Source organism: Rattus norvegicus, chromosome 4, assembly GCF_036323735.1.
Source record: "Rattus norvegicus strain BN/NHsdMcwi chromosome 4, GRCr8, whole genome shotgun sequence".
NCBI classification, from domain to species: Eukaryota; Metazoa; Chordata; class Mammalia; order Rodentia; family Muridae; genus Rattus; species Rattus norvegicus.
Window position 1 is genome coordinate 30,925,828 of NC_086022.1, and position 253,442 is coordinate 31,179,269.

The 253,442-nt window shown below is 41.7% G+C and overlaps 3 protein-coding genes and 2 long non-coding RNA genes across 19 annotated transcripts; 2 read left to right on the plus strand and 3 right to left on the minus strand.

Moving 5' to 3' along the window:
- Positions 1 to 7,109: 7,109 nt before the first annotated feature.
- On the minus strand, positions 7,110 to 65,372 carry LOC134486558 (uncharacterized). Of its 2 annotated transcripts, XR_010065758.1 has the most exons (4): positions 65,247 to 65,372; positions 50,082 to 50,690; positions 45,455 to 45,595; positions 7,110 to 14,972 (listed from the first exon to the last, which is right to left on the minus strand). It is a non-coding gene; the product is annotated as an uncharacterized LOC134486558 (long non-coding RNA). The 2 variants fall into 2 exon arrangements; XR_010065757.1 differs by lacking the exons at positions 7,110 to 14,972; positions 45,455 to 45,595 and adding an exon at positions 49,157 to 49,553.
- A 493-nt stretch (positions 65,373 to 65,865) lies between these two features.
- Cyp51 (cytochrome P450, family 51) lies at positions 65,866 to 84,320 on the plus strand. Its single transcript, NM_012941.3, has 10 exons — positions 65,866 to 66,103; positions 67,665 to 67,763; positions 69,838 to 70,014; positions 70,937 to 71,063; positions 72,063 to 72,237; positions 74,152 to 74,271; positions 74,621 to 74,816; positions 78,508 to 78,603; positions 80,594 to 80,762; positions 82,698 to 84,320. The coding sequence occupies exons 1-10, from the start codon at positions 65,930 to 65,932 to the stop codon at positions 82,874 to 82,876; spliced, it is 1,512 nt and encodes a 503-aa protein (NP_037073.1). The 5' UTR covers positions 65,866 to 65,929; the 3' UTR covers positions 82,877 to 84,320.
- Positions 84,321 to 85,647: 1,327 nt separating this feature from the next.
- On the minus strand, positions 85,648 to 221,511 carry Akap9 (A-kinase anchoring protein 9). 14 transcript variants are annotated; one of them, XM_017592447.3, is made up of 51 exons: positions 221,215 to 221,350; positions 201,750 to 201,968; positions 199,352 to 199,396; positions 196,696 to 196,749; positions 196,193 to 196,363; positions 195,362 to 195,517; positions 193,388 to 193,564; positions 188,870 to 191,215; positions 186,453 to 186,666; positions 184,419 to 184,492; positions 183,135 to 183,270; positions 182,478 to 182,563; positions 179,506 to 179,617; positions 178,875 to 179,046; positions 174,554 to 174,650; positions 171,748 to 171,840; positions 163,112 to 163,465; positions 161,944 to 162,165; positions 160,765 to 160,905; positions 160,174 to 160,277; positions 156,811 to 157,016; positions 150,302 to 150,531; positions 138,461 to 138,623; positions 137,323 to 137,535; positions 136,428 to 136,466; positions 134,647 to 134,879; positions 133,309 to 133,428; positions 129,571 to 129,747; positions 128,905 to 129,009; positions 120,919 to 121,071; positions 119,951 to 120,130; positions 117,463 to 118,500; positions 116,093 to 116,227; positions 115,132 to 115,617; positions 114,669 to 114,732; positions 114,460 to 114,557; positions 113,205 to 113,396; positions 112,774 to 112,962; positions 108,720 to 108,864; positions 106,837 to 107,056; positions 106,032 to 106,182; positions 100,633 to 101,301; positions 99,980 to 100,182; positions 99,442 to 99,547; positions 97,921 to 98,103; positions 96,921 to 97,121; positions 95,346 to 95,578; positions 93,354 to 93,439; positions 88,443 to 88,572; positions 87,768 to 87,904; positions 85,648 to 86,188 (listed from the first exon to the last, which is right to left on the minus strand). In XM_017592447.3, the coding sequence occupies exons 1-51, from the start codon at positions 221,260 to 221,262 to the stop codon at positions 86,151 to 86,153; spliced, it is 11,544 nt and encodes a 3,847-aa protein (XP_017447936.1). In that variant the 5' UTR covers positions 221,263 to 221,350; the 3' UTR covers positions 85,648 to 86,150. The 14 variants fall into 14 exon arrangements, with proteins under 14 accessions (XP_017447936.1, XP_008760907.1, XP_063141597.1 ...); XM_008762685.4 differs by having other exon boundaries at positions 186,453 to 186,741; XM_063285527.1 differs by lacking the exon at positions 196,696 to 196,749 and having other exon boundaries at positions 221,215 to 221,420.
- Positions 202,896 to 220,594, minus strand: LOC134486557 (uncharacterized histidine-rich protein DDB_G0274557-like). The gene is made up of 2 exons (XM_063286815.1): positions 218,441 to 220,594; positions 202,896 to 218,340 (listed from the first exon to the last, which is right to left on the minus strand). Exon 2 carries the CDS (start codon positions 203,977 to 203,979, stop codon positions 203,038 to 203,040), a length of 942 nt encoding a protein of 313 aa, XP_063142885.1. The 5' UTR covers positions 203,980 to 218,340; positions 218,441 to 220,594; the 3' UTR covers positions 202,896 to 203,037.
- On the plus strand, positions 221,286 to 222,281 carry LOC134486559 (uncharacterized). Its single transcript, XR_010065759.1, has 2 exons — positions 221,286 to 221,421; positions 221,748 to 222,281. It is a non-coding gene; the product is annotated as an uncharacterized LOC134486559 (long non-coding RNA).
- Positions 222,282 to 253,442: the final 31,161 nt, after the last annotated feature.

Here is a 253,442-nt window from a genome sequence, read left to right on the forward strand (position 1 = left end):
ACAGATGTCTCTTGGGGATCAGACCACCACCTTTCTTCCAACAGCTGGACTGAATTAGACGAACTGTCTGGTTTTATAGTTTAGTAGTTTTGGACATCAGCACTTGAATCTGGTTCAGTCTAACACTATTGGCATCTCTGCAGACTATACTCCCCTTCCAGCTCTGGGTGAGACTCTTCTACTGCTTCCTGTTGATGTGGAAGCCATCCTTTCAGAAATTCCTTACCATTGACTTAACTCCCTCTTGAATCCATTAAAGCCATTTAGTTGTCTTTTCTAGAAGGATCATTGAAAGGGACAGGTCATCACTGCTTATCTCAGTCCCCTCATCTTCCTGAGAACTGGAATGAAGTATCCAGTCAGGCTCCATTATCCAGCTAAACACTTGCTTTCCCACAGGGTTCTGTTCCCTTTCAATATGAGGATGCTGTTGGCAAGAGGAGAAGAGGGAAATGAACCCCAGGGAACACTAAATCTCCACAAGACTCAGCCTTTTCTCATACAAAGCAAAGAGTTGGAATAAAGCAAAATGCTTCCAGTGTCTGCAGATGCTCCTTTGGGTGTAGTCTCTGGAAGGGGGCATTTGTGGTGTGCACATGTGTGTACATATGTGTATGCCTGTGCATGTGTATGTTCTTAAGTATGATGCAATGGGTATATAGAAGGATTCAAGTATACATATGCATGTAGATGTGTGTATGCATGTTTATGTGCATGTATTCAAGTGTGAGACAAAGGACATATAGGAGTCATGTGTGTATGTATGTACATCTGTGAGTATGTGTACATGTTTGTATACATGTCTGTGCATTGTGTGTGTGTGTGTGTGTGTGTGTGTGTGTGTGTGCATGAACTTAAGTATGAGACAATGGGAATTTAGAAGGATTCAGTAGTACCAAAGAAGAACTCAGCACACATATCTTTGAAAAATCATTCTATTCTGTGAATGACATAGAGAATAAGCCCCTCCCCCCCACAGAGGTGACATAATTAGTCATCTATTTCCCTTGAGCCATTGCTTATGAGAAAATATTTCTTGCTGTTCCCACCCCCTACAGGAACTCAGGACTGAGAGCATGCCAGGGAACTCACTGAACATAGCCTTCCAGAGAAACTCTTGAACATACCTATGAGAATATGCATCCAACGAGGTCCAAGGCAACTTCCTTTGTAATAACAAAACAAAAGGAAAATAAACGCAAATGTTCATGAAAAACAGATTGGTAAGTTGAATTGTCCTGTTACAAAAGGCACCATACAACAGAGAAAGTAATCAAAATATTTAATCAACATATGGTTAAGTCTCAGAAGGGCAATGAAGATAACAAAAAGCCAATAGAATACACAGCAAGACTTCATTCCTGTACAATTAAAAGTCATGCAACCCCCCAATTATACATGTAAACTGAAATGTAAGTTAACTCTTTTCACAATAGAGTTCAGGGCAACAGTTATGTCTTGGAGGGACACAGACAAATGTTCTAGCAATTTTTCTTCCATTTGCTTAAGGAATATGTGGGTGTTTCTTACTGATATTTCAAATATTAATACACTTTTTAATGAACAATATGTTTTAAAATAAATTTAAAAAGCAGACAGGGATTAAGTTGTGGACCATTATATTTTAGTGAATATGACTATTTTATAAGATCTCAGATTTTTAAAAAATTAAATGCAATATAATATAAAAGAATATAATATGCAATAATATAAAAATAAACACACGTGGGTTGGGGTAGATGGCTCAGTGGATAGAGTTGCTTGCTTCCAAACCTGATGGCCTAAGTTTGATCCCTGGGAGACTCATGGTAGAAGAAGGGAACTGAATACCAGCACACACATGTACACACTCACACACACACACACACGTGCTGAAAGGCAAAAATCATTTTTACTTATTAATGACCTATTTAGAAAGCATTCATTTGAGAATGTTTGGTTTCTGGCAGCAACAAAAGCATTAATTTCCACAGGAGTAAACCGGTAGCCTGTTCATGAACAACCTGAGTGCAGCTGTCAGGTGTGCACTTCTGAATGTGTGTGAAATTCCACTGAAAGCCCACACTGGATCTGTCACATCTGCACTTCAAAGTTAATGGTGGGATCACTTGATCACATTTCGTGGTCAAGGATGTACTACATTTTTGTGCACGTTTGACCTGATTGAAAGGAACTTCTCTTTTTACTGGGGAAGGGGGGCTGGCTGCTGTCTCATTCTTTCCTTGGGCCCTTGCACACTGTAACTAGCTTTGCATTACATTATTCTAACTGGTGTGGCAAATATACTTCCTTCTGAGTTTCTCTCTGGGTCCTGTCCTCTAGTGCCGAAGAGAATGACTTTAATCCCATTGAAACTGCAGGCTCTGCAAATTTTGAGGTTTATTATGATCTGATGGGGTTGGGGAGGGCGGTGGAGTCAGATGGAGGGACTGACAAGAAGCTTAGGTAACTTATTCTTTGATGCTGGGCCACACAGCAATGTAGGTAACAGAATCCCTGGTGCATCTGAACCAGCTCAGTAGAGGCCCAAATACGGCCAAACCATTAGCTAATCCTAAAATGTCACTTTCCTTACTTCATCTTCCTTACAAGATGAAAGAAAAGACATTGACTCTGCAAAACACAAGTGTGCTTTCTCCCACTTAAACAATTATTCATTTAAAATTAAGGGCATATCAATACAGTCCTATTCCTACAAAGACTCGTAAGTCTAGTATCTACATAGCTCCCTCTAGAATTGCCTGACAAACTGTACTTGGTGAATTGTAGGGATTCACTAGCCCCCAGCTCAGGAACTCTTTCTCTCTTGTGTCCTCCAAAGCAGTGAGATCCTCCAAACCCATGCCTCCAGTGACAGAGGCTCCCTGCTCCTGCTTTTGTTTTGATGATACTAGATAACTGCTGTTTTCTCATGGAAGGGAACTCCACTGTATTTGCATTGATTATTTTACTTCTCCTTATATTTCAAAACTTTGACAGCATTTGCATAGATATTGGTCTTTTTCTGTGGAAAAAAATAACCTCTGTATTTAGATATAAATTGAATTAAGTTAATTCTTTGACAGTATCCTCCAAGGAAGAAATGCATATTCAGATGAATCCCCGCCATTCTCTGTATCTACCTACCTCCCACCCCTACTTTTCCTAACTGTCCATTTCTCAGATTCATGATTTTTTTGGGTGTGACCCATTTTGCTTAAACAGGGCCACATGTGTAACTTCCTGGTTGGTACTCTCTATTTGTGCCTGGTGTGGCCACCAATGATTTCACAACTGAAAGAGAAAAAAAATGACCTGAACCCCCCCCACTCTGGGATTCTTCATAATAGATTACTTAGTGTTGACAAGTTGGGTTCCATGAAGTTCCCATATATCCTTGTCTGGATTTTTCTTTCCTTATTTTTTTTTGTTTGCAGGCAAATTATTTTATTAATCCCTCTATTTAGTGACAATGATAAAAAGCATGAAAGGAAAAAAGATTCTCACAATGTTAACATTTTCCCATGAATAATTAAAAGATGGTTATGTCAATTTTTGAAGTTCTTCCCATTTTCTGGACAAGGGAGTGATTAAAAGCTAGCAAGTAATTGAAACAGTTATTTGAATCACTATAGCAAAAATTCCAATAAATTATGTCTGTGTTATGCACTGTAGACAGAAAATTAACTGATATATATATATATATACACACATATATATATTTGTATAAATATAAAATGCTTTACCAGTGTTTGTCTGTATCTTGATGGGCCAGTTCTTACATGGTAATCCCTAGTTGCTAAGCATCTGTGACTTTAATAGCAGTGTATGGAGCAGAAGTTGATGTTTTGTAAACTTTCTTCCTCTCTTCCAGCTTTTACATTCTCTTTAGCCCATTCCTCACTGTGTTCCCTGATCCTTAGAAAAGATAGTACAAATATCTCACTTAGCGTCCTCATTTAACTCTTTTTGATTCATCATCTTCTAATCTCAGAATTGAGGATTATTTTGTAACTCTTCCCCATTTTCAGTTTATTTTACATTTTATAATATTTTACTTAATTTCTTTCATTGATTTATTCTTATTTTAATTGATTGTGGGTGAAGGAAAGAATTTCTTTTTTGTTCTTTTTATTTTTTTAATTGGATATTTTATTTATATACATTTCAAATGTTATTCCTTTTCCCGGTTTCCCCTGTGAAAAACTCCTTATCCCAGCCCCCCTCACCCTGCTTCTATGAGGGTGCTCTCTGACCCATCCACCCACTCCCACTTCACTGCCCTGGCATTCCCCTACACTGGGACATTGAACCTTCACAGGACTAAGGGCCTCTCCTCCCATTGATTCCAGACAAGGCCATCCTCTGGTACATATGTAGCTGGAGACATGGGTCCCTCCATGTGTACTCTTTGGTTGATGTTTTAGTCCCTGGGAGTTTTGTGGGGTCTGGTTGGTTGATATTGTTGTTCTTCCTATGGGGTTGCAAACCCTTTCAGCTCCTTCAGTCCTTAAGGAAAGAATTTCTTAATGTTGTATTGCTAATTCCATATACTCTTTGTATAATTGTATTGATTCAAATGCATATTAGTTTCATTGCTTTTATTTTCTATAAATATTAAAAGTCTTGTTTCCTTTCCAGTAAAAAAAAAAATTAAGGGCATATGAGCCTGTGCGTGCGTGCGTATGCTCCATGGCATATGTGTGGAGCTCAGAGAAAAATTTCCAGGAATTTATTTTTTCTTTTCATGTGCAAGTCTTCTGTCAGATTCTGTGTGGGATCTCACTGGGGTTGTCAGGTTTCACAGCAAGTGCCTCTCCCCGTTTAGCCACCATGCCAGTCTCAAGGATTAAATTCTTGTCCACCAATGTCTCATCCCAATTTCTTTTCCTCTCTCTCCCTGCCCTCTTCGCTTTTTTTCTTTCATCCTCCTCAGTTCTCTTTTAGGTTGAAAAACAGAGAATTCAGTTGTTATCTTCATAACTGTGTGATACTACACTTTGTTCTCGACTGTTCCCCCACTCCCTCCCATGGTACTCCTTTCCCTCCACTACACTTTTCTCCCCATATTTAGTCCTTCTTTCTGCATCTCTTACATGAAATGTATTACTATCCCAATTCCACCCTTCTTTAAGATCTCTTCTTCCCATCTCTGATCCCTTGATAATTTCATGATCTACAAACACATTTGTAGACACACACACACACACACACACACACACACACACACACACCACATCACATCCACACAATTTTAAGTTCTGCACAGGTGAGAAAGCATGCAACAATATTCTTTCTGAGTCTGGCATATTTTGTTTAATACAATGATTTCTAGCTGTGTCCATTTTCTGTACATGTCATAATTTCATTTTTCTTTACAGCAGAATGTAATTACATTATGTTGCCTGTAGCTTTTCTTTATCCATTCCTTGGTTGATGGACATCTAGACTGATTCCAGTTCTTAGTTATTGAGACTAGAATAGTAACAAATATGGACATAGTATCTCTGTGGTCTGTTGACTAAGTGTTCTTCACAATTAAGAGTCATATAGCTGAGGCACATGATAGGATTTCAGCATTTGAGCAAACTCCATAGTGATTTCCCAAGTGACTACATATACTTATAGTCCCATCAGCAGAAAGTAAATGTACTGTTTCTTCCACATCTTTGCAAGCATCTGTTGCCAGTTTTTCTTTATGATAGCTATTCCCTATGGGTCAGGGGAGATGTGAAATTTCAGCAGTTTTAATTGTGGCTAAGGATGATGACTATATTTTGCCATATTTATTGACCTTCTGTATTTCTTCCTTTGTGACCTGTCTATCCAGGTCATTAGCCCACTTACTCATTTGGATGATTTGGATTTCTGATGTTTCATTCTTGCAGTTCCTTTACTGCATCTTCTGGGCTAAACCTCTGACCTTTGTGCAGTTGACAGAGACACACCTTCGTTCCCCATTTTGCAGACTATCCCTTACTCTCATGATTTTCATTTGCTGTGTAGAAGCTTCATAATTTCATGTAACCACGTTTATCAAGTTTGAGAATTATTGCTTGTGCTACTGGAGTCCAGCTCTGAAAGCCCCTGGCTTTGCCTATGACTGGAGGTGTTTTACCTGTGCTTTTCTTTAGCAGTTTCAAAGTGTCAGGTCTCACACAAAGGTCTTTGACGTGTTTTGAATTGATTTTTGTGCAGTCAACCCAATTTCTAATATTTTTTTGCTCTTGAATAGAAACATAAACAATTGTGCATTTGGTCCCCAAAGTTAAATTTAATCTAATTTCAAAGTAACTGTACCTTATTTTTATCTTAAAAATCAGACCAAATTGCTTTTCTTGAAAATGACCAATGTAAAATAACATAGAAAGTATAGAGGAAATAAAATGATTATAATAATAAAGGAATTACATTAAAAGTTACCAATAAATGTCTACAGCAAGACCGTGACATATTTTCAGATGAAGAGGGTAAACTCTGAGTAGAATAGCAAGCCTAAAACCCTTTTGTGTGGGTATTTAATGTGTTCAATGTACATAACAGAACATTTAAAGTGAAAGAGAGATTTAAACAATAGTGTCTATGATTGGAACACTCTGGGGAAATAAATCATTAGATCTAGTTCATGGTAGAGTCAAAATAAGTTCCAAGTGGTCTAACGGTTTTGCCATTCAAGCCCTATAAATTCCAGGAAGAGAAGAATCTGTTCACAATGTTATGCAAAGATGCTCTCCTTTAATCTATTGCCAAAGCCTGGCTGTGAGAAAGGAGGAGGAATAGCTTGGCCTAACAGGGGAAACTTGTAAATAGGAAGAGGCCAAATATAAAGGTGGAAGTCAAGAGGTGAACTGAGAGATGTAAACTGGCCTAGTCCACTGAGAAGATCAAAGAGAAGAAATTGAAGAGATCAAAGCAAAAGAAGCATAAAGAAGGAAAAAGAAAAGAAGTAAGAAAGGAAGGAAGGAAGGAGGGAGGGAGGGAGGGAGGGAGGGAGGGAGGGAGGGATTGAAGGAAGCCTGCCTAACAGAAACTCAAAGGGAAACGATTATAGTACCTCACAGTTTGGAGTAACAGTATAAACAGTATAAAGAGTAGTTTATAACCTTTCCAAGGGCTTCTGATGCCCTCTCCACTCTCCACTGAGCCTAGCAAGGGAAGAGGTGAGTCATTCCCTTATCCCCTGACAAAGCCTTAGACACAGTCGGGTCTACACTGCTTTACACTTTGATTCTGAAGACTCACCATTCTTTCTCACAGAGGCTCCAAGTCTGTTGTCACCAACTGCCTTGTGAACATTTTGTTTGTAATAGCTTATAATCATTTAAAATGTTCAGGTCTAATACATTTCTGATAAGACACTTTATGCGAGTTTTCTATACACAAACATAGGATCCCATATTGCATTAGTTATTTATTTCTTCTCAGCAAACTAACTACAGAATTTAGCAGCCCAAAATTGTCCCCTTAAGATATACATTTGTATACAGCTCACCTAGAGGCCTCTGCTTTAAAGCAGTGGGTTTATAGGGCTGTATGCCGTGGACAGGAGCTGAGGTCTCATCTGAATTGTTAGAGAGCATGTTCTGGAGTCATGCACAGGATCACTGGCAGGATTCAGACCCTCACACATTCTGTGCCTCCATTCTCCAGGCGGGCACCTCTGTGCGGCAGATGATCATCCTGCAGACACGTGCTGGAATCATTTGAGAAGAGATACTCTCAATTGAGAAAATGCTTCTATAAGATTGGCCTCTAGGTATGTATAAAGAGCCTTTTCTTTGTTAATGATTGATGTGTGAGGGCCCAGCCCACCGTGGGTGGTGCCACTCCTGGACAAGTGGCCCTGAGTCGTGTAAGAAAGACTGTACAAGTGTTCCTCCATGATTTTTGCTTCAGTTCTTGGCTTCAGGTTCCTGCCTTGAGTTCCTGTCCTGACATCAGTGATGGAGTATGAACTGAGAGTTATAAAATAACCCCTTTCTTCAGAAGTTACTGTGAACTAAGGCAGTAACAGGTAGGTACCAGGAGATGGAGGTCGTTAGAAACAAAATCAGGAGGTGCATGCTCCACGTGCCGAGACATCCAGGCGAGCACCAACACAGGCGGGGTTTGGAGTCAAGGAGCAGCCTGGTCTGGGCACCAAAAGTTCAGAGACAAACACTGGAAGCTCAGAGGCAGAGGCTCATAGGTAAAGGTGGGAGGGTGAAGTACGGGCAGCGTGGGTTCAAGCTGAAGTTCAGGCTTCAGAGTAGCCATGACAACACGGATGGGGGTGCCTCCCAACAAGCTGAGAGTCAAGACTCAGGCAGGAACGTCCACAGCACAGGACGCTGGTGCTTGTCGAACTTCAGAAGAGATGGGACAGGTTTATGACCAGCAGTTGTGTGGGAAAAGTAGTGACGGGCAATTCTGCAGGTGATGCCGATCATCACAGGAGAAAACTTCCAGAGCTGCCGTGGCCTTGGTAAGTCTGCCTTCTCAGAGTCAGGTTTTGAGAAGGGCATCTCAGTTTTTCTTATGGCTTGGTCTCAAGTTCTTTCACCCCAATCTTTCCTCGAGTCTCCTGCCCACTGAATTGTATACTAATAATTCAGAGCAAAGTTGTGAACGCAGCGGCATCACGTGTGGAGCTCAGGCAGGCTGTGCAATCGCACTCCAGCAAGCATGAACTGTGCCTGCGGTACAGGTCAGACAGGACTCGTGCCATCTAAGAGGGTAGACATGTGCCACTGGTGTCTTCTGAGTACTTGAGATGTGGCTATGCAACCGAGGATTTGAAATTGTAATGATTTCAAGCTTTCAATCATTTTAAGTGAAAATGGTGCAGTATGTTATATTTTTTCTGCCCCAAAGAAATTTACAGGTTTAATAGAACATTTTACTTTTACCATAAAAAAGTATCGCTTCCATTGAGATCTACTGTAAATATAAAGCACAGAATATATTTTAAAGCTATAGTATGAGAACATTATTTGTATGCTAATGATATGTTGAAATAATTAAATTAAAAACTTAACAACAATAATAAAATTTGTTTATATGTAACTGAACAAAACATTAATAAAATGTCTCTTTGAGCTAAGGGGAAGGTTGGGCAGGGAGAAAGAAATGCTTGTTGCACACAACTAACATTCTGAGTATAATTCCAGATCCACTGTGGAAGGAAATAACTGTCTCCCCAGAGTTGTTCTGAGACCTCCACATAGATGCTGTCACACTTATGTGTCGCCCGTATGCATATCACAATTGGTCCAATGCAGGGAAGATGGGTAAAAAAATCCACCAATCCCTGGTCAGGAAAGTCCACCAATCTGACCTTCCCACAAAACCCACCATCCTTGAGTTTCCCACAACACCCGCCACTCCCTGAGCAGGAAAACCTGCCAATTCCTGAGTCTCCTCTGCTCCCCCAAGCTAAGGACTCGAATTCCCATCAACCCTTAATCTGGAAATCTCTGCCCTGAGGAGCTCTGCCCCCTAAGAAATCTTTGCCCTTTGTCCAATTGTCCCTTGTCCAATTCCCTGCCGCCCACTTCCGGAGCAGAAGCAGTCATCCCTAGATTCAACCCTCCACACCCTGGACCCTCCAATCAATCTTTTTAATGAGATTCGCTGCCTGCTGTGACTCTCTCATTGGAAGAAGTCAAGAAGCAATGAAGAGAAGACAATTGGAGCAGGGATGAGGATCCTGAGCTCCTCAGCTCAGCTAGGAGGGAGCTGCAATGCCTCTGCTGAGGAGGCTTCCTCTCAGAGCTGTGTGGTTCCTGGGCTTCCAAGTCCCAGGATACCTTTACATCAGAGCAGAAAACATTTACATGGCAGATGGTGGCTGCACAAGTCTCCCTATTAGGCTGTTAGTCTACCTGCACTTTTCTGAAGCAAGATACTCCATGCTATCGGATGCTGGATAACAATATGCAGAACAGTCACAGAATTACACGTTCTGTTCTCAGTGGGGTATGTTGCAGAAAATCTCCCTTCACTCCCCATGAACTCTATGGCTCTGCAAACACCTGCATGTGTCTTTCTTCTTAGTTCCCAGTTTGAGTGGCAGGTCTGTGTTACACTGCCCTCGCTGACCTCTGAGTGGCAGGTCTGTGTTATATCGCCCTCGCTGACCTTTGGTTGAGGCTTTTCTTGAGCATCGAATGGAAAGAAGCTCTGGCTTTCCTGTGAAGGCCAGGACTAGGATTTATTATACTTTCTACCTAGTTCCTGGGCTGTAAGGGAATTCCCCCTAATCATTTGATTGGCTAATAAAGACGACAAGAAGGCCATCGCTAGGCAAAGTGGAGGAGGCAGGCTTTCTGGATACAAGAGAGGAAGAGCGGACATGGGAGGAAGGTACAGCCCTTCTTTGCGGGGAGGTGGAGAGCCACAGCGGTGCATGACGTAGGCTGGCGAATTTTGTGACTCACTGGCAGCTCTCACCACCGGAAGAATTTCCTACAGAGAATAGTTGATGAGTTTAGGACAAGCGCTTCCACACCCAGCGGTTGTACCATCTGTTGATTTTAAACTAAAATTGTCTGGTGTTTTCCATTCGTTGTGGCTCAGGTGGGCAGGATGGAAAGAACATAGCCAGGGTGGAATTTGGCCATGCTTTGGAACAGGAAGATTGGGAAAAGAACTGACTTCCAGGGGAGAGTTAACCACAGTGGAGTGTGGGATGGCGAGAACGTGAGATGGTGGGCTGGCAAAAAGAGATTTGGGAGCTCTGGAGAGACAGAGCCAGTGTAGGGCGTTGGCTAGGACAAACATGTGGACTGCTGTGATGGTCTTAGTCCATTGCACCTGGCTAGGAACAGACAGAGATCACCGATGCCGAAGCATAACCAGATTTAGCGCATTTTTTTGTTTGTTTGTTTTGTTTTTTGTTTTCTTAAACAACTAAATGCTACACTGGGACTAGGTCATTCATCCCGCAGCAGACACGGTACAGGTCTCTTCCCATCGTATGCTGCTGGCCTTCATCATAGACTTTCTGCATTTCAACTCACGCTTCTATCAGCTTCTTAACCCCCTCGCTCCTGTGTGAGAACATGCTGAATCCTCACGGGTTTCCACCTGAATCTAGGGGGCTGGCTCTACTGCCCAGACATCTCCTCACACCTCCAGTATAATCTCACATTGATAAAGCCTTCTGCTTGGTGAATCCCCACAGAACAGCAAAGAAGCAGTCAGCAACACAACGCATCAGAGCCTCTGTCCGTGGTTATTTTTACCCTCGGCTCTTCCAGTGGCTGGGCTGTGGGTTCATGTCCCCCTTCTCTCTGTGTGACTTTTGTCACAACTCTTAGAATACTTTTAGGGGAAGGAAAGATAAGAATTTCCATGCAAATAGGATTTAATATACTTTAAAATGTCTTATTAGGATTCTTGGGTGTGTGCTATCTTATTTTAGGAGTGCTTGTCCTACAGAATAGTGTTTTATAACCTCTCCACTCCGTTAGGTCACAGCTAGCCTACGCAGTCAGCCCCTTTCTCTTCAGTGTCAAAAGCTATCCAGCGTACCTAAATGGACTGTCAGACTAAATGCAATCACACTAAGATCAAATTTTCTGTTTTCCCTAAATAGAAAAATACTTTCAATTGGTGACTTAATCCTGCAGTGAGGTCCTCGAAGGTTTTGAATATTCCTCAGAAATGCTAGAGGTGGATTTCCTTGTTTACAAAAAAACTTTTTATAAGTAATCTCATGCACATTGCTCAAAGATCCTTAGAAAAGGACATTTTGATTTCAGTTTTTGACCAGAGTTTATAGGTCATGAATCCTTATCAAGGATTCATAATCTTTGCTAATCTTACTGGTGACAATGTATTGCAAGATAATTTCATTTCTTTGAAAAAGCTTCATTAGGTAATTATCATCAATCTTGTGACTATTGGTCAAATATTTCATGAGGGAATTATACTGCCATTTCCCAACTGTTTCCAGTAAAGTACTTATGTTTTCCATACTGATATAAATATTTTGATTTTTTATTATGTATACTATATTTTTGTACTCTGCTTACTTTAGGTTTTCTTCTTGTTTTGGGATATACAAATGTAGTGGTTACTTTTTTAAATAATAAAATGTATCCTTTGACAATTTCACAATGCATATAATGATCCCTGATTTTCTTTACCTTTCCTTATTTTCCCCAGACATGCTGACACCTCCCCAAATCTCTCTACAAATCCCTTTCCTGCTTCCAAATTTTTTGTTTTTATTTGTGAAGCATTGAGTTTAACCAGGGCTCTCTGGATGACCATGAATGTTTAGCTATGCACTGAAGGCTGGCGGGCTCACAATTGAAGACAGTGTTCCTCCCCTAACAGCCAGGAACAGCCTACAATTCCTTAGGAAGGGGTATAACCACTTGAGGCCTTTCCATATCCATAACTGGTTATTGACAGCCCTAGTTTTGTGCCCACAACCACAGCAGTGTGAGTTCCTGAGGCATTGGCTGTATCATGCACTGAAAGCAGCCTTTCTTTCTGTCATCTGGCTCTTGAGTTCAGCCTTGGAAAGATCATCAATTGGAAACAGTGAAGCATACTCCTCCTACCATGGACCCCATGGAGCTCTTGACACAGTGATGGCTTTTTACAACAGCTGGCTTAAAACAGTCATTGACAGCTGACTGTACGTTTAAGTGCTGAGTGCCTAGTTCCAGTACTCCTGGGAACTCCTCTTTAAACAGCACAGTTCTTTTCCTTTATGGCCACATTTGACTGTACACTGGTAAAGCTCTGGCAGATGATAAAGCTGTGGTGATATCTGGTCCATTTCCAGAATTATGTATAATGTCTGTCTCTACAGTGTTAATTATTCAGGATGTAGAATTCCTGTTTTAAAAATAGGAAACATGAAAGCCCAGGTTTCTGGAGGACAAAGAGCTGTGGCTTATGCTCATGAGAGCATACCGTGTTTGACTGCCCATCCAGCCCTCCTGAGTGAACAAAGGGATCCAGGGCAACCACCATCTGGATTCCCAGCTTCTGGTGTCCTGGGCCCAGAATAACAAGTTTCCAAAGCTGAAGAAGATCTCATTCTGTTGAATTCAGAAAGTTTCCTTCCAGGGCTGAGATAGTACAGTGCCCATGCTATGTTCATGGATTCCTAAGAGCCCCTGTTCATTGAGATTTATCTTCCTGTGTCCAGGCCCCACTTTAGGCCAAACCCATTTTATGAAAATTTGAAGATAAAGGAGAAGGAGGTCATGTCATTACTACACAACTTACAGTTGGAGAACACTGAGATCCCTCCAAGTTTCCAGGAGCTCAAGAAGGAAATTAACTTCTATTGGTAAGTACTGGTCAGAAAGGAGGACATCAGTTGTGGAATGGCCACTTCTGTCTTTTTTGTTCTGGATTGGACAGTCTGCAGCTCTGTTGCATCTCTTCTCCTGTTCAATCATCACTGTGTTTTGGGACTTTTGGCCTCAGTTGACAGTTGCATAATAGATTCTTCCTCATCCCAGCATTGTCTAGGCAACTTCAGAAAGCTTTACATAAAACAGTGGTGATACAGGTCACGAGGGGGTTATTAGGTTGACATGGACCCCTGGGCTCAGGTCTGGTTTTACAGACCAGATTGTGATGGACCACATGGTTAGCATGACCTCCCCTTGGTTCTACTGACCTACATTGAGGGTATTTGCCCACTACTAATAGACGTTGCCCCATGCATTGGTATATCATGGATAGATGTAGATCCTTATTCTCTTGAAGAGACATATACCCTTATTGGAGTTTGAGCTGCAGGAACAACATATTCTTCCCCGAATTGGCTATTTGCTATTTGTGCAGCAGCCTTATATGTAGCTATATGTATTCTATATAGTCTTTATGAGTATCTGGGTCCTGGTGACATTAGTGAGTCTTGGTAGTTGGAATGGTTGGAAGAAACTACAGGATCTTACCATGCAGAGTGTGTTTCCAGCAACCTGCACAGCCGAATCCAGATGGAGAAGAGTCTCTTGAAGAAGAAGTTGGTCACATTGAAGCAGGAGAGCAATGTGATACAGCTTGATTGTGCAGTTCTACAGAAATACCTGCTGGACTTGAACCTTGAAAATAACGACAAACAGGAGAAGACCAGCAACCTCCAGACCCAACAAATTCCGGAGGGGCAAGCAGTGGAGTCATATTAACATTGTCTGATACCATTGGCCAGTGTGATACATATTTGCTTTCCCTTACCACCTTTCTAATTTACACTCCCAACCAGCCAACCACCTCATGTGATGTAGTTTCTCATTGCTCTGTCTATGCACATATGTTCTGGGATATTACCTGTGAGACACTGAATACTTGGCAAGTATCCCTTGCTACTCTTTTTGAACTGCAGTCCAGTAATGGTGAAAGATGAATAACACGTTCCATTACTGCATGCCCTTTCGATAGACTGGATGCAATGCAGAGCTTTGAACAAGTTCTAGGGCCTGGGACAAAGGTAATGCAGGTACCATATGTCCTCCTAAGTTGGAAGCACCATCCAGGGGTAAGAACCAAGAGCAAATGTCAACTGTGTACTTGTTTGTGTCTTTGGCCTGGGTGGCATGTGGCCTTCTTCTTTCTTCCTGCAACCCAATGAGGTATTTTCCCCTTGCCCTGTTCTTTCATTAGCACCGGAGGAAGTCTGAGTAGCAGCTTGTCAGCCCATGTTTCTGTGAGGGTTGGTGGATATCTTCCCCTGCCTCTAGTGTTAGCAGCCATGATTTGAGCTAAAGGTCAATGTTGACTGTCCAATACACCTGAGGTTGTAGGAGTCAGCAATCTGACAGCTGGCATGCATGTCCCCACCAAATCAGTGTCTAAATACCTGCCTTCCTCTCCCAGGTCTCAGAAGCTGCAAGAGAGCTGGAATTGGACACATTCCAGGAAGACAGCATCTTGAAGAATGAGTTGCTTTCTCAGGAGTGCCCGCTGACCAACAGCCACAGCATTTTTTGGATGAATATTCTTCCTCTTAGTTAATTTCATCAGTGTTTAGAGACCATAACCTTAGGGTTGTCAAATATAGGGACAATTTGATATATTGGTTTATCCTTTAATAATTAATCAATGTCCTATAATCTAAATCCTCTTTTATGTCTCAAACATCACCATGTCAGTTATAATTATCTTAAATATAGCAGTTTTGTAAGATTTATAAGATAACTAGAGTATTGAATGGCTGAGCAGCACCTAAACCAATACTCAACATCCATAGTCATCAGGGAAATGCAGATCACAACAACCCTGAGATTCCACCTCACACCAGTCAGAATGGCTAAGATCAAAACTCAGTTGACAACAGATGCTGGCGAGGATGTGAAGAAAGAGGGACACTCCTCCAATGTTGGTGGGATTGCAAGCTGATAAAACCACTCTGGAAATCAGTCTAGGGATTCCTCAGAAATTGGACATAGTACTATCTGAGGACCCAGCTATACCACACCTGGGCATATACCCAAAAGATGCCCCAACATACAACAAAGACACATGCTCCACTGTGTTCATAGCAGCCTTATTTATAATAGCCAGAAGCTGGAAAGAACCCAGATGCCCTTCAACAAAGAATGGATACAGAAAATGTAGTACATATGCACACTCAGCTATCAAAACAATGACTTCATGAAATTCATAGGCAAATGGATGGAACTAGAAAATGTCATCCTGAGGAGTTAGCTTAATCACAAAAAAGACATGTGGTATGCACTCATTGATAAGTGGATATTAGCCCAAAATCTCAAATTACCCAAGATACAATCCAAAGACCACATGGAACTCAAGAACAAAGAACCAAATAGTGCATGCTTTGGTCCTTTTTAAAATGCAGAACAAAAGTATTCATAGGAGGGGATATGGAGACAAAGTTTGGAGCAGAGACTGAAGGAATGGGCACTCAGAGCCTGCCCTACCTGGTGATCCAGCCCATATATATATATATATATATATATATATATATATATGTGTATATATATATATGTGTGTATATATACACAGCCACCAAAACTAGGCAATATTGATGAAGCCAAGGAGGACATGCTAACAGGAGCCTGATACAGCTGTCTTTTAAGAGGCTCAGCCAGAGCATGACAAATACAGAGGCAAATGCTAGCAGGAAACCATTGAACTGAGAGCAGGTCCCCATTGGAGGAGTTTGAGAAAGGGTTGAAGGAGCCGAAGGGCTGAAGGGACTTGCAACCCCATAAGAACATGAATACCAACCAACCACAGATCCTAGGGACTAAACCACTACCCAAAGAGTACACATGACTCCAGCTGCGTATGTAGCAGAGGATGGCCTTGTTGGGAAATAATGGGATGAGAAGCCCTTGGTCCTGCCAAAGCTGGAACACCCCCCTCCCCCACCAGTGTAGAGGAATGTCAGGGCAGAGAGAGAGGAAGGAGGGATGGTTGGGGAGGGGAAACACATTCAAAGAAGAAGCAGGAAGAGGGATGTGATAGGGTGCTTATGGGTGGGAAACCAAGAAAGGAAATAATATTTGAAATGTAAATGAAAAATATCCAATTTAAAAATAAAAACAAAAAAAACCTGACCCAGAATTTTGCCTGTGTGACAAAAATAGAGAAAAACCTGAGGAAAAGGAGGTTCAGTGACAGGCCCAAAGTGGGATCCAGCTCAAGGGAGGCCCCAAGGCCCCACAATATTACTTAGGCTATGCTGTGCTCACAAAAAATGGACCTATCATGACTGCCCTCCAAAAGACTCAAGAAGCAGTTGAAAGACTCAGATGCAGATATGTGCACCCACACAATGAACAGATGCTGCTGAACCCGGTGGTTGAATTAGGGGAAAATTGTAAGAATCTGAGGAGGAGGGCAACACTGTAGGAGGACCAGCAGTCTCAACTAAGCTGGACCCCCAAGATCTCTCAGACACTAGGCTACCAACCAGGCAGCATACACCAGCTAATATGAGGCCCACCCAACACATATACAGCAGAGGACTGCTAGGTCTGGACTCAGTCAGAGAGGATGCACCTAACCCTCAAGACACTGGAGGCCCCAGGGAGTACAGAGGTCTGGTTGGGTTAGGGTTCAGGGGTGGGGGTTGGGGACATCTTTGTGGAGATGGGGGAAGGAGGTGTGGGATATGCAACAGTCAGAGCATAGACCAGGAAAGGGATAAAATCTAGATAGTAAAATAAGATTTAATAAAAGATACTATCAGTTACAAAATGTGAATTGTGTCTATTTCCCATGTATTATGTTCTAATTTGTTTAAAATAAACATATATTCCTTTTCAAATAAACAGGAGATATTTCTTTATGGTGCTCATTGAAATTCCTGAAGTAATTCTGAGTTTTAGCTTCCGGAAGCCAAACCAGCATCCAGTACACATGTGCATGGGTAACGCTGTCAGCATCCAATGCACACGTGAGCATGGGTAACGCTGTCCCACACACTGTAAATTGTCTCTCTTATTATTTTCCATTCTGTGTATGTGGGTGATAGGGACAAGGGCTCACGAGTGCAGATGTCTGTGGTGGCCAGAGATATCTGAATCAGGAAGCTGGAGTTGCAGGTCCTTGTGGGACACCCAGTGTGTGCTAGAAACATCACCAACCCCTGTTCTCTGCAAGAGCTACACAAATACGTCACCTGCTGTGCTGGCTCTCCAGCTCGTCACACCGTTTTATCAAATGAAATCTCTTGTCCTCTCGCACTCCTGTTTCATACAAAGCACATTTTACATTTTGTGGTTTCAAAATAAATGCAGACTGGGATGGTTCTGCTTCATTATTATTGGTTGTGTTTTATGGGTTTCAGGCAGGCAGCTTTGGTCAGAGCTGCATCACGTGACCCTGCTCTTGCCTTCTTTACCTGCCCCTTTCTAAGATGCCTGTTTATATTTTCACTGGAAATAAGTGTTGACAAGATTAGTTTTAGACATACAGACACTTTTTCCAAGATGCTTTCATTTAGCTAACAAAGACTTTGTGAGATAAATTTCAGGTTGTCACGGGCAGTGTGTGGGTTAGTTAAAAGCTGTGCTTTGGTGACAATGGCTCTAAAATATGAAATACCAATATTTTATTAAAACTGCCATTGACAATGCCACTCTGATGCTCCCTGCGCTCTCTGGTTCTGTGTCTTGTCTCTCAGTAAAAGCACAGCAGGTACAAATTCTCCATTTGCTCTTCGGCTCTATAAGGATGTACCACATTCCCCAGAAACCAAGACAGTAAATCACTGTGCTGTCCAGGTAACGAAGTGCTTTCGCAGGTTATGTTGTTTCTAAATATTTGCTGATAATAAAACAGAAAATAATCTTAATTATATTAATCCTTGATGGAAGTTTTATGACATTAAACTGGTCTCGCAGTGGGAAAATATCTATGGCAAGTGACAGCATTCACACAATGTTTGATACTAGAGACAATGGGTGCTTACTACAAGGCACATCAAGTCACATGACACATTACATTTTAACAATATTAGTTATCATGAGCTCAAATCACTGACAAAATCTAGCAAGACCTGAGCGTTCCGTCCATCAGTCTTGCAAACAGGAGTTCTTAGGAACTTCAGGAGTGGAATGGATCCATGGTCCCTTCTTCATAGCACTAACCACATGGGTGTCCAAGTGGCAGCCCACATATACTTCATCCTGGCATGTTTCCAAATCTTACATATCTAGTAAACGCTCATGAAAATAACTTCCTGGTGTTGATCAATTTCATGGATGTAGGAGGTTGGTCTTGTGCTGTTTGTTAAGGTTGGTACCCCAAGATCTGGTTGCCATGAGAAGATTCTCACATACATCAAGGGGTGCTACATAACCTTGCTCCTGAGTTAATTGCTGAATAAAAGGCTAAAGTCTGTGATTGGACAATAGATAGAGGTAGGTGAGGTTTTCAGTGGCTTGGGGCTACAAGTAAAGAGAGGAAAGAGAGAAGAGATGAGGCCAAAGGAGGAGAAAAATGTCAGGAAAGGTAATGGACTTGGCCAGGAGAGACAGCAAGAGGCAAGGGACATGTGACTGGGATGTAAGTTAGAACAGCTCCAACCTTGCCTAATCCAGGCTCACAGTTTGCAAATAAAATACCTAGATTGTGTGTCTTTATGTGAACAAGCTTGAATTTTTAACTCATTTAACATGTAGTAGCACCAATTTTTAAAACGAATTACGATCAAAGTGTGGAAGGCAAGTCTAAGGGGGAAAGGGAACAATGTGCTATTTCAGGCTCCTCTGAAGACGTGTCTCCATGTTTCTTCCTGTGAGTGGGAGTGCGCATCACCCTGCCTTGAAACTGAATGACTGCATCTTAAAATGACAATATTTAGAAGACAAAAGGACATAACTTTCCACTTATGATTCAAACTGAAAATTTTTGGTATTGTATTTTGAAGTGTTTGTGTTTCCCCTGTTTCCCAAGATGATGTTAGGGAAGATTACTGAAGAAATTGCTTGGGCAGTTGTCACACGTGAGCACACAGAGGGGTATAAAAGAGTGGTGTCTAAGCCTCGGCTGAAAAAGGAGCTCAGCATCTATTGACAGGACAAAGAGCGATCTTCACATACTCAAACAGCATAGTGTGTGGGACTGCCTGGAGAACCGGCTTAGCAGCTGAGAATGTTTGCTGCTCTTCCAGAGGTCCTGAGCTCAGTTCCCTGCACCCACCTGGCTGACTCATAACTGACCTTCACTCCAGCTCTGAGGAACCTGACACCATACTCTGGACTCCATGTACAACTTCAGACATGTGGAAAATGCACACAGGGACAGAAAAATAAAAACAAATTCATTAAAACACAACACAGACAGACATACAGACACACACACACACACACACACACACACACACACACACACACACACGTGAAACCAGAAATGGTCCAGCCGAAGTGCATGAGGCACATGAACATCAAACCTTACACTAGAACAATGATAAAGATCCTGTTTGCTAAATCACACATAGGAAGCAAAAACAGTTTCTGACAAAAGAATGCAGTATAATTTTTATTTATTTTTTTGAAAAGTACTGTGCTTTTTATTAAAAAACAACAAAAAATAAAAATAAAAATCAGGTACTGTCCAGACACATTTGGGAAGGGAATGTACTCAGTTTTCATCATCACCATCACCATCATTATATTTTTTCCATCTTTATTAACTTGAGTATTTCTTATTTACATTTTGATTGTTATTCCCCTTCCCGGTTTCCCAGCCAAGATCCCCCTAACCCCTCTCCCTCCCCTTCTATATGGGCTTCCCCTCCCCATCCTCCCCCCATTACCGCCCTTCCCCCAACAATCACGTTCACTGGGGGTTCAGTCTCGGCAGGACCCAGGGCTTCCCCTTCCACTGGTGCTCTTACTAGGATATTCATTGCTACCTATGAGGTCAGAGTCCAGGGTCAGTCCATGTATAGTCTTTAGGTAGTGGCTTAGTCCCTGGAAGCTCTGGTTGGTTGGCATTGTTGTTCATATGGTGTCTCGAGCCCCTTCAAGCTCTTCCAGTCCTTTCTAAGATTCTTCAACAGGGGTCCTGTTCTCAGTTCAGAGGTTTGCTGCTGGCATTCGCCTAAGTATTTACTGTATTCTGGCTGTGTCTCTCACGAGAGATCTACATCTGGTTCCTGTCAGCCTGCACTTCTTTGCTTCATCCATCTTATCTAGTTTGGTGGCTATATATATGTATGGGCCACATGTGGGACAGGCTCTGAATGGGTGTTCCTTCTGCCTCTGTTCTAAACTTTACCTCCCTATTCCCTCCCAAGGGTATTCTTGTTCCCCTTTTAAAAAAGGAGTGAAGCATTCACATTTTGATCATCCATCTTGAGTTTCATGTGTTCTGTGCATCTAGGGTGATTCAAGCATTTGGGATAATAGCCACTTATCAATGAGTGCATACCATGTGTGTTTTTCTGTGATTGGGTTACTTAACTCAAGATGATATTTTCCAGTTCCATCCATTTGCCTATGAATTTCATAAAGTCATTGTTTTTTTTTTTTTTTTTTTTTTTTTTTTTTTTTTTTTTGGTTCTTTTTTTCGGAGCTGGGGACCGAACCCAGGGCCTTGCGCTTCCTAGGTAAGCGCTCTACCACTGAGCTAAATCCCCAGCCCAAGTCATTGTTTTTGATAGCTGAGTAATATTCCATTGTGTAAATGTACCACATTTTCTGTATCCATTCCTCTGTTGAAGGGCATCTGGGTTCTTTCCAGCTTCTGGCTATTATAAATAAGGCTACTATGAACATAGTGGAGCACGTGTCTTTGTTATATGTTGGGGCATCTTTTGGCTATATGCCCAAGAGAAGTATAGCTGGGGCCTCAAGTCGTTCAATCTCTGATTTTCTGAGGAACCTCCAGACTGATTTCCTGAGTTTTTGATCTTAGCCATTCTCACTGGTGTGAGGTGAAATCTCAGGGTTGTTTTGATTTGCATTTCCCTTATGACTAAAGATGTTGAACATTTCTTTAGGTGTTCCTTAGCCATTCGGCATTCCTCAACTGTGAATTCTTTGTTTAGCTCTGAACCCCATATTTTAATAGGGTTATTTGTCTCCTTGCAGTCTAACTTCTTGAGTTCTTTGTATATATTGGATATAAGCCCTCTATCAGTTGTAGGAATGGTAAAGATCTTTTCCCATTCTGTTGGTTGCCTTTCTGTCCTAATGACACTGTCCTTTGCCTTACAGAAGCTTTGCAATTTTATGAGGTCCCATTTGTCGATTCTTGATCTTAGAGCATAAGCCATTGGTGTTCTCTTCAGGAAAATTTCCCCAGTGCCCATGTTTTCAAGGCTCTTCCCCAAAGTTTCTTCTATTAGTTTGTGTGTATCTGGTTTGATGTGGAGGTCCTTGATCCACTTGGACTTAAGCTTTGTACAGGGTGACAAGCATGGATCGATCTGCATTCTTCTGCATACTGACCTCCATTTGAACCAGCACCATTTTCTGAAAATGCTATCTTTTTTTCCATTGGATGGTTTTGGCTCCTTTGTCAAAAATCATGTGACCATAGGTGTGTGGGTTCATTTCTGGGTCTTCGATTCTATTCCACTGGTCTATCTGTCTGTCTCTGTACCAATACCATGCATTTTTATCACTCTTGCTCTGTAATATTGCTTGAGATCAGGGATAGTGATTCCCCCGGAAGTCCTTTTATTGTTGAGGACAGTTTTAGCTATCCTGGGATTTTTGTTATTCAAGATGAATTTGAAGTTGTTCTGTCTAACTCTATGAAGAATTGGGTTTGAATTTTGATGGGGGATTATATTGAATCTGTAGAACGCTTTAAATGAATGCAGTAAAATGGCCATTTTTACTATATTAATCCTGCCAATTCATGAGCATGGGAGATCTTTCCATCTTCTGAGGTCTTCTTCAATTTCTTTCTTCAGAGGCTTAAAGTTCTTATCATACAGATCTTTTACTTGCTTGGTTAAAGTCACACCGAGGTATTTTATATTATTTGGGACTATTATGAAGTGTGTCGTTTCCCTAATTTCTTTCTCGGGTTGTTTCTCTTTTTTTTTAAGAGTAAGGCTACTGATTTATTTGAGTTAATTTTATACCCAGACACTTTGCTGAAATTGTTTATCAGCTTTAGTAGTTCTCTGGTGGAACTTTTGGGATATCTTAAGTATACAATCATATCGTCTGCAAATAGTGATATTTTGACTTCTTCCTTTCCAATCTGTATCCCTTTGATCTTCTTTTGTTGTCTGATTACTCTGGCTAGGACTGCGAGAACTATATTGAATAAGTAGAGAGAGGGGTTGGGGATTTGGCTCAGTGGTAGAGCGCTTGCCTAGCAAGCTCAAGGCCCTGGGTTCGGTCCCCAGCTCTGAAAAAAAGAATAGAAAAAAAATAAGTAGGGAGAGAGTGGGCAGCCTTGTCTAGTCCCTGATTTTAGTGGGATTGCTTCAAGTTTTTCTCCATTTAGTTTAATGTTAACTACTGGTTTGCTGTATATGGCTTTAACTATGTTTAGGTATGGGCCTTGAATTCCTGTTCTTTCCAGGACTTTATCATGAAGGAGTGTTGAATTTTGTCAAATGCTTTCTCAGCATCTAATGAAATGATCATGTGGTTTTTATCATACAGTTTGTTTATATAGTGGATTACATTGATGGTTTTCCATATATTAAACCATTCCTGCATGCCTGGGATGAAGCCTAAATGATCATGATGGATGATTGTTTTGATGTGCTCTTGGATTCGGTTTGCAAGAATTTTATTGAGTATTTTTGCGTCGATATTCATAAGGGAAATTGGTCTGAAGTTCTCTTTCTTGTTGGTCTTTGTGTGGTTTAGGTGTAAGAGTAATTGTGGCTTCATAAAAGGTATTCAGTAGTGATCCATCTGTTTCAATTTTGTGGGATAGTTTGGATAGTATTGGTATGAGGTCTTCTATGAAGGTCTGATAGAATTCTGCACTGAACCCGTCTGGACCTGGGCTCTTTTTGGTTGGGAGACTTAAAAATGACTGCTTCTATTTCTTTAGGAGTTATGCGGTTGTTTAAATGATTTATCTGTTCCTGATTTAATTTCAGTACCTGGTATCTGTCTAGGAAATTGTCCATTTCCTGCAGATTTTCTTTTTTTTTTTTTTTATTAACTTGAGTATTTCTTATATACATTTCGAGTGTTATTCCCTTTCCCGGTTTCCGGGCAAACATCCCCCTCCCCCCTCCCCTTCCTAATGGGTGTTCCCCTCCCTACCCTCCCCCCATTGCCGCCCTCCCCCCATAGACTAGTTCACTGGGGGTTCAGTCTTAGCAGGACCCAGGGCTTCCCCTTCCACTGGTGCTCTTACTAGTATATTCATTGCTACCTATGGAGTCAGAGTCCAGGGTCAGTCCATGTACAGTCTTTAGGTAGTGGCTTAGTCTCTGGAAGCTCTGGTTGCTTGGCATTGTTGTACTTTTGGGGTCTCGAGCTCCTTCAAGCTCTTCCAGTTCTTTCTCTGATTCCTTCAATAGGGGACCTATTCTCAGTTCAGTGGTTTGCTGCTGGCATTCGCCTCTGTATTTGCTGTATTCTGGCTGTGTCTCTCAGGAGCGATCTACATCCGGCTCCTGTCGGTCTGCACTTCTTTGCTTCATCCATCTTGTCTAATTGGGTGGCTGTATATGTATGGGCCACATGTGGGGCAGGCTCTGAATGGGTGTTCCTTCAGTCTCTGTTTTAATCTTTGCCTCTCCCTTCCCTGCCAAGGGTATTCTTTTTCCTCATTTAAAGAAGGAGTGAAGCATTCACATTCTGATCATCCGTCTTGAGTTTTGTTTGTTCTAGGGATCTAGGGTAATTCAAGCATTTGGGCTAATAGCCACTTATCAATGAGTGCATACCATGTATGTCTTTCTGTGATTGGGTTAGCTCACTCAGGATGATATTTTCCAGTTCCAACCATTTGCCTACGAATTTCATAAACTCGTTTTTGATAGCTGAGTAATATTCCATTGTGTAGATGTACCACATTTTCTGTATCCATTCCTCTGTTGAAGGGCATCTGGGTTCTTTCCATTTTCTGGCTATTATAAATAAGGCTGCGATGAACATAGTGGAGCACGTGTCTCTTTTATATGTTGAGGCATCTTTTGGGTATATGCCCAAGAGAGGTATAGCTGGATCCTCAGGCAGTTCAATGTCCAATTTTCTGAGGAACCTCCAGACTGATTTCCAGAATGGTTTTACCAGTCTGCAACCCCACCAACAATGGAGGAGTGTTCCTCTTTCTCCACATCCTCGCCAGCATCTGCTGTCACCTGAGTTTTTGATCTTAGCCAATCGCACTGGTGTGAGGTGAAATCTCAGGGTTGTTTTGATTTGCATTTCCCTTATGACTAAAGATGTTGAACATTTCTTTAGGTGTTTCTCAGCCATTCGGCATTCCTCAGCTGTGAATTCTTTGTTTAGCTCTGAACCCCATTTTTTAATAGGGTTATTTGTTTCCCTGCGGTCTAACTTCTTGAGTTCTTTGTATATTTTGGATATAAGGCCTCTATCTGTTGTAGGATTGGTAAAGATCTTTTCCCAATCTGTTGGTTGCCGTTTTGTCCTAACCACAGTGTCCTTTGCCTTACAGAAGCTTTGCAGTTTTATGAGATCCCATTTGTCGATTCTTGATCTTAGAGCATAAGCCATTGGTGTTTTGTTCAGGAAATTTTTTCCAGTGCCCATGTGTTCCAGATGCTTCCCTAGTTTTTCTTCTATTAGTTTGAGTGTGTCTGGTTTGATGTGGAGGTCCTTGATCCACTTGGACTTAAGCTTTGTACAGGGTGATAAGCATGGATCGATCTGCATTCTTCTATATGTTGCCCTCCAGTTGAACCAGCACCATTTGCTGAAAATGCTATCTTTTTTCCATTGGATGGTTTTGGCTCCTTTGTCAAAAATCAAGTGACCATAGGTGTGTGGGTTCATTTCTGGGTCTTCAATTCTATTCCATTGGTCTATCTGTCTGTCTCTGTACCAATACCATGCAGTTTTTATCACTATTGCTCTGTAATACTGCTTGAGTTCAGGGATAGTGATTCCCCCTGAAGTCCTTTTATTGTTGAGGATAGCTTTAGCTATCCTGGGTTTTTGTTATTCCAGATGAATTTGCAAATTGTTCTGTCTAACTCTTTGAAGAATTGGATTGGTATTTTGATGGGGATTGCATTGAATCTGTAGATTGCTTTTGGTAAAATGGCCATTTTTACTATATTAATCCTGCCAATCCATGAGCATGGGAGATCTTTCCATCTTCTGAGGTCTTCTTCAATTTCTTTCCTCAGTGTCTTGAAGTTCTTATTGTACAGATCTTTTACTTGCTTGGTTAAAGTCACACCGAGGTACTTTATATTATTTGGGTCTATTATGAAGGGTGTCGTTTCCCTAATTTCTTTCTCGGCTTGTTTCTCTTTTGTATAGAGGAAGGCAACTGATTTATTTGAGTTAATTTTATACCCAGCCACTTTGCTGAAGTTGTTTATCAGCTTTAGTAGTTCTCTGGTGGAACTTTTGGGATCACTTAAATATACTATCATGTCATCTGCAAATAGTGATATTTTGACCTCTTCTTTTCCGATCTGTATCCCTTTGATCTCCTTTTGTTGTCTGATTGCTCTGGCTAGAACTTCAAGAACTATATTGAATAAGTAGGGAGAGAGTGGGCAGCCTTGTCTAGTCCCTGATTTTAGTGGGATTGCTTCAAGTTTCTCTCCATTTAGTTTAATGTTAGCAACTGGTTTGCTGTATATGGCTTTTACTACGTTTAGGTATGGGCCTTGAATTCCTATTCTTTCCAGGACTTTTATCATGAAGGGGTGTTGAATTTTGTCAAATGCTTTCTCAGCATCTAATGAAATGATCATGTGGTTCTGTTCTTTCAGTTTGTTTATATAATGGATCACGTTGATGGTTTTCCGTATATTAAACCATCCCTGCATGCCTGGGATGAAGCCTACTTGATCATGGTGGATGATTGTTTTGATGTGCTCTTGAATTCGGTTTGCCAGAATTTTATTGAGTATTTTTGCGTCGACATTCATAAAGGAAATTGGTCTGAAGTTCTCTTTCTTTGTTGTGTCTTTGTGTGGTTTAGGTATAAGAGTAATTGTGGCTTCGTAGAAGGAATTCGGTAGGGCTCCATCTGTTTCAATTTTGTGGAATAGTTTGGATAATATTGGTATGAGGTCTTCTATGAAGGTTTGATAGAATTCTGCACTAAACCCGTCTGGACCTGGGCTCTTTTTGGTTGGGAGACCTTTAATGACTGCTTCTATTTCCTTAGGAGTTATGGGGTTGTTTATCTGGTTTATCTGTTCCTGATTTAACTTCGATACCTGGTATCTGTCTAGGAAATTGTCCGTTTCCTGCAGATTTTCAAGTTTTGTTGAATATAGGCTTTTGTAGTAGGATCTGAAGATTTTTTGAATTTCCTCTGATTCTGTAGTTATGTCTCCCTTTTCGTTTCTGACTTTGTTAATTTGTACACACTCTCTGTGTCCTCTCGTTAGTCTGGCTAAGGGTATATGTATCTTGTTGATTTTCTCAAAGAACCAACTTTTGGTTCTGTTGATTCTTTCTATAGTTCTTTTTGTTTCTACTTGGTTGATTTCAGCTCTGAGTTTGATTATTTCCTGCCTTCTACTCCTCCTGGGTGTATTTGCTTCTTTTTGTTCTAGAGCTTTTAGGTGTGCTGTCAAGCTGGTGACATATGCTCTCTCCTGTTTCTTTCTGCAGGCACTCAGAGCTATGAGTTTTCCTCTTAGCACAGCTTTCATTGTGGCCCAGAAGTTTGTGTATGTTGTACCTTCATTTTCATTATATTCTAAGAAGTCTTTAATTTCTTTCTTTATTTCTTCCTTGACCAGATTATCATTGAGTAGAGCATTATTCAACTTCCATGTATATATGGGCATTCTTCCCTTATTGTTATTGAAGACCAGCTTTAGCCCGTGGTGGTCTGATAGGACACATGGGATTATTTCTACCTTTCTGTATCTGTTGATGCCTGTTTTTTGACTGATTATATGGTCAATTTTGGAAAAAATTCCATGAGGTGGTGAGAAGAAGGTATATTCTTCTGTTTTAGGAGAGAATGTTCTATAAATATCTGTTAAATCTGTTTGGTTCATGACTTCTCTTAGTCTGTCTACGTCTCTGTTTAATTTCTGTTTCCATGACCTGTCCATTGATGAGAGTGGGGTGTTGAAATCTCCTACTATTATTTTGTGAGGTGCAATGTGTGCTTTGAGCTTTAGTAAGGTTCCTTTTTTTTTTCTTTTAGGATCATTTATTTAAAAAAAAGTAAAATAATCACAAGCTGAATGCAGAAACACATCAATACATCATCCATTTTAGTCCAGTACATTTCATTCAAGACATGAAGGGATGATTCAATATGTGGAAATCCATTGATATAATTCAGTATATAAAAACTGAAAAAAGTCACATGATTATATCATTAGATGCTGAAAAATATCGGGAAAATTCCATCATTTCTTTTTTTTTTAAAGACACCTTCATACTCTTTACTCCCTGTACCTAATGCGTCCTTAATGCACAAACAACCTAAAGAATCCAATTAAAAGAATCGAAGTTTACAACACGGCGGGACAGTGAGACCGCCATGGTTCTATATCATGACACAGTGAGTGAAGGGTTAATTTGGAATTTCTGCTCCATAAACTGTTCCCAAATGGTTTGCTGCACCCATAAGAGATAAATACACAATACTGCCGCTGCTGATCCATAGCATGGCTTCTTTTCTTTTCTTTTCTTCTCTTTTCTTTTTTTTTAAAGCTGAGCACAACTATTATCATTTTGTAATTAAAAGCATAAAATATATCTAACACCCAGTCCCACACTACATCAGTTATACAGAATATTTAGTTATCCATTCCATTATTATCCATTATTTAAGAAAGGCCTAAAATCTATATTATATCTTGCTAGCTTGTACACTATCTGATAACTATCCAATAAAATATGTATTTTCAGAGTTAAACAGCCTGATAGGCTATGAAACTAGAATCAGTCTTCAACCCCATTAGAAATCTGAGAACGACCAAATATCTATACACATAGGAAGCCTAAGATGGCTTCCAGAACTGAGAGGTTGTAGAGATAAATCTCCACTAGTGCAGTCGCCTGTTAGGAACATGTGAGTGCAAGTCTTCAGTCTTCGGGCCCAAAATCAACTGACAGACTCTTGAAATGGAGATTTTGAAGGGCTAATCACCCTGTCTTGGCAGAGTTTATCAGTCAAATATTCTGCATAATTTGTCCTTTTCTGGACAGTATAGTCTGCAGATGAAACAGGCAGTTTTGTCAAGTGGCTGCCTAGCCACAAATTATTTCCTCACCTGAAGGTAGAGATGTTCACATGCTTCGTTAAATCCACCAAAGGGGAACAGTTAGGAGCAGATATGTCTCAAAAAAAGATAAATAACTTTAAATCTCATACTTTGTGGATTTCTGACGTTTGTGAAAACCATCTATGTATATGAGACTATCTGGACTGTTGTCTTTATATCTTTTTTTTTTCAGTTACTACAGTACTTTATTGTGTTCAACCAAATCACCATGTTACAAAAATAGCAAGCTGCCATAATAAAAAATAAGGCTCCTCTATCCAGCACCAGATAGCATCATTTTACTTTCAAGCCTAGAAATTGCACACTTGTATATGAACCAACCGAAGATGAGGATTGAGAGTTCATCTTGGTGGATTTTTCCTTTGATGAATATGAAGTGTCCTTCCTTATCTTTTTTGATGACTTTTAATTGAAAATTGATTTTATTTGATATTAGAATGGCTACTCCAGCTTGCTTCTTCTGACCATTTGCTTGGAAAGTTGTTTTCCAGCCTTTCACTCTGAGGTAGTGTCTGTCTTTGTCTCTGAGGTGTGTTTCCTGTAGGTAGCAGAATGCAGGGTCCTCATTGCGTATCCAGTTTGTTAATCTATGTCTTTTTATTGGGGAGTTGAGGCCATTGATGTTGAGAGATATTAAGGAATAGTGATTATTGCTTCCTGTTATATTCATATTTGGATGTGAGGTTATGTTTGTGTGCTTTTCTTCTCTTTGTTTTGTTGCCAAGACGATTAGTTTCTTGCTTCTTCTAGGGTATAGCTTGCCTCCTTATATTGGGCTTTACCATTTATTATCCTTTGTAGTGCTGGATTTGTAGAAAGATATTGTGTAAATTTGGTTTTGTCATGGAATATCTTGGTTTCTCCATCTATGTTAATTGAGAGTTTTGCAGGATACAGTAACCTGGGCTGGCATTTGTGTTCTCTTAGGGTCTGTATGACATCTGTCCAGGATCTTCTGGCCTTCATAGTTTCTGGCGAGAAGTCTGGTGTGATTCTGATAGGTCTGCCTTTATATGTTACTTGACCTTTTTCCCTTACTGCTTTTAATATTCTTTCTTTATTTTGTGCATTTGGTGTTTTGACTATTATGTGACGGGAGGTGTTTCTTTTCTGGTCCAATCTATTTGGAGTTCTGTAGGCTTCTTGTATGCCTGTGGGTATCTCTTTTTTTAGGTTAGGGAAGTTTTCTTCTATGATTTTGTTGAAGATATTTACTGGTCCTTTGAGCTGGGAGTCTTCACTCTCTTCTATACCTATTATCCTTAGGTTTGATCTTCTCATTGAGTCCTGGATTTCCTGTATGTTTTGGACCAGTAGCTTTTTCTGCTTTACATTATCTTTGACAGTTGAGTCAATGATTTCTATGGAATCTTCTGCTTCCGAGATTCTCTCTTCCATCTCTTGTATTCTGTTGGTGAAGCTTGTATCTACAGCTCCTTGTCTTTTCTTTTGATTTTCTATGTCCAGGGTTGTTTCCATGTGTTCTTTCTTGATTGCTTCTATTTCCATTTTTAATTCCTTCAACTGTTTGATTGTGTTTTCCTGGAATTCTTTCAGGGATTTTTGTGTCTCCTCTCTATGGGTTTCTACTTGTTTATTTATGTTTTCCTGGAATTCTTTCAGGGATTTTTGTGTCTCCTCTCTATGGGTTTCTACTTGTTTATTTATGTTTTCCTGGAATTCTTTCAGGCATTTTTGCGATTCCTCTCTGTAGGCTTCTACTTGTTCTCTAAGGGAGTTCTCCACGTCTTTCTTGAAGTCCTCCAGCATCATGATCAAATACGATTTTGAAACTAGATCTTGCTTTTCTGGTGTGTTTGGATATTCCATGTTTATTTTGGTGGGAGAATTGGGCTCCGATGATGCCATGTAGTCTTGGTTTCTGTTGCTTGGGTTCCTGCGCTTGCCTCTCGCCATCAGATTATCTCTAGTGTTACTTTGTTCTGCTATTTCTGACAGTGGCTAGACTATCCTATAAGCCTGTGTGTCAGGAGTGCTGTAGACCTGTTTTCCTGTTTTCTTTCAGCCAGTTATGGGGACAGAGTCTTCTGCTTTCGGGCGTGTAGTTTTTCCTCTCTACAGGTCTTCAGCTGTTTCTGTGGGCCTGTGTCTTGAGTTCACCAGGCAGCTTTCTTGCAGGGGAAAAGTTGGTCCTACCTGTGGTTCCAAGGCTCAAGTTTGCTCATGGGGTACTGCCTAAGTCCTCTCCTCGGCGGAAGCAACCGGGAAGATCTGCGCCGCTCTTTCCGGGAGCCTCCGTGCACCAGGGTTCCAGATGGCATTTGGTGTTTTCCTCTGGCGTCTGGATGTGCGCAGAGTGCAGTCTCTTCTGGTTTCCCAGGCGTGTCTGCCTCTCTGTAGGTTTAGCTCTCCCTCCCACGGGATTTGGGTGCAGAGAACTGTTTATCCTGTCTGTTTCCTTCAGGTTCCGGCGGTGTCTCAGGCGCAGGGGTCCTGCCGCTCCTGGGCCCTCCCCTACGGGAACCCAGAGGCCTTATACAGTTGCCTCTTGGGCCAGGGATGTGGGCAGGGGTGGGCAGTGTTGGTGGTCTCTTCCGCTCTGCAGCCTCAGGAGTGCCCACCTGACCAGGCGGTGAGGTCTCTCTCCCACGGGGTTTGATAGCAGAGAGGTAAGGTTTCTTTTATGTATGTAGGTGCCCTTGTATTTGGAGCATAGATATTTAGGATTGAGAGTTCATCTTGTTGGATTTTTCTTTAATGAATATGAAGTGTCCTTCCTTATTTTTTTTGATGACTTTTGGTTGAAAATCAATTTTATTCGATATTAAAATGTCTACTTCAGCTTGCTTCTTCAGACTTTTGCTTGGAAAGTTGTTTTCTAGCCTTTTACTCTGAGGTAGTGTTTGTTTTTGTCTCTGAGGTGTGTTTACTGTAGGCAGCAAAATGCTGGGTCCTCATTGTGTATCCAGTTTGTTAATCTTTGTCTTTTTATTGGGGAATTGAGCCCATTTATGTTGAGAGATATTAAGGAATAGTGATTGTTGTTTCCTGTTATATTCGTGTTTGGATGTGAGATTATGTTTGTGTGCTTGTCTTCTCTTTGTTTTGTTGCAAAACCATTAGTTTCCTGCTTTTTCTAGGGTGTAGCTACTTGTGTTTTCTAGGGTGTAGCTCCTTGTGTTGGACTTTACCATTTACTATCCTTTGTAGGGCTGAATTTGTAGAAAGACATTGTGTGAATTTGGTTTTGTCATGGAATATCTTGGTTTCTCCATCTATGTTAATTGAGAGTTTTGCAGGATACAGTAACCTGGGCTGGCATTTGTGTTCTCTTAGGGTCTGTATGACATCAGTCCAGGATCTTCTAGCTTTCATAGTCTCTGGTGAAGTCTGGTTAAATTCTGATAGGTCTGCCTTTATATGCTACTTGATCTTTTACCCTTACTGCTTTTAATATTCTTTCTTATTTTGTGCATTTGGTGTTTTGACTATTATGTGACAGGAGGATTTTCTTTTCTGGTCCAATCTATTTGGAGTTCTGTAGGCTTCTTGTATGCCTATGGGTATCTCTTTTTTTAGGTTAGGGAAGTTTTCTTCTATGATTTTGTTGAAGATATTTACTGGTCCTTTGAGTTGAGAATCTTCACTCTCTTCTATGCCTATTATCCTTAGGTTTGATCTTCTCATTGAGTCCTGGATTTCCTGTATGATTTGGGCCAGTAGCTTTTTTCGTTTTACATTATCTTTGACAGTTGTGTCGATGATTTCTATGGAATCTTCTGCTCCTGAGATTCTCTCTTCTATCTTTTGCATTCTGTTGATGATGCTTGTATCTATGGCTCCTTGTCTCTTCCTTTGGTTTTCTATATCCAGGGCTGTCTACCTTTGTGCTTTCTTTATTGCTTCTATTTCCATTTTTAATTCCTTCACCTGTTTGTGTTTTCCTGTAATTCTTTCAGGGATTTTTGCATTTCCTCTCTATAGGCTTCTACTTGTTATTTGTGTTTTCCTGTGTTTCTCTAAGGGAGTTCTTTATGTCTTTCTTGAAGTCATTCAGCATCATGATCAAATGTGATTTTAAATCTAGATCTTGCTTTTGTGGTGTGTTTGGATATTCAGTGTTTGCTTTGGTGGGAGAATTGGGCTCCGATGATGCCATGTAGTCTTGGTTTCTGTTGCTTGGGTTCCTGTGCTTGCTTCTTGCCATCAGGTTGTCTCTGGTGTTACCTTGTTCTGCTACTTCTGACAGTGGTTAGACCGTCCTATAGGCCTGTGTGTCAGGAGTGCTGTAGACGTGTTTTCCTGTTTTCTTCCAGCCAGTTATGGGAACAGAGTGTTCTGCTTTCAGGCGTGTAGTCATTCCTGTCTATTGGTGTTCAGGTGTTCCTGTGGGTATGTGTACCGAGTCCACCAGGAAGATTACTTGGAGCAGAAAAGTTGGTCTTGCCTCTGGTCTCGGGCCTGGAGTCACTTCTCAGATCTGCTTTTCAGCTCTCTGTGAGAAGGGCCTGCCCCGCCTTCGCTCAGGACCCAGTGCACAGGAGGCCCAGATGGCGCTAGGCGCTAGGCGTTTCCCTCTAGATATCAGAAATGTGGGCAGAGAGTAGTCTCCTTTGACTTCCCAGGCGTGTCTGCCCCTCTGAAGGTCTAGCTCTCCCTCCCACAGGATTTGGGTACAGGGAGCTGTTTGACTGGGTCCCTTCAGATCCAGGCTGTGTCTAAGGAGGTACTTTTCATAGGCCACCAGGGTCGTATGTCATCAGTGGATGAATGAATGAAGGTTGGTTTTCTAACAACCTTGGACCACCCACTTTCAATGTCATTATGAGATGGTGTGTTAGGCTCTTGTATAGATTCCTCTGGTTTTGCCTGAGTATATTCTTGAGGTCTCTCGAAGACTATGCAATATCCATGTGTGTTAGGACTGAGCCACAGAATAAGAAAGTACTTCTTTACAATAAACAGGAAGTTCTTGGGTTAAAGGTCTATGCTACTGCTGACCTACAGCACTGGAGGTTTTTTTTTTTCAGTAAATAACGTGATCTTAGGATTTACAATGTGATCAAATGTCCTACACCATAAGTTTGCAATGTTCCCTGTATTTTATAAATCAAGCTCTCTGACAATTGTTCTGGTTTTTCCTGTCATATCAGAGTGCATCATCATGGGAATCCCAAGGAACATCAGAACTGGGCTCTTGAAGCTGTTGTACAGGGCCAACAGAAACCTAAAAACCATCAAGCCGACTTGATGCTCATCACAAGGGATGATTTCCCCATCCTTCTTGTCACAAAATTTATGGCAAGATGTCACCATTCCTGACCTTGGCTCATTGTCCTAAATGCAGCTGAAGGGAAGTTTTGGTGTCAAGTGGTCAATTCACAAACCACATGAACACTGAATTCAGTTAAATATGGATGGTTAATTAAAAGCACACCCCCAAGACAGATCAACAAAAGTGACACCTCAAAACTGTGTATTTTACATTTCTTAGGGACAGCTCATTGCAAAAACCACATGAACTCATGCACAAGTGCTGGAAATGCTGCCCTTTGTGGGTCCTGATTCAAGCCACTTTAGACAAAATAGTTGATATTTACCTTGAATTTGGTGGTTCCTATGTGAAGCATATAGTTGTGGAAATCCAGATTAACAAACCTCATCAGATGCAGAATGTAACAGGGTATGTGACCAGCATCACTGTGCCCATTGTCAGGTTTTTTGTTTTGTTTTTGTTTTGTTGTGTTTGTTTGTGTGTTTGTTTTTGGCATCCATGAAATAGAAGCAAGCATAGTACAGCAACACTATGAAATAGCTGGCAGGCATGTAACAAACTTGCTGCACTTGAGCTGGGTTAGGGGCAAGACTTTGAGGAACTGTGTAGCATTAGGAAAGTTGTGTGAATGACCTTACCATGCTTAGAAAAGTTTCATGGCTTCAACAGGAGCTCTTAAGATAGGAAACAGATGTGTTCCTGAAATGAGGTGTTTCAACAGTGTTGCTCAGCCTGCTCAGTGACTATTCAATGTCACTCTGTCCCTGCAGAGGAACTCAAGGTATGCCCCCACCTGCCTGTGAGCCAGTTCTAGGCAAAGAAAGGCCAGGACACAGTGCTGGTTTTCCACTCCTCAGTTATGCTGCGTTCTCCACTAAAGTACTTGTGTACACAAATACACTGTGCTTAATTATTATTGATACATGTCACTTTGTACTGAGGGCAGCACTGGCTTGACTACTCCCAATTCTATACAAAAACGCTGACCCTTGGGAAAATATATCAAGATACATCTTGAATGGTGGAGCATGAATTCTGCCCTTTACTAAACTCAGAAACATGGGAGTGCAAGAAAGATGTATGGCTAAATGGACAACCAGGTTCACATTGTGTCAGCTTGATATAACCTAAGGACAAAGAAGTAAAGTATCTCTCATGGCTTCTGTCTAGCCCGTTGAAAGGATCCCTGGGGTTTCACCTCAGTACTTGATACTTCTTGCTGGGGCGGCAACACTCAGGGAAGCTTGAGATTGTCATAGGCACAGTGTTATGCTAGATCTGCTGAGTAGATAATACTCAGTCGGTCAGATGCTGTTACACACTTTCATTTGTTCTTAATGCAGACTTAAGAAAAGACAGATCAAGGTCCTTAGACTAGAAAGAACATTTCAGGTTGTTTCCTGTCACTCCAACATTAAAGACTGGTAGGGAGAGAATGGTAAAAAGTGAAAAAAATGGGGGCTGGGGATTTAGCTCAGTGGTAGAGCGCTTACCTAGGAAGCGCAAGGCCCTGGGTTCGGTCCCCAGCTCCGAAAAAAAAAAAAGTGAAAAAAATGGTAGACGATGCCTTGGATGTAAGGTGGGTTTCAGTGTGGTTTTTAGACAGGGTCTCAAGTATCTCATGTTGCCCTCTACCTGGCTTGCCAGGTTCAAATTGAGCTCAGATAATCCTGCTTCACCTTTCTAATAGCTCGACTTACAAGAGGGACCTCCAAGGACTGTGAGGACAGTATTAGCCAATGAGGATTGAGGTGTGTAACCCACAACTATACCTATAGCCATTTTGTTCCACGTCTGCCAGCTCTTTCAGATAGTTGCCGTAATATGCCTGACAATCACTGACACAAAAAACTAACCTGATACAGAGCAAGGTCATGGGGATCACATCCTGTTTTGTTGTGTATGTTCTGTATTGTAAAAATTGTTAAAATTACAATGTTCCACAAAGCTGAACATAGGACCCATCAAATTAACAGTCACTATGCACTGTTATGTCTAAAATGGCCTAATCAGAAGAGACAATTTCACAACACTTCCTGCAAACTTGATATGAGCTACTTGTGCTTTTTGTATTTTTCTTTTTCTTCCTTCCTTCCTTCCTTCCTTCCTTCCTTCCTTTCTTTCTTTCTGTCTTTTTTTGTCATAAGTTGAGAAAGAAAATATTTGGGGCCACGGCTCTGCCCCCTAAATGTGAGTTATGGATCTGATCAATCATTATTAATGTGTTCATTCAATTAAATATACCTATTTGACTGGGATAGATATTTTTGTAGTTTGTGGGGTGACCCATGAACCTGAACACAAGATGCTAGGCCCTTACTCTGTCCACTGAGTTGTGACTACAGCCTTGTCCTACACCTTAAGCTGCACGCCCACGTCTGTTGACCCTTTTCTGGGTTCTCATCTATAAGCCCACTATCCCACACCCTCCCCTTCTTTTATAAGGGTGTTCCCCCCTCCCCAAAAACCACACCTTCCTCCCTCTCTAAGCCTTGGCAGGACCAAGGGCTTCTCCTTCCATTGGTGCCAAACATTGCCACAATTATGCTTATACCTAAATCACACAAAGACCAACAAAGAAAGAGAACTTCAGACCAATTTCCCTCATGAATATTGACACAAAAATACTCAATAAGATTCTTACAAACTGAATCCAAGAACACATCAAAACGATCATCCACTGTGATCAAGTAGGCTTTATCCCAGGGAAGCAGGGATGGTTCAATATATGGAAATTGATCAACGTAATCCACTATATAAACAAATTCAAAGAAAAAAAAAACCCATGATCATCTCATTAGATGCTAAGGAAGCATTTGACATAATTCAACACCCCTTCGTGATACAAGTCTTGGAAAGATCAAGACCTGTACCTCAACATAATAAAAGCAATTTACTCCAAACTATAGCCAACATCAAAATAAATAGATATTTGAAGCAACCCCACTAAAATCGGGGACTAGACAAGGCTGCAGACTCTGTCTTTACTTATTTGATGTAGTACTCAAAGTCCTAGTCACAGCAATCAGACAACCAAAGGAGATCAAAGGGATACAAATTGGAAAGTAAGAAGTCAAAATATCACTATTTGCAGAGGATAAGATAGTATATTTAAGTGACCCCAAAAGTTCCACCAGAGAACTACTAAGTCTGATAAACAACTTCAGCAAAGTGTCTGTGTATAAAATTAACTCAAACAAATCAGTAGCCTTCCTCTACTCAACGGATAAACAGGCTGAGAAAGAAATTAGGGGAAGGACACCCTTCATAATAGTCACAAATATACCTCGGTGTGACTCTAACCAAGCAAGTGAAGGATCTGTATGACAAGAACTTCAAGTCTCTGAAGAAAGAAATTGAAGATCTCAGAAGATACAAAGACCTCCCATGCTCATGGATTGGCAGGATTAACATAGTAAAAAAAATGGTCATTTTGCCAAAAGCAATCTACAGATTCAGTGCAATCCCCATCATAATTCCAAATCAATTCTTCACAGAGTTAGAAAGAGCAATTTGCAAGATCATTTGGAATATCCAGGATAACTAAAACTATCCTCAACAATAAAAGAACTTCTGGGGGAATCACCATCCTTGACCTCAAGCTGTATTACAGAGCAATAGTGATAAAAACTGTATGGTACTGGTACAGAGACAGACAGGTAGATCACTGGAATAGAATTGAAAACCCAGAAATAAACGCATGCACCTATGGTCACTTGATCTTTGACAAAGGTGCTAAAACCATGCAGTGGAAAAAAGATAGCACTTTCAACAAATGGTGCTGGTTCAACTGCATGTAGAAAAATGCAAACCAACCCTTTTTTATCGCCCTGTACAAAGGGTAAGTCCAAGTGGAAACACCAGGAAAAGGTGCTCTGATGGTGGAATGGGAAAGAAGAGGAGGAGCTTCATGTGGGCAGCAGGGATGAGGGCAATATTGGGGGGGGCATCAATAACACTACAGATACTTGAGAAGACATAAGGAGCCATATATGATGTTTACTTAAATTATACATAATATAAATATATAGATATACAGATAGATAGTTTAAATGAAGTTTTATATTTGTGGCGATAATGCTCCCCTAAGAGCCAGGGGTCATCTAATGAAACCTCCAAAACTAGGCATGAGAAATCTCTTCTCTAACTGTTGGTCAGAAGAATACAAGAGGGAAGTCCCACACCCGCAGATCCCGGCCTGCAGCAGCTCTCTGCTCCCAGACCCCGTGAGAGAGAGACCCAACCACCTGGTCAGGTGGGCACTCCTGAGGCTGCAGAGCGGAAGAGACCACCAACACTGCCCACCCCTGCCCACATCCCTGGCCCAAGAGGAATCTGTATAAGGCCTCTGGGCTCCCGTGGGGGAGGGCCCAGGAGCGGCAGGACCCCTGCCTGAGACACCGCCGGAACCTGAAGGAAACAGACCGGATAAACAGTTCTCTGCACCCAAATCCCGTGGGAGGGAGAGCTAAACCTTCAGAGAGGCAGACAAGCCTGGGAAACCAGAAGAGACTGCTCTCTGCACACACATCTCGGACGCCAGAGGAAAACACCAAAGGCCATCTGGAACGCTGTTGCACTGAAGCTCCCGGAAGGTGCGGCGCATATCTTCCTGGTTGCTGCCCCTACAAAGCAGAGAGCCCGTGGGCAGCACCGCACGAGCGAACTTGAGCCTCGGGACCACAGGTAAGACCAACTTTTCTGCTGCAAGAAAGCTGCCTGGTGAACTCAAGACACAGGCCCACAGGAACAGCTGAAGACCTGTAGAGAGGAAAAACTACATGCCCGAAAGCAGAACACTCTGTCCCCATAACTGACTGAAAGAGAGGAAAACAGGTCTACAGCACTCCTGACACACAGGCTTATAGGACAGTCTAGCCACTGTCAGAAATAGCAGAACAAAGTAACACTAGAGATAATCTGATGGCGAGAGGCAAGCGCAGGAACCCAAGCAACAGAAACCAAGACTACATGGCATCATCGGAGCCCAATTCTCCCACCAAAACAAACATGGAATATCCAAACACACCAGAAAAGCAAGATCTAGTTTCAAAATCATATTTGATCATGATGCTGGAGGACTTCAAATAAGACGTGAAGAACTCCCTTAGGGAATCACAGGAAAACATTAATAAACAAGTAGAAGCCTACAGAGAGGAATCGCAAAAATCCTTGAAAGAGTTCCAGGAAAACACAATCAAACAGTTGAAGGAATTAAAAATGGAAATAGAAGCAATCAAGAAAGAACACATGGAAACAACCCTGGATATAGAAAACCAAAAGAAGAGACAAGGAGCTGTAGATAGAAGCTTCACCAACAGAATACAAGAGATGGAAGAGAGAATCTCAGGAGCAGAAGATTCCATAGAAATCATTGACTCAACTGTCAAAGATAATGTAAAACAGAAAAAGCTACTGGTCCAAAACATACAGGAAATCCAGGACTCAATGAGAAGATCAAACCTAAGGATAATAGGTATAGAAGAGAGTGAAGACTCCCACCTCAAAGGACCAGTAAATATCTTCAACAAAATCATAGAAGAAAACTTCCCTAACCTAAAAAAAGAGATACCCACAGGCATACAAGAAGCCTACAGAACTCCAAATAGATTGGACCAGAAAAGAAACTCCTCCCGTCACATAATAGTCAAAACACCAAACGCACAAAATAAAGAAAGAATATTAAAAGCAGTAAGGGAAAAAGGTCAAGTAACATATAAAGGCAGACCTATCAGAATCACACCAGACTTCTCGCCAGAAACTATGAAGGCCAGAAGATCCTGGACAGATGTCATACAGACCCTAAGAGAACACAAATGCCAGCCCAGGTTACTGTATCCTGCAAAACTCTCAATTAACATAGATGGAGAAACCAAGATATTCCATGACAAAACCAAATTTACACAATATCTTTCTACAAATCCAGCACTACAAAGGATAATAAATGGTAAAGCCCAACATAAGGAGGCAAGCTATACCCTAGAAGAAGCAAGAAACTAATCGTCTTGGCAACAAAACAAAGAGAATGAAAGCACACAAACATAACCTCACATCCAAATATGAATATAACAGGAAGCAATAATCACTATTCCTTAATATCTCTCAACATCAATGGCCTCAACTCCCCAATAAAAAGAAATAGATTAACAAACTGGATATGCAACGAGGACCCTGCGTTAGGCTGCCTACAGGAAACACACCTCAGAGACAAAGACAGACACTACCTCAGAGTGAAAGGCTGGAAAACAACTTTCCAAGCAAATGGTCAGAAGAAGCTAGCTGGAGTAGCCATTCTAATATCAAATAAAATCAATTTTCAATTAAAAGTCATCAAAAAAGATAAGGAAGGACACTTCATATTCATCAAAGGAAAAATCCACCAAGATGAACTCTCAATCCTAAATATCTATGCCCCAAATACAAGGGCACCTACATACGTAAAAGAAACCTTACTAAAGCTCAAAACACACATTGCACCTCATACAATAATAGTGGGAGATTTCAACACCCCACTCTCATCAATGGACAGATCATGGAAACAGAAATTAAACAGTGATGTCGACAGACTAAGAGAAGTCATGGGCCAAATGGACTTAACGGATATTTATAGAACATTCTATCCTAAAGCAAAAGGATATACCTTCTTCTCAGCTCCTCATGGTACTTTCTCCAAAATTGACCATATAATTGGTCAAAAAACGGGCCTCAACAGGTACAGAAAGATAGAAATAATCCCATGCATGCTATCGGACCACCACGGCCTAAAACTGGTCTTCAATAACAATAAGGGAAGAATGCCCACATATATGTGGAAATTGAACAATGCTCTACTCAATGATAACCTGGTCAAGGAAGAAATAAAGAAAGAAATTAAAAACTTTTTAGAATTTAATGAAAATGAAGGTGCAACATACCCAAACTTACGGGACACAATGAAAGCTGTGCTAAGAGGAAAACTCATAGCGCTGAGTGCCTGCAGAAAGAAACAGGAAAGAGCATATGTCAGCAGCTTGACAGCACACCTAAAAGCTCTAGAACAAAAAGAAGCAAATACACCCAGGAGGAGTAGAAGGCAGGAAATAATCAAACTCAGAGCTGAAATCAACCAAGTAGAAACAAAAAGGACCATAGAAAGAATCAACAGAACCAAAAGTTGGTTCTTTGAGAAAATCAACAAGACAGATAAACCCTTAGCCAGACTAACGAGAGGACACAGAGAGTGCGTCCAAATTAACAAAATCAGAAATGAAAAGGGAGACATAACTACAGATTCAGAGGAAATTCAAAAAATCATCAGATCTTACTATAAAAACCTATATTCAACAAAACTTGAAAATCTTCAGGAAACGGACAATTTCCTAGACAGATACCAGGTATCGAAGTTAAATCAGGAACAGATAAACCAGATAAACAACCCCATAACTCCTAAGGAAATAGAAGCAGTCATTAAAGGTCTCCCAACCAAAAAGAGCCCAGGTCCAGCGGGTTTAGTGCAGAATTTTATCAAACCTTCATAGAAGACCTCATACCAATATTATCCAAACTATTCCACAAAATTGAAACAGATGGATCACTACCGAATACCTTCTACGAAGCCACAATTACTCTTATACCTAAACCACACAAAGACACAACAAAGAAAGAGAACTTCAGACCAATTTCCCTTATGAATATGGACGCAAAAATACTCAATAAAATTCTGGCAAACCGAATTCAAGAGCACATCAAAACAATCATCCACCATGATCAAGTAGGCTTCATCCCAGGCATGCAGGGATGGTTTAATATACGGAAAACCATCAACGTGATCCATTATATAAACAAACTGAAAGAACAGAACCACATGATCATTTCATTAGATGCTGAGAAAGCATTTGACAAAATTCAATACCCCTTCATGATAAAAGTCCTGGAAAGAATAGGAATTCAAGGCCCATACCTAAACGTAGTAAAAGCCATATACAGCAAACCAGTTGCTAACATTAAACTAAATGGAGAGAAACTTGAAGCAATCTAATTAAAATCAGGGACTAGACAAGGCTGCCCACTCTCTCCTTACTTATTCAATATAGTTCTTGAAGTTCTAGCCAGAGCAATCAGACAACAAAAGGAGATCAAGGGGATACAGATCGGAAAAGAAGAGGTCAAAATATCACTATTTGCAGATGATATGATAGTATATTTAAGTGATGCCAAAAGTTCCACCAGAGAACTACTAAAGCTGATAAACAACTTCAGCAAAGTGGCTGGGTATAAAATTAACTCAAATAAATCAGTTGCCTTCCTCTACACAAAAGAGAAACAAGCCGAGAAAGAAATTAGGGAAACTACACCCTTCATAATAGACCCAAATAATATAAAGTACCTCGGTGTGACTTTAACCAAGCAAGTAAAAGATCTGTACACTAAGAACTTCAAGACACTGAGGAAAGAAATTGAAGAAGACCTCAGAAGATGGAAAGATCTCCCACGCTCATGGATTGGCAGGATTAATATAGTAAAAATTGCCATTTTACCAAAAGCAATCTACAGATTCAATGCAATCCCCATCAGAATACCAATCCAATTCTTCAAAGAGTTAGACAGAACAATTTGCAAATTCATCTGGAATAACAAAAAACCCAGGATAGCTAAAGCTATCCTCAACAATAAAAGAACTTCAGGGGGAATCACTATCCCTGAACTCAAGCAGTATTACAGAGCAATAGTGATAAAAACTGCATGGTATTGGTACAGAGACAGACAGATAGACCAATGGAATAGAATTGAAGACCCAGAAATGAACCCACACACCTATGGTCACTTGATTTTTGACAAAGGAGCCAAAACCATCCAATGGAAAAAAGATAGCATTTTCAGCAAATGGTGCTGGTTCAACTGGAGGGCAACATGTAGAAGAATGCAGATCGATCCATGCTTATCACCCTGTACAAAGCTTAAGTCCAAGTGGATCAAGGACCTCCACATCAAACCAGACACACTCAAACTAATAGAAGAAAAACTAGGGAAGCATCTGGAACACATGGGCACTGGAAAAAATTTCCTGAACAAAACACCAATGGCTTGTGCTCTAAGATCAAGAATCGACAAATGGGATCTTATAAAACTGCAAAGCTTCTGTAAGGCAAAGGACACTGTCGTTAGGTCAAAACGGCAACCAACAGATTGGGAAAAGATCTTTACCAATCCTACAACAGATAGAGGCCTTATATCCAAAATATACAAAGAACTCAAGAAGTGAGACCATAGGGAGACAAATAACCCTATTAAAAAATGGGGTTCAGAGCTAAACAAAGAATTCACAGCTGAGGAATGCCGAATGGCTGAGAAACACCTAAAGAAATGTTCAACATCTTTAGTCATAAGGGAAATGCAAATCAAAACAACCCTGAGATTTCACCTCACACCAGTGAGAATGGCTAAGATCAAAAACTCAGGTGACAGCAGATGCTGGCGAGGATGTGGAGAAAGAGGAACACTCCTCCATTGTTGGTGGGATTGCAGACTGGTAAAACCATTCTGGAAATCAGTCTGGAGGTTCCTCAGAAAATTGGACATTGAACTGCCTGAGGATCCAGCTATACCTCTCTTGGGCATATACCCAAAAGATGCCTCAACATATAAAAGAGACACGTGCTCCACTATGTTCATCGCAGCCTTATTTATAATAGCCAGAAAATGGAAAGAACCCAGATGCCCTTCAACAGAGGAATGGATACAGAAAATGTGGTACATCTACACAATGGAATATTACTCAGCTATCAAAAACAACGAGTTTATGAAATTCGTAGGCAAATGGTTGGAACTGGAAAATATCATCCTGAGTGAGCTAACCCAATCACAGAAAGACATACATGGTATGCACTCATTGATAAGTGGCTATTAGCCCAAATGCTTGAATTACCCTAGATCCCTAGAACAAACAAAACTCAAGACGGATGATCAGAATGTGAATGCTTCACTCCTTCTTTAAATGAGGAAAAAGAATACCCTTGGCAGGGAAGGGAGAGGCAAAGATTAAAACAGAGACTGAAGGAACACCCATTCAGAGCCTGCCCCACATGTGGCCCATACATATACAGCCACCCAATTAGACAAGATGGATGAAGCAAAGAAGTGCAGACCGACAGGAGCCGGATGTAGATCGCTCCTGAGAGACACAGCCAGAATACAGCAAATACAGAGGCGAATGCCAGCAGCAAACCACTGAACTGAGAATAGGTCCCCCGTTGAAGGAATCAGAGAAAGAACTGGAAGAGCTTGAAGGAGCTCGAGACCCCAAAAGTACAACAATGTCAAGCAACCAGAGCTTCCAGGGACTAAGCCACTACCTAAAGACTATACATGGACTGACCCTGGACTCTGACCCCATAGTTAGCAATGAATATCCTAGTAAGAGCACCAGTGGAAGGGGAAGCCCTGGGTCCTGCTAAGACTGAACCCCCAGTGAACTAGACTATGGGGGGGAGGGCGGCAATGGGGGGAGGTTGGGAGGGGAACACCCATAAGGAAGGGGAGGGGGGAGGGGGGTGTTTGCCCGGAAACCGGGAAAGGGAATAACACTCAAAATGTATATAAGAAATACTCAAGTTAATAAAAAAAAAAAAAGAATACAAGAGACTTCAAAGAAATCAATATCGCCATTGACTTCCTTCCAGAATTAGAAGGTAAGAACTATTGCTCAAGGCATGGCACGCTGTGGACATTGCACTTGAAAATATGAAGCCGGAACAAACCTAGAAGCCTCCTCCCTGAGAACTATGTCTCATACTGTGAGAAAGTGTTAGGCAAGTTCTCAAGGGAAAGGAGCACCCAGTAGTCCTACACAGTTCAAGCTTGTGAAACACAAGCATGACTGGACCAGGAAGATATCCACAAAGGTCAATAGTGACGCTTTTGCCTTTGGGATAACTGACAGTCGTGTAATTGGACTTAAGGCCCACTCAAAAGGAGGATATTGATTCCTATATTATTAATCTATCAAACTACCCATGACTGAAAATATCACAGACTGGAGAAGAGAACCTTCAGTTGGCAGCTTCCTAAACCAATATAACTACTTACTGTTTACTAAATAATTATTCTTACGTCACAGATGAATGTATCCCTCACTCTCATCAAAGAAGCTTGTTTTGGCAATGAATGAGACTATTACAATGATACAAAACCTGTCAGGATTGATGTATCTGCAGTGCAACCCTTAAAACTAGGGTTTAGGGAAAACTGTGGAAGAGGGAGCAGAAAGACTGTACGAGTCAGGGGCTTAGGATGCCTGCTGTTACATAGTGTCCCCTAGGCACTGAGAGATGGCATTTTAAGGCAGATAAGAAAATTAAAATTCCAGGGCATCTGGTACTGACTCATTCACCGGCCCTCCAAATGACTCCGGACATGAGTAAACGAGTAACAAGCCTTACCCTTGTGATGTTTGTCCAAGTCCTTATTGTATACTGCTCTAGTCATTGCGTCCTGCAGATAGAGTTCCAGGGAGCCGGAGCAAAGCCTATCCAGATGTTTATCAGGTGCAGGAGCTTCATCAACTCTAACAAACATTTACCCTAAAAGGACAAAAAAGAGGCCTGCTTTGGGAACAATGAGGACGACCTAACCTTCCTCCTGCCTCAATAGCCCTGCTCCAGGAACTAGCTGACCATAAAACACTATCATGAGGACAATCCTGTGACTTTGAGAGTTTCCCCTTGTGACATTTTTGGTATTTCCTTCTGACATCCCCCCATCTCCTGGAGCTTGTGACTTCTTCCTTTAAAAAGCCCTTCTCCCAGCCACTCGGGGTCGACACCTCTGTCTCCTGCATGGGATACGTGTCGGCCCGGAGATTTCCATAATAGATCTCCATAATAAACCTCGCCTTTGCGTATTACATCCAAAATGGTCTCTCTGTGTCTGGGGTCTGCAATTTCCCGAGATTTGAGTAAGGGTCTCTCTTTGGGGATCTTTCAGGCACAATGGGGAAACTGTACATATGAACTCTCAACAACATGGTTGCTTGAACAAGCCCAGCATGAGGACAATCTTAAATGACATGTCACTGTAGACAAGGGAAATTCCACATGGCCTCACCAACAGCTGAAGAACTACAGGCTACAAGTGACTTCAGCTTTCTTTGTGAACAAGCTCCACATCATTTGTCCAGTCCCTAATGGTCATCCCTGGGCACACATACATGTGAACCAAGCTAAATAGACTCAGTAACTCATAGAAACATATATAACATACTCATGTACATATATACACATAATAATAATGATGATGATGAGTTCTTGGATACAATAAAAAAATCAAGAAAACAAAATACACACAAACAGAAATTCACAGATACATCTGCTCTATTGGAGACTGGAACTCCTGACATTGCCTGGAGATGCTTGAGTTAGGACATCAGGAAAGATTGGCCATGGGCATTGTACCCTGCTTATAGTCTGGGGCCGTTCTCTGTTGTTTCTTCAGAATTAGAAATACTAAAACCCATTCTGTCAATCAAGCTCACAAAAAAAGCTAGGGTGGATTTCACAGGTCATTGAAAAGGTCATGCTTCAACACCCCTCCCAACTTCTGGTCTGAAGGAAGGCCAAGGAGAGTCCAGGTTACCCCAGAAGTAGCAATGTCTGGAAGCAGTGACTGAGCAAATAAACAAGTGGTCACATTCTACACTTTAGAGCAGTAGTTCTTCACCCTCCTAATGCTGCAGCCCTTTAATACAGTTTCTCATGTTGTGATGACCCCCTCCCAACCAAAACTATTTCCTTTGCTGCTTTTTAACTCTAATTTTGCTATTGTTGTGATTCGTAATGTAAATAACTTGTGTTTTCCAATGGTCTTAGGTTCAGCCTGTGAAGGGGTTGCAACCCACAGGGTGAGAACCTCTGCTTCAGACCATCATGATGAAATGGTCAAGCTTTTAGCACAGAGCCTGAGGTCATGGTTCTAACAAAGGCTAGCCTCTCTTTCCCCAGGAAGATGGAATTGCAAAAGAAAGAAAAAACATGGTTACAATGAACCTGGAAAGAGCAGGTCTCTCATGGACCCTACCCAGGTTCCTTTGCGGTTTACTTTAAAGCCTTGGTGCTGGATTCAGTTCCCACCCTCCCAGATAGCCTGTTGGTTAGTTGTCTGATAACATTACATCTGTAGTCTACAGCAACATCGGTTCAGATCCCAGCCCTTCTGCCAGATCAGTTATTAAATGTTTTGATAGTGTCACTGTCCACAGTGTCTACACAGAGCTCTGAAAGATCCTCAAACTAAGTTTCTGTCTCTACTTTTTAAAGTTGTGGACAGAGTACCAGGCTTTCCTTGGCATTCCACACATATATGCCTTTACTCTTATTGCCCTCCCCACTCCCTGACTTCCCCATGCTACTGCACTCCTCTTGCCGGTCCCGCTTTCACTTTCCTGTGGCATGTATTCCATTACTCTATTTTAGTCTTTCCTCTTCCCTCCTTTAAGGTCTTTTCCTCCTCCTCTTCCTCATGGTTCTCTTGCTACTTTCATCACACATAGACATAAATATCCCTGAACATGTACACACACATGCACATAAACATGCGTGCATATGTATTCACACATGCATATGATCATGCATACACATGTGTACACATTCACACATTTAAAATCTATAGTTATGGGGTAGAGAGTTGCCTCAGCATTGAAAAGCAATGGTTGCTCTTGCAGAGAATCGAAGACCTGTTCCTATGACTCACGTGGCAGCTCACAGCTGTCTGTAACTCACTACCAGGGATACCCTCTTCTGATCTCCATGGCAACCAGACCTATACATGGTACATATACAAACTTACACAGAAAATAATAAGTATTTTTAGGCATTTAAATCTAGAGCCTGCCTACAAGAAAAATAGTGTTTATCATTCTGAGTCAGGCTTAATTTGATTAACATAGTGAGCTTCACTACTAATTCTTCTACAGATATTTCATTTATCATGTTATAGTTGGATACAATTCTATTTTGTACACCTGCCTTATCCACTTCCTGTGGATTGATCTCAGGGGGTTCCACCTCTTAGCTATTGGGAGTAGTGCATCTGTAAACATGGACAGATGGTGGTCTGTTAGCGGAGTGCCTTCATATGTTACCTCAGGTACAGCATCACTAGTTGTTTGGTTTGGTTTGGTTTGGTTTGGTTTGGTTTGGTTTGATTTAGCATTATAAAAGACCAAACACCACTGATTTCCAGAATGGCTGTACACTCTACATTCCCACCAGTAGTGTATAAAGATTTTCCTCACATCCATTCACCGCTTGAAAAAATTTTTTACCAAAGCATAATATCCAAACTGAAAGAGAATATGCTGTCAATCTGCAGCCCTCCTAATGGTGCATGAGCTGCACCAGACCTTGATTCTCAATGCCATGCTCCAGTATGAGGAAAGGCCTTCATCTGCATTGTAACTAATTAAAATTCATAAACGGTGAAGGGAAGCACGCTAGTGTAAGATGATGTGAGCCAACACTGTAGCACTGCAAGCTCCTGTTAATCTAAATTATTCCACTCAGGATTGGCAATCAGTAAGACAAGTAGTGACTAATTCTGACAAGGATGTCAAGAGAGAGGAAGCCACCATGTGGAGATGTCAATCAGCCCAGGCACCGTGGAAGTCAGTCTGAAGATTGCTCAGAAAACTAAATCTGGATCTCCCATGTGACCTTAATACCACACCTGTGTTCACACCAAGACTCCAAGTGAACGCATCACAGAGACACCAGTACATCTCTGTGCACCGAGCAGTGTTCCCGTGTGAGCAAGTGTAATGGAACCTACATTGGTATCCAACACACAGGATTGATAAAGAAAACTGATGTACACTCTGAATAGTCCTTTCGTCACAAAGAATGAAGTCATGTCATTTACAGGAGAATGAACACAATGGGTGATCATTTAAATGGATTAAGTCAGTCTCACATAGACAAATAGTGTTTCCTCTCATTTGTGCTTCCTATGTTTTACATAAATCCAAAATGCATGTATGAAAAAAGTAACACTGTAGAGAACACAGATAATAAAGTGGTGTGGGGGTAAGAAAAGGAGAGTCAGAGCCATGGGGGAATATGCTCAACATAACAGAAACTTGTATAAAACTCTACCTTCTTTAAAAGTTTATTTTAAAAATGATAATGCCTATTCTGCAAAGTCATCAGCTGTGTTGTAAAAGGATATCTTCTGGCCTCATTTTTGCCACCCCTAGGAGACAGGAGAACCACAGCAGTGTGTATACACTTCTTTTCCCTCCTAGCATTGACATTACTAATAACCCTGAAACTGTCAGCATTGTGAGTGTCCTAGGGCACTTTATCAAGACAGTAGACTCTGCATGTGTAGCTGTTGCTTCTACAGTTTAATTCTGCAGGAAGGTGTATTCATTGCTATTTTTCCTTACTAGGAACATTCTGACAGCTTTTCCAGTGCTATGATCAGTATTTTGTTTCTGAAAGAGATAAATTTTGATGACAATCCTTTGCTGAGATCTCCAATGGAAATCTGTAAAGGAAAACAGATGCATATGATCACTCGCTATCTCCAAAGAGCAGATGACAGAGATGGTGGGTGATGATGAGGGATTATCTACACAAGAAACTGGTATCTGTACAGTAAAAGAGCTTGCTTTAGTTCAAGACTTCAAGCTGGCAGTAACATTAAAATAGTTATCTTACTTTTTCTGAAGGTTACCTGTTTATGTTAATAAATCAGATTATTTACTCATGAGCAGATGTAATATCTAAAAAGATTCCCCAATCATCCTGTCATGTGCCATATCTATACAAACAAGAACATTTACCAGTCTAAGCTAGTGACAAAATTGTGTCAACAAGTACTGTCCTTCGTAAGCCACATTATACATCCATTCACATGGCTTTTCTTGTTGGGAGCAATGCCCTTAAAACCCTCCATTATTGATGTTAATATTATAGTAAGAGTTAAGTGTGACTGCGATCATGGAAAATCCCCAGCCAGCTGCAGAAGACTAATACAAATCTGGTGGTTAGGATGCCTAATGATATGACAAACCTGTGACCTTTCTGAGAAACCAACATCCTGTTGACATCAGCTGACCACAAGAGCACTGTGTCCTTGGCCTGCATAGATGTTTCCCACTTTTCCCCTCCCTCTGTTACCCCTGCTATGGTATAAATTCAGCCTTGGGAAAAAATAAAATTTGTCGCCTTGATCAGACTCTTGGTATTCTTCTTTGAGTCTGTTATCCCCCATTCTTTCCTAGGTGGTCCCCAACCTCCACTGACTGCCCTGCAGGCCCGGGCATTTTCTGAAATTTGAACCGCCCTGAGAGAAACTTGAAAGAAAATTAAGTCACAGTGGCTGCCTCCTTTAAGTCACATTGGCTGACTTTGTGACTTCAAAGGGAATAGAGTTCCAAGTGTCCAAGTAGTATTTCTATTCTGTATAGAGAAAGATGGTCAAGTTAGGTGACTTAACCCCCATGCTAAACTTGCTTCTCTACTTCTCAAAGAACCAGGATTCTTGTTGATCTGCTTTTTACATGAAAAGTATGGAGGTAACAGCAGTACCTCAAAGCTATGGAAGGGGAGAGGTCTCCACATTCACCACCTTCTGTGTGCTTGAGTTGTCTTTATCCTGCAGTTTTGATCCTCAGGGAACCTGGGAAAAAGAGCGTGGGAGACTTATTGATTCCACAGTTTACAAGGAGTATAGAGCCACTTTCTAAGCATTTACAAAGCAGTTATATTTTCTTATCATTACTATGAAATCAAGTCTGAGGGATTAACAGTTATATACAATTACTCAATTTGAGAAGATCAGAGCGTATTTGTCAAAATCTGGAGCATGGAGGTTCCCAAATTCTTGAAGAATTTGGTACTCTGGTCAACAAGGATGACTCTAGATCACAATATCTGGAAGTGTCCTCTTTTAGAAAAGCACTAATGGGCCTGGAAATATGTCTCAGTGGATAAAAGGACATGCTGCTCTTGTACAGAGCTTGAGTTCAGTTCCCAGCACCCATGTTTGGTAGCTCACAACTGCCTGATATTCCAGGGGATCTGACATCTTTGGTCTCTGTGAGTATCTACACTCATTCATAGATTCCCACTCCCCCACATTCTCATAATTTTTTGAGGCAGGTCTCTCCATGGAATCCTGGTTGTCCTGGAACTCATTATGTAGACTATGCTAGCCTTGAACTCACAGAGATTGCCTGCCTGAGTGCTGGAATTAAAGGTATATGTTACTTTGCTTGGCTTTACATAACTAAAAAAGCACCAATATCTAAATAAATAATAAATTATTTTAATATGAATAAGCACCTATGTACCATATTTATAATAGATGTTAATTTCTCAATACATTAAATATAAAAAAGCCAGAATTGTAGGCAGACATTGAATTCATTTCAAATTCAGAAAAACTAAACTAAAATTTTTAACTATTTTAAAGTTGCTTGTAATATTCTTTCTAAGCATCCATTTTAGGTAGTAGGGCTCTTCAGATTGTAGAAATAACAGTACTGGGAGTACAGATGAAGACAGTTCAACTCTGTATTATCATTTTCAATTTTATATGACATGTCTGATAAAAACACAGAAGACAACTTAATATACACCCAAATTATATTTTTAAAAAGAAACAGTGTTTCTTCTATGTTCCAATGTAGAGAAAAATCTTAGAGAAAATATTTAGCATAGTTGCCAACAATATCACTGAAACAAATTTTGAATTTTTGCAACACAAAGTAAACATGGCAAGCTCAGAAAACAGCATCCTGTCAGGATGTAAGTAGGAATGGCGTTTGGAACCAATGTATTTTCATCCCTGCATCGGTATGGTCTTGACGCTACATCGTCTTGAAGTATTTACATCAACATAAATTCTATTCTATTGATGATCTTTGCTTACTAGAAGGCCTCTGAACTCCCAGCCACAACTGCCACCAAGCCTGCATTGGTCAAACTAAGGATGATCCCTGGTGGGACAAGCTGGAGCTCCCCTTCCCCCTCAACCCACAGTGCAAGGCTAGATGCTATCCCAGTCTGCTGGGTCCATTCTCCATCTTCTGCGTCTCCCAGCAGCACCTGGATGCCCAAGAGTCTGAGAACCCCATGGCCTGGCCTCATCGCAGGCCCAGGGACCCCTGAACCAGTTTTACTAAGTCTCAGACTGTGCATTCCCACACCTAGATTGTCTCTGCTTCCCCACAGCCCAGCACCCACCCCTGTGGCGGGAGTGGGGTAAGCACAGTCAAACTCCCAAATTCTGCCTCCCCAAGCAGGCCCCGTGTATAGTAACATTTCAGTAGGGCTGGAAAGATGACTCAGAAGTTAAGAGCACTGTTTGCTTTTCCAAAGGTCCTGAGTTCAATTCTCAGCAACCACATGGTGGCTCACAGCCATCTGTAATGGGATCTGGTGCCCTCTTCTGCCTTGCAGGCATACATGCAGGCATCAAGCTGTATGATGTATACATAATAAATATTTTTTTAAAAAATTCAGTAAGATTATTCTTTTAAAAGCAGATAAGTTTATTTCAATATGAGTACATAATCTATTTATATTATATGTAATTTGGATTTTTACAAAACGCATCCTCATAAGAATGTAGCTTTGTGAATTTTAGCATATCCAAATGCTGGCAAAGCATCACTAGCATCTAAAACTATGTTTGCTCATTTCAATACTTCCCAAACACACTTTCCTCAGATTGGCTACCCGACAACCCCCGTCTGCCTTCTGTTTCCCTACTTGCTTGTTCTGAACAGTCACTATAAATGGAGTCACTGAGTATGTAGCCTTTCCAATGGCTTCTTTTAAAATTTGTATCTAATTTTATTTTGTGCATGGGGCCATTTCACCTGCATACATGTCTGTGTAGTATCTGCATGCCCCGGGCTGTGGGGTGGGGGGCAGAAGGCGGCTCCCTGAAGTTGGAGTTATAGCCAGGTGTGGGTTGTCACGTGGGTGCTGGGAACCAAATCAGGGTCCTGGGAAGAGCCAATCTCTGAGCCAATTTCCATTTCCACATGGCTTCATTTTCTTAATACACGTGAGGTGGTTGTTCTTGTTATCTGGCTACTGGCTAAGAGCTTAAGCACACTTCTGGAGTAATGATTAAATTTTCAGAGACTAGCCCTTCGGTGTTCTAACCTGATGGATTAATCTCTGAACAGACTCCTTTAATGATAGCGTTACTGAGAGCTGACGGAAGGCAGGAGGCGGCAGTAGGTCACTGGGAATAGGTCCTTGGGGATAAATCTTGCCCTGGCTCTTTGCTGTATACTATACACACTCTGCTTCTGCCCATCACGAGATGAAGAAGGTCCTTTGCTACACACTCCTGATAATGTGATGTTCATGTTATGTCCAAGCACATGGACCAGGCAGTCATGATCCTTAGAAACTGTGAGCCGAAACAAATCCTCAAGTTGGTTCCGTTAGATTTTAATCAGAGGCACAACAGTAATTGATACATATTTTTACGAGGTTTATTAATTTTTGGGTCATGTATTTCCATCCTTTCGGAGGCTGAGTTATGTGGCTATAATTTACATCATTCACTCATGTGTCAGCTGAAAGCTTGAGTTGCTTCTATCTTTCATTGGCTACGAACATTGGTGTATACATTGAAGGGTTAAAATTTCTAAAAGTTAGTCATGAACAAAGTCCAGACATGCCTGAGAGAATTTGAGATAGGGCTCACCGGCCCGACTATCAGCTCCCAAGGACACTGGCCACCCCCTCCCCTTCCTTCACTCCCTGAGGATGGGTCATCCCCCTGCTGCAGTGAGATGAGTTGCCCTGCCCACATTGCTGAGATGCTAGATTACACGTATGCTTTGTTGATGTAACTCCGTGCCAAAAAGTAACTGTACACCCTTTGTATTAGCCAATTATGTGTATTCACACGAAAACCCTGGTTTTCCCTATATAAGCTCCTGCCTAGAGAGGCTCGGGGCTTGACTCAATCTCCTGTGTGAGATACGTGTCAGCCCGAGATCTCGTAAATAAAACTGCCTCTTGTTGATTACATCAAGACCGGCTTCTCGTGTTTCCTGGGGGTACCTCAACCCGTGACTGGAGCGAGAGTCTCCCCAAGTCTGGGGGTCTTTCATTTGGGGGCTCGTCCGGGATAGGAGCGTAACCCCCGGAGATCCGAATGCCTCTTGGAGGTACGTTAGTGTGAGTGCTGGAAAGCGGCCGCTGTGTGAGTGTGAGAGTAGTGTGTGTGTGAATTAAGTCCTGTAGTCTGTGTTTTTCAGTACCGGTTTAAGGTCTTGGTGCACTGTCTGGGCAGAAGAAGACTCCCCACTTTCCCACTCTGTTGTTTTTGAGTGTACTCGGGTGGATGGGCTTCCCACCCCGTTGTTTTTGAGTGTACTCGGGTGGATGGGCTTCCCACCCCATTGTTGTTGAGTGCACTCGGGTGGATGGGCTTCCCACTCTGTGTTGTTTTTGAGTGCACTCGAGTGGATGGGCTTCCCACTCTGTGTTGTTTTTGAGTGCACTCGAGTGGATGGGCTTCCCACCCCGTTGTTTTTGAGTGCACTCGGGTGGATGGGCTTCCCACCCCGTTGTTTTTAACACCTTACAAAATTTCGTTGAAATGCATCATAAACTTGAATACTTGAGTCATGTGGCAACTCTTTAACTTTTTAAAGATCCATCAACTTGTTTCCCACGGTGAGACTCTGTGTCTCACCAGCACTGGGAATTTTCATCTCTGTGCTGATCGCCCTACTATTGGTTATACTTTCCTTTCTAATGACTGCTGCACTAGTTAACTTTTCCGTCATGATAAAATACCATGTGATGCACGGAAGAAAGACTTTACTTTGGCTCACAGCTGCAGATAAATGAGTCCATCATGGGCTGACTGCAGCCCCAGAAACCTGAGAGATCACTTCTCTGAATGAAGTGGAGAGCGCAAACTGGAAGTAGTTACAGCCATTTCCCTAGCCAGTTACTTTCTCCAGCATCACCTAAACCTCCCCTAACAGTGCCACCGGTTGACAAGCACTGTGGGGGCCATTTCTCACTCTAAACACCACAATTGTACACATAATCATGACTTCTTATTGTGGTTTCAGATTTGATTCATGATGAAAATGACACTGTACCCCCCAGCTTTATACACAGGACTGCTTATAGCTCAGCTTGCTACACTTCCGAGTGAACACGTAGAAGGGGAAATGTATTCCGGGTCTTATGCCTATGAGTAATTGGGTGTGCATTTGATTAAAATTAGATGTCAAGAGAAAGGGCATATAAATAAAGATTACATAACCCAAGTCTGTCAAACAAAACCGAGCAGAGGTAGGTCTCAATCTGGTCAACACAGTTAATGCTTAGATTAGGTTGGGAGTCTTCCGTCTGTTGATATGTGAACATTTCTGAGAATCCTGGTGGAGTTGGCAGCCTCTCGGGTCACAATTCTGATCACTATGTCAGGTGTCATCAGATACAAAGATGCCAAGATCCAGGAAGTAACAGATGTGGCCAAGAAGGGAAAAGGTAGAGGTTAACTAATTTTGCAGTGGTCTGAACATGACTTTATTGCTTTGCATGTCCTGAAACCTTTGGGACACATAACTGAGAACCAGTAGGAATGCTTTGGGATTGGCTTAAAAACAACAACCTTGCCAAAGCGGGGGTTTAGAAGAAAGACAAGGAAGATACTAGTCTCATGGCCACTCCCTATCAGAGTGGGCTGGATGCTGAAACCACACAGAGCATTCAGAGTAAGTACAAAATAGTTATGACCGCATGTTTATAAAAAGATAAAGAGAGGGGGTTTGGATAGAAATATCACCAGGTATGGGGGAAGGAAGTGCCTCCACAGGCCCACGCTGAGACATCCCTTCCCGTGAGGGACCAGCCACAAGAAGGTATAGTATAGAACAGAGTTTATTCACTGCATGGGGAGTTGAGAGGGTAATAGAGGCAGAGAAAGGCAGAGAGAGAGAGAGAGAGAGAGAGAGAGAGAGAGAGAGAGAGAGAGAGAGAGAGAGAGAGGGAGGGAGAGAGAGAGAGAGAAAGAGCAGTAGAAGTAGAAGTAGAGGGGAGGGGGAAGGGAATGGGGAGAGAAGAGGGAAGGCCTGAACAGAGCTGGAGGAAGAAACGAAAAGCAAAAGAGTGGAGGAAGCAAGCAGCACCTTTTATAGTGAGTCAGGCATACCTGGCTACTGCCAGGTAACTGTGGGGCGGAGCATGGACAAAATGCTGACAATGCCAATCTGGTTTTGTGTAGCAATGCCACAACAAACTATTCCATTAAATATTGAAAAGAAATATTGTGGGAAAGTCCTTATCTTTAGCAAAATTTACAAAGAATGTCTTCTTTAAAAAATAGAAGTTGGGGCTGGGGATTTAGCTCAGTGGTAGAGCGCTTACCTAGGAAGCGCAAGGCCCTGGGTTCGGTCCCCAGCTCCGAAAAAAAGAACCAAAAAAAAAAAAAAATAGAAGTTAATGTTAATCAACAGCGTCGTCAGAAAATGTTTTCAGAGACAAGAGAAGAAATGACCAGAATGGAAATGTAGTCATATTGACCATGGTAAGGACTCCCTGTAATCCCACCACCCCAGAGGCTGGAGGAGGGTTGCAAATTTGATAGGCAGCAGAGAAAGGGACCCCTGAAAACAGCAACAGTTCCACACAGTGTTCTCAGTTCTCTGCCAGAAAGGAGCTCTGATTTCTCCTAAGTGAGCACCCACCCACACCCCCACCCCCACCCCCACCCTGCCTGGAAGCTGTATGTCCCAGTGGGAACCCAAACACCGGTCCAGACAGTAATCCCTTCTGGTGGAGAGCACTGAACCTGCATCTCTACATTTCCATTTCAAAGTGGGTTCTAGCCAGCTCTCAATTTGAGCCCATCTCCTAAATGACTTTAGGGTTCCCTTTTCAGGAGGAGGAATGTTTCAGTGAAGAATGGAATCTGCCTCTAGGTGGAGACTTGTGTCTCAAGCGCTCAGTCAGGAGGGCAGATCTTATCATCCAGCTGAGGGACCAGCCCTCACAAGACAAGTAGGTCTGTGTTAAAACACGAAGAGGAATAATGCCACCTTAATGAGCTAAAGTACTTTTCCTTCCCAGAAGTCCCACCCCCCAGGGCAGCAGCTTATTTGCTTAAGGACACCGGAAGCCGTGAGCTTCAGTCGGCCTGCTCTTCTGAGGAACTTCTCTCTGTTCTAAACATGTTTCCCCTAATGCTTGGTATTTTCTCACTGTTTTCCTAAGGTCAACTCCCTGCCACAAGACTGCTTATAGGCTTGCATGGCTGACCTCCACGCCTGGTTTAACTCAAATGGCGTGGGTTGGTTTTGTGATTGTTGTTGTTTTGATGGGTTTTTCCCCCTTTCTTTCCCTGCCCCTCCTCTGCTGGGCAGCCATCAAGATTTACAGGTTGCCTGCCCCTTCGAAACTCTAACAAAATTGCCACTGAATTCTTTTACTAACGAAACTAAGACACCTCTCCCTCGGAAGGAGATCCAGATTTCCCCAGAGACACTTTGGTTCTTGATAAATCTGCACGCCCCGATTCTAGAATTGCTTACTTATGTCATCACCTACTACCACTTCCTGCCTCTCTCACCTACTGCCACAGGCAGGTTTGCTAGGTGTGCTGGTGCTAAAATGCTCTCTGTGTTCTTGGCGCTCCCACTCTGTTCTATACACATGCCCCCCTCTTTCTCCCCTCTGCCCCATCTGTCTGTCTGTCTGTCTGTCTGTCTGTCTACATGTCTACTTGCCTTCCTCTATCCATTCCCCAGGTCCTCCCTCCTCTCCCCTCCCCCAATAAACCCATTTTACACCAGGTCTATTACATAGCATAATTTCTCAAGAGTGCACTTTGGCATGGACCTCCTACTAACTGCCCGAATTATCTTTCCTAACACTGCTTAATCTAGGAAGCAGCAGTCATGCCTTTGTTTCAAGATGCTGTTACGAGCACCCGGCTGCCATGTCTTTGTTTGAGGAGGTTGCTATGAACAACTTGCTATGCTTATGTTCTTCTGTGACCCTTGCTTATCTGGCTGCCACATCACATCTCCCATTTGGAAAAACCCTACTTCTGAGCTATGAAGAACTTACCTTCCCCTTGTCCAGTGCTGATCTCTTGAACCCTGCCATAGTGGAAGATAGACTGTAAACACACACACACACACACACACACACACACACACACACATGTTTGCTTTAACTGATTTGGCCACACACACACACACACACACACACACACACACACATGTTTGCTTTAACTGATTTGGCCATAGTTTGGGTCTGTGGTCTTTCTTCTTCCATCTACAGAATTAACATTTCTATTCACCTTCTTTTTATGATATTTGCTTTAGGTACAGTCATTTTTCTTTCAAGACTGAGATGTTGAAACAAGAGGGGAGAAATATAACCAGCATGCATGGCCAGAAATAGTAGATTCTAAATATACTTGTGTCTCTTCTTTTAGATTTCTGAATCAATGGAACCCAATAAATTTCCCCCAGGGATCTCATGCTGAGAGAAGGAAAAGCTGAGGCACGGGTGGCAGAGGCAAGTGGATGAGAAGGTGGTCTGCTGGTGAAGATTTACCACTTGTCAGACAGACCAGGCCCAGAGACTGCAGCTGAGATAACAAAGGGAAAGAATGCTCATTTATGGCTTTTCTTGCCATAGGTTTAAAATGAAACCCATGCCAGAATCTGCAAGATGGACTCAGGGAATCACTGTATCTCTTTGTCTTTCTATTTATAGTTGCTTCATTGAGTAAATCTTTTCTGCTTTTCACACACACACACACACACACACACACACACACACGAGGGGGGAGAGGGAGGGAGAGAGGGAGAGAAACAGAGACAGAGAGACAGAGATAGAGAGACAGAGATAGAGAGACAGAGAAGCAACAACAAACAAATCCAGGCATGGCACCATGCTTGTAATCCCAGCACCATATCCAACTTGTGTTTGTGTGTGTATTCTCTAAAATAAGCTATGCATATCTGAAAATCCACATGATTTATTTCACTAATATTAAATATAATGTAAAGAAATCGGGGCAAGTTGTCAAAATAATGGTGACACTAGAGGATCAGGAGTTCAAAGTCATCCCTCAACTATGTAGCAAGTTCAAGGCCAGACTGGACTACATGAAACTATGTCTCAAGAAAATGAGACAGCTCTTATTTTCTTACCCTCTTACTCTCTTCCCTCCATGTCTTCTTGCCCCACCCCCTCCCTCTCTCTGCCTTTCTGTCTCTACTCCCTCAACTCCCCTCATGCCCGAAATAAACTCTATCCCAAACTGTGAAAGAAAGAAAGGAAGGAAGGAAGGAAGGAAGGAAGGAAGGAAGGAAGGAAGGAAGGAAGAAAGGAAGAAAGAAAGAAAGAAAGAAAGAGAGAAAGAAAGAAAGAAAGAAAATGAGAAAAAGGCACAGGGTGGGGTTGCAGAGGTGGGGGGGCAGGTCATAGAAGTTAGATCCTATTAAATTTTAGAGTTTATTTGAACAAAGAATGACTCAAATCTAGGAGCTCTCAGGATTTATTCTGGTCAATACAGCAACAGGGGACATATATGATAGATACATAATAAAAATAAACACACACAGCGTAGTGCCCATTCAAGGTATTTGCTGTTTTCTCATTGATAAATTCTCTATTTTTGTTTTACTATTAATATCGAGGGCTTCAGTTTGCTCACAGAGGAATTGAAAGGTCAGGGAGCATTACAGCCTAATGCTTCCCAGTCAAACCTTTTGGTCAGTATCTCAAAGGAGCAAAAACTTGGCATTAGTGCCACCCCCTGTGCCATGCTGGGAAGACTGTGCTTGCCTCCGGGTAAAACTGAGTCAAAATTCAGGCTCATTGAAGACCCTTTGTTTGTTGTTTATCTTGGTTTTTGTCTCTCTAGTCACAGACCTTCTGGCATCCTGTTGCTCGTTACAAACACTTTATAGCCTTGAGAGAACACCAGGGAAGTTACCATGGAGACTATTGGGAACCAGCAACCTTGAGTAAGGATTGAAGAGATTCTGGCCAGTGTAAGAGCAGAGAGCATGGGTCTGGTCTCTCTGCCTTGCTAAGAACCACTAGCCTACATCCCTAAAGCTAGTGAGCAATGTCTGTTCCCGTATTTGGCCACTTGCTCCTCCAGAGGCTGGCTACCGCCGTCCAGCTATCAAAGTGCTAAAGTCCAACAATCAAAAGTCTCTTTTGGTTCACCTAACTAACATGCCCAATCAAAATATTCCAAAGTATCCTAGCCCATTCTAACGCAGACTTTCCCTTTTTCCCTTCTTAAGAGTTGCAATTGCGCCGGTTGTGGTGGCGCACGCAGGTAGGATTTTCTGAAGGAGGCAGAGGTAGGAGGATCACGAGTTTGAGGCCAGCCTGGGCTACACATTTTTAAAGGTGTTGGGGATTTAGCTCAGTGGTAGAGCGCTTGCCTAGCAAGCGCAAGGCCCTGGGTTCGGTCCCCAGCTCCAGAAAAAAAAAAAAAAAAGAGTTGCTGCTGCTGGTTTTCTGGCTGAGTCAGAAAGCAGTCACTCCTCCTCACCGATCAGTTTGATAATGAGGAAAGATCTCCCTGTGAAAATCAGGTGTTTGGGTGAGGTTTGCACCTAATCCTGGGTCTGAAAAGGACGTGCCCCCCCCATGTGAGGGGGAGGGGTATCCTTCAAGTCTCATAGCCGAAATCTCCACAAACCAATTCGAATTGAATGGAAGTTAATGGCTAAGATAAATCCTAAGCAGTAAGTCAAGAAAATGTATAGATTTGAAATCCAAACATTTTCCTGGTTTTGAGTTTCAATGTCTGTTATGCATCATATTTTTTGACCTTTTGAGCTTTTTTATTATATTACATTATATTTTTATTATATTATACATAACAATGGATTCCACTTGGGCATCTTCATACATACATGCATTTTTATCAACTCACCTTCTGTCACCCGACTCTGCTCCCCCCTCGCTGTTCCACATCATCTTCCTACCTAGTCAACCCAGTCACTCTTTTATTTTCATGTCTTGATTGCTTTTTTTGATTACCTGGCAGGTTTCATCATGATTGCTAACAGAGTCTAGGATGAGGGGTTATTTCAGGAGCATGAGCCCCTTTTGTAGTGTCTATACCACTGAAGAGACTCTCTCTGTCTCTCTCTTTCTGGAATTAATGATGACCATTAAGTGCCTATAGACCCTCAGGCCCTCAGGAAAGGAACACTTTTGACCCTTTCTATCTCCAACTACTATTATCTGTCTACAGTAAAGGGTCAGTAGAGAGTCCCTTCTTTCCCACCTGTCAGGATCTTGGCAGACTCAATCTTGCACAGGTCTTGCACCAGTAATCTCAACAAGTGTGAGGTCAAGAGTGAAACAGTACTGCCATGTTTGAAAGACAACATTCGACCCGACTTCACTTCTGCTCTGACTCATGTTACTGAGGCCCTGTTTTCATGAGTGCTTCCCGGGCCTTTGAAGTTCATCCATTCAACAGGGCTCTTTGTTTCCAGCACTTTGAAAGAAACATGTAAATATGCATCACATTTTTTTTGTGAGCTCTTTGAGTAATTCAGACACAAGCAAGCATGAAGATGTCTTCTGACCTTCCTACTAAGCTGCCCAAGTCCAGTTCATACGGCTCCAAAGGGTGCGAGGGGGTTATTTAGAGACAACAAATGTCAAGAACTACAATTCTGAAAATGTAATTTCTGTGTGAGTAACTTGCATTATGGCTGGTGATATGTGGGTTTTGGTTTTGTCTTCATAGAAGGATCATACCCTTAGTCCACCCACTCCTTCATAGATTTGGCTATCATGGGATTCCTGCACTCAACATGTGTTTCTTCTAAGAAAACCTTGTTTCTCTCTCAAAAAGTGGCAACTGATGAAATTTTGGCAGTTAGGTATAATGAAAAAAAAATCCTCAGAAAAGATTTCAAGTTAAGAAACAGTAAATGTTTGTTTGAAATTGGCAAGGCAAGACTATTCTCTGGTAAAGATTAATAGTAAGACATAATAATATAAAATATTATTATTATATGTTATAATATAAAAAACGTTTGATATCTTAGGAGGCACAATGGAGCCCCAAATAGATGAAGCAAAAACTGGTATTGTGGTCAGTTGCTGAGTGAGTTTGGAATGGATTTCTACCTACTCTGAACACCATGGTAGAGTCAATAGAAGAATTTAGTAGGAATGGTCATATTGGTACACACTGCCTCAGATGAATTCCAAAAAGAACAGTTCCATGTAGAAAATAAATGTACAAAACAAAACAAAACAAAACTGTGAGACTATTCCTCAGTAAGAGACATGTACAAAAGACCAAAATTATTCAACAGAGACAGAAGACTTCAAAATGTAACTCATGATCATGAAAGTTGGCCAGCTCTATGGAATACATTTATCTCACTGCTAATAGTCTCTCCTTCTAATCCTTCTGATACAGTCTGATTTTTCAGATTATCTCTTTGTGTGAGATACAATCTTACTTTCTCATACAGGCTGGTCTAGACTCTCTTCATAAACTAGACTGGCTGCAACTTCCTGGTAATCTTCCTGTTGTAGTATCCTTAGTATTAAGGTGATAGTTATGAAATGCTGCAGCCAGCAGGGTTTTTTTTTTTTTTTTGATGATTACCATTATTTTTGACAACTTGCTGTGATTTCTTTACATTATAGCCAGTGCTAGTGATGTAAATCATATAAAGACTTTTAGATGGGCTTGCTTTACATATTTTTTTTGTTTGTTTTTCAACTCTGAGTTGGCTTTTGTGTGTGAGCATTGTTGTGCGTATTGAAACTTTGTCAGTACATACAAAAATATTGAGATCTTGGATCTTCGGACCAAGTGGTAATTGGTAATTCATAGCAGTTCTGTTAAGCCTTGTTAACTTGGGTTGTCATGGTAGTTCAGGTTGTGGTTACAAAGTTAGCTACAGATAATTACTAATCACAGTGATATACATTCATATAAACTCATTTTTGACAGGGTATTTGACATAGAGTATTACTATGTAGACTCGGCTGTTCTTGAACTCACCATATAGACCAGGGTAGCCTCAAACTCACTAATATCCACCTGCCTTTGCCTTCCAGCGTTTGGGATTATACACTGTAGTTCACTTTTTGACTAACCATTCCTTAGTGCAGTTGTCACGAGTATACCTGAACAACTGAGATTGCAAAAATGTAACTACTATCTGATTGCATAAAATGGTACGTGAAATACTGCCACACTTTTACACAATATTCAAATAAATCTTCCTTAACAGGTAAGTTTTAGAATTCTGGGTGTGATGGCATACAACTTTAATCCCACCTATCACTCTAGCTGCAGAGGCTGGTGGAACTCTGAGTATGAGGTCAGACTGGCGTACAGAAGAGTTCCAGGTCAATATATATGTGTGTGTGTGTGTATATATATAACTTTGCCTCTGGTCTTTATTTAAGAATCTTCTAGGATTTCGACATACTAGATAGATTCATGGTGTTCAATGTCCCACTTGCCCAAGGACAGATAACATCCTAGAATTCTGGAGTCTGTTGTTCATGTATTTTCACTTTAGTAAACAAATTGATTACATCAGCTTCACAGAATGTACTTGATGATACACATGAAAGAGGTACAAAGCTGGAAGTAGTCAGGATGTATTCGTGTCCCCACTGGATTCAGGCGGGAAATACCATAGCTTTGTGGGTTTGGCCTTTACAGACACCTGTCCAAAGTAGCTTGAGGCCGTTCTCTGGGAATTACAGATATGGACTTAGAGTGTCCATCTTCCTGGCCAGTATTGAATAAAGCTTTCTTAAATTGGATAATTGTGGAACTGGTCTCTCTCCTAGTGATTTTCAGGTTTAACAACAGCCTGAAGTTACTCCAGTAAATCAAGAAGTAGCACAGAAAACAGGCTTAAAAATGAATGACCCAAGTTCATGTTGTTATTACTCCTACCAGAAATAATGAGGCTCTTACCTACAGCAGTAGCAATAAAAATGGAGTGTTACTGAAAAATCCCACGCAGAGAGACCCTTACTCAAGTCTTGGGAAATCGCGGACCCCAGACACGGAGAGACCATTTTGGATGTAATAAACAAAGGCGAGGTTTATTACAGAGACCTATTACAGAGATCTCCGGGCCGACACGTATCCCGCACAGGAGACAGAGGTGTCAGCCTCGAAACTCAAAAGTCAGAGGGTTATATAGAGAAGGCTAGGGGGTTTTGGCGTGGTTACATACAATTGGCTCATTCAAACATAGCAGTGAGAACAAAGCAGAAAGAGTATGTGTTAGAAGTCAGGGGCTTATCAGGGTCTGGAGGATGGCCCTGAGTGAGCTGGGGGGGAGATGTCTTTCTGCCAGACGTCCCATGAATCAGTCCCATTAACTCAGGCTGGTTCCTGCATTCCTTTTCTTTATGGCTTGCCAGTCCTGCCTGGACAGTGTTTCCTGTGCTCCTTTATCTTTATGGCCTGCTAGTCCTGGCTGCAGGGCTTAGCCCTAGGTCTGTGGCCTTTTGGGGTTTATTCTTTTAATTTTTATATTTCTAAACCTAGAATTCGTATAATTTTCTTTTCAGTTACAAGATTTAGTGACTGATAAGAGGCAGAATACTGTTATAGAGTGGTGTCCGTCCAACATAGGCACTACATAGACTTCCTACTAGGCACTTCCTCAACAGGTGGGTGGCAGAGCCATCCTCGGGAAAAGGCAATGAGTTTAGTAGTGGGCTTTACTGACTGGCTACGATAAAATGTGAGTTCTCTAGGTAGAATTATCTAGAAGGCAGCTGGACGGTCTTACAGTTCCTGGAGGTCCTTGCAGTTTTACCAGTCACTGCACTATCATCTCCAAGCTTAGTCAAAAACCTAGCTCTTATCACTGGTTGAATAAATAAATGTAGCTCGTCAGGACCTCAGGTTAAAGATCTGGAAGGAGGGTTAATTTGGAAGCATATCACCAGAAATGCTTTATTTGAAGTCACATGAGATCAGGGTAACCCCTGCTTCAGATCCAGCAAACTGGCTATCAGAACAGGGGTTTGGAGACCTCTGCCTCAGTTTTATGGCCTGTATATATTTTGGAAGACTTGTTTTGGTACAACAGCACACTAAACAACTATCACTTGGTAACAATATGGCCCTACACGAACAACATGTCAAACAGATTGTAACTGGGCAATACCGCTGAACCAACGGTCTCACCCTCCAGTTTGCATCGGCCGGATTGTATTTTCTCCAGGATTCTCCTCGCAAGGCTCATGGAGGGAAGGTCTCACGGATTGCTGGGAGGCGACACCCCCGCTGAATAGCTGCAGAGGCCGGCGCCCCACAGAGGGGGCGGTGCCCGGACCGCCAGCTCTGCTGACGCCACATAGGCCGAGATCACCTCAGCAGCGCGCGGTGCAATCACAGAGCGCCTTCGCCTCTGCCGCTGTCGGCCACCACGCTGGTCCAGAGATCCCTCCGCCAGGCTCCGCCAGGCTCGTCTGTGCCCGCCCCCCGGGGCCGTGCTCGTCCGGCACGCGGTCCTTCCTAGTCTGCGGTTCTCAAGGCGTGGTCATTCTTGGAGCCCTCACTTTCTTCGCCGTGTCCCAGGGCCACGGTAGAGGCCGCTTCCTCAGGTCCCTTTGTTGCTCAAGGACCCCCCCCCGCACCCCCCTCAAGTACCTAGCTGGAGGCGTGACGCAGAAAGCCCCGCCCCGTCTGTGACGTCCTGGTGGCGCGCGGGCCGGCTGTGGGTGTGGGAAGGGCCCGGGTCAGTCGACACCCGGAGGCCGGGGCCGCCTCCCGACGCCCACCTACTAGCTTCTCCAGCTCCATCTTTCCCGAGAAGCGGCAGGGACCTCGGCCTCCAGCTTACCGGGCGGATCGAAGCAGCGGTCGGGATGGTACTGCTGGGCTTGCTGCAGTCAGGCGGCTCGGTGCTCGGGCAGGCGATGGAGCAGGTGACAGGAGGCAACCTGCTTTCCACGCTGCTCATCGCCTGCGCCTTCACGCTTAGCCTTGTCTACCTGTTCCGCCTCGCAGTGGGCCACATGGTCCAGCTGCCCGCTGGAGCGGTAAGTGCACCCCAGGGGCCCTCGGTCTGTGCCCCGGCTAAGCGGGCGGGCTCGGGAGCGCTCGCCCTGGCGGGCGCGCGGTAAGCTGGGGTGGCGGCTGCAGATGCCAGTCCTGATCTCGGCTGTCGCGATGGTCTTTCTGGTCCGGTCGCTGGAACCCGAACTCGGAGGCTGTGCTGGCCGTTGCAGTTTCTGCTGTGGCAGCGGCTTTGAACTTCTGGTTAGGATCGTGCTTTGCAGCGTTTGTGCTTTTCAGTGATGGAAGTGCAGACTGGCGGTGGGTGGATTTGCCTACTTAGATTGCCTTGCTCATAGCTCTAAGTGCAGAGCACTGTACTGATTTTTGCTGTAGGTTGTCAAAGGTGTTTGGGCTCCTTGTGAGTACCTTGGTGGCAAGTTAAGGGACAGCTGCATCCCCGGTGGCCATCACTCTCGATACTACTTTGTGTGTTTAGTGTACCGTGGGCTATTGGGCATAATGATGATTAATATCAATGTCAGGGAGATTGCAGACAGGTAAGTGACTTAAGAGTGTGGTAAGCGCTTTCTGGACTGTTAACATACCAGTTTCTCTAGTTTAACGCTACACCAAACCAGTTGTTTCAAGCCTCCCAAATATATTTGATGAATACCCTTGTAATCAACGCTCAGTAGCTTTGAAAAACATCCCTTGGAAACTGACAGTGGCATGTAAAAACTTAACTGCACTGTCTCCAACTTTAGGTCCCAACCAAGTTGCTTTAAAAGTAATCTTTGAACCCAAGCCATCGCTAGGCAGTTACTGTTTCTTACTTTTATTAGAGACAATATTTTAAAAGCTTATGTTGCCAAGGCTCACCTTGGCTCTTCTTCCAGCCTTCACCCCTTGGGTGTGCATTTCATACCCAACTTCCTTGTATCTTTGAGGAGGTAGTGTTTGAAACTAGGAAGATAAGTGCCGTGTGGTTTGTGTGTTTCAAGATTACTAAAGATTAGAAGAGCCTAATCCATTTTCATCGTTGAAGGTTTATTTTCACAGTCTTGCAACGTGCAGGTCTCATTTTGTGGCTTCCAAAGCCCCTTTAAGACTGCTACAGAATTCCTACTGAAGCGGGGTGGGGTGGGGTTCATTCCCATTAATACTGGTGGATCTAGAATCAGAGGAGCATGACATACTGACTTTCCCATGTAAATTCAAGAAACATTTTCTTTTTTGTGAGTTACTGTTTTTCTGTTCCAGAAAATAATAGGCAAGACTCTGGGATTGAAGGGAACCGGAGTAGACTGCAGAAACGACAGAACTAGTCATCAACTCTCCTTTTTGTTTGCTCCTCTAATGGCTAGAAAAGTTGCCTGAAGCCTCCAACACTGTTGGATGTTGTCAGTGGTTTCCCAGTGTTGAAAATTGCAGTACTTTTCTTCATGTCTAGTCATTTCTATTCTGAGTTTGTTCTTTTGGGCTATAACTTCTCTAAATGTGCTCTGTGATTCTTTTTTAAAAAGCACAGCTCTCAAGGCGGCTACCAAATGAAGCTTGCCTTTTAATAGAACGAAAACTAACATTTTCGTTTTTCTTTTGCAGAAAAGTCCGCCATATATTTACTCTCCAATTCCGTTCCTTGGCCACGCGATAGCATTTGGGAAAAGTCCAATTGAGTTCCTGGAAAATGCATATGAGAAGGTAAGTCTTCTAAATAACCAGAGGCAGAGAATCTAGTGTAGAGGAGTGCTTTTCTTTAAATAGGCCATTTATAAAGATTGTACCCTCCCTGCTTGCTGGCAGTATTGAAAACAAAATGAAAAGACCTTTTTGACTCAGCCTCCCAGAGTGTCTGTCCTGGGATGTCTCTGACCTGGGAAACCTGCAGTTAGAAAATTACTTTTTAAAAAACAGTCTTACATGTTATTCTCACTCGTTATAGTCAAAAGTTGACACCCACTTTTCTTAATCATGTATCTTTGGAATGTTGTGTCTTGCGTCTCTGGTTCTGCCCATCTGGTGGGATTTCAGTCCCCACTCGGATGGTGTGGGTGCTCAAGCCTTTGCTTCTTCCCTGTAAAAACAGCTCTCTGGCATCAGGTCAGCCATTTCTTCCAAGGGCTGGCTTTGGAAGAAATTTTTTGCTTCTTAATACTATTTAACTGAACTCCATTTTTTGTATTAATATCGTTTAAAATGTTCCTGGAGAATTTTGTAATGTACACGGTATATTTCAGTCGCTGTCACCACCCACTTCCCTCTTCCAGTTTCTCCTTGGTCCTTCCCTGGTGTCTCCCTCTCAACTTTGTACCATTTTCTAACAGCACACTGAGTCCAATCAGTGTCGCCTATATATGCATGGGTGTGGGGCCATCCATTAGATAGTGTCTATATATGCATGGCCATTAGTGTTTGTATATGCATGGTCATTAGATGGTGTCTATATGCATGGCCATTAGATGGTGTCTATATGCATGGCCATTAGATGGTGTCTATATATGCATGGCCATTAGATGCTGTCTATATATGCACAGTCATTAGATGGTGTTTATATATGCATGGTCATTAGATGCTCTCTATATATGTACAGTCATTAGATGGTGTCTATATGCATGGCCATTAGATGGTGTCTATATGCATGGCCATTAGATGGTGTCTATATGCATGGCCATTAGATGGTGTCTATATGCATTGCCATTAGATGGTGTCTATATGCATTGCCATTAGATGGTGTCTATATGCATGGTCAACCCACCTGGGACCACATCCTTAAAGAAACTGACTGTCCATCCTTTACCAGCCATGGTCTGTCTTCAGCTCCTCATCTAGAGGTTGTTGGGTCGTGTGTGCACCTCCTGCCGCCTAAGTCTGCTCTTGACCCTTTTGTTTTAATATGTAGTTTTAAATCTGTAAGCCTTTGTGTGTCTGATAGTATGTGCACCCATATGCAGTTGCTTGTCAAGGCCAGAGAGGGCATTGGGTCCCCTAGAGATAAAGCTGCAGCCAGGTGTAAGCTGACCAGTGTGGGCTCTGGGAACTGAACTCAGATCCTCTGTGAGAATGGGACCGGGAGCCAGCTCCCCAGTCACATACACTAGTTGTTATGCCTCACCTTTTCTGATTCACGTGCAACTACTTCAGATCACGACCTTTGATGGCAAGTGATTTTACCTACCAGGCCATCCACTAGCCCCATTAAATTAGTTTTTTGTTGTTTTGTTTTGTTAGATTTATTTAGCGTTCTACCTGCATGCATGCCTGCAGTCCAGAAGAGGGCACCACTTCCCACTACAGATGGTTATGAGCCACCAACCATGTGGTTGCTGGGAATTGAACTCTGGACCTCTGGGACAAGCAGACTCTTAACCTCTGAGCCATCTCTCCAGCCTTAAATTAGTTTTTAACGAACGGGAAAAAAAAGCATATTCTTATAAAGGTTGATTAAAGAATTCTATACAGCCAGTGTAGAACAAAACAATACCTAAAAACATATTATCTACTACTGAGAGCAGTGGACTGAAGCTAACAGTGACATTTAATGACAGGATCCATCAAGAGTGCTATTGTGATTTGCATGGTAGAAAATATTTTCAGGATAAGCAGTCGGAAAAGGAGAAGTCATCGTATGTGTACTGCTTTTGTGGTGAAGACAGGAGGGGGAATATGGCCAGACGAAAACGGTTACTTCAAAGCTGATGCATATCTGCAACTTTTCAGCAAAGTGTTATTCCGTGATGTGAGAGATGTCTCCATAACACGGTATTTTTCTCTTTAGTACGGACCTGTGTTTAGCTTTACCATGGTGGGCAAGACTTTCACTTACCTTTTGGGGAGTGACGCAGCCGCCCTGCTCTTCAACAGTAAGAACGAAGACCTGAATGCGGAAGAGGTCTACGGTCGGCTGACAACGCCCGTGTTTGGGAAGGGAGTTGCATACGACGTGCCAAATGCAGTAGGTGGCCTTCTGTCCTGGATAAAAGACACATCTGAACTGCAGTAGTTAGAGCTAGTAGTGTGATACTACTCATGGATAATGAAGAACTAATTTATTCCCTAGCTTAAGGAGTCGGACAATTAGTGACACTTACAAAGAAACCATGGGTAGCTAGCTGTTTAAAGGACGGGTGTTTGTTTTATGCTGGTTGGCCAGGCTTATTCATGTCTTATTCAAGGGTTATGAATAGAACATAGATTAGATAACAGACTCAGGTGCCTGCTGAGCTCCGGTGAGGGCCGTAATAGGCACAGCCCGTAGTAATGTTTCTGGTTAGTCGGGGAGATGAATGTCTCCCTTTCCATTCAAAAGCAATAGTTATCAAAAATTTTTGCTCAGGTTCATCTCCATTATCTTAAACATGTTTTAGTAGACCTAAAATGTCAACGTCTCAAAGGGCTGCTAGTTATTTTAACAGACGAGTTTTTAATCCAGGCTGTTCTAGACGTAGTGCCAGCAAGGAATGGTATTTAGAGACAGAATGAGAACGTAGTCGGAGGAGGATAAAATGATAGTGGAGGATAGTGGGCTTTGGAAAGCGTGTGTTGACTGTTTGAGTCGGAGGGTTGGAGGGTAACAGGAGAGGAAGGCAGGTCCCTGGTAAAGAGTGGCGGGGTACTAGAAGGTGAGAGGTGGGCTTCCTGACTTACTCTTTAGAACCCAAGCAGAGGACCCTTCTTAAAATGTGTTCTTTCAAATACATGGCACAGATGCCTTATATTATGGTTGGTTCCTAAAAATCCTGTTACTGTTTTTATTTTCAAATTTAAGAACGTCGTTTCCTCTGTTAGGCAGTTAGGAGAACATCTAACAGATGATCTCAGAATAAAGTAAATGTGCCTTTTAATGTTGTATACTCTTAATTTCTTTTTCTTTTGAGGTTTTCCTGGAACAGAAGAAAATACTAAAAAGCGGCCTTAACATAGCCCACTTCAAGCAGTATGTTTCTATCATTGAAAAAGAAGCGAAGGAGTACTTTAAAAGTTGGGGAGAAAGCGGAGAAAGAAGTAAGCAAAATGCATTACGTTCGTCCGGCTCGTTCTTCTCTGGGTACAGAACAAAGTACAGTATGTGCTGAACTGCGGCGTCCACCGGGAAGGAGGTGCTGGGTCCTGTGCAGTTGTTAAGGCAAACCCAGCCTTTAGAGAGCACTTCTTTTTTTTTTTTCTTTTTTTTTCTATTTTTCGGAGCTGGGGACCGAACCCAGGGCCTTGCGTTTGCTAGGCAAGCGCTCTACCACTGAGCTAAATCCCCAATCCTAGAGAGCACTTCTAAGCGCTGTCTTGAGAGCCAATCGGCACACCCATGTCAGGAGCAATGTCTGCTTCTAGGCCAGTAGGACCTTCCGAGACTGACCATCAGCTCCCGTAAAGGGGGTAGACACTTTATTTTTAGAATACCTGAAGCTGATGTGATGTTTTCTGGTCCCGGAAGAAGCTGATATATACAGGAGAATGCCTGTTGATTAACTTACGTGTAAAGGGCCTTACTGTATAGTCAGGGGTCTTCCTGCGCCTGCACCCCGAACGCTGGGGTTACAGGTGCGATTTCACCTAGAATGGCAAATGACTGTGGCACATGGAATTCTAGCCCTTGGGAAACGGAGGCAGAAGGATGACAAGTTGGAGCACGGCCTGTGCTACGTGGCACAACCCATGTCAAACCAAAAGTCTTAAGACAGAACTCTGAAAGTCAAGCGTGAGGCGTGTTAAGAGCACCAAGAGCTTTCCAAGTGGCAAGCCAGAGGGGACAGTAGAGCTGAAGAACAGCATTAGGTGCTCCTTGCCACTTTAAGTACCGTCCAGTGGGCCCACCCAGTGCTTGTCTCCAGTGCTGGGTTGATAATGGTGCTTGTAACCCACACAGACAAGACCGTTGTGTTTATGCCTCTGGTTTTGGAGCCCTGCTATATTCCCAATTTCTCATCACAATTTTCTTATACTGTGAAGAAAAAATTTAAAGGCTTTTTGGAGATCGTATTGAGACTGATCTTCTCTTCCCCTTAGATGTGTTTGAAGCGCTGTCTGAGCTCATAATTTTAACAGCTAGCCATTGCTTACATGGAAAGGAAATTAGAAGTCAGCTCAACGAGAAGGTGGCTCAGCTGTACGCAGACCTGGATGGAGGCTTTAGCCATGCCGCCTGGCTGTTGCCAGGCTGGCTGCCCCTGCCGAGTTTCAGGTATGTCTGCATAAGGACCACACCACACAGTCGTCACTGTACCGTTTGCGTGCTTCCTAATTTGGACACGTCAGGAGCTTCCGTTTTACAAGAATTCAGGCCTTAGTGAGCTCTTTTAAAATAAGGTTAATTATATCAATAAGGTAGTTTGTGCTCTGAATGAGAAGGAAATACGGGAAAGTTTTCGTTTTAATCCCAGGTGTGGGAGGTGAGGCCATTTCTCAGCAGCTGGTTTGCCCCCGTGCTCTAGAAGGGGCGTGGTTTTGACAGCCTCGGGTAGTTTCAGCAAATGTGTGACGCTTGGAACTCTGGGGACTTTTCAGAGGCTATATAAGTCAGGCTCCAGTGGTCTGTTGTAATATTTTGCCTGCCTCATACAGTCTTGGTATCCCGAGAAGGCTCTAATCTGTGCTTAGGTTTTCAAAGCACGTGTTTGTCCCTGTGGCTTTTTTAGTACCTGTGCTGTGACCGTTCTCTTGCACATCTTCACTTTTATTTGAGTTTGTCTCCTTACCGACTGCACGTAGTTCCCATAAGGACAAGGACTGTCTCTCATGCCAAGAACTGCAGCCGTTAGGACTTGGTGTGCAGGTCAGGCCCTGGTAACTGCAGGCTGTCTCTGATGTCTGTTTAGGTGAGAGATGGGGATTAAACTATTGATCTTTGTCCTTTAGGTGTCCCTTCTGTTGAGCTGCCAAATAAAAGCTATGACAGGGACGGGGCAAGCCCACAGAGGAAGTCTAAAAAACAAATGCTGCTGTGTGTATTGTGCGGGCTTACCCCGCACTGCTCCTTGGGGTTAGGTTTCCATTCACATCCATCCATCCATCTTCTACCTTCTCTGTTCCCTGGTGTACCTCAGAATTCTGGAGCTTGCTGTTGTACGTCAGTCTTTGCCTGTTTTACTCAGACCAACTGATTTGGTGAAGTTATCCTGTGTACTTTTTATTTTCTGTTGCCAGGGCCTTGGGCACACTAAACCCGTGTTATACCACTGAGCTGTACCCCGACTATCCACTCAATTCAGCAAGCCTTGCCTTCTCCTCCCTATCTTCTGCTTACACTGTGACTCTTGGAACAGCCCCCCTTTCTGTGGATATTTTCTCTCGTGTTTTCGGTGGTAGCTGTAAATGAAATAGGGCAGTTTTTAGTAGTGTGATTATAGAATAGGCTTTTAGAAGTGAATATTCTTTTTTTTTAATAAAGCTTAATTTGATTTTTAAGTCTCTTATCTATCTACGTGCGTGTGTGTGTGCGTGTGTGTGCGTGTGTGTAAGTATTGCAGAGGCATCACTCCTGGGGCTGTTTGAGCTGCCAGATGTGGGCTCTGGAAATCCAGCTCTCACTCCCTGTAAGAGCAGTGTGAGTTCTGAACTACCATCTTCTCAGCCTCGAGGTTGCTCGCTCCCTGTGCGGATCGTGCATAGCTGCTTATGAATGGAAGGTAAAGGGCCGCTCAAAGTTCTTATCAAGTAGTGAGTACCCTGGTCAAAGTAAAAGTTGTGGGAGCTGGAGCCTGTGTTTTGACCCTCTAGGAATTTTCTCTCTGCAAAGCCTGTGCAGTTACAGAAAGTGAGAAAGAAAACAGTCCAGGGACAGAGCCAGAGCAACTCATGAGCTGTGAGGAAACAGCTGGAATCTTAGGCTAACTTAGACGCGTATTCTGTTGAACTAGATAGAACATGCTTGTAAGGGAGTGTCCTGCTTAGTAGATAGTTGTTGTTTTAACAGTGTGAGCTGTGTGTGACAGGACGCTACCCCCGCCCTAAGGATTGTCTGAGGTCATGACTTCTCTCCTGGTTGTGAGTTTTCGTCACCTCATTGAGGTTACTGCTGTTTTCTGTTTGGTGTTGGTTTTGAACATGAGCCTATAAAATGCTACGCTATTGAGACTTCTCTGGTTTGGAATTATAGGCGCAGGGACAGAGCCCATCGAGAGATCAAGAATATTTTCTACAAGGCCATCCAGAAACGTAGGCTGTCAAAAGAACCAGCCGAGGACATTCTTCAAACTTTACTGGATTCTACATACAAGTAAGACCATCAGATCGCATGCTAAGCTGACATCACACATTAAAGTGTAGATCGCTGACGTTTCCAGTTAAAACATGAAGTACAATAAATTGGTACTCGTAAATAGTTGCAGCCTAAAGCACCAGGTCCTGATGCTCCACTGTGACGTCAGCGGCTGGCATAGGGGATTGTTCGCAAATAAACTGAAAGGGAGTCTGTTGTAATCAGGATTTCCCCTGGCCGGTGTTTCTCTTGGGAGGAGAGCCAGGGCACTGATTGGTATTGTTTAAGAGAAGCGACAATTACGTCTGGAAACTGTATCCATATTAACTGTGTCTACCCAGATATTAAGCGTGTGGTTTGTCCCCAGGGATGGGCGTCCTCTGACGGACGACGAGATCGCAGGGATGCTCATCGGACTGCTGCTGGCCGGACAGCACACATCCTCCACCACCAGTGCCTGGATGGGCTTCTTTCTGGCCAGAGATAAACCACTTCAAGACAAATGCTACTTAGAACAGAAAACGGTGTGCGGGGAGGATCTGCCTCCCTTAACTTATGAGCAGGTTTGTTGCTTGGGCACAATGTGAGGCTTGTGTAACTCTAGCTTCTACTAGGTTTGTGGGAATTTTCTATAAGCTTAGGTTAAAGAAACCGCCAAAGGCTTCGTCTTCTCTACTTGGTCAGGTGGTTTGGACTGAGGCCTTACAGCCTATGGCCCTTGTTGCTTTGGGGCTTGCCTTTAAGTACACGCAGAGTATCTTCTGAGTGCTGTGTTATGTGAGGTGTCAGAGCCTCTGTAACATGTCACTCTGAGTCCTGTGTCCTCGAGTGGTAGATTCCTGTACGCTCCACACAGCTTGCTGGGCAGAGAGCGAGAGAGGACTCCGTCTGTATAGCCAGGCAACTACTTCTAAAGCATAACCTGGTCTTAGCCTTTTCCCATTATACTTTGTTTTGGTATTTCATTAAGTATGTTACATTCAGATATCCTTATATCCCTGGGATAACTGTGTGTGTGTGTGTGTGTGTGTGTGTGTGTGTGTGTGTGTGTGTGTGTCTCAGTGTTGTTTGCTAACCATACATACATATATAAACATGCAATGAAGGACATGTATCTATGCTGTCATTGAGGCATCTTTGAATGGTAATATGCCAATTGTCTCAAGAATTAAGTCAGACCTCCTTCCCCACCTTAGCCCCTTCAGAGGGCCATGTCATTAGTGACCCCCCCATTGTCAGTCTCTGAAAAGTGTCCCACTACTTCTTACCATCACCATATGAAACTTTGGGAGACAGCTTTTTTTTTTTTAGACCATTTTACTGTTTAGCTCTCGGCTGGCACAGAACTTAGTAGATAGACCAGGCCGGTCTCAAAGTCATGTGCTCCCTGTCTTGGCGTCCTGAGTGCTAGTGGCTGGGGAATATATTTGATGACACCCGCATCAGAACAGCAGGTTAAGGTTCATCCATGTTGGAGCATGGGTCGGGGCGTTTCCATCTGTCATCATTCTACAGCGTGGACATACTGCATATTGCCCATTCATTCTTCCCATTTGTCCTTGCATTTGAATTAACTCCATGTTTTGGATCTTATAAAGATCCCACTCTAGATATTTGTCCCGATTTTGTGGCATTGTTTTCAGTGTTATGGATTACGTACCCACTGGGAGTGGGACTGCCGCTTCATCCGGCAGCTTCATGGCTGGAGTATCAACATGGCTGGAGTATCAAGCTGCTAAACATTCGCTCCCTCTTCCCCTCACCCACAGGATAGGCTGCGCTCTGAGGTCTGCCTGCTTGTTATCTCCTCTGGCTGTACTGCATGCGAAGGGTCCTTTGAGCGGGCGTGGCAGCTCTGTGGTGGCTCAGTGTCTCAGGATGTCCTCTTAGAGGAGTGTCTTCCAGTCCTGCCCCTTGATAGTGTAGAATGCCTTTTACTCGTGTGTGTTCAAAAGCAGGGAAGACTTACCCCTCTCTTCTTAGTTTCCTTTTGGGTGTTTGATCTGCTTTGAATTAATTTTGAATGTAATTCGAGGTGAGGGACCACTGTACCTGTCTTGCATGTAGAGATCCATTTACCCCAATACTGTTGAAAAGACCATTAAGAATAGTTTTCTCACTGAATGGTCTTGTCAGACATCCATTGGCCATTGGTCCAATAAGTTTTTTTTAAAGATTTATTCATTTATCATATATAAGTACACTGTAGCTGTCTTCAGACACACCAAAAGAGGGCATCAGATCCCATTACAGATGGTTGTGAACCACCATGTGGTTGCTGGGAGTTGAACTCAGGACCTCTGGAAGAGCAGTCGGGTGCTCTTAACCACTGAGCCATCTCTCCAGCCCACAATAAGTTTTGAATGTCAGATTGTGGCTCTTTTTAAGGCTGTTTTAAGTATTTCTTCAATTTTCATAAAAATTTGGGGGCCAGCTTGTCCCTTTCTGCTGCTGAAATGTGACTGATGGCGCTGTGTGCAGATGGGTTTGGAGTATTGACATTCTTCAGCCATACATCTTGACCAGGGCATCAGGGCGTCGCCTTTCTCTCCCTTTGCCCTTTGAATTTCTTCCAACACTTGATTGATTGATTGATTAATAGATTGCTTTACTTAATACTTTTTTGTTAAGGATTTTTTATGCTTCGTTTTTTATATGTTGTGTGCGGCATGTGCATGTATGTGCCATGGTACACAGGTAGTAATTAGACAGCATGGAGGAGGTGGTTCTCTCCACCATGTGGGTCCTGGGGATTGAACGCAGGTCACCAAGCTTGTCAGCAAATGCCATTTCCTGCTGAGCCATCCTGCCAGCCCTTACATATTCTTTTCTCATTGATTCTCACGTCAATTCAAGTCTGCTATTGATTTTCTCCAGCGAAAGCTATATTCATATCTTCCGGTGCCAGGATTTCTGTATTTTTAGTAATCTATTCTCTGTCTGGTTAGGCACTGTGTATTGTTTCATCCTTTAATTCTTTAGGCCTCGTTTTCTTTGTGTTCTTTGAAGGCCTTTACACTGTTCAAGTTGACCTAGTAAGTTCAAAGTTCAGTACCTGTCCTCAGGGGAGGGCGAGATCACGACCATCCTTCCCTTCTGTGGGTTCCATTTTGTCCGCTTTACAAACCCTAGAGCTGCGCGTCTGGCCCCTGAGGTCACTGGATAGCTGCTGAGATTGTAGAAGAGGGTTGACAGGAAGGTGGCCTGCAAGGAAAATGGTCATGTCCTGCACGTTCAAGGGCCTCTGACCGCTGTGCCACTGTCGACTTCGGTTCTCTCCTTTTTTATTACTAAATGTAAATGCCCTGTGAGAAGCCAGTTGCTTTAGCTCAAAAAAAAAAAAAAAAAAAAAGGTCCAATTCAGGGAAAGTTCCATTAAGCCTCCTTTGCTCCATGTTCGAGCTGTATTTATTTTCCTTTCTGTAAATTTTCTAGTATTTTTGTTGAACTTGCTACGTTGGAAAGCAGTGGCAACTGGAAATGAGATCTCTCGCCCCTGGGCTTTGTTGCGGCTGCAGGTGTTTGCGCATGTGTGTGCTACTTTGTATGTTCAGGTGTTCGCGCATGTGTGTGCTACTTTATGTTCAGAGGCTTTCATAAGCAGGATTGTATGGAGTCCACATTCTCCTGTAATCACTGAACTCGAGACATCTTAAGTCATTTGTTTGGTTTTAAGACACCGTCTCAGTATGCTGCTCTGGCTGACCTAGAACTCACCGTATAGACCAGTAGGGCTTTGAACTCATGGAGATCTGCCTACCTCTTGGGTTAGAGATGCAGCCATGCATATCAATAGAGGTTTCTTAAACTTCCTTCAACTCTTAGCCTTCGCTGAGGAGCTCTGCATGTTCAGGGCATGTTACCAGCAGTCCTTCAGGCGGCTACCACCCTGCCGTAGCCTTTTTCTCCTGTGTGTTGGTCAGTCACAGGGAGAGATTGGGTCTTGTTATATCTTGCGTTGCACTTTGTAGCTCTCCTGCACATGCCTGAGGCTTTGTTAGGACCCTTCAGAGTCTCCTGTAGACATCTCATTTTTATTTCCCAGGTGCTTGCTTTTTAAGTATTCTGTTTTATCTCCTAAGTGTATGTTAAACACTCTTCTGGCAAACATTTTTCTTTTTGTTATTGTTGTTGTTCTGACACAAGGTCTCAGTGCAGCCTAGGCTGCCTCCTACTGTTGAGGTCTGATGAATATTTGTTGGGGGTCAAAACCAGAAATAATCTTGATTTTTTTTTTTCTTTTTTTGGTTTTAGTTGAAGGATCTGAATTTACTTGATAGATGCATAAAAGAAACACTAAGACTGAGGCCTCCTATAATGACCATGATGAGAATGGCCAAGACCCCTCAGGTGAGTCTCTTGGCAAGATTTCCCCTTCTGGGGCCCAGTTTTAGAGAGAATGTTTTAAGTTATAAAAGTAAAAACCATCGTCATTGTAAATATATGCAATTATTATAGAATTATAGATATTAGACATGAAAATCTAATGCTAATTATGTCTTCCATTTTCATTTAACAACTGTAGTGTTTAAAAGTTAGAGGTACCTATCTCCTTCAGGGCCTGTAATCCTTCCTCCTATTCTTCCATAAGAGTCCCCAAGCTCCATCCACTGTTTGGCTGTGGGTGTCTGCATCTGTCTGAGTCAGCTGCTGGGTGGAGCCTCTCAGAGGCAGCCATACTAGGCTTCTAATAGGAAGATCAGTGGAGTCAACTAACCTAGACCCTTGGGGCTCTCAGAGACTGAACCACCAACCAAAGAGCATACACACATGGGCTGGACCTAGGCCTCCCTGCACATGGCAGCAGATGTCAGCTTGGTCTTTATGTGGGTCCTGAAAGACTGGGACAGGAGCTCTCCCAAAAGCTGTTGCCTCAAGATTAAAACAGAGACTGAAGGAACACCCATTCAGACAGAGCCTGCCCCACATGTGGCCCATACATATACAGCCACCCAATTAGACAAGATGGATGAAGCAAAGAAGTGCAGACCGACAGGAGCCGGATGTAGATCGCTCCTGAGAGACACAGCCAGAATACAGTAAATACAGAGGCGAATGCCAGCAGCAAACCACTGAACTGAGAATAGGTCCCCCGTTGAAGGAATCAGAGAAAGAACTGGAAGAGCTTGAAGGGGCTCGAGACCCCAAAAGTAGAACAATGTCAAGCAACCAGAGCTTCCAGGGACTAAGCCACTACCTAAAGTCTATATATACATGGACTGACCCTGGACTCTGACCTCATAGGTAGCAATGAATAGCCTAGTAAGATCACCAGTGGAAGGGGAAGCCCTTGGTCCTGATAAGACTGAAGCCCCAGTGAACGTTGTTGGGGGGAGGGCGGCAATGGGGCGAAGATGGGGAGGGGAACAACCATAAAGAAGGGAAGGGGGAGGGATTAGGGGGATGTTTGCCCGGAAACCGGGAAAGGGAATAATACTCAAAATGTAAATAAGAAATACTCAAGTTAATAAAAAAAAGAAGTGATTTTTAAAATTGTTTAAAAAAAAAAAAAGCTGTTGCCTCTACGTGGCATTTGTTCTTCAAGCTGAGCCTCAGTGGAAAAGGCTGCACCTAGCCTGTAAGAGATTTGAAGTGCTAGGGTGGAGGGATATATATCCAGGGGGGCCCCACCCACTCAGAGGAGAAGGAGAGAAATTGGGGAAAGATTGTGGAAGGGGGACCGGGAAGAGTGCAGTGAGTGGGATGTAAAGTGAATAAGAAAAAGATACACAAAGCCCCTCATCTCCTACATTAATGGCATCACCCCCAAGCATTGCTTCCACGCAAAGTGCCTGCCCACAGCTTGTCTTCTTGAAGTCTCCCCCATAGTGTGTGTGAGAGAGGAGCATGTACAACCTGGCCTGAGCGTGTATGTACAAACTGGCTTCAAAATCTTTGCTTCTTTGTTAAAAAAAAAAATAGAGGTTTATTTCTTGGCTTTAAACACAATGTGGTAGTCAATAAAAAGTACATGAATTATATATACTTATATATATGTATTATAAGTCAGATTATGAAAGGTTTAATTTTAGTTTGCCCTGAGCAGGGTTTATGTATAGCCTTCTAGTGCACAGTTGGCTGTCTTGTAAATCCCTTGTAAAGACAATTTTATTTGGTTTACCATCAAGACAGTTTTTTGTTTTTTGTTTTTTCCCGGAGCTGGGGACCGAACCCAGGGCCTTGTGCTTGCTAGGCAAGCGCTCTCCCACTGAGCTAAATCCCCAACCCCCCATCAAGACAGTTTTGAAACCTATGTATAGTTCACACCGACACTGGTGGCTTCTTCTTTGATAACACCGTGACAGATTCTGTAATGAAATGTCTCCTCTCTTATTTGCAGACTGTGGCTGGGTACACCATTCCTCCAGGACATCAGGTGTGTGTTTCTCCAACTGTCAATCAAAGACTGAAAGACTCCTGGGTAGAACGCTTGGACTTCAATCCTGACCGCTACCTACAGGACAACCCAGCGTCGGGAGAGAAGTTTGCCTATGTGCCGTTTGGAGCCGGTGAGATGGCTGATTACATTTTACGTTGAAGTGTTTGCCTCTGTAATGCCTCTGTCCTTCAGTAAACCGCCCTGGAGTTCAGTTATACAGGAGAGAACGTAAGGGAGAGAATCTTTGTCCTTCTCTAAGGAACGTGCTTGCACCTTTTTTGGGAATTCAATCTTTGTGCAATGGAAAAGAATATTTCCTAAGAATCAGGATAAATTTTTGTATAATGCTCCGTCCATCAACACCCACACCATTTTATTAGCTGTAAACACAGGAAGACCTTGAACTTCCTATCACGGTTTAATACGCTTAGAACACACAAAGGATTGTAGGTGGATATAGAAGGGCCTAGCTCAGCAGGCAAGATTCTGTAACAACCAGAGGAGTAGTCACGGCTAAACCGGTAACTGCTGCCTGTGTCTGTCCGTTTCTGGACAGCTTTGAGTATCAATCAGAAATGGTCCTGATCAGTGTTGCCTTTTCTTCATCTCCATCCCCGAGTGAGTACTTTCGAGGTCCTGTAGCCACCATAAGCTGGGTGCCTAAGACAAGCCTTACCTTGCTTGTCCGAAACCAAGGTATAGGCAGGGCCATGCTCTTTCTGAAGGTTCAGACTTCTTGCCTTTCCCTAGATGTTGAAGTTCCTGGCAGTCCTTGACTTATGGCTGCTTCTCACTTCAGCCACTGCTCTGTCTCCCCTTGTTACTTATCTATGTATAAATAATTCTTTTTTTACATGTTGTAAGTCATCAGAATTTATTAGTTCTTTTGATTCAGTCAGGTACAGTTAACTCTAACGTTTTTTTCTTTAGGCCAGACTTCTCTTGAATATGGACCAATGTAAATGGCTCCTGTAAATGTGTCTCCCACAAATAAATGCTCAATGGGCTGGCTATTCAAGCATAGTGATAGGCCATGTTCAGTTTTGTTTTTTAATCAAGAAATGCAACAAAATGCCCCAGTCTTTTCTTTTTCCTCTCTCCTTCATTCGCTTTTTTGTTTTGAGACAGGGTCTCACTGTGTAATATTAGATGGCTTGGAGCTCAATAAGCAACCCATGCTGGCTTCTGATTTATGGGGATCAGCCTGCCTCTGCTTCCGGAGAGCGGACATTGAAGGCATGCACCACCCACCACACTGGGTTCAGCCAATGCTCCTTTGCCTACCCTCGTGTCATATGGCTTCCTGTTCTTTACTAAATATTAGTGACTTTAACACTAGCAAGCTGGGCTTCTTTTGAATTCTTGATTATGAGAGAGATGAACTTTGTGGTTTTCAGATTCTCCTACACCCACATTTGAATGTCGTTATCCCAGCACCTTCCTGCTCTAAGTACCTTTGCTGAGAACCAGATAGTCATTGGACTGTTGTGTTTTTGTTTTGTTACCCAGATAGCTATCAGATAGCTTCTTGGCTCTGTGTTCTATCTCTTTTATCTATTTGTTGGTTCCTGGTTCTTTAGTCATATAATCAAGTTTGAATCCAATTTAAATCCTTCAGTATAATTCATGCTTAAGGTTGCTCTGGCCTTGCTTCTCTGTGCATCTTAGAATTTGTCAGCTTCTGCATTTGTAGATTTTGATTTCAGTGTAAGTGTTATTTGGGGTTTATTGAATCCCATTCCATTATCGCTAATGGGCTTCTGGAATTTTGACTGATGGGTTCATGATGATGAGAGTGCTCTTGGGACCTATATCTCACACATTCCCAAGCTAGAATAATATCTTACGATTTGAACCTTCTAAAGAGAGCATTCTAGTCACCCATGTTATCCTCTGACATTGGAAATACCTGGACTTCAGAATGATTTACATTCTCACTGTATGTGCAGAATGTTTCCTTTTATACTGTTACACATTTCCTCCATCTAAGACGAGAACCACTCCAGGCTGAAAAGTAGTGAAGATTTTAAAACTTACTCTGATGAAAACTTTTCTTTTTAAACAGGGCGCCATCGTTGTATTGGAGAAAATTTTGCCTATGTTCAAATTAAGACAATTTGGTCCACTATGCTTCGTTTATATGAATTTGACCTCATCAATGGATATTTTCCCAGTGTGAATTATACAACAATGATTCATACCCCAGAAAACCCAGTAATCCGTTACAAACGAAGATCAAAATGAAGAAAGGAACAAGGAGCCAGTGTGGAGACGGGACTGCAAGCTGCAGCTTGGCAGAGAATGAAGCTTTGACACAGCTTTCATACTGTACTGTTTTTTAAGTGTGTGGTTCTGAAAGCCAGTTTGATTTTAATGTTTTATTAACTCGGTGATTTTTGTCAGACCTAATGGCATTTGAAACAGTTATAATAGTTCTGATAGGATTTCAGGGAAGCCAAGTTTATGTTAGAAATCGTTTAGGGGAGCCTCGGTATTCAGAGATGATACAGAATATAGCATCCAGGTAACTAACTTCAGAAGCACACGTTGCCGTAGGGAGATTCCGGCTTGGAACTAGTTTGGGAAGTTTTAAGCCTGGTCAGATGCTACAGAGGCAATGGGTCATTGGTGTGGTTGGGCCACTTCTGTGCGTAAAGATGTGAGAGGGTGAAGGATAAGTTTTCTGCGAAGCTCTAGATGGTGTGAGTGCCCTTTGTAGTGTTAACTGAGAGCACCACTCCAGCGAGATGGCAGCAATCTTGGACCTTATCTTGATAACCTTATTTCCTAAAAATAATAAATACTAAAGAGTACTTATGTTATTGGTTCCAGAAAAATCCAAAATCAAATCCTTGTGGAATTTTTAATTTTAATTAAAAAAAAAAAAAAACAAGTACCATGATTTTAAAAGTGTATGATTCTGAGCTTAGTGAATTCTGGCCTTGAGATTGAGGAATGGGGACATGGTATCATTGCCCGTGTTCTTTGGAGGCTGTGCTCAGGAGCCAACCTAACAGATTGTTACCATGGGCCTAATTCTGACCTGCCCATAATCTGTATTAGGAATCAAGAGATCTGTTGCTGGGTGTGGTGCTGCACACCTGTAATACTAGTGCTCGGGCTGAGGCAGGAGGATTGAGAGTTTGAGGCCAACCTAGGCTACATAGCAAGACTTAACACCCTCCCCAAAATAAAACCTTTTTTCTCTAAAGTATGTGTACTGGCTGGTCTTAGGTGACAACCTGACACACGCTAGGGTCATCAGAGAAAAGGGAACCTCAGTTGAGGAAATGCTGTAAGGATGCTTAGTGGTCAATGAGAGAGGGCCCAGCCCACTGTGGGTGGTTCCACCCCTAGGCTGGTCATCCTGGGTCCTAAGAAAGCAGGCTGACTAAGACACCAGGAGCAAGACAGTAAGCAGCATCCTTCATGGCCTCTGCATCAGCTCCTGCCTTAGGTTCCTGACCCGCTTGAGTTCCCGTCCTGACTTTCTTTGATAATGAACAGTAGTATGGAAGTGTAAGCCAAATAACCCACCCCCACCCTCCCAACTTGCTTTTTGCTCATGGTGTTTTGTAGCAATAGAAACCCTAACTGTTACAGCTGTAAGAGGCTTTTGAAGACTCTTCAAATGAAGGCCCAAATCTCTGCTGTTAAAGGTTTCAGATTAAAATTCTCTATGAGAAAAGTTTTGCTGGTCTATATTCATGGATTTGAAGCTGTGCTTCAGTAAGTACAGTTCAAGAGGTCTGGGAATGGGGTTGGGGATTTAGCTCAGTGGTAGAGCGCTTGCCTAGGAAGCGCAAGGCCCTGGGTTCGGTCCCCAGCTCCGAAAAAAAGAACAAAAAAAAAAGAGGTCTGGGAATTCAGAAACTTAGATCCTATTTGCCTGAAATCGGCTCCCTTCAGTATTACCTTTAGTTATTTAGATAAGTCACTCTCGTGATCAATGCCCCATTTCACAACAAATTACAAATGTTGCTCACCTCTCAAAGTATGTTTGTCTCTCCTTTTACTGTGTGGTTACTAGACTTTTAGGCCATAGATGTTACATTTGATGTGTTAGATTATAGCCTTGATTACAGTTTGAAGATTGTTTCTATGTAACAGATTCCTTTGCCAGAGCAGGTATTTTGTCTTTATTATTCTGAGAAGGGTTCTAGACTTTGATCGGATGACTGGTAGATTCCTGGCAGAGTCGTGGCTTGAGTAAGGCTGTTTACTGACCAGTTTTAGACTTGAACATATGTTCAGTGCTGAGAATTAAAAGGGCTCAAGCACTAGAATTCCACAGGCTGAGATACTGACCACAGACCAGTTATTGAGTCATTGTGAACAACACTACAGAGGCCTACGGCCATAGAATGGTTGACAGTCCATCCAGCAGTGGGGTGAACTCAGCTGACAACCATTTGTCTATCTGCTTTTTCCCTACACAACCATCTTGACTGGGCAACCATATTAATTTTTAAGAGGTTTTTATACACCATTTCCTGTTCAATAGTTGCTTTAGAATAGCTTTGCTATTTCTAGGAAGCTTAGTTGAAATATGGAAAAGAAGATTCCCACTAATGTAGAGCTTTGTGATCGTCTTCATAGAGCTCAGACCATTAGTAGGGAAACACTTTTCCAGATGTGAGCAATACCACTGCCATTTTAGTCAGTGTTGTAGGGAGGCCTCTAGAGAACTGTATTCTCTCTGAGACTTTTCCATTTAGAATTTGGCTGGCGTAGCAGGAGGATTCCTGAATTTTGCTACACTCTCACGGATACAATTTGATGCTCTTTGAGAGCTGATTTCTGTGTCTAGATTTGTGTCTTTGGACTCAAGAACACTAAATAGAATAAAACATGGACTAATCATAAACACTAATGCCACCTTAGTGTGGCATTAAAAATGTCCTTTAATGGAGGGAGAGAGAAACCACTTTTTGGAACCTGAGCTGAGACAAGTAACAAGATGACAGGGACCACAAGTTGTGGCTTGGTGAAAAATCAAGAAGGTTCCACTACAGTACAGTGAAAATGGTGAGGTCATTTTTATTTCAGTACTTGACAAAATACCCATAAAGTTCAAAACTTAGACCATTATACAAAAATAGGTCTCTACAAGTGACATGTTGTCTTCATCACCAGTAGCAAATCTATGAAGCAGAAACTTGTAACTTCAGTAGCTTTGTAAGAAAAGCGCAGGACACCGCACGCTATGCATCCGGCAGCATTGCCATTTGAAAAAGTTTAATCTTTTCACCCTTCCGATAAATACACAAAGTTTATAATTTAATCATTTAAATTAGCATTCCACAATATACATGTAATTTAATGATTACTGTGCATGAACACACACAATGCTTATATACACAAACTCCAGTTTGTCTTCATGTGCTGCTGAGGATTTGTATACAATCATAAGCTGTGTATGTATTGGTCCCGTTGAATATTCACAATACAAAAGCACAAAAGAGCCATTGATTTACAAAAGGGAATCCATTTAATATTCAATAAGTATTTCAAAGGATTATCTCCTCATGCCAAAATGAAATTGAGTAGTCGACCCTGTAAAATAAAATACAAAACAATTAGACTCGTACCTGTTTGAGGGCAGCCAGACGACATGGGCAGATGGGTCTGTTTAAAACCATCTCAAAATGCCAGGGGCCCGTGAGGTGTTCCAGTGGTTGTGGTGCTGGCAAGTCTAACAATCTGAGCTTGAGTGCTCAATATGACAACCAATATGCAGCCAGATGTGTGTACATGTATGCTGTGTGTGTGTGTGTGTGTGTGTGTGTGTGTGTGTGTGTGTGTGTGTGTGTGAATGCAGCACAGAGTGCCCTAAGTCACTGGGTTCCCTGGAGCTGCAGTTACTGGCAGTTATGAGACTGGGTGCCGGGAACGACAAGTCTGTCTCTAAACAACAGTGTTCTTCACACAAAGCCATCTGCCCTCAGCTTAAATTGAGCTCCAAGAGGCTGACTATATTTAGAGGTCACCTTGACTACCCTACAGCAGTGGAAGAGAGAGTCAGTGCTGATGAATTTCATGAGCACACGAAGGTTACTTGGGTTAAATACCCGACTTCTTGAATGAAGAACTGAACTACCTTTAAATAACTGTGGTCCACAGTATGTGGTATCAATAGAAAAAGAGTCCTTAAAAAATGACCAGGGGCTGAAGAATAGACGGTTTAGCTGTTAGAAGCACTCCTAGAGGACCTGAGTTTGAGTCCCAGCAACCACACAGTAGCTCACTCCAGTCCGAGGAGGTTTGATGTCCTCTTCTGGCCCTTGCAGGCATCAGGCATGTATGTGGTACACAGACCACATGGAGACAAAACACTCATACATATAGAATGAATAAAAACAAACAAGCAAAACGAATCCATCAGAGCAGGGCTAGCACAATAGCTTAAACTAAATCGACCCAGTCTTTGGACCAGTAGTGAGTGAATGAAATCATGGAAGCATTCCTATGATGAATGAAATCTTCCTCTACATAAAGTATGACAATTTGTGTATAGTTCTGAGTAAAATTATTCTTACAAAATCTTAAAAATTACATTTTTATCTATGTGTGTAGGTGATATCCCACAGTGCAGGGCAGAGAGCAACCTGTAGGAGTTGGTCATCTCCTACACCTTGTGGGTTGTGGGGATTGAACTCAGATACTCAGGCTTGGAGGCAGGGCCTTTAACTGCTGAGTCACTTTACGGAACACATTTCATATGGTGAGGGGAGGTATGATGATACTTAGTGTTTTGCAAGGCAAAGCTTGTTGGGATACCATGTGGAAGGACAATGAAGACAATCGCTACATTACCTGCTTTGGGCAGGGCTTGCTCTGCCTTCTACACATTGCTGCTTTCTACCATACTCTACTTAGGAACAGGTTCTGGGCTGGGCCTCAGATGGTACCCATCATGCATTTTGTCTAATCCAAGTGAAGACTACAAAATCACTGTCAGGGGTGCTGTTGGAACACAGGAGAGATAGTTCTCTGCTGGTCAGAGTTTAAGCTGGGACACCGTGGAATTTCTTCACTGAGCTAAAAGGTTTGATTAACCTGCAGAAGCATGTTGAGGAGATAGAGAAAGGCACAAGTGTACTGCCGCTACAGAGAAGTGGTTAAGATCCAGCACCTGACTGTATAGCTCCAAGTCGCCTTTTCAGTGCCTCTAGCCGAGTGACATAGTCTGTCAGAGATTTATCAGGATTGTACTGGTGAAGTTGAGAAGAAGCCATTGAAGTAGAATTTAAGTCTGGAGCACCCGGGTACCTATGGATTAAATTATATTCAGGAATCCAATTTGCTAGAAACAATGTAGAAAAACTGACAGCCTGCCTCTCCACCCCCACCCCATGCCCCTCCCCCACCCCACCCCCACCCCCTCCCACTCTATACACTGCCTGAGCAGACTTCTAAATATAGGATAACAAGTAAATCGCCAATAAATTTAAAGATGCCATTATGAGAAGGCCCAGCACAAGCCCTTCAGAGGTGATCAGAATATGCAGGATTTGTGTTAAGCAACTTTTCACAGATCTACAGTATTATTTTCTTTTTTGTATTGGATGGTAATCAATACTTTTCCAATGTCTAACTGCAGTATACATCTATAAACCATTTATAAATTGTTTTCTATGCCTTTAGAAACCATTTACAAATAAAAAGTCGCTCTGGCTCTAAACTCCACAGAAACTGCATATAACTAAAGATTCTTAGCTCTCACAATGCAAAGAAGTTATAAACTCTAACAATCTACTTCTTGCTGACATGTTACTGCTTATGCCACCCAGACCTGATAAATTCTTACCTATTCTGCAATGGCAAGGGAGACCTAGGGTAGTCCAGATCAAATCTTGAGCGGTATGTTGTGTGTCTTGGTTCTCCATACAGCTCCAGCCCACCAGACGAATGATAGAATGGGTCAGTCTTTTCAATGCCTAAATAAATCCAAATATATCACCATAATGAAAAAGGTCTCAGAAGACACCTATAAACCAGTAAGGGTTTAAAAGAATAGTATACGGTAGCTCAGGCTCTAAACTTTATAGAAACTACACACAACTAAAGATGTTTTGCTCTCATAATGCACAAAAGTCATAAGCTCTAATAGTCTACTTCGTACTACTTACAGCTACTTCCAATTCTGGCCAAAAGAGAACGATACAAACCAAAGAGCCTTTCAGTGGTTTTCTGTCTACCTCTGAACATGACTATTTCTGGTATGAAGAACTATGCTTCTAAGAAAATAAACTCATTGGAATATTCCCCTTGTAAATACCTAGTTGCTACCGGATCAAAGGTGTAAGTGCTTCTAAGTATGTGTGCTTTGGAGGAAAAGTGATATGGATTAAAATACTGCACTTAGTAACCAAATCTTATCTACTCTAGTCTACCTTTACTGGGAACAAAACCAAAAAAAAAAAAAATGTGAAATCAAGACTTGCTAACTTTTTGTGCTAACACAACTCATTATGGTGAAAATCTCATCTCAGTCTAACAGGCTACCCTAACATTTTCAGGGGTCTACACAGGCTTTCTTTGCTGCCTGCTGTCAGGACCACTGAACATGGCTCAGTACTCACACCGTGGTGTGTGTCCTTTAATTCTGTGCCCTCTAACTCTGGACCTCCCCATATACCTCAAATTGTTTCAGCCCTAATGTTTTTCCTACTGATTTCTAGCTATAGAGAGAAGGAATTGCAAGTTACCATTACTATAATAGCCACGTCATCCCAGAAACACTATAATGTTAAACAGGAGCTGATGTAAGTATCGTTTCACAAAAATCCTGGAATTCAGAATAGCTACTTCAAAAGGATTGGACCCTATTTCTAAGAATTGCAAAGTTATAAAAATGGTGTGCAACAGCTTAAATGTATGGGGACAGAAGATCAAAAAAGAAAGTTAAGGCCTTACATGGCTGACAGCCATAAATGGATAGGGAAAAGATTTATTATAGTGGTGGGGAATTCAGAAAAATATTCCCTTATTATCAGACAGAGACAATCCCTAAAATAAGGAGTGAAATGAAAAATGCTTCACCAAAAAAATAATTAAAAATGGCATCCAGAACAACCCCAGACTATGCACATTGTCTAGCAACAGGTCACAACAGGGACAAGTCAATGTGGTAAAGCAATGGCCCTTAATTAAAGAAAAATTACAGGCACTTGAGCAGTTGGTATTAGAGTAGCTGACTGCTCAACAAGAGTCTACCTGCCCATGGAATTCCCACGTAGTTGTTAGAAAAAAGAAATCAGGGGAAATGGACAATTTTAACCTGTTTGAGAGTTGTGAATCGAGTAATCCAACCAAAGGGTCCATTACAGCCTGGACTCCTTTGCCTTTACTACCTAAGGCATGACCTATGATAGCAACTGATTTAAAAGACTGCTTTCTTACTATCCCCTTGCAAGAGCAGGATAAGGGAAAATTTGCCTTCACAGTGCCTACATATAAAAATGCTCAACCTGTAAAAAGGTATCAGTGGAAAGTTCTACAAGGAATGTTAAATAGTCCAACTTTATATCAGTATTTTGTGCAACAACTGCTAGAAAACAAAAATAATTTTGCACTGTTGGAGTTTGCAGACTGCATCTGATTAAAATACAGATAGGAAACTTTATCCACTATCTTAGATTATAAAATAAGTGAACAAAAAATTCAACCACAACAGGTACAGATAAGAAGAGACCAGTTGCAAACCCTTAATGATTTTCAAAAATTAATGGATAATATTAACTGGATATGACCCACCATTGGATTAACTACTCCTGAGTTAAGAACTTTGTTTCAAACATTACAAGGAGACTCAGACTTAGACAGTCCAATACAGCTAACAAAGGATACAAAAAAAGAGTTAATTTCAGTATAAAAGACTGCAGGATGCGTTCATGGATCACACAGATCCCAAATAGGATTGCACTTTTGTTATTCTGCTTCAAGTCATTCTCCTACTGGGCTCCTAATGCAAAGGAAAGATAGTATTTTAAAATGGATCTTCTTAGCACACAAAGTAAATATGTAAAGTCTTATGTAGAAAAGGTTTCGATTTAATTATAAATGGAAGAATAAGACTGTGTCAATTGTCAGAAATAGACCCAGCAGAAGCCATAGTGCCTTATACTAATGCTTAGATTATGTCACTATGGGTAATTGGTAGTAAAGAGCTTATAACAACTATTTGAGAGAAATTAATAGCAAATATCCTAAAAGCAAGCGGCTTCGGTTTATAAAAAAGAACTAATTAGATTCTCCCATGTATTATAAAAGGAATGCCCATTCCTGGAGCACCTACATTTTATACTGATGCAAATAAATTAGGAATGGCTTGTTTTTAGTCAGAAAAAAAAAATAAGCAAAGTAATTCAAAGCCCATATACTTCAGTTCAAAAATCAGAGTCCTGTGCAACTCTATGTATGGCTCTACTAGATTTTCCTGAACAACTTAATATAATTACTGACTCTCAATATGCAGAATTGTTTTGCATATAGAAACTGCTAAATTTATTCCTGATCATTAAGAATTAACATTATTATTTATACAACTGCAGCAGGCAATCAGACATATAAACTATCCATTATATATCATCCATATTAAGTCTCATACAGTCTTGCTAGGTCCATTAGCCCAAGGAAATGAAGAAATTGACCAATTATTAATAGGAAATGTGTTAGAAGTGTCAAAATTACATGAAAAAAAAGTTAGCAGTAAAGGTTTAAAGAAGAAAAGTTCCTATCACCTGGCGACAAGCCAAGGAAATGATAAGGAGATGTCCTACTTGATCTCTGCGTAACTAACCCCACTACCCACTGCACATACCCTAGGGCACCAAAGGAAATGAAGTCTGGCAGATGGATGTGTTTCACTTTGCAGAATTTGGAAAACTAAATTTTGTACACCATACTATCGATACACATTCAGGGTTCAATGGGCAACTGTGTACACCATACTATTGGTACATATTCAGGGTTCAAGGGGCAAGTGCTCTGATTTCTGAAAAGGCTGATTCTGGAAGCAGTGGCTATTATGGGGACGCCTGTACAAACTAAGATTGACAATACCCTTGCATATGTCTCCAGTGGGACGCAATTCTTTGTATACTGTAATATAAAGCACATTATAGGTATACTACACAATCCTGCAGGACAAGCAATTATTTAAAGATCTAATCGCACATTAAAATAAATGCTTATAAAACAAAAATGAATAAAGACCCATAGGAACAGACTAAATAGCTGTGTGATAACTTTAAATTTTCTGAACATTAGTGTGAAAGGAACGACAGTGGCTGACACTGGATTATAGAAAACACTTTAGGAAGTGAAAAGCAGTGGATACTGTCAAACCCATAAGGCTCAGAGTGGGGCAGGGGAGGTCTTCTGAAAATTGTGGACATTGGCCAGAAAGAGCAAAGAAGAGGGCCAGACCTTCCCCAGCAAGCCAGAAAAGCCTGGACAAGAAACGTTCAGCACCTAGCAACTGACAGTCCCACGAGCAAGACCTTGGTCTCCTGCTATACAGAGCCATCCTCAGTGCAGAGCAACCACGGGCCCATGAGCAGGACTTTAAGACAGACCATGCTCAATACCACATCCTGCAAGCTCAATCAGAACTACAAGCAAAGGTTCACAGAGCTGGGGACGGAGATTAAGACTTCAGTGAGGAACTCCAAAATACAAGAGGGTAGAAGACAGAATAGTCTAGGAGTAAACGAAGCGGTGCTCAATTACAGGAGAGAGAAGCACCCCATTAGGTTCTTAACTCATTTGTGGATGTGCTCCTGAGAGAGCTACAGACAGACCACACCATACACTTGAGAACCTGGAAAAGAAACTGGGAAGAACCGAGAAGCAGCTTCAAAACTGTATAATTAGCAACTAAAATAAATGGGGGCAAATGTAGTATGAAATATTTTATGTGCCTGGCCCTTGAGTGACCCTATGCTCTCCAGCGGCAGTTGGTTTCTGAGAACAGGGGTGGATATAGAAGCTAGCAGAGACTGAGAAAGAGAGTGAGAAAGGAGTTGGAGAGAGGAGGAGGAGGAGGAGGAGGAGGCAGAAGTAGGGTCCAGGAGACCGAAGAGACAAGGAGGGGAGGGAAGGAGAGGGAGGGACAGGAGAGGAAGAGGAAAGGAAAGGGGAGGGGAGGGAAGGGGAGGTGGAGGGGAGGGGAGGAGAGGAAAGGGGAGGTGAAGGAAAGGGAGGGGAGGGGAGGAGAGGAAAGGGGAGGTGAAGGAAGGGGAGGGGAGGAGAGGAAAGGGGAGGTGAAGGAAGGGGAGGGGAGGAGAGGAAAGGGGAGGGCAGGGGAGGGGAGGGCAGGGGAGGAGAGGGGAGGGGAGGGGAGGTGAAGGAAGGGGAGGGGAGGGGAGGGCAGGGGAGGTGAAGGAAGGGGAGGGGAGGGGAGGGGAGGGCAGGGGAGGAGAGGGGAGGGAGGGGAGGGGAGGGGAAAAGAGAAGAGATTGAGCAGGGTAAAACTGAGACAGTTGAAAGTGAATTGGGCTGGCAGACTGAGCCTGAGAAGATATTGTCAGGAGACAGAGGAACTCACAAGCAGCTATACGAGATTATAAATCCACACAGTTAAGAGCAAAACAGTTACAGTTTTTGTACTCACTATCTTCAGACAACAACAGCATTAACTAGTTATCTGACAGCAATTGCTCATGTAGCTGTCTCAAGAGTCATACACAGAAATTATGCCTTTTTTTAACCTTACCTGGACTCAGGCCAAAGCCATCCCTGTTAATATTGATGGAGCTAGTACTTGTCACTTGCTGCCACCGCCGCACCAAAAATTTCATTCTAAAAGAGCCAAACAAAATCTCAAAGCAAAGTCATAAATACAAACATGTACACCCCACAGAACCATGCCATTTAATTATGACCACAAACGTGTCAGCACAGCCACGGGACCACCTCAGCTAAATGACACATACTCCACTGGTTCATGGTTCATTCTCCAGGTACAGCAAGGGCATGGCCTCCCTTCTCTCCCCAAGAGGCCAATGCTAATGCCTCCAATAAGTAGCACAGAATGGGATGAAGGGCAAAAATGGACAAAAAAACAGTGGTCAAAGAGAGGATGAAGGTAATGGAAAGAGGAAAGAAAGGAGGTCAGGCAGAGGATATGAGAACAAATTTCAACAGGCAGCAACAGGAGGCCAGGGAAACTGGGGGAGTGGTAGACCCTGTGATCAGGGACAAAAACAGTGATGGTTTCAAAAGGATTGAAGGTGTGTCACCAGCGCTGAACTCCTTGCTGACTGCCCATTCTGCCCTGGGCTATGGAACTTTTTGGAGTACCAGTTGCAATTTCAGAGTCCAATTTAAGGAGGGTTAAAATACCATGAGCCTATAGCAGCGCACACATGAGAGGGATGAGCCAGGCATGGTGGGGACCCCTTTTACTTCCAGTACTCAGGAGACAGGCAGGCAGATCTCTGTGAGTTTAAGGCCAGCCTGGTCTACATAGTTCCAGGACAGCCAGAGTGGCAGAACGAGAGTCCATCTCAAACTTGCCCTAAAGGGAAGGGGGTGAGGGCTTGATAGTAGCTTTTCTCCTGCAGGGAGCCTTCTGAACTTCTCAGCTGTCCAGGCTGACCCCTGTCCCTCTGAGGACCACTCAGTGTCTCTGAGGTCTGTGCACTCTACTCTCTCCTAATAGAGAGGGAGATGCTCCAAGGCAGGTGTTGTTTATTAATGCTCCCACTGGGATGGCCCTACTTCACCCCACACGAGGCGAGGAGGGAGCAGTGGACCCTGTGAAGTTAACGTGAGGGCTGGAGGAGGGAGGCAGGTCAGAGGCCAGCAGTGAAAAAACCCTGGCTCCAATGTAGAGTTGCCATGATGGATGGACAGACAGACAAATGGACGGACGGATGAAGGGAGGATGATCTCCTGCCTAGCTGCCTCAGCTTGTCACCTCTACCTGCCTCATCTGGGAACTGAATTGACAGTAGCTCTCCGTTTAGTTTTCTTCGGTAAATACGGCACAGGTATTTGACCAGAAACTGTGCACCTATTACCAAGTAGGGGCTGGAGAGAGTGCAGAGGTGGAAAACAGTGGCTGCTCTTCCAGGTGAGCCTCGTTTGAGTCTCAGAACCTACTTGGTAGCTCATGACAACCTGCAACTGTGGACCTGGGAGACCTGACACCCTCTCCTGGCCTCCGCAGGCTCCAGGCACCCATGTACACAGACATACACCCGGGCATGGTACAGTCCATGCAAAGTAAAAGTTTAAAAAAGGGAAAGAGGAGGAGAAACAGCCAAACTCTGAAGAGGGACCAAATGTTAGCCGACTGGCACGTCTTCTTAAAAATCAAACTTTCTTGGACACTCAGGTTGTGTGGAGACAAAGGGGAAGGAGAAACACAGCCCAAGCAGGCAGGAGGGGCACCGCTGGGTCTTCACTCTGCACTCAGCAGCAGGACCAATGCTAAGTGCCCGGCCTTAGCCAGATGGGAACACTGGAGCGTCCCATCCCTGACCCTTTCTCCTGCATAGCCTATGCGTTCAAAGCTAAGTTTATTTGGATTTTTTGGGGGAAGGACAATGTGGACTGGGACTGGGTTTACACAGAATAGAGATTCTGCTGACAGGGTGAGAAAAACCTGGAGAGAAACCACCAGTGTACAGTTCTAAAGTGTCTGTGTCACACTTATCTTCTTAGCGGGCTATGATCAAAATGGTTTTCTTCAAGACTTTACCTTGAGATGGCAATAGACACTCTGACGGCAGAGCGGAACCGGGTGAACCCCTTCGGGTGGCTGGTGATTGTCTTGGGATCTTTCAAGGCTGGGTGTCCCCCCATTCGGGCCAGAACCCCCAGGGTGGCGTCCTCACACTCCTGGAAGCCCCCCAGGAGCAGCAGGAGGTATTTTTTCTGATATATGAGAGCCTTGCGGAAACTTGAAGCTCTCAGGTATTTGTTATAAATTTTCTGTATTTAAAGAGAAGAACAAAGACATCAGTGAGAAATTATTCGAGTTGCTCTATAGAGGAAGACTACCTAGAGGTAAAAAGAAAGTGTCAGTCCGCGTGCCAGGCTGGGGTCTTCTGTAACAGACACGCTGACAGAGAGAGAGAAGCAGCCTTGAAGCACAACTTGTGAGTCAGAGCTGTGTTTGTACTGATGTGGGAGTTAGCCCTTTTAATCACATTTGTGGCAAATTCTTTGTCATGTATGTTTTAAAAATATCAACTTTATTTTTTTTAATTAGTCACTCATCCATTTAACTTGTTAAATAAATTTTTCTCTGTCCCTGTGTCCACTCCATAGTAGTTGTCTGTCCCTCCGTGTCCACCCCATAGTTGTCTGTCCTGTGTCTACCCCATAGTGTTTGTCTGTCCCTCTGTGTCCACTATATAGTGTTTGTCTGTCCCTCTGTGTCCACCACATAGTTGTCTGTCCTTCTGTGTCCACCCCATAGTGTTTGTCTGTCCCTCTGTATCTACCCAACAGTTGTCTGTTTGTCCCTCTGTGCCATCCCATAGTTGTCTATCTGTCCCTGTGTCTACCCCATAGTTGTCTGTCTGTCCCTCTGTGTCCACCCCATAGCTGTCTGTCCGTGACCACCCCATAGTTGTCTGTCTGTCCCTCTGTGTCTACCCCATAGTTGTTGTCTGTCCCTCTGTGTCCACCCTGTAGTTGTCTGTCTGTCCCTCTGTGTCCACCCCATAGTTGTCTGTCTGTCCCTGTGTCGACCCCATAGTTGTCTGTTTGTCCCTCTGTGTCCACCCCATAGCTGTCTGTCCGTGTCCACCCCATAGTTGTTGTCTGTCTCTGTGTCCACCCCATAGTTGTCTGTCTGTCCCTGTGTCCACCCCATAGTTGTCTGTCTGTCCCTGTGTCCACCCCATAGTTGTTGTCTGTCCCTGTGTCCACCCCGTAGTTGTCTGTCTGTCTCTGTGTCCACCCTGTAGTTGCACTGACTACTCCAGGGCCTTGTCTTCCTCTCCACTGTGGCTTAGGTTAACTGGTCGAGGCAGCTTTACTATGGCACTCATTCTCAGCATTACAGGCCTTGCACGATGCCCTTCCATGGACGGTCAGGGTGCTTTGCTTAGCAGTTGAAAGAGAAGACTTTGGGTTGTCTGTTGAGGATGAGAGTCCAGGAGGTAGGGCCACACTGCTGACAGCCAGAAAAGCAGGGCTGAGCGTGCTCCAGTCCTGGGAATGGCTCTCTACAGGCAGCAACACTGTAATTATGGCAGGGAAAGCCTGAGCGAGGACCTACGATCCGTGGTCTGTCCCCTCTGGTCAGCATGAAGATGCTGCCTACCTGCAGGGCGGCATGCTCAGAGTCAGGGCTCAGACTCCGCAGCAAAGCATCATTGCGCAGTTCAGCTTTCAGTTTATACACTTTCGCCTCTGCCCTTTTCAACGCTTTCTGAAGAGATAGCTTTTCTCTGTTCCAGACTTCCTTTTCTGAAGCGATTATGGCTTCGATGTCAGCGGGATCAATAAATGAAAACCTAGAACACTGCGGAGACATGGGATCTCAGATCATTTTCAAAAAGATGACTGAATTAAAGCACGATGGATTACCCAGCCCACAGGGAAGCAAGCTCACAGCTACAATCACGCCGTCTGGGTCTAAGTGCTCAATCTTACACACCACTGAGACTGGATGGACGAGAGGGGGTGGCTCTCAGGGTGGCCACATGAATAAGCTACTTAACTATGAAGTTGTTTTGCCAATCTTTTCTACCTTAAAATATAAGGGTAAATACAGAGAATAGCTCTTTTCTTTGTAGCTTTAAAAACAAATTTAAATTCAGAGACTACCTTATTAGTTTGAAATATATAAGTTCTTTTTAAAAAAAAAAAAAAAAGGCAGGCTCTCACGGGTGAAGGAAAGCTACTACCCTTGCTAACTAGAGACTTGGTAATGTAGACCAGATTAGCTTTGAATTCAGAGATCTGTCTACCTTTGCACCTTAGTGCTGGGATTAAAGGTATGTATCGCCATGCCCAGACTGACATCATCTTTCACTTGGTCATAAACTTAGTAACTAGAAACTAAAGAGAACAATAATCACTATCTTTTGACCATTTCTTCAATGTATCTGCATTCAGGCAACACACACACGTTTATAGTTTAGACTTGATTGAGTGTGGTAGAGAGGCCTCCCCCATCACAGGTATTTTTACTATTATTGTCATCATATATATTTCCTACGCATCCTAATAAGATTCATATATGATATCTTTAGACTATGGTTAAAAGTAAAACTGGAGAGACGCCCCTAACTCTGAATTACTTCTAAACGCAGACGTACACAGTCTCTGCCGGCTCCCGTGTGCCAGTGACACCTGTTGAGCTCCTCCAGCTTCACCACTATGCTCCTTAAGGTGTTCTTTTCTTCCGTCAGTTGGTTGATAAGTCTTGTTAGCTCAGTATTTTGTCTCATTAGGCTTTCCGTTAAGGAGCCGCAAGAAGAACTGGGGGGTGCTAAGCTGTGCTGCAAAAACAATGACACAAGGTTATATAGACAGACACACATGGACATGAGTAGCTCCCGTAAAAGCTAACGGGTGCTGACACAGATTCAAGAACTGGTAACAGAGAGCGGCTGGGGAGGGCACAGGAAGTGGACAGAAGCTCAGGCAGGAGTGTGCTGAAGAAGTAGCAGGACTTCGTCAGGCTAAACGTTGCTGTGTGTCATAATGTCAGACCTAAGCACAGCAACAAGAGACCAAGGGGACTTTAGGAGGTGCCACCACAAATAAAAGTGACATGTTTACAAACATTCCTCTGGCAGCAGTGCGTAAGGTAGAGCAGCTTAAGGAAAGAGACTTGACCACTGCACCTAGCAGGTCGGTTAGAAAGTTGTAACGGTTTACACAGGGAATACTGAGGCTGGGACAGAGTAAATGGCACATGAATGGACATTCACACAGTGTGTGGCTGCTCATACACACAGGAAGGGGAAAGGAACACGGTCTGTGGTGACTGCCAGCTTCCCAAGCTCGGGTGACATCGCAACCAAAAAGGGAATGAGAGAGGGAGGAAGAGGCAAGAAAAGACAATGTTCAGACTCAATGTATGTGGGAGAGCTTCCTCCAAGGATGCTGGTCACGGGGCTACAGTGCACAGCAACTGCACAAGGGCAAGACTCTGGTGGCTTTGTTCACGGAATCCCCAGGACCTCAGGCAGCACCTGGGACACAGCAGGTGCTCACCAAGGCCAAGAAACAGGTTTCACAGTTGGAGTTAGGAGAAAAGCAAGACTACAGAAGCAAGAGGAAGGATGGGCAGGCCTGACTGACAACAGGTTATGTGAGAGCAGAAACACAGAAGGCAAGGAAAACAGGACTTAAGAAAGGGAAGAACGCTTTTACTCCCAACTCTCAGGAGGCAGAGGCCACACAGCCAGGCTGAAGGCAACCTGGTCTACATAGTCAGTTCTAGGACATCCAGGGCCACACAGAGAGACCCTGTCTCAAATAGTCAAAATGATAAAAAAGCCAAAAAAAAAAAGTGTCAAATGTGCAAAGTCACGAAGAGGGAGTGAAAAGGGACAAGGGCAGGACTGTAAGCTCATGGGAGGTCGGACAGGGAAGCCAGGTTATGCTCTCAGGGAGCCTTGACTGACTAAGAGGCTAAGTATAACAGCAACAATAATGAATGTGCCTCCCCTCAACTCTCAACACCTCCGTGGGGGAAGCGAAGCACTGTATTTCAAGTAAAAAACAAACAAAAGCAATCAAAACTCTTACAAAACAGTCTGCTAATTTTCAAACAATTCATAGTGTGTTTGATCTTTGTTCTCTCTACAAGGAATGTTTAAAAGTCTTACCTCGTCACCTGGCTGGCCAGTCAGTTTCTGTAGTTGCAAAATAATTCCATCGATATTCTCCTGAATCCAGATGAATGCATCATCACTTGCTGTTTCAAACTGTAGCCTTTAAGGAAAAGACAAAATTGAAAACAGACCTCCCAACGACACTTCCTAACGCACGGTTAGGCTTGGGACTGATCTTGCTGACTAACACACACTAGCAGCTACAGGTCCCCTTCACTTGACTTTCCTGGTTCAGGCGTTAGCTGTTTTCGCATAGGTAATTTCTGCTACAGAATACCATCTAATGTAGATGCGCAGTATCTTTAAAACATCTCTTCTTTAGTACGCAGGTTCGGTTTTTACTCCTAGGAAGCAGAGTCAGGCAGATTTCTCTGCATGTTTGAGGACAGCCTGGTCTACAGAGTGAACTCTAGGCCACTCAGGACTACACAGTAAGATCTCAACTCAACAAAACAAAACCAAAATCCAACGTTCTGTCGCTCTTGGCTGACCTGTCACGTGTGTCACTGTACCGCACAGGAGGAGGTCTAACCTGTTGCAGGCTTTCTGTGCCACATGCTGCAGCTTTGAAGCCACATGCTGAAGTGTCTGTCTGATCACTTCCAAGTCATGATTATGGTCAAGTTCTCCATTTATTTCAATCAACTTTGTGAAGTTCGTGTCCTTGGTCTCTCCCATCTTCTGTTGAAGAACCCAATTTCTAGTCCGGTCGTCAGTGAAGGTCCAGCTGGCGGGCTGATAATTTCAAACAGAGAAAGAAAACACTCCCGAGTGAGCAGCATTTCGTTTTCTTTCTCTAGGGAACAAAACGACCACCCACACTCCAGATAAAGTTCTACAGACGCCATTTTGGGATGATTTGAACATAATTATTTAAGTAACTCAATAACAGTATTTGAAGTTTAAAAATATTTTAAAATATTAAGGGTGTTTAAAATATTAAAACTACTCATAACTTAAAAAAAACTTATTGTCTGTGTGCATAAATATGTGAGTGCAGCAGTGCAGCTGTGCCACAGGGTGCACCTGGATGGCAGAGGACAGCTTTGTGGAATTGGTTCTCTCCTCGACATGAGTTTAAGACTAAACCAGGCCTGCAGATCTAACCCGCTGCCTCAGAAATACTGTAAAGGAAACAAAATTTAATACCACGTCATAAACATTGTAAACGAAACAAGAAATTACCTCATTAAGATTCTGATACACAAGTCCTCTGCTTCCCCGTTTTTCCTCGGGTTCCAGCTCCTGCTTTTGGAATTCCTGCATGATCCCCTGCAGTCGCTTCCCCTCTAGGTCTAGCTTATATACCTGCTGCCTTTTCTCCTGCAGCTGGCGCTGCAGCTCCTCCACTTTGGACTGCAGCTCCTGCATTTTCTTTTGGCCCTGGGTGTTTGCCTCCTGTTCTGTCTGCAGTGTCTTCTGGTGAACCTCTCTGTCCTTTTCCATCTGTTGCCTTGTTTGCAAGGAGTCTAGTTTGTATTTTTCTGTTTCACTTAAGAGTTCTACTATGCGGGTGTGTTTTTCCTCCAGTTGTTTCTGTAGCTCTTTAAGTAGGTCCTCAGAAGGCAGGACTGGCAGGGGCTGCCCGCCATCATCACGGCTCTGCAGCTGGGCATACAGCTCCCGCTCCTTGTCCAGGGTGCTCTTCATCTCCTGGACCCTGACTTGCTCTGACTCCAGTAGAGCCTGAAGCCCTAAGTTGCGGCCTTGCTCTTCTGATAACTGGGCATCGTGCAACATTTTCTGTGACTCCATTTTCTGTTGAGATTCATTTAGTAGCTGCTTCTGTTGTTCCAAAAGGAGGTTTAACTGTGTATTTTTCCGTTTTTGATCTTCGAGTGAAAATTTCAGATCCTTAAAGTGAAAATGTAATTTAAGATGAACGCATTAATATTAAAAATACCGTTAAAGGGTAGGAGCACAACTGTGGTAACAGCGGCATGGAAGCATTGGTAACTGAAGACAGAATTGTTACTCAGTAGAAAGTGGCAATTATTTCGATAGCCAGATGGCTTGCTTGCATCAAGGATATAGACACAATCTTCTCTGGCTAAATATAAAGCAGAGAACGTTTCTCCAAATGACAATCTTCAAAATATAAGTGTTCTTATGCTACCTTTTCAATATGTTAATGGAATATATTTAAAAAATGTAAGAACTTATATACAAAGGCACAAGAAAGTAATGTTCCACAGTGTCACGATAAGCAAAAAAGAATCACGGCATAGGGGAGGAAGCCATCTTTAGAGAGGGAAGAGGTCATGGAGTGACCATGAACTTAAAGCACAAAGGCACTCTGTGGGGAGGAAAGGAATAGCTGCAGGGTGGCCTGGGAGCATGAGCACCCAATGAGGATGGGGAATGAAGCAGAGCAGAGAAGGACACGCCTCACACGACACCTGCTGGAGATGCTTCCCTTTGTCCACTGCACAGTTTTGGCTTCTTTGCCAGAGCTCAGGTGTCCATAGGTGTATGGGTTTACCTCTGGGTCTGCAATTCCACTGATGAAGCTGTCTGTTTTATACTAATTCCATGAGGGTTTTATTACTATAGCTCTGTAGTAGAGCTTTAAATCAGGCCTGGTGATACCTCCAGAAGTTCTTTTATCGTACAGGATTGTTTTAGCTGTCCTGGGCTTTTCTATATTAAATTGAGAATTGCTCTTTCAAGGTCTGTAAAGAATTGCGCTGAATCTGTAGACTACTTTTTGTAAGATGGCCATTCTTATTATGTTAATCCTGCTGATCATTGAGCATGGGAGATCTTTCCATCTTCTGAAACTCCCTCGATCTCTTTCTTCAGAGACTTGAAGTTCTTGTTACACGGGGCTTTCACCTGCTTGGTTAGAGTTATACCAAGATATTTTACATTATTTGTGGCTGTTGTGAAGGGTGTCATTTCCCTAATTTATTTCAGCCTGTTTATCATTTGTATATAGGAAAGCTATTGATTTTCTTTTTCAGTTCATTTGTTATCCAGCCACATCACTGAAGGTATTTATCAGCTGTAGGAGTTCCCTAGTAGAATTTTTGGGGTCATTTACATCTATAATATAGGGATACTTTGACTTTTTCCTTTCCAATTTGTATCACCGTGATCTCCTTTAGTTGTCTTATGGCTCTAGCTAAAACATCAAGTACTGTATTGAACAGATATGGAGAGAGTGAACAGGCTTGTCTTGTTGCTTTAAGTTTCTCTCCATTTAATTTGAAGTTGGCCATCAGCTTTCTGTATCCTGCCTTTATTGGGTTTAGGAATATGCCTCGTGTACCTGATTGCTCCAAGACTTTAAGAATGCAAATACATCCATATCTATCATCGGCACAAAGCTCAAGTCCAAGTGAATCTAAGACCTCAACATAAAATTGGACACTAAATCTCATAGAAGAGATAAATCTAAATCTCAAGAGGGAATAGCTTCAAACACATTGGCACAGGAGACAACCTTCTAAACAGTATACCAATGGCTCAGATCAACAATTGATAAATAGGATCTTATGAAACTAAAAAGCTTCTGTAAAGGAAAAGACACTATCAAAGGGACAAAACAGCAGCTTACAGATTGGGAAAAAGATCTTCACTAACCCTACATCTGACAGAAGGTTAATATCCAAAATATATAAAGAACTCAAGAAACTAGACATCAACAGACCAAATAATCCAGTTGAAAAAAATGGGTACAAATCTAAACAGAGAATTCTCAACAGAGGAATCTCTAATGTAAGAGAAGCAGCTAAAGCAATGCTCAACATCCTTAGTCATCAGGGAAATGCAAATCAAAAGACTCTGAGGTTCCACCTCACACTCATTAGAATAGGTAAGAACCAAAAGGAAAGTGAGAGCAGATGCTGGCGAGGATGTGGAGAAAGAGGAACACTCCCCCATTGCTAGGGGGAGTGCAAGCTGGTACAACCACTCTGGAAATCAGTCTGGAGGTTCCTCAGAAAATTGAGAATAGTTCTACCTCAAGACTCAGCTATACCACTCCTGGGCATACACCCAAAAGATGCTCCCCCATACTACAAGGAGCCTTGCTAAATTATGTTTATAACAGCTTTACTCATAAGAGTGAGATACTGGGAACAGCCTAGATGTCCCTCCAACTGAAGAGTAAAGAAAATGTCATTCATTTACACAATGGAATATTACTTAGCTCTCAAAAACAATGGCATCACGAAATTTGTAGGCAATGGATGGAACTAGAAAATATGATCCCAGGTGAGTTAACCCAGACCCCAAAGGACATGCATGGTATGTAAGTGGACATTAGCCACAAAGTACAGAATAACCATGCTATAATCCATAGACTCAAAAAAGCTAAGTAACAAGGAGGGCCGAGGGAGGATGCTTGAATCTCACTAAGAAGGGTGAAATAGAATAGACATTATCAGTGTTTGGAGGAAGAGAACTGGGTGGGGGGGGTAAGGAGTGGAGCAGGAGGGATCAAGTAGGAGGACAGAGGGGGAGAGTACAGGGAGAGAACTGTAGTCAGGAGTCAGAGGGGCATCAATAGGAAAAGCGAGAAACCTAGGGCAATGGAAACTCCCAGGGATCTGTGAGGGTGACCCTAGCTAAGACTTCTAGAAATGGGAGATATGGAACTTGAAACAGCCATCTCATGGAACCAGGCAAGACATCCAATGAGGGACTGTGACACCAACCCAACCACAAAATATTCCACCCACAGTTTACCCTGCCTACAAGATATGCAGGGGTAACGATGGAACAGAAATGTAGTGAAGGGTCAACCAATGAGTGTCCCAGCTTGAGACCCATGTCATGAGTGGGAGGACACCCCTGACACAGTAATGGTATTCAGCTGTAATCTAGCAGACAGGAGCCTAGCATAACTCATCAGAGAGGCTTTGCCTAGCAGCCTGAAACAGATAAAGAGACCCACAGCCAACATTAAGTGGAGCTTGGGGAATCCTGCGGAAGAGGAGGAGGAAGGATTGAAGGAGCCAGAGGGGTCCAGGACATCATAAGAAAACCTAAAGAATCAACTAACCTGGGCCTGTAGGGGCTCACAGAGAATAAAGTACCAACCAGAGAGCATGCATGGAAGACCTGGGACCCATGTGCAGCCTGATCCTCCTGTGGGACTCCTATAGGAAGAGGGGCTGTCTCCAACTCTGTTTCCTACCTTGGATCCCTGTCTCCTACCTGGGCTGCCTTGCCTAACCTCAATGGGAGGAGATGCACCTAGTCTCACTGCAACTTGATATGGCAAGGCTGGCTGATATCCATGAGAGGCCTCCCCTCTTCTGAGGTAAGAGGGAAGGAATGGGGGAGGAAGGAGAGGAAGCTGTGATCAAGATGGAAAGTAAATAAATTAATATGAAAAGAAGAAAAAGAATGACACATGTATGAAATATCATAATGAAATCTCTTATTTAAAAAATAAGGGTTGAAGAAGTGTACAAACAATAGCAAGATTTGGCTGCAAACTTATGACAATCCTTGCTTCTGCAGTGTGATGTGACAGACTCCTGGTAGGAGGTGATACGGCCTGTCTCAGTTTTTTCAAAAGAAGGACCCTGATACAAGATGGCCAGATGTGCACAAGGAGCAAACTTTGCTCTATGCATACAATCATTAAAACCATGGCGAGGCTGGCTGGAGAGATGTCTCACTGGTTAGGAATACCGGCTGCTCTCCCAGGCAGCCTGGGTTCGAGTCCAGCATTGACATGACAGTTCACCAATGGCTGTAAGTCCCGTTCCAGGGCATCCAATGCCACGCCCTGCCTCCTCTTTTGATTCATGCACACATGAGGTGTACAGATACACAGCAGGCGAAATACTAAAATAAAAATAAATGAAACTTAAAAAAAAAAATCAAAAAACTGTTGGCTTGGTGGCGTATATGTGTAATCTCGACCGCTACGGAGGTTGAGGCAGGAGAATCAGGAGCCTGTCTCCGGTGAGACTGTGGGAAAAGGTAGACTGGAGGTATACTCAGGTGGTACAGTGCCTGCCTAGCCTATGAGATGTCCTGAGTTTAACACGAACACCATGGAAACAAGACAAGGTCCAGATGGTCCAGACTGCTTGGAGAAACCCAGCACTGGTCAGTGTCTCCATAAATACCTGTGGCTGTAGGCAGAATGGGGGTGGGGGGATCTGAGGAGGTGGAAAGGCAAAAGAAGACAACAAACTACAGAGAACAGGTCAAATCCAGATATAGTGACCCTCAGATTTTAAAAGTACCCTCACACAAGGTATCAATCAGAACAGCAGGTAAAGAGGAGCATGTCCCAGGGGACTGCACGCAAAGACAACGGCAAGCCTGTGGAAACCTCACAGGCCCACAAGGAGAAGGTAAAGGCAGAGAGAAGATCTGTGTATTGCAAAGCACACAGCTGCTGAGGAGGGGGACTTGCAATCCCTGGTGCCATGGAGGGAATAATTTTAGGCAAGGAACACAGTATTTCAGCATGAACTCTTCCATCTCCTATGGCCTAGATAATTTTCAGACAGTATTCAACATAGAGCCAACAGTGCACACATTTTAAAGGAGAGTGGGCTGACAACAATGTAGAGAAAGCCTTACAACAGGATTCTCAGAATACATAGGGACAGTACCTCAAGTTCTTCTTTTTCCCATTCCTCGTGGTGTCCTGACTTGGCCTTTTCTTTTTCCAAAGCCCACTGCAGCTCTAGTGACTTCTTCTGTTCCCTTGCTAATGTATCACTAAGGAAATGAATTTCATCGGTCTTCTCCTTAATTTCTGACCTAAATGGGAGAGACATGAATGTGACATTATCTTGATGAACGAGACTGTCATAAAAAGGAACTTGTTCTCCAACGCAGAGGTATATGATAAACTAGCTATTGTATGCCGTCAAGGCTTCTAGACTGGTCTACTTCAGATGAACTACTGTCTTTAACAGTATAATTTTATCCCAGAAAGATAATACTAATTAACTTTTTTTGTCTTTTATTGTACAGAGAAATCAGGTGAATTTGTGTGTGTGAAACCAATGCCCACAATAAAAATGTGTGTACTTGCAGCATGCCTCTGGGAGGCAGAGTACCTCAGTATTCACATCAGTAATCTATCCATAATTATTCTTACGCATTCTTGATTCCCATACTTGGCAGACGCTAGTCCACTAAAGCCCAAGATTAAGCATCAGTTAAACTAGTCGGTGGTAAGATAGAGGCCAAAATTATATCTAATAAGTGTAGACTGGAATAGAGGTCATAGCACAGGGTTATCAAAGCAGAGGGTCAGCTGAAACGATCACATTTTAAATGTGGGAACATCAGGAGGTTTCTGCTGCAGTCATCCTTCTGCTATTTAACTTCGTGTGCTATCTGCAGAGCGGTTATGACAAAGCAGAACACTTCCCCCGCTGACCCCTAACCTAAAGCAGCTCAGCACACCTGAATGCTTCCAACTCCTTTAAGCGCTTATGCTGGGCCTTGAGTGTTGTTCCTAATTCCAGCTTTGCCTGTGCAAGTTCGCTTTTTAGTTCCGCAACCACCATCTTTTCCGAACTCAGCTGTTCCTGCAGCTCGGCTGCTCTGTCTCTCAGGCTGCCGAGTTCCAATTGCATTTCCAGCACGTGGGACTGCTTCTGCTGCAGATTACAGTCCAGGAGCTCTGCAAGGAAGCCAGACTGGAGTTAAAGATAGCTTGGCAGCTCGCTTGTGATTAGCATTTTATCCTAAGAACTCATTTATAATTCAGGTGATTACTACAAAGACATCATCCCATGCTCCCAGGTCCCCAGACGGATACTCTGTATAGTGCTGCTTGTCTCAGAGTGCTAGGGGCAAATGCTTCAGAACTAAAAACACAAGGGAGGGACAAAAATGTAACAATGTATTAATAGATGCAGCAACTTTAGATGTGCATAAGATATTGTAGACAGGAGCTTGCATATTTGTATATGTGGAATGACAACCATTCACACTGAAAATTCCCAATAATTTCTGATAGCCACACTCAAGACTTAAAGGAGTCACCCATGGGACAATGACTACAAGATCCAATTATTACTGTTTTCTTTCAGACAGGGTTTTACCCTGTAACCCTGACAGACTAGTCTGAAATTCTCAGCAACCCTCCTGCTTCGGTGTCCTAAATTCCGGGACCACAGATGCAAGTCAGCACACCCAGCTCTGATTCAGCTTTTTCGATTACAAATCAGAACCTATGTGGTGACTTCAAACTAGTGCTGAAACCCAATTACCAAAGACGTAGCAAGTGTCCTCAGCACACATGATGAACACTCCTCTGTGAGTAGCTCAATTAAAACACACCCTACTGGAATGTAGGAAAAGTACCCCTAAAGACACACAGATGTAAAATGCAGCTGGTGATGAGAAAGGGGGATAAATCATCCCATCTACGTTTAATTAAAACACTCCCACATGCATACACAGAAGGGCAGCATGTCTGACAAGAGCAACTGTTGGCAAAACGTAAGCAACAGAACACTGAACCCCATTAGTGAGTACCACACTGGTATGATCACTTTCCCAAATAGTTTGGGCCAGGCATGGTAGTGCACACCTGCCACCCTCACTCTTGGAAGGGTAGACAGGAGGACCAGGAGCTTACGATCATCCTTGGCTACATAAAGCTCGAGTCCAGCTGGGATATATGACACCCTCTCAAAAATAAGTCCACTGTTTGGCTCTCTCCAATAAACTTGAAGTTACATATCCCATGACCCAGGGCTTCCCTTCCTTGGAAGCTGGAAACACTGATGTCCATGTATATCAGATTCTCTAGAGGAAGTGTCTTAGCTGCTCCAACTCCAACAGCTCACAGTGAGAGAAATCTCCACAGCAACAAAAGCTAACATGGAGATATCTGCAGAAACTTGCAAGAATATCATATGAGGTGAGGAAACAAGGCACGAAATACACACAGATTGATACTCATTTTATAATTTGGTATAGTGTGTATCTGAAGTTTGTAAGTTACTGTATGGATGCTACACATTACAATTTTGTAAACAAAAGATTAAAAATAAACAGCTCCTTTTATTGTGGATTCCCTTTTATTTTAGACAGACATCTTAAGAGGGCCAAAGACTTTTCTCAATGAAGAAAATAAACCTGATGAATTGAACCATATCGATGGAATACCTGCCTTAAATTAAACATAGCTATTTAAAACCAACTTGACAACCACTAACCCTAATAGTAACAATCTCTTTCGTGTGGTGAGAATGAGACGGGAAGGGGCCTGAGCAGAAAGGCAACACAGCCAATACTTTCAGCTACGGGATCAAGAGAGCCTGGATTGCACACACCTTGGCTGGGTTTCTCAATCTCTTGTTCTCTTTCCAGAGTCATTTTCCTGCCATTAATTTGAGCACGCAGATCTTCTATTTCAGTCAGTAAGCTCCTCCTATCTGCTTTTTGAAGACAGTCCATTGCTGTTTGATATTCAATGCCCTGTCACAACAGTCAATGAAAAATAAAATGAAGAGAGGCATAGATAACAGAATTAATGACCAGGAAATCTGAATGACAAAGAATGGAGCACACATGCTACATTTTTTTCATTAAAATTTTTTTCACAATTTTTCTTGTCCAAAAAAAGTCTGTGAAGGTTTGTTGCAGACAGATGGGCTTTTATTTCTAAATATTGCTGTGCATTTGCTAGAAATAGGAAGGTTCTTGTTTTATTGTTTCTTTACTTGCTATGTGTGTCTGTGTGCGTGCATGTGCTCCACAGTGGGCGTGTGGCAAAGGACCATCTGTGAGACGGTTCTCTGCTCCCACGATGGAGGTCCACGTGATGGAGCTGAGGTGCATCGCCTGCTGGGCTGTCTCTGGCTCAGGACAGCCTACATAGGCACAGTATTATCATTAACAGCAGTTAACATTACTACATCATCTAATGTGAATTTAAATTTTCACCCACTGTCCCCTATAGGAAATTGAAGGTAGTACTAATAAGCCTTTTGGGACCTTGAAATTTCTGCAGAGCACAGGCTAATTTGTCCTACAGTCAATTAAAATAAAACACACACTCCCAATCCTTATTTTGTATTAATTTGAGCCAAAGCTCTTGTATCCTCTCAGCTAGCTTCCTCCCACAATAATGTCCTACACAAGTGGAAACAGCACACTGGTAAAAGGAAGTTGACAGTGTTATCTGAACTATAGGCTTATTTAAATGTCATTCATTTGTATATGCACATTGCTTTCTTGGTATCTAGCAGTATGAAATTTCACCACCTATACTGGGGTTCATTTCATGTGCCATAGTCAGGATTCAGAACCACTTCAGCAGATTCTTTTGAAGTCACAGCTTCTTCCCAGCCTCAACTCCTGGAAAGAACTCACTTGGTGTTGATCAGGATAACTTTACCATTTTAAGAGTTTCTATAGCAGACAGAATAGAGGATATCAATAGCTTGTTCCATTTTAGCTACTGAGCTGTTTTACTATCTATCTATCTATCTATCTATCTATCTATCTATCCATCCATCCATATCTCCCTCTCTTCTTCTTCTTCTTCTCTCTCTCTCTCTCTCTCTCTCTCTCTCTCTCTCGATATATATAGTCATTTCTTTAAAATTACTTTTATGTGTATATGTGTGATTGAGCTTATGTATCCACAATTTTGGAAAGCCAGAGAGAGCACTGGGTCCCCAAAACTGGAGTTACAAACATGTGAAATGCCATGTTGGAAATTGAAACCAGGTCCTCTGGAAGAACAGCCAGGACTCTGATCTCTTAGCTCCTGAACTGTCTCTCTAGCCTCAACTGAGTTGTAATTCATTGTATGGTGATACCACAGTTGGTTCATTTCCCATTGAAGAACAAATGGGTTGTTTCTAGTTTGGGAGCAATTATAAATAAAACACACGGATTTTCATATACAGATCTTATTTTCTTTTATGCATTGTTTTGTCTGCATGTATGTAGGTGCATGTGTGTGTTTGGTGCCCACCGAAGTTGGTGGAAGAGGACATGGACCCCCTTGAACTGGAATTACAGATGGGTGGTGAACCACCATAGAGGTGCTGGGAATCAGTGTCCTCTGCAAGAGCAACAAGGGCCCTTAACTGCTGAGCTGTCTCTCCAGCCCTAGGTTCTCAACACGATTAAGGTTTTCATTCCTGTCTAACTTGTGCCAGAATTGCTTTCCTGCGGCACTCATCCTGCAGTGTGACACTGTGGGTCACAATGCAGTTGCTCTGAATCTCTACCTGTCCTGTCACTGTCTCTGCTTTTCTGTCTCCTCTTCTAGTGATGCATGATGGTCTGATCCACCTTTTCCTGTCATGCATCTAACGGTAGCACGAAAAAGTGATGTGTCCTTTAAGGTCAGCATTTAGCTGACATCACTGCTCCATTGACCGACTACTTGAGCTGTCTGCAAGGATTCACCACTAAGAGTTACTATCAATGAAAGTATCTTCAGGGGCATTAGTTCACAACTAGGAAAAACTCATTTAACATCTTTCCACATGAACTTTAGCATATACCACTGATTATTACTTGATAAAATAAATCATGTTTAATAAAAGATGATTCCTTAATGACATTGCCCTGGGAGAACATTCACTAGGAGACACTCTACTGTGATATTTTGTTCATGAATATGACCTCATGAATTCTTTTTCACTCTGCTTCATAATCTTTTACTATTATTTAGTTTAGGTATTAGGGGAGCAGGGGGAGGAATGTGTGTGTATAGTATCTCCCCTGGAAAAGTTTTTTCACACAACACCTGGCCTTGAATTCAGAGACCTGCCAGCCTCCTGAGTGTTGGAAGTAAGGGCGTATGCCATCTCAGTCAGCTAGATGGATATTTACATTTTCTAAAATTTTGGCCAGTGTAAAAGCTTCAGGTTGGCTTCTTTGAGTTTTTTACACATTCTCTTTATTCTGTGATTAGGTTTTTGCTATTCAGTGAAGAGAGAGAGTCTATGCTTTACCTCATACCTGCCATGCTCCAGTCCCAGAACCCTGAGTCTCCAAGGACCCACAGCTCCTTTACAGGGAGAACTTGTCAAAAGCCAAGACCTGGGCATGCTAACGCTATGACATTTTTAATTACTGCTTCACTGTAGAGGTCGTCTCAAACTCTGTTTCTCCCTGGTTTTCTCCCAAACACTGGGGAACTGAAGCAGACTTTACACATGCTAGGCAAGAGGTCTACCGATTAGCCACACCCCAGCTTTAAGACCCCTTAGGTTAAGAGATGCAACTCTACTACAAACTTGTGACCCCCCAGTCAACAGCCCGAGAGGCAGGAGTCACAGCTGTGAGCCATGATGGCAGCTGGTCTTAAATAAGATCCTTTTTTCTTTTTGGCTTTTCAAGGCAGGGTTCTCTGTGTCCTGGAACTTGCCCTGGAGGCCATACTGGCCCCAGACTCAGAGATCTGCCTGCCTCTGCCTCCCACGTGCTAGAATTAAAGGTGTGAACCACAGTTTTGAATGAATTTGATACCCTTTTTAAAAAGAAAAATCATTAACTCTGTTTTTAAAATGGAATGACAGATACTTAAAGTATTATATTTTTCAATTTTTATGGGTGTGTGGTATGTGTATGCACATGGGTTTACATCCATGTTTAATTTACACTGTTGTAGGCCATGTTCAACAGTGATAAAACAGTAACATATAGATAATCAGGCAACTTCAAATAAACCTGTTGTTGTGGTCTGAACGTGAAATAATCCTCATGAGTTCACGTGTTGAGCACGTTGTTTCCTAATGGAGCAGATTCTACCTGGGAAGGTTCTGGAAATCTTAGGAATGCGGGGCTTCACTGGAGGAAGCAGGTCCCTTGGACGTGTCTTTGTAGGTTATACTTGGTCCCTAACCCCTTATTCTTTCTCTGCCTCTGCCTCTTGCTTCTGGTACCATGACATAACCCAGAGTTCATGAAGAGAAGACTACAAACCAAAACCTCTGAACCAGGGTGTGTGTAAACCATTCTGTATGTTACACTTCTGTATGTAAGCTGTTCACGTCATGTGCTCTATTCAGCAATGGCAAGTCTGACGAATGCAGTCACACAGAAAACAAGATCACACCTAACCAGCCAATGAAAATGTGGTCAGAGGATTTTCCCTGGGGCCAACAGAGCACAGCAACTTTATCTTTCTAGTTTCTTTGGCTTTGTCCTTTTTTTTTTTAACTTCCTACGTTCACTAATTTTCAGTGTTTCTTGCTTGGTAATGTAAGGTAAAACATCTGAAGTAGGTTTTCTTCTATATTTTCTTAGTGGTTTCTGTTAAATGCTAACCTTCATATTTAAATCAAGACGCCAAAGAAAATCAATAATCCATCACTTCTTACTGTTCAAAAGAGGTTCTTTAAAACAATTTTGTTTTGATACCTGCTCTTGTATTCTTTGTTCTAGAGAGTTTAATACTCCGTCTGCATCTCTAGTGCTGAGAGACGTCAGCTCAGTTTGGAATGTAGCTAGTAAAACACTACGTTCCTTTATGAAAACGCGCTGACAGGCAAGCAGAAGTTCACCTCGCCAGTCTGAGAAGCTGTCATGAGACTGACAGCTGTCATAGACCTGTGAAATGCAAACAGCAAAAGTCAGTCTTCCAAAGAGGACGCTTTACATCCATTCCAAAAATACTAGTCTACTAACAAAGATATATTTTTCAAAAGTTCAAGAGAATGTATTTTTTCAGGTGAGAAAAGATAAAAATAATTCACATGAAGTATATGTAAAAAGATAATTTACTCTTTAAAATGTATTACTGGCATTAAACAAATGTACAGCTATCTACAAGATAAATATTCTTTGAATACCTCAGTTTCTCTTTGCACTTGCATTTTAGAAATTAAATCTTTAAGGGACGAGATGGTATTGAGGTAAGTCTGTCTCTCTTTCAGCCAAGATTCTGAAAGCTGCTGAACGGAACGGTCCTCTCCATCATCACAGAGGGGATTCGAGAGAGAAAGCACCTGCATGCCCTCACTGTGGACAGCTTTCACTAACCCCTGGAAATAAAATATTGAAGGCAAAATTATGACTTCAAAGACCGAAGATTAAGACATACAAAGTTAAACAAGCAGCTTCATCAACCCCAACCGATTTTAAAAAGCCACTGTAGACAACTGGATTCCAACATTTCCAGACGTCTGCTTCCTGTGGAGTGGTGAGTCCTACTGCTGTCAATGTCTAAGTGTCAATGGCATGTCCAAGGCCCTTCCTCCATTTAGCTCCACATAGTTCTAGAGTTAGTGATCAGTCACTGACTTGACCAAAAGAAAACATGTGAAATATACCTTGCACCTTGAGACTGTTCTCATAACTTTGTCAAACAAAAAAAAGGTCAATAACATGGGTATGAAAAGTCTCCATACATACAATTTTAAACATATAAATTATGGGATACCGCTGCATGAGAGAGAATGACTCTTGATGTCATTCTACTCTATTAATGAACATCGTGTGTGGTACATAAACAAGGAACTTTGTCGTAAACCTTTTACAAGGAAGAAGCTGGTTTTCTAACTTCATGGGCCCCAAGCGACAAGCAAAGGCACAGACAGACACACTGACCTAAGCTCACATTACTTTTGTGGGTCATTCATTGCTTTCGACATCGTCGCCTCCAGCAGAGATTGTAGACTTTATCACCACACATTGCATATAGACACAGTTTGAGTCAGGGTCATAGTGGGGTTACGAGGGAGAAGTAGGGAACACAGTTCACACATTCAGCTTCGCTTATAAAATTTGATTACATGGAGGAAACTAAGGTTTAGGAGTGGTAATTACATTGCTTTTCTTAAAGGTGAGTTCAATTTTAAAAAGCTGAGTACCCAGTGCATAGTTTTAAATGATCTCAAAGCATCCAGCTGATTTGGTTAGACAAAAATCTGATGGAAGGCAAGTTACAATCTCTACCATATTGCACCGTAATATCTATGAGGCTTAGAAACAGATGCCCAAGAATTCTTCTAACTGTGAGGTTCTTTCTACAGGGACTTCAAATCAACTGCCCTGTTGGCAGAGACGACGCTGCCTGAGTTAACGAAGGGGCTTTGTCTCCCATACCTTTATTTTCTTTGGAAATAAATCTGAAGTTTCGCCTTCTTCTCGCCCTTCTGTTGCTGTATCAAATCCCTGGCTTTGACCCCAGTCAGATTCTGAATCTAAAATTAAGAAAATGACCACCTGTAATTACATGTTTACATACAAAATAACACTTTTTAAATAAACACTATTTCATTTGTTTAAACATTCCAGAATTTTATTCGACTTACCACTGGAGTATACTTCTCTACTTTGATAAGCAACAGAATCTGCCAAATCAGAAATGGAGGATCCCTAATTAAAGAAGACAAAATCAGAATATACAAGACTTTAAAATTTATTTACTAAAATATTGGACCTAATGAATAATTCATCTAGTTTCTGATATGGCTAAGGGAGAAATAAAGACATCAATTTAATCTGTCATACTGAAATGATGCACAAATAACAAGTCTAATTTCCTCCTCACAGATGTTGCCATAGGAAGGAACACTTATGAGTTACAAAATCACAATAGGCTCCAAACCATACGGAAATTCATTATCTAACTATACAGAAAGATGCCACATTATGATTGTATTATGAAAAGAGGTATTATTCCTTGGATCCTTTTGAAATGTTTCTCTTAAAAGCTTATACTGTTGGAAGGCAAATGGCAGGACATAAAGAGTATATTCTATAAAGCCCACACACCTTTTTGCATCTCAGGTACTGGGTCATATCCTTCAGGGTCTCACACTCCTTAGTCAGTAACTGGATCGCAACAGAATGTTCTTTCTTCAAAGACTCGGTTTCTAAGATGTGTCTGGATTCCATATCCAAAATCTCAGCAGCATGGAGCTCTTGTATGCGCTCCATCTTTTCAGTAAACTGGTTGATGGTGTCTCTGAGTTCTTCTTGGGAGCGCTCGCTCTGTAAGTCGATCTGAACCCCAGCATGTCTAACAAGGATCTGCGGGGTCTGATTGCTGCTGCTGACCTTGCCCGTCCTCTCCATGGTCCCAGAGCCGCCACCTCCCTCAACAGAAGGTGACTCTGGTATGGGGACCCTTCTGCTTTCCTGTTCCCCAGTCCCATTCTCTTTTTCTAAGTAGTGGGATAATTTCTCCTTGGCCTCTGTGAGTTGATCTTTAACTTGGCCTAGGTCTTTCTGAAGTGATGTTATGTAGCTCTCTTTTACCTAAAACATGGTGAACAGAAGAGCAGAGAAATCGGTTAAGTCTTGTGTGGTTAGAAGCAGGCCTCAGGGTGGACACAGAGAGCACAGTTCATCGTCAGTGCTGATTTGCAGCGGGAAAGGAAAATCACAGTTAACTGGGGTGCTCCACAGTTATTGCACCCTTTTTTACACACTGCGGCCAGGTTACAGAGAAGTAAATTACGTCATCAGCCTCTGTTCTCATGGTGACTTTTAGTATTGTTTAACAAAAGCCTTACTTCTCCGTCACCTAGTACAGGTAAGAAGCATCTTCCCAACCATTACTCCCAGAAAAACAAAACGATAAGTTGCTGGTAAAGAAATGTAACCATGGAATTTTCTTTAAATCTAGAAAAGGCTTTCCCTAGCACTGAAGTTGAAGATCTAGACCTAGGGAACGCACTGAGAGGAAATGAGGTAAAAATGAATGAATTGGGAGCCATGTTGCTCATCTTACCAAAAGATCTTCTTCAAGTTTTTCTGCCCTTTCTTTGTAACTGGCGAGTTCTGAAGTGGCTGACTCAGCTTCAAAAGTTTCAAGGCCACCTGAAAATCCACTGCCTCCACCAGCATGAGTTAGCTGAGCAGTTCTCTGAGTGAGAGTTGAGGAGAATATTAGCACTGAGGAACCACAGTGATGTCCAAAGCACACCTACACTGCTTTACCAAGAATGGCTGCCTACAATCAGAGGACAAAATGGCTGAAGCTTGGTAAAATCAGCGCGGACTTTTGTTCAGAGCCATCACTCTACATGAAGATAATCAGAGCAATTTTCTGAGAATGAAGGTGAATAATGTCATTAGTATATGTATTAAAACACTTGGTTGCCATCCAAAACTTTCTAATTTGTTCCAGACATGACCAAGACACTCCTTACATGTCACAGGCAGGTCTTACCCATCTTATTTATTACTCACAGTAAAGTAGTTCCCAGTCTTGTTACTGAAATTATTGCCCTTTGCAATATAAACTAAGTCCTTGTATTGTCTTCTGTACAATAATAAATAAACACAGTTTTAGATCGTTGCCTAAGAAGACTTACAGATCTCTAATACAAGTTTTTCCCCCATGAACAACAAAATCTCAACAGGTATAGAATTTGTGAGAGCTAATGACTTTTTCCACATTAAATCAGTATATTAATAATGTGAAAATTTTCACTTCTTAAAAGGCATGATGTCAGAGCACATGTTTAGGAAGAAATTAAGGGAGAAAACCCACAGAAGTCTGGGAGAACAGAGCTAAAAGTAAATAATTTTATATTTCTATTTCAATAAATGACTTTAATGGAACAGATGTCATATTGGAAGACTACAGAATATAGTTTGCACTTGTTACTCTGGTGATAAAAATTAGTGTTAACTTTAACTGTGTCTACAGCTTTTTGCCCTAGTTTAAGGAAACTGCATTGAATACAGTATATAAGCAAATTAAAAACCTACCATAGCTAAGCCTAACAGCAAAATCTCCAGGCCAACTCTGAGCAGCTGTGCTTCAGGAAACTAGAGACCATCAACCAAAGATCATCCCCAAAGCCTTAGGCATAATCATTCAGGTAGCACTCTACTTCACTTGGGAGTTCTGTCTGTATATAATCCTATATACAGACAGGAAGTCTCTGAGTCAGTGCTAAACGATTCACAAACCACTATTCAAATAAAGTAATGCCTCTTCTTTAAGAACAGTATACTTTCATGAAATCTCATTATATATAAGTCGTTTGATGTAAACCAAACTCCAGATTTATCAGTAAACTATCACTGAACGAAGGAAAAGAATTACCTAGAGCATTTGAGTGAAAATAAACCATCATACTGAAAACTAACCTCTCTATCCCTAGGGCTTTGTTCTCTTTCTTCTTTCAGCCTTTTCTTGGCCTCTTCTAATAGCTTCTGTAGCGCCACAACTTCCTTTTCTGTCTCTGAGGCATTCTTCCCCACAGTTTCCATGTGTTTTTCTGACATTATATCACTAAGCACTTCAGCTACACGGCTCTCCAACTCTGCTGGTCTCACAGCCAGTGTGGGGACATGTGACTCCAAGTTGTTTTCTGCCAGACAATTTACATTCTGTGTATCTGTCCTTTCAGGTGCTGACGAGACCGTCTGCGTTTGCTTTTCTTGGTAGAGCTGCACACGGTCCTGAGCTGCCTCCATTTGGACCCAACTGACCAATGCAGCCGAGAACTTCTCCAGGATCTTCTGCAGGTTTGTGATCTTCTTCTGAAGCATTCCTATTTCAGACTGGTCTTGCTCTTGTATGGTGTCTATTTGTTTATGACACTGGGCAAGCTCGAAGTCCTTGGTGCTACCAGACCCCTGCAGTGGTAGTGACTTTATTTCTAGTATTTGAGAAGCTTTAGTGCTTTCTTGAAGACACATAAGGGAGGTCTGACTTTCTAGGGGCTGGGAAGCATCCTGGGCAGAGGCACCTTCTGGCTGCAGTTTGTCACAGCCAAGCTCATGCACAGTCACGTGGACACTTTCCTTAGGGACATTGGGAAGTTCTTTATTCAAGTTGCACAGTGCTTGTGTCATGTGATCCATTTTGAAGTTGATTTCTTTAAGTACATTTTTCAAGTCTGTCAGTTCCTGGTTGGTGGTCTCTACTTGCTTTTCTAAACCCAGCTTTTCAACAGTCACCCTGTCCAACTGGTGTTTAAAGCTCTCCTCGTCTTCTGGGAGGGCCCTGGCACCCTCTCTCTTCTGCTCAGTGCTGACTAACTCCTGCTGCAATTTCTCAATCACGCCATTGAGTTGCTCTGCTTCCTCTGCTCTCTGTTTCTTCATAAGTTCTTGTTCACTCATCAAACATTCAATCTGGGTTTCTAAATCTCGTATCTGGTCCTTTTGTTCTTCAATGACCTATTATTTAATGAAAAAGGATGCATACAAAATAAATGTATATTATATTCTGGAAATTCTATTTTAAGAAGTGACCTAGCAGAAATGAGTAGTTCCTAAACCAACATACTGTCTCTGACGCAGAGTGCTATTTCCAATACAGACCAGCAAGATAACCTCCTCTTATTTAGAACTTCATTCTGGGAGTTCTGTTAAACTTGAGCTCAAACCTGAGCAGTTCATTTCCCGTTTGGAAAATAGTATAAGTGCGTCCTCTTGAACAGAATGAAAGAGGACACACAACCAACGACTTTCAAGCACACCCAATAACACACACTTGAACTTCGTTAGCAAGCGCCTTCCCCAGCTGAGCCATGGTATGTTTTTAAAATTGGATGGGAGAGGGCGAGTGAGTGAGAAGGCTCAGTGACTAGGTGTGCTTATTCTGTAAGCATGAGAAGTGAATTCAAACCCCCAGCATACACATAAAAAGCTGGGCAGGACTGTGTGGGCCTGTAAGCCAGCTCTGAGAACCGGAGACAGGCAGATGTCAAGAGCTCACTGGTCAACCAGACTAAATGGAGAGCCTGTGTCACGGCAGTGAGGCAGAGAGAAGCAACAGAACATGCCTGATGCCCTGCTCTGGCCACTGTGTGCACAGGCACGGGCACACGTGTCTGCACACTCAGGTGCACACACCCTATCCCGAGGGAAATTCAAGAGGGAAGTGAGAATTATCACTATTTCGTGTTTTACATTTTAGTTCAAGCCTCTGACGTAGTGGGTCAGTGTTAAGACAGAGAGATGCAGCTCCCAGGCAGGGTCAAGTAAGGACTGGTGACAGGAGCAAGTGGGGGCTGGAATGCCGCCCTTGAGAAGAAAATGTTTTTCTCACTTGGCCTTAAACTATGTTCTGCTGTGTCCTGTTTCTGTGAAAGCGGTTCTCACGCTCTCTTGGTAATGGCGAGTATACTTTGATAATAAGAGGGGTGATATGTTATGTGAATATTTTGAGAAGAAACCTTTGTTTAGTCGTATTTCTTTGTTTAGTCTTGCCTCAGTTGTTCCTGGTATCGTGGGAATAATGATTTTATGGTATCTTGCCAAAATAAAAATTATAGTAACACATATTCATATCTATATAAGGATTAATAAAGCTTGCAACTGCGTGCAGTTGCTTCTGCCTTTGCTCTGCACGCCCTGTGTCCTGGTTGTGTGCGACCGTACCCAGGGCCTCCAATGCACTAGACGTTGACAGGTCAGGATGTTGCCTGTCAAACAGGCGAGGTGAGTCTCACTTCTGGGGTTCACCCGGTTTAAGGAGAAATTACACCCACAAGCTGTTCACTACCTCTGAAACATTGCAGGGTAAGTGCAAACTCACTCCCTTCTCCAAAATAGGTAAGTGTAACAAAAATTGAAAAACTATAACTCCTATTAATTTTGACAAATAAATTTAAAGTGGACACACCTTGTTATCTGTTGTGAGTTTAAGCTGCTGCTGGAGTTTTATAAACTGCTCATTTAATCGGTCAATTTCAATCTCCTTTTCTTGTATTAGCTGCGCAAATTTGCCAAACAGCATGGGCTGATCCTGAGTCGACAGAGAATCAGATTCCTTCATGGTGAACCCGAGTTTTTCTATTTCCTCCTAGGGACGAAAATAATTCTCATAATTGTATGACATTACATGTTTCAAAACATACCTTGAATTACGTCTTAGAAAACAGATGGCATGCACATAATAAATTAAAATAAGATACTTCAATATTTAAAATATATTGATAAATGATCTCAAATATTTTCATTATGATAAATTCAAGTATCTAGGTTAGGCAGCAAATAACTCCCATGCAAATTCATTTGCCTACTAATAACTAATATTGTTGGTAGCAAATATGTTGGGGGTTGGTCTGGTGCTATGTGTACAAATGCTGAAGTCTGACACCCCAAGATCTGACTGCTGTCTGGATAAGTGAATTCACATGTACACTGGCCTTTGTTGTGTAACCCTTGATCCCCAGTTTAATTCCTGACTAGCCAATAAATGGTTGGGGCTTATGACTGGCAGAAAGGATAGGAAGGTAGGCCTGAGAATGCAGTAGGGGATCTCGAGAAAGACCATGAGTAGAAAGAGGGTGAATAAGGGCAGGAGGTCACTGTTACACGGGGTAACAGGAGCATTCGCACACGACAAGTGCACCTGGGGACAGACTGATGACGCAGAACAGCCCTGTTGAGACTCAGACAGCGAGCGACAAGGGGCGTAGGGCTGAGATGTGAGACTAGCATAAAGCCTGTCCAATCTAGGACTAAAGCCCGTAAAAGAAATACCAGGTTTCTGTGCCTATTCTGCAGGCTGCTAGGATAACCCATTACACAAATAACTGACAAAAATACAAAGTATCAAAATGTGAATTATTCTTCTAAACCAATTACCTTAAATAATCTGTTTTCTTGCTGGAGCTCTTGCAGGCGGGTAGTGGACTCCTTTTTCTGAATTTCTAGCTGCATGAGAAGCTCCTGAACCTCTTCATTCTTATTTTCCAGTTCTTCCCGAAACTGCTCTAATTGTTCTTCTAAGTTGGTGATCTTTAAAACCAAAATTATCCGAGGGGGAACAAAAACAAAAAACAAAACCAGTTCATACAGATGTCACTGTCAAACAGAAAGGAGATCTATTTTACAAAGCATGCACTGGCATTTACATGTGCTTACACATTCAAGTCATGTTTACTGCTTCATGCCTAAACATGCTCAAGCTGAATGTCTCTGGTTTCTGGTCTTTTTGAGAGATAAGGTTTCTCTATGTAGCCCCGGCCATCCAGGAACTTGCTATGTTTGAGGCTAGCCTGCCTCTGCCTCCTTCAGTTTTAGAAATAAAGACCTATGTCACCATACCTGGCTTCAAACTACAGAAAAGATTTCTTTTTATTATTTTGATTATATGTATATGGGTTGACCGAGGATAGTAATAACCATTTAACCAACTACTTCACAACTACTTAACAGGTGTTTAATGAATGGATACGCAAAAGCCTGTTTGAATGATCAAAACCGCTACAATGCAAGCAACTTAAGATGCGGAAGCAGCACTGGTGGCAGCTGAGTTGTGGCCTTACAACCTACAGGGTAATCTGTTGTTTACGCATGGCATCATAGAATTAGCATCCCAGTACTCACAAGCAAGGCTTTGAGGTCAGCCTAGCAAGTCCAATAAAAATAGTATAATACTAGCAATAATAGTCAAATTTGCAGCTGGGATGATAGCTCAGATGACCACATATGAGGGCCTGATTTATCCCCATCACTCTGTGTAAAAAGCTAAGTGTGGTGGTGTGAGCTTGGAATTGTAGCACTGAGGAGTTGGAGACAGGATTATCCCTGGGGCCTGTTGAGATCAGGCTCCTCTACCTGTCCCTACAGGTCCCCATGGTCTCAGAATAGATGGTTGATGCTTCCTGAGGAATGACACCTGAGGTGGACAATGGCCTTCACATACGAGGCCCCACTAAGTACACAGTCACACACACACACACACACACACACACACACACACACACACACACACACACTAGACTGTTCCGTAATTATTATTCCCATTATATAGAAGAAAGAAAAGTCACAAAGAGAAGCAATGAGTCCTCAGCTCACACAGTCAGGGTAAAGCCATCTCTGAATTTACAGGGATGACTACTGCAGTCTTCCATTCCAAACCACTGTTTACCCTGCTTCTTCTCTTTCCCTCTTTCTTTTAAGACTTATTTATTTCATGTATTTGAGTGCTCTATCTGCATGTACACCTGCAGGCCAGAAGAGGGCATCAGATCCCATTACAGATGGTTGTGAGCCACCATGTGCTTGCTGGGAACTGAACTCAGCAGCCAGTGCTCTTAACCAATGAGTCATCTCTCCAGACTCATTTATCCTGTTTTATATTAGTCTTATAACTATTGTCAAAGACTCTGTCTGTCTGTCTGTCTGTCTGTCTGTCTGTCTGTCTGTCTACCTATCATCTGTAACATTGGTATTTAACTCTGTAGGTACTTAAATATATTTAGTGATTCTGCACATATGCTTACCAGTTTATTGCTGAGAACACTGATGATCACATTATTAATGGTATACACTGGTTATGCACACCTATTCATAGCTTCCACAACTACGTCTATCTTCTACAACTACTTTTAGAATAAGGTATTATAAAAGATACACACATAGTTATTTCACTGCAAAATTGCAGCCTACATGACATGCCCATTCTTTTGATGTGTCACTTTATAGGCAAAGTGTTATCTCTGTGATCTGTGTAACTCAGTGTGGGCTGGGAGCAGAGAAGGCAGAGAATTGGCAGTACTTGGCTGTGCACTGGATGCATGCAGTACATGGATGTGTGGATGCTCGCACTGCACAGAAGGCCTTCACCAGGTCCCTGCACATGAGAACCCAGAACAATGCTCTACTGTACCGATGTCACACTACGGTTGAGAAGACCAACATCACAAATCCATCCCCAAGGCTGTCAGCACTGCCACACAGCGGTGTTGAAATCGGTGAAATCTGTGAAAATTCTGGCTCTGCTAAGCGTAACTTTTCTTAAGGCTCAGCTTACACACAGGTGAGATGAAGACCCCAAGGAAAGAGTGTTTAAACTACTCCTCAGCACTTACTAGCACGTGGCATAAAACAAAGTTAACTATTATTTATTATTACTTCCTGTAGGATTAGCAATACGAGATACAAATTTATTTAAGGCACCTTTTTCTGAAACCACCACAACAAAAACCCTTAAAATGTTTCTTTCTTTTCTCTCTTGCCCTCCTCCTCTTCCTCCTTTCTCTTCCTCCACCTCCTCTTCCACCTCTCCCTTTCTCCCTCTCCCTCCTCTCCTCCCTCTCCCACCTCCCCCTCCTCTATCTCCCTCCTCTTCCTCTTCCTCTTCCTCCTCCTCCTCCTCCATTTCTGGAGACAGGCTCTCACTTCCCAGTCCTTGCTGCCCTGGAACTCACTATATAGATCAAGATGGTCTCGAATTCAGAGATCCACTTCCTTCTGCTTCTCAAGTGCCAAGAAGAAAGACAATAAATTCCACTATGCCCAGCTAGAAACCTCATGTCTATACAAATAATTTCCTTACTTTAAAAAAAATTCTTGAAGTTTTCTGTTTCCTTAGTCTAACAGGCTTTTAAAGATGTGTCTGTCCAAACTCAAGTACTGAGAGTGAATCCATTTAAAATCTGATACATATTTAATATACCTTAGATTTATATCAGTTACCTGAAAATATCTGCCTAGTTTTCAGAGCAAATGATTAAAGTTTTTTGCCACTGTTGTTTTGTTTTTGTTTTGTTTTTTTGTTTTTTTTTTATAATACATGCTATGATGCTATCCTTTTTCACAACAATGAGTATCCCTGCAGGACACCTGTCAGTGTTAGTAACACTGAGTTTGTTAACTTATTCAATGTCTATTGCTCTATGCCTTTGTCAGGAAAAAAACAAGCTAGCTGACATCAGCTCTCTCCCTCTCTCTCTTTTCTAGCAGTCCCAGATGACAACTGATTCCGGGTGGAAAAGTAGACATCTATTAAACACTCAGTTCAAGAAACTAAGGTCTTAGTAGTACTAAAAACAGGTGGTCATAGTGGTATATGCCTGTAGTCCCCTAATCTGTAGAGTTTGGGCTCAGCCTAGGCAACGTAGTGAGGCATCATCTAAAAAGTAAAGACAAGGTGTCTTGGTTAGAGTTTTACTGCTGTGAACAGACACCATGACCAAGGCAATTCTTATAAGGACAACATTTAATTGAACCTCAGGTTCAGAGGTTTAGTCCATTATCATCAAGGCAAGCATGGGACAGGAGGAACTGAGAGTTCTACATCTTCATCTGAAAGCTGCTAGCAGAATACTCAATTCCAGGCAGCTAGGACTAGGGTATTAAAGCCCACACGCACGTGACACACCTACTCCAACAGGACCGCAGCTTCTAACAGTGGCTCAAGTATATACAAACCATCACATTCCACTGCCTGGCCCCCAAAGGCTTGCTCAAACATGAGTCTATAGGGGCCATACCTAAATGTACCATTATGCAAAATAAATTAAGTGCAACTTCAAAGGTCACCATAGTCTATAGCGCGCTTCTCAACAATGTTAAAAGTCCTAAGTTCAAAGTCTTTTCTGAGTTTCATCCACTCACTTAGCTGTAAATCCCCAAATCAAGACAGGAAAGCAGCTGGGCAAACTCCAACCTCTGCATCTCCATGTCTTATTTCAAGGCAGTCTTCACATCTCCAGCTCCTTTTTCATCTTTGTTGACAAATTGCTTTCTCCTGGGCTGGTTGCACTCTCTGTTATCAGCTTTCCTCAGCAGATAGCCCATGGCTCTAGCATCTCGACCATCTTGGTGTCTCCAAGGCAACTTCAACGTTACAGTTTATTGTTTCAAGTCTGGGATCCACACATGATCTTCTGGGCTCCTCCAAAGGGCTGGCGTCACTTTTCCAGCTCTGACCTTTGTAGCACTCTAAGCTCAGGATGATCCACTCCATTGTTGCTGCTCTTGGTGCTCATTTCATGGTACTGACATCTCCAATACACTGGGGTCTTCCACTGCAACTAGGCTTCACCAATACTCTCTCATAGCATCTCTTCATTGTGCCAAGCCCCAAATCCTTTGTATGAGCCCTTCATGCCTTCAAAATCAATACCACCTGGGTGACTCTTACACATTACCAAGTCCAGTTGCAGCATGAGGTACAAGCTTGGCTATCTCTGGAGCACAGCTTCTCTGTGCTCTCAGAAAACACTTCCCAGAAGATTTCACCTCAGTGAGGCTGGTCTCTTCTTAATCACCACTCATTTCTAAGCTTCAGCTAACCAGCATCAATTGTCCCAGTAGTCTCCTCCTCTGGACTATACAGCCAGCAACACATGGCCGAAGCTGCCAAAGATCAGCTGCTTACTGGAGCTGGAATACGCCTCCTTGTTCTATTACATTATCAGTAGCTTCCTCTTTTCCAACTCCATCACTGCCTAAGCTTGATTGTCTTGTATTTTGCTCTGTAGACTGACTTGAACTCCGAGATCCACATGCCTGTCTCTGGGGATTAAAGGTGTGTACCACCATGCCTTAATCTAAACTTAGCTGGGTAGGATTTTGCCCCAAAGTCCCACTCCCTTAATTTGTTATTTCCTTGAACACAGGATTCAGTTCCATTTTTGCTTCCTGGTACCCCTTTAATACCAAACCATACAGTTTACATTTTTTTCTTTCTGAGCTTGCTGTGCTTGTTTAAAATGCTCTTCATGAGACTTAACCAGAGAACAAAGTCTATGATGAGCATGTCTGAGACTTCCTTTGTCAATGCAATTAATCTGAGTCTCTTCACCTTAGCCTCAGCAGACACTTCAGATGAGGGCAAAAGGTAGCCACATTCTTCACCAAAATACCACAAAAACATTCTCTAGGCCACATATTGAAATTTTAGACTGAAACCTCTTGGGCTTGGTCTGCACAATTCAGATCACTCTCAGTAACAAAGTCTTCCATATTCCTACTAAGATAGCCCATTAAGCCCCATTTTAAGTACTGCTTTCCAAATCCAAAGTCCCAAATTCAACATTCTTCCAAAGAAAAGCATGCTCAGACCTACCACAGCAATACCCCATTCCTGGTATTGACTTTTATCTTTCTTAGGGTTTTACTATTGTGAATAGACACCATGACCAAGGCAAGTCTTATGAAAGACAACATTTAATTGGGGCTGGCTTACAGGTTCAGAGGTTCAGTCCATTATCATCAAGGAGGGAACATGTCAGCACCCAGTCAAGTATAGCGCAGAAGGAGCTGAGATTTCTACATCTTCATGTGAGGGCTGCTAGCAGAATCCAGGAAGCTAGAATGAGGGTCTTTAAAGCCCACATTCACAGTGACATATCTACATCAAGGCCATACCTTCTAATAAAGACACTCCATGGCTGAGTATATACAAACCATCACATAAGGTAAGTTGGGGAAATGGCTTGGTGGGTAAATGCTTGCTGTAAAAGCATGAAAACTGGAGTTCACACCCACTCAGTCACAAACAAAAGCCAGGTGGACATGACAGTTAGCATTCAGGAGGTAGACACAGGCTCTCAAGGCAGGCTGGTTAGTTCACTGAGAGGGCCTGTCTCAGTAAATAAAGCAGGGAGTGATCACAAACGACCTCTGATATCAACCTCTGATACTCCAATACTGACATGTGCACTCACACTGAGGTGTATATGCATACACATCACACATACATGTACAAACAAAATCTAAGAAAATACAATGTCAATGGAAGAGTTTTAAGGTGCCCTGGCTTTGACCTCCAGCACTATGAAAAGAAAAAAAAAACAAAACAAAACAAAACTAGAGATGGCTCAGCAGTTAAGAACACTGGCTATTCTTCCTGAGGACTCAGGGTCTATTCCCAACATCCACACGGTGGCTCTGAACCATATGTAACTCCAGGTCTGGGAAATCCAACACCCTCTTCCGGCCTCCCTGGGAAGCTGGCAATGTGGTGCAGGAGATGTAAATGAAGGAAAAGTCACTATACATATAGAATAAGTAAGGAAATAAAAATCATACAAATCAAGCTGTGTGTCTGAGGAGACAAGAGGGGATGGGATGGAGAAGGGCGGCCTTTCAGAGCTGCTTAAAGGTTCCTGTTTTAGAGAAATGAATTCGTCATTTAGTTTTCTGTGGTGCCAGGAACCACACCTGAGTCTTGTGCACAGCAGACCAATCTTCTACCACTGAGCTACATCACTTCCCTTTCTAGTTAATGTAAGATAAGTCTTTCCATATCTTCTTGAAATAAGGAGGCGTGGTTACACATAAAAAGGCAAGCTCTTTGCTTTCACAAAATATCAAAAACAAAATAAAAAAGAACTTTCCAGATAAATATCTGTCAGTATTAGGTGCCAGGAAGAAAACATGTCTCGTCTTAGTATCATTTCTACTACAGTCATTTGTATAGGTGCTTGCTTCTCCGAGTTCTCTGAACATTGTTTTAGCTGATGTCTAAATTAAGTCTACATCAGTCATATCTTGTATTGCCACTTCTATATTATTTAAATCCAACAAATATCTGTTGAAATATATTTAATGTCTTGAAAAACTGTATGAAGATAAAAGTGTAATGTGAACAATTTTAGGGCTAGAGAATGGCTCATTGTATAAAGCACTTGTGCAAGGGTGAGATCCACTTGAGTCCAGTAAGAAAGACAGTCATAGCAGCACATTCTGGGAATCCTAGCTCTGGGTAGGCAGAAATGGGGCTCACTGGCCAGCCAGTCTAGCCTAACTGGTGAGTGCTAGACCAGAGAGAGGCTCTGTTTCAAATGCACAGAGGTAGGAGTAGGGGTGGGGGCTCTGGAGATATGGCTCTGTGGTTAGGAGTACACACAGCTCTTATAGAGGACCCTTGTTGGTTCCCAGTACTCATGTTAGGTAACTCAATGACATCACTCCAGTTCCAGGGGCACCGTCTCTGGACTCTGGTGGGTGGACACTAATGCACTCATATGCACATATCCACATAGCTATCAATTAATCTTTGAAAATATAAAGTGAGGTAGAGAAGTCTGAAGAAGGATCTGTGATGGACCTGTACCTACACACAGGTACATGAGGGCTTGTATCCGTAAATACTTTAAAAGTCATATCCACAGCATCAAGGTGTATTTAACAGGAAAAAAAGGTTTAAATATATTACAAACAAAGTAGAAAGTTGAATTTACTTTTGTAATTATACTGAATTTTCGCTTTTAAATTAGGGCCCTGCTATGATGTTCAGTCTGACGGAACTAGCCCCAATCCCTCCCCCAACCTCGGCCTCAGGGGCAATTGGGGTGAACCCCTATTCCCGAGTAAGTGGAGTACTTTTCAGGGGAGGAGTACGGAAAAGTGGGAGAGCTGTCACTACTGTTGCTGTTGTTCCGTTGTTCTGTGCACTGCGGGGCATCCTAGGTGCAAGTCCGCGCGAGGCAAGTGCTCAATAATGAGCTACGAACCCGGTCCCAGGCACTCGGATCCACTGTTTAATAGCATGCCTCGCGTGTGAAATGATTACACAGTTCTCTCTTGGGGAATATTTTAAATAAGCAAAACAGCAGCAGCAGCAGCCAGCAGACATGTGGTGGAGTGACAGTGCTGAGAGAGGCTTACCACGGTCCCACATACTCTCCTCTCCATCCAGTCCACACCACCTTCCTGCATGACACTGACCTTCACCAGCTTGTTAGTTCAGTGTCTGACCTTCAAGGTCAATCTTCAAGGCAGTGAACTGAGAACAGTTTAACCTTCGCTTCCCAACGGTGTCTTTCTGTTCAAATGATATTTTCTAGGTAGTTGATTTAAACTGCATTTGCGACTGAAAAAGAAACTTCTTACCTCTTTCTGTTTTCTATCTGTAGCATCCCTCTCAGCCTGCAGTTGAACTTCTAGCGATAATTCTGGGTCCACTTCTACAGCTCCAGGCCTTTTCTGTTCCTCTACCTAAAAACACATAAGAACCTTTTAAAGCCTCAGACATTATACCATGATAATTCATTGAGGTATTTGTATTTGACAAGTAAGTCTATTTCTCCAATTTAAAATGGGAAACTCTATTTAGAATAGTCAACAAGTCACAGGTACTCACTCTTGCATGCACTTCTCATTACCACACACACTGCTGACATTTAAAACTCATTCCTGAGATAAACAAAACTCCTTTCCCATCTGCCTGCCTCCAAGCTCTCTCCCTCTGCTGTCTTCTATCCATTCTGGCTTTCTGGAGAATAGGAACGGGCTTCATTGCATCTAATCTGGAGTCAGGAAAGTGTCTGAAAGCTCATGGCCATAACTGACAGTTACAATTGTGATTAACTCTTCTGGCTCAGCTACTCTTCCTGTATCAGAAGTAAGGGATGCAAACAACATCTGAAAGGAAAGCAAACTAAAGTAGCAATGAAGGTGCACTGTGCCCTAATGTTGGCAAGGGACCACAACGCTGCGTCAGTAAGCAGCTGCCACCGGAGCAGGACAGAGCACAGTGCTCTCCCTTCGCCCTCGAACCTTTGGGAAGGGGTCTGCAGTAGCCAGCAGGGCTTGCTCCAGCTCTCGCACTCGGCACTCCAGCTTCTCAATCTCTTCATTCCTCTCCTGCACGTCTCGCTGCAGTTGCTCCTTAGACAGCAGCAGCTCACTGCATTTGTCTGTTTTCTCTTTCAGGTGATTAGTTAGCTGCTCAACCTGAAAGTAGGATGAAAACATGCTTCAGAATGCACTGTTCGTAGCTGTGAAACATACATTTTAAAGCTGCTTCCTGGGGCTTGTACCTCAGTGGTACAGTGTTGCTTTCTTAATTGCAGGCAAGTCCTCAGATTGAACCTAAGTGTACCCCATGAAAATCATGTATTTTAAAACATGTTAATTTTATTTTAAAATTAGGATAGCAATGGTCATCTCTAGCAAAGGCAACACTGTACATACTGATAAAACTGGGCATAGTAGTTAAAAGAGAAATACTATTGCTTTCACAGACCTTATTTTTAAAGTTTTTTAAAAATTATTTCTACTTTTATTTTTTCTTATTCACTCTACATCCTGCTCACTGACCCCTCCCACAATCCTTCCCCCCACCCAGAGTTTGTTTGTTTGTTTGTTTGTTTGTTTATTTTAAAGAGCACCCTGGCTTTACCCTGGCAGAAAGAGGGAAATGCATTTGAATAGCATGAAGTATCTGAAGTACAGCCCACTACGACCTAATGACATAATAAAGCGCAGAGACTTGCAGCTTCCTGACTTGCTCGCAGGTGAAAAACAAGGCCTTGAAGTCCTCCATGTGTTGTGAGTTGGTAAGTTATTTGGCAAAGGCTTAGCCTATATTCTGCAGGATAGGAAAGATGAGGAGAGGAACATGAAGAAAGCTGAATTCCTTTACATGCCACTATTCTTGGCTCCTACACTGCACAAAATAAACGGTAAGTATTCCAAGATTTATCTTCTAGGACTGATACGCATCCCCCAAGTGCTGTGTATCAGTAATGGAAGAATACAGGAAGGATTAATAAGATGGCTTATGGACATACTTATCAAGGAGAAAGTCGTAAAAATATAATTTTCAGAAATTCTAAGAATACTAAATTTCAGTGAGACACTGAAGAAATTACCAAAATGAAAAATATTGCTTTCAGAACATTAAAAACTGCAAGTGTAATCTGACTGCAGGCTCTTGGATGACGGTGATAAAGCTACTGAGGTGCTGGAGACGGCTCAGCGTTAAGAGTGTCGGCTGTGTCCAGAGGACATGGGTTCAATTCCCAGCACCCACTTGGAGGCTGACAGCTGTCTGTTAACTCTACCTTCAGAAGAGCTGATGCACTCACACAGACATACATCTAGGCAAAACACCAATACACAGAGGGAGGGAGGAAGGAGGGAGGGAGGGAGGGAGGGAGGGAGGGAGGGAGGGAGGATAAATGAATGACTGAGGGACTGAGTGAGTGAGTGAGTGAGTGAATAAGTGAGTGAATGAGTATAAGTGAGCGAGTGAGCGAGTGAGCGAGTGTTCCATAAACTCAATGGTTCCATACAGCTTTCTGGATTGCCTCCGGGTAGCTGAGTGGGTGAAGGCAGGAATGAATCCTAGAGAGCCCAAAGGTACTCATTACCTCCCAGAAATGTGAGCAGAGGGTAAAGTGGAGTGGAGGAGTGGGGAACCTGCCTGGAGCAGACTCAGAAGAGAATGAGAGATGAAGCAGTAAAGCATGAACCCAGTGGCTTCTATTTTGGGTTTTGGCTTTTTTTTTTTTTTTTTTTTTTTGCATAACAGTTTTACAGTGTGTTAGAGATAAACAGATTCAAATTAATTATCTTAAAAAAATTTTACAGTGTTTGACAGTAAAGAATATTTAATGTTTCTACCACCATATTCCCAACACAAATGATAAATGAATGATGTATTAGACATAATACCTCCTGTATATACATTAAAGTACACCCCATAAATGTATTATTTGTTTATGATAGTTGAAAATTTAAATGTTTTTTTACAAAGCCAAATACAGCAAATGAAATCTGAAAGCCAATGTTCTTTATGAGAAGAAAGGAGGACAGGAGGATGAGGTAGACGAGATGAGAGAGGGGAACTGAGAGACAGGAAGGGAAGGTGCAGGCAGATGTAATAAATCAATGACTATAAATGCATTTGCTAACATTTCGTTAAAAATTTTTATTTATTCACTCGTGTGTGTGTATGTGTGTGTGTGTATGTGTGTGTATGTGTGTATGCTTGTGTATGTGTGTGTATGTGTGTGTATGTGTGTATGTGTGTATGCTTGTGTATGTGTGTGTGTGTGTATGTGTGTATGTGTGTATGCTTGTGTATGTGTGTGTATGTGTGTGAGTGTGTGTGTATATGTGTGTATGTGTGTGTATGTGTATGTATGTGTGTATGTGTGTATGTGTGTATGTGTGTGTATGTGTATGTGTGTGTGTGTGTATGTGTGTATGTGTATGTGAGTGTGTGTATTTGTATGTGTATGTGTGTGTATGTGTGTGTATGTGTGTGTATGTGTGTGTGTATGTGTGTATGTGTGTGTGTGTGAGTGTGTGTGCTTGTGTGTATGAGTGTGTCACAGCACACATGTGGACGTCAGAGAACCAGCTGGAGAAGGTTCTCTACTTCTTCCCAGGAGCAGGCTGTTTACCCTGGCAGCAAGTGCCTTTACTCAGTGTTGTAGTTTGAATAAGCTGGGCCCTGGGAGTGGTGCTATTAGGAGGTGTGGCCTTGCTGGAGGTGGTGAGGCCTTGTTGGATGTGGGCTTTGAGAGCTTCCTTCTAGCTACCTGAAGATGCTAGTTTTCTGTTTGCCTTCAGAACATGATGTTGTTCTCTCTGTTCCTCCTGCACCAGGCCTGCCTGGATGCTGCCATGCTCACACCTTGATGATAACTGACTGAACCTCTGACCCTGTAAGCCAGCCCCAATTAAATATTGTCCTTATAAGAGTTGTCTCAGTTATGGTGTCTTCTCACAGCAGTAGAACCCTACCTAAGACTCTCAGTGTCTTCGGATTGCTACTGCTGCAGTGAAATCCCAGGCCCAGAAGCAAGTTCAAAGGAAAGGGTTTACTTTCCTTGTACATCCACTTCCACAGTGTAGGCCATCACTGAAGAAAGTCAGCACAGACCCAAACAGGGCAGGAACCTGGAGGCCTGCTTAAGCCGATGCAGAGGCCACAGATGGTGCTTCTGACCTGCTTGCCAGGCCTACTTTCTTATATGACCCAGGACCACCAGTCCTGGGATGACCTCCACCCACAATGGGCCTGACCCTCCCCTATCAATCACTAGTTAAGAGAATTCCCTACAGCTAGATCATGAAGGTGCTTTCTCGTTTGAGGTTGCCCTCCTTTCAGATAACTCCAGCCTGTATCAAGGTGACATAAAATTAGCCAGCACACTGCACTGAGTCATCCTGCTGGCCTGCAAATACCTTACATCACTTTTATTTGAAGTGAGAATAGAGAAGTGAACAAGGAAGTTTATTTAGTTGTGTAATATACAGGGGGTGTAACTCCACATTTCACACACACACACCCAATGCAACGGGCTTCAAACTTGCCAGGTAAGCATACTGACTGTATTCCCAAACCAATACATCTTATGGTTAGCAAGTGCCTTATATTCAAATAACACCTTACTTATTTTAAGATTTACATACTACAGAAAGAATCCACGTTTGAGTTTTTGAAGACACCTTATTTTACACTCAAATCCTATTATAGACAGCGTATCAATGAGTCCTTACCTCTCTGGTTTGGTGCTCACTCACAGGCAGGAGTCTAGGTACAGCCTTAAGTTGATGCTCTAGCTTCTGTATTTCCTGCTGAAAAACATCTCTCTCATGCTCTCTGTCGATTGCCTGCTCCTGAAATGTAATGATAATGACAATGTCAACAGCAATGATGAGGATGATAATGGCAGGGCGTGGTGGCACATGCCTCTGATGCTAGGCAAAGGTAGGTGGATTTTATGAGTTCAAGATCAGTGTAGTCTACATAGCAGGTTCTACACCGATCAGCGCTTCATAGTGACACCCGGTCTCAAAACAGACAAAAATAAACACTGTTAGGCTTATGAAACAGCATTATTTATTTAATATTTATTGTCCCTATTATTTCTTATATCCCTTTAGCCAGAGGCTTAAAGATAATGGGCCAATACACAAACACCCTAAGCCATAAAGGCTTAAGAGGAAAACACATTTTTGGGGTTTATAATTGCTATTTGGGCTCTTCACCAGAAATCTGAATATTTAAAAATCATTTACAGTACCATCCTTTTTGTTTATGTTAAATGCAGAATAAGAGAGGATGAATTTGGGCACAGGACAACTCTACTGCTAATTCAAGGCATTCATTGCTCAGAACAAATGAGCAATACATAACTCGGTTTGTTTTATCCTATTATAGACTTATATCTAAAACTATAAAATGTCAGCAATAGATTCCCTGGGCAAGAGACGGTCATCATCTTCTGAAACCCTAAAGAGAGATGTCCCGTGGGAAAAGTAAAACCCAGTGCCGTCTTAGGTGAGAGCAACGGAAGGAAGCATGGCCGCTGTGCCAGTCCATGGCCAAGGGCCACCTGGGAGCTGTGCTCCTGCGCACAAAGCTGGGCACAGACGTGTGAGAGCTCTTGGAGTCCTCATCTGTTTTGGCTACTAGTTAATGAAAAACTAGAAAAAGCTTAACTTTGAATTTGGAAAACCTAGCTGCTCAGGGTTATTCACAAACTGGGTGTGCTTTTGATTAGTCTTAAATATACAGTCATGCATCATATCCGTAAGTTTTGTTTGTTGTTGCTAGGAATTCAACTCAGAGACTCTGACTACTAAGCACACTTGGGTTGCATCACTGAGCTAAGTCCTCGGGCCTAGTGGTTATCCATCCACCTGTCCTTCTATTTACCCAGCTACCTACCCGGGTCCTTCCATCTGTCCACCCACCCATCCACCTACCTATGTGTCTGTCCATTCATCCATTCACGGATCTATTCATCTACCCACCTACCCATTCATTCATATCTATCCATCTGAACATGCAAGACAGGGTTTCCAAACGTAGCCAAGGCTGCAGGCACTTACGTCTAAGAATTTCCTCATTTTTTCTAGTTGCTTTTCCAGTGCTTGGCTTTGCTGCCTTAGATCTATGAGCTCGGCGTTTTTCTCTTGCTCCAGTTCTATAAACCTGCTGACCTGTTCTTCAACATCTATTTCTAGAGCTTTCACTTGCTTCTGTAGGTCGCCGCGGACTTTCTCAGCTTGACACTGCACTTCCAGCTTTTCCTTCATTAGTTTTTCAGTCTCCTGTAGAAATTCTGTTTACAAATGTGACAGTGCATTTCGTTAAATTATGATTCATGATGTCATGATAATGAAGTCACTGACAACTCTCTTTAAACTTTATCTTCATGAAACAATGGCAGAGAATTACTTGGAATACATTAAAACATAAATATTCTATAGACCAGGCTAATCTCAAACTCACAGAGGTCCACTTGCCACTGACTCCTGAACGCTGAGATATGCTTGAATCTCTTAGAAAAGAATGGAGATTGACTTCAGTGAAGTATAAAAGCTATAATCTCCTAATGACATTTACATTAAAATAACTTATGGTTTGTTAATACATTTTTAAAAGTTAACCAGTGCTTGAAACACAAAAGTAAATATTTTCTTCTGGAAATATCAACATATCTTACTCCTATACCAGAAAACAAATGACTATTGAAATTACAATGAATTAACAAAAACGAGAATTCCTACTACCAAAAGGTATTTTTGTGAAAACAACATAGTAAATAAAAAAAAAATAATTAATGCACTTTCATGATTAGGAAAAGGACAAAGTTCAACTGAATTAAAACAAAATGCTGACCGCAGGTTTAACCACAGGCAAACTGAGTCCATTCCCAAGCCATAAAGTCGCCCTTATGTGCATACAATGGACACAGCATTATAAGCAAATACTGTAAATCTTTAACCAAGAAAGGGGAGCAGGAGGGGGAGGGGGAGCACAACCAGGATTCCTGGTGAGTCTTAGGCCTCATTATGTTAGCCACACCAGGAGCTACCGTTCCATGGTGTCATGCTGTGCAGTAAGGGAACAGGAACATGCATGGGGGCCTGTGCTTAGGTCAGCAGGAGCTGACTGTGACGTCTCATAAGATGGTCTTCAGTTTTGTTGTGTGCAATTGGAGATGAAGGGAATTAAGACAAGTAAAGAGCAGTGTCTGTCTGGTAGATACAGAAAGGACTGTGTGAAGATGGGCTGTAATTATTGTAGTGATAAAGTACAGACAGCAAAAACAACAACAGCAACAACAAAAACCCCACCCCAAACCTTCTAGATTTACTTATACTAGCCATATACCGACGCTGTATTCAGATCTGGGGTGTACAGAAAATTTTCCTTCTAAACTATACCATTATTAGATGTTAACATCAACGTCTCCCACCACAAAGACTCTTAGGACACTGATCCTTTGCTACCATCATCTCATGAGCTGTTTTGTTTTGAAAGAACACTCCAAAAAATTAGAGACCAGAGAGCTTGAGGGATTCATAAAACAAAAGGTGTTCCTTAGAAACACTTAGTATTTTCTCTGAAACTTCAAACTGGGTTTGGGCTGTGCTAAAACAGATGAAATAAGATGATGGTGACTCCGAACTTCAGTGGTTAATAGCAAATCAAAACTCGTTTCTATTGTAAGTTGAGCTGTGTTACTGTTGAAGAAGAATTGTAAGTATGAAAGAAACACAACAGAGAAACTGCAAAATTAGAGATGTTAGTCGATAATTAAGGATCACCACATTTTAGTTGTGAGTCTCCCACCCAACAACAGGGCATGCAACTCTGCACACACCTGCTCCAGGTGCTGCACCAGCTGCAGCAGCTATCGGCCCTATGAGAGGAGAGACAAGACAGGAGGAGAAAACAGGAACAGAGTTATGGCGTCTATGTCCTCAAATACGATAACACGCATGTGCATACACTAAAAAGCTGATGTCACTGGGTATCACTGATACCCACAGTTCTATGTCTCTTGCATAGTTTGTATGTATAACATGAGATCTCTTAATCTTAAAAATTCTAGCCCTCAGTCTGTGCCAACCGAATATGAGCACTCTCTCAGGGGAGACAATATAGGTCATATTTCTAAGTGGGTAAAACTGGAAAAACAACCAAATTTATAGAGTCCAAGTATAGTCCTCTTGAAATCAGAGGGTGCGGTAAGCGGCTTTCAAAGTTTATGCTCACAAAAATAGAATTTTACTGTTCAAACTTTAACTTCAAGATGTAAAAATTAGTCATTATAAAGTTAAATGTTCTTTGAATCCCCCTGACCAGGATGTCAGATGTCTATTCAGCGGGCACGGCCACACTGCCCAACCCTGCTCATGGCCAGCATCAGATCAGTGTTTATGGCTTTTGCATGACCTCTCTCCCACAAAGAACTCTGTCCTACCCATTTCCAAAAACACACAGCCTCATTACTTGCAGCTTTTTTTTTTTTTGATACAGATGTTTCAGCATAAGTAATCTTCTTTTCCTGTTAACAGTTAATATCCTTAAAAGGCTAAATAGAAAATATGATTTAATAAAAAATGGCTACTAACAATTTGCCTTTATTCTTAAGATTTTTTCAGATTCATATATAAAATATGTAAATAGTGGCACTGAAGAGGACAACCTGTCAGGGAGCATCTGACAGCTGTAAACAGAGCAGGAACTGGAAGATACAAAGTTTCAGTACGTACGCTGCTCCACCGGGCCAGCATCTGCCCTCATCGCCTCCCTCTGCCTGGACAGCAGCTCTCGTTCCTCTTCCATCCGGCGCTGGTCTGACTCCAGCTCTTGGAGTCTGTTGTTTGTACATAATAACTCCTGTTCAAGATGCTCTATTATATCGGTTTTTTCTTGAATTTGCCTTTCAAAGAGAGTTTTTTCATCCGAGTACCCATCAATGACACCTAGAAGACACAATGCAAGGACATGGAGTTATTTCTAATTTAAATTCACTATCAGGTTTTAGGTTTTGAGGAAAGGTCTTACTATTACACTATAAGTTAGCCTTGAATATTACAATCCTCCTGCCTCAGCCTCTCAGTGTTCAGATAGCAGATATGTACAACTAAGCCAAGCTTATAATTAGATTTTAATAATAACAAGAAGAACATTCTGTTAGCAAAACTTTAAATCACGTCATCCTTTAAAAGCTTTGAATGAACTTTAAAAACCTGAAGCTGAACCTTCTGTCATTTGTACAATGTAGTCGTTTCTTAGTTACCTCGTGCATAAACATGAAATTTTCCTTAAACTGTCCAGTACTTGCCTCTACACTGAAGTTCCACATCGCACGTGTAACTTGGTTTTTCAAACAGACATAGATAGATAGGCTCCGGGATTCAAACGCGTGTGAGCTGAATCATATTTCAACTCCATGAGAGAAGGCTAATATTTAAGCAATTCCAGAAGGCCAACACCCTTAACACCACGAGAGTAGAAGAGGGCTTCAGAGGCTTCAAGCCTACAATAGCCATCTAATTATGACCTTAAACCATTCAGATAACAGCTTAAGTATCAGTCTTCTCATTTTAAAGGAATTTTCTGAGGCTCACCATCATTACTTTTGAATCATGTAGAATTTTTAATGTTATCTCTAACTCTATAAAAGTCTTTTTAGTGTGTGTAGAGAGTGTGTGTACATGCACGTGCACGCCGTGTGCATGCACTCTTAAGTTTTTAAAAAGTCACTCAGGGAAGCTCTGAGGACAAGCTATAACTCTTCAATGGTCACTTTAAACCACACTGGTTTTTACTGACTGGCTGTGCACCGACGTCTCTATTTTAAGACTGAAACATCTCCTGTCACAGTGCCACAGGCACGATGCTTACTCTCAGCTTTATTTAGCTCGACAGCCAGCTGCTCTCTGGCCCTGGACTCCTCCTGAAGGCGCTCCCGCAGTTCTTCCAGGCAATGAAGCGATTCTGTTGCCTCTTGTTTTTGTCTAAATGACTCACGCATCAACTCTGTCTGTGTAACTTTCGCATGTTCAAGCTAAACCAGGAGGACAAGAGGACAAAAAGGAAGATAAGTGATGAGAATTCAGTGCCATTTCTCATAAACAAGGGAAAAACCAAGAAAGGATCCCATGTAAAGAATCTTTTAAGTTTCAGACGAACTTGCAGTGTATTAACAACAGGTAGGATAAGTCACAGCAGATAATACTCATTTGCTGGATACCACTTTCTGTAAAGGATAAAGGCTAGTTTCAGTAAGTTATAGACCATGCTTCTTACTTTAAACCAGTGGACATACATTCTATCCTACAAAGGTAGGGTATAGAGGTGCTGAAGGAAAGCACTTACTGTATTCGCTACAGACTCAGGTAACTGTCACTAGGACAAACCTTCAACATTTTGACTGACAGTACTGTGTGGTGCACTAATATATGACATCAAAAGCAAAATCACAGAGATGCAATAAATAAAATTATAACATACGTGCTTCTTAAACTCAAAGCTTTGAATTTCTGAAAGAATTTGTAAAAACTCTAAAGCTTCTAAAGGTATTTCACTCACTGAAAACCTTTGGACTACAGAAACATTAAAAATCTAGTAGCCTTGAAATGCCAGCAAAACAGACTTGGGCCACAGCTTCCAAGCAGGGGGTGGACAGGGCAGTGCTACTGAGTGAGCTGTGTGAAGTCACAGAGGGACGACCAGTCTTCTGTCACCTCCTCAGTATCTGTCCTGTCAGCATGAATCTACAGCCTTCAAACACAAGTAGCTGCACGTGTCAGCAACAGGGGCACAGCAAGTCCTGGAAATCTGTTAAGTTTACATGTACTGTGTGCATCTCAAAGATACAACTACCAAGCTTTAAACTTCAAATATAAGCAATATACTGGTTTCTAGCATAGACATCAGTATCATGAAATACCTTAATATTACATGTAATTATATACATTGATATAATTCTAAATGTAGTTACAAATATAATATAAATACATAATCAGAAGTAAAATCATATAATTAATATATCGATATAACAGTCAAAGAACAATCCTTGCTATTCCTGCATGCTTCACATGAGCAGTAGTTATGTAGCATGGAGACTTCACGGTCGCCCAAGCTCACAGCCCCTCTAAATCAGTGGCTCTCAACTGAAGCGTCAATGCTGCAACCCTTTAGTTCCTCATGTGGTGCTGACCCCAACCACACAATTGTTTTTGAGACTACTTTGTAACTGTAATCCACTGCTATGAATCATGAAGTAAATACACAGATCCCTTTTGAATTTAGTTCAACCCCTATTCCCGAAAGTACTGAGCATTTCTGCATACGCGCATGCAAATCCCGCCAGTAAACTAAAGATGTGGCCATAACCAAAAGAACTGTATTACTTTCCACATTTCATCTCATTACAGAAATTCACCAGAGGATTTAAAACAAGATAATAAAACCCGGCTTTGCATGAGTGAGTTGCCAAACCTCTGCTTTTATCTCTCACTTCACAAGACTCGAGCTAGCTAGTATGACAGTGCGTTTAAAGATTTGCAATTAAAACAACAACAGCCAGAATACAGCAAATACAGAGGCGAATGCCAGCAGCAAACCACTGAACTGAGAATGGGACCCCCGTTGAAGGAATCAGAGAAAGAACTGGAAGAGCTTGAAGGGGCTCGAGACCCCATATGTACAACAATGCCAAGCAACCAGAGCTTCCAGGGACTAAGCCACTACCTAAAGACTATGCATGGACTGACCCTGGACTCTGACCTCATAGGTAGCAATGAATATCCTAGTAAGAGCACCAGTGGAAGGGGAAGCCCTTGGTCCTGCTAAGACTGAACCCCCAGTGAACTAGACTGTTGGGGGGAGGGCGGCAATGGGGGGAGGATGGGGAGGGGAACACAAAAAAAAAAAACCAAAAAACAAAAAAAAAAGCAAAACAAAAAGTTCATCCAATCAAACAATAAAGCTTCCTACCCACCCACCCCCCCCCCCCCCGTGAGAAGGGATCCTCTTCAAATCTTTGCCTAAATAATTTATACTTAAATTTCTCCCATCCGGGTAGGGCATGATTGATTCTTATGTGCAACAACATATACTATATGAACAAATCAAATTCAGAGCTTCCACTTCTCAGCAAACAGTGCTCAAGTGTGGGTAAACCATTAGTAAAGATTCTGTCACTTCAAAAATTGTTGGTGAGGCAGCAAAACTATTCTGAAAGTCACCTGGCATGTTAAATATTAGCTAGGATTTATAGTTGGAGCCATGCAAGTCATAAAAAGAATGCTGAATAGGATGTAGAGAATGTTCATAACTCATTTAAGGATCCTGTGAACCGGAAATAGGGACCATTTAACCTGAGCAGTGTTTACAAAATACATTTCACCTTAAAAGCTGAAAAGGTTATCTCCCTATAGAATTATTGGGCTCATTAAAACAAAATGTAAGCCCCCACGGCTGTAAAAAACTTTTTTCAGAATACAAGCTCCCTTTCCCTTGTCTAGAGCTCCAGCCAATAGGGCATCTGATTACAAACATGTTCTAACTGGTTCCACAATTCACCAGACAGTTCTGAAGAGCGCGATACCTACTCCCTCAAATCCATTCATTTCACTTTTAATTTTGGATCAGTCTTACACACAGACACAGACAGGAAGGAGGGAGTACTAAGCTTATTCCACCAGTTGACGTTAAAAAGCAGCTAAGCTGGAGTTTTAGGAGCACATTTAGCCCCACCACACCTCAGGGTATGAGCAGTAGCACTTCACAATAGCAAAGCAAGGGCCGTCCCATCACCTCTGTACAGACACCAGCGTTTTCTTCTCACCTCAGCTCACTACAGTTCTGAGGTCCAACTGTATACTTACTGAGTAAGGAGGGGTAGGCAGTGAGATTTTAGAAATAAGCTTTACTATATGTCCGTTTCTTTTGTGAATGAAATGAAAAACAGAAGTGTTGATAATCACTGAGTTACTGTCATCCAAATGTTCAGAGAGAGGATAGGGATACGGCAGAGGCACTCGAGATTCAACTTCACAGACGTCTTCCTTCTGGTCTTCCAGCCACGAGCCACTGAGCTGGCTAGTGGCCAAGTAGGTCCTGTAAGAATCCATTCTAGATAAAGCTGCCAGGGTTCTCCGGCTGTCCCATCAGCTCTTCTCTTAACTACATCACAGAGTTCCTTTTAACTTATTCAGAGATCCTACACTGGCACAAAGTTTTCTTTTTAGTACTCGAGAGTAAAATGAACTCATATAAACTGAACAACAAAAGATACAAAAGTTCAGCTTAAAAACAAAACCCTCAGATTTCAAAAAGTTCATCAAGTCAAAAAACACAAAAGCAACAAATAAATAAATAAATAATAAATGCAACAAGCAAAAAACAGTCCCAGTTAGAATAATTAAATCCTTGTCAAATGAAAGAACAAAATTATAAAGATCCAATTAGCCTAGCAATACAACTGCTCTCAGGATCCAATGTATCTGTGGTAATAAATAAGCCTTCTACGCAGATCTTGGCAGGCAAGGTCAGCTTGTAAATCTCCATGGCAGCACTCTTGAGCAACTCCGCTGAGACTTTCCCTTGCTCTTCAAGCCTCACTATTCAAAAGGAAAAGCAACTCTCAACTGAGCTATTCAAATAACCTCCGTGCTGAGCCCAAGGTCTCAGTCCCTGTCCCTGAGGAAAAGGCCAGTGCACAGGGTGTGGCTAAATGTCTGTGCCTATAGGTAAGCTGACAGGTGGACTGTGAATACGCCCACACAAAAGCCTGCCTAACAGGATCCAAGTTCCACATGGGAGCTTTGAAAAGGGGTATTTAGACAAGTTTATAATGCTATGGAAGATAAGCGAGTGTTTTTCCAACCCATTAAAAAGTTACTTTAAGAATATAAAACAGAAAGTATGCTCATGTTCACATTATTAATTCAAGTCTATCAAAAATCACTATTTCTGAAAAAAAAACCTGGTTGTTATTACCTTATAAATAAGACATTTAAGAAGTCACTGGCCTATAAGTGTTTTGGTTATAACCCATATCTACAGTTCCTAGAATGTATGTTAAGGAATTTTTTCTTTGTATTATATATAATACTGAGTGTTACACTATAGCAGCCTGTGAACCCTGACTAAGACGTTAAGTTGTAAATAACAGCCCAGCCTCTGGTAACTCCTGAAACTTAAGCAACAGTAAGTGAAACAGCCACTCAGAATTTTAAAAGATAATTAACTTAAAAGATATTCTTGATAATTAGATTCTCAATTATGAAAGTTGCTTTGAATGAGGCAAATAGGAAAACTTACACTAAAGCAAGCAGGTAATACCATCAAAATTTTGTTTTATAGCCATAGTCTGTGCTGGTTTTCAAATTCTTCCTAATAAACCAGGAAGCAAGGCAGGAGAAGGGAAGAGGGAGGGAAAGAGAGAGACAGAGTGACAAGGAGGGACAGAGAGATATCGAGATTCATTTTCCATAGGAAGCCCAGAAACCTAATGGTGACGCCTGTGGTTAGGGAATAGTGATGAGAGGTCTTTATACACTGGCTATTGGTTATTATAAATGCTTATACCATCAAGCTAGTCAGAGAAGATGTCTTATTACCTATGCAAGATGGCAGAGTAGTCCCATTACTGCTGTAGTTAATGTAATTTCACTTTTATCGGGTTTGTGTGTGCGTGTGTAGACCAGAGGCGCAAGTCAGGAATCATCCTGAATTACTCTTCCACTCTATTTAGAGGCACGGTCTCGCCATCAAACTCAGAGCTTGCCAATGTAGCTTGTGTGGGTAGCCGGCTGGCTCGAACAGGTCCCCTATCTCTGTGTTCTGGGACTGCAGTTCCAGATGAGCCACCAGACCCACCCTGCACTTCTGTGAGTCCTCAGGATCTCAACTGTGACCCTCATACTTGTATGGGGAGTGCTTTAACCACTGAGCCACCTCCCTGGCCCTACATTTACCTTGCATTTGAAAAGTCTGAAACCAGAGAGGGCTTTGTTCTCTGCCACATTTCCTGAGAGGGCCTCTCACTGAACCTGGCTGGAATGAAGTCAGTAAGCCCCAAATCTCTGTCTCCCCACTCCCCCCAAGAACTGTGAGTACAGGAGACTGGGGCCATACCTGGCTTTTCACATAATCACAAGATCCAGCTCAGGCTTTCCTGCTTGGGCCCAAGAGCACTCTCATCTACTGAGCCATTCCCCTCTCTACTGGATCTTTAATGAAGGTTCATAAGATATAAATGTGCCCAGTGTAAAAATTCTTCATTAAAATATTCTTTCCTTATTTTCTCTCTATATTAGTTTATTTATTTTGATAATCCAGTATTCTGTTTCTCTTATTTGAAGAAGGAACAAAACCATGAAGGTAAAAAATATTCTTCATACATAGTATAGTCAGGATAGAAATCAGCACACAGGTAAGAGAGAAGAGGAAGAATATATAATAGTTTAAAATGATTTAGCATGGGGAAAGATTCTTGATAATTGTGGTGGTCCTCATCTCATATACTTGAATGTTAAGTCTGCATGGGGTGAACTGTTTGAGAGAATTAGAAAGACTGAGAGGTGTAGCCTTTTTGCAGGAAGTGTGTCACTGGAATTGGACTCTGAGGTTTCAGAAGCCCATGTCAGTCTCAGGCTCTCTCTCCCACTCTTTGCTTGTAGATCAGAATATAGCTCTCAGCTACTCGTCCAGCACCACAGTTCCTGATGCCACACTCCCTAACATGATCATAAAGGACTAAGCCTCTGAGACTGTGAGCCCCCCGTCAAAGGCTCTCTTTGCAGGTTGCTGTGATCATGGTGTCACTTCATAGCAGACAATAGTGTGCACATGATGATTTACGCTACCAGTCCTGCTTCAGTAAGAAGACCCTCAGTGAAAACGGTTTAAAACATGCTCTATTGCTTTTGTCCATTTTTAGAAGCAGGCACACCTTGCTTCTTACTTATATATATAAAAAAAAAAGTCTGTACAAACTATTTTTTTAATAACCAAGGGTACTGATTAAGGAAGAAGCCACACACAGAAGCCGGAGAGATGGCTCCATAGTTAAGAGCACCTGTTGCTCTTCCAGAGGACTCTCCAATTTGATTCCTAGCACTAAAATGAAAGCTCACAACCATATGTAACCCCAGTTACCATGATAGCCTCTCCCAGCCTTGTGGGAACCAGCAAGCATGTGGTACATTGCCACTCAGGGTAAACTGCTTGCGTATAACCCTACCACCTGACTGCAAGCTAGGTACCCGCCACACCCCATTACTCTAATCTACCTTTGGCAAAGGGCCAAAGTGCTGGTTTTAAAAACTGAGAATCTCAATATCCAAAGATAAAAACAGTCTCTATGTCCTTAAGCAATATGTTATGCAAACTGTTACATCTACATGATGCAATTTTTCACAAAAAGGAACAATATCAACAACAAAAACCGTATCGTTGCATACAACACAGAGGAATCAAGTCGCAGGCACAGTTCAAGTCAACTGGAGGTAGACTTGAAATGGCACATAAATATGATTTCATTTATGACTCGCTTACAAACATGGCACCGTAAGTAAGGAACAGAAACCAGTGTTTGCAAAAGGCAGGGAGTGGGAGGTGGCTGACTGCAAAGGACAGAACGGGGCATAGTGGGGTCATGTCGTTCTGAGACTTCAGTGTGGGCACATGCAACTCTCGACTGGAAGAGCTGTCCACACAGTTAATCGTCTCACACTTAAAGAACGTAATCACCGTAGGAAGATACAAAATGAAAAATACATTCACAAATTAGTCTAACAGGGATGGGGGAGGGCATATGAGATGACACCCTTAGCTGAGGACCTACTCAGTTTATGGCTGCTAGGAGGGAAAGTCAGTTTTCTTTAAGGGTGTGGCCTCTGGTAAGATGACCATGTTCCAGTGGATAGACCCACACCCATGTGCATATGAGCAGCACTAACTGAATTGTTTGTTCAAGCGAGTGCGTGTCTGTGTGTCTGTGTGTCTGTGTGTGTGTGTGTGCGTGTGTCTGTGTGTGTGTCTGTGTGTGTGTGTCTGTGTGTGTGTGTGTCTGTGTGTGTGTGTCTGTGTGTGTGTGTGTCTGTGTGTGTGTGTCTGTGTGTGTGTGTCTGTGTGTGTGTGTCTGTGTGTGTGTGTGTGTGTGTGTACTACACAGAGTGCATGAGCAAGTAGTACAGAACAACAGCAGTACTTTTGCAGCCTTAGTGACTCCACACCTCGTAAACAATTAACAGCGTTCTCTAGGACCTGGTTTCTGCACCACTCCAACTCTTTCCCACACTTCCTTCCCACTTTGCCCCAGATATATTGGTCTCTTTGTCCTCATACCTGTCTCATGGCCCTCATACCTGCTCCTCTGTGGAACATTCCTTCCATGTACCTGTCTGATACCCTCGCTCATTTTATTACTTGATACACACGTTTGCCTCCATGCATTTCTGCACCACTGGTGTGGCAGGTTCCCAGCAGAGGGCGCTGTGCAAGAGCAGCCCATGCTAGTAACTGCTGACCACCCTGCAGACCTACTTCCTCAGCACCAAAGTCCTTCCTTCATGTTCTACTTCATATGACGTCTCAGCAGTATCTGACATAACGCCTTTTTATTTATTACTGGTGTTAATAAAGCCAGTAATAAGCCTGTGAAAGTGGGAAGTTTTCCATTTTGTTTGTATTGCATATCCAAGACTCAGAAGAGTAACTTATGAAGTAGGTGCTCAATGTGCGGAAGTGACTCGTCTGCCGCGCCGAGCACCCAGCCAACCGGGTCGGTGCTGCTCCCTCCGCCAGGTTCAGACGTCATGAACAGAACCAGTGGCCTGCATTTCTCTTTCAGTGCAAGCAGAAAGACACCACAGCAGTGTCGGCCTGTTCTAGTTCAGAGTTTGTTTTAACAAGTGCAAGACAACAAGATCAAGGGGACCTACTCTACAGTGGAGAGGAAAGGCGATGGGACAGAGAAGGGACAGCAGCTCCACATACTCTGCAGAGCTCACTTTGTGCCACTTTAAATGACTGTTGAAGACATTTGCCAGGTTCCAAGTAAGTTCCGTTACTACTGATGACATTCTCAAGTTGGCGGTTTCAAGTATCACCCACAGTTAGTGCAGTCGAACTAAGTTCAGTTGAAAAGAAAGCTGCAGAAAGCCTGTCTTCTCACTGCTTTAAAAGTAGAATTCACCTAAGAAAGGCCTCAGTTCTAAATGAAGGTCTTACTTCAAAATGTTATGTGACAGACATTGGTAGAGTACCTGGGAATTAAGTAGCACATGGTGGCACTAGACCAACAGTGTCTAGGTCAGTGGGCGACATCACCCAGAAGGCACTAACACCCAGGCGGCCTTTGAGCTTGGAGGCCTGGAGCAACCTGAGCTTGTGCAGCCCGATCACTAGGGCTACAGTGCTGCTGCCCTGGTGTCTCTGCCACAGAGTGAGGGCTGGACTCACAAGGCTGATCTCTGCAGGGGTATTTAAGATAAGACAGTGCAGCCACAGCGAAGCAACGTAGCTCCACCCTAGCATTTAACAAGCTGAGGATAACCCAGACTGTGCTGTGCCTAGGTTCTGCTTTACCTCACAACCCCATCTATTAAACATGACTGCTCTGAGCTGTGGACCTGGCCTAGGGAGTTAAGTGCTTCAGGTAGAGTCACACACTTGGTTGATGACGGCACACAATTATGAGAGGCTTGGCTGTAGCTGTCTATTAAGGTCAGTAGCCTGTGAGTACTACTTACCACTTGTGAATTGTCTACTGCTTTCTACAGTGGTTGTCAAAAGACAAATATATATCACACTAACCAGACAGACTATACTTTACATTAATCTCATGCAAAATCTACAATAGGAGTGTCAGTCAAAAGATTCAAGTCAAAAATATTTAAGAATGGTCAAGTAAAAAATGTATTAAGAGTTATGCTCTTGGAATGACAGAGCACATAGGCTATGGAGGTGAGCAGGACACCAGAGCTGTGTCTAAGCAAAGATAGGGAAGAGAAGAGAAGGGGAAGCTTAACCAAAACCAAATTAGTATGAAAAAATACCACTATTAAATTTAAACATTAACATGGCAGCAATGAGCAAACTGAAGCAGCAAGACGACAGGGCAATTCAGGGTAAAATCACGTGCACGATGCCCACTGAATACAAGATGATTATCATCATATGCACCAAGCTTTGAGAGTGCTGAAAAGCAACCACTTTAACTTATGAATTAGTTCTGGTGACCCAGGGGAGGCCGTGAAGTGACACACGCATGAGCCCTCTAAAGGGAAACCCAAAACAGGACTTTAGCTCACTTGAAGAGTGAAAACATTAAAAATATATGTGTAGAAAAAGTCTATTTTCTTAACTACAGAATTTCACATGACACAGCATTTAGGATGTCAATTCTTAAGTTAAAAGTCTCCTGAACTTTGACTAAAGATCAAATTCTTTGATCCCAAGTATAATTTAATGCCTTGTTAAATGAGTAATACAAATAAAGCTGGCTTTTATTGGTGCCATCTCCCTCTAGCTGTTTGGATGGTGATAAAAAAATATCACTCTGGGTTTCAATGTAACATGGGATCACCAATGTGATTTGTACCATTGCCCTGCAACTGGAAACAGATAAATATTTAGGGGCCATTGGCACCACCAGAGCCTAGCTATCCTACTACAGTGACCCCTGGATGTTCCAACATAGCTGAAGCACAAGAAAATGACATTACAACCAATGCTAGGAAGATGGTAGAGGTCCTTACAGAGGAAATGAATAAATCTGTTAAAGAAGCCCCAGAAAAACACAAATAAACAATGGAAGGAAATGAATAAATCCCCAAGAAAGCCAGGAAAAAAAAAACAAACAAGTAAAGGAAATGAATAGAACTATTTAAGATACACACCACCACCATCAACAACAACATAATAACAACCATATAATAGGAATTAATAATCATCGGTCATTGATATCTCACAGTATCAGTAGCCTCAATTCCCCAATAAAAAGGCTAACAGGATGGATGGGAAAATAGGAGCCATCATTCTGCTACACAGACAAACACACTCCAACATCAAAGACAGATTTCCTCAGAGTAAAGGGTTGGAAAAAACAGTTTTCCAAACAGAGGGAGGCAAGAAGCAAGCTAGTGTAGCCACTCTAATATCTAACAAAATAGACTCACCCTATTAATCAAAAGAGATGAGGAAGGACACTTCATACACATCAGAGGAAAAACCAGCAAGATGCCATGTACACTCTAAACATCTATACCCAAATACAAAGGCACCCATATTTGTAAAAGAAACATTATTAAAGCTTAAATGACACATTGAAACACATACATTAATAGTGGGGGATGTAGATCGCTCCTGAGAGACACAGCCAGAATACAGCAAATACAGAGGCGAATGCCAGCAGCAAACCACTGAACTGAGAATAGGACCCCCGTTGAAGGAATCAGAGAAAGAACTGGAAGATCTTGAAGGGGCTCGAGACCCCATATGTACAACAGTGCTAAGCAACCAGAGCTTCCAGGGACTAAGCCACTACCTAAAGACTATACATGGACTCACCCTGGACTCTGACCTCATAGGTAGCAATGAATATCCTAGTAAGAGCACCAGTGGAAGGGGAAGCCCTGGGTCCTGCTAAGACTGAACCCCCAGTGAACTAGACTGGTGGGGGGAGGGCGGCAATGGGGGGAGGGTTGGGAGGGGAACACCCATAAGGAAGGGGAGGGGGGAGGGGGATGTTTGCCCGGATACCGGGAAAGGGAATAACACTCGAAATGTATATAAGAAATACTCAAGTTAATAAAAAAAAAATAGTGGGGGACTTGAATACCCCACTATAAACAATGGACAAGTCATTTAGGAAAAAAATAAACAGAAATAATAGAGCTAACAGATTTTATGACCCAAATGTACAGAACAGACATCTCCAGAACCTTTCGCCCAAACAGAAAAGAACATATCTTCTTCACAGCACCTCCAGAACTTTCTCCAAAATTACCACATACTCATTCGTAAAGCTAGTCTCAACAAATTCAAGAAGACTGGAATAACCCCCTGCATCCTAACAGAGCACATGGATTAAAGCTAGACTTCAGTGACTAAAGCCTTCAAACTCATGAAGACTAAACAACTCTCTGCTGAATGGCCACGGGAGCCAAGGAGAAAATAAGAATCAAAGACTTTCTAGAATTCAATGAGTATGGATGTACAGAATTTACAGACCATTTCATATAGTGGTAGAGTTAAAGTGTCTTGGATGTAAATACCTAACATACAACAGTCTAGATAACTGACTACTAAAGTGACCATGAGTTTTAGAACTGAAAGACTCCACTAACAGAACACATCACCCTTTACCAACTGAAAAGCACACTGGTGAGTGTCTGGTTAACAGACGACCAGCACTTACTTGTGTGCTCGTATACTTACGTCTCAGGACTGCACTCTCACAAGCCCTGTAAGCGCTTGACATCTGAGATAGCTTCCTGGACCTTTGTTCACAGCTCTTTTTAAAGGTAGGGTCTCATTAGACTGCCCAGGCCTGCCACTCGGAAGGAACTGCTGGCCTGCTTTGCTAGGCCCAACTTGGACACAGTCAATTATTAGAAGGAAGCATGGCAAATTTCCATGGGAGTAGAGAGAATCATTAAGTCATCCATGACGTAGCAGAAAGTCTGCATTAACTTCTGCAGACACTACTACAAGATGAGAGGTTACCTGACTGCTGGTCTCACTTATGGCTTCTAGGAGTTTTTCGACAGCTGCTTGTAGTCGAGAGCTGATGTTCAGCATAAGTTCTTCATTTTCAGGATCTATTACAGGCCCAGCAAAGCCACTCCTCACGAGCCGCTGTGACAGCTCTGCCCCTTCCTCGGTGACTTTTGACCAAACGCTGTCATGTGTTGCTATGGCACTTCCAGGGTAAGAGGGTACGGACTCATCCATAGCTAGAACAGCAGTAGGTGAAAGGCATAAATCAATCATTTAAAGTCCCAACATTGAATAACTGGAGACATCAAGTCAAACTAAAACTTGAATCATTACAATTTCAAGGTCTTTAAATAACAGCTTCTTAACAGAGAGAATATGCAATGCAAGAGTATTCAACAGAAAGACAGACAGACTACTAAAGGGTGGTGCGTGCTATAAGAGTGCAGAAACTAACACTTGGGTTACTCCGAATCTTTTCATTGATGGAAATGTTATTTTTGGGGGCAGGAAATCAACTCTGGATCTTTATTGTGCATACCCTGTACTGAGCCACACTCGTGGTCTAATGGAACACAAGACAGCAAATAGTGTCCGGCAGTTTTCGGAACGCGATGAGGATGTTCCCAGTGTAATAAGGCGAACACGGAAACAACGATGACAAGGGTGTAGGGGAACTGGGGAGATCAGTGCTTGCCTCAGGAACACATGAGTGTCACCATACTTGGCTGGGAAGGAAGAGGTTAGAGACAGGAGGGCCTGGGGCGTGCTGGACAGCCAGGCTAGTCGGAATGGTGAAGCTACAGGTTCAATGAGAGACCTCGTCTCCAAGAATAAGGTGGAGAGTGGCTGAGGAAGACTCTTGGTTTTGATTCCTGGCTTCCGTAGGCGCATGCATGACTGAGCACACATCATCCCCCACCACCGCCCCACATCCCGGCTTTCCTGCAGTGGAATACTCCGGGTGCACTGGAGAGGAGGGCGCGAGTTTATACTTAGGCTCTTGGGCCCATTCAGAAGTGACTGATTTGACTGGATTTCGTGCCACATCGACATGCACTAAGATGATTTCGTTATGTGCTAAGTTTGCAGTGGTATGACGGGGGAAAAATATAGACTAATCTATTCTTCACATATATAATATTCTTATTTTTATGTAAAGATCAGTACGCTTACCCAGGCAGATCAACCTCACTCCCCATAAAGCAGTGGTTCTCGACCTTCATAATACTACAGACTGTTATTAGTTCCCATGTTATGGTGACCCCCAACCATAAGATTATTTTCATTGCTTCTCCATAGCTGTAATTTTGCCACTGTTACTACTCATACTGTACATATCTGATATGCAGAATATCTGGTATGTGACCCCTGTGAAAGGTTCTCCCAAAGGCGTTATAACCCACAGGTTAAGAATCGCTGCTCTAAAGCCAAGGCATGAGCATTCAGCATGACACCTAACACCACACTCGCCCAGGACAGCATGCTAGAGCCGTAAATTCAGATGCAGCTTTTCTAACCATCCCCTACTCATAACCCCTACTGAACAAGATTATTGCTGGCAGAATATGAAAGTGTGTTCTAGGGCACTACTTTAAACATCTGCAGTTTTCTTTAAATGACTGTGCATATATATGACTGTTTGCATTTTATGTATATGTACCATGTGTGTGCCTATATAAAGTTGAGCATTGTGTAGATGCTAGGAGCCAAACCTGGGTCCTCTGTAGGAACAGCATGAGCTCTAACAGCCACACGATCTCTCCAGGCCTCAAATATTTGCTAGTTTCCATAAACATATAATTCCAGTCATTGGCATAGCACCTAATACAATTTTTTTTTTTTTGGTTCTTTTTTTCGGAGCTGGGGATCGAACCCAGGGCCTTGCGCTTCCTAGGCAAGCGCTCTACCACTGAGCTAAATCCCCAACCCCTACAATTTTTAATTTGCATTTTATTCTTCACATTTGAAAAAAACATAACTACTCTACCAGTATTTCTTTATATTATACCATGTATTTAAAAGCAAATGCCATGACAGTGTGACACTTAATACTTCAAAAGTGTTATAATTCAAGATGATCTTGGGATTCAAACCACTGTATAAAGCATTCCAAACGGTATAGCATAATACATATTGGAGCATTTGCTAAATCAAATAATGCAGTCTAGGAAACAGATGAGAGTTTTGCAGAAGCTTTGGGAGGAAGAGCTATTACTTGTTGCTTAGGAAACAAAAACACTCTCTGTGGTATCTTTATCTGAGGAACTGAAGTCATTCTAGCAGCAAATTTGTTTTTCCTGGGTTTGAAGAATATGATAAATCTGAGGTAAAGAGAACAGTCCGATAGGGTGGAAACACTAGCAAAAATGTATGGAGAAATACAGGTGAAGCAGGGAAATTTTTAAAAAGAGGTAACTGGAAAGTACACTGGATATAAATTGTTAACTGTCCTAGATTTTGTTGGAACTTTGGGGGTTTTGCTAAAGATTGGAAAAGGTTAATCATATTTTAAAGACAAAGATAATAGCAAATCTATGCACCAGAGGCAAATTTTAAGAATACATAAAAACGAACAGACTGGTTAGAAGTCTGAACAATTACGCAGTGAGGCGTGATGAACTGTTACGTGTGGCAAGGACGAAGAAATGAAAGATGAGGGGAAAGGACGCAAGTTGGACACAACTAAATGCAAAGGTAAAAGGGCAAGGCAGGCAGAGAACTGTGCGACCAGGCTGGGCGTCAGGTGCTTCTTACTGAGAGCAATCATGAAGGAAAAAGGCCACCAGACCAGGACACAGTGTGGGCACAGAAATTACAAACAGGATATGTACACCCGTAGAGCATGTTATTAAGTTAGGGTCTGTAACTTTTAAGTCTTTTTATTTATTAATGTGAGAGTTGAAATACTTGAAGTGTATACATTTGTTGTAAAGACAGCATTTAATGCAAAGGAAAGGGAGTCTCATATAAATATATCTATATATATATATGTATATATATCATATGCTAACAAAAAAATTCATTTTAAAAAGGCATAAACAGAGTGTTTTAAAAGGATAAACTTCAGTTTTTCCCTGGATGAATGGGCCACCTCTGAGAACACAGTGTGGATTAACAGCTTAGTGTTCTCTGAGCACAGTAACGTTACTGTGGGAACAGAACCAAGGCTGGTAAGAATACCTGAATTAGTCAACTCTCTTCCAGTGTGCTGACCTTTACTCTGGAGAGCAAAGCTGCGAACAACCAACACTTAAAACAAAACAAAACAAAACAAACAAAAAAAAAAACAGAACAAAACCTTAATCAGTATGAAGACTGCAGCATGACTGTCCCAGAGGAGCAATGATGAGAAGGTGACTGAGGACGCTGGACACACGGGAGCAAAGCCCAGGCACTGGTTGAGAGGACAGGTAGAACAAAGCCCAGTACAAAAGTCACGGCATGCCAGTGCTTCTGCAAGTCAGAACAGCAGGTACCAAAGTATCTGCAACACGCCTGAGAGCTTCTGGTCCTTGGTTTGGTTTTAGTTTTAGGCAGGGTCTCCTCTCTGTAACAGTCCAGGCATAAGGGAGACCTTGCCTAAATTCTCGTGTCTGGGCCACATACTGAGTTCAAGGCTAGTCTGGTACAAAAAGCAAAACCATCCCCAAACAAACAAAGAAGGAAGGAGGGAGATGGATGTGTGAGTCATTGAATGTCCTCAACACCAAGGAGAATCAGGAAAGAGTCAGCGCCTCCTCAGTATCAGTGAGCTACGACTGATCTAGAGCACGGTGCTGTACCGGAAGGAATCCGTGGCAGGCAGGCGGTCATCCCTGGCTTCCCGCAGAGAGGGGGCCATCTCAGGGCCAAAGGAAGCTTATAACACAGTCCTGGGAGCCATTTTGTCAGGTGATAGAGCACTCCCTCAGACTCAAATGAGTCCATACTAGCTTAGCCCTGGCTTTCGGCTTCATAACCAGATTATTCTCACAAGGAAGCAAATATTAATAAACCAATTACTTATTGCTTCAAGTGTTAGCAAGTCCATGCCTGTTTAAAAGCTAAACAAGTTCAGACTTGAAGACTAAAAACAGGCCCCATGTGTGGCTACAGAAAAGCCATCTATAAAACTGAAGAGTAAAAGTCACTCTGTGATCAGACTTAATGGTTGTCGTATCAAACGAGACATCAATGCTTCCATCCAGAGATATGAAGAAATGCCAGGCTGAATTCTAATATACAGAGCACATTACTAGTAATGTAAAGCAAGAATGTTATTGAGGCTTATGACAAATTCAACATTTTGAAGTCATAAATTGTTTTAGTTCAATATATACTTAAAGTGACAACTGGATGTGAGTGTTCCTTAGTAATACTGACGGCCATATGAAAATATCAGCAAGACCAACAACACTGCTAGTCATAGAAACATAAAATGTTAACTGAGAGCACACACATGCTAATGCTAGTAAAATGATCTCTGAAACAACACCATACTGGTCTGTGGACCTGACTTCCCTCTCATACTGTAGGGTTATTCTTTTAGAACTGGCTACTAGTTAAATAATATTGTAAGGATTTATTTAAGACATTTGTTAAAGCAAAATGTCGGTTACGTTTTGATCCTGCTTAAAGGGAAGTCTGGTGCTTCCTGTTGTCAGAAAGCTGAATTAGCACACAGCAGGAGCACAGGCAGGGTTCAGTGAGCTTCTGGACACTCCTGATGTGCTGCACAACTCAGCCGGGACACTTGGCAATAGAGAAATGACTGCTGGGGGTTTTAAAAACAGATACAAACACACTCCTCCTACACCAACAAATATAAATGTAATTTAAAAGAGAAGAAAGAAGCTTATGGATCAGATGTCCTTTCAGGTCCGCATCCTCAAAGTCAATCAACACCAGCACAGTCTTCTGTGCTGAGTGAAATTGTCAATTTTTCTCTCTGTAACTTCCAATACACTGCTTGGGAAGTGAGCTTGCTGCTGCTCGCTGAGCACTGTAGTCTCTATGACAACTGAGTACTGGAGTCTCTATGACAACTGCATACTGGAGTCTCTATGACAACTGCATACTATAGTATCTATGACAACTGCATACTGTAGTATCTATGACAACTGAGCACTGTAGTCTCTATGACAACTGAGTACTGGAGTCTCTATGACAACTGCATACTGGAGTCTCTATGACAACTGCATACTGGAGTCTCTATGACAACTGCATACTATAGTATCTATGACAACTGCATACTGTAGTATCTATGACAACTGAGTACTGTAGTCTCTATGACAACTACGTACTGGAGTCTCTATGACAGCTGAGTACTGTAGTATCTATGACAACATGGACATGGAGAGTTTGTAGTTTACAAGCTGTTTCTTCAGGGTGCTTCTGACTGTCAAAGTCAACACATTATCAGCTTTACTAGAAGAGCAGTAAAACTCCTGCCTACATGGTTAAATAAATCCAGTTCGTTGTTTTTATTTTTGTTGATTTTCACAGGCTTCACATATGATGTTGCTCTCTACACATTAGGAGCCACACTCAGTAAATATCCTCTGTCTACAGCTTGTGCAGGAAGAGAACTGATCTGAAAAGTCAGTCAACTAAGTGTGAAGACTAAACTTGAAAGAAAGCTTAAAAATCGTTATTATTTCACTTCTTATTTTACTAAAAGCAATTATCTTTAAACTCAATTGAGGTATTTTTAAGTCAATTTTATTTAAAATTTTAAACCAAGCTTTCTTTTGAGGTGAGAATACACTGCTAGCCAACCTGCAATGAAGCAAACCATCTGTGATTGGCTGCTTTCTTCTCATTCTCCACAGGGAGCTTAGCAAACTCAGTGCTCTTCAAAGTTACGAAGCAGCACACTGGAAGAACTGCCTCTAGTCAGAGTGAGAGTGACTAGGATGACTAGTCAGTGAGGACGCAAGGAAACTAGATCTAACCTTCTAGTTCACGATTTCAGACCCCAGCAGCAAGGTGATGGCAAGAAGCCCAAAGAAGAAGCGAAGGAAAGCCAAAACTTAGTCCAAAGTGCAGACAAGACATATTCTGCTAGAGTTCACACTTTTCAAAAAGCAAAAAGGACCTACCAAAGAGTACCCCAAAGATAAAACAACCCAGTTTTACAGAGACTCATTTTAACCTTTCCGAGTGGTGCTAGAGCCCTAAAATCTCTTCATTTTAACCTTTCTTTAGTTTACACGTGGATGTGAGTCCTGAGTAGGGACTTGGAATTATTCTTTATCAGAGGACAAGGAAAAGAGGCAGAGCAGGCAGTAACCGTGGGCAGATATGAGGACAGCCCTTGAGGCACAACTATTTGCAAATGCTATACAATAATGGTGGTTGAGAAAAGCAGGTTTAAGATCTTTGTATGTGACAGTCCATTGATATGTGTGACGCTGTGTATGGCAGTCCAAAAACGTTGACTATTTTTCCTTGTGTACATTTCTGTATCTTGGGAGTACCTCGAGCTGAGCCTATGTTGAAGATGTGCATGATTTCAAAGCATACAGAACTGTTACCTCTTGCACACTCCTCTTGTACACAAACTGTGGCGGATGCCTCTGTTTCTGATCTCCAAAGCAGGCTGGTAGCTGGCTGACTTTTACTAGATCGGTCCAGAATTCCAAGAACATGACGGCCAATTGTTTCTTCAGCAGCTGATGTTGTCTTGACAACATCTAACAGGATCTTCAGAAGTCTATTATTAGCTTTTTTGAGAGCGTACCTGTACAGAAAAAGAATCATTTGTTAAAATGTCTAATTAAAAACTAAACAAAGCACACTGCCATTATGTCATTCTGCTTTATGGACCCAGGTGGTGCACTTTTAATCCCAGCATTCAGGAGGCAGAGGCAGGCAGGGAGGGAGGCAGGCAAAGTTGGAAGCCAGCTTGGTCTTCAGAGCGAGTTCCAGAACAGCCAAGGCTACACAGAGAAACCTGTCTCAAAAAGCCAAAATGAAGAAGAGGAGGAGGAAGAGGAGAAAGGGAAGGAGAAGGGGAAGGGGAGGAAGAAAAAAAGAAAAAGAATGCTTTATAACGGGAAAAAAATTGATCCTATTAAAATAATCTATAATCATACCACAATGAAGTGCCTCTAGGTTTTTCCTAATTTTAAACTCTATTATAAAAGTACTTGTGCTCTGCTAACAGCTCTACACATATAGCTTACAACTTTTTAAACATGCATTTTATTGACCCAAAAGAAATCAAGTCACTAAGGTACTCAGTTAATGATTAAATTAAAAATTTATATTAATGGGGTTGGGGATTTAGCTCAGTGGTAGAGCTCTTGCCTAGCAAGCGCAAGGCCCTGGGTTTGGTCCCCAGCTCCGAGAAAAAAAAAAGAAAAAAATTATATTAAAAATAATGTTTTAGTGTGATAAGATCCAAGCATATGTAAGCACTGAGTTGGTGATATTTTTACAGTTACTCATACAGATACTCTGTATTTTATCCTTTCATGTGTCAAACAACTTACTTTAAAGTATGATTCTAAAAGCGCACAATAAAAATGTGGCAGTATTTTACGACTTCTAACAACTACTGCAATACTGAAATTTAAACAGATGACATAGTTCTGTCTTCAAAGACCAACGGTGACATTTCAGTCCAAAACACCAAAGCCAGTGTCACGGGCCTTTACTATTTTTTTTATTTACCTTAGAGACAAAACTAGACCCAGTTTCATATATTACACTCATCTCATCTCAATTGCAGAAAGAAAATTTTCAATTCAACAGAAATAAATTATGTCTTTTTAAAAAGATGAGAGTCTTTTTTAAAAGATAAGAGTCTTTTTACTCACTTGCTTATTGATTTACTCTAAATAAGGTGATCGGTTAACTCGACTCTGAAATGTCTTGGCATTCAGACATTATCATTGGAATTAGGATAGATTTATAAATTTATTTTTATCTATGTGCATAGCTATGTGCCCGTGAGTTTGTGTGTGCCACATATGTGCAGGAGCTCTCCGGAAGATGGCAGTGGACCCCGTGGGACTACAGTTACAGGCTGCAATGGTTTTCTAATGGTGGGTTCTAGGAACTGAACCCAGGTCCTTTGCAACAGTATTGCGTACTCTTGACCACTGAGTCATCTCTGCCAGCCCAGTCATTAAAACTGTCATTGCCTAGATTTCCTTCGACCTTCTAGCTTACTTGTAAATATACACATTTTTAAAACAAGAAAAAAATGAGGATTGTCCCAGATCAAGTGTTTTCATGTTTATTTTTACTGTAACAGGCACCCTTTAAAACTGCATCAAAAATATATTTTCATAAATGGTGATTAAGATTCTTTCATTAATCTTAATTGCTTAATTCACCAGACGAAGTATGTCAGCAAACTTTATACTTGATAAACATAGACAAAGGGCAGACTTCTGTGCTGGAGGTTCCTTGGCTCAGGAGAGCTTTATCTCTCAACCTTACACTGGAGAAGGATATTTCCAAAACCCAAGATAACAGCTGTCTGCTTCCCAGGCACGTGACCTACCTATTTTAGAATGAGGTAATAAATGGAGTTGTTTTCCTTTAGTAGCTGCCAAGCAGAGACAAGCTTCTATTTTTGTATCCAGATCAAGTTATCAACTTACATATTAAAAATAAGACCAAATAACAGAAGTAAAGGGCTTTATTTTCTTAAGATTTGTTCAAGTGTAAAATCCCGTAATTAAAATAATATTAAATTATTTTTACTTTAAAAAACTGATTAAACTCATATAATGGCTTAAAACAAGGATAAATTTTATCAACTATAAAAACTTCACCATAAAAAATTCTAAAAACTAAATACATGATTTATAAAATATACCAAATAGTGAAATTTTTATTTTATAATGTTTATTTTATATAAACAAACAAATAAATTTAAAAAATGAACCGGTTTATTTTCTATTGCCATGATAGGTCTAATGTTCATACACTGACTTTCTTGATGGAGTTCGATACTGACTGTGTTTCACACTGATGATCCACGAAAGAAGTGAAAATCTTAGGGGCCAAATTCCTTCTTGCAAGCTGAGGAAGGAGATTAGGAGGACACAGAGGGGTGACAGTCACAGTCACCCTTACTAGATACTAGTTCTAATTTTAAATCAAAGAAATTATTTTCATTTGAACAAAATAAAATTTAAAACTCTGTGCCTTTCTAAACGGCCTTTAAGTTAACATAGGCTATCACTCTCATAATGTTAAACATTTTCATATTAATCATTGTGATATCAAAGTAAGGAATAGTACTGTTGCCATTGGGTGTTTAATTTACTCCTCTATAAACTTGAACATGGATTAAAAATTCTTACGTGTTATACAGCAAATGCAAAAGAAAACCTAAATGTAAAATAATGATAGTATCATATTGTTTTCTCAAAACATCTAATACTAAATGAATGCCCTAAAGTTAATGACAAAACAAGACATAAAGACAAAGTTCACTATGGAAATGATTTTAGAATATAAAAATAGCATTATGAAAAGTAAAGTTAAGGGGTTGGGGATTTGGCTCAGTGGTAGAGCGCTCGCCTAGGAAGCGCAAGGCCCTGGGTTCCGTCCCCAGCTCCGAAAAAAAGAAATTAAAAAAAAAAAGAAAGAAAAAGAAAAGTAAAGTTAATTAAGAAAAGTCCAATATTCAATAACAAGTAAAGAGTTAAGATCAATATCTAATATAACTGAAATGCAAGCTAAAGATTTTTAAAAATTAGTCTAATTAATGATAAAAAAATTGTCAATCCTTCCTATACTGTGACCTATACGGACAGATTTTATACATAGTACAACTTTTAAGACAAAGTACAAATGTACAAGATAAGGCTCTGACAACATTCACTGAATTGAAAGAAGCATTTTAACCCTGTGCTAAACAAGTAGACACTTTATACCTTTCATTGGACAGATTTATATCGAGAGGTATGTCTTCAGGTTTTCTCTCCAGTGTCTTGTCTTTTAATGTCTGCTCCTCAACTTCTTGATTGTCATTTCCATCCTGTGTAAGTTGGTGCAAAGGCAGGGAGGACAAGACAAAGAGAAAACCCGTCATCTTAGAAACGGCAAGTCACACGTCTACAGTGGTAAGGGATGAAACAGAAACCTCTGAGCATGGTGTAGACACTGCTTGAAATAATGTTTAACTCCCTGTTATCGAGAGATTAGCATTATCAAGAAAAGATAAAACATTCTGATGCACGGTTGAAAAACGTGGAATGGGTTCAAAGGAATGCATGCTGAATACGGTGACAGTAAAGTCTGTTAGGCTGTTGCACGGTGGAGCAACAGGTGCTGTTACTGCAACGCCAGAATCAAATTACCAGCAGAACGCATGGCATTTCTCCTCCGCCTACCGTCCATGGGAGCAATCCCAAACACATTCCGCGCAGTGCCTATGAAAACGTTATCACACACCGACAAGAAAGACAAACAGATCTACTGCATTGCTGAGCCACTGCTCCTGGGTGAGCCAAAGTCCACACTACCTGTGTTTGCGTACTGCTGTGCTGCAGCTCACAACACAGCTCCTTTCTTCCAGCTAGAGACAGCCGCTTTAGTGCTTCCAGCTCCTCTAACAGAACCCTTTCTCTCTCTGAGACCACGTGCTCAGTATCTATGGAGGATCTCTAAATAAGAAGAAAGGTCATGAGAGAATACTGTTGGCGATAGGAGAAGAAATCAGAAACATTCCGCAGATTTCTTTTAACCCCTTGAGGCCATGAGTCGGTTTTCAAACTGTGATTCAGATCCCATTACAAGGGGTTAAAAGGCATATATAAAATTCAATGCAAAATTTGAAACTTTAGAAAAAGTTAATTAAATGTATAAAATTCAGCGATTTGTACAGTTTAATTAGTACTTTTATGTCAAATTTGCATTGAAAATTCAGAAGTCTGAATTCACAAAATACAATGAAGAAAAGCAAAATTGAATTCTGCAATGATCCCTATTTTATGCTCCAACCCCAAATTTGCCATTATTTTATATCTGAAGGAATCCAAGTCAAGAATTCTCTATTTTTCCTTTTAGTTTTCAAAATTTAGAGTTTTCATGTGAGCTTTTCTGCAATGATTTTGTGGGTATATATTATATAGCAACCGGTAAGACTATAGCTCCCAAATACCAAAGGAAAAATAAATTTAGTTGAGAAAGGTTTAAGTATGTTATATAAATTTGCATTTTTCAAATCAATGAAAAGAAACATGCCATCCCAGATTTCCAACTGTGATTCACAAGGTGATTAAAGAGAGTGGGAGTGAACCTGTGAGCTGCAAGTTGATGGACTAATAGAGGTGAACCTGCCTAAAGGCTGAGAGAACTGCACGTGCCGGCACTGCAGCACAGGAGCACAGGGCACTCTACGCTGAGGAGTGCCTCTGCAGAGCATCCTCTGCTACTGCGTATGTCAGTGCAGTGATTCCCATTTTACTCTCCAATCCAGAAGGAAAGCTACATACTTGACGTCATGATGATGAACACTATGAATCTGGGTCCAGTGTGCCATCCCTCAGGTTCTAAAACTGCAGATGGCGTGTCTCTAATGGTAATATCTGTAACCATTTATAGATCCAGCGAAATAAATTTTAAGTTTTAAAAAAGGTTACAAAGTTACACAAAGAATACTGTTACTTTAGTTGGGGAGAGAACGGCTTCTCCATGCCAACCTGGGTTAACTGCTGGTTGAGCCTCTTGATCTCCTCTTGTAGCTGCTCCTGGTCTTCTCGTTGTCTCTCCATTTGTTGCATGTGGGCCTGCCGCAACAGTTCTGTTGCCTGCTGATGTTCTTCATACTGTCGTACAAGCTCTTGCCGCATATCTTCCAGCTGTTCATTTAGGATGAGCTGTCTAGAAGTATCCATATTTGACACCAGCACCTCATCAGGACTCTTTATGAGTAAAAAAAAAAAGTTCAACCACATGTGAATTGTGAAAATTTGCTACTACTGATATTTTCATTGAATATGAAAGCAATTCTATTACACCCATAGGTCCCCTGAATTTTTATCATTATTAAATAAATCCTAAATTTTTAAAACAGAGGTATTTCTTTTAAGCACAATTGCAAAACAATATGAAAGACAATGTGTTGTTTTTTAGGAGTTAAGTATTTAGGAGGTAAGTATCCATCAGTAAATTTAGCTGAACTATCATTCTAAAGGAGAAAAATAAAGATATTGAATAATACCTTAAATTATTCTTTTAAATAAGTTGTAATTTCCTGTATGTTCTCGTATTTAACTGAACAAATCTTTCAATCATAGATTTTGCCAAATTATAGGATAATCTTTAATTGAAACAAAGTTCAGACAGTTGTAACTTACAGGATTTTATTGCTTAAACATTCAATACAATGCTTTGATTACATCGTTATTTAATGAGTTAATGTCTGTATGTGGGGACACTCGTCTCTCTCTGGGTATACAAGTGTATGTCTCGTGTGTGTGTGTGTGTGTGTGTGTGTGTGTGTGTGTGTGTGTGTGTGTATACACATGTCAGAGGACAACTAGAGAAGTCAGTTCCCTCCATTCATCTCTTTAGTCTCAGACTGAACTCTGGGTACCAGGCTTGGGGACAGGAGTCTAACCCACTAGCCACCTAACATGTATGTACAATGTCTAAAGGGCAAACAGACTTGTTTTATTTAATCGGCATTACTGTCATTTAACTATGTGCTATATCACTAATAAACTACATGAGTCATACAAAAACGAGTTGACCTGATACTGTCTTCTTTCTTAAGTGACACTTTTGATAATATATTCATAGTGAAGAAGACATTTTTTGTTTTGATAATTTTTTGCTTTTTAAAAATACCCAAGGAGTCATACTTACAGAATTTCTCACTAAAAATGTTTCATCTTTGGAAAATATTTCTTCTGAAATAGTCAGTCCATGTTCTTCTGACTTTAGTACATCATCAAGATCATCATGATTAGACAAAGGAACTGCTTTTCTATATTCTCCTAACTCTTTGCTAAGTGGTTTAAATTCTTCTTTTAAATTCTTGCCAGTTGCCTCAACAGTCTGAAGACCAACTTGACATTGTGATGTGATGTCATTTAAATGGTGTTCATTTTGAGAACACAGAGCATGTGCTTGTTCGGATTGTATCACATTTTCTTTCTCCTCAGATAATCTAGAGAGTTCAGTTTGTTGAGCAAATGCTATACTCATTGATACGATGACCTAAATGAATAAAACAAACAAACAATTCTTAACCAGCAGCTGCAATTGAAAAAGGAAATAGTTACTTAAGGATATATACATTTTAAAAAGCCAGGTGTCAATCCATTCCCAACACTGCTCAGGTGACCAAGAACCTGCATAGCCTAGAGACTTGGGTAAAACCAAATACTACTGTTCTAAAAACAACAAAAACCCAACAGCAACAACCTACACATAAACGATAGCAATAAATGACTCCCAGACACTCTGCTATGCTTATAATCAGTGCCTTTACTCAGCCATCACCAGAGAAGCTTCCTCCTGCAGCAGATGGGAACAATTACAGAGGCCCCCAGGTGGGCTTTACATCAAGAACAACAAACTTTGGAACACTCGTCCCTAGACAGGATGTCTCCATCAGCTCCCCTCAGAGCTCAAGGAACTCTACCCAAGAGGGCAGAGCGAGTATAAGAGGTACAACTACTCCGATTTCTGAGAAACAGCCAAATTGATTTCCAAAGTGGTCGTATAAGTTTGTACTCCCACCAGCAATAAAGGAGTGTTTCCCTGCTACACATCCTTGACTACATGTGCTACCTCTTGAGTGTTTGATCTTAGCCATTCTGACTGGTGTAAGAAGGCACCTCAGAATTATTGTGATTTGCATTTCCCTGATGACTAAGGACTTTGGACATTTCAGTGCCTCCTGACCACTAAGAGACCCCTCTGCTGAGAACTGTCTAGATCTGTAAGAGATCCCTCTGCTGAGAACTGTCTAGATCTGTACGCCACTTTTTAATTGGGTTATTTGGGTTGTGGGAGTTTAACTTGGAGTTCTTTGAAAATTCTGTATATTAACTCTATCAGATGTAGGGCTGGTGAGGAGCCTTTCCAAATCTGTGGCCTATCAAACTCTCCTTTGCCTTGCAAAACCTTTGCAGTTTCACGAGGTCCCACTGATCAACTGCTGGTCTTAGGTCCTGAGCCATTGGTGTTCTATTCAGGAACTTGTCTCCCATTCCAATGCATTCAAGGTTATTTCCCACTTTCTCTTCTTTGAGATTTAGAGCAGTAAGTTTCATGTTGAGGTTCTTAATCCACTTAAACATGAGTTTTGTGCAGGGTAATAAATATGGATCTATTTTCACTCTTCTACATATAGACATCCAGTTAGTGCAACACCATTTGTTAATGATGCTTTCATTTCTCCACTGTATAGTTTTGACTCCATTATCAAAAATCTTGTGTCCATAGGTGTGTGTGTGTGTGTGTGTGTGTGTGTTTATTTCTAGGTCTTTAACTCAATTCTGTTGATCAGCCTGTCTGTTTCTGTATCAATATCATGCAGTTTTTATCACTACTGCTCTGTAGTACCACTTGGAGTCAGGGAAAGTGATTCAACCCAAGTTCTTTCACTGCTCAGGATTGTTTTGCTATCCTGGGTTTTTTATTTTTTCACATGAAGTTGAGAACTGCTCTGTAAAGGTCTATAAAAAGTTGTGTTGGAATTTGGATTGGAATTGCATTGGATCTAAAGATTGCTTTTGGTAAGATGGCTATTTTTACTATGTTAATCCACCGATCCTTGAGCATGAGAGATCTTTCCATCTTCTGATATCTTCTACAATTTCTTTCTTTGGGGACTTGAAGTTCTTGTCATACAGATCTTTCACTTGCTTGGTAAGAGTTATATTATATAGCTATTGTAAAAGGTGTTATTTCCCTAATTTCTTTCACCATCTGTTTATCATTCTTATATAGAAGGACTACTGATTTATCTGAGTTAATTTTGTATCCAGCCACTTTGCTGTTTATCAGCTATAGAAGTTCTCTGGTAGAACTTTGGGGTCGCTTATATATACTATCATATCATCTGCATATAGCGATACTTTGACTTCTTCCTTTCCAATTTGTATCTGCTTGATCTCCTTTAGTTGTCTTATTGGTTTGGCTAGCAGTTCAAGTACTGTGTTGAATAGATACGGAGAGACTGGGCATTCTTGTCTTGTCCCTGATTTTAGTAGAAATGCTTGAAACTTCTCTCCATTTAGTTTGATGTTGGCCATTGGCTTGCTGTATATTGCTTTGATCTTGTTTAGGTATGTGGTCTGTATCCCTGATGTCTCTAATACCTTTAACATGAAGGGGTATTAGACTTTATCAAAGGCTTTTTCAGCATCTAATAAGATAATCATGTGATTTTTTTTCTTTCAGTTTGTACAGTGGGTTACTTTGACGGATTTTCGTATATTGTACCATCCTTGCAATCCTGAGATGAGCCTACTTAATCTTGATGGAGTTGTCTTTGATATGTTCCTAGGTTTGGTTTGAGTATATTTGGTGTAAGAGTATTTTTACTTCAATGTTCATAAATAAAGTTAGCCTGAAGTTCTCTTTGTTGCTTCTTTGTGTGGTTTATGTATCTGGATGATTGTGGTCTTATAGAATGAATTTGGTAATGTTCTTCTGTTTCTGCTTTGTGCAATAGTTTAAGGAGTATTGGAATTAGCTATTCTTTAAAAGTCTGGGAGAATTCTGTACCAATAACATCTGGCTCTGAGTTTTTTTGATTGGGCAACATACAATGACTGCTTCTTTTTCTTTAGGGGTTATGGAACTATTTAAATAGTTTACCTAATCTTAATTTAACTTTGGTAAAGTCTAGAAAATCATCCATTTTTTAAAGATTTTTCAATTTTGTGGAGTAGAGATTTTTGGAGTAAGACCTAATGATCCTTTGAACTTCCTCGGTGTTAGTTGTCTTCCTTTTCTTTTCTGATTTTGTTTATTTGGATACTGTCTCTCTGTCTCTTGGTTAGTTTGGGGTTTGTGTATCTTGTTGATTTGCTCAAAGAACCAGCTCTTGGTTTCATTGACTCTTTTTAATGTTTTCTTTATTTCTGATTGGTTTCAGCTCTGATTTTGATTATTTCCTGTCTTGTACTCCTGTTTGGTGTTCTGGCTTCTTTTTTCTAGAGCTATCAGGTATACTTTTAAATTGCTGATATAAGAAACTTCTAATTTCTTTAAGGAGGCACTTAGTGCTAGGAACTTTCCTCTTAGGACTGCTTTCATTGTATCCCATAAATTTGAGTCTGTTGAGCCTTCATTTTCATTGAAGACCCAGCTCTACCGATCCTGGGCATATACTCAAAAGATGTTCCAACAACTCGCAAAGACACTTGCTCAACTATGTTCATAGCAGATTTATTCATAATAGCCAGAAACTGGAAACAACCTATCCCTCCACTGAAGAATGGGTAAAGAAAATGTGGTGCCAACTACACAATGGAATACTATTCAACTATTAAAAACAAAGACATAATGAGTTTTGCGGGCAAATGAAGGAAACTTGAGAACATCATCCTGAGTGAGGTAACCCAGTCCCATAAGAACATGGTATATACTCACTTAGAAGTAGATACTAGCCATAGTATACAGAACACCCGTGTTACACTCCCAAAGAAACTAAACAAGAAGGCACAAGCAAAAAAGTTTGAATCTCACTTAGAAAGGGTAATAAAATAGTCATGAGGCAGATGGAGAGAGGGAACTGAGAGGGAGGGGGGTGAAGAGGAAGGTGGGAGGCTCAGGATCAGGTGTGAGAGGGACAGGAAGAGATGACTATGAGAATGAATGGAAATCTGCAACTGACAGGGTGAGGAGGTTGGGGGCGGGGGCAACTTCAGGAAGGAACAGAGACCTAGGATAAGGGAAGTGCCCAAGCATCAATGGAGGTATCCTCAGCTGTGACTCAACTACACTGGGGATGTAGAACCTGAAGAGGCCATATCCTGTAGCAAGGCAGAAACCTCAATGGAGCAATAGGGACATCACCAGACCCACAAAGCTTTCAACCCAAAATTTATCCTGTCTACAAGAAATGCAGGCATGAGGGATGGAGCCGAGACAGAGGGAACGGCCAACTAATAACCACCCTAACTTGAGACCTATCCCATAGGTAAGCACCAATCCCTAACACTAGTGATGATGCTCTGTTTTGCTTACAGACAGGAGCAAGCTGTCCTCTGAGAGGCTCCACCAAGCAGCTGATTCAGACAGATACAGACATCCACAGTCAAACAATGGAGAGAATTTGAGGACTCTTACAGAAGAATAGGAAGGAAGATTGTTGGCCCTGAAGGGGACTGGAACAATACAAGAAGACCAACAGGGTCAACTAGCCTGGACCCTGGGGTCTCTCATCGACTGAACCACCAACCAAAGAACATACATGAGCTGGACCTAGGCCTCCCCACTCATACGTAGCAGATGTGCAGCTTGACCTTCATGTGGGCCGCGAACAACTGGAGCAGGGGCTATCCCAAAAGCTGTTGCCTGTCTGTGGGATATAATCCTCTAGCTGGGCTGCCTTGTCTGGCCTCATTGGGAGAGGAAGCACCTAGCCTTGCAGAGACTTGAAGTGCCAGGGGAGGAGGAAGATACCCAAGGAGGCACCCACCTGCCCAGAGGAGAAGGGGAGGGGGATGGGAGAGGATTGTGGGAGGGGGCAACTGGGAGGGGGCAGTGAGTGGGATGTAAAGTGAAAAATAAATAAATAGATAGATAGATAGATAGGAGTGTAAGAGCCCGAGGGGATGGAGTACAGCAGGAAAGTAAAACCCTTCTAAGTCATGAACTCACAGTGACGGAAGCAGGTCCTGTGCATATGCATTATGGCCTCCAGTTCGGTGTATATATGGGATTTGTGAGTATGGGAACGAGTTGGTCTCGCTGACAACTGTGCTTTCCCTTAGGCTCCTTTCCTCCTGTTTGTTTGTTTTGTCCAATTTCAACCGATTAGTTTTTGTTTTTACCTTATCATATTTTAGAATATCTTATCTTATTATTATCCTTTAGAAGCCTGTTTGTTTTCTAATGAAACAAAAAAAAAAAAAAGAGTGGATCTGGATGGGGAGGGAAGTGTGGAGGAACGGGGAGGAGTAGAGACACAGCAAAATATAATCAAGATATATTATGCAAGGAACAAAATCTATTTGCAATAAAAAAGAAAAAAGCCTGGCCTCATGGTTTTAAGTGGAAAAAAAAATATTCCACAGTAAAGTCATGGATAAACTCTCTACAGTGGACTATCCACATATTAATGGTATACAGTCTTCCTAAATTAAAAAAAATAAAAATTTTTCTAAAAGCAAAAAGAGTTCGGTAAAAGTCTAGATAATAAAGTTTTAATATTTCCTTCGAAGAAAATTTGCTATAAGCTTTTAGTAAATACTTTCTAAGCTCTTTTCTTTCTCTTTGCATACAGATTTGAACAAATACAGGTAAAATACCACAAAAATGTGATCATATTATGGCTTGGTCATAGCTTATCTATAGTAAATATATCTGAGTCAAGAAATATATTTCATTAAAATATCCAATGAATTTGGTCACACAGATTATATGTGTGTGTGTGTGTGTGTGTGTGTGTGTGTGTGTGTGTGTGTGCGTGTTCTTTTATTCAATTCTCTATTGGTAAATATGTAAAATTGGGTTTCACTTTGTTGTTGTCTGGTTCTTGGAATGATGCTATGAAGTTCAGGCAGACCTCAGCTATGCAGCCCAAGTTGGCCATGAGCACATATTCCTCCTGACTCAGTCTTCCGTGGCTAGAATTACAGAAGAACACCACTGCACCTGGCGTGGTTCCATTATTCTATTCTAAGCAGTGCTATGATGGAGTCTTTGTAATTATATCATCATGCACATCCTTTCTTACCCCACGAGAAGTTTCCTAAAGCAGGCACTAGGTTTGGCCGACTGGTGACGAGAATTACATATTTCTGGCTTTCCACTACAATCGCAATCCTGGATCACTGTTAGCTTTCCCCTAGCACGGGTACCTCAGAACTCTGGCAAGAGCTTGAGCCTGAGAGCCAAATGCTTCCATAGCAGTCTATCAAGTTCTACAACGACATCTGTACTTATCACAGCTGGCTGTCATCAACTTGGGAGGAGATCATGCCTGGCCAGAATCTTTTCTGCCTAGCTTTCTGTTCTCAAACATTGTGATCTAGTCAAAATAACTGAGCTCTGACTTAACCTGTCTTCAACATGGTGGTGACTAGCCTACTTCTTTCCAGATGCTTAGTTCTCCAGATGTTAGTTTGCTTTTAATAGAAATAATGCTGATGATAGCTACACCAAGAACAATAGAAACACATTCAATCAGTTCTTAAAATTTGTATTATTTCATTCAATATTCATTATAAGCTATAAGGTGGATCTTATTAATGGCCCAATACAAGGAAAGAGGAAACTAAGAAACAAAATGCTAAACCAGAGTACATGATGTGACCCTAAAACACAAAGCCAATAGATGACAGAAGGTGGGTTTGAGGTTTGCATTCTTCAATTCCTCTTCTTACATCAAACTATAACTGAATGGACCTGCTAGAACTAGAACTCTATTATTAACTTCAAGGATAACTGTAGTTTTAGTCTAAAACAATTAGAAACCATATCAAAGGCCATATCTAATTAATATTAAATCAGATTTTAACCAAATTATGTTTAATTATAGCCAAAACTCCAGCCCTTTAAACACTTGCTTCTGCCCAAAAAATCTCATGCCTACACCTTACCTACAGAATTAGACCTCTTCGGTGGCTATGCTAACCCAGAAAGAATAGATATGGTAACGCTCTAGGCTGTCACATGGAATGTATGCCATTGTAACAAGTGTGAAAAGAGAAAAGAATCCGTTAAATTATACAATTTAGCAAAACACTGCCAGCATTTTTTAAACTAATGGTCAAGTCCTTTTGCTTGAATTCCCTTAGTTGAATCTGGCCTCCATCTTTGTCTATCCACATTAAAAATACAACCCAGAAAAGAAAATAATTTACAAGTGCATTAGCTTAAAAACTGCTGTGCACTGGACTGGCTTTGTCCTTTCCCACCTGTCTAGGCTTCCAGCCTGTAAGATTACATCCAGAGTCGCTGCAGTTACCCCTCTCTGGAAATACCCTCAAACACCTCCATCCTCACCAACCGCCTAGGTGACTCTAAACCTAATCAACCTGACAATGAAGATAAACATAAATGCTGATGCAATGAAGCAATCGCAGCATCTACACTGTGGCACAACTCCTGACACAGACTTGTGATCCCTTTGGGGCCACATCCCCACGGGGCTCACTGCATCTCCCCGTCCTTCCGCTGACGGCTGAGAATGTTCTGCACCAACTGGTCTGCACGTGCTTTATACGCATCGGCTCATTTGATCCTCACGAGAATTACTAGTATCTCTTTTTACACCAAGAAAACCGACATTAGTAAGTTAAAGAACATTCCCAAACCTCGCAAATTTAAAGCATAACAAGTCCAATAGCAAATCTCATGTTAACCTTGAGACCCTGATATAACATTCTAGCTGAGAATCTTTGCAAGTATAAAGTACAAGACTTAAATTTCTGGAAGGATCAGACAATGATTCACACACAAGCCGTGACTCATTTTCATCTCAATCACCAAGATCTGTTTATTCTGCTCACACACTAAATGAGAAAGTCCGCACAGCCCAGAGATCTCCTGGGCCTTCATCTAACATTAACAACTCACGCATTTTTCTCTACATTCTCTCTGTCTTCCTTTTAAAAATATATATCCTCCACAGTTCTTTACTTTTAAAAAGGAGCAAATAACTCCTAATTCAATGGTTCTGACCATAAAATGAAAACGAATACATATACTCTGGAAGAAATTACCAAGACAAAATGAATGGAACAACAACGGCAAACTATGGTATGGTTGACCTCAAGAGTCTGAACGACAGGCTCTGAGCCAAGCAAGTGCTACACTGACTGGCCTCGGTCACACAGCGAGGCGCTAAGCTCATGCTCTCCTCTCTTCCCGTGGAAAGCTGCCACTGCACACAGGTGACAGACATCCAGAGGACCAGGCCAACTGCCTTTCTGTCCTAACGGCAACCAATTTTAAGGAAGGCCAAACTTATTCACAAAGAATGTTAAGACCAAAAATATCCACAGAATATTCCACTTATAGCCAATTATAATGCCAGGTGTGGTGGTGCCAAATTTGGGAAGTAGAAGCAGAAAGATGATGAGTTTGAGGCTGGTCTGAGTTAAAGAGCAAGTCCTTGTCTAGAAAAGGAAAAGAAAAAGAAAAAGAAGGAAACAAAGCAAAATATTTATAGATGATACTATTATCTGACATTTTAAAAGTAAATTATAACAGGAAACTTATGATATAAAATGTAACACACATTATCAATACAATCCACCTGTTCAAAGCTCTAAGGGAGCAGAGACCACCCTGCACATCTACTATCCACCCACCTTAGCTATTTCTTCTTCCAAGCGCTCTTGATACTGCTTTTCCATCAATTTAACCATATTTGTTTCTTGCCTCACTTCAAAGCCATCAGAAAACTACATGAGAAAGCAAAAAAAATGACAGATTATGTATACAGAATGTATTATCACCTATCTTTAATCTCTTAATCTCAAAATGTTTCTAAAACAGCATTTCTTAGCAAATTTCTGGAGAGTAAATTTCTATTATTTTAATTGAAAACATTAGTTCTAATAATTCTACTAAATTATACTTACTGCTATAAAAGAGAGAAAGATATTTATATACTTATAATAAACAATTCTAAAACAGGTTAAAAGAACTTAAAATAAGATTTTGTGTGTGTGTGTGTGTGTGTGTTTCCTAAGCTAAATGTTCAAGCTGTAATTGCATTTCTTCGTCAAATTTTTTTTCTTTTTTTGGTATTTACTTATATGGTCCAATTTTCCACAAACATGAATACATTTCTGCCAGTATAACAAACATAAGCATTTTCTAAAACATAAACACATTTTTAGCATCAAAATATTTAACACAAGTGAATTTCTTTTTTTAATGGGTCATTTTTGTTTTTAATGTGTTTATCTTCTGAGTCTGTGTGTACATGTATGTGCCACTGTGTGCATGTAAAAGTCAAAAAATTCAACCCCGGGGCGTGAGTTTTGTCCTTCAACTATGTTTTTTCTGGAGATCAACAAGTTCAGGTCTTCAGCCTTGAAGTGCCTTGGCTGCTGAGCCATCGCCTGTTCCTTATGAGTCATCTCAGGCATCTCTGGCTAAGGTACAAATCTACCCCGTGCAGATGGTCACAATCCAGTGGGCTTGGCCTTTGCTGCTGCTGCTGCTGCTGCTGCTGCTGCTGCTGCTGCTGCTGCTGCTGCTGCTACTGCTGCTGCTGCTACTGCTGCTGCTGCTACTGCTGCTGCTGCAGGCTCTACCTGAATTAGTCCTTGTCCTCTTGGTCCAAGACTCCTTCTTCCTCTTCCCTAGGCTCGTTGTGACATTTCAGTCCTTCTGTTTTGGCTTGAGTTGGAACATAGCCCTATTAGCATCAGGGTGCATCTATCCACACATTCTGCTGCTGCTCCAAAATGATGGTATCTACCATGGCTCAGGGGCTCAGACACATGAGCTCTGCAGGTACAGTCCCTCAGTGCCTTCTACGCCCAGTCCTGGTGCTGCTCCAGACAAGTCTGTACAGCTTATTCTCCAGCCTGTCGGTTAGGCTCATGAGCTCCTTCACCTCCAGGGAGACGATGCGATCAGTGTGCCCGAGACAGATGACGTCGCTGTAAGACTCTGAATCATGACTAAGCAGTCCCTTCGTCTTCCCTGCTGACTCATTTACACAAGTCAGAAAACGGTCTCTGAAGCTGCGGCCAGGAGGAAGTGGAGGGATTTACAAAGTGTTGCATGGTCACAGTGGGACACAACGCCCTGACTGTCTGTCACAGATGAAAAGTCAGTGGCTCGGGGTCCCAGTGAGCAGTGTTTCCATGATGCTGGTCTTGCACATGAGGTTTTCTGCCACTCAGTTCCAGGCAGCTACCAATGCGGACGTTCTTCTAAAGCCAAGTGTCTCCCAGTTCCGAACTGCCACAACATGCTCAGGCCAGTGTGCTTGTAGTGTCCCCAGCCCCAGTGACAGTCCACAGCATCTCGATGTCTGCCCCACCTTCTCCTTCCACAAACCTGGGCTCCTCAGAACGGAAGGCACAGACTTACACTTACCTTTTCTGCCTTAGTTTCAGGAACCTCACCTTTGCTCTGAGTCTTAGACTTCATATGTGGAAGCTTCTGAGATCTGTCACTACGACTGACGTCCAGGCCATCTCCACTGGGGCAGCGGGGCAGCCTGAAATGGGTCCTGGGTCCCACAAAAGGTTTGCTCAGGCTTGTCTGTTATGAGACCTTCTTTAGAACCTGGGACTTCTTGGAACTGTCAGTGCTTCTGACGTCTAGGTATGAGCTCCCCGGTCCTCTTCTTCAGAGATGACACCTGAGAAGGACTGGCAGTCGGCAAAGAGGTCTCTTCCTTCCAACACCGCCTCAATTTCTTCCTCTTGGCCGGATGTTTGTCTTTCTTGCATGTGATACCCCTGCTGGGCCTGGGGGCTAAGTACATTTCACATAGAACAAAATGTGAATTTCATCCGCACAAAGGATCCTTATGAGTACAGGAGATACAGAAATTAGCCTGATGCAAAGGATGAGAAAGAGCAATGGTTTTTATCTTCTCTAAATGCAGATGATGCTGGAGATCTGAAGAGTGGAGCAAGGTGTTTTCCTGTGTAGCATGTGCTATTCAGAGAGCTGTGATCGCAGGCATGGCCTCTGCTAGATGAGGACACATTCATCACCACAGCACCAGCACCTTGGATCTTGGGGATTTCAGAACACTGAAAATCAGGACTGAAGCTGAACTCCTACACATAGTGTGTGTGTGTGTGTGTGTGTGTGTGTGTGTGTGTGTGTGTGTGTGTGTGTGTGTGTGTAAGAGGGGCACATCGTGGAGACCTGAGTATGGAAAAGGAACAAGGGAAATGATGGAACCACGCTTTTGTCAAAATGAAAAAAAAATCAGGGCAAAATTTAAATTGGTAATATATTTGGATAACAAAAAAACCCTCCTTTCTCTGTGTTTTGCCTGCGCTAAGAAAATAATGCAAGTTTCTTTAAATATTTTAAATCTTTAGTGTTTAATTATTTAACAAATCACATTCATACAAATGGCAGTAAGAAAAATCAGGTTATTTACTGATTTAAAAATAAAGATAAGAAATGGAATACCTCTGCTGTGCCGTCCACCTGCTCTCTTAGACAGCTCCCACAGTACACTGGTTTCTGGGCACCAGATCCTTTAAACACCACTGAGTCCATGGATAAGCTAAATATAAATAAAAGAGGGTGGAGATATTAAGAGGTTTCAGTCATTATTAATCCAAAGTTTATAGCATCCACACACGGACTGGGAAACAAAAACCAGCAAGCCCAGGCTTACAGACACTGTAACCTGAGTCTCGTTCCCGTCTAACTTTTATATTTGAAGGGAATGAAATGTAAGAAGAGTACTTTTACAGATCAACAAATACACTTTATGTCACTTTATAAAGTATATTAAAATGTACATCTATAGCCATTAATTTTATAAAGTTATTGAAGATAAATTTAGTCAAAAATAAAATGTTTTATAAAGCATCTCCCTGTCCCCGCCTTGAGGCCTGGAAGAGGACACAGCGGAAGTCAGAACGAGCCCCTGTGCCTGCAGTGGGCCTTGGTGCAGCGGCAGGAGAGGAGGCTGCTCTTTACAAGTAACACTAGACTCTGCTGTTTGTAATGTATTTGTGTATTCTTCACCTTTATGTCTCTATTCTATGCTGTCCTAAAGGCATTCACTAATTGATTTTTTTTTTCCTAAAATGTTTAGGTTGAGTAATAAAAGTAAAGCAACATGAACATTTAGGAACACAGAAATAGACAAAGGGAGAAAAATTATAATTTTCAGTCTTAGGAAATACAATTACACAATCCCCATTCAAGTAGATCCATACTGCCTTCTTCATTCTTTTTCTAATTTCTTTTTCTATTTTGTTCTACTCTTCTTTCTCCTTTTCTCTCTCACATTTTGCTCTAAAGCTGACCATATAAACATGATGTCACTGTCTGACTCACATAACTTAACTTCTCAGTCAAATACTTAGTAGTATAAACAATGCTACAGTATCAGATATTATAAATATGTCTTTGATGAGTCCATCTATATTTTTCTAAAGTAAAAGTCATAGCTGTTAAGTGTAATACTTGAAATCCTGGCGCTTCATTGACAATCACTTCATTCTGTAAGCTTTATTGGTACGTATTCCAATTTGAAAAAGACCAGTTTAATTAACACTGAATTCACAGCTACCCTCTAAACGGGATGCGTCCACCAGTCCCTTCTTCTGTGATTTCACCCTTTATATAAATGCAATCATGTTCCATATTCTCTGCCAAGCAACACAGGACTGTAGTATTTTTCTCACAGTATGCCTCGGTGAACATGTCTGTCACATATATCAGTAACCATCCCTTAGTCTATTTTCCTGGTATTCTACTAGACAATACTACAGAAATGTAACTAACTCTTTTTACTCTCTAGGTCTCCTGATATTTTTGTTTGGTTTTGTTTTCTACATAGGGTTTCCTCTGTGTAGCCCTTGGCTGTCCTGGAACCCACTCTGTAGACCAGGCTGGCCTCAAACTCACAGAGATCCATTTGACTCTACATCTTAAGTGTTTGGATTAAGTTGTATGCCAAAACTGCTGGGCTTTCCTTTCTAATTTTTTAAGCCTTACATTTACACACACACACACACACACACACACACACACACACACACACACACACACACAGAGTCATTACAAGTTTGGCAGCATATGAGGAAGAATATTTTTCTTTCTGAGTTTACTTAATATTATGCTTTACAGATTCATTAAGTTTCTTGCAAATTTTATAATTTCACTTTTTTTCTACAACTGAATAAAATTCTACTGTTAAATATGCTGAGTATTCTGGTTATCCATTCACCTGCTGATGGACATCTAGGCTGGTTCTACCATTTGTTATGATTAGGGTAGCAATAAACATAGATGTGGAGGTATCTCTGGGTTAGCATATGGAGCCTCTGGTGTAGGACCAGGATTACAGCTGCGTCATACAGCAGCTCCATTTTTAATTTCCTGAGAGAACGCCACACCGAGTTCCACAATGGCTGTACTGGTTTGCTCTCCCGCCAATCATGCAGAAGGACTCCTCTGTCCTTACATCCTTGCCAGCATGGAGTTGTCATTCAACTTCTCCGCCCCCCACCCCCCCACCTCCCCACCCCCCCACCCCGGAGCTGAGGAGCACTCTACCACTGAGTTAAATCCCCAACCCTGTCATTCAACTTCTTGATAGTAATCATTTTGACTAAGGTAAAGTAGAATGTCATTAATTTGCATTTTCCTAACAGATAAGGATATGGAGTGCTTGCAGAAATACTTACTGGCCATTTGTGTTTCTCCTCCTGAGAATCATCTGCTCATTTCATTAACCCATTTGTTACTTGGCAGTTTTGGTTACATTTTTGCAGTTCTTTGTTGATTCTAGATATTACCCCAATGGCAAAGGTTTCTCTCCCTCTGCTGGCTAGATATTTGCTCTGCTGATAATTTCTTTTGCTGTGCAGAAACTTTTGAACTTCTTTGTACAACTGACCCTTTCCACAGTATCTACTCAACGTTCTTCACAACTTGTTTCATTTACGCCTCAGGATACTAAAGAAAACTATTATTATCTGTTACTATTTAGAGGTGGTGTAATCTGTTCCTGATCACATAGCCAGCAAAGATTACTGCAGAGGACAAATGGCTCTAAAATTCATAGATATTCAATCTCAAATATTTGTCTAAGAAGGTTCTGGTGGGAGGTCACTTAGAAGGTTGTTAAATGAAGATTCTGTTCTTCTTAAACTATTTTGAATCTAATGACAAGGAATAGTAAATTCTTTTTATTTTTATTTTTTAAGAATAGTAAATTATTAATTAAAAATGTAAGAAGGGCAGTATGAGCCGAAATGGAAAAAAACAAAGCAGCCTACATTCTCAGGAATGCTCCCCAGACCCATAGCACCTTTCTTCACATTAGAGAAAGCATCACTAATAAAGATTAGTCTCTAACTAACCACTAATAACAGATTGTTCGAAATACAGACTGAGACTGCAGCAGTGGTTTCTAAATGTTAATCCATAGGCTGGATATATTATTTATCTTGTGACCTGACTCCAAGTATACAATTAAGTAATTATTATACATATCTAAAACCAATAAATTAAACTCTAAAAATCTCTAATGTTTCTGATGTAAGGGAATGTTTGGCAAGTACTGGCTCAAAGAACCTGGGGCATTATAGGACTGCCAAAGCCTCCATGGAGGTCTTAGATAAAGAGTAAGACTGCTCTCAAAGATGTAAGAATCGGTGTCTGCTCTCCACTAATTAAAAAGAACTGTATGGCTGTCCTATTAACAAAGGCCTATGAAGACAAAAGTTCAACAACAGCAGAGTAAGTCAAGTCAGAATAAACCTGAAATGTTAGAGCAGCAGCTCCAGGTTCAAGCACACTTGCAGAGTAAATCATAAAGCACTCATCAGGTATCCGATGAGCACCTACTGTGTGCAGGAAGCTGCCAGGCCTTAGAGAAAATCAGTTACTTAATGATCCAGATCCCCCTTTCTCCCAAAGGTTTACAGTTCTGTACCAGAGGCAATCCTAATTCACTTAAGGTGACCAAAGAACTCATGACAGTATGCTCTTCGTTAAGGATCCGATGGCAGTGAGGGGCTGGACATGTCAGCAAGTGGAGAAGCTATGCCAGGGGTAAGGCAGTGCCAGCCAAAACTCCTTAAGCAGAAACAGCCTGATATATTTACTGACCTCAAGGAGGAAGCTAAGTCTGGGAGCAGTGACAGCCAAGTATATGAGAAGACTCGGGGAGGTCCCGGGACCTAGGTGAGGGCACTTACTGTGCAGGACAGAGGAGCAGCGAGTAATAGGGTCTGTCTTAAATGGTAAGGAGCAAAGTGCTGGTGCTGAGTTGACTCTATAGAAAGACTAGAAGGAAAAAGCGCAGGGCCTAGTGCGTGGTACAGGTCCCTGTACTCTGAAGGCAGAGAAAAATAGGAACTTGTCATAGATTAGAAGACAGATATGGGGGTGGGGGGCAGGAGTGCAGGCAGAAGGAGAAAACTAAGAGAGGAGCGCTCTGAAGTTAGACACTGAGAGTGTCAGCATAGTGCAACAAAGTGAAGGACGCTCAGTGGAATGGTTCTACCTTACACTGCTGAGGGGCAGGTCAGGTCAAAGTAGGTACAGAATACACAAAAAAGAGGCACCCACTCTATGATTTAATCCTGCAAAATAACAGCTTTATGACAATGTAAGTAAATTCCAGTAGTAAAATGTCCACATTTATTTCGTATGTCTCAAAGGCACTGAAGGATCCGCTGAAATTCTTATCTCTCTGGTCAGGTTACATTTTAGTCTTAAAATAGCTTCTCTGGACATGCTGAATGAGACAGCACACGCATACCTCGGCTGAACTGTGGCCTCACTGACAGCCTGAAGTCTTTCCTGCAAACACTGGATTTCTGCTCTGTAGTTTGCTTCGGTTTCCTTCAGCTGCAGCTGTCCGGCGGCCACGAGGCTCTGTAGCTCCTGGACTTGCCTCTCATACTCAGACACCTTGCTCTCATGACTGACATCTGTGTCACAGGAGCAGAATCAAAGCACACTTTGGTACAAGTTTCTTGGTGACAAAGCAAACTTACTTAACTGTGTGTACAGAAAGTACTCACATTTCTTTAAAATTATGCTTTTAGTGATTACAGTTTCGCTCATTCTCATTGAAGAAAACAAGAGAGAAATTCTCATTGAGGAAAACAATTGAGCTGAGTCAAGATCACTCTATCCTCGTGGCTGTAGCACTATTAAATCTAACAGTTTTACATCTTTATGTTTAAAACAACTTAGAAACACAGACTATAAGTCGTGAGAAAAGCCCAGAGATGAGAAGTCTTAGCTTTTCACTTCAGATGAGAAAACTGAACAAGAAGATGACCATGAAATGCTCAAGTCATCAAATTATCAAGTTAAAAAAAAAAAGCAAATGTATAACCCTTCAGTGTAAAAGTACAGCACTGTGCTATACGCTTGGGATTTACCTGCACCCTGTAAGCCACTCTGAGAACGGCCTGACAGGAGGCCTGCTTCCACTTCTGCTACATTTTCTTCAGCAAACTCGAATGTCACACCGTCAACTTGTTGTTCATTAATCTATAAAAAAAGAAGAACAGTGGCCTGAGGATACGATCCTGGACTTGGAAATCTTGAAAACAATCAAAGAAGTTTGCATCAGGTTTGTTCTTTTATCTCCTAAACCTGTGCTGCTCTGAATCAAACATTTTGTTTCCTGTCATACCCATGGGAATGAAACTGTATTAGCAATGTTCTTTTATATCCAGAGGAACATTCACTTCCAAAAAAACAAATGTTTCACAGAAATCTGAACTGAAAGTCCTTTAAAATTTACACCACATCAAATTTTTATTATCAGTACTTGACAACAAAATTTCTATTTACCTCTGGATGTTGGGTTTATGCAAGCGGCGCTGCTCATGACAATGCACTCTTCAAACATTTAAGAATCTACGTGTCCAACTTTGAGACAAGGCAGAGGAAGATTACAAAATCAGCTTAAGAGTGTGCATACACAGACACACGCTGAGTCTATTGGACCTCACAGAATTTATTAACTAGCTGAGGGAGTGAAGACTAGTGGAGAAAGCAACATTGTGAAGTCTAAATGTAATAACAGGGACTCAGAAGACTCAAGTGAATCTGAGTGATGAGGAAGAACCAAGACTTGATCTTGGCCTTAACCATTTACAGCAATGGCTTTCTGGGAAAGCCCTGTGAGAGGACCTACACTTTAACGAGCAAAGTCAATGACCTTGCTGTCAGAGGCTTAAGTTGGATAAAAGGGCAAAAAAAAAGCTAGTTAAATAAACAATATCTAAATTACAAGGAGCTTTAATAGCAAGGGGGAAAGAGTCTTGACTTGCCAGAATAGACAAATATAGCATATGATGAAAAGCAGCCAGTTACAGGAAAAACTATGTTCCTATAGGCTATTTCAGTTGCTCTCTACTGTCCACATAAGGAGTCCTCTACCACACTCCTACCTCCTGGATCTTGGATGTTCCCTAACTCCTTGCTTTGTGTGTGTGTGTGTGTGTGTGTGTGTGTGTGTGTGTGTGTGTGTGTGTGTGTGTGCGCGCTTATGAGAGAAAGAGAGAGAGAGAGAGAGAGAGAGAGAGAGGTATTACGTGTATATATGGGCGTTTTGTACATGTACATGTATATGGGGTGTGCATGTACTTAGAAGTCAGAAGTCAGGATCAGGTACTTTCCTCTGTCAGTGTCTATCTTGCTTTTTTAGACAGTTCCTCCATGCATCTGAAACTTGCCAATTAGGCTAGACTTTTTGGCCAGCAAACCCAGGGATCCTTCTGCTTCTACCTCCCCAAAACAGGGATTACAGAACATCCTCCTGTACATGGGTTTGGAGGGATTAAACTCAGGTCCTCTTCTTGCAGAGGAAGGACTTAGCTGAGCCATTCTCCAACCCCCTGAGTATGTCTAGACAGAGGAATCTTACCCACTACTACCCTGGGAAAAAAATAAAAGCCCCAGATAATATAACTTTACAGTATAATATTTACTCAACTCACGAACACCGACTAAGCCTTTATTATGTGCAGTCCCCGTGCTGTGCTAACTAGAGGGAATAAATGCAGGGTTCTCGGTTGAAAGTTTGGAATCTTGTGGACGGGGCAGATGAGCAAACAATTAAAATAAAAAGTAATGTGATAAAAAAAAATAAAAAAACACTTAAGACAGAGCACTGAAACAGAAAGATGGGTAACCAAGCATCTAGGTTTAAGAGAAGGATCCGAGAAACAGAAAGAGAAGTCTAAGCCAAGGACGGCAGCCAGAGACCATACAACAAAGCAATACTTAAACTAATTGTAACAAGAAATAGGAGCACGCAAAGAAGTACAGAAGAGGATGGGGACCCTAGCAGAAGGAAGGGCATGCCACAGAGCCCAGGAGCGAGAGTTGGGGTTCATTTGGCTGAAACAAGTACTAAAGCTGTGGAGTGATCGCCGTGGTCTTGACCTGATGCTGATGGACTGTGCGATGCTTGGGCAATTATGGCTAACTTGCTATGTCACTCCACTCATTACCCAATGTACGCAGAACAGTCAAGAGAACAGTTTTGAGATATCTGTCTTTAGACAGGCTGCTTCCAAGTTTTTTCTCTTGGCAGTAATTAGAAAACCTAACTGATAAACAGTTCTCTGTGCTACTATGGACCAGCCTGAATGCTAATTGTGGGTTACCATTGCTACAGAAAGCACTATGGTCTGTGTGAACACTTGTGGAGGTTGCCTATCTGCTACTTGACAGAAACCTGTGGACTCCTAAGCTCACGTCAGTGCTGTTGGCACACAATCTAAGCATAATCTTACATTCACACAGGAAAAATGGCAGTGTGTTAAGTGACTCTACTAAAAGCAGACACAATGCTGTAGTCAGTATTGGTCTGAAGGCTGGGGCAGAGCCAGCAGTCAGCAGCCAGGTGCTAACTGAACCAGCACAGAAAGCAGTGGGACACAGAAAGCTGGCCCACCAGAGGGGACACCGACAAAAGGACACAAAGATAGTGTTAAATAATGTTAAAGGTGACATCAGCTATGCACAAAACAACTATTGATCTTCTTTAACACATAAAGACAAACCTATTGCCTTAAAGAATACTACACGTAGTTTAGTGATATTCTATTGTTCTACTGTGTCCCTTTGTTTAAACTCCAGAAAGCAGATATGATGGTTCTATATGTTAACATTTGGCATCCATTTACACTTCATTATGGCTTAAAAACTGTCTCAGGAAGTTACATATCATTCAAATTCTGGAAGTTTCTTCAGCTCAGGATATAAATGCTCCAATACAAACATACAAATGACTTAGTGTTTCTAGCATCCTTCCCCATGTTCACTTATTTCAGAACTTCTTGATTGACAGAACAGCAGGTAGAAAAGCAAATATCACATTCTCTATCCCACAGACCTTGTTTAAACGTGTCTGCAGTACCAAGAGCTTGCTGCACTCTTCCGTTACTTTACCGAGAAGGATTTGCATGTTTTCTTGAAAGTCTGAATGAAAAACAAGCAATTAAAATAATTTCATTTCACAGTACAAGCTTACCTCTTTTAAAAAACATGATATATCTACTTCTAACTTTAGAAACATATCAGGAGGTAATAAAACCATACATCTAGTAAAACAAGTTTAAGAATCATTACTATGAAGTAATTGGTATGACATTAACTTGAAAACTTTATCTCAAGTTTTTGTGCACCACCATACCAGGCAAGGGTTATCTCTTAATGTATCTCAATTCTCAATTTTGTATCCACTTTTAAAATTATAAACCATTAATTGAAACTTAGTAAACTCTAATTTTTAAAGATTAGGATCTACAGTTATAACAGTTAACACTAAGAATTAGACTGGAATGAAAAAATTCAAGAATAAAGAAACAAGAAAAACAAGTATTTATCTGTATAGTACTATAAAGATGAAAAGAATACACTAAATATAAATTCCATAGCTAAAAAAAAGATGCTAAGAAAACTTGTCTTAATTAAGTTGTGATTAAAGTTAAGTTTATAAGCAGTTGACTTAAGCAAAGTAAATACTGTTTACAGCACAGTAAGCTTTTACCTTGGACTTCGTATCTATACTCTCGTAATTCTGGGCTTTGATTTTGAGAAGTGTAAACACCAGAATTCTCTTTCTCTTCTATATTCATTTCACATTTTAAAGGAGTATAACATTCATCGAAAACATTGTTTAGGGTCTGTTAACAAAATTGAATATTTTAAATTAAAATTTTAATTTCTTCTCCTAAGTATTAGAAAACATTAACCTAAATGCAAAAGAAGTTCGAAATTGTATGAATGGATTCTGAATTCCCTCTCCCTCCATATATGAAATCAATCTACAGGAAAAACATTCTCTTTGGCATGAAATTATTCTTTTATCAGGAAAATATGGATAATCTTAATTATACAAAATATTATGGATTTTTCTGTTCTCTTTTAATGTTGAAATATACAATGAAGAGTAAGCCATCACTCCCTCACATAGTTCCCACTCTGATGTGATTGCTCTGCCATAAAAATATCTCATTACTATGTCAACTATCTTGAACATCGCAAGGAGAGAAAGTTCAAAGATGACGATTTGAGAGGTCTGTCAAACCTACCAAAATGAAAATCCATCAAGGAGGAGGTTATACTAATGTCCTTTCAATAATATGCCAGAGTATTTTCTGTAGTCTGCACACACACACACAACGTTAAAAGTATCCAGCACCATGTTCCCCAGAGAAACTGAAAATTCCATCATGTAAGACGCCATTTCATGTTCTATGACCTGACAAGCTGTCCGATTTAGTTTTACCTTTGTTTCTCACTCAACTGGAAATAACCACCAAAGATTTAAAAGACTTAAAAGCCAACTTTTAAAGCTGCTGCCATTTCTTGCATGTTTCAAAGTTAAGCACGCAGTCAATAACTGGCATACTGCTACTTCAGCACAGCCACAAAGGTAAAGTTTTAATGAACAAACTGTTTGCTTGGAAGGTTAAATAGTAACTCTCTGACAAGAACAATGATTATAGAGTCTGCACTATTGGAGACACAACTTATCTCAATTTCTTTGTTCCTTTTTGTGGTGCCAGAAACCCAACTCAAGACCTCAAACACAACAGGCAAGCGCTGGGTCCGAGTCACATCCATAGCTCTAATGTCCTATTGTTCCAAACTGGCTATCAGAAAAAAGTCAAATGCTCCTTTAAGCTCAAAACTCAGGAATACTTGGTAAGTACAGTTCTAGACGCAAGAGATTTGGGCAAACATGAGTGGATTATTCTGTTCATTAAATCAGTAGCAATGTTGATTTTGGTAACTCTCATCCAAAGCCTCTTTTAAAGTAACATCTTACCTTTGAGATGTGAAAGCATTTCTCAGACACTGCCTTTTGAAGCCGTTCAATGAGCACCTGTAAAGGCTCGTTACCTAGCAGAAAACACCACACGTGAGCTATTTGCTGCACATATGCGAGTAATGCTGTCATATTTTAATGCTATCACCGAAGCGTCCCTAGAATAAGACTAGAAGCTTCCCTAAAATAAGACACATTTCAATTTCTTCCAAATGTGCAATGTAACTGTCTCAGATAAATTTCTAAGATTTGCAATTTCTATTCTATAAAAGGGTTTATACATTCAGGATTCTACATTCCAACCCAAGAAATATATCTGTATACTTATCCATTAAATGCATCCTTGCAAACCTCACAGCTCTCACAAACGAGCTGCTATCTTTTTGTGCAGGAGCAGAGTTCAGTGGGAGGGTAGTGGGTACTCTGACTAGTATGTGCAAGCCTTGGGTCTCAGCCCTAGCACTGCAAAATTAAATTCATTAATTAATTATTAAATATATATATTTTCTGTTCTCTTCTCTTTTCAGAAACACTAATCACCACTCACTAAACTGCTTTATCACCTAGTAATAGAACACTCGACTGTCAACAGAAAACACTAGACAGGCTATCTGAAGAGGTATCAATACAAACATACAAACAATGCATGCAAAATCTTACTGCATTAAAAAACAAAAACAAAAAGAAAACTCTGGAAACGAAAAACTGCCATCCTTCTTTAAGTGACTCTTGAAATCTTAACTTTGTTCAACAGCGCAATTCCACCGGAGACTTAAGGACCTCATTCCTAATGGTAAATATGGGAGCCAACAGTGGCTAAAGGACAGGAAGCCAGAGTAGAAAATTACAAATCCTCAACAACAGCTGCCCCCTAACAGGTTCTGCCTTCCACTGTGGTCTCTTCAGTGTCCTTCCCACGGTGCCACCAAGGCTTTCTGCTTACCCTCCAGTCTCCAGGGCATCTCACTCTACTTCTGGCCTTAGGGACTCTGGTCTTTCAGCTCCACACAGACTGTATTTTTTTTTTTTTTTAGCCTAAAAGTCTCCCCTGGGTTTTGGCCCACTCCTTTTAGCTGATTAGTGATTAGTGACTATTTCTTTTCCAAGTTAACATATATACTCGGAGTATTCTAAACTGACTATATTGTCTATGGTCTGCTCCTCTTTGTGACTGAAACCACATAGGCAAGAGAAGTCAGAAATATTCTCAACTCCTCCCACCTTTGCTGCTGCTATAAATTGACAGTGACAGCATTTAGCTCCGACTGTTAAGTTTCACTGTCATTTTGTTTCCGGTCTCAACATTTATTGGCTATAGCTAAGGTTGTTTAACTGATCTGCCCATCAATTACTTAATTTTTCCCAATTAAGCACATGGGTGTCCTCGTAAATAAAAATATCACTGTTGCCTCCTCTACTTAAAAGCCGTAGCAGGAAGTTTAAGCCTCCTCCTCCGAGGTATATGGGTCTTCTAATCAGGCACTGGCCACTCGCTTCAGCTTATCCCTCACTACTTTCTTAAACAACTTGAACTTTCAGTTCTCCAAAATGGGTCTCTCTCTGCAGGTCTATACTTAACATTTCAGAAACGCCCCACAGTTCCCAACCCAACTGCTCTGCTCCACCGTTACAGAACACTCATCGCCTCTCCCTCTTCCTCCCATGCTGTGTATTCACCCTGGAGTGATCTGGGCTACTTGTCAGTCTGGGATACTTCAGGAAATAGTCCAGCCAATGATAAACGCATGCCCTAGACACACAGCCAATCTCTCTCCACTGGTGCTTCCTCCAGTATGGTTTAGCACGGCTCCGTTCACAGTCCGTTTCTGGGCACTTTCTGAATGGCTTTATTTCCATGAGGAAATGAGGCAGTGAGCTTTGCTGTCCCGGGCACCTCAGTGACATGAATAAACAAATCCGGGAATCAGATGGAGAGCCCCTTACCCCACGGGGCCGGAGACAAGGCCAGGATTACCAAATGATACTTTAAGGGACGCTTATGTGTTTCGTGGACATTAGTCAGAGGCTGGTTACCTGTCTCCTGTACTTTAACATGCTGGAGCTGGCACTGGTGTATCTTATGAAGCTCGTCGATCTTTTTCTGTTGAGCGGAAACGAGCTCATCTTTAAGGCTGCAAAGAGCTTCCTCTCTCTCCTTCTCCATATATGCACGAACCTGATCCGCATGAGTTGAATAAACCACAAAAAGGCACAGGCGCTGGGCTTCCATCTGCAGCCTCAGATCGTCCTTGAAGTGAACAGGCGTAAGCATGAGGAAAAGCTGAAGTAGCAGCTCGGATTCGATTTCTCTACATGGACTGAACTTCAAAGGAGAAAACACGTCACAGTTTTCAAACTCGTGTGGAGGAGCTGGTCTGCTTTAGAGACCTCTTCCAGATGCACCAAACCGCTTGTCTTGCTCAAGAAAGACAGTATCATGTTTCTATTGATTAACTCAGTGTGATGGTAAATAGGTTGGTATAGCTAGCAAGAATCTCTTAAATAATGTTTCACAGCTACAAAATGAAAATAATGTAAATAAATACCAATGTACTCAAAACTCAAATTAATAAATCCCAATGTCTTGTCATTTTTTTCTTCTATCTATCTAAAGCTCCTTAAAATAAGAAAGAAAACATTAGAGACAAAATTAAATTCATGATGTTTGATTATTTCTTGCTCACAAGGAACTGTTACCAAAAAAATCTGAAATGTGTCTACTATCATTTCCCCAATACACGTAAACAGCACATTATAGTGTGTATTTCTGTGTACTGATGCAAAGGCACTCATTTTGTAAATTCCTTTGCATTTTTTCTATCAAATATAAAAATATCAATAAAAATGCTTCTGACATCAATGCGTGTATGCGACAGGCTCATTCATTTTGATTGCAGGGCAGCATAAATGAACAATCCACAACTGGAGCACTTCCCTTGGTGGAGACCAACTAGACTTTCGCAAGCTTGGGTCCTTTAAATCAAAAGGTGGTTAATTATTACAGATAAGCACCTACGACAAGTGGGTGAACGCTTGGCGAGTGAGCGTCCAGGATGCATCAGACTCATCTGCAGCTCTTGCTGACACGAGTCCATGGTGTCTGCCCTCTGACCTGGTTCAGGAAGCTTAAGAAATACTCGTTCTGCCTGTTTCCAAGTGTCGCTGCCGTCAGGAACGTAACTGCTGGTCAGAGCTGATGCACAGGCCCAGCTTTAGTAGCCAAATAATATTTTATATAATTGAACTAAGATAAATGTGGATGCTTACGTCCTTAGATCCGTATCAGTAAGTCAGTTATTTTGCCAATGGGATGGTGATAAAATGCTATGTTGTGGGTCATTCCTGTGTGGTTTTATGATTGAGCTTCTGACCTCACTTCTGGACTGTGACCTGGAAGTCTGAACCACCTGTAATCCTTTCCTCTCCCAAGGTTCCACTCTGCACATCTACAGGTTGTTATGAATGTCCTTGAGGGATGGATGTGTACAGGGCTTTGTATGTTTAGGTGGGCAATTATATCTTATTGATTAGATCAAAGGCTATTGTGTGTTCTTTCTTGTGACGAACTAAGTTTAAGAGCGTATGCGGCAGCTGGAACACCGAGCCACCACGGAATTAGGATCTATACTTCTGCATGGTGGCAGCCCGCCTCGGGAACTGAATGTGTAGAGGGATTGAGGCCAGGCTCAGAGACAGGCCATTGACATGGGATGGAGCAGAGCGGGTGAGAGGCTTTGCTGACTGAGATGAAGATTTCTATCAGATATCACATATCACAGATATCTACAGTGACAGATCTAGTGCAGGGTAAAAGACAGTATTTTTTATATAATTTTACAACAACAGCTTCTGGTCAGCTTTACCACAGCAGCAGAATGAATCTAGAATATTTATTATATGCATTTTTAAGACCTTGCCTTATATTGAAGAGTTAACGGTATTTTTTTTCCTCACTCAGGTATCAAGACTCAAAAACTCTAGGCCTTAAGCCTCAGCGCCCAGAAATATGATTCCATGAGCACTGAGTAATTCAGAGCAGCAGAAAACTTAGGATTTTTGTTTTGCTTTGCTTTACAATTGTGGGATTCTAACTGAAAACTTGAAATTTCATACTAGAGGACATCAGTATGAAATGCTCTAAATAATGGATACTAAAGCAAAGTGATTATGATATAAAATGAGACCAAGTCTCCCAACAGTAACTTCTCTCTTTAAGAAGGAGAAAAGGATGTAAAAAGGATTACCCTAGCTTATTTTCTGATCAGCATAAGAGATTAATTGAAAGAGAGGCAACAGTGTTTAGGTAAACTGACACCTGACTGACAGAAACTGAGAGCCCCATGCCAGGGTTCACCTTCCCTCCCAGTGAGGGCGTGGATCTGCTTCCTGGAAGTGGGCTGCTTGTGTGTGAATCTGTGTTTCCCTGTGATTCTGAGAGCACATGGACATACCTGCTCGGCTTTGAGGGCATAAAGCTCTTGCTGGAGTTTTTCACTTTCACATGGTTCAACTGTCACTCGAGATGGTTTTTTTGTTCTTGTTGGCAAAAGCAACGGTTCTCTCCCACTTTCTTTAAAGGGAATTTTATCTTCTGTCATTGGTTTTGATTCTTCAGCCAAATCTTCGCTGACTTTAGAAATAGGTCCCTGAGAATCCCTGACCGTCCCCATCACAGGCCCAGCTTGGTAAGGACTCCTCTGCACAGGGCAGACGGATGCATTTTCTGTCCCATTAGCATTAGTGAGGAGTTCTAGCTCTCCACATCTCAATAAAAGCTGTTCCTTCTCCTGCTTTAAGGCTCTGACCTCTTCACTTAGAGAATCAATCGTACCATGTGTCTGCTTTAGTTGTTCAGAAAGACCAGAGACTTTCTCTGAGAGCTCCAACTTCTCTCGCCTGGTCACTTCCAGCTTCTCCATAAGCTCTGTTGTATCTTTTTCTACAACTTCGCCGACTTCCAGCGGCTCCAATGGGAAAGTTCTGTTGGCAGCAAACCCAGAATTCTCCCCCTTCGGTGGCGTGGTCGGACTTCCTCTTTGCGAATGGAGCTCTTCCTCCAGCGCGCTCAGCTTACTTTCATACTGCAAGGCCTGCTTAGCTAGTGTGTCTTCTAAGTCGTCTCTTATCTTGAGAAGACAAGTATACTCCCTCTGTAACTCCTGATAGTTAACTTCAAAGTTCTTCTCAGCAAACGCAAAGGTATTCTTCTGCTTCTCGATCTCTTCGCTTAGATGAAGGCATTGCTGCTGAAGGTCCTCGTTCTCCTTCCTCAGCATCCCTACTTCCTTTTGCCACCTCGGGTCTTCCGACTTGCGTGTGCTGGGATCCTCTTGGTCCAGAGGAGTGTACATTTTCAACATGTCTTCAAGGGCTTTCTTCTCATCTTTAAGAACGCTGTTCTCTGCGTCCAGCTGTGCACATTTTTCTTGAAGGTCATCTCCCTTCTCCTTCAGTTGTCTCTCCAGTTGTTCAGTTTTAAGCTGTAGCCCCTGGACTTCCTGTTCAAGGCTACCTTTTTCCTTCTCTTCTCGTCTGAGGATTTCAATCTCTTTTTGCAGCTCGTTGATCTGAAGATTCATCTCTTCTGATTTTGAGTTAACGAGGTGTTCCTGTAAATCTCTTAGCTTTGAGTTTTCCAGAATTAGCTGATTCTGCCGAGTTATCAGGTTGTCTGTTTCGCACTGCATAGTCTCCATCTTCCTATTCATTTCATTTTGCAAGCCGTCTATCTGCTGCTTGTAGTGGATGCCCAAATTATCTTTAAGCTTCTCAACGTTTATTCGATGTTCGACCTCTAAGTCTTCTTTCAGTTTGGACAGTTCTTCCTCGTGGCTGAAGAGGAGCTGTGTCCTCAGCCTCTCCAACTCTGCTTCTTGGGATTCCGCCATTCTGTCTAGCACGGCATTTTTTTCTTTTTCTAGCATTTCGAGTTTTATTTTGTAATTTGTAATCTCAGCCTCGTGCTTGACCTCGAGCTCCTTTCTGGACTCGGAGGCAGCAACGATCTCAGCTTTTAAGTCTTCCACTGTGCTCAGGGACTTGCGCGCATCGCTCAGTCTGTTTTCCTGTTCTGCTATTGTCTGTCTAGCCTTCTGCACTTGCTCTCGTAAAAACCTGACCTCTTCTAACAGGTCTTCAAACTGACTCTGTAGAGCTGATTTTTCTCCCAGAGCTGCCCCGAGCTCTCCCTTGAGTTTTTCCTTTTGAGCATGAGTATCCTGCAGTCTTACATTGAGTTCGCTTATGGCCGCACTCATCAAGTTTACCTGCTCTTTACTGACTGTAGTGCTTGCGTCTGACTTCAAGGTGTTCTCCAAGTCCCTCTTGTGCTGGGATTTGAGCTCCTCTATCTGAGACATGTGCTGTTTCATTAATTCTTGTTTCATTTGCACTATCTGCTTCCCATACATCTCATCCAGCTCTGCCTGGAGAAGGCTTAGTTTCCGTTGTGTTTCTTGTTCCACCCTTCGCACGGTGCCGGTCCCCAGCTGGCTGTCCTTGAGATTTCTCTTCTGGAGTTCTTCAACTGTCCTCATTAGCTCTTTGATTTCCTCTGAACACTTCCGCTCGTTCTGCTGAGAGTTGACCAGTTCTAGTTTCAGGCTTTTGATCTCCTGATCCTTTTCTGTAACCTGTCCTTGGAGCTGTCCTAGTAATTCATCAGCAGTTGTCACTTTATTCTCTAGCTCAGCAGTTTTTCTCTCTTCTTCTATTACTCTTGTATTCAACTCCTCAATGATTGCCTGCTTTTCCTCTATTTCTTTTGTATTTAAGCTTTCCACTTTTCTGTCTTTTTCCTTCAGAGGGAGAAAAAGAAAGAGAGACAGCATAAAACCTTCTGGTAACTGAAGTCAGGCTATATCATTCCACAAAGAGGAACTGCTGTGCCCACTCCCCAAGCGTTCCCATGTGGATACTGATGACAAGTACAACAGCAGCCCTGACCCTCTTAGGAAAGCTGATGTACTTAGCAGACATGAGTACTGGGTTTTCCCAGCACTGCCAAAACAGAATGAAAAGAAAAACCTCCTGTTAGGCTAACAAGATGGCTCTGGTCACCTGAGGTCAACCTCCAGACAAATAAGTGATAACCCTAATATATTTTAAAACCTACTAAATCTTTGCTAAGCCATTATATCCTCACTTTTTAAAGTTAGCTGAATAATATCCCAATTGTTTAATATTTTGATAGCTAATAGTAATGCTGTACACTTTCTCAAAATGCTAAGAAAAAAAATTACAAATGAGTTCAGGTGACTCCCACTAACTGTAGTGACCCGAAGGAGTTCCAATGACCAGGTAGCTCCATGCAATAGGAGAAGGAAATCTCCTGTAAGTCTGCTCCTATGAGTCTGCCTTAATTTCAATGCTGGGCATTTACGTGACATCTACATCAACTATAGCTACGACATACTGTGCAAGATTACAATTTCAATTCAAACAGAAACTTGAAAACAGAAATTTCCCCCCAGTTGCCATTTGGGGTCAATTATGTAATTCTGGACAACAACTAAGCCCAGACAACGACAGCAAGCACAGTCATTACTGCAGTCACAGCAAAGCAATGAGGTGAGAAGAAGCCTGGGCAGAGTTCTGGATCTGTGGTTTACTGATCTCTGTGAGGAAAAGCTTCAGACTCAGACACTGAGCATGAAATAAAATCTACAGAACTGGTCAGGGCTATTATAAGCAGGTGACTTACATTACAAATGTCCTTGGCAAACATAACTCAAAGGCACTCTGAATGAATGTATAACACTTCCAAAGTCAAAAAATGACAAAGCCCAGACAGAGGAAAGCCATCAGACAAAATACTGGAATGTTCCTCTCAGTACAGCTCAAGAAGAAGACCAAGACCTGAGAACTATGGACCTGAGCTCTGTGTGTGTGTGTGTGTGTGTGTGTGTGTGTGTGTGTGTGTGTGTGTGTGTGTAAGCATGTGGTACCCAGGATAAGGGATTCCAGCCCACAGATACAAGCTTCACTACAATGAGATGCATACACCAGTTCATCTCAATCTGAGGCCATATCATGAGTGCCTAACACCTTCCCTCTGCTCAATAATGAACCCTCTAACTACTACTTGTCTTTTTAACTTCATTTGTTCATGGAAAGAAAATAAAATCCAATGGACATGAAATATATAGTTCCCCATGATAATTACTTATCATTGTAAATTAATAACCTTATATTTGAATTTTTAAGCAGCCTCTTGAACTTGGAACAATCTGAGTTTACATCTACTCTAGCTTAGGACTCAGATGATACCAAAAATAGGTTTTCTGAACTACAAATCAAAACGGATTGTGCTTTTGACTTGCTATGTTATGGAACATATCTGTTACATATAAACACAGGCAGTGTGGTATAAGAGCTCTACCCTGCCAGGCCACATGGGCAGTGTGAATCCAAATACTGGTCTAAGTAGAGACCAAACCACTTTTGAATTTTTATTTCCCATTTGAAAAGTCAATAAAATCAAACCTTTCAGAATGGGCTGTTCTTAGAATTTAAGATTATAAACTATGTGATTCATATTGCCGTCCCTTGCCACAAAGAGCACTGCTTTCCTAAATATGATTCCAAAAAATAGAACATAATGTATATAACCAGTTGCATTTATTTTTCTTAACTAAATCTATAAAATTTTATCTTGTTACAAAGATATTTTCAGAATTCTACTATCACAGCAAAACCAGGAATGCGTCAGATGGAAAAAAAAAGATATCTGAGTTATAAACTCGGCTCTCCTGAGCCTCCAGTTAATGTATGCAGCCCACCTTAAGCACAATAGTGGGCCTTGTTCTCTTAACAACTTTATCAGTGTGAGATTCTCAACTGCTTCTGAAATCAATTATTTTATATATTCAAAGAGTTGGCCTTAATTATAAAATTGTGTAATTCATATGCATAAAAGAGAGAGAAAAATGACTAATTAGAAAGTTGCTACACATTAGCTGACTTCTTACCATTTCCAACATTCTAATTTTCTCTTGTAAAAAAGAAATTTGTGCTTGGACGTCCTCCTCCTTTTTCTGATAATCTTGCAGCTGTTGCTGCAGAGTAAAGATCTGTCGTTTAGCCTGCAGTAAATCTGTTGCAGTTCGACTAAGAGTGCTGTTTTGCAGGGTTTCATTAGCCTGTAACTTGAAAACAGAAAGAAGCATCGCCGTATTAAATCCTGAAGTAACTGTTCGTGAACAGACGTCTGGAGTATTACTCTGCTGACCTCTGTTCCCTACAGAGGTTTGAGATCTTAGCAAACGTGCCGTTATTATGCCTGGACTGACTGAGCCAACAAATTATCTTTCCTATGATAATTCTGAAAAGGCAAATCAAGTGAGAGAAACAAGACTGAGGGTAAAACGCCAGGAGAAGTGGCACAGAAACATACTTCTGGAGTCCGGTAACTTTTTAGAATCTACCTCCAATCCTGTTCAGAGGCCTGATTGTATTTCTGCCACTAAATTCTGTCAGATTTCTATCAACTTACATTAAATTCTTTGGCTTAAGATATTTCAACTTGTTTTGTATCACTTGCTGTCAAATTCTAATCAATGCAATTAGATTCTGTCTTAGTCAGAGTTACTAGATCTAAATGATGAAACACAATGCCAAAACAAGTTGGGGAGGAAAGGGTTTCTTTTCTTCTTTTTTTTAAATTTTTATTAGATATATTTCTTTACTTACATTTCAAATGTTATTCCCCTTCCCGGTTTCATGTCCATAAGGCCCCATTCCCTCCCCCTTCCCCTCCCCCTTCCCCTCCCCCTCCCCCTTCCCCCCTCCCCCATACGGGTATTCCCCCTATACATCCCCCTCATTGCCCCCTCCATATTCCCCTGCACTGGGGGGCCCAACCTTGGCAGGATCAAGGGCTTCCCCTTCCACTGGTACCCAACAAGGCTATTCTCTGCTACATATGCAGTTGGAGCCCTGTGTCAGTCCATGTATAGTCTTTCGGTAGTGGTTTAGTCCCTGGGAGCTCTGGTTGGTTGGCATTGTTGTTCTTATGGGGTTGCAAGCTCCCTCAACTCTTTCAATCCTTCCTCTAATTCCCCCCAAGGGGATCCTACTCTCAGTTCGGTGGTTTGCTGCTAGCATTGACCTGTGTATTGGACATGCTCTGGATGTGTCTCTCAGAAGAGATCTATATCCAGTCCCTTTCAGCATGAATTTTTTAGCTTCATCAATCTTGTCTAGTTTTTGTGGCAGTACATATATATGGGCCACATGTGGGGCAGGCTCTGAATGGCCATGAGGAAAGGGTTTCTTTGCCTTACACTTCCACACTTCCACATCATAGTTCATCATCAAAGGATGTCAGGATTGGAACTCAAACAGGGCAGAAACCTGGAGACAGGAGGTGAGACAGAGGCCATGGAGGGGTGCTGCCTGCTGGCTTGCTCCTCATAGCTTGCTCAGTCTGCTTTCCTACAGAACCAGGATGACCTCCACAGGGATGGCACCACCCACTACAAGCTGGAACCTCCCCCATCAATCACTAATTAAGAAAAGTCCTTACAGCCAACCTGATGAAGGCATTTTCTCAGTTGATTCCCTCCTTTCTGATAACTCTACATTGGGTCAAGTTGATATCAAAGTAGCCAAGATGCATCCCAAGGTAAACATAAAGTAAATGGTAGGTGTAGGTCCAGTCAGGACCTAACTGAAACCGTGTCAGGACTGCACAGATGCTGTGCAATTCCAGAGTAATTCCTACAAAATCCATTCAGTCCGTCTTGGTAAGATTTTTGTAGAACAGCAGGAAACCACTCAAGATATGAATTAAAATTCTTGGTTAATATAACAACCAAATTTACCACTTTTTTTTTTTTTAAGAAGCAAACGGCTTCAGAGTAAGCTTTGGTTTGTTCCGGAAGGTGAAAGGGACATAATTCAGTACAAATACCAACAGGCGTTGTTGGGCCAGCAATACTTACGTGCTGGAACTGAATCTGCAGCTTTTGACTCTGTTCTGTCAACTCTAAAAATTCTATCGTTGTGTCATCCTTTTCTTTTCTGGCTTGCTGCAAGTTAGCAGTGAGCTGAGTGATGATGCCATCTCTTTGTTTAATGGCGGCTTCGAATTCTTGTAACTAAGAAAAACCAGTGAAGACTGAATTAGCTTTTCATCCTTTTTTTTTTTCAAAATAAACTATTCCATAAAAGCTATACTGCCTGTTCAAATTAGACTTATTTCAAAATTAAAGAAGAGAATACATTTGGTTTAGCTTTTTCATATTTTATTGTAGAGGAAGCTTCTCTACACTTGGGAATGCCCCAGTGAATTTCTAGGTAACACCACAGAAACGTTTAAGCCCAGCTTGTTTCTGAAGAGGACGGAAGTGTATTGTCTCTCTTCACCTTGACGTCATCTTTACTTCCCTGCCTAGCAGATGTCACTGTCACCAGAAATTTGGCTTACAATGACTTGGCTGACACTCTTAAAGGGCTTAAGTCACACTTTTTTTTTTTTTTTTTGATGTTTATACCTATTTTCTCTCAAGCAGATTACAGAAAAAAAAGTCTTAAGGGAATGATTTCACTCTAGTGGCTTCGCATGGTTGAATCTTAAAAGCCCACATATTTCAGCTGTGTTTCTGCAATCCTCATTTTAAATAAGCACTATTTATGCTATCTATATACAAGAACAAAAGTTACAAAGTGACCTAAGTCGCCATTCCAGTGCCCCATATTTAAAGAGTATACATACACCCCCATTCCTGTCTCCTAGTTGGGTCTGTAACAGAACAAAGCCACGATGAGCGCACCTGCTTCAGCCCTTCCGTCCCAAAGCTGGCCCTCATTTCTTCCAACTCCTGAGTCAACTCTTCGACCTCATGCTGCTTCTCAGCCAACTCGTTTTCCCCCATCTGAAGACAGGTCTGACTGGACTGAGCTCCTTGTTCAGAATAAGAATCGTCAATGGAAAAATCTTCTTCCTGAATCAATCCAAGATTTTTAATAATTAAGCACTAATGGCATTCTTGAAGGACACGGACAAAATTTAAAATTCCACAGCAAAGTCCATTTTAAAACACTCCGACCTCCTGCAAGTTCATTAGAAGCTGCTCTGTTATTGATGAGATAAACACCTAACAACATAAACAGGATTTCTGCACTTTGTTATAACGTTACAAGAAAAAGGGGATAAGTGGTTTTATACGATGTAAACGGCACACAGGAAGAAGTGCATGCAGAGAAAGCTGTTAGTAAGCTGCCAGTCTTTACACAGTGTAACACATTAGTATCATGAACAGTTTAAATACTGTACCCTTAAGGTATCTGTAGGATTTCCTGGTTTCGTCACAGAATTGCAGCCATTAATCTGTATAAAAACAATTTCTTGATACATTATGATCTTAAACTAAATGTAATTCATACCTGATAACAGTATTTTTGTGCTTTGTGGGATGTGTGTGGGATGAGCTGGTGGAGTGTGTACTGTTGCTGTTTGAGGCAAGGTTTCTCACTGAGCATGAGGACCACAAATTAGGCTACACTTACTGTCCTGCTAGCCTGGATCCTCCTGTCCCTGCCTCCCCAGTGCAGGGACTACAGATACACATTTTCAAAGGTTTTAGGAGGGTGGTAGGAATCCAAGCTCACCCTTGTGTGGCAACCACTCTACTGAGTCATCCCCCTACTCCAGTCTTTTTATGACTTTAAAAAAAAAAAAAACTGCCTTACTGGCAAAACCATATTTAGTGAAAAACTTAAATTTTGTTCAAGCACCTAGAAGACATATAACAATTTCAAATGGATTCATCCCTCAAACACCTGAGTGCTCACAATGCCCCTTCCTCCTCTCCCAATCACCCCTGACTTCCCTCAACGCTGCTTCTCCGTAAGGAGGGTAGGTAACTGGTGGGCTAAGGACGGCTATAGCTCTTGAGTTAGGTAGGTGTAGTCAGAGTTCAATGTCAGATGACTTTCTCAGGCACTCGCCACCTTACTTTTTAAGATAGGGAGTCTCACTGACCTTAAATTCACTGAGTCAGCTAGACTAGCTAGCCCCAAAGCCCGGGGATCCTGCTGTCTTGGTCTCCCCAGCGCTGCGATTGCACACACTAACAACCACACCTGGAACCAAACTCACACCCGTGCAGCGGTCCGCAGACTGATCATCTCCCCAGCCCCTGCAAAGGAGTTTCCATTGCTTCTTTGTCCAGTATTCTCTAAGATCAAAGGCTGCTTTGACAGCCCAGCCAACAGGCTACTATAGTGGACAAGCGCAGTGAAGCAGCCCCCAGTAGAAGGCTCCCAGGTCCACTGTTATCATGTTTTATGACCACAGTTGCTTTGTCTGCCACCAGACAAGCATGCTGAAAGCCAAAGCCCAAGTGTTCAATCATAGAGATGTTTGCACCAGACTAAAGAGTTTCCATGAAGGCTTTAGCACCCCACTTAGCAGTGGTTCCCAAACTGTTTAGGATGTCAGTCTTAGCCATGGCACTGCCTGTCTCCACCAAAGTCAAATAGGAAAAGCCTGTTAGTGTCTGATAGCAAATCCTGACCAAGACATCAGAAACACTGGAGAGCAACTAGAGAAGGAAAGTTCCCAGTTGGGATCAGACACTAATGATGCTCAAACACAGAAAGTGGCATTACATAAAGGTCTCCATCTCCTTCCATGGAACACTTGCTCTCTCAGACACCCCAAAAGGGCTGCAAGTACTAGGGTTGGCCTTGCTTTACTAAGGTGCAGCAACGTCTACATCCTTCCTGACAACTCTGGTGTAAAGTGCACTTTATAAGCTATGCATATGCCTGTGTTGTTTTTTGAGCTTCCTCTTGCCTGGCATAGGGACTCTGACACATCCGTTTTCAGTCTACTGTCTCTGCCACTGACATGTATTCTCACAGGCAACAAAGAGTTGTATCTTGTTTGTTTTCTCAGCCACCCATTGTGTCTTTTAGTTGGAAAATCGACACCTAGTGCTATTATTGAGAACACGCTGCTGCTTCTTGTAGCTGTGCCCACGGATTTCTGGTTGTTTCACGTTTTCCTTTGGTTTTGCCCTCACACACATTAGGTTTGCTTATTTACAGACAGACGTAAGGCTTTTACCTACTTTTCCTCAGTCCATCCGCTCCTCCTGTGCCTCTCGCCTGACATCCTGTGAGGCTCTCTTTCGCCGTCTACATGCGGCATTTTACATCACTAGTTTGGTTGACAGGACTAGCTTTACTCTGTACTTATCTTAAAAAGCTTCCATTTCTCCTATTCTAAAAGATAACTTTCTGGTACAGTATTTTTGAATGGTAATTTTTAGAATATGTGATTTTAAACCCATACTTACCACAGAGGAAATCTCACACAGTATGATTCAGATACACATTGAGTTACTCATTATTGGTTATTTTCCTGCTCAGTCTACAAGTAATGATAGTCTTAGCTCTAAAGTACAATAAACTTGTTAAGGGCTACCCATATTACTATTATAAGATTTGCTTTGTTAGCTTAAGCATTAATGGTTCTCTTTACTATTAGCAATCTCAACACATTGAAACTTATGAAATATACTAATTTGCTGACACATTTACAGCAAAAACCTGGCTGTCATGTGCTCTAGCTCTGGAGTAAAGAAACGGTGATGGTATCTAAAAGACTAGGACAAAAGGACACACACTTACCACAGCACATAAGTGATGCACACTTACCACAGCACATAAGGAAGACACGTCATAGAAAGGTCATATCCACCTAAAAGTTTCTTACCTAAAGTCACTACCACAGCAATAGTGCCAATAAACGTGTCCAAATAGTTAACATAAATCTACACATTTGTGAAAAGCTTTACCCAAAAGAGAACATTAGAACATTTTGCTGTGCTAAATAAGACTACTTCATAGTGGTCTTACATCCAGAAACCACCCAGAGTCCCTATGTATTTATTTAAAGATAAAACTATTGACATTAATCTTACCTCAGAGCTACACTCATCGGCAGTGGTAGAAATTTCACTTTCAGGCTAAAATAAAAGGAGAAACAATTTGCAATTTTTACCATATTTTGCAAAAAGCAATCTTTTCTATATTTTACTTATACTAAGCAACTACTTTTGGTAACATACTGAAAACTACTACATAAAATGCTACTAAAACCATGTAGGATGCTAGCAAAACATAATAGAAATTATTCAGATCTTTAAATTTTCACTTATGAATTAGTGCCTGGACAGTAACTTCTTCTCTATAAAAAAAAAAAAAAATCAAGAGGACACGTTCTTATGCATAGTACCTACTCTTTGTAAGCCAAAAGCACCAAGGTTTGATTTCTCTAAACTTTATAACTCATAAATAAAACAGTCCTAAATGCTAGCATCAGGGTCTCATTTCTTCAAAAGTATAATAAGATCTTGATGCTAAAAGTAATTCCTTGAAAACAAATAACATCCTTTGTTGTTATACTGATCTTACAGCTTAAAAGCATTCATTCGAAAACATTTGCTCGAGGCTAGAGAACTGGCTCTTGCCAAGGAGGGGTCAGCACCCATGGGGCCTACACTAGCTGTAACTCCCTTCTAAAGGATCTGGTGCTCTCTTCTGGTCTCCGTACCCACTGCATACCTGGGAGTCAAGCACAAACCCCTATAGCCAAAATAACCATACTTATAAAAATTAAACACTTTTACTTTAATTCAGAATTTGGGCACAAGATCAGTGGCATTCAAAGCTTCTCTCAAGTGCCAAATACAATAAAGAAATAAATCCTCATTTTCTCATTCCAAAAGTGCTTTTACTGTCACGCCCACCCACAAGTATACATGTGTACGTGTGTACACACACACACACACACACACACACATCTCTAACCTGAAACTCAGAGAGTTTATAAATATTAAGTATTACTTTTTTATTCCTCATCTGTTCCTATGGAAATATTATTTAACATTTAAGATTGTATTCGGCAATGGCCTTCCTAAGTAGAAATAATTACTCAGAAAAAGAAATAATTCTGTCTCTACTCTTCAATTCTGCAACAGTGGTTCCTAATTCAAAAGGCTCTGATTGCTTGCTTGACCAACTGATGTGTTATTGTGTATGCATATGTGATTGTTTATGCATGTGTAACTGTGTGCATGTATGTGTGCACATGTGTGACTATGTACATGTGTGCACACACGTAGAGGACTCATGACAAAAACATTAGCTGAGTGATAGGGACATACTTCCATGGCAAAGTGTTGGTGGAGCATTCACAAGGTCCTGGATTTGAACCCCAGCATTGCAAAATGCATGATTAAACACATAAAACCAGTCGATGATTCCAGAGTGGAACCTCCATTATCTGATAAAGTACATCTGCAAAAAGCCCAAAATATACAATATGACACATGCCAGCCAAGCAAAATACTGGGAGGAAACAGAGTGTTCCTCTCCAAACAGCACAGTGCTGCTGTTCTCAGCATGAAAACTGTACTACGTTTATTTACTTAATGTGTGCGCTACACAGCAAGGAGGTCACATGACAAAGTTAACCACATGGGTCCTGGGAATAGAGCTCAAGTCATCAGGTTTGACAAGCAAGTGACTTTCTATTTATTTATTCCCTGTTTTTATTCTTTTGGTCTTTTTTCCTTCTTCTTTTTCTTTCAAGGCAGGGTCTTGACAGACGGAACCTGCAATGGTGGAAATGGTGGGACAGGCGGAACCCGCAATGGTGGGACAGACAGAACCCGCAAGGGTGGGACAGACGGAACCTGCAATGGTGGGACAGGCAGAACCTGCCATGCTGGGACAGACGGAACCTGCAATGGTGGGACAGGCAGAACCTGCAATGGTAGAAATGGTGGGACAGGCAGAACCTGCAATGGTGGGACAGGCGGAACCTGCAATGGTGGAAATGGTGGGACAGGCGGAACCTGCAATAGTGGGACAGGCAGAACCTGCAATGGTGGGACAGGCGGAACCTGCCATGGTGGGACAGGCAGAACCTGCAATGGTGGGACAGACAGAACCTGCAATGGTGGGACAGGCAGAACCTGCAATGGTGGGACAGGCAGAACCTGCAATGGTGGGAGACAGAACCTGCAATGGTGGGACAGACAGAACCTGCGATGGTGGAAATGGTGGAACAGACAGAGCTGTAATCATAGAGTAACTCCTGTTCCTCTTCTCTGCACTGTGAGTGCTCCACAAAGGTTTGCTGAATGAAGCTCACAGGGCTCACTCAGAGGTCATTAAATCTAGGTCTAGATGTCACCACATGGCTGAGACCCGTGAGAAGGAGCAAAGCATCATTGAGCTGCAGCGTGCTCATGTGCCCATGTCCAGTGTCACGTGATGCTCCACGGTAGGTCATGCTGAAACTGAAGTACTTACATCAGCTGCGAAGACCTGGCCGTGCTTTGCTTTTTCTGCACTGGAGGAATCAGGACTCCCAGCTGAGTCGGCCCTCTGAGAGCTTTCCGAGCAGATCTCAGCGCTCTGCTGATCGGTATGTAAGCTTGAATCTTGTTTAGAACTCGGAGTTCTTTTCTTCTTCTGCTTCTTTGGAATGTCCCCATCGCACTGGGCTTTTCTTTGTCGAAACCGAGCAAGCTACAGGGGAAAAACAAAGTGGCGTTATCCTCATCTAAGGGTTTTTGAGCATTATTAAAGCTGAATCACTTTATTAAAACCTCAAACTATCACTAAGAACGAATGACAAACAGGGCAGGCAGCCTATCCTGCCACACTGCAAAGACCCTGGTGTAAGAGAGGAAGATGTCTGCAAGAGAACATCAGCTCAGAGTCAGGAGCTGGTGGGCGAGACGCTCTGCTGCCCACTCTGAGCGTGATCTGCGGGTTCAAACATCTGAAAGCACAACACACGCAGAGCTCAAACGCACCCTTCATGGACTTTCTGAAGATAACTAGCTCACTGCGGTTCTAGCCTTATGTATAAAGGAGGAATGGGAACAATGTACAGGCCAGAGGGAAGCCTCCTAGACCGCCATGGTTAGACTACAGACGCCACATCACTGCACCGTTCTTACCTAAATTTATTTTTAAAAGACATGTTTAATCCTGGGCACATCTTGCTATAAACTAAAGGCCAATACCACTGTGATTTCTTTTTTCTTCTTAAGTAGTCAACAAAAATTAAAACAAAGATGTATCTATCATTAAAATGTTAAGACACTGATGAAAGTTACAAGAGAAAAGGACACGAATCAAAACATATAATTCAAGAGCAACAAACACTTTCAGCCATCATGGGAAGAAAGGTAAAAGTTTTCTTTATTATTATACAATGCGTTTAGCACCTGGCCAGGACATACGTGAGATATCATCACCTAGTCAGAATTATCATTCCATACATACACAATGCTGGGTAAACTATGGTTAATGCTTATTAAAATTATTACTGCGAACCGTTATTGCTAATGGTGATACTTATCACACAGTAGAGGGTATAAAACAGTATCACCATATAGTCATTATAAAAAGAAAGCCATCTACATCTCTTCTTACTAGAGACGAAGCAGGCCTCAGGCTTCCACCATGAACAGTCATATGCAGCTCGAATTTTAATAACAGGATACTCACAGCCATAGGTAAATTTTGAAAAACAAAAAATGTACATCAATTTAACCACAACTTAAACTACAGATGTTTTTTCCTAAATTTAATTTCTTTTTATGTGTACTTGTGTGTGTGTGTGTGTGTGTGTGTGTGTGTGTGTGCGTGTGTCTATGTGTGTATGTGGTGCCTGTGTCTGTCTGTGTGTCTGTGTGTGTGTGGGTGTGTGTGTGTTTGTGTGTGTGTCTGTGGGGGGGGTTCTGTGTCTGTGTGTGTGTCTCTGTGTGTGTGCGTGTGTGTGTGTGTGTGTGTCTGTGTTTGTGTGTGTGTGGTGCCTGTGTCTCTGTGTGTGTGTCTGTGTGTGTGTGTCTGTGTGTGTGTGTCTGTGTATCTCTGTGTGTGTGTCTGTATGTCTGTATGTGTGTCTGTGCGTGTGTGTGTGGTGCCTGTGTCTGTGTGTGTGTGTCTGTGTATCTCTGTGTGTGTGTCTGGTTGTCTGTATGTGTGTCTGTGCGTGTGTGTGTGGTGCCTGTGTCTGTGTGTGTTTGTGTGTGTGTGTGTGTGTGTGTGTGTGTGGTGCCTGTGTCTGTGTGTGTTTGTGTGTGTCTGTGTGTATGGTACCTGTGTCTGTGTGTGTTTGTGTGTGTCTGTGTCTGTGTGTGTGTGTGTGGTGCCTGTGTCTGTGTGTGTGTGTGGTGCCTGTGTCTGTGTGTCTGTGTCTGTGTGTGTGTGTGGTGCCTGTGTCTGTGTATGTGCATATGTGTGTGTGTGTGGAGCTTGTGTCTGTGTGTGTTTGTGTGTATCTGTGTGTGTGTGTGTGGTGCCTATGTGTGTGTGTGGTGCCTGTGTCTGTGTATGTGCGTGTGTGTGTGTGTGTGTGTGTGTGGTGCCTGTGTCTGTGTGTGTTTGTGTGTGTGTGTGTGTGTGTGTGTGGTGCCTGTGTCTGTGTGTGTTTGTGTGTGTCTGTGTGTGTGTGTGTGTGTGTGTGTGTGGTGCCTGTGTCTGTGTGTCTGTGTCTGTGTGTCTGTGTCTGTGTCTGTGTGTGCATGCATGTGCACGTGCACGTGTATGTGCTTGAATGAGTATGTACACAGGAATCAGAGGTCGACTTCAGGTGCCATGCCTATCACTCTGCACTGAAGCGGTCACTCGTAGTTACTGATTGCAGTAGACTGGCCAGCAAGTTCCCAGCATCCTCCTGTCTTTACCTGTGTCTCCCCACCATACCCCACTGTGCTGAAATTATACATTCTCACCACCACAGCTGGCTTTTTACATAATGTTGGGGACCCAAACTTTGCTTACATAAGCAAGTACTTTACATCATGAGCCATCTCCCAGCCTAAATTTTTTTAATAAAATTTCTTTCATATGAAAAAGATACTAACCAACACTTCTTAAATTTGAGCTCTTTAATCATTCTAAGGAAAACCAAAAGTAAAGCCTAGAGCTTTTGAAAAAAAATTATACTAATACTATTACTGTAACTATTAACCACATTAATTAAAAAGATATCTTAAAAGTTACTATATAATATGCTAAGGCATTGTTACTCATGATGCTAATATCAATATCTATCAAAATATGTGACAGACTATGAATAAATATAGCATTTTAAAACTTTATCAACTGTAAAATAATATACACAGGGAGGCTCTATTTTTTTGAAGAAATTAATCCAGCAATCACACATAGCAGCTTCTAATGCTATATAACATAAAGATACACCACAGTAAGGGTTTTCCCGAGTCATTTAGCGACTCTTCAGTTATTCTGATTCACGTCTGCCTGAAGAACAGGTGCGGGCCCACTCAGCTGCCTCTTTGTCCATTATTAAGCTGCTGAAATGCATATAAAGTACTCTGTAGGGCAGACTTGCTCTCAAAAATAAACTGACTGGATTATTATTCAGACACTGTCCATATATAGAATCAAGAGTTCAGATTCATCCTTTAGAATGAAAGGATCCCTCAGAGAGAATGCAATGCCAAAAATATTGGGAATGGCATTCTCAAAACTACACCTCAGAAGCTGCCGTAATACCATTTTGTTTCAAACTTCAATTATTTACTGCATACAAATCACTTATATCTAGCGTTTACTCAGATGTGTACGTACATGGAGAACTGAAACACTGACCACAGAATTACAGAAAGGCTGACTGAGAAGCAGAGGCAACAGCATGCACCACTAAATCCAATGGACGAGACACACATGGGCATGCGCAAGGAGAAAGGCATAAAATTACAGAGACATTGTCTTCGGTCTGTTTTTACTTGACTCTATAAGGTCATAATTTCCTTTGATTACCTACATAGAAGACTCCCGAGGGCAAGGACTTTAGTTCCAGTGCTCTATGTTCAGCACCCACACACTGAGCACCAAGTATTTGTTGAATAAAAGAAGGAAGACGTCACTTAGGGAAGACACTGCTAAGCATTAATTCTAACCTCTTGATAGCTTAAATTACATAACACAAAGCACGTCCAACTCTACAAGTCCCAGGGCCTCAGATTTGCAATTAAATATTCTAGTTATTCAATAAGCTAATGAAAAACATAAAACGACCCTTCAACTATAATCTTCTACTTCTCTTAAGAAAAAATTCAAATTCTGAGAAAAACAATATATGCAACAGCTTTCTGGCAAGAACTGTATTATTTAAAAAAAATTATAGACCTTGAAAGAGCAATTCTCAAGTTCACATACAAAAACAAAAAACCCAGGAGAGCCAAATGGTCCTGAACAATAAAAGAACTTCAGAAGGAATCACCATCCTTGACTTCAAGTTGTACTACAGAGTAATAGTGATTGAAAAGTGCATGGTATGGATACAGAAGCACACAGGTTGATCAATGGAATAGATCAAAGTACCAAAATTAAATCCACACACCTATGGATACTTGATTTTTGATAAAGAAGCCAAAACCATAAAATAGAAAAAGAAAGCACCTTCTAAAATGGTGCTAGTCTAACTGGATATCTACATGTGGAAGAATACAAATAAATCTATATTCATCACCCTGAATAAAACTCAAGTCCAAATGGATCAAAGACCTCAACATAAAACCAGATACACTGAATCTCATAGGAGGGACAGTATGAAATAGCCTTGAATGCATTGGGACAGGAGACAATTTCCTGAACAGAACACCAATGGCCCAGACTCTAAGATCAACAGTTGATAAATGGGATACCTCATGAAACTCAAACTTTCTGTAAGGCAAAGGATGCTGTCAATAGAACAAAAAGACATATCCAACAGAGAGCTAATATTCCAAATTTATAAAGAACTCAAGAAGTTAGACATCAGAACCCCAAATAACCCAATTTAAAAATGGGGTACAGAGCTAAAGAGAATTCTTAACAGAGGAATCTCAAATGGCCGAAAAACTATTAAAGAAATGTTCAAAGTTTTTAGTCATCAGAGAAATGTAAATCAAAACAACTCTGAGATTCCACCTCACACCTATGAGAATGGCTAAGATCAAAAACTCAAGAAATAGAGCGTGTAGGCATGGATTTGTAGCAAAGGGAATACTCCTCCATTGCTGGTAGGAGGGCAAACTTGTACTACCACTTTGGAAATCAATTTGGTGGTTTCTCAGAAAACTGGAAATGGTTCTAACTCAAGACACAGCTATACCACTCCTGGGCGTACACCCAAAAGATGATCCCACATCCCACAAAGTCACTTGCTGAGCTGTGTGCACAGCAGCTTCACTCACAATAGCTAGAAACTGGAAACAACCTAGATGTCCCTCAGCTGAAGAATGGATACAGAAAATGTGCATCTATACACTGGAATATGACTTAGCTATTAAAAACAAAGACATCATGAATTTTGCAAGCAAATGAAGGGAACTTGAGAATATCATCCAGAGTGAGGTAAAAGTGTCCCAAAAGAACATGCATGGTAATGTACTCACTTATAAGTAGATATCAGCCATAAGATACAGGTACCGTGTTACACTCCATAGACCCAAAGAAGCTAAACAAAAAGGAAGGCACAGCAAGGATGCTTAAATCTCACTTTGAAGGTGGAATAAAATAATCATAGGGGGCAGATGGGGGGAGGGAACTGGGAGGGAGAGGAGATGAAGAGAAGAATGGAGGATTCAGGATCAGGTGTGGGGAGGGACAGGAGAGATGGCCATATGGCCATGAGAATGAATGGAAATCTGCAATAGACGGAAGTGGGGAGGTGGGGGACATCTCCAAGATGAGACAGAGACCTGGGATAAGGGAAGTGCCAAAAAATCAATGGGGGTAACCTCAGCTGTGGTTCATAGCACTGAGGATATGGAACCCACAGAGGCCACCTCCTGTAGCAAGGCAGGAACTCCAGTGGAGCAACAGGGGAACCAACCCACCCAAAAACTTTTGACCTCAAATTTATCCTGTCTACAAAAAATGCTGGCACAGGGAATGGAGCAGAGATTGGGGAAATAGCCAACCAATGACAGATCCAACTTGAGACCCATCTCATGGGCAAGCACCAATCCTTGACACTATTAATAATACTCTGTTGTGCTTGCAGACAGAAGCCTAGCATGGCTGTCCTCTGAAAGGCTCCATCCAGCAGCTGACTCAGGACAGATGCAGACACCCACAGCCAAACAGTAGATGGAACTTGGGGACTCTTATGGAAGAATAGGAGGAAGAGGAAAGGAACTCCACAGGAAGACCAACAGAGTCAATTAAGTGGACCCTTGGGGCTCTCAGAATCTGAACCACCAACCAAAGAACATACACAGGCTGGACCTTAGGCCTCCCTGCACATATCTAGCTGATGTGCAGCTTGGTTTTCATGTGGGTTACAAACAATTGGAATGGGGGCTATCCCAAAAGCTGTTACATGTATGTGGGATATGTTCTTCTAGCTGGGCTGCCTCATCCCCCTCAGTAGGGGGAGGATGTGCCTAGCCTGACAGAGACTTGATGTGCCAGGGTGAGGGGATACCCAGGCTCCCACCCACCTACTCAGAGAAGGGGAATGGGAGATGGAGGAAGGATTGTAGGAATGGTTGATTAGGAGAGCGGCAGTGAGCAGGATTGAAAGTGAGTAAGTAAAAGTAAATAATTTAATCAAACTTCAAAAATTAAAAAAAACAAGATCATTTTATATATTCAATGTCTTTTGGCTATTTAAGGTATTTTAATTTTATACCTGAAAATGGTAAGTTGACAGGAAAAAAAAAAAACCTACTCAATTGGGTAACCACCTGACTGAAGTGATACACTTTAACTTACTGAGAAAACATTTATTCTAAAACATGCTGGAAACTCAGACACCAGCCATCTGTGTTTGCCATTTGGAAGCCAATTATAAAAATGTTAACATATGTAGTCACAGAAATAGTTGCAAGATTTTCTGGAAAGATACTGTGTCCATATACATTTGTCTTTCGAAACTGGTTCAGATTCCAAGCAAATATTACTCTAACCAGAACAAGAAGAAAAGACTAAACAGTCATGCATTCCTAAACTCAAGAATTATAATATCATAAATAATCATTACTAGAAAAAAAGAATTTTCAGAACATCCTGACATATGAAAATATGCTAACTTCTATAGTGTCATTTTAAAAAAAAAAGACTACTTAAAATCTGATTAGCTTTACCAAGCTTTACTAGACACTAGTCAAAATATATTTCCTAACATTGAGACCTTTTAATCCAGGCCAGACTGTTACTTCATCAAACTGTAAAAATTAAATGAGATAAAAGTTTGAGCATGATTTCTTAAACATAAGAGTTCTATATAGAAGGAAGTAGTATAGGGATTTCTCTGACCCTGATTTTCTCAAAGGCTTTCCAGAAGAGATAAGGCTGCTCAGTATTAAACATATGAAGGCTAAAACTTGGCATGTCTCAGGTAGTTAATACAAAGTTCATTTTTTAATAAATGTGTTGGCTATCATGTAGCCACTCTTACGCTAAGCCAGAGAATACACCGTGACACAGAACACACGTGAAAAATAAAAACCTGGTCTGATGAGCTGCAATGCAGTTGGAAAAATAAACACACAAATGCAGAATCATAAATAATCATTACCAGAAAATTAAATTTTATTTAAGCAATAAAACATGGTTTTAGATTTTTCTTTTAAATATAGGTTTTGAAAGCCTGAAACATCAGGGTTTGATTTGAATGAGGACATGGGGAGAGATCAGCTAACACCAAGGAAAGGATACTGGAAGTCAGTGTACAAGGATGAGCCAATCGACAGCCTAAGAGCAGGTCAGTGGTGGTGCAGCTTGGGTCCCTACTGCCCTCCAACAGACTGGCGCTTGGGATACTGGTCTCAGCTGGCACTGCTATTGTGAGAGGGTATGGAACCTTTAGGAGGTGTAGCCTAGTTGGCAAAAGTAGGTCAGCAGCCAGACCTTTAATCCCAGCACTCACAAGGCAGAGACAGGCAGATCTCTCTTCTGTTTGAGAATAACTTTTTCTACACCTAGTGAGTTCTAGGCCAGCCAGGCTACATAGTAAGAACGAGAGGGGGAAGGGGGGGACGGGGGGAGGGAGGGAGGGAAAGAATATGAGAATGTGAACGTGTATTTTTTTAATATATAAATGTTGTAGGTAGCCTTGTCTCTGAGAACTAGTTTTTATGGTACCAGAAAATACCAGGGACGCTTCAAAGGAGGGAAGCTACCAACACTACTACCCAGCTATGGACCACAACAATGACCTGCATGGCAGATAACCCAAGGGCATACCTTGGTGGTAATCAACAGCTCTCTAATTGGACTTAAGCTCACCAAACAAGAGAGAAGTCATGACTGACACTGGAAAGGTAGCTAACGGCCCAGGACTGGTGAAACCTTGGAGAGGAACCTGCAGCTGTGCTTTACTAACCAGCATTGTCCTAACTGATGCTAAGAACAGAAGTGTTCTTCTATCGTTCATCTTCACATTACGGGCACACTGACTGTATTCTACTATAAAGGAAAACGTCTGTCTAAAGTATGCAGAACTAATTTTGTAGGAAAGCAGCAGTGAGCACAGCCTCTATTATCCATCCACAGCAACCCTGACTCTCCACCTACCTCACTGTGATGAGAAAACACGAATCCATCAGATTCTTCTCTTGAAATTAGGGAGCTGAGAGGCAGTGGAGGCTTGAAAGAGAATGTTCCCCCAGAGGCTTGTGTATCTGAACACTCGGTCTCCTGCCAGTAGTGCTGTTTGGGGACATGTAGGAGGTGTGGCCTTGTTGGAGGCAGTATGTCCCTAGAGGGGAGCACTGAGAGTTCAAAGACTCACTATTTAGTTCACTCACTCTAATGAGTGAGTCATGTCTACAGCTGAAGATGTGAGCTCTCTACCTTAGTGCTCCAGCCACCAAAACGACCGCCCACTGCCATGATAACCTCACTGTTATGGCATTAACACTGGTACCATTCACCAAAAGAAACTCTTACATAAGCTGCAGTAGTCCTAGCATCTTGTCACAGAGGCAGATTAGTAGCTAACAGAGGTAGTAAACTATCTAGAAAGACAACAGAACCATCCCAGTGAAGGAATCTAAGAGCAGTGTGTGACATTTTACTCACTGGAATCGTAGCTGTTCTGCTCAAACAACCTCTGAGGTGCACTCTGCATCCTGCTCAACAATATGCGGGCACGAACACTTTTCTCCTTACCCAGCAGAGCCAGGGTTTATTGCTGCTGCTGTTGCTTATGTTTTAGCATTAGATGATTCCTACTTCCTCAGATACGTGTCTGTGTGTGTGTGTGTGTGTGTGTGTGTGTGTGTGTGTGTGTGTGTGTGTGTAAATGCTGTATAATAAATAAATAAAAATACACAATCACTTGGTGGAGCACAGTCAGGAAAGCAAGTTCTGAAAGTGGTACCCAACCCTTGCTGCTCACTGGTTTCCGAAATACCGAAGTTTGTTTGGTTCCTATCCTAAATTTTTATTTTGGTAAGCCATGTGACCTAGACATCAAAAATTTTAAACACGAGCTTCTGACATAGTAAGACGTGGCTATACACTTACTCTCTAAGTAGACAGGCCTCCTATGTTACGCGGTTTTCCTTTGTGTCCTCCCATTCCCACTGCACTGCCTTTCTTTGAGAAAGGGTCTCATATAGACCTGGCTCGCCTTGACCTCCTGGTCCCTCTGCTTTTGCTAGGACCAGAGGAATTGTACCACCAGGTATCTGTCCCCTCTTTTAGCTTTAAAACTTATTTGGGGGGCTCCATTGGATAGGACAGATCTAGGAATTCGCCCCCTTGTTTTTGTTCAGGCATAGACATGTATAGTCAAAGAAAGCGGATCTGAAAAGGAAGAAGTAAAGGATACTAAGAAAGTGAGACGAGTGACGGAAAATAGCGGCAGTGGAGTGGCTTGCAGGTCCCACGGAGCCCAACTATCCTGTCCTGATCCACGGCTACCGCAGCCCTGTGCCTCTCCTCCATTTACCTTAGTTTATTTCAAATCACAGAAACCCCATCCAAATAGACTGCTTTGCTTGTATCTGTTCAAGTGTGTGTGTGTGAGTGTGAGTGTGTGTGTGTGAGTGTGTGTGTGTGACTGTGTGTATGTGAGTGTGTTGGAGTGTGTGTGTGAGTGTGTGTGTGTCTAAATAAAGGTTTTAATGTTTTGTTTATATAACAATGCATTACTGTTCTTGTGGCAACGTATCTATCTGAAAATGGATGCAGTATTTGGAAAGGAACTTTTCAGAGGTAGACAAGGAAACAAGCACACCTACTTTAACAGTTCCCACTACCTTTACAATCAAAGCTCTTCTATGTTCGATGGTTCACGTGTGTCCTCATTAACTGACCATCTCTGACCTCATTCTCCCCTGTTCACCTTAATCATCTGAGTTCCAGCAGGACACAGATGAAAACAATGGCTGGCACTCTCAGACATTTAATAGCCTGACTGTGTCAATGGCTGGCACTCTCAGACATTTAATAGCCTGACTGTGTCAATGGCTGGCACTCTTAAACATGCAACAGTCTGACTGTGTCTTTTTTTTTCTTTAAATTTATTAATTTAATGTGTCAGTGTTCTGCCTGCATGTAACACATGTGACTGCTGCCCACTGATGTCAGAAGGCAATGGATGACCTACAACTGGACTTAAGGATGGTTGAGCCACCATGTGGAGGCTGGAAACCAAACCGAGGTCCTCTACAAAAGCAACACATATTCTAAACCTCTATGCTATATCTCCTGCCACCTGACAGTGTTTTAAGAGTTTTAATTTTATTACCTAATTCCAAGGCAGGTTCTGTAAGAGCTCCTGATTTTACAGATGCAAAGAAAGGCAAGGAGAGGTTGTCTCCTACTCACAAAGTAAAAAAACACAAACGCAATTTGCCTGGTTTAGTCCAACCTTACTACCTATAATTACCCTGATTTCACAACAAAATTTCTTAGGAGCTTCCACTCAGAAGTCTCAAAAAGAACCTCTGGTGTATGAATCACAAACTGATCTTACAGTCTTGCCTAAAGTCAACAATTGGAGCTGTTCATCTGTATTTTTTAAGTAAGATATTTACAGCTATCTTCTGTCTGTTTATTTAAGGGACGGCAGTGCAATGGCATCTACGTTGAGCCCAGAGGACAACTTACAGGAATTAGCTCTTCTTCAACTACGTGGGCTGCGGGGATGAAACTCAGGTCCATCAGGCTTGGTTTTATCCAAGAAACCCTTCTCAAACTGCCAAAGTGGCATTAGATAGTCCCCCTCTTTTCTTTATAGACCCCTAATAACTATGTGTAGAGCTGTGAATGAGAAATGGCCCCCACGGGCCTGGTCCCCAGCTGGCAATGCTGTTTCCAAGGTTACACAACCTGTGAGAGGTGGCATCTTGCTGGAGAAAGCACATCACTGGGGGTCAGCTTTGAGAGTTTGCAGCACTGCACCATTCCCTATTTACGATCTCTTTGCTTTGGGACTGCAGTGGTGGAGGAGCTCAGCTTTTTGCCCCAGCTGCCGCTGCTGTGTATCCCCCACCGCTATGGACTGCCTCTGGGATAGTGAGGCAAAATAAAGCCTGGTCCTGCTACTTGTGTTTGGTCGTGGTATTGTGCAGCAGCAAGAGAAAGTGACTGACAAAGCAGGTGAAGTCTGTGTATGGCAAACTCCTGTCTTTCACACACTACCCGGCAGCACAACACCCTTCCCGGGGAAACCGCTAATAAAGCAATGAACAGAAAGTGTGGCTGCGGAGGAATACACAGGACCTAACCTCAGGGCCCTCAACAGACAAGCCTTAGCAAGCCACAAAGACTTCCACTTTGTGCTAGTGTCAAGAAATGAGGAAAGTGGTCCTAGCTTTTAGTCTGCTGCATTTTGAGATGTGTGTAAATTATAAACCTACTCAGTTTCATTTAGACATTAAAGAATTTAGGGCTTTGTAAATTTTAATGTAGTTCCAGGTAGGTCAAATAAACTTAAGACTTTAAAAGATAACCTCTTCTTGAAAGGAGGACAGAACAACCCTAGACGTACAGACAACATAAAACAACATTACATTGGACAACATAAAAGTCCCTGTAAATAGCAATGCACAGAAGGAATCACAGACATGAACTGGAAACAAATTTTACATTGCTCCTGAACTAAAGGGAGAAAAAAATACTACAGGGCACAAAACAGACTACAGAATTAAATAACCTCGCAAAACCACTCCTGGAACAATGCTAATTTCTGGATAGTCTGAACACTTAGCACCTTTGAATCTATTAATTCATGCATAAACCAGACAGTCTATGTATCGTGCCTAGACAGGCATCAGGTGCTTTCAGTTATATTTCAGGGACAACTACTGTGGGAATTTTTTAAGAGGATACAATATTATAACACAAATATCTTTCATTGGTGAAGAAGATTACATAAAGGTCTATTGTGTTCATATATTTTTAAAAGACCTTTTTGTGACTCAAGACCAAATGTGTTCCCATTGTAGATATGGGCAGCAATGACTAAGCCAAAGGCCAACAGGTGTCCACTTAACTTAACTGTGTGCACTTGTGAAACAGCTGACTGTGGAACCATCAGTCACTGGCCCACAAAGACATCAAGGTTAATATCATGCTCCAACCTACTCACCAAAAACCTTATTTGTGCATAGCAAAAGTTTAAATTGTATAAGCCCAGGAAGGTAACCCCACTGAGACTGTGTTTCTGTTTATCCATTCCTGGCACATAAATATATATGCACTGTGTGTGTGTGTGTGTGTGTGTGTGTGTGTGTGTGTGTACACGTATGTACAGAATTATATAATATTTAGAATAAGGTGGTAAAAGCGTTGTTAAATGTGGACAAAAGACTTTAAATATTTTTCTAAAGATTCACTAGTGGCCAAAAGAGCACATGAAAAGCTGTTCTTCCTCACTAGTAACTGGGAAACGCACAACTAAACCCCACTCTGCATCTACTCAGGTTGCGTAGATAACTCAGAAGTGTTCGTGTGGCAGGAGAAGCTGAGTTCTTAGACACTGTAGGTAGGAACGGACAACAGTACAGCTACTGTCCAAAGTGACTTGAGAAGCCTGCAAAACCATCAATGCGATCCGCACATGACCAGAGTCTCACTCCTGGGAGTCACAGCGAAGAGACAGGCAGTTACTCCAGTATTTGTACACCCTGTCACTGCAGCATGCACCACCGCAGACTGCTACGATGTAAAGTTACACCACGGAAAAGCTTGTCTCAGAATGGTTTGTGCTTAGGCGAGGCTCACCTGAATTTAAAAAATAATAATCCAACATGAGCTTCTTCACATCCAGTGTTTTACTAATGCCTTCGAAGCATAGGTCTGTGATCCATGTGCTGTCACGGGATTCTTCTTGTAGACAGCAAGGCACAGTTTGCAAGAATTTAAATAAATGTTTGCTGAGTAAAAGTCCATAGCTGTACTTGGGGGTCGGGGGGTGTTCAAGGGAATGCTGATCAATTAAGAAGAACTCCAAATTTTAATTTTAGAAGAATATTGCTGTGAGGCTAACTTCAGTTTCACTAAAGCACAATTCCTGAGTGTGGTGCAGCTTTGCTCTTGCTATAACTATTTTTTTCTTTATACAATAAGACATCTGGGGCTGGAGCAATAGCTCAGCAGTTAGGAGCTCTCGCTTTACAGAAACCTTGGTTTGGTTCCCAGCACCCACATGGAGCTGCAAGGGCACTAGTGCACAAGCATACATTCAGGGGAAACATTCGCACACATATAATCAAGTAAACGAGTCTTGAAATAGGACACTGTTTTAAAAGATCTCTGTTCCACTCTTGTCAAAGGATAACCCGGAAATGAGGGTCACCTGACGCCTTCAGCTGGACGGACAGCACTGTCATTGCTGAGTAGAAAAGAAGCAGGGCAGCCGAAGGAGGACTGTGACGAAGGGGTGGGACAAACACCCTTCAAACAAGCGCATCTTTCCCTAGGGTCTTTTTCTCCTCTGTGTTTTGTGGGGGTTTACTCCAGAGACCTTGCCTTTGAAGAAGCTTGCCCACTCTTCCACACAGGGAGTCTCTCGTTTCAGTGAAACCTGCAGATAACGAATGACTCTTAGATTCCTGGTCTGCATGCTGTGAAAGTTGAAGGCATAAAACCCGTGCACTGCTGAGAATGCTAGACTACGCACGCTACGTTGTCACACCTAGAGACTGCTAGAGAAAACAGGAAGACATGGGAACACAGGAACGACTGTACAGAAGGTGAAAACCCTGGTAGCCAATGACTCCAGGAAAACCTTTTTCTTCTTGCATATGCCTGGTACTACTCCTTACACTGTAAAAAGCATAACCGCTGGTTACTGAATGAATAACTTTATTACTTCACTAAACAGTGTCTGTTATATAAAGCACTGACTCGCTGGCACAAAACTTCCATTTTAAAAACTGTGCTTGTACGTACCAGGCTTTTAAAACTTTCCTAATATAATTTGAAGACATAATTGCACTATAATGCTCTTTATACAACAGTAAATTTCCAAGTAGTTTTACGTGGAAAAAGTAAGTCTTTTTAAATGGAGCTGAAATGTTTGGTTCAACACAGGGCATGCTTTGTGGTGCCATTCCTGACCATTCCATAGGAAACGGCGTTTGCCTGGATCTGAAAATACTTAATAATCTGGTGATGTCTTCTCCCTCCAGGGAATGGCGTTTTACAACGTTAATACTGAGGATCCTATAGACAACTCAAAGACAACCAAGAAGCAAAAATACTAAAGCTGGTAAAGAAGTCTGCTCTGCGCGGCTCTGTTCTCCTTGGAATTTTCACAAACTGGTCCATGAACCTGGGTTTCTGGGTCCTTCAGTTGCTGCATATCCAGAGCAGCAGAGTAAGGAAAGTTGTAAGGTCAGATGAGCCGCCCACGGCAGTGAGAACTGAGAGCAAGCCGAAAGACTAAGAGAGAAGCGCGAGGGAGTGGGGGACCTGGAACACCCATCTGCAGTGCTGGAGGCAGCGGCCAGGAGGGGCAGGAGTTCAAGGCCAGCCTGGGCTACACGGCACTTTGCCTTAGAAAAACAAAAAACAAAACAAAAGGACATCCACGAATGCCTACTACTACAGAGCGCCAGCTACATAATACAAGCGATGTCGGAGTGACGCAGTACAGGTCGAAGACCATGCTGTGGTCAGGGCCCTCGTTACACTGCCACGCTCTTCTGTGGGACAGTCACGTCAGACAGCACACACATTATCATACCGTATCCATAGGGTTTTATCATTTTTAAAAATGGTATTTGAATCTTTTTTCCTAATCATAACAGAAATATTTTGGGGATGGGGAAACGTCTCGTCTCGGGACCGTAAAAAGAGGAGCTACGCTAGCCTTTGGTGCTTCCTGCTGGACATCTTTCATGTTAGTTACTTTTCTTGTTACTGAGACCAAATTCCTGAAAAGGGGGCAACTTAAGGGAGGAAGGAAGGGTTTACGCTCTCTTCCAGTTCAGAGGGCTCCGTCCTCCATGGTAGGAGGGCATGGTATCCAGAATGGCTGGCCCATGGCTTCAAACAGGAAGCAGAGGAAGGGGGAAGTCATTACTCCCTGGCCTTCTACTCTCTCTCTTTTATCCAGGTAAGAACCCAGTCTGTGGGATGCTGCTGCTCTTGGTCAGGATGGGCCTTTCTGACCTGGTTAAAGCTCTCAGAGAATACCCTCACAGAGACAAAAGGCGTGTCTCACAAACATAGTCATTGAATCTCCACGAATCAGTTTGTACACATAACTTTTGGGGAAATAACATTTTTTAACTTTTTATTGATTGATTCTTTGTGATTTTCACATCAGGCACCCAAATCCCCTTTGCATCCACCCTTTGCCCTTGCAACCTCCCCGGTCAAGGAAAGAAAAAATAAACAAAGCAAAGCATAGAAAACATCTCATCCTGGAAGCTATAGTGTGCCACAGTGTGCCCCACAGTACACCCCTTGGTCCACACATCTTTACTGGCAAATGTTCATTGCAAGTCGCTAGTCTGATTCAAGGCCTCTGACTTCTATGACACCATCTATACTGGACCGTTAGCCTGACCTAGACTCCTCTGGGATATCCTGTTGTCCTATGACATTGGAGGTCCTGACCGATGGATCTGCAGGACCACCCATTTCACTCATTCCAGCAGCTCACAGATGACACAGATACTGGGGTGGGCCAGCTCAAAACCCTGGATCTGGGACTAGGTGGTAGCTGAGTTGGTCGACCCGCCAGCCTTTAACCTAGCACTGCTGGTGGTTATTTTCCCAGTTTGAAGTCTTTGTAGAATGATTTTGCGCTATATATACACCATAATTTACTCTCCTGTACTGGACTTAGATTGGTATAAAACATTTCATAAGATATACTATAATGTATACATGACAAGCTATTTTCAAAGCGAGCATCTAGGTGTTCTAGATAAATGAAAATTTTCAACGAAACGAACTACAATCAGTTACCAAGAGGAAGATTTAAGGATTGTGATTGAAGAAAACAAATCATCAAAGACACTTATTAAGCCCAATAAGTAGGAAATATGGGGAACCAAGTTTCTAAATAGGTTTTGGAAAATGGTTTTATATGTTCTTTTCTTATGGCAACAGTGAACAACTCGGACTAAGAATTCTGAACTACTAAGTAACAGCCGTACTTACAAAGAAGCACCCATTCTGCTCATTCAACAAGCAAGTATTTTATTGAATAATTATCATCCAATAGATAATTATAAGCTGCACTAACATAATAATAGAGTGTCTTTGTATAATGTTCCAGGAAACGAACAGCATTTGAAACATTTTACCAAAATAGGAAGGAGAACTCACCACAGGCCCCAGTGCAGAGCACCCTCACCCGATTTATCACCCCGTACCTGCCTTTCCACCCAAAGAGAGCAGGGGCAATACCTCACCTGTGTCCTCAGTTCCGGCCATAAAGTGGGACTCCCATATAGGTCTGCCAAATAACGAGTTTTTAAAAGTTTATGGTGCAGACTGAATCCGGGGCTTTGGGCTGCACCACGGAGCTACACCCCCCAGTCACTGGTCATATTTACCACAGGATTTCTTCATTCCTCATTAAAGGCGGCAGGTTTGCAGAGTTGAGAGACTCATGCAATGCTTTGGAAGACACGAGCTGGACTTTAGTACCCATGTTCCTTTCAGGCTCAACAAACATAATGGCTGTATACTATCCCCTCAGGTGGCTAGGAAAATCATTTTCTTCGTGTTGTCTTCATAGGCTATCTCAATGTCGGTGTGATATACAGCTACAACTGCCTATAGGCCACGTGGATGTAACCCTCACTGGGAAGAATAGGCTCGATTCTAGAACAAAGTAGTATTTTAGATAAAATTAATTTTGAGAGAGAGGCTGTGTCCCTAGAGGTGTATCATGTGTGGGAGCATATGCCTGTGCTTGTAGAAGTCAGAGGCTGGTGTCCTTTATTACTTTCTACCATACATATATTTTGGAGACAGGGTCCAAATGAACTCAAGCTTGGTATTTTGGCTAGAAGACCGGACAGGAAGTCCCAGGGGTCTGTCTGTCACTGTCTCCCAGGCACTGGGTTACAGATGCATGCCACCACGTCCGGCTCTATGTGGGTGCTGGAAATTTGAACCCTGGTACTCATGCATGTACAGCAAGAAGTTCACACAGTGAATCAATCGTCTCCCCCACCCCACAGAGACAGAACGTTGGAAGACAAAGAAACATGCATAGGAGCCAAATTCAAATCCTCTTTTAAAGATCAATCAGGTATTTATTGACAGCAATTTAATCATAAAAACAGGTCTAGTGAAGGTGGGCCCCACACATATTTAGTACAGAATGTTTTTAGGAAAGGCAGTAGAAATCATGAAGTAGTCAATAAGACATATATCTTACCTAGACACAGAAGCTCACACACATAATTCTAGCACTTTGGAGGCTAACACAGGATTGCCACTGAGTCTGAAGTCAGCCAGTCTGGACTACACATTGAACTCTAGGCTCAGCTGGACTATAGTCTAAGATTCTGCTAAAAAAGGTGGGGGCGGGGGGGGGGACTGCTCTCTCCTCAGAGCCTCGATGTTTGGAAAGGAATGCACACCTCCAATTCCTCAATGCGCTGGGCCCAGTCAGTTCCTCAGGGTGCACAACAGGAAGCAAACCTGGGCTTTTTCCCTCCATTTAGAGATGCTACACAGACACACTTAAATCTTGACCTCACACAGAGGTGCTTATGGGAAAGTCAACTAACTATACTCTAGAAATACAAGGTTAGCGATTTGCATACTCCTTTAACAAAGTAGTGTTAAGCATGTACCACTGTATCTCTCCAGTAGGGCCCTTCATTCATTACTGGCTTGCTTCCTTTGTTAATGATGTGAGAGAAGAAAAAAGGAAGGTAGGTGTCTTGGTTAGGGTTCCTATTGCTATGGTGAGAAATCATGACCAAAGCAATCTGGAGAGGAAAGGGGTTCATTTGGCTTATTGCGTTTCCATATCAGGGTTCATCATTAAAGGAAGTCAAGAAAAGAACTCAAACGGGACAGGAACCTGAACGGAGAAGCTGATGCATGGAGAGGTGCTGCTTACTGACTTGCTCAGCCTGCTTTCTTATAGAATTCAGGACCACCAGCCCAGACTGGCAATACCCACAATGGGCTGGGCCCTCCCCTATCAATCAGTAAGGAAATGCCCTAAGGGCTTGTCTACAGCCTGATCTTAAAAAGGCATTTTCTCAATTAAGTTTCCCTCCTCTCTGAGGACTCTAGCTTGTGTCAAGTTGACATAGAACCAGCAAGTACAATAGGAAAAATATAACTTAATTATCCATATATATATATATATATATATATATATACACACATACATACTGCTAACAATTCTAAAAAATACAATATAATATCTTAAAGGTAACTTCATTTTAGGGAGCAAGGAGGTCAACGGTAAGCTCAACCAGGTAATTTTAGAAAGAAATCATTCTATTCCATTCATAACGGTGTCAAATTATTTAATAAGCCCACTGAAAGACACCTACATATTAGCCTAGATTGTTTACATGACTTGCCATACACGCATGCCCACACAAAAATCAAACTTACCAAATACATAATAACAAGTGCATTATTTAAAAACACCAATTCTATAGGTGTTGTTTAGTTTATGGAACCTTAGATGCTCCGAAGTTCCATTCCACGCACTACAAAAGCGCGTGCCATGACAAAGACCTCCAACACGAATATACAAAGAACCGCTTCTTAAAAAACGCCCCTACAGCCAAGTTCGCAGATGGCACTTGTGGCACACTCAAGACACTGCCGAGGCAGCTGTCACAGGCCAATCACACACACCCAAGAGTGCCAGCGTGACACCTCAAGGAGGCAGGCTGATGGTCAGCTCAGGGGTGTTCCCGGAATAAAGAAAACCCTAAACACTCGCTCCCGAAAGCACAATGCCTGATCGACTCCCCAAACTCCCTTTAGAAAGTGAAAGGGTGGATGCTGCAAAGCAATTCCTTAGCAGTTTATACCCGGGGTAAGAGAGGGGTTTGTGTGGCACCGGGGAGAAGGGAGCCGGGCGGTGCAGTCATCAGGTCTCCACCAGCAGCAAGAGGGGGCGGCTCTTCAGCCCCAGCCCCAGCCCCAGCCCCAGCCCCAGCCCCAGCCCCAGCCCCAGCCCCAGCCCCAGCCCCAGCCCCAAAGCCCCAGCCCCAACCCCAACCCCAGCCCCAGCCCCAGCCCCAGCCCCAGCCCCAGCCCCAGCCCCGCTGCCGGGCCTCTCCCCCAGCCCCCGCCCCGGGTCACCGCCTCCCGACGCGGCCCGCGTCCGCTGCGCTCCTACCTTCGCCTTGCCAGCTGCCAGCTTCCTTTGCCTCTCCTCGTCCTCCATGGCGTCTGCAGGGTAGGCTGGGACGCAGTGGAGAGGAAAGATCTGTTTAGAAAGAGGCGGACAGAGCTCGGCGGCCACTCGGGACACGCTAGGCGCTCACCGGCGACTCGCGCCAGGCTGCACGGGCCCCGCGGTCACCGCCGCCATCTTCGTCTCCACGTAAACACACGGCGGCCGGCGGGGCGGAGCGGGCGGTCGGCGCAGCCGCGAGCGTGGCCCGGCAGGTGCTTGTGCCCGCCCGGCTGGACCGGGTCGGAGGGCTCAGGGTCCGGCGGCCTGACACCCACTCCTCCCGGGATTCAGTTCGCGTAACACGCCGTACTGCATTTCCAAATGCAAAAGCAACAGCGGCCTCATAACGAGAAGCCGCAGTGGAAGGGGCGAGGGCGGGACCCCCAACCCGGGGAAGCCGGAGGGCCCCCTGCTCTTTCCCTAACCCCAAATCCCGCCCTCACTTCCCCCTCTTGTTCCCTCTCAACCCATAGTCTTCATCCTTCGCGGCGCGCTGGAAGAACAGTCTATTGCCAAAGCCTTCTCCCAACTCTTTGTTCTTTGGAGTGAAGCTGAGACACTCCTAGGGGCTTCTCCTAAGGAACTCGAATTTGGAATCTAAGTTGGGAACAAAGCCAGTCTACCCCAACTTTCCCTCCCCCCCCCCACCTCCCATTCATTCATTTATTCACTTTACATCCTGACCTCAACCCCCCTCTCCTCCCAGCCCCCCTTCACCATGACCCCTCCAGATTTACCCCTCTCCCCTTCACCTCTGAGGTAGACATTGCCTCAGAGTAAAGAGCTAGAAAAAGGGTTTCCAAGCAAAAGGGGCTACGCTAACTTTGTAACATTAATGACCTTAAAACAGATATGCTTCTCTGACTTTACCTGGAGTTTTTGGACGAGCTGTTTAATATTTATGACTGTTCTGGTGTGTGAAAACGCCCGAACCTTTGTCCTTTCTATTTCTTTACTTGAAATGGCTAGTGTGAAAGACTATGCTCAATAAACTTTGTTACATTTAATTGGGCTGTGCTTATAGTTTGATTATTACCATCTTTCCTCCCCCATGGACATTTGATACCTGTTCAATCGTGTCTCCATGTCATTTATTCACAAATTCAAACAAAAGGAAAAGTATATTGATTTGTATACCTCCTTTTATAGAATAAGAAACAAGGCTTGAGTGGTTAAATCACTTGACAAATTTCCATGGATGGGTAAGGAAAGGTGCTGATGTCAAGCCCTCAAATTTGAGTCTTTTTCCTTTAGCTGGGCTATGGTCTCCGAACAACAAAATTAGCATCAGGATTTACACCGGCTCTTTTGTGTGTAGTTTGACTGCAAATGTCCATGTATGTTTACACATGTGGAAGTCATGCATTCATGTGCTTCTGGGGGGTGGAGGGTGGCATGAAGTCTTCCTTGGTCACTTTTAAAAAGTATATTGAGGTAGGGGTCCCTTGCTGGACTAAGACCTTGACAAATTAGCTAATCTAGCTAGCTAGCCTGCTTCACAGGTCCTACCCATCTCTGTCTCTTGAGCTTGCGGGGCACACGTTGCTGTGCCTGTTCAGCATTAGCGTGCCCAGGATGCAAACTCTGTTCCTCACACGTGTGGGGCAGTCCCTTTCCCTACTGAGCCATCCCTGCAGCCCCAACAGTGGGGTTTTAAAGGACTAAGTATATATGTATAAAATGTGTTCAATAAAGTAAGTTTCGAAATGAAAAGTCCTTTGAAATAATAACATAAAACAAACCCATAATCAGTTAAAGTGGCCTATAATCTAAATGAAATCAGAGATTTTAAGATATTACTCTTCCAAAGGATGTAATTATAAGCCAATAATCCAAGAGAATGCAATTAATTACTGACTAATAGAATATACGAACACAAAGTTCAGATCTGTAAGGGTTTTTACATCACCAAGTAGTTGCAACACGTAAACTGTGAGCTCCCAATAGTGTGACAAAGGCCTGTGTAGTCTTTATATTCAGGATAAAATACATTTATTCAAAATAGAACGAGTTCTGTATTACTCTTGCTAGGAAAGCTGCTGGAAGGTAATATGGCTCCTGGTGGTTGAGTGACTCAGTCTTGCTGAGCTACAAGTGCTCACATCACTGTTGAGACTGGATAGACAAAGAAAACGTCCCTCTCTCAAGTTAGACCAGCACACATCCAAACCCCTTTCAGCTCTGATTGGAAGAGGACTGTGCAAGCCTAATCCTATCTTCTCCTTCTTGCCACTGTCATGTCTTATGTGTTAAGAGAATTCAGGTCATTAGACTTTTCCATGAGACCTGTCCTGCTGTGTTTTCTTCCTTCTTAGAAGTACCTGGAGTAACTCTAGCTCAAAAGATAACATCCTGGGATGGCTTACATAACACCACATACTTGCACAAATCTTCCATTGCCGAGGATGACTGGGGTATGCGTTTTCTTTCCGTTTTTAAGGAGTCTAATGGATTTTCATACACTGTATGATATTTAAATTTTTCAAACTTTTAAATATGAAATATTTATCCCTATATAGTTTCATCTAAGAAACTAGAAACGTAACTCCATTGTGAAGAACCATAAAACATTTTTGTTTTCAAAATCCAAAAATCAAAAGTGGGAAACAGTCTCTTTTTAAAAAGAAGCACACACATTGTGTACACACAAGTCATACATACATACATCATGAACATACATACATGAAAACAATAACTTAAAAAAGAAAAAGAATTCCATAAGATCACAATAATGCAAATCAGATTTTAAGACTGTCTATGACTACATGGTTATTATTCATGACCCTTTTCTCTAGAAGAAAAGATTAAGTGTCCTTTCATTCATTCGTGTGTGTGTGTGTGTGTGTGTGTGTGTGTGTGTGTGTGTGTATTGTGGGTACAATTTAAATTGTTTCCTAACAAGCAATTTAAAAAAAACATATTTTTAATCTAGGCAATTACTGACTATGAAGAGGAGAACCAGCCCTAGAGAAATGAGTTCCCTAACTGGTTATTCAGTGACATGTCATCAGCCCTAAAGGATATACATACATACAAGTTACTACATTGACACAGCAGGTTGTATCTATAGATTTATATGCATGCATACATGTAATAAAATTATTAAAGAAAAAGAGGCCATGGATTTAAGAGGGGCAACACGGGAAGGAGGGGCTAGAGGGGAGAGAGGGAAGTAGAAATGGATAAAACCACAGTGCTATATTAAATTCTCAAAAAAATACAGTTTTGGAACAATGCCAATTCTTTGAACATGTAGTATGTTGTTAGATAATATTATAGAATTATTATTAATTTTAATCTAATAAAACAGAAGTGGTCTTTGTTGGAAGGAATTTAACTTTGACTGTTGGAGACCCAACATGAAACATCATCAGTTCTAAACTTTATATATAAAAGGCATTAAAACGTGGTAGCTAATAGTTTAAAAAACATTAGTTGGATATGTTATAAACCAGTTTTTGGGTTGGCATTACTTAAAGGACATGTATGGTATATATAAGTAATTGTTTCACAAAATTTGTTCTTGTTTCTAATATGTCTATTTGATTAATGTTGCATTGTTATATGGTAAGAAAAATGGGTTTACATATTCATAAAACGCAAAATTTAGTTGACCAGTAATTCAATTTTTAAAAAAAATAGCTTAACTAGATCAAATGAAAGATTATTAGGGCTCGAAGACAGGATGCTAATTATTGCATTCTGGTAGCATTAAAGGAAAAATTTATAATCACACATCCAAGAACTCTGAAGCATCATCATCATCATCATCATACTTACAAATAGTATAGAGGAGGCAGCTAAAGTACATACTAAAAACATAGAAAACCTAGTAGTAACAGAAAATTATAAAGATACACATATCCATGTACAAGAGGCACTTAGCATCCTATATAGACACGACCAGAAAAGAAGTCTCTACATCATATCATACTTAAAATACGAAGAAAGAAAATGATTGCAGTTTAATATGACCATGTCCATCAATGTTGTCCTTTAAAAAGAAATCAAAGGACTAACAAAGACTTTGCAAGACAAGCATAACCACTGGAGAGTTGATGAGCACTAAGTCAGCTTTACAGAATATACTTAAAGGGACCTTGTACACACAAGAAACAGCCTGCAGTCACGGGAAATCATGGAAAAAAGCTAAAGTTCACTAGAAAAAAATAAAAGCAAATTAAAGTCAAGAAAGAAAAAATATCGAACACTATTAACTCATCAAATTACTAAACCACAAAGATGAGTAAGAGAAAAGACTACAAAAACAAAGGATCTAAACAAACAAGCAAGCAAACAAAAACAGAAAACAACAACAAAATGATTATAAGAAGTTTTCAACAGTTGCCCTAAATATAAAGTCTAAATGCTTTAAACATATACTCTTTATATATATATCCTTTAGGGCTGATGACATGTCATTGAATAACCAGTTAGGGAACTCATTTCTCTGGAGGGCTGGTTCTCCTTCTCTTCGTAGTCAGTAATTGCCTAGATTAAAAATGTTTTATTTTAAACAAAATAAAAGGGCTATTTTAAGGGAATGGGTATCGTGGCTCAAGGTAAAAGCACTTGCCACTCTAAGTTGCTAACCCAAGTTTTACTCTACAAGGCCATTCTTCTGGCTGTTTTTGTGTGTTAACTTGACACAAGCTGAAGTTATCACAGAGAAAGGTGCCTCAGTTGAGGAAATGCCTCTATGAGACCCAACTGTAAGGCATTTTCTCAACTAGAGATCAATGGGGGAGGACCCAGCCCATTGGGGTGGTACCATCCCTGGGTTGGTAGTCTTGGGTTCTATAAGAGAGCAAGCTGAGCAAGCCAGGGGAAGCAAGCCAGTAAGAAACATCCCTCCCTGGGCTCTGCTTCAGTTCCTGCTTCCTGACCTGCTTGAGTTCTAGTCCGGACTTCCTTTGGTGATGAGCAGCAATGTGGAAGTAAACTGAATAAACCCTTTCCTCTCCAACTTGCTTCTTAGTCATAATGTTTGTGCAGGAATAGAAACCCTGACCAAGACAAATTGGTACCAGCATAGTGGGGTATTCCTGTGACAACCTGACCATGTTTTGGGGGAAAACTGTGGAAGGACTTTGGAACTTTGAGCTAGAAGAGCCATTGGGATGTTAAGAGCTTGGAAGATAATGTTGAGAACAGTGCAAAGGATGGAGGCCTGGCTTGTGAAATTTCAGAGGGAAGATTAAAGACTCTTATCAGGGCCATTGCTGTTTTGATTGTGAAGATTCTGTGGTTTTGATTAGCTGGGGCTGAAGAATCAGCTGTGATTAACAAGATACCAGAACTACTAAAGTGAAACCTTTGCATTACTGGGACTATTGATGCTGGTCAGCTGGAGCTAAGAAATTAGTGGTGATTAAGAAGAGACCAGCATCATTGAGGTGAAATCTTCTGGGAAGTGTTTTTTGAGAGCTGTATTCCAGAGATACCAATGTTGTACCTTGTGCTGTGGCTGGACTTGATACTGTATAAGAGTCACCCAGGTGGTACTGGTTTTGAAGGTATGAAGGGGTCATGAAGAACAGCTGAGGCTGGGCACTGTGAGAAACCATGGAAGGCCATTGGTGAAGGTGCACCCTCAGTTGCAACTGATGGCCCAGGACTGAAGGGGTCATACAAAGGAGTTGAGGCTTGGCACCCTGAAGAGACCCTTTCCTCCCCAATTTGCTTCTTGGTCATAATGTTTGTGCAGGAATAAGAGCCCTGACTAAGACAGCCATGTTCTGATCTTTACATAAACACTGTAGCATGCACCCATCCCTGTATCATGCATATACACATAATAATGAATAACAATTAAGTAAAAAATGTAAAGATATATTGAGAGTGAGAGCTAGAGAGTAGTCCTCTCAAAACACAATGTGTTGTTGTTTTTCTTTTTAGGAGCAATGTTAACTAATTGGATTTTTAAAAAAAGAAAAGAAAGAAAGAAGGCCCAACTATATATTGTCTACAAGAAACTCAGTTCACTGACAAACACACTAAACTCACTAGAAGTAAAAAAAAAAAATAGAAAATGTTGTTTCAACCAAATGGAACCTGAGAGAAAGTAGCAGTAACCTTACTTGTGTCTGGAAAAACTAGATTTCAAGCCAAGGTTAATCGAAGAGATAAAAGAAGGTCACAGCATGTGCTGCGGATGTAGCTCAATGGTGGATGACTTGCCTGGCTTTCACAAGATCACAGGACCTGGTTTGAGTCCCAGTGCCGCTGTGTGTGTGTGTGTGTGTGTGTGTGTGTGTGTGTGTGTGTGTGTGTGAGAGAGAGAGAGAGAGAGAGAGAGAGAGAGAGAGAGAGAGTCACTACACTTACTGTGTGGTAATTAATTGTGTAAATAATTCAATACAAAGCTCTAATAATTGTGCATGCAATGGACGTCTGCATTTAATTTCATAAAATAAACACTGCTTGACAGGAATAGGCAAATATATGCGGATACAATAGTGAATGACTGCAATATCCCACTTGCTTTGGTAAATACATCATCAAAACACAACAAACAATGCCAGGAGACCAATTCTTTCTTCCATAAAAACCACATCTTTTTTCATCTAATATGAGGCATAAAACACTGAGCTTTGAACATTCTAGACAAGTCCTCTATCACTGAGCTATACCCCCAGGCTACCAAACCCTTCTTGAGGAAACTGAGTATCCCACAAGAACTACCTCAGTTTCTTCCAAGGGCGACACCTCCCAAACACCTACCTACCTCATTCTAGATTCTGCCTCCCAATATTTCAACTCTTCTCACACTGGACACAATGTCTAACAGATGAATACTTCTGTTCACTCCAGCCGTGTCTTAATTATACCATACCTATATTATATATAAGGCGGCCCTCAATCTTCACAGCTTCCCTTTTCCACTATTGTCATCACTTGCTGCTTATGCCTCTCTTACATCTCTGTGAGCATGTCTCTGCAGACAATGACTTTGCTCCCTGGATTATAGAAATTAGACACATGATACAAGCTCAGTAAATATTTATTGAAAGTGACATTTATTTCTCCTTTCTACCTTTTCTTTTAATATTCATCAATACATTTAATAAATAATTTAATTAGTAATAGTAATTTAATTAATAACTTAATAAACTAGTAAGACCATCCATTAGGAATCAATGAGGACTGTATCTAAATGTTGGAAAATTACTTTTATTTTTTCTCTTCCTCCTTATTTTTGAGGAGTGCTAGTCTATAAAACTCTTAAAATTTTTTTTAATTCTATATTTATACTCATTAATATGATCATTATTTTTTTAAAAGATTTATTTATTTATTTAATATCAGTACGCTGTAGCTGTCAGACACACCAGAAGAGGGCATCGGATCTCATTACAGATGGTTGTGAGCCACCATGTGGTTGTTGGGATTTGAACTCAGGACCTCTGGAAGAGCAGTCAGGGCTCTTAACCACTGAGCCATCTCTCCAGCCCTAATATGATCATTATAAACCACATGACTATTGTTTATTTCAAATTTAGCTAGTGAAAATAAGGACTTGACAATATTATAAGTTTAATTTAGTAAAATATGGCTAGTGGCAACCAAATTGCAGTTTTAAAAAATAATAGTGTTTGTATTCCAATTATATATTTTGTAATGTCATATTTATATTTCCTTTACTTTTTATTGTAATTTAAGATTGACTCCAACAACTTCATGATTCTCATTTTAAATATTCCATTGCTTTATTTAAAATTAAAACATTTATTTCCGGGGTTGGGGATTTAGCTCAGTGGTAGAGCACTTGCCTAGCAAGCACAAGGCCCTGGGTTCAGTCCTCAGCTCTGAAAAAAAAAAATGTTTATTTCCTTGAAATATCCATGTGTCTATTTCAAATAGGCATATATAAATAAGATAATCATTTCCTTATAGAAAGAATGATACCTACATTTCTTTATAAAATTCAAAAGTGTGAAGTTAGTTTTGGCTACTGTAGTTTAGGTGAACAGAAGCTACTGTCAACAGAATGCTCCCTGTTCCCACTAGAGAAGCCAGAGGGACAAATACCTTTCCAGCATTCCTTTCAACAGAGCGGCCATGTGATCAGATATGATTCACAAGATTGCAACTACATGTTTAGGGATGTCTAGGACAAACTTTAGTGCCCTCATTAGATAATTCAATACAACTCAGCAATTAAAAGATACACAACTGATACACATGACCTGGGAAAATCTCAGAAATACTATATGGAGGAAATAATTCAGGCAAGTGAGAATACTGTATGATTTAGCTTTTATAAAAAAGTGAGGATAGGCCCACTGGGTGAGCAAAGGGACTGAGTATAAAGGACCAGGAATGAACTTTCAGGGGCAATGACCTGTCCTGTTCCATAATGTCCTATCTGTTTCAAAGAAAACATGTTTCCTGTTGTTTGTATGATAATTACAGTAATATTTACATTCTATTAATATTCATTGATGGGTACAGTTATGATACATTCATTTTGAGGAGAGACAGCTAAAATTAAGGGATTTGAGGACTAGTATGGAAACCTAATAAAATAGAAGCTTTTAAAAGAATATGCATATATGAAGGAGATATGACTGAAATCACCAAATAATAGAGGTGACAGAATCCCAGCTGGCATCTCTTGTCATCAAATAAAACAACCAGGGCTGTAATTGTAATTGTAATTGGTGCTGGCCAAAGGGATCCCATGAACACCCCCAAACAGCCTTGGCTGTTGACAAGGCTGTAGGTTGCTCTCCACAAACTGACAGCAAGGCCCGTTGGTGAAGACAACACCTACAACTCATTGAACATGGCAAAGTCGAGCTGGTGCCTACATAGAGCCTTCACCTCTATATTCGAGCGTTTTTGTGAAGGAAGGCACTTTGAATGCTATCAAAAGAAGACAGTAAATTCCAAGCCAGCCACAAACTCTCGGATCAACAGTGGTGTCCTTCCTACCCTATACACTAATGCAATGGGGGCACAAACCTTGTGGGAGCAACCAACATCTGGTTTGCTATCAGGCCCCTCTGTGAGATGGAACCCATGCCCAACACTGCCTGGATAATCAAGAACCTGAGAATAGATAGATCAGGAGTCCTGGGTAAAACAAAATACCATTGTTCTAAAACAAAGAAAGTGTAGTAATTAAATAACTCCTAATGACATTCTTCTATACTCCTAGATCAGTGCCTTGCTCAGCCATCATCAGAGAAGCTTCCTCCTGGAACAGATGGGAATAAATACAGAGACCCTAGTCAGACCTTGCACAAGGGGTAAGAAACTTTAGCACACTGAGACCTAAACAGGATGTCTCCATCAAATCCACCTACCCAGGGCTCAGGGAATGCTGCAGAAGAGAAGGCGGAAAGAGTGTAAGAGCCGGAGAGGATGGAGGACCTCAGGAGAACAAAGCCCTCTACATCAACATGACTAAGCACATATGAACTCAGAGGCCGAGGTCCTATCTGCAACAGGTCCTTTGTGAAAATATTATGGCTTCCGGTTTAATGCTTTTATGAGATTCCTGAGAGTGCAAAAGAGTGGGTCTCTGCTTCTTGTGCCTTCTCTTTTTATTCTGTTTGTTTTGTCAAACTTTGATGTGATAACTTTTGTTTTATCATCATTTTATGTAATAACCCCTTTGAAGCCTGATTGTTTTCTAATGAGAGACAGAAAGGGAGTGGATCTGGATAGGAGGAAGGGATGGTGGAGAGGAACTTGGAGGAATAGAGGAAGGGGAAATCATAATCAGGATGTGTTGTGTGAGAAAATATATTTTCAGTAAAAGGAAAAACGAGATGTTTATTTGCTGAATGTGAATCATTCCATTTTTTAAAAAAGGAAAAGGAAACAGACATAGATTGAATGCTTTCAACAATATATTTTTCTGGGACATGATTGCTACAGTTGTATCAGTCTAGGCAGAAGGACAATGAGAGGCAGTTGTAACACTGAATCACTGAGCCTGCAGTAACAGAAGTTATATCCATTGTACTATGATGTTAGAATCATAAACTATCTGTTTCAACTATTACAATTTTTTCAATGGAAGACATATTCTATTTGGAATTTTTAAAAATTAGTAATATAATAATTTCATATTATCTGATTTGTTTATATTCCATACTGTACAAAGTTTCTACAATATCTCAAAGTGGTTTAATTTCATGAAGACCTTGATACAACACATACTGGACATTTTCCTTATCATGGATTAAATATTAGTAATAAAGGAGAATGTACTTACAATCACCCATGAGACAAATAAGGAAGAGAATGGGTTAAAGTAACAAGGAAATTGTAACTATAAATATCCAAACATTTGAATAAGAACTGAGTGAGTCTAATGAGTTAAAACACATGGAGATTAAATATATTGAAGATTTATTAGAAGGAACAGAACAGCTTTTTCCACCAATAGTCCTTCTTGCTCAGCAAGTCATATAGATAAATATACCTTTGTGAGGAAGACGTTAGGTTATAAAAAGCCAAGCTGAGAAACAACATTTATTCAGGAAATAGATGCTTAGCAAGGTATGTCATGGGGAAATAGCCCAGGGGACTCAAATCCTGTTCCTGGCACAGGACACTGGTTGTGATAATGCTCGACCTTGCTGAGGATGAGTATTATTCAAACAGCAGGCTTCCTTTTTTTTTTTATTATTATTAACTTGAGTATTTCTTATTTACATTTCGAATGTTATTCCCTTTCCCGGTTTCCGGGCCAACATCCCCCTAACCCCTCCCCCTCCCCTTCTTTATGGGTGTTCCCCTCCCCATCCTCCCCACATTACCGCCCTCCCCACAACAATCACGTTCACTGGGGGTTCAGTCTTAGCAGGACCCAGGGCTTCCCCTTCCACTGGTGATCTTACTAGAACAGCAGGCTTCCTAATCACCAAGATTCTGCTGCAGTTTAGGAATAACTCCCAGGTCCTCCATCGATCAGCTAATGATCGTTCCCTAAGCTGTGACTTCTCCTACAGTTTCCTGCTGAGACATGCAGAGCTGTGACGAATGCTGGGGGTGGGGATCTTTATGGAAGGAATAACTTAACACTCTTTTCTCTGATCCAACTCGGTAAGAGGAGTGAAGAATGGAATGGGTGATAGAGTTCATCTTCTGCCTGCAGAGCGCAAGCATTGTCTGCGAGTTTTAATTCTCTTATTTTGTTTAATCCGCACAAGTCTTGTGAAAGTTATACATCATTTACAATTAAACTTACAAATGAATAAATGGAGACTGAGGGTTGACTTATTTCCCATTGTCACACAGTAAATGGCAGAGTTAGAGTTCAAACAAACTCTAAATTATTACTATAATTCATAACTGATTTCTTGGGGAAAATAATAATAGGTGAAAAATACCAAGATTCTAAAATTCAAAATATCTCTCCTTCAAATTCTATCATGAAGCAGAAGGTATGTTTTCTGATGGAAGAAAATGACCCCAAAAGGAAACATTTCATACATCCACTGGGTGAGAGTCTGGGATTAAAGATTAGTAAGTAGGAGAACGTCCCAGGAGGATGGGAAAACTGGTACTTGATATATCAGTCTGAGTTTTAAAGGTTGAAAATCTGGAACTTTACGATTATCAGTCTTTTCTGTTCTAGATTATGAATGAGAATAAATTTAGCGCATTAAGAAAATCTAAAACCTAATTTCTGTAAAGGGATGAATCCTGCAGGCAACAGAGTTCTTTTAAGGTAGCTAGTTCCCTCTTGCCTTGTTAGTTTTCCAGAATATTTTGCTATCAGGTCACAACCCCCTCTGCTGAGAAAAGAAGGTGAAGGAGAGAAAACTTAAGCTCGTACAGAACCCAGGGTGTGCATTTACTGAAGAAATACTGAAGAACTAGCAGGAAGGGGATTAGACCTCAGACCAGGGACAGCAGACTGGTCCCAGCTGAGACTAGGAGAGAGAACATGGTCTGTGTTTGCCATTGACTGGCTGGCTGGCAGTCTGGTTGGCTTTAGTTTAGGGATGGATAACTCTAATCTTAGCTCTTTTCCTTGTCTCTCTTCACATAGCTGGCCCTCCACTCAACCAATCTCTATGTCCACATTTCCCTCTATCTATGAGGACATATTTTATAAAGTTATATTAGGCTAGGGCTGACTAAAATGGTCTTATGTTTTTAAAACATGTCTTTTAATTGAATTAAAAATGTGAATATTCGTGAACTTTCATGTGATATTTCAGTACATCATGAAATACTAAAATCAATGAAAAATGATCCTTAGTCAAAATTATTTCTTCTAGAGTTTTTAAATATATCACATTATTATCTATAGCTAACTCACCATGGAATGAATTACCACAACTTATTTCTTCTACCGACTATAATTTAGTCCCCACTGACCAGTCTTTCACTAGTAATGATTTATATTATCTTGATCATCTGCAAATCCCATTTCCCAGTAAAGCCACATTCACAAATACTTGATGTTGGGAATTTAAAATATTTTAGGGGAGACATAATATACTCTGTGGTATCAGCCTATGAATAATGTAGGTACATTTCCTGTAATTTCTTTTACTGTCTCAAATATTAAGAGTATTTTACCCTAACAATAGAATAGAATCAGAAACAGCATAAAAATGTTTCTCTAAAAGGGGTAAATGAAATTTTAGTCATTAAAGTATTCATTTATCCAAAAGTCCCTTTATTTCTTAACTACAATAGCAGAGTTGATATACTATTATATATGCTTGTGTTTCTTTCAGTTGAATAGTTCTCAGGAAGACACTATTTAACAAGGGGAACTTACTATTTACATTACCTCACATTATCAGTTAGACCAAAAGAAGATTTAAAAAAAATACTGAAGGGGAGGATAGCAAGCAAGAGATATCACAGACATTTTATGGGGGAAAGAAGGAGACTAGCACAGAAGGAAAACATGGGGCGGGAAAAGAAGGGTATGGGAGATTGACTATAGCTATAGTACACAGTGTTCTTGAGAAATTAAAACAGATTTCCAGTGGAGGTTCTTTCTCTGCTTCATTTGAAACTTCATGACACTATTTGATTTTTTATTATACAAGTGCAATCTTGGTAAAAATATTTAAATATAAATATTTAACAAAAATCAAGAAATAGAATTAAATAAATGTCATGCAGAGTGATAGAGACAAAAGAGGAACTAAATGAGGATGTTAAAAGATTGGTTACCGGGGCTGGGGATTTAGCTCAGTGGTAGAGCGCTTACCTAGGAAGCGCAAGGCCCTGGGTTCGGTCCCCAGCTCCAAAAAAAAGAACAAAAAAAAAAAAAAAAAAAGATTGGCTACCACAGAAATAATAAAAATAAGTGACCTATGCTAAATCACAGAAAATATTGGTCCATCAAATTTCCATGAAAATTATATAGTACTAAGAAGTACTTGTGAGTCGCATGGCTCTTACGGGGGCCATTTTCACAGAATGAGTGTGTTAACAAGCAGACACCCCTATTTTGAGAAAGAGAACATGTTTACACTTCAACATCATGATGTCCATTCCAAAAACTCAGTCCAATCTCTTAATCCAAAGAAAGGTGCCTGCTGGCTGAGTAAGGGTCATGCTTACATCCAAACTGACAGTTCTCTACTTGAACAGAAATAGTTGTCCTAAAAGAATTAATCCCTTTAGGCTTATGTCCTAATCTTTTTGCAAGGATAGGTTTTTCTCTAATACACAGTGGGGCATTTGAGTTCTGATGTAGAAATAGCAAAGCAGTAGCAGTGACAGAGAGGTGGATGGTCCGAGGCCCAGTGTTGATATGGCAACTTCCAACCCATGTGCAAATTACCATGAAGTTGGTCATGGGGAAAGAATCTTTAAGAATAAACACTTTTAGCCCAGAACTGAACTGAACCAGACCCACAACTTGCCTGCAGCCATATCCCATGGGGGAGAGAGCTGGACCCTCAGAAGTGTGGACAGTCCTGAGAACTCAGAGGAGACAACTACTTTCTGCCCACATTCCTGAGCCAAGAGGAAACTGCCTAGTGTCAACTGTATCCTCTGGGCAAAGGAACCTAGGAGCAGTCAGGGGCAGGAACCTTTGGGTTTCTGCCTGTGCTGAAAGCTGAAAGCCAGTCACGAGGATTGCCTACACACCTGAAAGCAGAGGTAAGACCAACTCTTCTGCCCCAAACAAGAAGTCCTGGCGGCTTCAGGTCACGCAAGCCCAGGAACACCTCTCTGTTCCCAGATGCCTCTGAAAACAGAAGGTCTAGAGGAGTGCTGACACACAAGCCTACAGGAGAGTCAAGTAGGACAAGCTAACACCTGAAACAACCTGATGGGGAGAGGCAAGTGCAAACCTAAGCAACACAAACCAAGACTACTTGACATCATCAGAGCCCAGTTCTCCCACCAAAGCAAATCCTGGATAGCCAAACACACCAGAAAAGCAAGATATGGATTTAAAATTGCATTTTATGATGATGATGGAGGGCTTTAAGAAGGATATAAATAACTCCCTTAAAGAAATACAGGACAACACAAGTAAACAAATAGAAGCCCTTAAAGAGGAAACACTAAAATCCCTTAAAGAATTACAGGAAAACAAAATCAAACAGGGAAAGAAATTGAACAAAACCATCCAGGATTTAAAAATGGAAATAGAAACAATAAAGAAAGCACAAAGGGAGACAACACTAGAGATAGAAAACCTAGGGAAGAGAACAGGAGTCCTAGATGCAAGCATCACCAACAGAATACAAGAAATAGAAGAGAGAATCTCAGGGGCAGAAGATACCATAGAAAACATTGACACAACCATCAAAGATAATGTAAAACCCAAAAAGCTCCTAATCCAAAATATCCAGGAAATCCAGGACAGAATGAGAAGATCAAAGGACAATAATAGGTATATAAGAATACTAAGGATAGTAGGTGTATGAGAGAGAGAAGACTCCCAACTTAGAGAGCCAGTAAATATATTCAACAAAATTATAGAAAAAAAACTTCCCTAAACTAAAAAAAGAGATGCCCATAAACATACAAGAAGCCTACAGAACTCCAAATAGATTGGACCAGAAAAGAAATTCCTCCTGATAGTCAAAACATCAAATGCACAAAAGAAAGAAAGAATATTAAAAGCAGTAGGGGAAAAAGGTCAAGTAACATATAAAAGCAGACCTATCAGAATCACATCAAACTTCTCACCAGAGACTATGGAAGCCAGAAGATCCTGGACAGATGTCATACAGACCCGAACAGAACACAAATGCCAGCAAAACTCTCAATTACCATAGATGGAGAAACCAAGATATTCCATGACAAAACCAAATTTACACAATATGTTTCCACAAATCCAGCCCTACAAAGGAAAATAGATGGAAAACTCCAACATAAGGAGAGAAACTACACCCTAGAAAAAGCAAGACAATAATTTCCTTGCAATGAAACCAAAAGAAGAGAGACACACAAATATAATTCAACCTCTAACAACAAAAATAACAGGAAACAACAATCATTATTCCTTAGTATCACTTAACATCAATGGATTGAATTCACCAATAAAAAGACATAGACTAACAGATTGGATACATAAAGAGGACCCAGCATTTTGCTGCATAGAGGAAACACACCCCCAGAGACAAAAACAGACACTTCCTCAGAGTAAAAGACTAGAAAACAACTTTCTAATCAGATGGTCCGAAGAAACAAGCTGGAGTAGTCATTCTAATATCAAATAAAACTGACTGTCAACCAAAAGATATCAAAAAAGATAAGGAAGACACTTCACATTCATCAAAGGAAAAATCCACCAAGATGAATTCTCAATCCTAAATATCTATGCTCCAAATGCAAGGGCACCTACATTCATAAAAGAAACCTTACTAAAGATCAAAGTACACGTTGCACCTCACACAATAATAGTGGGAGATTTCAACACCCCACTCTCATCAATGGACAGATCATGGAAATAGAAATTAAGCAGACACATAGAGAAACTAACAAGTTATGAACCAAATGGATTTACCAGATATTTATAGAACATTTTATCCTAAAACAAAAGAATATAACATCTTCTCAGCACCTCATGGTACCTTCTCCAAAATTGACCATATAATCCATCACAAAACAGGCCTGGACAGATACAAGAAGATTGAAATAATCCCAAGCATCCTATCATATCACCATGGATTAAGGCTGAATAAAACGACTGAAAGCCCACATATATATGGAAGTCGAACAAACTCTACTTAATGACAACTTGGGCAAGGGAGAAATAAAAAAAGAAATTAGACTGTTTAGAATTTAATGAAAATGAAGGCACAACATACCCATACTTATAGGACACGATGAAAGCTGTGCTAAGAGGAAAACTCGTGGCTCTGAGTGCCTCCATAAAGAAATAGGAGAGAGCATACATTAGCACCTTGACAACATACCTGAAAGTTCTAGAACCAGAAGAAGCAAATACACCAAAGAAGAGTAGAAGGCAGGAAATAATAAAACTCAGGCTGAAATCAACCAAGTAGAAACAAAAAGGACTATACAAAGAATCAACAGAACCAGGAGCTGGTTCTTTGAGAAAATCAACAAGATAGATAAACCCTTAGCCAGACAAACCAGAGGGCACAGAGAGTGTATCCAAATCAACAAAATAAGAAATGAAAAGGCAGACAGAATCTGAGGAAATTTAAAAAAATCAAATCCTAGTACAAAAGCCTATATTCAACACAAGTGGAAAATCTGCAGGAAATAGACAATATTCTAGACAAATACAAGATAACCAAAGTTAAAATAAGGATCAGATAAACCATCTAAACAATCCCATAACTCCTAAAGAAATAAAAGCAGTTAATAAAAGTCTCATAACCAAAGAGATCCCAGGACCAGATGTGTTTGTTGCAGAATTCTGTCAGACCTCCATAGACGACCTCATACCAATATTGTCCAAACTATTCCACAAAAATATAAACAGATAGAGCGCTACCCAATTCCTTCTATGAAGCCACAATTATGCTTATACCTAAACTACACAAAGACCCAATAAAGAAAGAGAACTTCAGACCAATTTTCCTTATGAATATCAATGCAAAAATATGCAAAAAAATTCTCACAAACCAAATCCAAGAACACATCAAAATGATCATCCATCATGATCAAGAAGGCTTCAGCCCGTATGCAGGGATGGTTCAATATACAAAAATCCATCAACGTAATCCACTACATAAACAAACTCAAAGAAAAAACCACATGGTCATTTCATTAGATGCTGAGAAAGCATTTGACAAAATTCAACACCCCTTCATGATAAAACTCCTGGAAGATCAGGAATTCAAGGTCCATACCTAAACATAGTAAAAGCCATATACAGCAAACCAGTAGCTAATATTAAACTAAATGGAGAGAAACTTAAAGCAATCCCACTAAAATCAGGGACTAGACAAGGCTGCCCACTCTCTCCCTACTTACACAATATAGCACTCAAAGTCCTAGCCAGAGCAATCAGACAAGAAAAGGAGGTCAAAGAGATACAATTTAGAAAGGAAGAAGACAAAGTATCACTATTTGCAGATGATATGATGGTATAGTTAAGTGACCCCAAAAGTTCCACCAGAGAACTTTTAAGCCTGATAAAGAACTTCAGCAAAGTGTCTGGGTATAAAATTAACTCAAAGAAATCAGTAGCCTTCTTCTACTCAAAGGATAAAGAGGCTGAGAAAGAAATTAGGGAAATGACACCATTCACAATAGTCCCAAATAATATAAAATACCTCGGTGTGACTTTAACCAAGCAAGTGAAAGATCTATATGACAAGAACTTCAAGTCTCTGAAGAAAAAAATTGACAATCTCAGAATATGGAAAGACCTCCAATGCTCATGGATTGGCAGGATTAATATAGTAAAAATGGCCATTTTGCCAAAAGCAATCTACAGATTCAATGCAATCCCCATCAAAATTCTAACTCAATTCTTCATAGAGTTAGAAAGACAAATTTGAAAATTCATTTGGAATAACAAAAAACCCAGGATAGGAAAAACTATCCTCAACAATAAAAGGACTTCTGGGGGATTCACTATCCCTGAACTCAAGCAGTATTACAGAGCATTCGTGATAAAAACTGCATGGTATTGGTACAAAGACAGGCAGATAGACCAGTGGAATAGATTGAAGACCCAGAAATGAACCCACACACCTATGGTCACTTGATCTTTGACAAAGGAGCTAAAACCATCCAATGGAAGAAAGATAGCATTTTCAGCAAATGGTGTTGGTTCAACTGGAGGTCAGCATGTAGAAGAATGCAAATTGATCCATTCTTATCACCATGTACAAAGCTTAAGTCCAAGTGGATCAAGGACCTCCACATCAAACCAGATACATTCAAACTAATAGAAGAAAAAGTGGGGAAGTATCTCGATCACATGGTCACTGGGGAAATTTTCCTTAACAAAACACCAATTGCTTATGCTCTAAAATCAAGAATCGACAACTGGGATCTCATAAAAAAAACTGCAAAGCTTCTGTAAGGCAAAGGACACTGTGGTTAGGACAAAACAGCAACCAACAGATTGGGAAAAGATCTTTACCAATCCTACAACAGATAGAGGCCTTATATCCAAAATATACAAAGAACTCAAGAAGTATGACTCCAGAGAGCCCAATAATCCTATTTAAAAAATGAGGTACAGAGCTAAACAAAGAATTCACAGCTGAGGAATATCGAATGGTTGAGAACTACCTAAAGAAATGTTCAACATCCTTAGTCATCAGGGAAATGCAAATCAAAACAACCCAGAGATTACACCTCACACTATTTAGAATGGCTTAGATCAAAAACTCTAAAACTCAGGTGGCAACATGCTGGGGAAGATATGGAGAAAGAGGAACACTCCTCCATTGTTGGTGGGTTTGCAGACTGGTATAACCATTCTGGAAATCAGTCTGGAGGTTCCTCAGAAAATTGGACATTGCATTATCTGAAGACCCAGCTATACCTCTCCTGGGCATATACCCAAAAGATGCCCCAACATATAAAAAAGACACGTGCTCCACTCTGTTCATAGCAGCCTTATTTATAATAGCCAGAAGATGGAAAGAACCCAGATGCCCTTCAACAGAGGAATGGATACAGAAAATGTGGTACATCTACACAATGGAATATTACTCAACTATCAAAAACAATGACTTTATGAAATTCATAGGCAAATGGAGGGAACTGGAAAATATCATCCTGAGTGAGGTAACCCAATCACAGAAAAACACACATGGTATGCACTCACTGATAAGTGGCTATTAGCCCAAATGCTTGAATTGCCCTAGGTGCACAGAACACATGAAACTCAAGAAGGATGACCAAAATACGGATGCTTCACTCCTTCTTTAAAAGGGGAACAAGAATACCCTTGGGAAGGAATAGGGAGGCAAAGTTTAGAACAGAGGCTGAAGGAACACCCATTCAGAGCCTGCCCCACATGTGGCCCATACATGTACAGCCACCAAACTAGATAAGATGGATGAAGCAAAGAAGTGCAGGCTGACAGGAACCAGATGTAGATCTCTCCTGAGAGACACAGCCAGAATACAGTAAGTACATAGGCGAATGCCAGCAGCAAACCACGGAACTGAGAACAGGACCCCCATTAAAGGATTCAGAGAAAGGACTGAAAGAGCTTAAGGGGGCTTGAGACCCCTTATGAACAACAATGCCAACCAACCAGAGCTTCCAGGGACTAAGCCACTACCTAAAGACTATACATGGACTGACCCTGGACTCTGACCTCATAGGTAACAATGAATATCCTAGTAAGAGCACCAGTGGAAGGGGAAGCCCTTGGTCCTGCCAAGACTGAACCCCCAGTGAACGGGATTGTTGGGGGGAGGGCGGTAATGGGGGGAGGATGAGGAAGGGAACACCCATAAAGAAGGGGAAGGGGAAGGGCTAGGGGGACGTTGGCCTGGAAACCGGGAAAGGGAATAACAATTGAAATTTAAATAAGAAATACCCAATTTAATAAAAATGCAGAAAAAAATGAAGTGAGCTAATGGGTTTAGAACACAACTTACCTATATTTTATAGCTAATTATTAATTGTAATATAATTTCAAAGAAGGTGAAGAAAATTTAACAGGATGTTGTAAATTTCTTCCTTTGCTAATGTTTGCTTCAAAAATAATTATACATATTCTGGAAAAGAAATATTCTACTAGTTTTTCTGAACATTTTAATGACAGCCCAGTCATCTGAATGCTTTCGTGGGTTTGAACATCAGTTTCAAGGCTTCACAGATTCAAAGCAAGTATTTTGCTCTTAAGCTGTACCCTAACCTTTGCATGACTGATTTTGTTGTTGATTAAGCAAATATTGGTTGCCAATATAACTAAGTGTTCTATCCATTAATGAATTTAAAGATCTTTAAAAGACTAATTGATGTCTCAGGTAGGGTCACCCCCATATCTTCCCAGAAGCCTTCCCTGTCCCACGTCTCAGGCTTGTCCCAGAGAAGCCCCCTAACTGATTTCCCTTCTGTCTCCCAGCCCTCTCACCCCCGACCACTGCTCTCCCCATATCTGATTCCCTCTCTCCTTCCATGTGTGATGTCGATCTTATTTTCCCTTCTGAGAGAGATTCAAGAATACCCCCTTGAACCTTCCTTGTGTCTTAGCTTCTTTGGGTCTGTGGATTGTAACATGGTTATCCTGTACTTTATGGCTAGTTTCCATTTATAAATGAATACATGTCTTTCTGGGTCCAGGTCACCTCACGAAGAATGATCTTTTCTAATTCCATCCGTTTCCCTGCAGATTTCATGATGTCCTTGATTTTAATAGCTGGATAGCATCACATTGTGTAGGCGTGCCATATTTTCTTTATCCATTCTTCAGTTGAGGGTCATCTGGGTTGTTTCCAGTTTCTGGCTATTTCAAATAGAGCTGCTCTGAACACAGTGGAGCAGGTGTCCTTGTGGAAGGGTGGAGCATCTGGTGGTATATTCCCAGGGGCAGTAGAGCTGGGTCCTCAGGCAGAACTACTTCCAATTTTTCTGAGAAACCACCAGATTGATTTCCAGAGTGGTTGTACAGGTTTTCCTTCCCTCCAGCAATGGAGGAGTGTTCCCCTTGCTACACATCCTGCCAGCATCTGCTCTCACTTGAGTTTTTGATCATAGCCATTCTGATGGCTCTAAGATGAAACTTCAGAGTCATTTTGACTTGCATTTCTCTGATAACTAAGGCCATTGAACATTTTTAAGTGCTTCTCAGCCAATGGAGATCCCTCTGTTGAGAAGCTCTGTATCTCATTTTTCGAGTTAGGTTATTTGGTTTGTTGGTGTTTGATTTCTTGAGTTCTTTATATATTTTGGATATTAGCCCTCTGTCAGATGTAGGGTTAGTGAAAATCCTTTCCCAATCTGTAGGCTGCTGTTTTATCCTATTGACAGTGTCCGTTTGCCTTACAGAAGCTTTCCAGTTTCATGAGGTCCCATTTATTGATTGTTGATGGTAGTGCCTGTGCTGTTGGGTGTTCTGTTCAGGAAGCTGTCTCCTGTACCAATGCATTCAAGGCTATTCCTCACTTTTTCTTCTATTAGATTCAGTGTATCTGATTTTGTGTTGAGGTCTTTGATTCACTTGGACTTGAGTTTTGTGCAGGGTGATAGACATGGACCTATTGCCTTCTTCTACATGCAGACATCCAGTTGGACCAGCACCATTTATTGAAGATGCTTTCTTTTTTTTCCATTGTATGGTTTTGGCTTCTTGGTAAAAAAACAAGTGTCCATAGGTGTAGGGGATATACAGCCTGAAGTAGCCATCTCCTGTAGCCAGGCAGGACTTCTAGCAGTGGGAAGGGAACACCAGCTTACCCACAAAACATTTGACCCAAAATTCGCCCTTCCTACAAGGTATGCAGGAAAAAAGATGGACCAGAGATTGAGGGAATAGGCAATGAATGACTAGACCAACTTGAGATACGCCCGCAGGAAAGAGAGTCAACCCCTGATACTCTGCTATGCTTGCAGACAGGAGCCTGGTGAAACTGTAAGGGCTTTATTCAGCAGCTGATGAAAGCATATGCAGAACACATTTTCCTCAGCCAAACATTTGGGAGAACTCAGTGAGTCCTGTGGAAGAGGTGGGGGAAGGATTGGGAGAGTAGCAGGGTTTAAGGACACCACAAGAAGACCTACAAAACCAACTAACATAGGGGCTTACTGACTCTGAACCACCAACCAAAGAGTATAAATGGACTGCACCTATGCCCCCTACAGATATGTAGCAGATGTACAGTTTGCTCTTCATGTGAGACCCTAAACAACTGGAGTGGGGCCTGTCTCTGATTCAGACTCTGTTGTCTGCCTTTAGATCCCTTTTCTTTAGCTGGGCTGTCTTGTCTGGCCTCAGTGGGAAAGGATTGGTTTAGTCCTGATTGGATTTCATGTGCTAGAGCATTTTGGTAGGAGGCTGGGGGATGGAGTAGGGAGTAGGTGAGGGGAAGTCCCTTCTCTGAAGCGAATGGAAGTGGGTAGGACAGTGGTACTGGGAGGACAGTAGGGAGGGGATCTGCAATTGAAATGTAAAGTAAAAATAATAAACAAAAATGAAGAAATTCACGGGGATTGCACACAAGAAATGTCTGTGGGATAATTTATTCTAGTTCTGTTAGACATGATGGCATCATAGATATGCATATAGGGAATAACCACCTGAGAAACATTTCACTTCAGCCTTTTAGTTTTTGAAAGCCTTTTTTTTTCTTTAACAAAACAAAACAAAACCAGCCATTTCAATAAAGAAGCCTGGAACATTGCCATTTAGTCTATCACCATGGTAGCAGCTTCTGGAGATGCATTATTCAAATGATCCAGAGACTGACTCCTACAATTTGCACAAGGAAACTTGTTTACTATGGAAATGTAAAACGGATTCTCTTTATGCTCTTGACTCCTTCATAATGTCAACTCCTTGAAACAGAAGACATTTAGCTGTAAAATTCCAGACAACTTAAGGATAGCCATCTTTAAGTAACTATGAACTTGGTTTTAAAGGGGACCTAGGATCACAAATTGACCATTAGCTTAAAACGACCGATTGCTTTGGTATCACATACAATGATGATTCTACCACCAGAGAAGATGATCATGGCATTCCTAGTGGCGGCAACTAATCTGTTTAATAATGGTAGTGCATTTCTTGACTGCTGTTGAAGAGATCATTTCTTCTTCGTGTCATGTGCATCCAATATTGCAGCCCTGCTTTGTGACTCCTAACTGTGGTGAACTACGCCTCAGAGTTCCATAGTAAGGACCGGGAAAGGTGTATTTGTCACATTTGACTCTGCCATTTGAGATTAGGTCTAAATAACAGCATGCTAAACACTTGGGTAAAATAAGAAAAATTTTGCTTGAATAGCATTGCAGGCTGCTGCCCTTGCTATTGGTTTCCCAGGATTTGGTGCTAAGGTCCTATTGAAGAAAACAAATCTGTCTGGGCTCGCCGTTCTTCTCCACACCATTCCCATGCTACGCACTCTTCCAGAACAGCATGGATAAAATATACCATCATCTCTATAACTCAAGAATCAAGGCTTTATTCTTATTCTGCTAAAGGGTCTTAGTTATTAAACTGACGCCTAGTGACTTACTGTTATACCCACAGATCAATGCATGAATCTCTCGACTCTCGTCAGAGAAGCTTCTCTTGTGGGAGATGGTAATTAACACAGCAACCCACAACTGGTCAGGGTGGAGAGAGAAGAGAGATTGCAGGGCACTCAGGCCTAACTAGGACACCTACATCATACTTCCTTCTCCACTGGCTCAGGAACCATTGTAAAAAAAGAAAAAGAAAAGAAAAAGAGGAGTAAATGAACGTAAGAGCCAGAGGCAGAGTTGTGCCTGCTGAGCTCTCAGTGCACTGCCTGTGCAAGCTGAAGCCAGATACAACCCCAGCCTAGGTCGGAAGCTGGGCATGAAGTCCTGTTCCCTGCTGAGAGTTGTCAATTAACAGCTGGTGGGAGAGAGCTTTGTTGTTGTTGTTGTTGTTGTTGTTGTTGGTGGTGGTGGTGGTGGTGGTGGTGGTGGTGGTGGTGGTGGTGGTGGTGGTGTGGTGGTGGTGGTGGTGGTGGTGGTGGTGGAGGTGGCGGTGGTGGTGGCAGTGGCGGTGGCGGTGGTGGTGGTTTTTAAAGAGCATTGCCCCTAGTAAACTGACCGTACCTGAGCAGAAGGCCACACATCTAAGAATATAAGGGCAGCACTCTTTGGACTTAACTGTTTTTTTTTTTTTAAAAAAAGGACATAAAGTTGGGTGGGTAGGGTTGGGTGGACCTGGGAGGAGTTGAATACAATCAAAATGCATTTTATAAAAATATCAGAGAACTAGTAAAAAAAAACAAAAAACAAACAAAACATTAAAATCTGCCGTGTGATAGATGCCCTTGCTTGTTACCAATGAAACAGTTGCTGTGCACTATCGGCTTGCACTGTCGGCTTGCTCTGACTTTCCAATGCTGTGCACTATCGGCTTGCTCTGACTTTCCAATGCTGTCTGCCCATAGTTTATGATCTATACAACAGCATTCTACAGCTGCCTTCGGATGAGGAAGTGAAGCTGCACAAGCACATACTGATTCTCATACATTACAGTCGGGAGTGGAAGTGGGAGTAACGTCTATGAAGTGCAGTGAGGTTCTGTTTATTACAATCAAACTGCACCTGCTCTGACTACATTTCACGGCGTGGGGTTTGTTCTGCAGGTAACATTCATTATTCAACACTCCTGCATGATTATTTGCTGCGGCCTGCTTGTGATGGCAGAGGATGGAAGCCTCTGGATGTTCAGTGTGAGAGAATATTTAGGAGATTGTGGTAACGTCACTCAGTGGAGCCTCGAGTTGGAATGACGACCTTTATGTGCACTAACTCAGAGCAAACTTCAAGATGAAAGATCAAGAAACAGAAAAGAGTATGATCATAGTGGCTTTCATATGAGAAGAGAAAATGAAAATGGAGAGGGAGACAGACAGACAGACAGGCAGACAGACAAATACAAAGTAGAGAAAGGAAGGAAGGAAAGGAGGGGAGATATGAGTGAAAATGGATGGACAGGGACTATACGTGTATGTGTTGTTGAGTTCATGAGTGATTGCTGGAAGAACCTCCAGGGCACTGGATAGAGTGTTTCAGTGAAGGAAACTGAGTGACTGAGGAAAAGTAAAGAGATTTACATTTCATTTATGTGACTTTTCATCTTTCTACCAAATAATACACACACATGAACACACATATAATGTGTGTGCATATATACACATATATGCATATATACATATATATGCACACTTATCTGTGTCTGTGTGTGTGTGTATATATATATATATATATATGGCATGCATGTATATATATGGCATGTAAAAGTAAACCAAGGGTGAAACAGAACAAGCACACCATCTGAGAACTACCTTTTACATCCTACAACCCTCTTCATCAGTTGAAAAGGACTAAGTTCTTTTGTTAGTTGCAAATAATGCCAAGTAATTAGAGACTTGGCTCTCTTAGCTTGAACTTATAAAAGCTTTTCTGCCTGAAGCAGAAAGCTGGTGGCTGGAAAGCAGAAGTGACTCCCCTCTGGCCCTGGAGTTGTTGGTGTCAAATTACTTCAGCACACAAGATACACAGTTTTAGATACACAGTAATTTTCTAGCATAATATTCTAATATATTTCTGAAGACAGTAGAATTTTCATGATAGAAGATACCGTATAGATCATAAATTTGAGCGATGTTTGCAAAACACTTAAATTAATTATAAAACCCTTATTTCTTAAAACTTATTCCAACGTTTGGAAGATTTTCAAGCTATAAAACCAGCAAGTGCATATCTATTAAAAATGTTAAAACTTTAATCAGGAAAAAAGAACAACAATGGTCTTAACACTTTCCCAACATTCTATCTTGCTTTTAGGTGAAGACTTCCAAATCCTATATATTCTTAATCAAAATCACAGTAATTAAGTTCCTTAAAAAAATCTTAAGTACACTAGAAAAAATTAAAATCCTGACATGCTTTCTCACAACACAGGTGCACATGCAGACAGGCTGGGTCAGTGCCGGTTCACTGAGGATTTCCCTTTGCCCTCTCCTCCCTCGGGAATTCATACCAGTTTCTCCTCTGAAGATGTTTACACAACTGAGGCATCCTACAAGTGAACTGGCACTTAACCCCCAAGAAGGGCTGTCATCATACATACCCCCAGAAGAAGCATGCCTTTGTTTCCTGAGCCTTGGGTTGGTACAACAAATGGTCTGATAGATCTGAAGTTCTAAGTATCTATTTTTAGACATGATGGTTCCTTATGCTTCTCTTTAACAAAAGAAAAGGATTTATTGAGCCGAGGCTTGCTTTCAGAATAGCATTCTAGCTTAGAGAGCAAGAGGCTTTGCCAGGTTAGAAAGCTCAGTGAGATGAATAATTTAGACTGTAGGAGTAATATATATCTGGTGAAGAAATTTAAGAAGGGATTTAGATAATGCAGACAATTAATTAAATATATTAGGACACCTGACTCACGATGGCTAATTTAAATATGTCGATATTTAGAGATCACTAATCTTGATGACAATAATGGGCAATAGAGAGCACACTCTCACTTGTGTAATAAAGAAATACTGGATTGTTTTATGCACTTGAAAACCTCTGAAAGTCTTTATGAGGTTAGCATTCATAGAAGATCTAACAGAGAAGGTCAAGCATGGGTTTATATTTAATGCCACAGAAATAAAACATATTTTGGAGACTTACTTTTAATTAGACAAGTATTTGAACTTAAAAAACAATTTTCTGACAATTCTTATAAGCATAGTAGTAGAAAATGTCTTTAAAGCTATCATAGTAAATGAGTACAGGAATACTATTTTATAAAACATTGTACTGAAAGATCACATACTTTTGTTTCTGCTGGCTCACACAAGACAGCAACAATATCCATCTCGTTTGTGGCTGGGAAGTTACCAATCTAATTAACTAGAAAAGTTACCAATCTAATTAACTAAGTAACCAATCTAATGTCATCAAAGTCTGCCTTCAGACAGGTTTTAACCCCAGTTCTTCAACGAGGCAGAGGTAGCCAGATCTCAAAACTAGTCTTGTCTATATAGTGACTTCCAGGCCAGTCGGGGCTACATAATGAAATCTTGCCTTAATAAGAAGAAAAGAGAAACCAGTTCTCTTATTTCTGTTTCTGCTTGTGGACTGTCTCCATTGATACTGGAAAGGTGGACTTCTTAGTTAAGGGATTTAAAATAGTAAGTTATTGTGCTGTGTTCTTTAATGCTAGTTTATCTGCTTCTGCCTCTCTTCTCCCTCCCCTTCTTTCCCTCCCTTCACTCCTCTCCTTTCCTTACTAATTTATGCTTGTTTGTTTACTTGTTTGTTTGTTTTGAACCTATGCTATACTATGCTACCTTGAATCCTTTCTCTCCTGCCCCAGCCTCCCAAGTATTGATACATGTATGGGTTCTCCCAAAACAGATGGAATGTTGGTTTCTGAGCAAAGGGTTTCATTAGGAATATAGTTATTAATACTTTATGTACTCTAAGAGTTGTTTTTAATTTTTATGTCAGAATTTCACTTTCAAAACCATGCAGTCTTCCTTTCCTTTGCTTTAAATATACCACTGGTACTAGGCTGTACATTGCATAATTAAACCAGAGAATCCAAGCAGTTTGTAGATGCGTGAAAAAGAGAAAAGATTCTGGAACTAAGTAGGTACAAGACAGAGATGGAGAAAATAAAAGAGCAAGAGGTGTGGCCTCCGAGAATGGTCGTCGGTATTGCTGCCACAGGCAGATGGAATGAAACACTGAGAAACGCCTGGCTGCTCCACTCGAGGTGTTACTGAAGAGCGGCTAGGTCGTGTAACCTCCTACAGGGTCCCGTCACGGACAGTTCGTGCAGGACAACTTTGTGAAAATGGTTCGAGCAGAGCTGACAGGCAGCAGGAGGACATCAGAACAATCACCTTTTGTTTTGCTTCCTTAGACACTGGTTTCCTTTCTGCTCATGTTCCTTTGAGGGAAGAGTTTAATCACAATGGGCAACAGCAACGATGCGTTATTGTTGGGACCAAGCGTCCCAAGGCCTCCGTGGGACTAGACTCTTGAGTGTTGAACTGTGGCACTGCTGCCTAGAAATCCTTGAATTCTCCTTGACTAGGAATAGAATTAGCCTCCACATTGAGTTTAGACGTAGGCAACGGGTACAGATTAAGACACTAGTTAGTTTCAAAGGTGCAGTAGTTTTAAATCCTGCCAGTATATTAGAACCATTGCAGGGATGGAAGATAAAATCAATCACATCATGGTCTGATCCTTATGTCAAAGCAATTGACGTGAACCTCAGGGGGGGTGGAGGCTGGGCTTCAGTACCTATAAAAAGCTCCCTTGGCGATGTTAATATGCAGCGAGGGTTGAGATAAGCATGATGTGAGGTACACAGGTGAAAAAGTCAAGCATTCACCTCGAAGTGAGGGTGAAGGAAACTCTGTGGGTGGTTCTGCGGTGAGAACACTATAAGGCTGGTGGTTCTGCGGTGAGAACACTATAAGGCTTGCTAGTGTCCCTTCGGGTATGGCGGTGGGGGTAGGATGGGGGGCAGGAATCTGGAAGACACTCATTATTGGTAGATACTGTGAAGAGACAGTAAGTCAAACATTCATCCTGTTTTGTTCGGGGTGGATCTATATCTTTGTGTTTGTGACTTAGAAGTGACACCTACTCCTCATCTCCAACACTCAGCATGGGAACAGTTACTTACAACATACCAGAATCTGTTGTTTTGTTTTCTGCCCATAGGATAAGAGGAAAAAACTAAGCCACCTTCTTGATAAATAACCACGCTGCTTAGCTACTCAAAGACAAAAGATCCCATTGGCTAGGAATTGAGAATTTTAGAACAGAATTGTGGATAGGCCCATGGGTATGAGTTGATACAACCCCATGCTTTAAACTGGACTGTTTCTCATGTTTCATTGCTTCTCTTGTGACCAGAGTGGGTGCGAAAGTATTGAATGGCCAACTCATGGTTCAATAAAACATAAATAAACATAGTTTCAGAGTCAAGACTTACTGTCTCCAACCTTCCTCATTGCTTGACTCAAAACTAGGAAAAAACTAGAAAGCTGCAGATATGCATGAAAAAGGATCAAAATGTTAATTAGATATATTAGTCTTGAATATTGTGAATACCCAAACAAGAATATACCTTGCAAGTTAGTGGGAGGGCAAAACCAGAACAATACATCTTGCAGGTTAAAAGTTCTGTTTGCAGTTAAGACCTGACTGGCCTGTGTTAATCCCTTGCAAGTTAAGGTTTCTATTTTTAATTAAAAAGTTCCTGATTCTCCTATGTTAATTCCTTGCAAGTTTAAGTTGTCATTTGTAATTAAGAATAAATTCCTTTTTCTTAGGTCTAATGTAAACTGCAAAGGAGGTTTTTCAACCTACACTAAACTTGTGAGCCCATTCCCATGATGTAATTCTCACTCCTGTTCCTTCCCTTTCATTGTGTCCTTCGAATAATGAATAATGCGTAACAGCCTGCTCTCTCGCCCATGTGACACCTATCTCCATATAAAAGAGACTTCAAGAGGCTGATGGGCTACTCTCTCTAATCCCTGCTTTGGGTGAGACAGCCAGCTAGTCAGTCCTGGTGCATCCCGAAATACTGCTTGCTTTTTTTTTTTTTTTCTTTTTTTCGGAGCTGAGGACCGAACCCAGGACCTTGACTGCTTGCTTAAATTGGACAATCATGGATTTGTTCTTTTCTCCTCAAAATTCTCAAGTTTAACATAGTTCTCAACTCTCAACAACAACAACAACAAAAAAATGTGGCTCCATTTTACTCCAGTTAACATTTTGATGCACTCAGTAGGGAAGGCATTGTATTAAGTGCTGTAGGGATTAGTAGAGTTTAGGTCTGCGCTGAGACTCTGGTTTCAGATAGTATGTGTGTAGTTTCTACTTGCATTTTAGCTGCATGATGTACGACTAAATGTTTAAGCTCTTTGTGTATACTCTCTCTGAAAAACAGGATAGTAAAGTATCTTATTGGGAAAATGGGTTTGCCATAGTGAAGCATTGCCCACTATTCCAACAATGGAGGGGCCGAGATGAAAAATTATTATGTTGATAGGCATGGTAGTGTTAGAGATGTCAGTGTGAAGAGAGGGCAGAACATAGTTGAACTGGGACAAAAACAGAGGATCTTGACATTCTGGGGACTATTCAGAAAAAAGAAAATGGAGTCCGTCAATTCAATAGTGTGAGTCATGGTCTTACTGATATGTATATGTGAAGTCGTTAACTGCCTTCATTTTTCTTTGATGCTTTTAGATGTAAATTACTCGAGTGGAAGGCCAACCACTCTGGGTCGCTGTGCACCAGGGGCATGTGTAGTTAGCAGAGGCAGAGGAAGAGAGGACAGTTGGTGATTGGATTCTACAAGGATGAGTAAGGTACCGGGTCTACAAGGAGCTGCTGTCGAACAGTAAGGAGTCAGACGTATGTGTACTAAAGCCATTTAAATACAGATGGGATGGATTTAGAATTACAACAGTTGAATAAAATGCTCAAAATGTAGAAATGTATTCCATTTATACAGAAATGTAAAACAAGTAGCTTTGGAAAGATTTCAGAAATCTGATGCCTTCTTTTGCTCCCCCTAGGGCATGTCCATGCACATAAGTGCAGAGACACACAGATGTACATGAAAACACACACACACACACACACACACACACACAGACACACACACACACGAAGGGGGTAGACAACAGTAAAACATGAAGGAGGATAAAATATGAAGCAGGAGTGGAGAAAATAATATACAAATGAGCCAGCAAGCTTTAGATAATAACTGCCTGGCTCCTGGTAGAAAAATTTCCCATTAATACGGTAATATTTCCTCTTTCAAATCATCTCAACCTGAAACTACCACACTATAATAATGAGGAATGCATCTTTACCGATGGACTTTTAAAACATACTGTAAACAGTTTTGTACAAGGAAGATGCCATCCTTCTGAGCATTTGCTTTCCAACTCTCTGCTGAGATAAATTCTCTGTCAAGATCGAAATGACTCCATGGTAATTGATTAAAAGTGTCGTTCTGTAAGATCAAACATCCCACAGGCATTTAAACTCATATGGCTGTCTAGGATCTCTAGGATTATTCTGTTTGTCTTGGCCACTTCTGTCCTGTTTTGTTGTCAGCTAACTCCCATGGGAATACAGGATTCCTTCAGGTCTGCAGGCAGCAAATTTCCTAAGCCATTCCCCTGTTCTTTGCCACAAGTTTTTGTTGTAATAGGAATCGGACTCAAGGAGTCTCTCTAGATTTAGTTAGGCACTTTTCAGAGTAAGTAAGTTGCTTGGAGTAAAATCTTTAGGACTGTGAGATTATCAAGAGTGGGGAGGAAATTAAGCTCTCTTTTTTGTTAGTTTGCGGGATGTTAAGTACTTGAAATTTACTAGATAACTTTACTGTTTTAATCAACCAGAACTCTATGTAGAATTCTCATATGCAAACAACCAACCACATGCAAGAATATAGCGTCCTCCTGGTAGAGACATAAGCTCCCTGGGTGAGTATACTAGCTAGTTCTATGACAACTTGACACTAGATAATCATGAGAGAGGAGGGAGCCTCATTTGAGAAAATGCTTCCATAAGATCTGGCTGTAGATAAGTCCAGCATTTTTTCAATAAGTGACTGGTGGGGAGGGCCCAGCCCATTGTGGATGGTGCCATCCCTGGGCTGGGGTTCCTAGTTCCTACAAGAAAGCAGGTTAAGCAATCGATGAAGAGCAGGCCAGTGTGCAGCACTTCTCCATGACCTCTGCATCAGCTCCTGGCTCCAGGCTCCTGTTCTGTCTGACTTCCTGTCTAAACTTCCTTTGGTGATGAACAATCAGTGATATGGAAGAATACGCAGAGTAAACCCTTTCCTCCTCAAGTTGCTTTGGTCATGGTGTTTCATCACAATAGCAACCCTCAGTAAGACAATGACCTTTGGGAAAGTATCTTTATTCACCTGATGTAACTGTCTTCTGGAGGCCTCCATCTGCTAAAGGCCTTGTCCTGGAAAGCCTCAGAAGAGCCTAATCTAGGCCTAGGATGCATTCAGCCTCTGAGACTTATTGCTGAATAAGCTCACTCTAGTTCTTCCTGAACTCTGGCTGGCT

What these genes read in the sequence shown, in the direction of transcription:
- LOC134486557 (XM_063286815.1), bottom strand. Translation starts at nt 203,979, where the DNA reads ATGCACACACAGACACAGACACAGACACACAGACACAGACACACAGAC.
- Cyp51 (NM_012941.3), top strand. Translation starts at nt 65,930, where the DNA reads ATGGTACTGCTGGGCTTGCTGCAGTCAGGCGGCTCGGTGCTCGGGCAG. An exon ending in TTACTGGATTCTACATACAA is followed by an intron (nt 74,272 to 74,620) that starts GTAAGACCATCA and finishes GTTTGTCCCCAG; the next exon opens with GGATGGGCGTCCTCTGACGG. An exon ending in GAATGGCCAAGACCCCTCAG is followed by an intron (nt 78,604 to 80,593) that starts GTGAGTCTCTTG and finishes TCTTATTTGCAG; the next exon opens with ACTGTGGCTGGGTACACCAT.
- Akap9 (XM_008762685.4), bottom strand. Translation starts at nt 221,262, where the DNA reads ATGGAGGACGAGGAGAGGCAAAGGAAGCTGGCAGCTGGCAAGGCGAAG. An exon ending in AAATGAGGAAATTCTTAGAC is followed by an intron (nt 133,429 to 134,646) that starts GTAAGTGCCTGC and finishes ATTACATTTCAG; the next exon opens with GAGCAGGCAATCGACAGAGA. An exon ending in TAGAGAAGTATACTCCAGTG is followed by an intron (nt 114,558 to 114,668) that starts GTAAGTCGAATA and finishes TCTTAATTTTAG; the next exon opens with ATTCAGAATCTGACTGGGGT.